Source organism: Ranitomeya imitator, chromosome 2 (assembly GCF_032444005.1).
Source record: "Ranitomeya imitator isolate aRanImi1 chromosome 2, aRanImi1.pri, whole genome shotgun sequence".
NCBI lineage: Eukaryota > Metazoa > Chordata > Amphibia > Anura > Dendrobatidae > Ranitomeya > Ranitomeya imitator.
Window position 1 is genome coordinate 633,542,081 of NC_091283.1, and position 240,244 is coordinate 633,782,324.

Below are 240,244 nucleotides of genomic sequence, written 5' to 3' on the forward strand. Positions count from 1 at the left end.
GGATTCAAGCTTCAGGAGGCTAATTTGCATATTCCAGGTGCCTTCTGGGAGAAGCGAAGTCTCCCTAAGCTAGAAGATCGTTGGGTACAGCCGGGACCAGCTGCTTCGAAAGCATCACCAAACCAGGGATTCAAGCTTCAGGAGGCTAATTTGCATATTCCAGGTGCCTTCTGGGAGAAGCGAAGTCTCCCTAAGCTAGAAGATCGTTGGGTACAGCCGGGACCAGCTGCTTCGAAAGCATCACCAAACCAGGGATTCAAGCTTCAGGAGGCTAATTTGCATATTCCAGGTGCCTTCTGGGAGAAGCGAAGTCTCCCTAAGCTAGAAGATCGTTGGGTACAGCCGGGACCAGCTGCTTCGAAAGCATCACCAAACCAGGGATTCAAGCTTCAGGAGGCTAATTTGCATATTCCAGGTGCCTTCTGGGAGAAGCGAAGTCTCCCTAAGCTAGAAGATCGTTGGGTACAGCCGGGACCAGCTGCTTCGAAAGCATCACCAAACCAGGGATTCAAGCTTCAGGAGGCTAATTTGCATATTCCAGGTGCCTTCTGGGAGAAGCGAAGTCTCCCTAAGCTAGAAGATCGTTGGGTACAGCCGGGACCAGCTGCTTCGAAAGCATCACCAAACCAGGGATTCAAGCTTCAGGAGGCTAATTTGCATATTCCAGGTGCCTTCTGGGAGAAGCGAAGTCTCCCTAAGCTAGAAGATCGTTGGGTACAGCCGGGACCAGCTGCTTCGAAAGCATCACCAAACCAGGGATTCAAGCTTCAGGAGGCTAATTTGCATATTCCAGGTGCCTTCTGGGAGAAGCGAAGTCTCCCTAAGCTAGAAGATCGTTGGGTACAGCCGGGACCAGCTGCTTCGAAAGCATCACCAAACCAGGGATTCAAGCTTCAGGAGGCTAATTTGCATATTCCAGGTGCCTTCTGGGAGAAGCGAAGTCTCCCTAAGCTAGAAGATCGTTGGGTACAGCCGGGACCAGCTGCTTCGAAAGCATCACCAAACCAGGGATTCAAGCTTCAGGAGGCTAATTTGCATATTCCAGGTGCCTTCTGGGAGAAGCGAAGTCTCCCTAAGCTAGAAGATCGTTGGGTACAGCCGGGACCAGCTGCTTCGAAAGCATCACCAAACCAGGGATTCAAGCTTCAGGAGGCTAATTTGCATATTCCAGGTGCCTTCTGGGAGAAGCGAAGTCTCCCTAAGCTAGAAGGATCGTTGGGTACAGCCGGGACCAGCTGCTTCGAAAGCATCACCAAACCAGGGATTCAAGCTTCAGGAGGCTAATTTGCATATTCCAGGTGCCTTCTGGGAGAAGCGAAGTCTCCCTAAGCTAGAAGATCGTTGGGTACAGCCGGGACCAGCTGCTTCGAAAGCATCACCAAACCAGGGATTCAAGCTTCAGGAGGCTAATTTGCATATTCCAGGTGCCTTCTGGGAGAAGCGAAGTCTCCCTAAGCTAGAAGATCGTTGGGTACAGCCGGGACCAGCTGCTTCGAAAGCATCACCAAACCAGGGATTCAAGCTTCAGGAGGCTAATTTGCATATTCCAGGTGCCTTCTGGGAGAAGCGAAGTCTCCCTAAGCTAGAAGATCGTTGGGTACAGCCGGGACCAGCTGCTTCGAAAGCATCACCAAACCAGGGATTCAAGCTTCAGGAGGCTAATTTGCATATTCCAGGTGCCTTCTGGGAGAAGCGAAGTCTCCCTAAGCTAGAAGATCGTTGGGTACAGCCGGGACCAGCTGCTTCGAAAGCATCACCAAACCAGGGATTCAAGCTTCAGGAGGCTAATTTGCATATTCCAGGTGCCTTCTGGGAGAAGCGAAGTCTCCCTAAGCTAGAAGATCGTTGGGTACAGCCGGGACCAGCTGCTTCGAAAGCATCACCAAACCAGGGATTCAAGCTTCAGGAGGCTAATTTGCATATTCCAGGTGCCTTCTGGGAGAAGCGAAGTCTCCCTAAGCTAGAAGATCGTTGGGTACAGCCGGGACCAGCTGCTTCGAAAGCATCACCAAACCAGGGATTCAAGCTTCAGGAGGCTAATTTGCATATTCCAGGTGCCTTCTGGGAGAAGCGAAGTCTCCCTAAGCTAGAAGATCGTTGGGTACAGCCGGGACCAGCTGCTTCGAAAGCATCACCAAACCAGGGATTCAAGCTTCAGGAGGCTAATTTGCATATTCCAGGTGCCTTCTGGGAGAAGCGAAGTCTCCCTAAGCTAGAAGATCGTTGGGTACAGCCGGGACCAGCTGCTTCGAAAGCATCACCAAACCAGGGATTCAAGCTTCAGGAGGCTAATTTGCATATTCCAGGTGCCTTCTGGGAGAAGCGAAGTCTCCCTAAGCTAGAAGATCGTTGGGTACAGCCGGGACCAGCTGCTTCGAAAGCATCACCAAACCAGGGATTCAAGCTTCAGGAGGCTAATTTGCATATTCCAGGTGCCTTCTGGGAGAAGCGAAGTCTCCCTAAGCTAGAAGATCGTTGGGTACAGCCGGGACCAGCTGCTTCGAAAGCATCACCAAACCAGGGATTCAAGCTTCAGGAGGCTAATTTGCATATTCCAGGTGCCTTCTGGGAGAAGCGAAGTCTCCCTAAGCTAGAAGATCGTTGGGTACAGCCGGGACCAGCTGCTTCGAAAGCATCACCAAACCAGGGATTCAAGCTTCAGGAGGCTAATTTGCATATTCCAGGTGCCTTCTGGGAGAAGCGAAGTCTCCCTAAGCTAGAAGATCGTTGGGTACAGCCGGGACCAGCTGCTTCGAAAGCATCACCAAACCAGGGATTCAAGCTTCAGGAGGCTAATTTGCATATTCCAGGTGCCTTCTGGGAGAAGCGAAGTCTCCCTAAGCTAGAAGATCGTTGGGTACAGCCGGGACCAGCTGCTTCGAAAGCATCACCAAACCAGGGATTCAAGCTTCAGGAGGCTAATTTGCATATTCCAGGTGCCTTCTGGGAGAAGCGAAGTCTCCCTAAGCTAGAAGATCGTTGGGTACAGCCGGGACCAGCTGCTTCGAAAGCATCACCAAACCAGGGATTCAAGCTTCAGGAGGCTAATTTGCATATTCCAGGTGCCTTCTGGGAGAAGCGAAGTCTCCCTAAGCTAGAAGATCGTTGGGTACAGCCGGGACCAGCTGCTTCGAAAGCATCACCAAACCAGGGATTCAAGCTTCAGGAGGCTAATTTGCATATTCCAGGTGCCTTCTGGGAGAAGCGAAGTCTCCCTAAGCTAGAAGATCGTTGGGTACAGCCGGGACCAGCTGCTTCGAAAGCATCACCAAACCAGGGATTCAAGCTTCAGGAGGCTAATTTGCATATTCCAGGTGCCTTCTGGGAGAAGCGAAGTCTCCCTAAGCTAGAAGATCGTTGGGTACAGCCGGGACCAGCTGCTTCGAAAGCATCACCAAACCAGGGATTCAAGCTTCAGGAGGCTAATTTGCATATTCCAGGTGCCTTCTGGGAGAAGCGAAGTCTCCCTAAGCTAGAAGATCGTTGGGTACAGCCGGGACCAGCTGCTTCGAAAGCATCACCAAACCAGGGATTCAAGCTTCAGGAGGCTAATTTGCATATTCCAGGTGCCTTCTGGGAGAAGCGAAGTCTCCCTAAGCTAGAAGATCGTTGGGTACAGCCGGGACCAGCTGCTTCGAAAGCATCACCAAACCAGGGATTCAAGCTTCAGGAGGCTAATTTGCATATTCCAGGTGCCTTCTGGGAGAAGCGAAGTCTCCCTAAGCTAGAAGATCGTTGGGTACAGCCGGGACCAGCTGCTTCGAAAGCATCACCAAACCAGGGATTCAAGCTTCAGGAGGCTAATTTGCATATTCCAGGTGCCTTCTGGGAGAAGCGAAGTCTCCCTAAGCTAGAAGATCGTTGGGTACAGCCGGGACCAGCTGCTTCGAAAGCATCACCAAACCAGGGATTCAAGCTTCAGGAGGCTAATTTGCATATTCCAGGTGCCTTCTGGGAGAAGCGAAGTCTCCCTAAGCTAGAAGATCGTTGGGTACAGCCGGGACCAGCTGCTTCGAAAGCATCACCAAACCAGGGATTCAAGCTTCAGGAGGCTAATTTGCATATTCCAGGTGCCTTCTGGGAGAAGCGAAGTCTCCCTAAGCTAGAAGATCGTTGGGTACAGCCGGGACCAGCTGCTTCGAAAGCATCACCAAACCAGGGATTCAAGCTTCAGGAGGCTAATTTGCATATTCCAGGTGCCTTCTGGGAGAAGCGAAGTCTCCCTAAGCTAGAAGATCGTTGGGTACAGCCGGGACCAGCTGCTTCGAAAGCATCACCAAACCAGGGATTCAAGCTTCAGGAGGCTAATTTGCATATTCCAGGTGCCTTCTGGGAGAAGCGAAGTCTCCCTAAGCTAGAAGATCGTTGGGTACAGCCGGGACCAGCTGCTTCGAAAGCATCACCAAACCAGGGATTCAAGCTTCAGGAGGCTAATTTGCATATTCCAGGTGCCTTCTGGGAGAAGCGAAGTCTCCCTAAGCTAGAAGATCGTTGGGTACAGCCGGGACCAGCTGCTTCGAAAGCATCACCAAACCAGGGATTCAAGCTTCAGGAGGCTAATTTGCATATTCCAGGTGCCTTCTGGGAGAAGCGAAGTCTCCCTAAGCTAGAAGATCGTTGGGTACAGCCGGGACCAGCTGCTTCGAAAGCATCACCAAACCAGGGATTCAAGCTTCAGGAGGCTAATTTGCATATTCCAGGTGCCTTCTGGGAGAAGCGAAGTCTCCCTAAGCTAGAAGATCGTTGGGTACAGCCGGGACCAGCTGCTTCGAAAGCATCACCAAACCAGGGATTCAAGCTTCAGGAGGCTAATTTGCATATTCCAGGTGCCTTCTGGGAGAAGCGAAGTCTCCCTAAGCTAGAAGATCGTTGGGTACAGCCGGGACCAGCTGCTTCGAAAGCATCACCAAACCAGGGATTCAAGCTTCAGGAGGCTAATTTGCATATTCCAGGTGCCTTCTGGGAGAAGCGAAGTCTCCCTAAGCTAGAAGATCGTTGGGTACAGCCGGGACCAGCTGCTTCGAAAGCATCACCAAACCAGGGATTCAAGCTTCAGGAGGCTAATTTGCATATTCCAGGTGCCTTCTGGGAGAAGCGAAGTCTCCCTAAGCTAGAAGATCGTTGGGTACAGCCGGGACCAGCTGCTTCGAAAGCATCACCAAACCAGGGATTCAAGCTTCAGGAGGCTAATTTGCATATTCCAGGTGCCTTCTGGGAGAAGCGAAGTCTCCCTAAGCTAGAAGATCGTTGGGTACAGCCGGGACCAGCTGCTTCGAAAGCATCACCAAACCAGGGATTCAAGCTTCAGGAGGCTAATTTGCATATTCCAGGTGCCTTCTGGGAGAAGCGAAGTCTCCCTAAGCTAGAAGATCGTTGGGTACAGCCGGGACCAGCTGCTTCGAAAGCATCACCAAACCAGGGATTCAAGCTTCAGGAGGCTAATTTGCATATTCCAGGTGCCTTCTGGGAGAAGCGAAGTCTCCCTAAGCTAGAAGATCGTTGGGTACAGCCGGGACCAGCTCGCTTCGAAAGCATCACCAAACCAGGGATTCAAGCTTCAGGAGGCTAATTTGCATATTCCAGGTGCCTTCTGGGAGAAGCGAAGTCTCCCTAAGCTAGAAGATCGTTGGGTACAGCCGGGACCAGCTGCTTCGAAAGCATCACCAAACCAGGGATTCAAGCTTCAGGAGGCTAATTTGCATATTCCAGGTGCCTTCTGGGAGAAGCGAAGTCTCCCTAAGCTAGAAGATCGTTGGGTACAGCCGGGACCAGCTGCTTCGAAAGCATCACCAAACCAGGGATTCAAGCTTCAGGAGGCTAATTTGCATATTCCAGGTGCCTTCTGGGAGAAGCGAAGTCTCCCTAAGCTAGAAGATCGTTGGGTACAGCCGGGACCAGCTGCTTCGAAAGCATCACCAAACCAGGGATTCAAGCTTCAGGAGGCTAATTTGCATATTCCAGGTGCCTTCTGGGAGAAGCGAAGTCTCCCTAAGCTAGAAGATCGTTGGGTACAGCCGGGACCAGCTGCTTCGAAAGCATCACCAAACCAGGGATTCAAGCTTCAGGAGGCTAATTTGCATATTCCAGGTGCCTTCTGGGAGAAGCGAAGTCTCCCTAAGCTAGAAGATCGTTGGGTACAGCCGGGACCAGCTGCTTCGAAAGCATCACCAAACCAGGGATTCAAGCTTCAGGAGGCTAATTTGCATATTCCAGGTGCCTTCTGGGAGAAGCGAAGTCTCCCTAAGCTAGAAGATCGTTGGGTACAGCCGGGACCAGCTGCTTCGAAAGCATCACCAAACCAGGGATTCAAGCTTCAGGAGGCTAATTTGCATATTCCAGGTGCCTTCTGGGAGAAGCGAAGTCTCCCTAAGCTAGAAGATCGTTGGGTACAGCCGGGACCAGCTGCTTCGAAAGCATCACCAAACCAGGGATTCAAGCTTCAGGAGGCTAATTTGCATATTCCAGGTGCCTTCTGGGAGAAGCGAAGTCTCCCTAAGCTAGAAGATCGTTGGGTACAGCCGGGACCAGCTGCTTCGAAAGCATCACCAAACCAGGGATTCAAGCTTCAGGAGGCTAATTTGCATATTCCAGGTGCCTTCTGGGAGAAGCGAAGTCTCCCTAAGCTAGAAGATCGTTGGGTACAGCCGGGACCAGCTGCTTCGAAAGCATCACCAAACCAGGGATTCAAGCTTCAGGAGGCTAATTTGCATATTCCAGGTGCCTTCTGGGAGAAGCGAAGTCTCCCTAAGCTAGAAGATCGTTGGGTACAGCCGGGACCAGCTGCTTCGAAAGCATCACCAAACCAGGGATTCAAGCTTCAGGAGGCTAATTTGCATATTCCAGGTGCCTTCTGGGAGAAGCGAAGTCTCCCTAAGCTAGAAGATCGTTGGGTACAGCCGGGACCAGCTGCTTCGAAAGCATCACCAAACCAGGGATTCAAGCTTCAGGAGGCTAATTTGCATATTCCAGGTGCCTTCTGGGAGAAGCGAAGTCTCCCTAAGCTAGAAGATCGTTGGGTACAGCCGGGACCAGCTGCTTCGAAAGCATCACCAAACCAGGGATTCAAGCTTCAGGAGGCTAATTTGCATATTCCAGGTGCCTTCTGGGAGAAGCGAAGTCTCCCTAAGCTAGAAGATCGTTGGGTACAGCCGGGACCAGCTGCTTCGAAAGCATCACCAAACCAGGGATTCAAGCTTCAGGAGGCTAATTTGCATATTCCAGGTGCCTTCTGGGAGAAGCGAAGTCTCCCTAAGCTAGAAGATCGTTGGGTACAGCCGGGACCAGCTGCTTCGAAAGCATCACCAAACCAGGGATTCAAGCTTCAGGAGGCTAATTTGCATATTCCAGGTGCCTTCTGGGAGAAGCGAAGTCTCCCTAAGCTAGAAGATCGTTGGGTACAGCCGGGACCAGCTGCTTCGAAAGCATCACCAAACCAGGGATTCAAGCTTCAGGAGGCTAATTTGCATATTCCAGGTGCCTTCTGGGAGAAGCGAAGTCTCCCTAAGCTAGAAGATCGTTGGGTACAGCCGGGACCAGCTGCTTCGAAAGCATCACCAAACCAGGGATTCAAGCTTCAGGAGGCTAATTTGCATATTCCAGGTGCCTTCTGGGAGAAGCGAAGTCTCCCTAAGCTAGAAGATCGTTGGGTACAGCCGGGACCAGCTGCTTCGAAAGCATCACCAAACCAGGGATTCAAGCTTCAGGAGGCTAATTTGCATATTCCAGGTGCCTTCTGGGAGAAGCGAAGTCTCCCTAAGCTAGAAGATCGTTGGGTACAGCCGGGACCAGCTGCTTCGAAAGCATCACCAAACCAGGGATTCAAGCTTCAGGAGGCTAATTTGCATATTCCAGGTGCCTTCTGGGAGAAGCGAAGTCTCCCTAAGCTAGAAGATCGTTGGGTACAGCCGGGACCAGCTGCTTCGAAAGCATCACCAAACCAGGGATTCAAGCTTCAGGAGGCTAATTTGCATATTCCAGGTGCCTTCTGGGAGAAGCGAAGTCTCCCTAAGCTAGAAGATCGTTGGGTACAGCCGGGACCAGCTGCTTCGAAAGCATCACCAAACCAGGGATTCAAGCTTCAGGAGGCTAATTTGCATATTCCAGGTGCCTTCTGGGAGAAGCGAAGTCTCCCTAAGCTAGAAGATCGTTGGGTACAGCCGGGACCAGCTGCTTCGAAAGCATCACCAAACCAGGGATTCAAGCTTCAGGAGGCTAATTTGCATATTCCAGGTGCCTTCTGGGAGAAGCGAAGTCTCCCTAAGCTAGAAGATCGTTGGGTACAGCCGGGACCAGCTGCTTCGAAAGCATCACCAAACCAGGGATTCAAGCTTCAGGAGGCTAATTTGCATATTCCAGGTGCCTTCTGGGAGAAGCGAAGTCTCCCTAAGCTAGAAGATCGTTGGGTACAGCCGGGACCAGCTGCTTCGAAAGCATCACCAAACCAGGGATTCAAGCTTCAGGAGGCTAATTTGCATATTCCAGGTGCCTTCTGGGAGAAGCGAAGTCTCCCTAAGCTAGAAGATCGTTGGGTACAGCCGGGACCAGCTGCTTCGAAAGCATCACCAAACCAGGGATTCAAGCTTCAGGAGGCTAATTTGCATATTCCAGGTGCCTTCTGGGAGAAGCGAAGTCTCCCTAAGCTAGAAGATCGTTGGGTACAGCCGGGACCAGCTGCTTCGAAAGCATCACCAAACCAGGGATTCAAGCTTCAGGAGGCTAATTTGCATATTCCAGGTGCCTTCTGGGAGAAGCGAAGTCTCCCTAAGCTAGAAGATCGTTGGGTACAGCCGGGACCAGCTGCTTCGAAAGCATCACCAAACCAGGGATTCAAGCTTCAGGAGGCTAATTTGCATATTCCAGGTGCCTTCTGGGAGAAGCGAAGTCTCCCTAAGCTAGAAGATCGTTGGGTACAGCCGGGACCAGCTGCTTCGAAAGCATCACCAAACCAGGGATTCAAGCTTCAGGAGGCTAATTTGCATATTCCAGGTGCCTTCTGGGAGAAGCGAAGTCTCCCTAAGCTAGAAGATCGTTGGGTACAGCCGGGACCAGCTGCTTCGAAAGCATCACCAAACCAGGGATTCAAGCTTCAGGAGGCTAATTTGCATATTCCAGGTGCCTTCTGGGAGAAGCGAAGTCTCCCTAAGCTAGAAGATCGTTGGGTACAGCCGGGACCAGCTGCTTCGAAAGCATCACCAAACCAGGGATTCAAGCTTCAGGAGGCTAATTTGCATATTCCAGGTGCCTTCTGGGAGAAGCGAAGTCTCCCTAAGCTAGAAGATCGTTGGGTACAGCCGGGACCAGCTGCTTCGAAAGCATCACCAAACCAGGGATTCAAGCTTCAGGAGGCTAATTTGCATATTCCAGGTGCCTTCTGGGAGAAGCGAAGTCTCCCTAAGCTAGAAGATCGTTGGGTACAGCCGGGACCAGCTGCTTCGAAAGCATCACCAAACCAGGGATTCAAGCTTCAGGAGGCTAATTTGCATATTCCAGGTGCCTTCTGGGAGAAGCGAAGTCTCCCTAAGCTAGAAGATCGTTGGGTACAGCCGGGACCAGCTGCTTCGAAAGCATCACCAAACCAGGGATTCAAGCTTCAGGAGGCTAATTTGCATATTCCAGGTGCCTTCTGGGAGAAGCGAAGTCTCCCTAAGCTAGAAGATCGTTGGGTACAGCCGGGACCAGCTGCTTCGAAAGCATCACCAAACCAGGGATTCAAGCTTCAGGAGGCTAATTTGCATATTCCAGGTGCCTTCTGGGAGAAGCGAAGTCTCCCTAAGCTAGAAGATCGTTGGGTACAGCCGGGACCAGCTGCTTCGAAAGCATCACCAAACCAGGGATTCAAGCTTCAGGAGGCTAATTTGCATATTCCAGGTGCCTTCTGGGAGAAGCGAAGTCTCCCTAAGCTAGAAGATCGTTGGGTACAGCCGGGACCAGCTGCTTCGAAAGCATCACCAAACCAGGGATTCAAGCTTCAGGAGGCTAATTTGCATATTCCAGGTGCCTTCTGGGAGAAGCGAAGTCTCCCTAAGCTAGAAGATCGTTGGGTACAGCCGGGACCAGCTGCTTCGAAAGCATCACCAAACCAGGGATTCAAGCTTCAGGAGGCTAATTTGCATATTCCAGGTGCCTTCTGGGAGAAGCGAAGTCTCCCTAAGCTAGAAGATCGTTGGGTACAGCCGGGACCAGCTGCTTCGAAAGCATCACCAAACCAGGGATTCAAGCTTCAGGAGGCTAATTTGCATATTCCAGGTGCCTTCTGGGAGAAGCGAAGTCTCCCTAAGCTAGAAGATCGTTGGGTACAGCCGGGACCAGCTGCTTCGAAAGCATCACCAAACCAGGGATTCAAGCTTCAGGAGGCTAATTTGCATATTCCAGGTGCCTTCTGGGAGAAGCGAAGTCTCCCTAAGCTAGAAGATCGTTGGGTACAGCCGGGACCAGCTGCTTCGAAAGCATCACCAAACCAGGGATTCAAGCTTCAGGAGGCTAATTTGCATATTCCAGGTGCCTTCTGGGAGAAGCGAAGTCTCCCTAAGCTAGAAGATCGTTGGGTACAGCCGGGACCAGCTGCTTCGAAAGCATCACCAAACCAGGGATTCAAGCTTCAGGAGGCTAATTTGCATATTCCAGGTGCCTTCTGGGAGAAGCGAAGTCTCCCTAAGCTAGAAGATCGTTGGGTACAGCCGGGACCAGCTGCTTCGAAAGCATCACCAAACCAGGGATTCAAGCTTCAGGAGGCTAATTTGCATATTCCAGGTGCCTTCTGGGAGAAGCGAAGTCTCCCTAAGCTAGAAGATCGTTGGGTACAGCCGGGACCAGCTGCTTCGAAAGCATCACCAAACCAGGGATTCAAGCTTCAGGAGGCTAATTTGCATATTCCAGGTGCCTTCTGGGAGAAGCGAAGTCTCCCTAAGCTAGAAGATCGTTGGGTACAGCCGGGACCAGCTGCTTCGAAAGCATCACCAAACCAGGGATTCAAGCTTCAGGAGGCTAATTTGCATATTCCAGGTGCCTTCTGGGAGAAGCGAAGTCTCCCTAAGCTAGAAGATCGTTGGGTACAGCCGGGACCAGCTGCTTCGAAAGCATCACCAAACCAGGGATTCAAGCTTCAGGAGGCTAATTTGCATATTCCAGGTGCCTTCTGGGAGAAGCGAAGTCTCCCTAAGCTAGAAGATCGTTGGGTACAGCCGGGACCAGCTGCTTCGAAAGCATCACCAAACCAGGGATTCAAGCTTCAGGAGGCTAATTTGCATATTCCAGGTGCCTTCTGGGAGAAGCGAAGTCTCCCTAAGCTAGAAGATCGTTGGGTACAGCCGGGACCAGCTGCTTCGAAAGCATCACCAAACCAGGGATTCAAGCTTCAGGAGGCTAATTTGCATATTCCAGGTGCCTTCTGGGAGAAGCGAAGTCTCCCTAAGCTAGAAGATCGTTGGGTACAGCCGGGACCAGCTGCTTCGAAAGCATCACCAAACCAGGGATTCAAGCTTCAGGAGGCTAATTTGCATATTCCAGGTGCCTTCTGGGAGAAGCGAAGTCTCCCTAAGCTAGAAGATCGTTGGGTACAGCCGGGACCAGCTGCTTCGAAAGCATCACCAAACCAGGGATTCAAGCTTCAGGAGGCTAATTTGCATATTCCAGGTGCCTTCTGGGAGAAGCGAAGTCTCCCTAAGCTAGAAGATCGTTGGGTACAGCCGGGACCAGCTGCTTCGAAAGCATCACCAAACCAGGGATTCAAGCTTCAGGAGGCTAATTTGCATATTCCAGGTGCCTTCTGGGAGAAGCGAAGTCTCCCTAAGCTAGAAGATCGTTGGGTACAGCCGGGACCAGCTGCTTCGAAAGCATCACCAAACCAGGGATTCAAGCTTCAGGAGGCTAATTTGCATATTCCAGGTGCCTTCTGGGAGAAGCGAAGTCTCCCTAAGCTAGAAGATCGTTGGGTACAGCCGGGACCAGCTGCTTCGAAAGCATCACCAAACCAGGGATTCAAGCTTCAGGAGGCTAATTTGCATATTCCAGGTGCCTTCTGGGAGAAGCGAAGTCTCCCTAAGCTAGAAGATCGTTGGGTACAGCCGGGACCAGCTGCTTCGAAAGCATCACCAAACCAGGGATTCAAGCTTCAGGAGGCTAATTTGCATATTCCAGGTGCCTTCTGGGAGAAGCGAAGTCTCCCTAAGCTAGAAGATCGTTGGGTACAGCCGGGACCAGCTGCTTCGAAAGCATCACCAAACCAGGGATTCAAGCTTCAGGAGGCTAATTTGCATATTCCAGGTGCCTTCTGGGAGAAGCGAAGTCTCCCTAAGCTAGAAGATCGTTGGGTACAGCCGGGACCAGCTGCTTCGAAAGCATCACCAAACCAGGGATTCAAGCTTCAGGAGGCTAATTTGCATATTCCAGGTGCCTTCTGGGAGAAGCGAAGTCTCCCTAAGCTAGAAGATCGTTGGGTACAGCCGGGACCAGCTGCTTCGAAAGCATCACCAAACCAGGGATTCAAGCTTCAGGAGGCTAATTTGCATATTCCAGGTGCCTTCTGGGAGAAGCGAAGTCTCCCTAAGCTAGAAGATCGTTGGGTACAGCCGGGACCAGCTGCTTCGAAAGCATCACCAAACCAGGGATTCAAGCTTCAGGAGGCTAATTTGCATATTCCAGGTGCCTTCTGGGAGAAGCGAAGTCTCCCTAAGCTAGAAGATCGTTGGGTACAGCCGGGACCAGCTGCTTCGAAAGCATCACCAAACCAGGGATTCAAGCTTCAGGAGGCTAATTTGCATATTCCAGGTGCCTTCTGGGAGAAGCGAAGTCTCCCTAAGCTAGAAGATCGTTGGGTACAGCCGGGACCAGCTGCTTCGAAAGCATCACCAAACCAGGGATTCAAGCTTCAGGAGGCTAATTTGCATATTCCAGGTGCCTTCTGGGAGAAGCGAAGTCTCCCTAAGCTAGAAGATCGTTGGGTACAGCCGGGACCAGCTGCTTCGAAAGCATCACCAAACCAGGGATTCAAGCTTCAGGAGGCTAATTTGCATATTCCAGGTGCCTTCTGGGAGAAGCGAAGTCTCCCTAAGCTAGAAGATCGTTGGGTACAGCCGGGACCAGCTGCTTCGAAAGCATCACCAAACCAGGGATTCAAGCTTCAGGAGGCTAATTTGCATATTCCAGGTGCCTTCTGGGAGAAGCGAAGTCTCCCTAAGCTAGAAGATCGTTGGGTACAGCCGGGACCAGCTGCTTCGAAAGCATCACCAAACCAGGGATTCAAGCTTCAGGAGGCTAATTTGCATATTCCAGGTGCCTTCTGGGAGAAGCGAAGTCTCCCTAAGCTAGAAGATCGTTGGGTACAGCCGGGACCAGCTGCTTCGAAAGCATCACCAAACCAGGGATTCAAGCTTCAGGAGGCTAATTTGCATATTCCAGGTGCCTTCTGGGAGAAGCGAAGTCTCCCTAAGCTAGAAGATCGTTGGGTACAGCCGGGACCAGCTGCTTCGAAAGCATCACCAAACCAGGGATTCAAGCTTCAGGAGGCTAATTTGCATATTCCAGGTGCCTTCTGGGAGAAGCGAAGTCTCCCTAAGCTAGAAGATCGTTGGGTACAGCCGGGACCAGCTGCTTCGAAAGCATCACCAAACCAGGGATTCAAGCTTCAGGAGGCTAATTTGCATATTCCAGGTGCCTTCTGGGAGAAGCGAAGTCTCCCTAAGCTAGAAGATCGTTGGGTACAGCCGGGACCAGCTGCTTCGAAAGCATCACCAAACCAGGGATTCAAGCTTCAGGAGGCTAATTTGCATATTCCAGGTGCCTTCTGGGAGAAGCGAAGTCTCCCTAAGCTAGAAGATCGTTGGGTACAGCCGGGACCAGCTGCTTCGAAAGCATCACCAAACCAGGGATTCAAGCTTCAGGAGGCTAATTTGCATATTCCAGGTGCCTTCTGGGAGAAGCGAAGTCTCCCTAAGCTAGAAGATCGTTGGGTACAGCCGGGACCAGCTGCTTCGAAAGCATCACCAAACCAGGGATTCAAGCTTCAGGAGGCTAATTTGCATATTCCAGGTGCCTTCTGGGAGAAGCGAAGTCTCCCTAAGCTAGAAGATCGTTGGGTACAGCCGGGACCAGCTGCTTCGAAAGCATCACCAAACCAGGGATTCAAGCTTCAGGAGGCTAATTTGCATATTCCAGGTGCCTTCTGGGAGAAGCGAAGTCTCCCTAAGCTAGAAGATCGTTGGGTACAGCCGGGACCAGCTGCTTCGAAAGCATCACCAAACCAGGGATTCAAGCTTCAGGAGGCTAATTTGCATATTCCAGGTGCCTTCTGGGAGAAGCGAAGTCTCCCTAAGCTAGAAGATCGTTGGGTACAGCCGGGACCAGCTGCTTCGAAAGCATCACCAAACCAGGGATTCAAGCTTCAGGAGGCTAATTTGCATATTCCAGGTGCCTTCTGGGAGAAGCGAAGTCTCCCTAAGCTAGAAGATCGTTGGGTACAGCCGGGACCAGCTGCTTCGAAAGCATCACCAAACCAGGGATTCAAGCTTCAGGAGGCTAATTTGCATATTCCAGGTGCCTTCTGGGAGAAGCGAAGTCTCCCTAAGCTAGAAGATCGTTGGGTACAGCCGGGACCAGCTGCTTCGAAAGCATCACCAAACCAGGGATTCAAGCTTCAGGAGGCTAATTTGCATATTCCAGGTGCCTTCTGGGAGAAGCGAAGTCTCCCTAAGCTAGAAGATCGTTGGGTACAGCCGGGACCAGCTGCTTCGAAAGCATCACCAAACCAGGGATTCAAGCTTCAGGAGGCTAATTTGCATATTCCAGGTGCCTTCTGGGAGAAGCGAAGTCTCCCTAAGCTAGAAGATCGTTGGGTACAGCCGGGACCAGCTGCTTCGAAAGCATCACCAAACCAGGGATTCAAGCTTCAGGAGGCTAATTTGCATATTCCAGGTGCCTTCTGGGAGAAGCGAAGTCTCCCTAAGCTAGAAGATCGTTGGGTACAGCCGGGACCAGCTGCTTCGAAAGCATCACCAAACCAGGGATTCAAGCTTCAGGAGGCTAATTTGCATATTCCAGGTGCCTTCTGGGAGAAGCGAAGTCTCCCTAAGCTAGAAGATCGTTGGGTACAGCCGGGACCAGCTGCTTCGAAAGCATCACCAAACCAGGGATTCAAGCTTCAGGAGGCTAATTTGCATATTCCAGGTGCCTTCTGGGAGAAGCGAAGTCTCCCTAAGCTAGAAGATCGTTGGGTACAGCCGGGACCAGCTGCTTCGAAAGCATCACCAAACCAGGGATTCAAGCTTCAGGAGGCTAATTTGCATATTCCAGGTGCCTTCTGGGAGAAGCGAAGTCTCCCTAAGCTAGAAGATCGTTGGGTACAGCCGGGACCAGCTGCTTCGAAAGCATCACCAAACCAGGGATTCAAGCTTCAGGAGGCTAATTTGCATATTCCAGGTGCCTTCTGGGAGAAGCGAAGTCTCCCTAAGCTAGAAGATCGTTGGGTACAGCCGGGACCAGCTGCTTCGAAAGCATCACCAAACCAGGGATTCAAGCTTCAGGAGGCTAATTTGCATATTCCAGGTGCCTTCTGGGAGAAGCGAAGTCTCCCTAAGCTAGAAGATCGTTGGGTACAGCCGGGACCAGCTGCTTCGAAAGCATCACCAAACCAGGGATTCAAGCTTCAGGAGGCTAATTTGCATATTCCAGGTGCCTTCTGGGAGAAGCGAAGTCTCCCTAAGCTAGAAGATCGTTGGGTACAGCCGGGACCAGCTGCTTCGAAAGCATCACCAAACCAGGGATTCAAGCTTCAGGAGGCTAATTTGCATATTCCAGGTGCCTTCTGGGAGAAGCGAAGTCTCCCTAAGCTAGAAGATCGTTGGGTACAGCCGGGACCAGCTGCTTCGAAAGCATCACCAAACCAGGGATTCAAGCTTCAGGAGGCTAATTTGCATATTCCAGGTGCCTTCTGGGAGAAGCGAAGTCTCCCTAAGCTAGAAGATCGTTGGGTACAGCCGGGACCAGCTGCTTCGAAAGCATCACCAAACCAGGGATTCAAGCTTCAGGAGGCTAATTTGCATATTCCAGGTGCCTTCTGGGAGAAGCGAAGTCTCCCTAAGCTAGAAGATCGTTGGGTACAGCCGGGACCAGCTGCTTCGAAAGCATCACCAAACCAGGGATTCAAGCTTCAGGAGGCTAATTTGCATATTCCAGGTGCCTTCTGGGAGAAGCGAAGTCTCCCTAAGCTAGAAGATCGTTGGGTACAGCCGGGACCAGCTGCTTCGAAAGCATCACCAAACCAGGGATTCAAGCTTCAGGAGGCTAATTTGCATATTCCAGGTGCCTTCTGGGAGAAGCGAAGTCTCCCTAAGCTAGAAGATCGTTGGGTACAGCCGGGACCAGCTGCTTCGAAAGCATCACCAAACCAGGGATTCAAGCTTCAGGAGGCTAATTTGCATATTCCAGGTGCCTTCTGGGAGAAGCGAAGTCTCCCTAAGCTAGAAGATCGTTGGGTACAGCCGGGACCAGCTGCTTCGAAAGCATCACCAAACCAGGGATTCAAGCTTCAGGAGGCTAATTTGCATATTCCAGGTGCCTTCTGGGAGAAGCGAAGTCTCCCTAAGCTAGAAGATCGTTGGGTACAGCCGGGACCAGCTGCTTCGAAAGCATCACCAAACCAGGGATTCAAGCTTCAGGAGGCTAATTTGCATATTCCAGGTGCCTTCTGGGAGAAGCGAAGTCTCCCTAAGCTAGAAGATCGTTGGGTACAGCCGGGACCAGCTGCTTCGAAAGCATCACCAAACCAGGGATTCAAGCTTCAGGAGGCTAATTTGCATATTCCAGGTGCCTTCTGGGAGAAGCGAAGTCTCCCTAAGCTAGAAGATCGTTGGGTACAGCCGGGACCAGCTGCTTCGAAAGCATCACCAAACCAGGGATTCAAGCTTCAGGAGGCTAATTTGCATATTCCAGGTGCCTTCTGGGAGAAGCGAAGTCTCCCTAAGCTAGAAGATCGTTGGGTACAGCCGGGACCAGCTGCTTCGAAAGCATCACCAAACCAGGGATTCAAGCTTCAGGAGGCTAATTTGCATATTCCAGGTGCCTTCTGGGAGAAGCGAAGTCTCCCTAAGCTAGAAGATCGTTGGGTACAGCCGGGACCAGCTGCTTCGAAAGCATCACCAAACCAGGGATTCAAGCTTCAGGAGGCTAATTTGCATATTCCAGGTGCCTTCTGGGAGAAGCGAAGTCTCCCTAAGCTAGAAGATCGTTGGGTACAGCCGGGACCAGCTGCTTCGAAAGCATCACCAAACCAGGGATTCAAGCTTCAGGAGGCTAATTTGCATATTCCAGGTGCCTTCTGGGAGAAGCGAAGTCTCCCTAAGCTAGAAGATCGTTGGGTACAGCCGGGACCAGCTGCTTCGAAAGCATCACCAAACCAGGGATTCAAGCTTCAGGAGGCTAATTTGCATATTCCAGGTGCCTTCTGGGAGAAGCGAAGTCTCCCTAAGCTAGAAGATCGTTGGGTACAGCCGGGACCAGCTGCTTCGAAAGCATCACCAAACCAGGGATTCAAGCTTCAGGAGGCTAATTTGCATATTCCAGGTGCCTTCTGGGAGAAGCGAAGTCTCCCTAAGCTAGAAGATCGTTGGGTACAGCCGGGACCAGCTGCTTCGAAAGCATCACCAAACCAGGGATTCAAGCTTCAGGAGGCTAATTTGCATATTCCAGGTGCCTTCTGGGAGAAGCGAAGTCTCCCTAAGCTAGAAGATCGTTGGGTACAGCCGGGACCAGCTGCTTCGAAAGCATCACCAAACCAGGGATTCAAGCTTCAGGAGGCTAATTTGCATATTCCAGGTGCCTTCTGGGAGAAGCGAAGTCTCCCTAAGCTAGAAGATCGTTGGGTACAGCCGGGACCAGCTGCTTCGAAAGCATCACCAAACCAGGGATTCAAGCTTCAGGAGGCTAATTTGCATATTCCAGGTGCCTTCTGGGAGAAGCGAAGTCTCCCTAAGCTAGAAGATCGTTGGGTACAGCCGGGACCAGCTGCTTCGAAAGCATCACCAAACCAGGGATTCAAGCTTCAGGAGGCTAATTTGCATATTCCAGGTGCCTTCTGGGAGAAGCGAAGTCTCCCTAAGCTAGAAGATCGTTGGGTACAGCCGGGACCAGCTGCTTCGAAAGCATCACCAAACCAGGGATTCAAGCTTCAGGAGGCTAATTTGCATATTCCAGGTGCCTTCTGGGAGAAGCGAAGTCTCCCTAAGCTAGAAGATCGTTGGGTACAGCCGGGACCAGCTGCTTCGAAAGCATCACCAAACCAGGGATTCAAGCTTCAGGAGGCTAATTTGCATATTCCAGGTGCCTTCTGGGAGAAGCGAAGTCTCCCTAAGCTAGAAGATCGTTGGGTACAGCCGGGACCAGCTGCTTCGAAAGCATCACCAAACCAGGGATTCAAGCTTCAGGAGGCTAATTTGCATATTCCAGGTGCCTTCTGGGAGAAGCGAAGTCTCCCTAAGCTAGAAGATCGTTGGGTACAGCCGGGACCAGCTGCTTCGAAAGCATCACCAAACCAGGGATTCAAGCTTCAGGAGGCTAATTTGCATATTCCAGGTGCCTTCTGGGAGAAGCGAAGTCTCCCTAAGCTAGAAGATCGTTGGGTACAGCCGGGACCAGCTGCTTCGAAAGCATCACCAAACCAGGGATTCAAGCTTCAGGAGGCTAATTTGCATATTCCAGGTGCCTTCTGGGAGAAGCGAAGTCTCCCTAAGCTAGAAGATCGTTGGGTACAGCCGGGACCAGCTGCTTCGAAAGCATCACCAAACCAGGGATTCAAGCTTCAGGAGGCTAATTTGCATATTCCAGGTGCCTTCTGGGAGAAGCGAAGTCTCCCTAAGCTAGAAGATCGTTGGGTACAGCCGGGACCAGCTGCTTCGAAAGCATCACCAAACCAGGGATTCAAGCTTCAGGAGGCTAATTTGCATATTCCAGGTGCCTTCTGGGAGAAGCGAAGTCTCCCTAAGCTAGAAGATCGTTGGGTACAGCCGGGACCAGCTGCTTCGAAAGCATCACCAAACCAGGGATTCAAGCTTCAGGAGGCTAATTTGCATATTCCAGGTGCCTTCTGGGAGAAGCGAAGTCTCCCTAAGCTAGAAGATCGTTGGGTACAGCCGGGACCAGCTGCTTCGAAAGCATCACCAAACCAGGGATTCAAGCTTCAGGAGGCTAATTTGCATATTCCAGGTGCCTTCTGGGAGAAGCGAAGTCTCCCTAAGCTAGAAGATCGTTGGGTACAGCCGGGACCAGCTGCTTCGAAAGCATCACCAAACCAGGGATTCAAGCTTCAGGAGGCTAATTTGCATATTCCAGGTGCCTTCTGGGAGAAGCGAAGTCTCCCTAAGCTAGAAGATCGTTGGGTACAGCCGGGACCAGCTGCTTCGAAAGCATCACCAAACCAGGGATTCAAGCTTCAGGAGGCTAATTTGCATATTCCAGGTGCCTTCTGGGAGAAGCGAAGTCTCCCTAAGCTAGAAGATCGTTGGGTACAGCCGGGACCAGCTGCTTCGAAAGCATCACCAAACCAGGGATTCAAGCTTCAGGAGGCTAATTTGCATATTCCAGGTGCCTTCTGGGAGAAGCGAAGTCTCCCTAAGCTAGAAGATCGTTGGGTACAGCCGGGACCAGCTGCTTCGAAAGCATCACCAAACCAGGGATTCAAGCTTCAGGAGGCTAATTTGCATATTCCAGGTGCCTTCTGGGAGAAGCGAAGTCTCCCTAAGCTAGAAGATCGTTGGGTACAGCCGGGACCAGCTGCTTCGAAAGCATCACCAAACCAGGGATTCAAGCTTCAGGAGGCTAATTTTCATATTCCAGGTGCCTTCTGGGAGAAGCGAAGTCTCCCTAAGCTAGAAGATCGTTGGGTACAGCCGGGACCAGCTGCTTCGAAAGCATCACCAAACCAGGGATTCAAGCTTCAGGAGGCTAATTTGCATATTCCAGGTGCCTTCTGGGAGAAGCGAAGTCTCCCTAAGCTAGAAGATCGTTGGGTACAGCCGGGACCAGCTGCTTCGAAAGCATCACCAAACCAGGGATTCAAGCTTCAGGAGGCTAATTTGCATATTCCAGGTGCCTTCTGGGAGAAGCGAAGTCTCCCTAAGCTAGAAGATCGTTGGGTACAGCCGGGACCAGCTGCTTCGAAAGCATCACCAAACCAGGGATTCAAGCTTCAGGAGGCTAATTTGCATATTCCAGGTGCCTTCTGGGAGAAGCGAAGTCTCCCTAAGCTAGAAGATCGTTGGGTACAGCCGGGACCAGCTGCTTCGAAAGCATCACCAAACCGCGCGCCTTACGGCGCGCGAATTTTTGCCTGTAGGACATTAATGCAAGAGAGCTTGGCTGAGTAGATTACACAAGAAGGAAAACACACAGCAAGTCAGCAGGATCTAGGAGCAACATGGCAGATGTGACAACCTACATGGTGAGCTGCAGCATGTGCTACATGTTCACAGATCGACCAGAAGAAGAATCCAATTTCACCTGTCAGAAGTGTAGACTAGTGGCTCTTTTAGAAGAAAAGGTGCGGGGTCTGGAAGAAAGAATAGCAACTTTGAAACTCATCAAAGAGAATGAAGATTTTCTAGACAGAACAGAAGCATCTCTACTGGTCACAGAAGGTGCAAAAAGTGTCAGAGAACCTCCAAAAGCAGATGAGTGGAAGCATGTGACCAAAAGAAGCAAGAAGACTATGGAGAAATCACCAACCACACAACTGAAGAACCGATATCAAATCTTTGTAGAGGATGAAGATGGCACACCTAAGAATGAAGCAATACCAGCAAGCAAAAAAGAAAAGGGCACACAGCAACAAGTGACAGCAAAAAGTACAGCCAAGAAGCAACGAAGAGTGGTGGTGGTGGGAGACTCACTACTGAGAGGCACAGAAGCAGCCATCTGCAGACCGGACATAACTGCAAGACAAGTATGCTGCCTTCCAGGTGTGATGATCAAGGATGTGACCGATAGGATACCAAAGCTCTTCAGCTCCAAGGACGTCCACCCATTTCTTCTGATACATGTTGGCACCAATGACACGGCAAGGAAGGACCTACCGACAATCTGCAAGGACTTTGAAGAGTTGGGGAAGAAAGTAAAGGAACTGGATGCACAGGTAGTTTTTTCTTCTATCCTTCCAGTAGACGGGCATGGCACCAGGAGATGGAACAGGATCCTTGATGCAAACAACTGGCTAAGACAATGGTGCAGACAACAAGGATTTGGATTCCTGGACCACGGTGTGAATTACTGGTATGATGGACTCCTCGCCAGAGACGGACTACACCTCAACAAACCTGGGAAACACACATTCGCCAGAAGACTCGCTACACTCATCAGGAGGGCGTTAAACTAGAAGAAGAGGGGACGGGAAGAAAAACATTAGACTCGAACAAAGACGACCCAGGAAAACATACTCAGAAGGGAGGTAAGAACATTTCTAAAACAATCCACAGTGAGGAGATTGGAACAAAACAAAATCCTCTAAACTGCATGCTCGCAAACGCCAGAAGCCTGACAAACAAGATGGAAGAACTAGAAGCAGAAATATCTACAGGTAACTTTGACATAGTGGGAATAACCGAGACATGGTTAGATGAAAGCTATGACTGGGCAGTTAACTTACAGGGTTACAGTCTGTTTAGAAAGGATCGTAAAAATCGGAGAGGAGGAGGGGTTTGTCTCTATGTAAAGTCTTGTCTAAAGTCCACTTTAAGGGAGGATATTAGCGAAGGGAATGAGGATGTCGAGTCCATATGGGTTGAAATTCATGGAGGGAAAAATGGTAACAAAATTCTCATTGGGGTCTGTTACAAACCCCCAAATATAACAGAAAGCATGGAAAGTCTACTTCTAAAGCAGATAGATGAAGCTGCAACCCATAATGAGGTCCTGGTTATGGGGGACTTTAACTACCCGGATATTAACTGGGAAACAGAAACCTGTGAAACCCATAAAGGCAACAGGTTTCTGCTAATAACCAAGAAAAATTATCTTTCACAATTGGTGCAGAATCCAACCAGAGGAGCAGCACTTTTAGACCTAATACTATCTAATAGACCTGACAGAATAACAAATCTGCAGGTGGTTGGGCATTTAGGAAATAGCGACCACAATATTGTGCAGTTTCACCTGTCTTTCACTAGGGGGACTTGTCAGGGAGTCACAAAAACATTGAACTTTAGGAAGGCAAAGTTTGAACAGCTTAGAGATGCCCTTAATCTGGTAGACTGGGACAATATCCTCAGAAATAAGAATACAGATAATAAATGGGAAATGTTTAAGAACATCCTAAATAGGCAGTGTAAGCGGTTTATACCTTGTGGGAATAAAAGGACTAGAAATAGGAAAAACCCAATGTGGCTAAACAAAGAAGTAAGACAGGCAATTAACAGTAAAAAGAAAGCATTTGCACTACTAAAGCAGGATGGCACCATTGAAGCTCTAAAAAACTATAGGGAGAAAAATACTTTATCTAAAAAACTAATTAAAGCTGCCAAAAAGGAAACAGAGAAGCACATTGCTAAGGAGAGTAAAACTAATCCCAAACTGTTCTTCAACTATATCAATAGTAAAAGAATAAAAACTGAAAATGTAGGCCCCTTAAAAAATAGTGAGGAAAGAATGGTTGTAGATGACGAGGAAAAAGCTAACATATTAAACACCTTCTTCTCCACGGTATTCACGGTGGAAAATGAAATGCTAGGTGAAATCCCAAGAAACAATGAAAACCCTATATTAAGGGTCACCAATCTAACCCAAGAAGAGGTGCGAAACCGGCTAAATAAGATTAAAATAGATAAATCTCCGGGTCCGGATGGCATACACCCACGAGTACTAAGAGAACTAAGTAATGTAATAGATAAACCATTATTTCTTATTTTTAGAGACTCTATAGAGACAGGGTCTGTTCCGCAGGATTGGCGCATAGCAAATGTGGTGCCAATATTCAAAATGGGCTCTAAAAGTGAACCTGGAAATTATAGGCCAGTAAGTCTAACCTCTATTGTTGGTAAAATATTTGAAGGGTTTCTGAGGGATGTTATTCTGGATTATCTCAATGAGAATAACTGTTTAACTCCATATCAGCATGGGTTTATGAGAAATCGCTCCTGTCAAACCAATCTAATCAGTTTTTATGAAGAGGTAAGCTATAGACTGGACCACGGTGAGTCATTGGACGTGGTATATCTCGATTTTTCCAAAGCGTTTGATACCGTGCCGCACAAGAGGTTGGTACACAAAATGAGAATGCTTGGTCTGGGGGAAAATGTGTGTAAATGGGTTAGTAACTGGCTTAGTGATAGAAAGCAGAGGGTGGTTATAAATGGTATAGTCTCTAACTGGGTCGCTGTGACCAGTGGGGTACCGCAGGGGTCAGTATTGGGACCTGTTCTCTTCAACATATTCATTAATGATCTGGTAGAAGGTTTACACAGTAAAATATCGATATTTGCAGATGATACAAAACTATGTAAAGCAGTTAATACAAGAGAAGATAGTATTCTGCTACAGATGGATCTGGATAAGTTGGAAACTTGGGCTGAAAGGTGGCAGATGAGGTTTAACAATGATAAATGTAAGGTTATACACATGGGAAGAGGGAAACAATATCACCATTACATACTGAACGGGAAACCACTGGGTAAATCTGACAGGGAGAAGGACTTGGGGATCCTAGTTAATGATAAACTTACCTGGAGCAGCCAGTGCCAGGCAGCAGCTGCCAAGGCAAACAGGATCATGGGGTGCATTAAAAGAGGTCTGGATACGCATGATGAGAGCATTATACTGCCTCTGTACAAATCCCTAGTTAGACCGCACATGGAGTACTGTGTCCAGTTTTGGGCACCGGTGCTCAGGAAGGATATAATGGAACTAGAGAGAGTACAAAGGAGGGCAACAAAATTAATAAAGGGGATGGGAGAACTACAATACCCAGATAGATTAGCGAAATTAGGATTATTTAGTCTAGAAAAAAGACGACTGAGGGGCGATCTAATAACCATGTATAAGTATATAAGGGGACAATACAAATATCTCGCTGAGGATCTGTTTATACCAAGGAAGGTGACGGGCACAAGGGGGCATTCTTTGCGTCTGGAGGAGAGAAGGTTTTTCCACCAACATAGAAGAGGATTCTTTACTGTTAGGGCAGTGAGAATCTGGAATTGCTTGCCTGAGGAGGTGGTGATGGCGAACTCAGTCGAGGGGTTCAAGAGAGGCCTGGATGTCTTCCTGGAGCAGAACAATATTGTATCATACAATTATTAGGTTCTGTAGAAGGACGTAGATCTGGGTATTTATTATGATGGAATATAGGCTGAACTGGATGGACAAATGTCTTTTTTCGGCCTTACTAACTATGTTACTATGTTATTACATTAATACTTTGGGCCAGCTGTACTGTTATGGACCTGGTGGTTAGGAGCACCCGCCACGACCTGATAGTTAAACTCACACAGGACGAGCTCTGGGATGTGGGAGCTCTGCTGACCGCAAGCCCTAATCCTATCACACACACTAGAAATAGCCGTGGAGTGTTCCTGTCTCTCCCTAGACACCTCTTCACAGCCTCAGAGCTAGCTAGCACTAGAGATAGGAAATAAAGCCTACCTTGCCTCAGAGAAATTCCCCAAAGGAAAAGGCAGCCCCCCACATATATTGACTGTGAGTAAAGATGAAAGTCACAAACGCAGAAATGAAACAGGTTTCAGCAAAGGGAGGCCAGACTTACTAAACAGACAGAGGATAGGAAAGGTATCTTTGCGGTCAGCACAAAAAACTACAAAAGACCACGCAGAGTGTGCAAAAAGACCTCCGCACCGACTCACGGCGCGGAGGTGCCACTCTGCATCGCAGAGCTTCCAGCTAGCAAGACAAAATCATGATAGCAAGCTGGACAAGGAAACAATGAACAAATAATAACTATCAGGAACTTAGCTTCTGCTGGAGAAGACAGGTCAACAGAAAGATCCAAGAGCGAACTGAACCAATGCAGGAACATTGACATGGAGTAACGATCTGAGTGGAGTTAAATAGAGCAGCCAACCAAAGGATAAACCACGTCACCTGTGTAAGGAACCTCAGAAGCAGCAGCTTCACTCACAGGCACCAGAGGGAGTCCATGGACAGAACTCGCCGAAGTACCATTCACGACCACAGGAGGGAGTTCAACAACAGAATTCACAACACTACCCCTCCCCCCTTATCTGTCTTATCACAATCTCTGGGTTTTTCAAGGAATTCAATGCATTTTTTTCCTGTTGTGTGATGTTCTCTTTGTAAACATTATGGTTTTTTTTATTCTTTTTTGTTTTTATCCTTTTATTCTTACCAAAAACTTTCTGTTCCTCATTAGAACTAAGACTATTTTTATTCAGACTCCTGAATTCTTCTGAAACAAGATGAAAAAATGTCTCTAGACAATAACCCCTATGGTGGGTGGGATAAAACATACAGACAGGCACTACTTCTTTATGTAGGTAGTTGCCAGCACTTGTGGTCTGTTTCCAAAATATCTATATTTTTATCAACTAGTTTCGTATCTGTTTGTACTGGGGCATTTCTTTCTTTGTGAAATGCCTCAATAGGGTTAATTTTCTTTTGAATCTATTTAAGTCCAAAAATAACTCAAAACCATTTGTGATGGACAAAAATTTAACCCTTTCGTTAGGATGCCCATTTCAGTGGGTGATAACGAGTGATCAGAGAGATTAAACATTGTTACTGTTGGAATACTTTTTATTTCCTCATTAATCCCTGTACTTATTTTATTCTGATCTACCGATACTGTAGATTTATCACACTTATTCCTATTTTCTGATATTTTTACTTCATTTGGCTTTGTAAATGTTTTGAATTTGTTGGATTTTTTTTGATTTCTTTGTGAGGCCTCTGCCTCTTGTCCCTCTTGTTCTCTTTTTTTTGCACATTTGTGTTGGCAATTTTTGGAAATAACGTGTGATTCGATTCTGTTGTATGTTCGGTGGAGGATGAGAATTGTTCATTTTCACTTTGCTCGTATTGGTCAACATTTGGGGGTTCGTGTTTGTTACGATGGGTCTCGTTGGAACTATCGATAAAAAAGATACATGTGAGATGGTGGAAGATGGAGAGGGAGAAGGAGCCTGTAGTACTGTGGTGAAAGGTGGACTGGAACTGTCATGGATGGCGTAATCATGTGTAGAAACTGATGTCTGTATGTGCACCCAAATTGTAGCTGTTTGAGGATGGATGTAGAGGGTTAGAGGAGGATACATTGGGCAAAGTGGAGTTTTCTTGTCTTAAGGTACCTTCACACATAACGATATTGTTAACGATATCGTTGCTTTTTGTGACGTAGCAACGATATCGTTAATAAAATCGTTATGTGTGACAGCGACCAACGATCAGGCCCCTGCTGGGAGATCGTTGGTCGCTGAAGAAAGTCCAGAACTTTATTTCGTCGCTGGATCTCTCGTGGACATCGCTGGATCGGCGTGTGTGACACCGATCCAGCGATGTCTTCACTGGTAACCAGGGTAAACATCGGGTAACTAAGCGCAGGGCCGCGCTTAGTAACCCGATGTTTACCCTGGTTACCATCCTAAAAGTAAAAAAAACAAGCACTACATACTTACCTACAGCCGTCTGTCCTCCAGCGCTGTGCTCTGCACTCCTCCTGCTCTGGCTGTGAGCGTCGGTCAGCCGGAAAGCAGAGCGGTGACGTCACCGCTCTGCTTTCCAGCCGCTGTGCTCACAGCCAGTACAGGAGGAGTGCAGAGAAGCAGAGCGCCGGGGACATACAGCGGTAGGTAAGTATGTAGTGGTTGTTTTTTTTACTTTTAGGATGGTAACCAGGGTAAACATCGGGTTACTAAGCGCGGCCCTGCGCTTAGTTACCCGATGTTTACCCTGGTTACCGGCATCGTTGGTCGCTGGAGAGCTGTCTGTGTGACAGCTCTCCAGCGACCAAACAGCGACGCTGCAGCGATCCAGATCGTTGTCGGTATCGCTGCAGCGTCGCTTAATGTGAAGGGGCCTTTACACCATAAGTGGGACAGTGAAGGTGCGTCAATACCGGTGTAGAAATGTTCACCGGATTTCTTTTGTCCGGGCTGAGCAATGTTGTAGAAAAAAATGATAGGGGCGTATTTCCCTTCCCAGATGTACTTGGCTTTGGTGACCCCTGATCTGTTGTAAGATTTATCAAATTCATGCTCTCCTCAAGCATATCCTCGACCCTAAAACTGGCTTCCCTGTTTTTAGCTTTATTTCCCTTTTTATCTTCAATTTTTACCCACTGATTTTTGGGTTTGTCCTTCAGTTTTTCTACAATTTTATTTATATGTCCGGTTTGTTTTACAGTAGGGGGCTCTCTACTGTAGGGGCTTGAAACTTTCCCTTATTTGCTGATGGATGGATAATTTCTGAGTCCCTACGAAATTTCTTAGTTTTTGCTTCCATTAAATCATTCTCAAATAATCTTAATTTCCTAGTTACATCCTTGTTTACAGTATCATAATTATAACATTTTTCAAACCGTTTAAGTTTTGTAAGTATATCACAGCACTGGTCTGCTGATATATTTGCTAGTGACCTCCGCTTTTGTACTAAGATGTCCATCAGATTATAATACCACGAGTCCAGGATCTTATCCCATCTTTCAGAAAAAAAACAGATCCCCCGGAAAAGTGCTTTTAAAATAAATCCTTAAACCTTTCGGTATGATTCTTTGCTGTGCACAAATATTTAAAAATTCAGCATCTAATTGATGTCGGATTTCATTTTTCATTATTTTCTCAAAGTCCGAGAACAGTCGATTGATTATTTTTTTACCTTCCAAATCCAAAGGAGTCTCTTCGGGATTCTCTCTTGATGTTGGTAGTGTCGATGAAGTAATTGTTGACAAAAGTTCTTTTCTCCTGGATTGTCTATTAGTAAAATATTCCATCCTCAGGGATTGCTGCTCGCCCTCTAGTGACCTAGAGTGTCTGTTCCCAGCTGGCGAGGAAATGCTCCTTCATGTCTTGGTTAATGGAGGCTCTCTGTAAGAAAATGAGGTGCAGCACCTGGTATGGAGTCCGTATCACCCACAGACCAATGGTTTGTGTGAACGATTCAATGGTACCCTGAAGCAGATGCTTAAGATGCTGGTTGAGTACCATGGGAGCGACTGGGAGCGGCACCTCCCACACCTGCTGTTTGCCTACAGAGAGGTACCACAGGCCTCATCGTGGTTCTCCCTCTTTAACCCTGCTGTTCTGTTCGGTCTGGGGAGACCTATTTTGAACTTTGGTATTTTTTGGGGTGTTCAAGATGCGGTTCTGAAACTTGTGGTTGATTGCGTCTGGAGGAGAGAAGGTTTTTCCACCAACATAGAAGAGGATTCTTTACTGTTAGGGCAGTGAGAATCTGGAATTGCTTGCCTGAGGAGGTGGTGATGGCGAACTCAGTCGAGGGGTTCAAGAGAGGCCTGGATGTCTTCCTGGAGCAGAACAATATTGTATCATACAATTATTAGGTTCTGTAGAAGGACGTAGATCTGGGTATTTATTATGATGGAATATAGGCTGAACTGGATGGACAAATGTCTTTTTTCGGCCTTACTAACTATGTTACTATGTTACTATATTGACTTAAATGAGGATGGGTCGGTCGGCCACGGGTTTCAGAGCCGCATCTTGAATATTTTAAAGAATATTGAAGTTCAAAGTCGGTCATTTTTGACCAACAGAACAGCAGGGTTAAGCTCCTGTACGGCAGATGAGTCCAGGGACCCCTTGGTCTGATAAGAGAATCCTGGGAAGGGGATCTGAACACCCCCGAAGTGTTCGTCGTAGAGTATGTCATGCATCTCAGTGACAAAATGCATGCAATGATGCAGCTGGTGCAGGGGAACATGGTGCAGGCCCAGGCCAACCAGAACGTGTGGGACGACCGAAATGCCCTGGAGCGGATGTACAAAGTGGGACGAAAAGTGTGGGTCCTAGTCCTAATGACCCAGAACAAGCTTTAGGCGGCCTGGGAAAGTCCATACCCCATACATTAGCACCTCAACGATGTAAATTATGTGGTCACCATTGACCATGCCAGGAAGAGGCAAAAAGTCTTCCACGTCAACATGATAAAAGCTCATCATGACAGGGAAGCCTGTCATGATCCCAATGGCAGGGGATCACAAAAGGACAAGCACAAAAAACAAAACGAGCTCTAGGGTGATGGAAACTGAGCTGACCGCGATCCTGAACCTAATCACACAACTAGCAGTAGCCGGGGAACGTGCCTACGATGATTCCTAGACGTCTCGCGCCAGCCGAAGGACTAACTTCCCCTATTAGAAGAAACACAGACCTCTCTTGCCTCCAGAGAAACACCCCACAGAAATAGCAGCCCCCCACATGTAATGACGGTGAAATGAGAGGAAAGCACATACGTAGTTATGAAAACAGATTCAGCAAAATGAGGCCCGCTAAAGCTAGATAGCAGAGGATACAAAAGTGAACTGCGCGGTCAGCGAAAAACCCTACAAAAAACCATCCTGAAATTACTTGAACTCATGTGCCAACTCATGGAACATGAGGAGTAATATCAGCCCACTAGAGCAACCAGCAACAAGGAATCACATAACTGCAAGCTGGACTAAGACAAAAATTAAGCAAAACGTGGAACAGGAAAATAAAAAACTTAGCTTGTCCTGAAGATTACAGAAGCGGAAAGCAGAGGTAACAAGACACACTGATTACATTGATAGCCGGCGAGGAAATGACAAGAAAGCCAGGTTAAATAGGAAACTCCCATATCCTGATAGAACAGGTGGACACCAGAGACCGCAGAGAACACAAGTCACCCAGTACCATCTGTAACCACCAGAGGGAGCCCAAAAACAGAATCCACAACAATACCCCCCCCTTGAGGAGGGGTCACCGAACCCTCACGAGAACCACCAGGGCGACCAGGATGAGCCCTATGAAATGCACGGACCAAATCAGCAGCATGAACATCAGAGGCAACCACCCAAGAATTATCCTCCTGACCATAACCCTTCCACTTGACCAAATATTGAAGTTTCCGTCTGGAAACACGAGAATCCAAGATCTTCTCCACAACATACTCCAATTCTCCCTCCACCAGCACCGGAGCAGGAGGCTCAAGCGAAGGAACAACAGGTACCTCATACTTCCGCAACAACGACCGATGGAACACATTATGAATAGCAAACGATGCCGGGAGATCCAAACGAAACGACACAGGGTTAAGAATTTCCAAGATCCTATAGGGACCGATGAACCGAGGCTTGAACTTAGGAGAAGAGACCTTCATAGGAACAAAACGAGAAGACAACCACACCAAGTCCCCAACACGAAGTCGAGGACCCACGCGGCGACGGCGATTAGCAAACTGCTGAGCCCTCTCCTGGGACAACTTCAAATTGTCCACCACATGACTCCAAATCTGATGCAACCTATCCACCACCATGTCCACTCCAGGACAATCAGAAGGCTCCACCTGACCAGAGGAAAAACGAGGATGAAACCCCGAATTACAAAAGAAAGGAGAAACCAAGGTAGCAGAACTAGCCCGATTATTAAGGGCAAATTCGGCAAGCGGCAAAAAGGTAACCCAGTCATCTTGATCAGCAGAAACAAAACACCTTAAATAAGTTTCCAAGGTCTGATTAGTTCGTTCCGTCTGGCCATTCGTCTGAGGATGGAATGCAGACGAAAAGGACAAATCAATGCCCATCTTAGCACAGAACGTCCGCCAAAATCTAGACACAAACTGGGATCCCCTGTCAGAAACGATGTTCTCCGGAATCCCATGCAAACGAACCACGTTCTGAAAAAACAGAGGGACCAACTCAGAGGAGGAAGGTAACTTAGGCAAGGGTAACAGATGAACCATCTTAGAAAAGCGGTCACACACAACCCAGATGACGGACATTTTTTGAGAGACAGGGAGATCCAAAATAAAGTCCATGGAAATGTGCGTCCAAGGCCTCTTCGGGATAGGCAAAGGTGACAACAATCCACTGGCCCGAGAACAGCAAGGCTTAGCCCGAGCGCAAACTTCACAAGACTGCACAAAAGAACGCACATCCCTCGACAAGGAAGGCCACCAAAAAGACCTGGCCACCAAGTCTCTAGTACCAAATATTCCAGGATGACCTGCCAACGCAGAAGAATGGACCTCGGAGATGACTCTACTGGTCCAATTATCCGGAACAAACAGTCTTTCAGGCGGACAACGATCAGGTTTATCCGCCTGAAACTCCTGCAAAGCACGTCGCAAGTCTGGGAAGACAGCCGACAAAATCACCCCATCCCTAAGGATACCAGTGGGCTCAGAATTTCCAGGGGAGTCAAGCACAAAACTCCTAGAAAGAGCATCCGCCTTCACATTCTTTGAACCTGGCAGGTATGAAACCACAAAATCGAAACGGGAGAAAAACAGTGACCAACGAGCCTGTCTAGGATTCAGACGCTTGGCAGACTCAAGGTAAATCAGATTTTTGGGATCAGTCAAGACCACCACACGATGTCTAGCACCCTCAAGCCAATGACGCCACTCCTCAAATGCCCACTTCATGGCCAAAAGCTCCCGATTACCAACATCATAATTCCGCTCAGTGGGCGAAAACTTTCTAGAAAAGAACGCACATGGCTTCATCATTGAGCAATCGGAGCTTCTCTGTGACAAAACCGCCCCCGCTCCAATCTCGGAAGCATCAACCTCAACCTGAAAAGGAAGCGAAACATCTGGCTGACGCAACACAGGAGCAGAAGAAAACCGGCGCTTAAGTTCCTGAAAGGCCTCCACAGCCGCAGGAGACCAATCAGCAACATCAGCACCCTTCTTAGTCAAATCCGTCAAAGGCTTAACAACACTAGAAAAATTAGTTATGAAACGACGATAAAAATTAGCAAAGCCCAAGAACTTCTGTAGACTCTTAAGAGATGTAGGCTGCGTCCAGTCACAAATAGCCTGAACCTTGACGGGATCCATCTCAATAGTAGAAGGGGAAAAAATATACCTCAAAAAAGAAATCTTCTGGACTCCAAAGAGACACTTTGAACCTTTTACAAACAAATAATTGGCCCGCAGGATCTGAAACACCTTCCTGACCTGCTGAACATGGGACTCCCAGTCATCAGAAAAAACCAAAACATCATCCAAATACACAATCATAAATTTATCCAGATATTCACGGAAAATATCGTGCATAAAGGACTGGAAGACAGAAGGAGCATTAGAAAGTCCAAAAGGCATCACCAAATACTCAAAATGGCCCTCAGGCGTATTAAATGCGGTTTTCCACTCATCACCCTGCTTTATCCGCACAAGATTATACGCACCCCGAAGATCAATCTTAGTGAACCATTTATCCCCCTTAATGCGAGCAAACAAATCAGTCAACAATGGCAAAGGATACTGATATTTGACTGTAATCTTATTCAACAGACGGTAATCTATACAAGGCCTCAAGGAACCATCTTTTTTGGCCACGAAAAAAAAACCTGCTCCCAAAGGAGACAAAGATGGACGGATATGTCCCTTTTCCAAGGACTCCTTAACATAATCCCGCATAGCAGTATGCTCTGGCACTGACAGATTGAACAAACGACCTTTAGGAAATTTACTGCCAGGAATCAAATCTATAGCACAATCGCAATCCCTGTGAGGAGGAAGCGAATTGAGCTTAGGCTCCTCAAAAACATCCCGATAATCAGACAAAAATACAGGAACCTCAGAAGGAGTAGATGAAGCGATAGAAATCGGAGGTGCATCATCATGAACCCCCTGACATCCCCAGCTTAACACAGACATCGTTTTCCAGTCCAAGACTGGGTTATGAGTTTGTAACCATGGCAGACCAAGCACTAAGACATCATGTAAATTATACAGTACCAGGAAGCGAATCACCTCCTGATGAACGGGAGTCATACGCATGGTCACTTGTGTCCAGTACTGAGGTTTATTCATAGCCAAAGGTGTAGAGTCAATTCCTTTCAAAGGAATAGGGACTTCCAGAGGCTCCAGACTAAACCCACAGCGGTTGGCAAATGACCAATCCATAAGATTCAGGGCAGCGCCTGAATCCACATAGGCATCGACGGAAATGGCTGATAATGAACAAATCAGAGTCACAGACAGAATGAACTTAGACTGTAAAGTACTAATGGCAACAGACTTATCAACCTTTTTTGTGCGTTTAGAGCATGCTGATATAACATGAGCTGAATCACCACAATAAAAACACAACCCATTTTTCCGCCTATAGTTTTGCCGTTCACTTCTGGACTGAATTCTATCACATTGCATTGTCTCAGGTGCCTGTTCAGAAGACACCGCCAAATGGTGCACAGGTTTGCGCTCCCGTAAACGCCGATCAATCTGAATAGCCATAGTCATAGACTCATTCAGACCTGTAGGCGCAGGGAACCCCACCATAACATCTTTAATGGCCTCAGAAAGGCCATCTCTGAATCTTGCAGCCAGGGCGCACTCATTCCACTGAGTAAGCACCGACCATTTCCGAAATTTCTGACAATATATTTCTGCTTAGGCTGAACTGGATGGACAAATGTCTCTTTTCGGCCTTACTAACTATGTTACTATGTTACTATGTTACTATGCTTCATCTTGCCCCTGAGAGAGAGCCAATAAAGCTTTTTCAGCCTGAATCTCTAGGTTAGGTTCCTCATAGAGCAAACCCAATGCCCGAAAAAACGCATCCACATTGAGCAACGCAGGATCCCCTGGTGCCAATGCAAATGCCCAATTCTGAGGGTCACCCCGCAGGAAAGATATAACAATCTTGACTTGCTGAGCAGGGTCTCCAGAGGAGCGAGATTTCAAAGAAAGAAACAACTTGCAATTGTTCCTAAAATTCAGAAAACTAGATCTAGCTCCAGAAAAAAACTCTGGGATAGGAATTCTAGGTTCAGACATAGGAGCATGTACAACAAAATCTTGTATATTTTGAACCTTAGCAGCAAGATTATTCTGGCTGGAAGCCAAACTCTGGACGTCCATGATAAACAGCTGAGGTCAGAGCCATTCAAGGATTAAGAGGAGGTAAGACGCAGCCAGGCTGCAATTAAGGCTAGGAAGCAAACTCTGAGGGGAAAAAAAAAAAAAAAAAACTTCCTCAGACTACTTTTCCTCCTACTTCAGCCAATACGATTACCACTTTTTGGCCGGCTATACTGTCATGATCCCAATGGCAGGGGATCACAAAAGGACAAGCACAAAAAACAAAACGAGCTCTAGGGTGATGGAAACTGAGCTGACCGCGATCCTGAACCTAATCACACAACTAGCAGTAGCCGGGGAACATGCCTACGATGATTCCTAGACGTCTCGCGCCAGCCGAAGGACTAACTTCCCCTATTAGAAGAAACACAGACCTCTCTTGCCTCCAGAGAAACACCCCACAGAAATAGCAGCCCCCCACATGTAATGACGGTGAAATGAGAGGAAAGCACATACGTAGTTATGAAAACAGATTCAGCAAAATGAGGCCCGCTAAAGCTAGATAGCAGAGGATACAAAAGTGAACTGCGCGGTCAGCGAAAAACCCTACAAAAAACCATCCTGAAATTACTTGAACTCATGTGCCAACTCATGGAACATGAGGAGTAATATCAGCCCACTAGAGCAACCAGCAACAAGGAATCACATATCTGCAAGCTGGACTAAGACAAAAATTAAGCAAAACGTGGAACAGGAAAATAAAAATCTTAGCTTGTCCTGAAGATTACAGAAGCGGAAAGCAGAGGTAACAAGACACACTGATTACATTGATAGCCGGCGAGGAAATGACAAGAAAGCCAGGTTAAATAGGAAACTCCCATATCCTGAGTACAGGTGGACACCAGAGACCGCAGAGAACACAAGTCACCCAGTACCATCTGTAACCACCAGAGGGAGCCCAAAAACAGAATCCACAACAGAAGCCTGTGCCCTTCCTGTTTGTAGCCTTCCTGCCGCAGGGAAGACAGAGGTCCTGTTGAATTTGCTGGCTGCATCCCGAGATGGAGGGTCAATTGAGGATGCGGAATTCAACCCGCAGCTGTCCATGGACTAGAGGTCCCAGTTGCAGGAGGTGTTCTGGCCTTACCTGATCATATTCACTTGTTTACCAGGGAGGACATCTAGCTAGCCACCAAGTGGACATAGGGAGTCAACCCCCAACCCCCCTGTCTGGCAAGCCACTTACCGTCTTTCCCTAGAGGTGCAGAAAGACATAAAGGTGCAGAAAGATGAAATGTTGTGCCTGGGGGTGATCCAAAGGTCCAAAAGTGCATGGGCCTCGCCTATAGTTCTGGTCCAGAAAAAAGGACTGGACAACCCGGATCTTCATGGACTACATGAGGCTAAATGCCATCACAGCTCCTGATGTGTACCAAATGCCACACATCGATGAGCTGTTGGATCGCTTAGCCAGGGTCCCGTACTTGACAATTATGGATCAGGGTCAAGGATACTGGCAGATTCCTATGTCCAAGGAGGTCCGCCTTCATTACCCCATTCGGGCTGTATGAATCCCTTGTCTTGCCCTTTGGCATGAAATGCACCTGCCACTTTCCAGCAATTAGTGAACCAGCTGCTCGAGGCACTGGAGGTGTTTGCAGTTGCTTACCTGGATGACATTGCCATTTTCAGTCCCACCTGGAAGGAACATCTGTGGCACCTGAAGTAGGTGCTCAGGCAGGTCTAGGGAGCTAGGCTGACTATAAAGCTGGGCAAGAGTCAGATAGGCATGACGGAGGTGCAGTACCTCGGTCACCGAGTGGGTGTCGAAACTCTGAAGCCAGAGCCCGGGAAGGTTGATTCCGTCACCTCCTGGCTTACCCCCAAGACCAAGAAGCAGGTGATGTCCTTCTTAGGTGCAGTAGGGTTCTATAGAAAGTTTGTTACGAACTAGAACTGACAGACCTCACGAAAAAGAAGTTATCACTAATGGTCAACTGGAAAGCTGACTATGAACGGTCCTTCACAGCCCTGAAGGATACCCTGGCCATTTCCCCAGTTCTACAGGCCCGGGACTTCACCCTGCGGTTTGTAGTCCAAATGGATGCCAGTGCGTTTGGCCTTGGTGCTGTGCTCAGCCTGGGGGAAGAGCACCCAGTGATCTTCCTCAGATGCAAGCTCTTACCAAGGGAAGTGGCATAAGCCACTGTGGAGTAGAGTCTTGCTATAGTGTGGGCCCTGCATAAGCTGCAGTCCAACCTATATGGGTGCAACTTCATCATAGTGACTGACCACAACCCCCTCAGCTGGCTGCATCGCATGGATGGTAACAGTGGTAAACTACTGTTGTGGAGTCTGGTTCTAAAGCAGTACAATTTTACCATTCAGCACAAGAAGGGTAGCAAACACGGCACCCTACCAAGGGGATGTCGAGGAGTAAGGCTTGGGAAACAATCTGTAAATCAGGTTCCCAAGCAACCTCAAAAAGGGGGGAGTTGTCATAGAAAATATTAACAATTGCTGAGGTTCGTCATATTCCCCCTCCCCTTTGTATGAGGCAGGAGCTAGCACTTCAAGCTGCCTTTGTGTAACATAGTAACATAGTAACATAGTAACATAGTTAGTAAGGCCGAAAAAAGACATTTGTCCATCCAGTTCAGCCTATATTCCATCATAATAAATACCCAGATCTATGTCCTTCTACAGAACCTAATAATTGTATGATACAATATTGTTCTGCTCCAGGAAGACATCCAGGCCTCTCTTGAACCCCTCGACTGAGTTCGCCATCACCACCTCCTCAGGCAAGCAATTCCAGATTCTCACTGCCCTAACAGTAAAGAATCCTCTTCTATGTTGGTGGAAAAACCTTCTCTCCTCCAGACGCAAAGAATGCCCCCTTGTGCCCGTCACCTTCCTTGGTATAAACAGATCCTCAGCGAGATATTTGTATTGTCCCCTTATATACTTATACATGGTTATTAGATCGCCCCTCAGTCGTCTTTTTTCTAGACTAAATAATCCTAATTTCGCTAATCTATCTGGGTATTGTAGTTCTCCCATCCCCTTTATTAATTTTGTTGCCCTCCTTTGTACTCTCTCTAGTTCCATTATATCCTTCCTGAGCACCGGTGCCCAAAACTGGACACAGTACTCCATGTGCGGTCTAACTAGGGATTTGTACAGAGGCAGTATAATGCTCTCATCATGTGTATCCAGGTTACATAGTAACATAGTTAGTAAGGCCGAAAAAAGACATTTGTCCATCCAGTTCAGCCTATATTCCATCATAATAAATACCCAGATCTACGTCCTTCTACAGAACTTAATAATTGTATGATACAATATTGTTCTGCTCCAGGAAGACATCCAGGCCTCTCTTGAACCCCTTGTAAAAGGTCTCTGGTGTCAGTCTACCACCATACCCGTGCCCGCCGCTCCGCTAATGACCTCAGGTTAGCATCCTCAATAATCAGAACCTCCCACTCCCGTCTCCAAGACTTTACACGTGCTGCGCCAATTCTTTGGAATGCACTACCTAGGTTAATACGATTAATCCCCAATCCCCACAGTTTTAAGCGTGCCCTAAAAACGCATTTGTTCAGACTGGCCTACCGCCTCAATGCATTAAGCTAACGATCCCTGTGTGGCCTATTTAAAAAAAATAAAAAAAAACAACAAAAAAAACCACAACATAATCCGGTTCCTCGCATTATGTTCTCATTCACTTTATGCAGTTAATAGCCCTCTGTGTCTGTACTGTTACATACTTAGGCAGTTAACTGGTTCATGCAGCTTTACATGAACACCCGAGCCTTACACTATGGCCGGTCCGAATAACTAAAGCAATTGTTACCATCCACCTCTCGTGTCTCCCGTTTTCCTCATAGATTGTAGCTTGCGAGCAGCAGGGCCCTCATTCCTCCTGTATCTGGTGATCGGGGCCCTCGCTCCTCCTGTATCTGGTGAGCGGGGCCCTCGCTCCTCTTGTATCTGGTGATCGGGGCCCTCGCTCCTCCTGTATCTGGTGATCGGGGCCCTCGCTCCTCCTGTATCTGGTGGTCGGGGCCCTCACTCCTCCTGTATCTGGTGATCGGGGCCCTCACTCCTCCTGTATCTGGTGATCGGGGCCCTCACTCCTCTTGTATCTGGTGGTCGGGGCCCTCACTCCTCTTGTATCTGGTGATCGGGGCCCTCACTCCTGTATCTGGTGATCGGGGCCCTCACTCCTCTTGTATCTGGTGATCGGGGCCCTCACTCCTGTATCTGGTGATCGGGGCCCTCACTCCTCTTGTATCTGGTGATCGGGGCCCTCACTCCTCCTGTATCTGGTGATCGGGGCCCTCACTCCTCCTGTATCTGGTGATCGGGGCCCTCACTCCTCTTGTATCTGGTGATCGGGGTCCTCACTCCTCTTGTATCTGGTGATCTGGGCCCTCACTCCTCTTGTATCTGGTGATCGGGGCCCTCACTCCTCTTGTATCTGGTGATCGGGGTCCTCACTCCTCTTGTATCTGGTGATCGGGGTCCTCACTCCTCTTGTATCTGGTGATCGGGGCCCTCGCTCCTCTTGTATCTGGTGATCGGGGCCCTCGCTCCTCTTGTATCTGGTGATCGGGGCCCTCGCTCCTCTTGTATCTGGTGATCGGGGCCCTCGCTCCTCTTGTATCTGGTGATCGGGGCCCTCGCTCCTCTTGTATCTGGTGATCGGGGCCCTCGCTCCTCTTGTATCTGGTGATCGGGGTCCTCGCTCCTCTTGTATCTGGTGATCGGGGTCCTCGCTCCTCTTGTATCTGGTGATCGGGGCCCTCGCTCCTCTTGTATCTGGTGATCGGGGCCCTCGCTCCTCTTGTATCTGGTGATCGGGGCCCTCGCTCCACCTGTATCTGGTGATCGGGGTCCTCACTCCTCCTGTATCTGGTGATCAGGGCCCTCACTCCTCCTGTATCTGGTGATCGGGGCCCTCACTCCTCCTGTATCTGGTGATCGGGGCCCTCACTCCTCCTGTATCTGGTGATCGGGGCCCTCACTCCTCCTGTATCTGGTGATCGGGGCCCTCACTCCTCCTGTATCTGGTGATCGGGGCCCTCATTCCTCCTGTATCTGGTGATCGGGGCCCTCACTCCTCCTGTATCTGTTGATCGGGGCCCTCACTCCTCCTGTATCTGGTGATCGGGGTCCTCGCTCCTCCTGTATCTGGTGATCGGGGCCCTCACTCCTCCTGTATCTGGTGATCGGGGCCATCACTCCTCCTGTATCTGGTGATCGGGGCCCTCACTCCTCCTGTATCTGTTGATCGGGGCCCTCACTCCTCCTGTATCTGGTGATCGGGGTCCTCGCTCCTCCTGTATCTGGTGATCGGGGCCATCACTCCTCCTGTATCTGGTGATCGGGGTCCTCGCTCCTCCTGTATCTGGTGATCGGGGCCCTCACTCCTCCTGTATCTGGTGATCGGGGTCCTCGCTCCTCCTGTATCTGGTGATCGGGGCCCTCACTCCTCCTGTATCTGTTGATCGGGGCCCTCACTCCTCCTGTATCTGGTGATCGGGGTCCTCGCTCCTCCTGTATCTGGTGATCGGGGCCCTCACTCCTCCTGTATCTGGTGATCGGGGCCATCACTCCTCCTGTATCTGGTGATCGGGGCCCTCACTCCTCCTGTATCTGGTGATCGGGGCCATCACTCCTGCTGTATCTGGTGATCGGGGCCCTCGCTCCTCCTGTATCTGGTGATCGGGGTCCTCGCTCCTCCTGTATCTGGTGATCGGGGCCCTCACTCCTCCTGTATCTGGTGATCGGGGCCATCACTCCTCCTGTATCTGGTGATCGGGGCCCTCACTCCTCTTGTATCTGGTGATCGGGGCCCTCACTCCTCCTGTATCTGGTGATCGGGGCCCTCGCTCCTCCTGTATCTGGTGATCGGGGCCCTCGCTCCTCCTGTATCTGGTGATCGGGGCCCTCGCTCCTCTTGTATCTGGTGATCGGGGCCCTCGCTCCTCTTGTATCTGGTGATCGGGGCCCTCGCTCCTCTTGTATCTGGTGATCGGGGCCCTCGCTCCTCCTGTATCTGGTGATCGGGGCCCTCGCTCCTCCTGTATCTGGTGATCGGGGCCCTCGCTCCTCCTGTATCTGGTGATCGGGGTCCTCGCTCCTCTTGTGTCTGGTGATCGGGGTCCTCGCTCCTCTTGTATCTGGTGATCGGGGCCCTCGCTCCTCTTGTATCTGGTGATCGGGGCCCTCGCTCCTCTTGTATCTGGTGATCGGGGCCCTCGCTCCTCTTGTATCTGGTGATCGGGGCCCTCGCTCCTCTTGTATCTGGTGATCGGGGCCCTCGCTCCTCTTGTATCTGGTGATCGGGGCCCTCGCTCCTCTTGTATCTGGTGATCGGGGCCCTCGCTCCTCCTGTATCTGGTGATCGGGGTCCTCACTCCTCCTGTATCTGGTGATCGGGGCCCTCACTCCTCCTGTATCTGGTGATCTGGGCCCTCACTCCTCTTGTATCTGGTGATCGGGGCCCTCACTCCTCCTGTATCTGGTGATCGGGGCCCTCACTCCTCCTGTATCTGGTGATCGGGGCCCTCACTCCTCCTGTATCTGGTGATCGGGGTCCTCACTCCTCCTGTATCTGGTGATCGGGGCCCTCGCTCCTCCTGTATCTGGTGATCGGGGTCCTCACTCCTCCTGTATCTGGTGATCGGGGCCCTCACTCCTCCTGTATCTGGTGATCGGGGTCCTCACTCCTCCTGTATCTGGTGATCGGGGCCCTCGCTCCTCCTGTATCTGGTGATCGGGGCCATCACTCCTCCTGTATCTGGTGATCGGGGTCCTCACTCCTCCTGTATCTGGTGATCGGGGCCCTCACTCCTCCTGTATCTGGTGATCGGGGTCCTCGCTCCTCTTGTATCTGGTGATCGGGGCCCTCACTCCTCCTGTATCTGGTGATCGGGGTCCTCACTCCTCCTGTATCTGGTGATCGGGGCCCTCACTCCTCCTGTATCTGGTGATCTGGGCCCTCACTCCTCTTGTATCTGGTGATCGGGGCCCTCACTCCTCCTGTATCTGGTGATCGGGGCCCTCACTCCTCCTGTATCTGGTGATCGGGGCCCTCACTCCTCCTGTATCTGGTGATCGGGGTCCTCACTCCTCCTGTATCTGGTGATCGGGGCCCTCGCTCCTCCTGTATCTGGTGATCGGGGTCCTCACTCCTCCTGTATCTGGTGATCGGGGCCCTCGCTCCTCCTGTATCTGGTGATCGGGGCCCTCGCTCCTCTTGTATCTGGTGATCGGGGCCCTCGCTCCTCCTGTATCTGGTGATCGGGGTCCTCGCTCCTCCTGTATCTGGTGATCGGGGTCCTCATTCCTCCTGTATCTGGTGATCTGGGCCCTCATTCCTCCTGTATCTGGTGATCGGGGCCCTCGCTCCTCCTGTATCTGGTGATCGGGGCCCTCACTCCTCCTGTATCTGGTGATCGGGGCCCTCACTCCTGTATCTGGTGATCGGGGCCCTCATTCCTCCTGTATCTGGTGATCGGGGTCCTCACTCCTCCTGTATCTGGTGATCGGGGCCCTCACTCCTCCTGTATCTGGTGATCGGGGCCCTCACTCCTCCTGTATCTGGTGATCGGGGTCCTCACTCCTCCTATATCTGGTGGTCGGGGCCCTCACTCCTCCTGTATCTGGTGATCGGGGTCCTCACTCCTCCTGTATCTGGTGATCGGGGCCCTCACTCCTCCTGTATCTGGTGATCGGGGTCCTCACTCCTCCTATATCTGGTGGTCGGGGCCCTCACTCCTCCTGTATCTGGTGATCGGGGCCCTCACTCCTCTTGTATCTGGTGATCGGGGCCCTCGCTCCTCTTGTATCTGGTGATCGGGGCCCTCACTCCTCTTGTATCTGGTGATCGGGGCCCTCACTCCTCCTGTATCTGGTGATCGGGGCCCTCACTCCTCTTGTATCTGGTGATCGGGGCCCTCACTCCTCCTGTATCTGGTGATCGGGGCCCTCGCTCCTCCTGTATCTGATCGGGGCCCTCACTCCTCTTGTATCTGGTGATCGGGGCCCTCACTCCTCCTGTATCTGGTGATCGGGGCCCTCACTCCTCCTGTATCTGGTGATCGGGGCCCTCACTCCTTCTGTATCTGGTGATCGGGGCCCTCACTCCTCCTGTATCTGGTGATCGGGGCCCTCACTCCTCTTGTATCTGGTGATCGGGGCCCTCACTCCTCCTGTATCTGGTGATCGGGGCCCTCACTCCTCTTGTATCTGGTGATCGGGGCCCTCACTCCTCCTGTATCTGGTGATCGGAGCCCTCACTCCTCTTCTATCTGGTGATCGGGGCCCTCACTGCTCCTGTATCTGGTGATCGGGCCCTCGCTCCTCCTGTATCTGGTGATCGGGGCCCTCGCTCCTCTTGTATCTGGTGATCGGGGTCCTCACTCCTCCTGTATCTGGTGATCGGGGCCCTCACTCCTCCTGTATCTGGTGATCGGAGCCCTCACTCCTCTTCTATCTGGTGATCGGGGCCCTCATTCCTCCTGTATCTGGTGATCGGGGCCCTCACTCCTCTTCTATCTGGTGATCGGGGCCCTCATTCCTCCTGTATCTGGTGATCGGGGCCCTCACTCCTCTTGTATCTGGTGATCGGGGTCCTCATTCCTCCTGTATCTGGTGATCGGGGCCCTCACTCCTCCTGTATCTGGTGATCGGGGCCCTCACTCCTCCTGTATCTGGTGATCGGGGCCCTCGCTCCTCCTGTATCTGGTGATCGGGGCCCTCGCTCCTCCTGTATCTGGTGATCGGGGCCCTCGCTCCTCCTGTATCTGGTGATCGGGGCCCTCATTCCTCCTGTATCTGGTGATCGGGGTCCTCACTGCTCCTGTATCTGGTGATCGGGGCCCTCACTCCTCCTGTATCTGGTGATCGGGGCCCTCGCTCCTCCTGTATCTGGTGATCGGGGCCCTCGCTCCTCCTGTATCTGGTGATCGGGGCCCTCGCTCCTCCTGTATCTGGTGATCGGGGCCCTCGCTCCTCCTGTATCTGGTGATCGGGGCCCTCGCTCCTCCTGTATCTGATCGGGGCCCTCGCTCCTCCTGTATCTGGTGATCGGGGCCCTCACTCCTCCTGTATCTGGTGATCGGGGCCCTCATTCCTCCTGTATCTGGTGATCGGGGCCCTCACTCCTCCTGTATCTGGTGATCGGGGCCCTCGCTCCTCCTGTATCTGGTGATCGGGGCCCTCGCTCCTCCTGTATCTGGTGATCGGAGCCCTCACTCCTCCTGTATCTGGTGATCGGGGCCCTCACTCCTCCTGTATCTGGTGATCGGGGCCCTCATTCCTCCTGTATCTGGTGATCGGGGCCCTCACTCCTCTTGTATCTGGTGATCGGGGCCCTCACTCCTCTTGTATCTGGTGATCGGGGCCCTCACTCCTCCTGTATCTGGTGATCGGGGCCCTCGCTCCTCCTGTATCTGGTGATCGGGGCCCTCACTCCTCCTGTATCTGGTGATCGGGGCCCTCATTCCTCCTGTATCTGGTGATCGGGGCCCTCACTCCTCTTGTATCTGGTGATCGGGGCCCTCACTCCTCTTGTATCTGGTGATCGGGGCCCTCATTCCTCCTGTATCTGGTGATCGGGGCCCTCATTCCTCCTGTATCTGGTGATCGGGGCCCTCACTCCTCTTGTATCTGGTGATCGGGGCCCTCACTCCTCCTGTATCTGGTGATCGGGGCCCTCGCTCCTCCTGTATCTGGTGATCGGGGCCCTCACTCCTCCTGTATCTGGTGATCGGGGCCCTCATTCCTCCTGTATCTGGTGATCGGGGCCCTCACTCCTCTTGTATCTGGTGATCGGGGCCCTCACTCCTCCTGTATCTGGTGATCGGGGCCCTCGCTCCTCCTGTATCTGGTGATCGGGGCCCTCACTCCTCCTGTATCTGGTGATCGGGGCCCTCATTCCTCCTGTATCTGGTGATCGGGGCCCTCACTCCTCTTGTATCTGGTGATCGGGGCCCTCATTCCTCCTGTATCTGGTGATCGGGGCCCTCATTCCTCCTGTATCTGGTGATCGGGGCCCTCACTCCTCTTGTATCTGGTGATCGGGGCCCTCATTCCTCCTGTATCTGGTGATCGGGGCCCTCACTCCTCCTGTATCTGGTGATCGGGGTCCTCACTCCTCCTGTATCTGGTGATCGGGGCCCTCATTCCTCCTGTATCTGGTGATCGGGGCCCTCACTCCTCCTGTATCTGGTGATCGGGGCCCTCACTCCTCCTGTATCTGGTGATCGGGGCCCTCACTGCTCCTGTATCTGGTGATCGGGGTCCTCACTCCTCCTGTATCTGGTGATCGGGGCCCTCATTCCTCCTGTATCTGGTGATCGGGGCCCTCACTCCTCTTGTATCTGGTGATCGGGGCCCTCACTCCTCCTGTATCTGGTGATCGGGGTCCTCATTCCTCCTGTATCTGGTGATCGGGGCCCTCACTCCTCTTGTATCTGGTGATCGGGGCCCTCACTCCTCCTGTATCTGGTGGTCGGGGCCCTCACTCCTCCTGTATCTGGTGATCGGGGCCCTCACTCCTCCTGTATCTGGTGATCGGGGCCCTCACTCCTCCTGTATCTGGTGATCGGGGCCCTCACTCCTCCTGTATCTGGTGATCGGGGCCCTCACTCCTCCTGTATCTGGTGATCGGGGCCCTCACTCCTCCTGTATCTGGTGATCGGGGCCCTCACTCCTCTTGTATCTGGTGATCGGGGTCCTCACTCCTCCTGTATCTGGTGATCGGGGTCCTCACTCCTCCTGTATCTGGTGATCGGGGCCCTCACTCCTCCTGTATCTGGTGATCGGGGTCCTCACTCCTCCTGTATCTGGTGATCGGGGCCCTCACTCCTCTTGTTTCTGGTGATCGGGGCCCTCACTCCTCTTGTATCTGGTGATCGGGGCCCTCACTCCTCCTGTATCTGGTGATCGGGGTCCTCATTCCTCCTGTATCTGGTGATCGGGGCCCTCACTCCTCTTGTATCTGGTGATCGGGGCCCTCACTCCTCCTGTATCTGGTGGTCGGGGCCCTCACTCCTCCTGTATCTGGTGATCGGGGCCCTCACTCCTCCTGTATCTGGTGATCGGGGCCCTCACTCCTCCTGTATCTGGTGATCGGGGCCCTCACTCCTCCTGTATCTGGTGATCGGGGCCCTCACTCCTCCTGTATCTGGTGATCGGGGCCCTCACTCCTCCTGTATCTGGTGATCGGGGCCCTCACTCCTCTTGTATCTGGTGATCGGGGTCCTCACTCCTCCTGTATCTGGTGATCGGGGTCCTCACTCCTCCTGTATCTGGTGATCGGGGCCCTCACTCCTCCTGTATCTGGTGATCGGGGTCCTCACTCCTCCTGTATCTGGTGATCGGGGCCCTCACTCCTCCTGTATCTGGTGATCGGGGCCCTCACTCCTCCTGTATCTGGTGATCGGGGCCCTCATTCCTCCTGGTATCTGTTTTGAACTGTATTTTTGTTATGCTGTAATGTCTATTGTCTGTGCAAGTCCCCTCTATAATTTGTAAAGCGCTGCGGAATATGTTGGCGCTATATAAATAAAAAAATTATTATTTTTATGTAAAATGCAATGTACAGAGAGAAGTGAAGCAGCTTAATTAACATGCAATGAGTCCTCTTTATGCCCGGTGACAGAAGAGGATGTGTATTGTGCGCAGACAGAGAGACGGGAAAAGTCTTAGGAGGTTTTGAGTCTTCTATCGTCTCTGCGATCGGTGTAGTAGATTCTCCTGTTAATCCCTTTTATTTTATGTAGCTCTTTATGCTCTATTATTTTGTCCCCCTTGTAAAATCTTTTGCATATTTTTCATAAACACTGCCTTCCTTTGGATTAAATATAAAATGTAATAGTTCTGTTCCTTCTGTTCTGTAAACTATGCCTGGAAGCCATAAGCTAGCGCAATCTGTGTCCAATCGTCCAAAACGGATCGGTGGTGGCAGGGAGTAGTTTGGGGTTATCTGGGGTTAGTGGTGACCGACCCGGGGTGTGTGCACATATTCCAGGTGTTGGAATCCAGAGGTGTATATGCCGTACGTTGAGTGTTCATTTTCTGACAGCCAGCCTAGTGGTGTGAACAGGCTGCGGCCTTCTTCGTTGATCGTCGGCCAATCGTGTAAGGCTATGTGCACACGTATTCTAAGTCCACTGCGGATTTTTCTGCAGCGGATTTCATAAGTGGAAGTGCAGTGGAAAACCGCTGCGGATTTATCGCGGTTTTACAACTGTGGTTATCTATAGGGGCAGTTGTAAAATCACTGCGGAATCCGCAGAAACAAGTGACATGCTGCGGAATGTAAACCGCTGCGTTTCCGCACGTTTTTTTTGCGCAGCACGTGCACAGCGTTTTTTGTTTCCCATAGGTTTACATTGAACTGTAAACTCATGGGAAACCGCTGCGGACCCGCTGTTACGGAAGCGCTGCGGATCCGCAGCAAAATCCGCATCGTGTGCACATACCCTAAGGCTATGTGCACACTTTGCAGATTCCACTGCGGATTTTTCCGCAGCGGAATTGCAAAATCCGCAGTGAAAACCCATCGCGGTTTTTACTGCGGATTTATCGCGGTTTTTACTGCGTTTTCTTCTGCGGATTTTCAACTGCAGTTTTCTATTGGAGCAGCTGAAAATCCGCAGAAAAGAAGTGACATGCAGCGGAATGTAATCCGCAGCGTTTCCGCGCGGATTTTTCTGCAGCATGTGCACAGCGTTTTTTGTTTCCCATAGGTTTACATTGAAATGTAAACTCATGGGAAACTGCTGCGGATCCGCAGCGGTCAAATCCGCTGCGGATCCGCAGCAAAATCCGCAAAGTGTGAATATAGCCTAATTGTCCGGATGATAGGGGGCAGCAGAGAGCTGTTCGCCCCAAGGATCACAGCGGGTGGTACTCGGGACCTTCCCGGCCTGTGATATCAGGAATTTGTGGGATTAAGAAAGTCCTGACAAATTTATCCTTCACATGGGGCGACATAAAAAAATGCCATTTCTGAGGCAAAGTCAACAAATGGCAAAACATTGTGGGATGTAGTCCAAGCATCCCGGGCTGGAATAACAGGTGACCGGGGCCAGAGGTTGGTTGCAACAAACATGTGAAGCAGTTGTAAAAAATCCGTGGGTAAGATCCAAATATCAGGGTAGTGATTGACAGGAAATCTACAAAGTACGGTGATGTTGTAAACACTGCGGCTTATTAGAACTTCCCAGAGATCAATTATTGCTATTTTCTATAAAAATAGTTAGAAGTTATCTACATTTCTCTTCATGTGGTGAATCAGAAAACAGCGTGCAATGTTCCCAATGCTGGAAATAAAAACTAGGAGGAAGCTTTTGTGGTCACCTCGTGTTTTTCAGCACGCGGATATTATTCTGAACACTACTGTAGGGTTTGGAGAGTGAAGAGAGTAGAGATCCACAGAAGGAGATGGGAAAGTCTGCGGGACTAGTGGGGTCCCAAGAGGGAGATTCCGGGCACCATTAGTGGAGGAATTGGATGCGGAACATCTGAGCGAGTCCCGACACTTGCTGATCAGGACTGTGACATAGAAGAGGAGTTGTGACGAAGAATGGTGACCAGTGTGCTTCACCGGCCCTGGAGCAGACTCCGGAGGAAGAGAGCGATGAGTGTGAAAAGGTTTTCTACCGTGACGGAAACCTCCACTAGACTTTGCACCCGCTAAGCCTTGCACATAACCCTCACCAATTTACCATTCAGCAAAAACTGGGATTTTGAACGGGAGTCACTTTTATTGAACTGCAGAATTTATGGTCCTGGCCAGCCCGCACCACCGGCTACAGGCGGCTTGCATGGGTATAAGGCACAAATACAAACACTCAGCCAGGACCCCCATTTTCATGTAGCACGCCAGGGAGTAAAAGAGACTAGTGCCTCGCCCGTGGCTACCACCCCGCACTGTGCTACACTTGTCGTAGTCGGCGGAATCGAGTATTGCATCTGTGACAACGCAGTGCAAAGAAGACTGGGTGACGGGGAAGATGGCGACCGTGGAGCAGTCTAAGATGACACCAAGCAGGGATTGCATGATGGGAGTTAGTGTCGCGAAACAGGAAGATGGACCCGCCCATTGCAGGTGCCAGGAAACATTTAAGTGACAATGTCCCCATTTTGTAGACTGACGGGGTACGATGGACTCTGCCCCACATGGACTGTGTCTTGGCCGCGAGGACCATATATTGCTCCATACAGCATAAAGGCCCCTTATTTACATGGGCAGCACGGTGGCTAGCATTGCAACCTTGCAGCGCTGGGGTCCTGGGTTCAAATGCCACTAAAGGCAACATCTGCAAGGAGTTTGTATGTGCTCTCCATGTTTTCGTGGATGTCTTCCGGTTTCCTCCCACATTCCAAAGACTATTAGGGAATGTAGATTGTGAGCCCCATTGGGGACAGCGGTGATAATCAGCATAATAAATATATTGCTCCATACTGCGTATAATGGCCCCATATATTGCTCTATACATTATACAGTAATGAGCCGCATATATTGCTCCATAAAGAATAATGGGCCCATGTATTGCTCAATACATAAAAAAATAACCAAATACTCACCTCTCTAAGTTCCCCGTTGCTGCGTTTGCCTCAGCGTCTTCTGTCTGCCCTGCACAGCAGATGGGGCGCTGTAGTGAAGACATCACGTCCTCTGCCCTGAGATCACAGAGAGACAGAAGACACTGAAGAGATCGGAGGAGTGTGGAACGGGGAGAGGTGAGTATTTGAGGGGGGAGGGTGATGCCAGCAATGGGCTCCCCCAAGTCATGAGCCCCATAGTGTGCCGGTGTCCCTGACTGCGAGTAGGCCCCCCAGTTCATCCAAGGCCCCCGACACTTGCTATGGCGGTGACACTGGCCCTGAAAGACATTAAATTAATGTTTGAGACTAGCCCACAGTGGGAGGGCTTAGTGTTAGCAAAAAAGACTGCTTTCGATAGATAAGGTTTGGAGAGTGAAGAGAGCAGTGGTGCTGTTGGGGTGATTCACATAAGGAAAGGAGACTTGAGGAGATGGATAAAAATTTGTGAAGTAACCAAGAGTGGACTTTTGGAAAAGAGTCCTTGAATAGGACGATGAGTTGCAAGAAACTCTGAGCTCGCAAACACCGAAGGTAACAGACAGGACTGATTTTGTGGGAGTAGTGGGGTTCCCGAGCGGTAGATCCAGGGCATAGAATCGATGAGCAAGTATAGACTTGCTGATCAGGACTGTGGTGACAAGCAAGGCTGTGACTAAGTAGAGCGAAAAAGTGTGCTTCATCGGCACTGGAGCAGTCCACGGTGGAAGGAAACGATGTGGGTGAAAACGCATTATGCTGTGAAAGAAAGACCAATAAGATTTTTAACCTGCTACACCTTGTACATAACCCTTACCAAGTTATCGTTCAATAAAGACTGTTTGAATGGGAGTCTCCTTTATTGAACTGCAGAACCCATGGTTCCCTTGTGAGCCCACACCACCGGCTACAAGCAGCGCTCACAACACCAATACAAACACTCAGCCAGGACCCTCACTTTCATGTAGCGCGCTGTGGCGTAAAAAGAGATCAATCCCTTGCCCACGGCTGATACACATGCAACACGCTACAGGGACATTGTGACGACACATCATTTCTTCTTAATTATGCCAGACATGAATTTAAGTAGGCCAGGAGGCATAGACTTATCTTTCTATTGACTTTTGAATTTGATTTTATTTGGTTGGTTAAGAAACACAGACTATTGTTCATATGAGCCTTAAACGTTGTCTCTCGAGTTAACCTTTGTTGCAGCATATTGTGTGTATCTTGGATGAAAGAGAGGCAGGGTAATTGAACAATAGAGGTTTGTTAATATGTTGATTACACATTGTACCAAGACAGCTAGTTTGTTGACCTGCAAAAAACAGAGGATGAACTAGGCAAATTGATTAAATACTCAAACAATAAGAGTTAAACTCATATAACGTCTCGTCTGACCTGTGGATGATGACCGGAGCCACAGATGTGAGAATAAACAGCAATTTCTATCGTTCTGAAAGAATAATCATAGAGACTTTACAAAACCACAGCCTGGAACATTGTACAGGATATCAGCTTAGGGGACCACAGCCCCAGCTGGAAGAACACAGATCTGCTCTACTAACCATCGCTGAACTCGCAGAGACGTCTTGAAGAATCCAGGTTGGGAACAATCAGGTCACTTGGCCACATACCATCTTGGGAATTTTGCTGGGACTGTTCTACATGTTATCTGACTGTTTTGTCATTCAATAAAGTATTGCCACACTGTTTTACCCTCACCCTGTGTTGTCTGAGTAGTGCTCATTTGAAAAGAAAGGGGGCTTTCAATGGTTTGAGCCCTGGTCCATGTGGTCTTTCTAAAGACAGCCGGGCTAGCAGACAAGAGCACCCATTGACCCCTGTGTCTTCACATGCACTTTTTCACTTTATCTGCAGCAGAGATTTCTGCCCTGTGCTCATGTGCAGAGAGGAGCATCAGCAGAAGGTGCAATAAACCTGGAGCAGCCAAACGTTTCCTCCGCTCACTGAAAACAGTGGAGAACTTCCTGCAACTGTTCACGTGTACTGCCAGATTAACGGCTGCATGGATCAAAGGCTACAACTCAGGACTGTGCTGCTGCCTCTGTATGGGGGCTGGAAAGATGGAGGCACTCCACTAAATAGAATAAATGGTGTGGTGCTCCTGCCAGAGGGGACCTCACACTACAGCCTCAACCTGTCATGATCCAGTCCAGGGTTTGTTTCTGAATATTCTCTCCCTGGGATGGCCATGCTGAAGTTAATCTTCCTTGCCACGTTTTGGGATCTGTCTGGCTATTTCAGTCCGATGTTACCTGCAAGCATTGTCAGTTATAGTTCCTGTCTCTGGCTTGAGCAGCTGACCCGTTATACCCTGATTTGTCCTCTGCCCGTTTACCTAGGTCCCGTTCCTGTGCTCCCCTGTGACTTCACTCGTTGTAGTACTCGCTCTCCGTGCTGTGACCCCTTGGTATTTGACTAGGCTTGTCCTCTGACCTGTTTGACTGTCTTGCGTCTCTGGCTTTCCTGCTCCCGATCGGCTGACTTTTTGGCTTGTTTCTGACCATGTGTATTGCTGTGACCTCTGGTACTTCGTTCCCTCTCTGTTGCTGACCCGGCTTTTTCTGACTACTCTTTCACCACCTAGTGGCTTCTGCCTGCTGCTCTGTGATTTCTCTGTGAGTGCACCTGTTTTCCTTCACCCGCACCCCCTGGTGGAGGTTGTGTGTTACTGCGCTGCAGCAGGCATTACATTATAACTATTTATTTAGAGGGGTTTATTCATTTTCTTTTCTTGGCTGTGGATCCACTGCGCAATCTGGCTGACCAGGTGTCCAGTTTGGCACAGATAATGCAGGAATTGTCAGTGGAACATACGGCCCTGGCCACGTCCCATACTCAATTACTGAAAGAGTTGACAGAGACGGTTAAAACTGAGCAGGGTGCCACCCCCCATGTTGTCAGCAGGTCTGGTGATTCAGTAGACGTCGCCTTGCACTCTCCCGAACCCTCAGTCAAGCTTCCTGACACCTTTGCTGGTGAGGATAAATTTCATACATTTACGGGTGTCAGGAATCCCTGACCGCTGCCACCAATTTGTCAGGAATCCCTGACCGCTGCCACCAATTTGTCACGATTCACACCGTGACCGTCACCCCTACGTCACGGGTTGGGGTGACTGTAGGCCAACAGACGGCTATCACATGTGCAGGGGGGCTTATCTTAGTAGTCCCTCCACTCCACAATGTGATGAAACAACACACACAAGGCTATTGACCTCTTAGTTTACAGCAGGGGCTTATTGTAGGTATCCCACTGCTTTTCAATATACCACGAACTGCAGGGATTTATGTATATCCCGCTTACAGCTCCACTTAACACTTGCAGCTCTCTGGCGCCCCCTTACTCTCAGGTCAGATTAGGTACTGCACCCTGGGTAATTAGTCGCCAGACAGGCTGTCTGCTATGTACTGGCTATTGGGCACGCTGCAGCGACGCGATAAACTACTCCCACTCAGGCAGGAACAATAATTATCAACGCCGCAGTCGCTACAACATCACCCCAAAAGCCTGCACGGTATCGCTGCCACCAGCTTCGATAAAACTGGTCCGAAGCTAACCCAACACAGTAGCGTAATTCCCTTAAGGAGACTTAGGGTACGTTTTTAGAGCATGGAGAAAGAACTGGCATAAAATAATATACCCCACAAAATTTAGGCAGTGCTTTATCAAAATATTTTACAAAGATGTTACAAATGAGACAATTGCAAATATGTACAAAGGTAATTATAACATAAAGGGGATGAAAGGAGAAAAGATAACACTCCCATGTTCTCAGTTCATTGCATTGCAGGCAACCATACGTCCCAGTTCATTGGACGTGCTCAGGGCTCTTACAGGAAAGAGGCAAGAAGTAGAAGAACTCCTGCTGGGGAGCCTGCCACAAACTTAAAACCTGCAGCTAGTGACATTACAGAAAGGCTGGCTTATCCAGACCCTCCTCTCTCTACATTCTGAGTACTTCAACCTTAAATTTATCTACTTTCTACAACTTCGCTACAAAACATGTCATAGTCATAACAAACCCAGCATTCATCTCGGAGTAACGTGGGCATTCTAACGAGATCAAATATGTCCTATCTGTGATACATATTTACAGAGAAATCCCTACTTCTTTATCAGATGGAGTTAGAAGCCCGTGTTTCGAGGGATGGGCAGATCCACCGATGGAGATTAAGAATATATATTTTTGTGTTCTTAACGTAAACGGTTTGCGTAATATCTTACAAAAACACAACAAAGAACTTCCATGTGTTCTACTTAGAATCCAGTTCTTGCTGGTCACTTTCCACTGCAGGGATGTCGTAAATACCTTTGCTCTCCGAGCTAGAGGTAATAAACTCTTCTTCCCCCATCCCTTGGAAAGGAAGCTCTTGGCTGAGTGAAAGGGAAGGGGTTTTTTTAGCCCACAGCCTGCTAGCAAGAGAAACTACTTATATGATATTTCATACCATATCGTGACAACGGGGAGTTGCAAATTGTTGTTTTCACTTAGACCTCAATCCTCTGGGGATGAGAGTCAGCGGGTTGGAATAATTATTTCCTTACTCCGGGAAGGTCCCCAATCTTGGGCTTTCCCGTCTCCCACTGACCCTGAACAGATGTCGGAGGATAGGTTTTTTGAGACTCTAGGACTTATCTCTATCTACGAACCAGACCGTGTTAGGGTGGCAGAGGATACTATCATGGGTCTTGCTCAGGGAAAGCGCTCAGTCGAGTGGTATTGCTCGAAATTTAGACGAAGGTCCCCAGAGGTCTCATGGAATGACTCAGGTGCCAGTTCCGGAGGGGACTGTCTGACCATTTGAAGGATACTCTGGCTCTCCATCCACCACCTAGTTCTTTAAAGGAGGCTATGACTCAGGCCATCTGGATGGATCGAAGACTAAGAGAGAGGGATGTCATGCAGCGAGCAGGTCCTTTGCTTCCGAGTAACCCTGATGCTATGCCTCAGTTTGAGCCCATGGAGGTGGGGGTCACCACCCTCAAGGAAAGGGAAAGGAGACGATGACATGATGGAAGACTCTGCCTCTACTGTGGTAGCCGGGGACACTGGAAGGACTGTTCCTTCTGTCCTCCAACTCCCAAGGAGTCGAGAAACTCCTAAGTCTGGGTAACTGTCAAGGAGGTTGCCCAGAATCTCGGGTACCTTTGTCCTCATCTCTTAAACTACTGTCGGAAGTAGAACTTTGTGTCAAGAATGGTTGTACCTCCACTTCAGCTTTTGTGGATTGTGGGTCATCTTTGAACTTGATTGACTCTGATTTGGTGGCCAAATATAAGATAGGGACAGTCAGGTTGGAAACGCCCATTAATATCATGGCAATTGATAAAACACCCCTCACTAAAAATGTTGTTAAGTTGATCTCTGAGGAGTTTATCCTTAAGGTGTGGTCCTGTCATCAAGAACGTATTACATGTTTTATTATGGACAACCTACCTGCGGGACTGGTGTTGGGGTTTCCCTGGTTACCATTACATAACCCGATCATTGATTGGGAATCTCAGTGCATTGTTAATTGGGGTCCTAATTGTTCTAAAGATTGCCTTGCTAATGTTGTAACAGCATGTCCCTCCCCCGGCCTGTGTCCCTGGATTGCCATGTAATCAGACTGGAGTCAACAACCAGTGGGGGGAGCCCTATCCTATGAAGGGGTGGATCTCAGGACACAGAACAATAGACTCATGTGTTGGCTGATTCAATTGTGTGGTGATTTGCGAAGGGCTGGGATCTTAGGCTGAGGCAAGATCCCTGTGACTGTGTGTATTGTTGGAAGCTGCCACATGGGACTGTGTTGTGCCCCTCATCTGCTGGATCTATGGAATTCACTCAAGGACTATTGCTATTTCCCTGGGGTCGGATTGCCAGGTGGCACCCCTGGATCTACTCACTTTGTGTGGACTCATTGCGGACGCTACAGAATTACTTTAATTTTTGTTGTCCCAGTTCCCTGTTCCAATAAATCTTGTTGGATTGTTTATCGGCCTGGTGTCTCTTTCTGCTCTGTCGCATACCCCGTCACAAATGTGTCTGTGTCATCCGTCAGTCTGGAGGGTATTCCGGAGTACCTGAAGGATTTTGAAAATGTATTCTCCAAAAACGAGGCTGAGGTTCTATCACCACACCGCCCATTCGATTGTGCTTTTAATCTCGTCCTTGGTGCCAAACTGCCCAAGGCTCGTTTATACAATCTCTCCAGCCCTGAGCGGGAGGCTATGAAGGAGTATATCTCCAACAGTCTTCGTAGAGGGCACATTTGCCCCTCTGTTTCCTGTGGTGGCAGGATTCTTTTCTTGTGAAGAAAAAAGATGGTGGTTAAGGCTCATGCCTCGATTTTCGAGAATTAAACAAGGTCACCGTGAGGAATACTTACCCCCTCCCACTTATTCCTGATTTGTACAATAAATTGGGCCAGGTGGTTCTCTAAGTTAGACCTCAGGGGAGCATATAATCTCATCCGTATGCGGGAGGGGGATGAATGAAATACGGCTTTCTTCACCTCCAAGGGTTTATTTGAGAACCTGGTTATGCCCTTTGGTCTGACTAACGTGCCAGCGGTATCTCAGAATGTCACTAATCATGTTTTTTCGGATTTCATTGTTCGCTTCATGGTGGTGTATCTGGATGATATCCTTACATATTTTGTTGATAAAATGAAACATATGGTTCATCTCCGTGATGTCCTCCGGAGGCTCAGGAAGAACTCTCTCTCTCTGCTAAACTGGAGAAGTGTTCATTTTCTTGTGCAAGAATTGTCCTTTCTTGGGTTTATTTTGGCTGCTGAGGGGTTTTGCATGGACCCTGGAAAGGTACAGGCTATTGTTGATTGGGTGCAACCCCAAGATCTCAAGGGTCTTCAGAGATGTTTGGGTTTTGCCAATTACTATAGAAAATTCATCAAGGGGTTTTCACAGGTGGTTAAACCCCTCACTGATTTATTTCGCAAGGAGGCTGAAATAAAAAATTGGTCAACTCCAGCTTTAGCGACATTTTCTTCTTTAAAAGAATGTTTCATGTCTGCCCCGGTACGGATTCAACCTGATCTGTCTAAGCCATTTATCGTGGAGGTGGATGCTTCAGAGGTGGGAGTGGAGGTGGTGTTGTGGGGGCTGTCCATCGAATCACGGTCATCATGGACCACAAGAACCTGTCTTACATTGAGTCGGTCAAACGTTTAACCCCGAGGCAGGCGAAGCGGTAATTTTTTTTCCCGCTTTCAGTTTTCAATCACTTTTAGGCCTGGATCCAAGAATGTGAAGGCGGATGCCTTATCCTGCAGCTTGGATCCAATATCTCCTCTGAACCTCCTTCCTCCATTCTTCAGCACGGGGTGGTTGTGGCTGGAGTTTCCTCGGCATTAGTGCAGCAGATTCGGAAAGCCCAGTCTCTTGCTCCTCTGTCCATGCCGGATAATATGTTTTTGTGCCTGTCCAGTATCAGTTAAGGGTGCTCTAGGAATTCCATGACTCGGCTCTTAGTGGGCATTCCGGGAATCTCAGCCACGTGCAAAGCCATCGCTAGGCTGTTTTGGTGGTCTTCATGGGCTTCTGATGTCGTATTTGTGTCTTCCTGTGAGACATGTGCCCACGCTAAAACCTCCAAAACCGGCCGGCCGGGGAATTGGTTCCATTGCTAATTCCAGATAAACCTTGGACCTATCTGTGCATGGATAAAGCACAGACCTTCGTCCTTCTAATGGTAAAACTGTGATCTGGGTAGTGGTGGTGAGCGCATTTTGTACCATTGGCAGGGCTGCCTAATGCGGAAACTTTTAGAATAAATTACTTGGCACTCAAGAGATAGTCTTTGCAAGATAAGATGTGAACAATTCGATTATTAGGTGCATCCAGTTCCACATAAATTGAACGTTTTCGGTCTAATCATAAGACCTTCATCAGAAAAGGTTATTGAGTACTGGATGATGGAAACAATCTGATAGGGCCCATAAGGTGCACCTTCATCCAGTACTCAATAACCTTTTCTGATGAAGGTCTTATGATTAGACCGAAAACGTTCAATTTATGTGGAACTGGATGCACCTAATAAACGAATTGTTCACATCTTATCTTGCAAAGACTATCTCTTGAGTGCCAAGTAATTTATTCTATATGATTGATGGGTTGGATACCTAACTTGTGCACCTCCTACAAACCTTGAGTGCCGTGTCCTCTATTACTATAATGCGGAAACTTTGTCTAAATTTTTCCCATCGAGCATGTTGTGCAATTACATGGTGTGCCTGTGAGTGTGGTGTCTGATAGAGGGGTAAAATTCGTATCCAAGTTCTGGAGGGCTTTTTGTAAAAGGCTGGGCATCAGTTGGACCTTTTCTTCAGCCTATCATCCTGAGACCAGCGGTCAGACTGAGAGGACCAATCAATCTTTGGAGCAGATTTTACGGTGCCTTGCCACGTCTTGTCAAGATGATTGGTGCTCTTCATTACCATTGGCAGAATTCGTATTTAATAATCGTATTAATCAGTCCACTGGTGCTTCCTCGTTCATTTGCAATTATGGTCTCCACCCAGCGTCGGACTGGAGCACCTTGGGCCCACCAGAGAAAATCATTCTTGGGGCCCACTATGTAGCTACATAGAAATAGATACAAGACCACCAATTGTGCGGTAAAAAGCGCTAATATCAGGGTATAATATAAGGTAGTTCACGTCTTAATAATGTAGCAAGGGTTGGGGTAGCCACCTCACAGAATATAATGTAGCCCCCTCATAAAATATAATGCAGTCCCCTCTCATAGAATATAATGCAGCACCCCACAAAATATAATGCAACCCTCTCAGGTATGACGCAGTCCCCACCATAGAATATAATGTAGCACCCCATAGGGTATAATGCAACCCCCCTCATATAGTATAATGCCACCCACCACAGAATATAATGTAGTCCCCTGAGAGAATGCAGTTCCACCACAGAATATAATGCAGCCCCCTCATATAGTATGATGTAGCCCCCATAATATTATGTAGTCCCCTGAGAGAATAATGCAGCCCCACCACAAAATATAATGCAGCCCCCCATAGAGTATACTGTAATCCCTCATATAGTATGATGTAGCCCCCCATAATATAATGTAGTACCCTGAGTATAATGCAGTCCCCCCACAGAATATAATGTAGCCCCCCAGGGCCGTATTTAGAGTTTCTGCTGCCCTAGGCATTTTTAGCGCTGCCTCCCCTTTTGGTGAGTATGACACTATCGGCAGTGACTTTGGTAAGAATCGCTGATGTGAAAGTCGCCTTTTGCAGCAGATCCGGCAGATTTTCTGCATCTGCCGCGTAACGGATCACTTATGGCAACACTGCGTTTGGCCTCATTCATTCCCTATGGGATTTGCGGCACTTGCCGTGATCTGGAAAATGTGGTACCATACCTCCCAACTTTTGAAGAAGGGAAGGAGGTATAAAGTTTGTGGCGCGCGTAGTGCGCCGCAGCAAATTTTAGGCCACGCCTCCGACCACACCCATTTCACAACTAGTCACACCCATATCCATGTCCCAACCGCAGCCATTTAGCACTGCTGATCACAGTTTTATATACAATAATTATAAGCAAACAAAAATATGGCCACACAGTGCTCCATACTGTATAATGGCCACACATGATGCTCCATACTGTATAATGGCCACACAGTGCTCCATACTGTATAATGGCCACACATGGTGCTCAATACTGTATAATGGCCACACATGATGCTCCATACTGTATAATGAACACACATGGTGCTCAATACTGTATAATGGCCACACATGATGCTCAATACTGTATAATGGCCACACAGTGCTCCATACTGTATAATGGCCACACAGTGCTCCACATACTGTATAATGGCCACACATGATGCTCAATACTGTACAATGGCCGCACATGATGCTCCATACTGTATAATGGCCACACAGTGCTCCATACTGTATAATGGCCACACATCATGCTGCATACTGTATAATGGCCACACACAGTTCTTCATACTGTATAATGGCCACACATGATGCTCCATAGTGTACAATGGCCACACATGATGCTCCATAGTGTATAATGGCCACACATTGCTCCATACTGTATAATGGCCAGACAGTGCTCCATACTGTATAATGACCACCCACACATAGTGCTCCATACTGTATAATGGCCACACAGTTCTCCATACTGTATAATGATCCCACATAATGCTCAATACTGCATAATGGCCACAAATGATGCTCTATACTGTATAACGGCCACACATGATGCTCCATACTGTATAATATCCATTGGCCACACATGATGCTCCATACTGTATAACGGCCACACATGATGCTCAATACTGTATAATGACCCCCCTCCTGTATGCATGGCTCATCTCCCTCCCATCCCATATACATGGATCATATTACCCCCTCCTGTATGCATGACTCATATCTACCCATGTGTGCATGGCTCATATTCCGCCCCTGTATGCATGGCTTATATTCCCCCCTGTATGCATGGCTCATAGTCAGCCCCTGTATGCATGGCTTATATTCCCCCCTGTATGCATGGCTCATAGTCCGCCCCTGTATGCATGGCTCATATTCCCCCCTGTATGCATGGCTCATATTCCCCCCTGTATGCATGGCTCATATTCCGCCCCTGTATGCATGGCTTATATTCCCCCCTGTATGCATGGCTTATATTCCCCCCTGTTTGCATGGCTTATATTCTGCCCTGTATGCATGGCTTAATATTCCCCCCTGTATGCATGGCTCATATTCCCCCCTGTATGCATGGCTTATATTCCCCCCTGTATGCATGGCTTATCTCTCCGCACCCGCTCCCGCTTGGCGCGCCGGCTTATGTCCTCCTTCATTTCCCCCCTGTCCCTCATACTCACCTGTCCCACTGCACGGCCGTGCCGACATCCCTCGCGCTCTGTCCCGACTCCAGGCGGCGGCGCAGCACCTTCTTCCTGCTTGAGCGGTCATGTGACACTGCTCATTTAAGGTCATGAATATGTGCATATTCATGGCCTTAATGAGCGGTGTCACGTGACCGCTCGTTCAGGACGAGCTGCAGTGCAGACGCCGAGACCATCGCTGGAGCAGGGTGAGTATTCAAGGCGGGCGGCGGGGGGCCCCAGCAGGGAAGGGGGCCCTGGAGCAGTGGGGGCCCGGCCCTGGAGCAGTGGGGGCCCTGCCAGTAGGTGTCAGTGCCAGGGCCCACCGGAGGATCCTTCAGTTCCCCGGTGGGCCAGTCCGAGCCTGTCTCCACCTCCCATTTTGGTGAATTTTCTCATCTGGATTCGGGTTGTCTTGGTGCTGATGTTGCAATTAATCAGTTGGGGGAGGTCTGGGAGGAGGTCCAAAGGAACATTGGGGAGGCTCAGGGCAATGTTGTGGATTCTGTTTTTGGGCTCCCTCTGGTGGTTACAGATGGTACTGGGTGACTTGTGTTCTCTGCGGTCTCTGGTGTCCACCTGTTCTATCAGGATATGGGAGTTTTCTATTTAACCTGGCTTTCTTGTCATTTCCTCGCCGGCGATCAATGTAATCAGTGTGTCTTGTTACCTCTGCTTTCCGCCTCTGTAATCTTCAGGACAAGCTAAGTTTTTGATTTTCCTGTTCCACGTTTTGCTTTATTTTTGTTTTAGTCCAGCTTGAAGTTATGTGATTCCTTCTGGCTGGTTGCTCTAGTGGGCTGATATTACTCCTCATGTTCCATGAGTTGGCACATGAGTTCAAGTAATTTCAGGATGGTTTTTTGTAGGGTTTTTCGCTGACCGCGCAGTTCACTTTTGTATCCTCTGCTATCTAGTTTTAGCGGGCCTCATTTTGCTGAATCTGTTTTCATTACTACGTATGTGCTTTCCTCTCATTTCACCGTCATTACATGTGGGGGGCTGCTATTTCTGTGGGGTGTTTCTCTGGAGGCAAGAGAGGTCTGTGTTTCTTCTAATAGGGGAAGTTAGTTCTTCGGCTGGCGCGAGACGTCTAGGAATCATCGTAGGCACGTTCCCCAGCTACAGCTAGTTGTGTGTTGAGGTTCAGGATCGCGGTCAGCTCAGTTTCCATCACCCTAGAGCTTGTTTTGTTTCTTGTGCTTGTCCTTTTGTGATCCCCTGCCATTGGGATCATGACAGTATAGCCGGCCAAAAAGTGGTAATCGTATTGGCTGAAGTAGGAGGAAAAGTAGTCTGAGGAAGTTTTTTTTTTTTTTCCCCTCAGAGTTTGCTGCATAGCCTTAATTGCAGCCTGGCTGCGTCTTACCTCCTCTTAATCCTTGAATGGCTCTGACCTCAGCTGTTTATCATGGACGTCCAGAGTTTGGCTTCCAGCCTGAATAATCTTGCTGCTAAGGTTCAAAATATACAAGATTTTGTTGTACATGCTCCTATGTCTGAACCTAGAATTCCTATCCCAGAGTTTTTTTCTGGAGATAGATCTAGTTTTCTGAATTTTAGGAACAATTGCAAGTTGTTTCTTTCTTTGAAATCTCGCTCTTCTGGAGACCCTGCTCAGCAAGTCAAGATTGTTATATCTTTCCTGCGGGGTGACCCTCAGAATTGGGCATTTGCATTGGCACCAGGGGATCCTGCGTTGCTCAATGTGGATGCGTTTTTTCTGGCATTGGGTTTGCTCTATGAGGAACCTAACCTAGAGATTCAGGCTGAAAAAGCTTTATTGGCTCTCTCTCAGGGGCAAGATGAAGCAGAAATATATTGTCAGAAATTTCGGAAATGGTCGGTGTTTACTCAGTGGAATGAGTGCGCTCTGGCTGCAAAATTCAGAGATGGCCTTTCTGAGGCCATTAAAGATGTTATGGTGGGGTTCCCTGCGCCTACAGGTCTGAATGAGTCTATGACTATGGCTATTCAGATTGATCGGCGTTTACGGGAGCGCAAACCTGTGCACCATTTGGCGGTGTCTTCTGAACAGGCACCTGAGACAATGCAATGTGATAGAATTCAGTCCAGAAGTGAACGGCAAAACTATAGGCGGAAAAATGGGTTGTGTTTTTATTGTGGTGATTCAGCTCATGTTATATCAGCATGCTCTAAACGCACAAAAAAGGTTGATAAGTCTGTTGCCATTAGTACTTTACAGTCTAAGTTCATTCTGTCTGTGACTCTGATTTGTTCATTATCAGCCATTTCCGTCGATGCCTATGTGGATTCAGGCGCTGCCCTGAGTCTTATGGATTGGTCATTTGCCAACCGCTGTGGGTTTAGTCTGGAGCCTCTGGAAATCCCTATTCCTTTGAAAGGAATTGACTCTACACCTTTGGCTATGAATAAACCTCAGTATTGCACAGACGTGACCATGCGTATGACTCCCGTTCATCAGGAGGTGATTCGCTTCCTGGTACTGTATAATTTACATGATGTCTTAGTGCTTGGTCTGCCATGGTTACAAACTCATAACCCAGTCTTGGACTGGAAAACGATGTCGGTGTTAAGCTGGGGATGTCAGGGGGTTCATGATGATGCACCTCCGATTTCTATCGCTTCATCTACTCCTTCTGAGGTTCCTGTATTTTTGTCTGATTATCGGGATGTTTTTGAGGAGCCTAAGCTCAATTCGCTTCCTCCTCACAGGGATTGCGATTGTGCTATAGATTTGATTCCTGGCAGTAAATTTCCTAAAGGTCGTTTGTTCAATCTGTCAGTGCCAGAGCATACTGCTATGCGGGATTATGTTAAGGAGTCCTTGGAAAAGGGACATATCCGTCCATCTTTGTCTCCTTTGGGAGCAGGTTTTTTTTTCGTGGCCAAAAAAGATGGTTCCTTGAGGCCTTGTATAGATTACCGTCTTTTGAATAAGATTACGGTCAAATATCAGTATCCTTTTCCATTGTTGACTGATTTGTTCGCTCGCATTAAGGGGGATAAATGGTTCACTAAGATTGATCTTCGGGGTGCGTATAATCTTGTGCGGATTAAGCAGGGTGATGAGTGGAAAACCGCATTTAATACGCCTGAGGGCCATTTTGAGTATTTGGTGATGCCTTTTGGACTTTCTAATGCTCCTTCTGTCTTCCAGTCCTTTATGCACGATATTTTCCGTGAATATCTGGATAAATTTATGATTGTGTATTTGGATGATGTTTTGGTTTTTTCTGATGACTGGGAGTCCCATGTTCAGCAGGTCAGGAAGGTGTTTCAGGTCCTGCGGGCCAATTCTTTGTTTGTAAAAGGTTCAAAGTGTCTCTTTGGAGTCCAGAAGATTTCTTTTTTTGGGGTATATTTTTTCCCCTTCTACTATTGAGATGGATCCCGTCAAGGTTCAAGCTATTTGTGACTGGACGCAGCCTACATCTCTTAAGAGTCTACAGAAGTTCTTGGGCTTTGCTAATTTTTATCGTCGTTTCATAACTAATTTTTCTAGTGTTGTTAAGCCTTTGACGGATCTGACTAAGAAGGGTGCTGATGTTGCTGATTGGTCTCTTGCGGCGGTGGAGGCCTTTCAGGAACTTAAGCGCCGGTTTTCTTCTGCTCCTGTGTTGCGTCAGCCAGATGTTTCGCTTCCTTTTCAGGTTGAGGTTGATGCTTCTGAGATTGGAGCGGGGGCGGTTTTGTCACAGAGAAGCTCCGATTGCTCGGTGATGAAGCCATGTGCTTTCTTTTCTAGAAAGTTTTCGCCCACTGAGCGGAATTATGATGTTGGTAATCGGGAGCTTTTGGCCATGAAGTGGGCATTTGAGGAGTGGCGTCATTGGCTTGAGGGTGCTAGACATCGTGTGGTGGTCTTGACTGATCACAAAAATCTGATTTACCTTGAGTCTGCCAAGCGTCTGAATCCTAGACAGGCTCGTTGGTCACTGTTTTTCTCCCGTTTCGATTTTGTGGTTTCATACCTGCCAGGTTCAAAGAATGTGAAGGCGGATGCTCTTTCTAGGAGTTTAGTGCCTGATTCCCCTGGAAATTCTGAGCCCACTGGTATCCTTAGGGATGGGGTGATTTTGTCGGCTGTCTTCCCAGACTTGAGACGTGCTTTGCAGGAGTTTCAGGCGGATAAACCTGATCGTTGTCCGCCTGAAAGACTGTTTGTTCCGGATAATTGCACCAGTAGAGTCATCTCCGAGGTCCATTCTTCTGCGTAGGTCATCCTGGAATATTTGGTACTAGAGACTTGGTGGCCAGGTCTTTTTGGTGGCCTTCCTTGTCGAGGGATGTGCGTTCTTTTGTGCAGTCTTGTGAAGTTTGCGCTCGGGCTAAGCCTTGCTGTTCTCGGGCCAGTGGATTGTTGTCACCTTTGCCTATCCCGAAGAGGCCTTGGACGCACATTTCCATGGACTTTATTTTGGATCTCCCTGTCTCTCAAAAAATGTCCGTCATCTGGGTTGTGTGTGACCGCTTTTCTAAGATGGTTCATCTGGTACCCTTGCCTAAGTTACCATCCTCCTCTGAGTTGGTCCCTCTGTTTTTTCAGAACGTGGTTCGTTTGCATGGGATTCCGGAGAACATTGTTTCTGACAGGGGATCCCAGTTTGTGTCTAGATTTTGGCGGACGTTCTGTGCTAAGATGGGCATTGATTTGTCCTTTTCGTCTGCATTCCATCCTCAGACGAATGGCCAGACGGAACGAACTAATCAGACCTTGGAAACTTATTTAAGGTGTTTTGTTTCTGCTGATCAAGATGACTGGGTTACCTTTTTGCCGCTTGCCGAATTTGCCCTTAATAATCGGGCTAGTTCTGCTACCTTGGTTTCTCCTTTCTTTTGTAATTCGGGGTTTCATCCTCGTTTTTCCTCTGGTCAGGTGGAGCCTTCTGATTGTCCTGGAGTGGACATGGTGGTGGATAGGTTGCATCAGATTTGGAGTCATGTGGTGGACAATTTGAAGTTGTCCCAGGAGAGGGCTCAGCAGTTTGCTAATCGCCGTCGCCGCGTGGGTCCTCGACTTCGTGTTGGGGACTTGGTGTGGTTGTCTTCTCGTTTTGTTCCTATGAAGGTCTCTTCTCCTAAGTTCAAGCCTCGGTTCATCGGTCCCTATAGGATCTTGGAAATTCTTAACCCTGTGTCGTTTCGTTTGGATCTCCCGGCATCGTTTGCTATTCATAATGTGTTCCATCGGTCGTTGTTGCGGAAGTATGAGGTACCGGTTGTTCCTTCGCTTGAGCCTCCTGCTCCGGTGCTGGTGGAGGGAGAATTGGAGTATGTTGTGGAGAAGATCTTGGATTCTCGTGTTTCCAGACGGAAACTTCAATATTTGGTCAAGTGGAAGGGTTATGGTCAGGAGGATAATTCTTGGGTGGTTGCCTCTGATGTTCATGCTGCTGATTTGGTCCGTGCATTTCATAGGGCTCATCCTGGTCGCCCTGGTGGTTCTCGTGAGGGTTCGGTGACCCCTCCTCAAGGGGGGGGTACTGTTGTGGATTCTGTTTTTGGGCTCCCTTTGGTGGTTACAGATGGTACTGGGTGACTTGTGTTCTCTGCGGTCTCTGGTGTCCACCTGTTCTATCAGGATATGGGAGTTTCCTATTTAACCTGGCTTTCTTGTCATTTCCTCGCCGGCGATCAATGTAATCAGTGTGTCTTGTTACCTCTGCTTTCCGCTTCTGTAATCTTCAGGACAAGCTAAGTTTTTGATTTTCCTGTTCCACGTTTTGCTTTATTTTTGTTTTAGTCCAGCTTGCAGTTATGTGATTCCTTGTTGCTGGTTGCTCTAGTGGCCTGATATTACTCCTCATGTTCCATGAGTTGGCACATGAGTTCAAGTAATTTCAGGATGGTTTTTTGTAGGGTTTTTCGCTGACCGCGCAGTTCACTTTTGTATCCTCTGCTATCTAGTTTTAGCGGGCCTCATTTTGCTGAATCTGTTTTCATTACTACGTATGTGCTTTCCTCTCATTTCACCGTCATTACATGTGGGGGGCTGCTATTTCTGTGGGGTGTTTCTCTGGAGGCAAGAGAGGTCTTTGTTTCTTCTAATAGGGGAAGTTAGTCCTTCGGCTGGCGCGAGACGTCTAGAATCATCGTAGGCACGTTCCCCGGCTACTGCTAGTGTTGTGAATTAGGTTCAGGATCGCGGTCAGCTCAGTTTCCATCACCCTAGAGCTTGTTCTGTTTTTTGTGCTTGTCCTTTTGTGATCCCCTGCCATTGGGATCATGACAGGGCAAGTATACATTTTTTGCTGATAAACGACGGTCGGTGGGGCTGGAATTCCAGGTAGGGGATAAGGTATGGTTAGCCACTAAGAATATAAGGTTGAGGTTTCCTTCTGCTAAGTTGGGTCCCAAAGTTATTGGACCTTACGAAATTTTGGAGGTAGTTAATCATGTTGCCTTTCGTCTGCGCTTGTCCCCGTCGCTGCGGATCTCGTTCGCCTCCTGTTTTGGTGGATGATCAGACCGTTCACTTCAGTATCTGGTATCAGTATCTGGTCCATTGGAAAGGTTGCGGTCCAGAGGGCCGGTCTTGGGTACCGGCTCGCTCGGTCAATGCGGATCGTTTGGTCCGACCCTTTCATGCTCGATATCTGAGGAAACCTGGGGGTGCGGTGGCCCCCATTGAGAGAGGGGTACTGTCATGATCCAGTCCAGGGTTTGTTTCTGAATATTCTCTCCCCGGGATGGTCATGCGGGGGTTAATCTTCCTTGCCTCATTTTGGGATCTGTCTGGCTATTTCAGTCCGATGTTACCTGCAAGCAGTGTCAGTTATAGTTCCTGTCTCTGGCTTGAGCAGCTGACCCGTTATACCCTGATTTGCCCGTTTACCTAGGTCCCGTTCCTGTGCTCCCCTGTGACTTCGCTCGTTGCAGTACTCGTTCTCCGTGTTGTGACTTCTTGGTATTTGACTTGGCTTGTCCTCTGACCTGTTTGACTGTCTTGCGTCTCTGGCTTTCCTGCTCCTGATCGGCTCTAACTTTTTGGCTTGTTTCTGACCACGTGTATTGCTGTAACCTCTGGTACTTCGTTCCCTCTCTGTTGCTGACCCACCTTTTTCTGACTACTCTTTTACCACCTAGTGGCTTCTGCCTGCTGCTCTGTGATTTCTCTGTGAGTGTACCTGTTTTCCTTCACCCGAACCCCATGGTGGAGGTTGTGTCCTACTGTGCTGCAGCAGGCATTACACAACCATCAGAAAGGCTTTTACGGTTTTATGTTATAAGAAGAAAATGTCAGCATTGTCCAACTCAAACAAGATCAATGACCGTGAAGGCCAATTCCAGGCTCAGAGAAGATCCCCGACCGTGGAGGACAATTCCAGACTCAGAGAAGATCCCCAACCGTGAAGGACATTTCCAAGCTCAGAAGAGCCCCGAACGAGGAGGAAATTTCCAAGCTCAGAAAAGACCCCCAAATGTGGAGGACATTTCAAAGCTCAGAAAAGACCCCCGATGGTGGAGGACATATCCAAGCTCAGAGAAGATCCCATACCGTGGAGGATATTTCCTGGCTCAGAGAAGATCACTGACCGTAGAGGACATTTCCAAACTCAGAGAACATCCTTAGCCGTGGAGGAAACTTCCAGAGTCAGAAATGACCTAAAATTGTGGAGGACACTTCCAGGCTCAGAGACGACCCCCAGTTGCTAACAGGCTCAACAATGTCCTCTGGCTGCAGTCACCCACAGTTTCATAATCCCCGATTATAGAACAGCACAGGCTCTGATGACTTCTCCTTCAGTTCTTCCTCCAAATCATCTCGTCTGATCTGAAACACATTGTATGGGAACATTAGAGGGATGTGAATGCCCCACATAAAGGTCTATGGCTGTGAACACGCACCCATCCCTTCTGAGGAAAGATGCTGAATGACACAGGAACCATCATCCCAAAGGTAACAAGAGCAGCCAGGTGTCCAAGCAGAGTGAACATCTGCGGGTTTCTCGTCATATTGGAAGAGCTGTGAAAAGTGAGGAAAATACAGAGTTTACAGAACTGTGGCACAGCTCCAAGCTGGAGGAAAGGCGCTGACAGCACTCACCATCTCATCAGGGAGGGAATCAATGCAGTGATGCCAAGAAGAGCCGACCGGGACAGTGCTGTCTCCTTCATGGCCTGAAGAGCAGAAGAGCTGGTGACCATGGCTGCCTCTATGTACAGAGGTGCTCATACAGTCCAGGGTCCTTACACCTCCTCTGGGGGCTTCTCTGTCCTCATCTACATCCATAGACGTTAATATGGAGAAAGTATGTGCCCCCCACATCCTCCTCCGGGGGCTTCTCGGTCCTCATCTACAGTTAGGTCCATATCTATTTGGACAGAGGCAACATTTTTCTAATTTTGGTTATAGACATTACCACAATGAATTTTAAACAAAACAATTCAGATGCAGTTGAAGTTCAGACTTTCAGCTTTCATTTGAGAGTATCCACATTAAAATTGGATGAAGGGTTTAGGAGTTTCAGCTCCTTAACATGTGCCACCCTGTTTTTAAAGGGACCAAAAGTAATTGGACAATTGACTCCAAGGCTATTTCATGGACAGGTGTGGGCAATCCCTTCGTTATGTCATTCTCAATTAAGCAGATAAAAGGCCTGGAGTTGATTTGAGTTGTGGTGCTGCATTTGGAAGGTTTTGCTCTGAAGTGAACATGCGGTCAAAGGAGATCTCCATGCAGGTGAAACAAGCCATCCTTACGCTGCGAAAACAGAAAAAAAACCATCCGAGAAATTGCTACAATATTAGGAGTGGCAAAATCTACAGTTTGGTCCATCCTGAGAAAGAAAGAAAGCACTGGTGAATTCATCAATGCAAAAAGACCTGGGCGCCCACGGAAGACAACAGTGGTGGATGATCGCAGAATAATCTCCATGGTGAAGAGAAACCCCTTCACAACAGCCGACCAAGTGACCAACACTCTCCAGGAGGTCGGCGTATCAATATCCAAATCTACCATGAAGAGAAGACTGCATGAAAGTAACTACAGAGGGTTCACTGCACGGTGCAGCCACTCATAAGCATCAAGAAGAAAAAGGCTAAAAAACATCTAAAAAAGCCGCACAGTTCTGGAAGAACATTCTTTGGACAGATAAAACCAAGATCAACCTCTACCAGAATGATGGAAAGAGAAAAGTATGGCGAAGGCGTGGTACAGCTCATGATCCAAAGCATACCAAATCATCTGTAAAACCCGGCGGAGGCAGTGTGATGACGCGGGCATGCATAAACCCGGCGGAGGCAGTGTGATGGCGCGGGCATGCATAAACCCGGCGGAGGCAGTGTGATGGCGCGGGCATGCATAAACCCGGCGGAGGCAGTGTGATGGCGCGGGCATGTATGGCTGCCAGTGGCACTGGGTCACTAGTGTTTATTGATGATGTGACACAGGACAGAAGAATGAATTCTGAGGTCTTCAGAGCCGCCATACTGTGTGCTCAGATCCAGCCAAATGCAGCCAAACTGATTGGTCGTCGTTTCATACTACAGATGGACAATGACCCAAAACATAAAGCCAAAGCAACCCAGGAGTTTATTAAAGCAAAGAAGTGGAATATTCACGAATGGCCAAGTCAGTCCCCTAATCTCAACCCAATTGAGCAGCATTTCACTTGTTAAAGACTAAACTTCAGACAGAAAGGCCACAAACAAACAGCAACTGAAAACCACTGCAGTGAAGGCCGAGCATCAAAAAGGAGGAAACACAGCGTCTGGTGATGTCCATGAGTTCAAGACTTCAGGCAGTCATTGCCAACAAAGGGTTTTCAATCAAGTACTAAAAATGAACATTTTATTTAAAATTATTGAATCTGTCCAATTACTTTGGGTCCTTTTAAAAACAGGGTGGCACATGATAAGGAGCTGAAACTCCTAAACCCTTCATCCAATTTTAATGTGGATACCCTCAAATGAAAGCTGAAAGTCTGAACTTCAACTGCATCTGAATTGTTTTGTTTAAAATTAATTGTGGTAATGTCTATAACCAAAAATTAGAAAAATGTTGTCCCTGTCCAAATATATATGGACCTAACTGTACATCCATAGACATTAATATGGAGACAGTATGTGCCCCCCACATCCTCCTCCGGGGGCTTCTCGGTCCTCATCTACATCCATAGACATTAATATGGAGAAAGTATGTGCCCCCCACATCATCCTCCGGGGGCTTCTTAGTCCTCATCTACATCCATAGACATTAATATGGAGACAGTATGTGCCCCCCACATCCTCCTCCGGGGGCTTCACTGTCCTCATCTACATCCATAGACATTAATATGGAGACAGTATGTGCCCCCCACATCCTCCTCCGGGGGCTTCTCTGTCCTCATCTACATCCATAGACATTAATATGGAGAAAGTATGTGCCCCCCACATCATCCTCCGGGGGCTTCTTAGTCCTCATCTACATCCATAGACATTAATATGGAGACAGTATGTGCCCCCCACATCCTCCTCCGGGGGCTTCACTGTCCTCATCTACATCCATAGACATTAATATGGAGACAGTATGTGCCCCCCACATCCTCCTCCGGGGGCTTCACTGTCCTCATCTACATCCATAGACATTAATATGGAGAAAGTATGTGCCCCCCACATCCTCCTCCGGGGGCTTCTCTATCCTCCAGCCGATGGAGAAGTGCTATCTGTCACTGCACAGGACACGTCTCCTCCAGAGTCCAGTGGTGGCAGATTTACACCACTACATCCAACGCTCGGCATTGTGCTTGGTGATGTACGGCTGCATGCAGCTGCTCGGCCATGAAGCTCCCGATGGGGGAGCAGTGTTTGTGCTGATACTAGAGGAGGTCTGGACTCTGTAGTTATGGGGTCAGCATAGAGGTAGCGACTTTTCTGCTCCTCAGTACTCCACCCCCTGATCTGTTACCTTATGGGGTCTCCACTTCATCGCTGACAGCTGGCAGACAGCATGGCAGGGGGCCGGAGGGTAAATGCTGGGGCACTGGAAAGCATTCACCAGGGGACCGGAGGGTATACACCAGAGGTAGAGAGGACGTAGGATACACACCGCGGGGTGTGGGGTGAGAGGTTATACACCGGGGTGGCGAGGGGCCAGAGTTTATACACTGGGGGGGCAAGGGGCCGAAGGTTCTACACCGAGGGGCAAGGGCCGGAGGATATACACCGGGGGGCGAGAGGCCGGAGGATATACACCGGGGTGGCGAGGGGCCAGAGTTTATACACTGGGGGGGCTAGGGGCCGAAGGTTCAACACCAAGGGGCAAAAGCCGGAGGATATACACCGGGGGGCGAGGGGCCGGAGGATATACACCGGGGGGTGAGGGGCCGGAGGATATACACCGGGGGGCGAGGGGCCGGAGGATATACACCGGGGGGTGAGGGGCCGGCGGATACACACCGGGGGGTGAGGGCCGGAGGATATACACCGGGGGGGCAAGGGGCCGGAGGATATACACCGAGGGGCAAGGGCCGGAGGATATACACCGGGGGGCAAGGGGCTGGAGGATATACACCGGGGGGCGAGGGGCCAGAGGATATACACCGGGGAGTGAGGGGCCGGCGGATATACACCGGGGGGCGAGGGGCCGGTGGTTATACATCGGGGGCTAGGGGCCGGAGGTTATACACTGGGGGGCTGGAGGTTATACACCGGGGAGTAGGCGAAGGGCCGGAGGTTATACACCGGGGAGTGGGAGAAGGGCCGGATGATATACATCGGGGGGTGAGGGGCTGGAGGTTGTACCCCAGGGGCGAGAAGCCAGAGATTATACACCGGGGGGCTAGGGGCCGGAGGTTATACACCGGGGGCGGGCAAAGGGCCGGAGGATATACATTGGGGGGCTGAAGGTTATACACCGGGGGGGTGGCAAGAGGCCAGAGATTATACACCGGGGGTGAGGGGCCGGAGGTTATACACCGGGGGGGGCGAGGGGCCGAAGATTATACACCGTGGGGCTGGAGGTGTTCAGTATAAGGGGCAGAATTTACCTTCTCTGCTGCTTTGTAAGAAGCCCCGACCACATTTCCCTCTCTATCCACGATCTGAACACCACGTTCCATTTCTGAAAACCTCATCAGTGCAACACTCAGTCCCCCAAACAAAGCTGCAAAACACAGAGAGGCCATACTAGAGGGGCAGCACTGACTTTATGGTCAGTATGAGGGAGGGAAGGATGGACGGCAGACCCTCACTTACCATAGAGTGGAGGTGGGAGTATTTTACCAAAGAAGCTGTGGATCGCCGGACTGCGGATCCCAAGCCTCTTCATAGCGAGTGCTGGGGCTGCCTGCCGGAGAAGACAACAAGGATAACGTATTATGCCAAGACTGTTGACACCAGGACAAGTGCATGTCATGTGACCTCCCACCTGATACGTACCCCTATACAGGTGAGGTAGAGAATGGAAGCAGAAAGGTAGAGCGGTTGCTGGGACTTCTCCTGAAAAAACACATTCATTAACTCCCCTGACACTACCCTGCTCAGCACTAAGCACTAGCCCCTCCCGACACTAACTTTCTCAGCACTAAGATATAGCCCCTGCCCTGCTCAGCACTCAACACTAGCCCCTTCCCTGACACTTCCCTGCTCAGCACTAAGCACTAGCCCTTCCCTGACACTCCCCTGCTCAGCACTAAGCACTAGCCCTTCCCTGACACTCCCCTGCTCAGCACTAAGCACTAGCCCTTCCCTGACACTCCCCTGCTCAGCACTAAGCACTAGCCCCTTCCCTGACACTCCCCTGCTCAGCACTAAGCACTAGCCCCTTCCCTGACACTCCCCTGCTCAGCACTAAGCACTAGCCCCTTCCCTGACACTCCCCTGCTCAGCACTAAGCACTAGCCCCTCCCCTGCTCAGCACTAAGCACTAGCCCCTCCCCTGCTCAGCACTAAGCACTAGCCCCTCCCCTGCTCAGCACTAAGCAGTAGCCCTTCCCTGACACTCCCCTGCTCAGCACTAAGCACTAGCCCCTCCCCTGCTCAGCACTAAGCACTAGCCCCTTCCCTGACACTCCCCTGCTCAGCACTAAGCACTAGCCCTTCCCTGACACTTCCCTGCTCAGCACTAAGCAATAGCCCTTCCCTGACACTCCCCTGCTCAGCACTAAGCACTAGCCCCTTCCCTGACACTCCCCTGCTCAGCACTAAGCACTAGCCCCTCCCGACACTCCCCTGCTCAGCACTAAGCACTAGCCCTTCCCTGACACTCCCCTGCTCAGCACTAAGCACTAGCCCCTCCCCTGACACTCCTCTGCTCAGCACTAAGCACTAGCCCCTCCCCTGACACTCCTCTGCTCAGCTCTAAGCACTAGCCCCTCCCCTGACACTCCCCTGCTCAGCACTAAGCACTAGCCCCTCCCCTGACACTCCTCTGCTCAGCACTAAGCACTAGCCCCTCCCCTGACACTCCTCTGCTCAGCTCTAAGCACTAGCCCCTCCCCTGACACTCCCCTGCTTAGCACTAAGCACTAGCCCCTCCTCTGACACTCCTCTGCTCAGCACTAAGCACTAGCCCCTCCCCTGACACTCCTCTGCTCAGCTCTAAGCACTAGCCCCTCCCCTGACACTCCCCTGCTCAGCACTAAGCATTAGCCCCTCCCCTGACACTCCTCTGCTCAGCACTAAGCACTAGCCCCTCCCCTGACACTCCTCTGCTCAGCAATAAGCACTAGCCCCTCCATCACTGACACTCCTCTGCTCAGCACTAAGCACTAGCCCCTCCCCTGCTCAGCTCTAAGCACTAGCCCCTCCCCTGACACTCCTCTGCTCAGCACTAAGCACTAGCCCCTCCATAACTGACACTCCTCTGCTGAGCACTAAGCACTAGTCCCTCCCCTGCTCAGCAATAAGCACTAGCCCCTCCATCACTGACACTCCCCTGCTCAGCAATAAGTACTAGCCCCTCCCCTGACACTCCTCTGCTCAGCACTAAGCACTAGCCCCTCCATAACAGACTCCTCTGCTGAGCACTAAGCACTAGCCCCTCCCCTGCTCAGCAAAAAGCACTAGCCCCTCCATCACTGACACTCCCCTGCTCAGCAATAAGCACTAGCCCCTCCCCTGACACTCCTCTGCTCAGCAATAAGCACTAGCACCTCCATCACTGACACTCCTCTGCTCAGCAATAAGCACTAGCCCCTTCCCTGACACTCCCCTGCTCAGCACTAAGCACTAGCCCTTCCCTGACACTCCCCTGCTCAGCACTAAGCACTAGCCCCTCCCCTGACACTCCCCTGCTCAGCTCTAAGCACTAGCCCCTTCCCTGACACTCCCCTGCTCAGCACTAAGCACTAGCCCCTCCCGACACTCCTCTGCTCAGCACTAAGCACTAGCCCCTCCATCACTGACACTCCTCTGCTCAGCACTAGGCACTAGCCCCTCCCCTGCTCAGCACTAAGCACTAGCCCCATCCCTGACACTCCTCTGCTCAGCACTAAGCACTAGCCCCTCCATCACTGACACTCACCGGCAGAGAGCGGTTCCCGTTCATTATAGTGAATCCGGCATTGTATGTCTGGAAGGGAAGCTGAGGGAAAACAATATGGGGTAATAGAGTGTAGCAGTGCCGAGCTTAGCAGATTAAAGCGGAGACTGACTGACCTGGAAGAAGAAGGCAGCTGTGACAGAAGTGTGCCGGACCAGTGAAGCCACCACCTGATGAACGTACAAGGCTGATTAGAGGCTGCATCTCCCTGGTGCCAAGGTGGACCACGAGCAGAAATACTCACCAGAGGAGCACCCAGCAACACGTACACTGCAAGAGAGAAGCCTCGTTACAATGGGTTAATCCGTACCCACTGGAGAGGAGCAGCGCCTGCGCCGCTGCCACTGATCACCCTCCACACTCGCTGCCACTGATCACCTGCCACACTCGCTGCCACTGATCACCCGCCACACTCGCTGCCACTGATCACCCTCCACACTCTGCGCTCAGAAATCGGCTCCACCCCCAGCCAATTTCATCATATCTGATTCATGTCAATAAAACTGGAACATTCCAGACCTTCGCACATCGCAGAATGTATTACAATGACACCGGCCGCCCGCTGAGATATAAACAGCCAGGACATGTCACAAATACACTGAGCTAGTCCATGCGCTGCTGAGGGTTTGGTACAGTCTAGTCATGAGTGGCCCAAATCCCGTCGTCTGCAGTTTGTGCTATAATTACTGACAATTCAAAACCCTTTTTCTATTGTGCTGAGCGGAGGCGAAATGGTGGCTTATATTAAAGGGAACCTGCTGGGAAAACCGCTACTAACCTGCAGATACAGGGTTAATCGACAGCGAATAGCATTCTCAAGGAATGCGTCCGCCTCAATGAGAACCTGAATGACGGTAGAAAATGAACTGCAAACCTCCCTGCAACCCCAGTGTTCACACATTCAGGCCACCTGGTACTGACTGACAGTAGGTCTGTACTGATGCACTGGTGAACTGGCTGTCAGTCAGTGGCAGGCGAGGTTACAGCCGCCGCTCCCTATGTACTGATGTAATGCTGAGCCGACTCTCTGTCGGTGTCAGGCGAGGTTACAGCTGCCGCTCCCTATGTACTGATGCAATGCTGAGCCGACTGTCAGTGGCGGGCGAGGTTACAGCTGCCGCTCCCTATGTACTGATGCAATGCTGAGCCGACTGTCAGTGGCGGGCGAGGTTACAGCTGCCGCTCCCTATGTACTGATGTAATGCTGAGCCGACTCTCTGTCGGTGTCAGGCGAGGTTACAGCTGCCGCTCCCTATGTACTGATGCAATGCTGAGCCGACTGTCAGTGGCGGGCGAGGTTACAGCTGCCGCTCCCTATGTACTGATGTAATGCTGAGCCGACTGTCAGTGGCGGGCGAGGTTACAGCTGCCGCTCCCTATGTACTGATGCAATGCTGAGCCGACTGTCTGTCAGTGTCAGGCGAGGTTACAGCTGCCGCTCCCTATGTACTGATGTAATGCTGAGCCGACTCTCTGTCAGTGGCGGGCGAGGTTACAGCTGCCGCTCCCTATGTACTGATGTAATGCTGAGCCGACTGTCAGTGGCGGGCGAGGTTACAGCTGCCGCTCCCTATGTACTGATGTAATGCTGAGCCGACTGTCAGTGGCGGGCGAGGTTACAGCTGCCGCTCCCTATGTACTGATGTAATGCTGAGCCGACTGTCAGTGGCGGGCGAGGTTACAGCCGCCGCTCCCTATGTACTGATGTAATGCTGAGCCGACTGTCTGTCAGTGGCGGGCGAGGTTACAGCTGCCGCTCCCTATGTACTGATGTAATGCTGAGCCAACTCTGTGTCAGTGTCAGGCGAGGTTACAGCTGCCGCTCCCTATGTACTGATGTAATGCTGAGCCGACTGTCAGTGGCAGGCGAGGTTACAGCTGCCGCTCCCTATGTACTGATGTAATGCTGAGCCGACTGTCTGTCAGTGGCAGGCGAGGTTACAGCTGCCGCTCCCTATGTACTGATGTAATGCTGAGCCGACTGTCTGTCAGTGGCGGGCGAGGTTACAGCTGCCGCTCCCAATGTACTGATGTAATGCTGAGCCGACTGTCTGTCAGTGGCAGGCGAGGTTACAGCTGCCGCTCCCTATGTACTGGTGCAATGCTGAGCCGACTGCCTGTCAGTGTCAGGCGAGGTTACAGCTGCCGCTCCCTATGTACTGATGCAATGCTGAGCCGACTGCCTGTCAGTGTCAGGCGAGGTTACAGCTGCCGCTCCCTATGTACTGATGTAATGCTGAGCCGACTCTCTGTCAGTGGCAGGCGAGGTTACAGCTGCCGCTCCCTATGTACTGATGTAATGCTGAGCAGGCTGTCAGTCAGTGCCAGGCGAGGTTACAGCTGCTGCTCCCTATGTACTGATGTAATGCTGAGCCGACTGTCTGTCAGTGGCGGGCGAGGTTACAGCTGCCGCTCCCTATGTACCGATGTAATGCTGAGCCGACTGTCTGTCAGTGTCAGGCGAGGTTACAGCTGCCGCTCCCTATGTACTGATGTAATGCTGAGCCGACTCTCTGTCGGTGTCAGGCGAGGTTACAGCTGCCGCTCCCTATGTACTGATGTAATGCTGAGCCGACTCTGTGTCAGTGTCAGGCGAGGTTACAGCTGCCGCTCCCTATGTACTGATGCAATGCTGAGCCGACTGTCAGTGGCGGGCGAGGTTACAGCTGCCGCTCCCTATGTACTGATGTAATGCTGAGCCGACTGTCTGTCAGTGTCAGGCGAGGTTACAGCTGCCGCTCCCTATGTACTGATGTAATGCTGAGCCGACTCTGTGTCAGTGTCAGGCGAGGTTACAGCTGCCGCTCCCTATGTACTGATGTAATGCTGAGCCGACTCTGTGTCAGTGTCAGGCGAGGTTACAGCTGCCGCTCCCTATGTACTGATGCAATGCTGAGCCGACTGTCAGTGGCGGGCGAGGTTACAGCTGCCGCTCCCTATGTACTGATGTAATGCTGAGCCGACTCTGTGTCAGTGGCAGGCGAGGTTACAGCTGCCGCTCCCTATGTACTGATGTAATGCTGAGCCGACTGTCTGTCAGTGTCAGGCGAGGTTACAGCTGCCGCTCCCTATGTACTGATGCAATGCTGAGCCGACTGCCTGTCAGTGTCAGGCGAGGTTACAGCTGCCGCTCCCCATGTACTGATGTAATGCTGAGCCGACTCTGTGTCAGTGGCAGGCGAGGTTACAGCTGCCGCTCCCTATGTACTGATGCAATGCTGAGCCGACTGTCAGTGGCGGGCGAGGTTACAGCTGCCGCTCCCTATGTACTGATGCAATGCTGAGCCGACTGCCTGTCAGTGTCAGGCGAGGTTACAGCTGCCGCTCCCTATGTACTGATGTAATGCTGAGCCGACTCTCTGTCAGTGGCAGGCGAGGTTACAGCTGCCGCTCCCTATGTACTGATGTAATGCTGAGCAGGCTGTCAGTCAGTGCCAGGCGAGGTTACAGCTGCTGCTCCCTATGTACTGATGTAATGCTGAGCCGACTGTCTGTCAGTGTCAGGCGAGGTTACAGCTGCCGCTCCCTATGTACTGATGTAATGCTGAGCCGACTCTGTGTCAGTGGCAGGCGAGGTTACAGCTGCCGCTCCCTATGTACTGATGCAATGCTGAGCCGACTGTCAGTGGCGGGCGAGGTTACAGCTGCCGCTCCCTATGTACTGATGTAATGCTGAGCCGACTGTCTGTCAGTGTCAGGCGAGGTTACAGCTGCCGCTCCCTATGTACTGATGTAATGCTGAGCCGACTCTCTGTCAGTGGCGGGCGAGGTTACAGCTGCCGCTCCCTATGTACTGATGTAATGCTGAGCCGACTGTCTGTCAGTGGCGGGCGAGGTTACAGCTGCCGCTCCCTATGTACTGATGTAATGCTGAGCCGACTGTGTCAGTGGCAGGCGAGGTTACAGCTGCCGCTCCCTATGTACTGATGCAATGCTGAGCCGACTGCCTGTCAGTGTCAGGCGAGGTTACAGCTGCCGCTCCCTATGTACTGATGCAATGCTGAGCCGACTGCCTGTCAGTGTCAGGCGAGGTTACAGCTGCCGCTCCCTATGTACTGATGTAATGCTGAGCCGACTCTCTGTCAGTGGCAGGCGAGGTTACAGCTGCCGCTCCCTATGTACTGATGTAATGCTGAGCAGGCTGTCAGTCAGTGCCAAGCGAGGTTACAGCTGCTGCTCCCTATGTACTGATGTAATGCTGAGCCGACTGTCTGTCAGTGTCAGGCGAGGTTACAGCTGCCGCTCCCTATGTACTGATGTAATGCTGAGCCGACTCTGTGTCAGTGGCAGGCGAGGTTACAGCTGCCGCTCCCTATGTACTGATGTAATGCTGAGCCGACTCTCTGTCAGTGGCAGGCGAGGTTACAGCTGCCGCTCCCTATGTACTGATGTAATGCTGAGCAGGCTGTCAGTCAGTGCCAAGCGAGGTTACAGCTGCTGCTCCCTATGTACTGATGTAATGCTGAGCCGACTGTCTGTCAGTGTCAGGCGAGGTTACAGCTGCCGCTCCCTATGTACTGATGTAATGCTGAGCCGACTCTCTGTCAGCTTCTGAGTTTCCTTCCTCAGGTGACGAGGTTAAGTCGTTAGGTGCTGCTCTATTTAACTCCACCTAGTTCTTTGTTCCTGGCCTCCAGTCAATGTTCCAGTATTGGTTTTGCTCTCTCCTGGATCGTTCTTGTGGCCTGTCTATCCTGCATAAGCTAAGTTTTGCTTGTGTTACTTTTGTTTGCTATATTTTCTGTCCAGCTTGCTATATTGTTTTTTCTTGCTTGCTGGAAGCTCTGGGACGCAGAGGGAGCACCTCCGTACCGTTAGTCGGTGCGGAGGGTCTTTTTGCGCCCTCTGCGTGGTTGTTTGTAGGGTTTTGTGTTGACCGCAAAGCTATCTTTCCTATCCTCGGTCTGTTCAGTGTTGTGAATTCTGTGGCTGAGTTCACTTCTGTGGTCACAAGTGGTATTGCAGTCTCTGGGCTTCCTCCCTCAGGTGTTTTGGTGAGCTCGTTGGCTGCCTTGCTATTTAGCTCCACCTGAGTCTGTCTTCCTTGCTCCTTGTCAATGTTCCAGTGTTGGATCTGAGCTACTGCATCTTTCCTTGGGCCTGCTGCTCTGCTAGATAAGTGCTTCTAGTTTGTTTTCTGTTTTTTCTGTCCAGCTTGTTATTATCTTTTGCTGGAAGCTCTGAGAAGCAAAGGGGTGCACCGCCGTGCTGTTAGTTCGGCACGGTGGGTCTTTTTGCCCCTTTGCGTGGTTTTCGTTTTAGGGTTTTTTGTAGACTGCATAGTTCTCTTTGCTATCCTCGCTCTGTCTAGAATATCGGGCCTCACTTTGCTGAATCTATTTCATTCCTACGTTTGTCTTTTCATCTTGCTAACAGTCATTATATGTGGGGGCTGCCTATTCCTTTGGGGTATTTCTCTGAGGTAAGTCAGGCTTGTATTTCTATCTTCAGGCTAGTCAGCTCCTCAGGCAGTGCCGAGTTGCATAGGTAGTTGATAGGCGCAATCCACTGCTGCTTCCAGTTGTGTGAGGATAGATCAGGTACTGCAGTCTACAGAGATTCCACGTCTCAGAGCTCGTCCTATTGTTTTAGGTTATTGCCAGATCTCTGTATGTGCGCTGATTACTGCACGCTGTGTTGCCTGATTGCCAGCCATAACAGTACAAGGAGCCCATTCAATGATTTCCAATAGAGGGAAAAAAGAAATCCTGACATCATTTTTTTTTCTTAGCTCTGTCTTCAGTCTTTTTTTTCCCCTAGACATTAGAGTGCTTCGGGACACAGCTGTGGACATGGATATTCAGGCTCTGTGCTCCTCAATGGATAATCTCGTTGTAAATGTACAAAAGATTCAAGATACTATTGATCAGAAATCGATGCTAGAACCAAGAATTCCGATTCCTGATTTGTTTTTTGGTGACAGAACTAAGTTCCTGAGCTTCAGAAATAATTGTAAGCTATTTTTGGCCTTGAAACCTCATTCTTCTGGTAATCCTATTCAACAGGTTTTGATTATTATTTCTTTTTTGCGCGGCGACCCACAGGACTGGGCGTTTTCTCTTGCACCAGGAGATTCTGCATTGAGTAATGTTGATGCATTTTTCCAGGCGCTGGGATTGCTTTACGATGAGCCTAATTCAGTGGATCAAGCTGAGAAAAATCTGCTGGCTTTATGCCAGGGTCAGGATGATGTAGAAGTATATTGTCAGAAATTTAGAAAATGGTCAGTACTCACTCTGTGGAATGAATCTGCACTAGCGGCTTTGTTCAGAAAGGGTCTCTCTGAAGCTCTTAAGGATGTAATGGTGGGATTTCCTATGCCTGCTGGTTTGAATGAGTCTATGTCCTTGGCCATTCAGATCGGTCGTCGCTTGCGCGAGCGTAAATCTGTGCACCATCTGGCGGTATTGTCTGAGAGTAAGCCTGAGCCTATGCAGTGCGACAGGACTATGACTAAAGTAGAACGGCACGAACACAGACGTCTGAACAGACTGTGTTTCTATTGTGGTGATTCTACTCATGCTATTTCTAATTGTCCTAAACGCACTAGGCGGTTCGATAGCTCTGCCGTTATTGGTACTGTACAGTCCAAATTCCTTTTGTCCATTACCTTAATGTGCTCTTTGTCATCATATTCTGTCATGGCGTTTGTGGATTCAGGCGCTGCCCTGAATCTGATGGATTTGGATTATGCTAAACGTTGTGGATTTTTCTTGGAGCCTTTGCGGTGTCCTATTCCATTGAGAGGAATTGATGCTACACCTCTGGCCAAGAATAAGCCTCAGTACTGGGCCCAGCTGACCATGTGCATGGCTCCTGCACATCAGGAAGTTATTCGCTTTTTGGTATTGCATAATTTGCATGATGTGGTCGTGTTGGGGTTGCCATGGCTACAAACCCATAATCCAGTATTGGATTGGAACTCTATGTCGGTAACCAGCTGGGGTTGTCAGGGGGTACATGGTGATGTTCCATTTTTGTCTATTTCGTCATCCATTCCTTCTGAGGTCCCAGAGTTCTTGTCGGACTTTCAGGATGTATTTGAAGAGTCCAAGTCCGATGCTCTACCTCCGCATAGGAATTGTGATTGTGCTATCAATTTGATTCCTGGTAGTAAATTCCCTAAGGGTCGTTTATTTAATTTGTCCGTACCTGAACACGCCGCTATGCGCAGTTATGTGAAGGAGTCCCTGGAGAAGGGACATATTCGCCCATCGTCGTCACCATTGGGAGCAGGGTTCTTTTTTGTAGCCAAGAAGGATGGTTCGCTAAGACCGTGTATTGATTACCGCCTTCTTAATAAGATCACTGTTAAGTTTCAGTATCCCTTGCCATTGATTTCTGACTTGTTTGCTCGGATTAAGGGGGCTAGTTGGTTTACTAAGATTGATCTTCGTGGTGCGTATAATCTGGTGAGAATCAGGCAGGGAGATGAATGGAAAACGGCATTTAATACGCCCGAGGGTCATTTTGAGTATCTGGTGATGCCGTTCGGACTTGCCAATGCTCCATCTGTTTTTCAGTCTTTTATGCATGACATTTTCCGTGAGTATCTGGATAAATTCTTGATTGTTTACTTGGATGACATTTTGATCTTCTCAGATGATTGGGAGTCTCATGTGAAGCAAGTCAGAATGGTTTTCCAGGTACTGCGTGCTAATTCCTTGTTCGTGAAGGGATCAAAGTGTCTCTTCGGTGTGCAGAAAGTTTCATTTTTGGGGTTCATCTTTTCCCCTTCTACTATCGAGATGGATCCGGTTAAGGTTCAGGCCATCCAGGATTGGACTCAGCCGACATCTCTAAAAAGTTTGCAGAAATTCCTGGGCTTTGCTAATTTTTATCGTCGCTTCATCTGTAATTTTTCTAGCATTGCCAGACCATTGACCGATTTGACCAAGAAGGGTGCTGATTTGGTTAATTGGTCTTCTGCTGCCGTGGAAGCTTTTCAGGAGTTGAAGCGTCGTTTTTGCTGTGCCCCTGTGTTGTGTCAACCTGATGTTTCTCTTCCGTTCCAGGTCAAGGTTGATGCTTCTGAGATTGGTGCAGGGGCGGTTTTGTCACAGAGAGGTTCTGGTTGCTCAGTGTTCAAACCATGTGCTTTCTTTTCCAGGAAATTTTCTGCTGCTGAGCGTAATTATGATGTGGGCAACCGAGAGTTGCTGGCCATGAAGTGGGCATTCGAGGAGTGGCGTCATTGGCTTGAGGGTGCTAAGCATCGCGTGGTGGTTTTGACTGATCATAAGAACCTTACTTATCTTGAGTCTGCCAAGCGCTTGAATCCTAGACAGGCCCGTTGGTCGTTATTTTTTGCTCGTTTTGATTTTGTGATTTCATACCTTCCGGGCTCTAAAAATGTGAAGGCGGATGCTCTGTCTAGGAGTTTTGTGCCCGACTCTCCGGGGTTATCTGAGCCGGCGAGTATCCTCAAGGAAGGAGTCATTGTGTCTGCCATCTCCCCTGATTTGCGGAGAGTGTTGCAGAAATTTCAGGCTAATAAACCTGATCGTTGTCCGGCCGAGAAACTGTTCGTCCCTGATAGGTGGACTAGTAAAGTTATCTCTGAACTTCATTGTTCGGTGCTGGCCGGTCATCCAGGAATCTTTGGTACCAGGGAGTTGGTTGCTAGATCCTTCTGGTGGCCATCTCTGTCACGGGATGTGCGTGCTTTTGTGCAGTCCTGTGGAATTTGTGCTAGGGCTAAGCCCTGCTGTTCACGTGCCAGTGGGTTGCTTTTGCCCTTGCCGGTCCCGAAGAGGCCTTGGACACATATTTCGATGGATTTCATTTCTGACCTTCCCGTTTCTCAAAAGATGTCTGTCATTTGGGTGGTCTGTGATCGCTTTTCTAAAATGGTCCATCTGGTGCCCTTGGTTAAATTGCCTTCCTCCTCTGATTTGGTGCCTTTGTTCTTCCAGCATGTGGTTCGTTTACATGGCATTCCTGAGAATATTGTTTCTGACAGAGGTTCCCAGTTTGTCTCGAGGTTCTGGCGAGCCTTTTGTGGTAGGATGGGCATTGACCTATCTTTTTCCTCGGCCTTCCATCCTCAGACTAATGGCCAGACCGAACGAACCAATCAGACCTTGGAAACATATCTGAGATGTTTTGTTTCCGCTGACCAGGATGATTGGGTGTCATTTTTGCCGTTGGCTGAGTTCGCCCTTAATAATCGGGCCAGCTCGGCTACCTTGGTCTCTCCATTTTTCTGCAATTCTGGTTTCCATCCTCGTTTCTCTTCAGGACAGGTTGAGTCTTCGGACTGTCCTGGTGTGGATTATGTGGTGGACAGGTTGCAGCAGATCTGGACTCAGGTAGTGGACAATTTGACCTTGTCCCAGGAGAAGGCTCAGCTTTTCGCTAATCGCAGACGCCGTGTGGGACCCCGACTTCGTGTTGGGGATCTGGTTTGGTTATCTTCTCGTCATATACCTATGAAGGTTTCCTCTCCTAAATTTAAACCTCGTTTTATTGGTCCGTATAGGATTTCTGAGATTCTCAATCCGGTGTCTTTTCGTCTGACCCTCCCAGACTCCTTTTCCATACATAATGTATTCCATAGGTCGTTGCTGAGGAGATACGTGGCACCTATGGTTCCATCTGTGGAGCCTCCTGCCCCTGTTTTGGTGGAGGGGGAATTGGAGTATATTGTGGAGAAGATTTTGGATTCTCGTGTCTCTAGACGGAAACTCCAGTATCTGGTCAAATGGAAGGGTTATGCTCAGGAAGATAATTCCTGGGTTTTTGCCTCTGATGTCCATGCCCCAGATCTTGTTCGTGCCTTTCATGTGGCTCATCCTGGTCGGCCTGGGGGTTCTGGTGAGGGTTCGGTGACCCCTCCTCAAGGGGGGGGTACTGTTGTGAATTCTGTGGCTGAGTTCACTTCTGTGGTCACAAGTGGTATTGCAGTCTCTGGGCTTCCTCCCTCAGGTGTTTTGGTGAGCTCGTTGGCTGCCTTGCTATTTAGCTCCACCTGAGTCTGTCTTCCTTGCTCCTTGTCAATGTTCCAGTGTTGGATCTGAGCTACTGCATCTTTCCTTGGGCCTGCTGCTCTGCTAGATAAGTGCTTCTAGTTTGTTTTCTGTTTTTTCTGTCCAGCTTGTTATTATCTTTTGCTGGAAGCTCTGAGAAGCAAAGGGGTGCACCGCCGTGCTGTTAGTTCGGCACGGTGGGTCTTTTTGCCCCTTTGCGTGGTTTTCGTTTTAGGGTTTTTTGTAGACTGCATAGTTCTCTTTGCTATCCTCGCTCTGTCTAGAATATCGGGCCTCACTTTGCTGAATCTATTTCATTCCTACGTTTGTCTTTTCATCTTGCTAACAGTCATTATATGTGGGGGCTGCCTATTCCTTTGGGGTATTTCTCTGAGGTAAGTCAGGCTTGTATTTCTATCTTCAGGCTAGTCAGCTCCTCAGGCAGTGCCGAGTTGCATAGGTAGTTGATAGGCGCAATCCACTGCTGCTTCCAGTTGTGTGAGGATAGATCAGGTACTGCAGTCTACAGAGATTCCACGTCTCAGAGCTCGTCCTATTGTTTTGGGTTATTGCCAGATCTCTGTATGTGCGCTGATTACTGCACGCTGTGTTGCCTGATTGCCAGCCATAACAGTTCAGTAAGTCGGGCCTCACTTTGCTAAAATCTATTTCATCTCTGTGTTTGTATTTTCATCTCAACTCACAATCATTATATGTGGGGGGCTGCCTTTTCCTTTGGGGAATTTCTCTGAGGCAAGGTAGGCTTATTTTTCTATCTTCAGGGCTAGCTAGTTTCTCAGGCTGTGCCCGAGGTGCCTAGGACTGGTCAGGAGCGCTCCACGGCTACCTCTAGTGTGGTATGATAGGATTAGGGATTGCGGTCAGCAGAGTTCCCACGTCTCAGAGCTCGTCCTATGTTATTGGTAACTGTCAGGTCACTTTGTGTGCTCTTAACCACTAGGTCCATTGTGTTTCTGAACCACCAGTTCATAACAGTACTGGAGGCCCAAAGTACTAATGCTTCTCAATAGAGGGAAAAGAGAAGTTCTGAGACCATTTTTTTTTCTTTGCACTGTGTTTTGTCTTTCTTTTCCCCTAGACATTTGGGTGGTTCAGGACACAGGTGTAGTGATGCACATTAAAGGTCTGTCTTCTTGTATGGATCATCTCACTGCAAGAGTACAAAATATTCAAGACTTTGTGGTTCAGAATTCTATGTTAGAACCAAGAATTACTATTCCTGGTTTGTTTTCTGGAGATAGAGCTAAGTTTCTGAGTTTTAAAAATAATTGTAAACTGTTTCTGGCTTTGAAACCCCGCTCCTCTGGTGACCCAGTTCAACAAGTTAAGATCATTATTTCTTTATTACGTGGCGACCCTCAGGACTGGGCATTTTCCCTTGCGCCAGGAGATCCAGCATTATGTAATATTGATGCGTTTTTTCTGGCGCTTGGATTGCTCTATGATGAACCTAATTCAATGGATCAGGCAGAGAAAAATTTGCTGGCTCTGTGTCAGGGTCAGGATGAGGTAGAGATATATTGTCAGAAGTTTAGGAAGTGGTCTGTGCTCACTCAATGGAATGAATGTGCGCTGGCAGCAATTTTCAGAAAGGGTCTCTCTGAAGCCCTTAAAGATGTCATGGTGGGATTTCCTATGCCTGCTGGTCTGAATGAGTCTATGTCTTTGGCCATTCAGATCGGTCGACGCTTGCGTGAGCGTAAAACTGTGCACCATTTGGCGGTATTATCTGAGTATAAACCTGAGCCTATGCAGTGCGATAGGACTTTGACCAGAGCTGAACGGCAAGAACACAGACGTCAGAATGGGCTGTGTTTCTACTGTTGTGATTCCACTCATGCTATCTCCGATTGTCCTAAGCGCACTAAGCGGTTCGCTAGGTCTGCCACCATTGGTATGGTACAGTCGAAAATTCTTTTGTCCATTACTTTGATCTGCTCTTTGTCATCCTATTCTGTCATGGCATTTGTGGATTCAGGCGCTGCCCTGAATTTGATGGACTTGGAGTATGCTAGGCGTTGTGGGTTTTTCTTGGAGCCCCTGCAGTGTCCTATTCCATTGAGAGGAATTGATGCTACGCCTTTGGCCAAGAATAAGCCTCTGTACTGGACCCAGCTGACCATGTGCATGGCTCCTGCACATCAGGAGGTTATTCGCTTTCTGGTGTTGCATAATCTGCATGATGTGGTCGTGTTGGGGTTGCCATGGCTACAAGTCCATAACCCAGTATTGGATTGGAAATCTATGTCTGTGTCCAGCTGGGGTTGTCAGGGGGTACATGGTGATGTCCCATTTCTGTCTATTTCATCATCCACCCCTTCTGAGGTCCCAGAGTTCTTGTCAGATTACCGGGATGTATTTGATGAGCCCAAGTCCAATGCCCTACCTCCGCATAGGGATTGTGATTGTGCTATCGATTTGATTCCTGGTAGTAAGCTTCCTAAAGTTCGACTGTTTAATTTATCTGTGCCTGAGCACGCCGCTATGCAGAGTTACGTAAAAGAATCCTTGGAGAAGGGTCATATTCGCCAGTCATCATCGCCATTGGGAGCAGGGTTCTTTTTTGTGGCCAAGAAGGATGGTTCGCTGAGACCTTGTATTGATTACCGCCTTCTAAATAAAATCACGGTCAAATTTCAGTACCCCTTGCCGCTGCTGTCTGATTTGTTTGCTCGGATTAAGGGGGCTAGTTGGTTCACCAAGATAGATCTTCGTGGTGCGTATAATCTTGTGCGTATTAAACGGGGCGATGAATGGAAAACAGCATTTAATACGCCCGAGGGCCATTTTGAGTACCTAGTTATGCCATTCGGGCTTTCCAATGCTCCATCAGTATTTCAGTCCTTTATGCATGACATCTTCCGAGAGTACCTGGATAAATTCCTGATTGTGTACTTGGATGATATTTTGGTCTTCTCGGATGATTGGGAGTCTCAAGAGAAGCAGGTCAGAATGGTGTTCCAGGTCCTGCGTGCGAATTCTTTGTTTGTGAAGGGGTCAAAGTGTCTCTTTGGTGTTCGGAAGGTTTCATTTTTGGGGTTCATTTTTTCCCCTTCTACTATCGAGATGGACCCTGTTAAAGTTCAGGCCATTTATGATTGGACTCAGCCGACATCTCTGAAGAGTCTGCAAAAGTTCCTGGGCTTTGCTAATTTTTATCGTCGCTTCATCAATAATTTTTCTAGTATTGCTAAACCGTTGACTGATTTAACCAAGAAGGGTGCTGATGTGGTCAATTGGTCTTCTGCTGCTGTGGAAGCTTTTCAAGAGTTGAAGCGTCGTTTTTCTTCTGCCCCTGTGTTGTGTCAGCTAGATGTTTCGCTCCCGTTCCAGGTCGAGGTTGATGCTTCTGAAATTGGAGCAGGGGCTGTTTTGTCGCAAAGAAGTTCTGATTGCTCGGTGATGAAACCATGCGCCTTCTTTTCCAGGAAGTTTTCGCCTGTTGAGCGAAATTATGATGTTGGCAATCGAGAGTTGCTAGCCATGAAGTGGGCATTCGAGGAGTGGCGTCATTGGCTTGAAGGAGCTAAGCATCGCGTGGTGGTCTTGACTGATCACAAGAACTTGACTTATCTCGAGTCTGCCAAACGGTTGAATCCTAGACAGGCTCGTTGGTCGCTGTTTTTCTCCCGTTTTGACTTTGTGGTTTCGTACCTTCCGGGCTCTAAAAATGTGAAGGCGGATGCCCTGTCTAGGAGTTTTGTGCCCGACTCTCCGGGTTTGCCTGAGCCGGCGGGTATTCTCAAAGAGGGGGTAATTTTGTCTGCCATCTCCCCTGATTTGCGGCGGGTGCTGCAAAAATTTCAGGCTAATAGACCTGACCGTTGCCCAGCGGAGAAACTGTTTGTCCCTGATAGGTGGACGAATAAAGTTATCTCTGAGGTTCATTGTTCGGTGTTGGCTGGTCATCCTGGAATCTTTGGTACCAGAGATTTGGTGGCTAGATCCTTTTGGTGGCCGTGTATGTCGCGGGATGTGCGTTCTTTTGTGCAGTCCTGTGGGATTTGTGCTCGGGCTAAGCCCTGCTGTTCTCGTGCCAGTGGGTTGCTTTTGCCCTTGCCGGTCCTGAAGAGGCCTTGGACACATATCTCTATGGATTTTATTTCGGATCTCCCCGTCTCTCAAAAAATGTCGGTCATTTGGGTGGTTTGTGATCGCTTCTCTAAGATGGTTCATTTGGTACCCTTGTCTAAATTGCCTTCCTCCCAGTGGCGTAGGAAGGGGGGTGCGGGGGGGCGGTCCGCCCCGGGCGGCACAATGCGGGGGGCAGCCGGCGCTGCAGAAGAAAAAAAAAAAAAAAAGACGCCCCTTTAAATCTTCGGGCGGCGCCGTCCGCCGCCACGACCAGGGCCAGCTCCCCCCACCACCGGACCCCGCCCCCCGCTCTATACTCACCTCTCCTGGTTCCTGCGGCGCCGGCAGCTGCAGCGTCCTCTGACTCTGCGACGTCTCAGAGCAGAGGGCGCGATGACGTCACTACTGTGCGCGCCGCTCTGCCTCTCTGTCCTGAGCGTCGCAGAGCCGGAGAGACGCTGACTGCACCGGACCTGCGCTGGGAACGGGAGAGGTGAGGATTTTACTTTTTTTTTTTTTTCTTTATGTCTGACTGTCTGGGGCTGGGGCAATGCTGGAGACCATGGGGCAGATTGCTGGACACACTGGGGCAATACATGAGACCATGGGGCAGATTGCTGGACACACTGGGGCAATACTGGAGACCATGGGGCAGAATGCTGGACACACTGGGGAAATACTGGAGACCATGCGGCAGAATGCTGGACACACTGAGGCAATACAGGAGACTATGGGGCAGATTGCTGGACACACTGAATACTGGAGACCATGGGGCAGATTTCAGGACACATTGAGGCAATGCTGGAGACCCTGGGCAGACTTCTGGACATACTGGGGCAATACTGGAGACCATGGGGCAGATTGCTGGACACACCGGGGCAATACTGGAGACCATGGGGCAGAATGCTGGACACACTGGGGCAATACAGGAGACCATGGGGCAGATTGCTGGACACACTGGGGCAATACAGGAGACTATGGGGCAGATTGCTGGACACACTGGGGCAATACAGGAGACCATGGGGCAGATTGCTGGACACACTGGGGCAATACTGGAGACCATGGGGCAGAATGCTGGACACACTGGGGCAATACAGGAGACCATGTGGCAGAATGCTGGACACACTGGGGCAATACAGGAGACCATGGGGCAGATTGCTGGACACACTGGGGCAATACTGGAGACCATGGGGCAGAATGCTGGACACACTGGGGAAATACTGGAGACCATGGGGCAGAATGCTGGACACACTGGGGCAATACAGGAGACTATGGGGCAGATTGCTGGACACACTGAATACTGGAGACCATGGGGCAGATTTCAGGACACATTGAGGCAATGCTGGAGACCCTGGGCAGACTTCTGGACATACTGGGGCAATACTGGAGACCATGGGGCAGATTGCTGGACACACCGGGGCAATACTGGAGACCATGGGGCAGAATGCTGGACACACTGGGGCAATACAGGAGACCATGGGGCAGATTGCTGGATACACCGGGGCAATACTGGAGACCATGGGGCAGAATGCTGGACACACTGGGGCAATACAGGAGACCATGGGGCAGATTGCTGGACACACTGGGGCAATACTGGAGACCCTGGGGCAGATTTCTGGACACATTGAGGCAATGCTGGAGACCCTGGGGCAGACTTCTGGACACACTGGGGCAATGCTGGACACTGGGGCAGATTGCTGGACACACTGGGGGTAATATGCTGGATACACTGGGGCAATGCTGGACACTGGGGGTAATATGCTGGATACACTGGGGCAATGCTGGACACTGGGGGTAATATGCTGGACACACTAGGGCAGACTGCTGGACACACTGGGGAAAGGCTGGACACTGGGGCAGATTGCTGGACACACTGGGGGCAGTGCTGGACATACTGGGGCAGATTGCTGGACACACTGGGGGTAATATGCTGGACACACTGGGGCAGATTGCTGGACAACATGGGGGTAATATGCTGGACACACTGGGGCAGATTGCTGGACAACATGGGGGTAATATGCTGGACACACTGGGGGCAGGACTTGAGGCATGGGCAGAATGTAGATACGGGGCATGATTGGAGACACGGGGCAGGATTGGATCATGGGGCAGGACGGATACGATGGAGGCTGGTGGGGCAGGATGGGGAGATCATATGGGGTAGAATGGATACTCATGAGGGCAGGATGCGAGAACATATGGCTGGAGCCAGGAATGAGAAACGGGGCCAGGGTGGGGAATATTATTACCATAGGGGCTAATTAAGGGATATTATTACTGCAGTGATGTATTTATTTTATTTTTTGAGTGTACTGTTTTAAATGGGGGGGCGGTCCTGTTACTGTGCAGAGTGACACTATATCACCTTTTTTTCTTCATGTGATGTAATGTAGAAGTTGTAAAAAATTAAGTAATGTGTTCTGCAAGCGGAACTCGAGATAACTGTGTTATTTCCTGCAGAAACGAGTCCTGGCTGGAAGGAATGATGGCGGTCTGTGCTGGATGAAAGATGAAGGACTTCACCTAGAGACGTCACTGGTGAGTCAGTGTTACCTATACACTGACACTATACACTGTATACTATATAGAGGTCCTGTGTATAATGTCACCAGTGATCTCTGTATTACCTCTACACAGACACTGCATACTAAGTACAGATCTCCTGTGAATACTGGCACTTATGGTGATAGTATTGTGTTTTTTTTTTTATTACTGATCAGTATTGTAGTATTCAGTCACTATGTGGTGGTAATATGTGGTGGTAATATGTGGTCTGGAAATGGTGTTGTGGTATTTGTCCCTTGTATGTAGTATTATTCGGTCACTATGTGGCCTGGTCATGGTGTGGTGGTATTAAGTCACAGGTGTGGCATGTGGGGGTGACACCATTAGGCCCAGTTTAAGTTCTACAAAACAGGAAAACCGTTTTTGGTAACCTTTGTGTGTATTGAGCCGGGGGGGGTTCTGGGGGGGGCGCCAAACTCGGGAACAGCCCCGGGCGGCAAAAGCTCTAGCTACGCCTCTGCTTCCTCCTCTGATTTGGTGCCATTGTTCTTCCAGCATGTGGTTCGTTTACATGGCATTCCAGAGAACATCGTTTCTGACAGAGGTTCCCAGTTTGTTTCGAGGTTTTGGCGAGCCTTTTGTGCTAGGATGGGCATTGATTTGTCTTTTTCCTCGGCTTTCCATCCTCAGACTAATGGCCAGACCGGACGAACCAATCAGACCTTGGAAACATATCTGAGATGCTTTGTTTCTGCTGATCAGGATGACTGGGTGTCCTTTTTGCCTTTGGCTGAGTTCGCCCTTAATAATCGGGCCAGCTCGGCTACTTTGGTTTCGCCGTTTTTCTGCAATTCTGGGTTCCATCCTCGTTTCTCTTCAGGGCAGGTTGAGTCTTCGGACTGTCCTGGTGTGGATACTGTGGTGGACAGATTGCAGCAGATTTGGACTCATGTAGTGGACAATTTGACTTTGTCCCAGGAGAAGGCTCAACGTTTCGCTAACCGCAGGCGCTGTGTGGGTCCCCGACTTCGTGTTGGGGATTTGGTTTGGTTGTCATCTCGTTATATTCCTATGAAAGTTTCCTCTCCTAAGTTTAAGCCTCGTTTCATTGGTCCGTATAGGATTTCTGAGGTTCTTAATCCTGTGTCTTTTCGTTTGACCCTTCCAGCTTCTTTTTCCATCCATAACGTATTCCATAGGTCGTTGTTGCGGAGATACGTGGCACCTGTGGTTCCATCCGTTGATCCTCCTGCCCCGGTTTTGGTTGAGGGGGAGTTGGAGTATATAGTGGAGAAGATTTTGGATTCTCGTGTTTCGAGACGGAAACTCCAGTATCTGGTTAAGTGGAAAGGTTATGGTCAGGAAGATAATTCCTGGGTCTTTGCCTCTGATGTCCATGCTGCCGATCTGGTTCGTGCCTTTCATATGGCTCATCCTGGTCGGCCTGGGGGCTCTGGGGAGGGTTCGGTGACCCCTCCTCAAGGGGGGGGTACTGTTGTGAATTCTGTGGTCAAGCTCCCTCCTGTGGTCATGAGTGGTACTTCGGCTGGTTCTGTCTATGAGCTTCCTTTGGTGGATGTGAGTGGGGCTGCGGCTTCTGAGTTTCCTTCCTCAGGTGACGAGGTTAAGTCGTTAAGTGCTGCTCTATTTAACTCCACTTAGTTCTTTGTTCCTGGCCTCCAGTCAATGTTCCAGTATTGGTCTTGCTCTCTCCTGGATCGTTCTTGTGGCCTGTCTATCCTGCATAAGCTAAGTTTTGCTTGTGTTACTTTTGTTTGCTATATTTTCTGTCCAGCTTGCAAGATTGGTTTTTCTTGCTTGCTGGAAGCTCTGGGACGCAGAGGGAGCACCTCCGTACCGTTAGTCGGTGCGGAGGGTCTTTTTGCGCCCTCTGTGTGGTTGTTTGTAGGGTTTTGTGTTGACCGCAAAGCTATCTTTCCTATCCTCGGTCTGTTCAGTAAGTCGGGCCTCACTTTGCTAAAATCTATTTCATCTCTGTGTTTGTATTTTCATCTCAACTCACAGTCATTATATGTGGGGGGCTGCCTTTTCCTTTGGGGAATTTCTCTGAGGCAAGGTAGGCTTATTTTTCTATCTTCAGGGCTAGCTAGTTTCTCAGGCTGTGCCCGAGGCACCTAGGACTGGTCAGGAGCGCTCCACGGCTACCTCTAGTGTGGTATGATAGGATTAGGGATTGCGGTCAGCAGAGTTCCCACGTCTCAGAGCTCGTCCTATGTTATTGGTAACTGTCAGGTCACTTTGTGTGCTCTTAACCACTAGGTCCATTGTGGTTCTGAATCACCAGTTCATAACAGGCGCCGCTGCATCCACATCTACTCCTGCATCACACCACATTAAGCTCACCTGGAGGCCTGAAGATTAGCGGGAGGACGTGGCCAGAATCTGGGTGAATAGAGGCCTGAAAACAAAAATCAGCAGGAAAATTCCATCACATTACACGTAAAATGCATGTAAGCATAAATCTCCACCACAGAAGACCCCCAAACCCCAGGAAAAAGCAGCAGATCCACCGAACAGGACAGAGACCCCGAGAACGAAGCTGTCACTCACCGTACAAAGCTTCATGGCCTCCGTGACCTGCATGAAACAACGTGATCATTAAGAGCCATCTTCTATATAATCATCGAATTCTGTTTGCTTGTCTGTAGCGGAAATCCCGCGTCCCTGATTGGTCGCGCCAGGCGCCTGTGACCAATCAGCGACAGGCGCAGTTCTGTCAGTCACAGTTCCACGTGGTTCAGTCAAGTTTACTGAACAGTTCTGTCAGTCACAGTGCCACGTAGTTCAGTCACGTTTACTGAATAAGTTCTGTCAGTCACAGTGCCACGTAGTTCACTCACGTTTACTGAATAAGTTCTGTCAGTCACAGTGCCACGTAGTTCACTCACGTTTACTGAATAAGTTCTGTCAGTCACAGTGCCTTGTAGTTCAGTCACGTTTACTGAATAAGTTCTGTCAGTCACAGTGCCACGTGGTTCAGTCAAGTTTACTGAACAGTTCTGTCAGTCACAGTGCCACGTAGTTCACACACGTTTACTGAACAAGTTCTGTCAATCACAGTGCCACGTAGTTCACTCACGTTTACTAAACAAGTTCTATCAGTCACAGTGCCACGTAGTTCACTCACATTTACTGAACAAGTTCTATCAGTCACAGTGCCACGTAGTTCAGTCACATTTACTGAACAAGTTCTGTCAGTCACAGTGCCACGTAGTTCAGTCACATTTACTGAACAAGTTCTGTCAGTCACAGTGCCACGTAGTTCACTCACATTTACTGAACAAGTTCTGTCAGTCACAGTGCCACGTAGTTCAGTCACATTTACTGAACAAGTTCTGTCAGTCACAGTGCCACGTAGTTCACTCACATTTACTGAACAAGTTCTGTCAGTCACAGTGCCACGCACAAATATATTATAGTGTCGATGTACTTCTTTCGTCCGATGATTTATTTAAATACAGTTAGATATTCATGTAATGGTTTATATATTTTATTGATCTGTTTAAGAATTTCGTTCAGTTGTATTAACTACTATGAGCAATAAAATTTAATGATAATGTTTAAATTTTACCAGAAAATCCTGTGTATTCATTGCATTATTCTTAAATCTTCATAAATAAACTACAGACATATTCAAGAATACCCGAAGCGGTAGAATCAGGCCACCATCTAGTGTAACATATTCACCAGAACACACAGTGCACAGTACCACAGTCATCATTCTGTATATATTCACACAGTGCACAGCACCAGTCATCATCCTGTATATATTCACACACAGTGCACAGCACCACAGTCATCATCCTGTATATATTCACACAGTGCACAGCACCAGTCATCATCCTGTATATATTCACACACAGTGCACAGCACCACAGTCATCATCCTGTATATATTCACACAGTGCACAGCACCAGTCATCATCCTGTATATATTCACACACAGTGCACAGCACCACAGTCATCATCCTGTATATATTCACACAGTGCACAGCACCAGTCATCATCCTGTATATATTCACACACAGTGCACAGCACCACAGTCATCATCCTGTATATATTCACACACAGTGCACAGTACCACAGTCATCATCCTGTATATATTCACATACACAGTGCACAGCACCACAGTCATCATCCTGTATATATTCACACAGTGCACAGCACCAGTCATCATCCTGTATATATTCACACACAGTGCACAGCACCACAGTCATCATCCTGTATATATTCACACACAGTGCACAGTACCACAGTCATCATCCTGTATATATTCACATACACAGTGCACAGCACCACAGTCATCATCCTGTATATATTCACACAGTGCACAGCACCACAGTCATCATCCTGTATATATTCACACAGTGCACAGCACCAGTCATCATCCTGTATATATTCACACACAGTGCACAGCACCACAGTCATCATCCTGTATATATTCACACACAGTGCACAGTACCACAGTCATCATCCTGTATATATTCACATACACAGTGCACAGCACCACAGTCATCATCCTGTATATATTCACACAGTGCACAGCACCACAGTCATCATCCTGTATATATTCACACACAGTGCACAGTACCACAGTCATCATCCTGTATATATTCACATACACAGTGCACAGCACCACAGTCATCATCCTGTATATATTCACACAGTGCACAGCACCACAGTCATCATCCTGTATATATTCACACACAGTGCACAGCACCACAGTCATCATCCTGTATATATTCACACACAGTGCACAGCACCACAGTCATCATCCTGTATATATTCACACAGTGCACAGCACCACAGTCATCATCCTGTATATATTCACACACAGTGCACAGCACCACAGTCATCATCCTGTATATATTCACACACACAGTGCACAGTACCACAGCCATCATCCTGTATATATTCACACACAGTGCACAGTACCACAGCCATCATCCTGTATATATTCACACACACAGTGCACAGTACCACAGTCATCATCCTGTATATATTCACACACACAGTGCACAGCACCACAGTCATCATCCTGTATATATTCACACACACAGTGCACAGCACCACAGTCATCATCCTGTATATATTCACACACACAGTGCACAGCACCACAGTCATCATCCTGTATATATTCACACACAGTGCACAGCACCACAGTCATCATCCTGTATATATTCACACACAGTGCACAGCACCACAGTCATCATCCTGTATATATTCACACACACAGTGCACAGCACCACAGTCATCATCCTGTATATATTAACACACAGTGCACAGCACCACAGCCATCATCCTGTATATATTCACACACACAGTGCACAGCACCACAGTCATCATCCTGTATATATTCACACACAGTGCACAGCACCACAGTCATCATCCTGTATATATTCACACACACAGTGCACAGCACCACAGTCATCATCCTGTATATATTCACACACACAGTGCACAGTACCACAGCCATCATCCTGTATATATTCACACACACAGTGCACAGCACCACAGCCATCATCCTGTATATATTCACACACACAGTGCACAGTACCACAGCCATCATCCTGTATATATTCACACACACAGTGCACAGCACCACAGTCATCATCCTGTATATATTCACACACACAGTGCACAGTACCACAGTCATCATCCTGTATATATTCACACACAGTGCACAGCACCACAGTCATCATCCTGTATATATTCACACACAGTGCACAGCACCACAGCCATCATCCTGTATATATTCACACACACAGTGCACAGTACCACAGTCATCATCCTGTATATATTCACACACAGTGCACAGTACCACAGCCATCATCCTGTATATATTCACACACAGTGCACAGTACCACAGTCATCATCCTGTATATATTCACACACACAGTGCACAGCACCACAGCCATCATCCTGTATATATTCACACACAGTGCACAGCACCACAGCCATCATCCTGTATATATTCACACACACAGTGCACAGCACCACAGCCATCATCCTGTATATATTCACACACACAGTGCACAGTACCACAGCCATCATCCTGTATATATTCACACACACAGTGCACAGTACCACAGCCATCATCCTGTATATATTCACACACACAGTGCACAGCACCACAGTCATCATCCTGTATATATTCACACACACAGTGCACAGTACCACAGCCATCATCCTGTATATATTCACACACACAGTGCACAGTACCACAGCCATCATCCTGTATATATTCACACACACAGTGCACAGCACCACAGCCATCATCCTGTATATATTCACACACACAGTGCACAGTACCACAGCCATCATCCTGTATATATTCACACACAGTGCACAGCACCACAGCCATCATCCTGTATATATTCACACACACAGTGCACAGCACCACAGTCATCATCCTGTATATATTCACACACAGTGCACAGTACCACAGTCATCATCCTGTATATATTCACACACAGTGCACAGCACCACAGTCATCATCCTGTATATATTCACACACAGTGCACAGTACCACAGTCATCATCCTGTATATATTCACACACAGTGCACAGCACCACAGTCATCATCCTGTATATATTCACACACAGTGCACAGCACCACAGCCATCATCCTGTATATATTCACACACACAGTGCACAGTACCACAGCCATCATCCTGTATATATTCACACACAGTGCACAGCACCACAGTCATCATCCTGTATATATTCACACACAGTGCACAGCACCACAGCCATCATCCTGTATATATTCACACACAGTGCACAGTACCACAGCCATCATCCTGTATATATTCACACACACAGTGCACAGTACCACAGCCATCATCCTGTATATATTCACACACACAGTGCACAGCACCACAGTCATCATCCTGTATATATTCACACACAGTACACAGCACCACAGTCATCATCCTGTATATATTCACACACAGTGCACAGCACCACAGCCATCATCCTGTATATATTCACACACACAGTGCACAGCACCACAGTCATCATCCTGTATATATTCACACACAGTACACAGCACCACAGTCATCATCCTGTATATATTCACACACAGTACACAGCACCACAGTCATCATCCTGTATATATTCACACACAGTGCACAGCACCACAGCCATCATCCTGTATATATTCACACACACAGTGCACAGCACCACAGCCATCATCCTGTATATATTCACACACACAGTGCACAGCACCACAGTCATCATCCTGTATATATTCACACACAGTGCACAGCACCACAGCCATCATCCTGTATATATTCACACACAGTGCACAGTACCACAGCCATCATCCTGTATATATTCACACACACAGTGCACAGTACCACAGCCATCATCCTGTATATATTCACACACACAGTGCACAGCACCACAGTCATCATCCTGTATATATTCACACACAGTACACAGCACCACAGTCATCATCCTGTATATATTCACACACAGTGCACAGCACCACAGCCATCATCCTGTATATATTCACACACAGTGCACAGTACCACAGCCATCATCCTGTATATATTCACACACAGTGCACAGCACCACAGCCATCATCCTGTATATATTCACACACAGTGCACAGTACCACAGTCATCATCCTGTATATATTCACACACAGTGCACAGCACCACAGTCATCATCCTGTATATATTCACACACACAGTGCACAGTACCACAGCCATCATCCTGTATATATTCACACACAGTGTACAGTACCACAGCCATCATCCTGTATATATTCACACACACAGTGCACAGTACCACAGTCATCATCCTGTATATATTCACACACAGTGCACAGCACCACAGCCATCATCCTGTATATATTCACACACAGTGCACAGTACCACAGTCATCATCCTGTATATATTCACACACAGTGCACAGTACCACAGTCATCATCCTGTATATATTCACACACACAGTGCACAGCACCACAGCCATCATCCTGTATATATTCACACACAGTGCACAGTACCACAGTCATCATCCTGTATATATTCACACACAGTGCACAGCACCACAGCCATCATCCTGTATATATTCACACACACAGTGCACAGTACCACAGTCATCATCCTGTATATATTCACACACACAGTGCACAGCACCACAGCCATCATCCTGTATATATTCACACACACAGTGCACAGCACCACAGTCATCATCCTGTATATATTCACACAGTGCACAGCACCACAGTCATCATCCTGTATATATTCACACACAGTGCACAGCACCACAGCCATCATCCTGTATATATTCACACACACAGTGCACAGCACCACAGTCATCATCCTGTATATATTCACACACACAGTGCACAGTACCACAGTCATCATCCTGTATATATTCACACACACAGTGCACAGTACCACAGTCATCATCCTGTATATATTCACACACACAGTGCACAGTACCACAGTCATCATCCTGTATATATTCACACACACAGTGCACAGCACCACAGTCATCATCCTGTATATATTCACACACACAGTGCACAGCACCACAGTCATCATCCTGTATATATTCACACACAGTACACAGCACCACAGTCATCATCCTGTATATATTCACACACACAGTGCACAGCACCACAGTCATCATCCTGTATATATTCACACACACAGTGCACAGCACCACAGTCATCATCCTGTATATATTCACACACACAGTGCACAGCACCACAGTCATCATCCTGTATATATTCACACACAGTACACAGCACCACAGTCATCATCCTGTATATATTCACACACACAGTGCACAGCACCACAGTCATCATCCTGTATATATTCACACACAGTGCACAGTACCACAGTCATCATCCTGTATATATTCACACACACAGTGCACAGTACCACAGTCATCATCCTGTATATATTCACACACAGTGCACAGTACCACAGTCATCATCCTGTATATATTCACACACACAGTGCACAGCACCACAGTCATCATCCTGTATATATTCACACACAGTGCACAGTACCACAGTCATCATCCTGTATATATTCACACACACAGTGCACAGTACCACAGTCATCATCCTGTATATATTCACACACAGTGCACAGCACCACAGTCATCATCCTGTATATATTCACACACACAGTGCACAGTACCACAGTCATCATCCTGTATATATTCACACACACAGTGCACAGTACCACAGCCATCATCCTGTATATATTCACACAGTGCACAGTACCACAGCCATCATCCTGTATATATTCACACACACAGTGCACAGCACCACAGTCATCATCCTGTATATATTCACACAGTGCACAGCACCACAGTCATCATCCTGTATATATTCACACACACAGTGCACAGTACCACAGTCATCATCCTGTATATATTCACACACAGTGCACAGCACCACAGCCATCATCCTGTATATATTCACACACAGTGCACAGCACCACAGCCATCATCCTGTATATATTCACACACAGTGCACAGTACCACAGTCATCATCCTGTATATATTCACACACAGTGCACAGCACCACAGTCATCATCCTGTATATATTCACACACACAGCGCACAGTACCACAGTCATCATCCTGTATATATTCACACACAGTGCACAGTACCACAGTCATCATCCTGTATATATTCACACACACAGTGCACAGTACCACAGTCATCATCCTGTATATATTCACACACAGTGCACAGCACCACAGCCATCATCCTGTATATATTCACACACAGTGCACAGTACCACAGTCATCATCCTGTATATATTCACACACAGTGCACAGCACCACAGTCATCATCCTGTATATATTCACACACACAGTGCACAGTACCACAGCCATCATCCTGTATATATTCACACACACAGTGCACAGCACCACAGTCATCATCCTGTATATATTCACACACACAGTGCACAGTACCACAGTCATCATCCTGTATATATTCACACAGTGCACAGTACCACAGCCATCATCCTGTATATATTCACACACACAGTGCACAGTACCACAGTCATCATCCTGTATATATTCACACACAGTGCACAGCACCACAGTCATCATCCTGTATATATTCACACACACAGTGCAAAGCACCACAGTCATCATCCTGTATATATTCACACACACAGTGCACAGTACCACAGTCATCATCCTGTATATATTCACACACAGTGCACAGCACCACAGTCATCATCCTGTATATATTCACACACACAGTGCACAGTACCACAGCCATCATCCTGTATATATTCACACACAGTGCACAGTACCACAGTCATCATCCTGTATATATTCACACACAGTGCACAGCACCACAGTCATCATCCTGTATATATTCACACACACAGTGCACAGTACCACAGCCATCATCCTGTATATATTCACACACACAGTGCACAGCACCACAGTCATCATCCTGTATATATTCACACACACAGTGCACAGCACCACAGTCATCATCCTGTATATATTCACACACACAGTGCACAGCACCACAGTCATCATCCTGTATATATTCACACACACAGTGCACAGCACCACAGTCATCATCCTGTATATATTCACACACACAGTGCACAGCACCACAGTCATCATCCTGTATATATTCACACACACAGTGCACAGTACCACAGCCATCATCCTGTATATATTCACACACACAGTGCACAGCACCACAGTCATCATCCTGTATATATTCACACACACAGTGCACAGCACCACAGCCATCATCCTGTATATATTCACACACACAGTGCACAGTACCACAGCCATCATCCTGTATATATTCACACACACAGTGCACAGCACCACAGTCATCATCCTGTATATATTCACACACACAGTGCACAGTACCACAGCCATCATCCTGTATATATTCACACACACAGTGCACAGCACCACAGTCATCATCCTGTATATATTCACACACACAGTGCACAGCACCACAGTCATCATCCTGTATATATTCACACACACAGTGCACAGCACCACAGTCATCATCCTGTATATATTCACACACACAGTGCACAGTACCACAGCCATCATCCTGTATATATTCACATACAGTGCACAGTACCACAGCCATCATCCTGTATATATTCACACACAGTGCACAGTACCACAGCCATCATCCTGTATATATTCACACACACAGTGCACAGCACCACAGTCATCATCCTGTATATATTCACACAGTGCACAGTACCACAGTCATCATCCTGTATATATTCACACCCACAGTGCACAGCACCACAGTCATCATCCTGTATATATTCACACACAGTGCACAGCACCACAGTCATCATCCTGTATATATTCACACAGTGCACAGTACCACAGTCATCATCCTGTATATATTCACACACAGTGCACAGTACCACAGTCATCATCCTGTATATATTCACACACACAGTGCACAGTACCACAGTCATCATCCTGTATATATCCACTGTTACACCCGGTCTGTTTACTGTAGCTCCAGGGGGTCTTCCTCGCTGTCTGGACACGGCCCCCTTTCCTCCTTCCTCTCCTGCTTCCTGGGGTGCAGCCAGCAGGTTCCCAGGCAGGGTTCTTAGGTCGCACAGGCGGTCACTCCCGGTCTCTTAAAGAGACAGTGTGCATTTTCCAAATGTTGCCTCTAACCAATGGAGCGTGTTTAGCTATTATTTCTAGCCCTTCCTCCATAGGGAAGGCGCCGGAGCAACAAGTATCTACTAACTTCCGGTTCCTGTTATCTTGCGCTTCTGTTTCTGAAGTATCTGCATAGAACTTCGCTTATTCTGTCTGTCTCCACAGATCTTCTGCTACCAGTTACCCGGTTATGCTGGACTGCACCCGCAGTATCTACACTGGACCCGTCTAGTCCGCCAGCCTCTCTTCCGGACCACGCCAGTACCCTCGGTGCCAGCTTCTACACCCGGTATCCTCCAGTCGGCTCTGCAATACCCGCTATACCTTCCTGATCTGTCTGTTCCGCTGGGACAGCCGCCACGAGTACGGGGTCTAACTGAAGGTAGCACGCGTGTCCTCCAGGCATTCCATTCTGTCCCTGTTCGAGGGGACTTATTACGGGTGTCTGGGGCTCAGGCAGTAACGCCCCCTTCGGAGCCCCCCGGACTGTGGTCTAGTGGTTCAACATCAAACCTTAATAAATACGAATGTGAACTTCTACATCTGTGCCTCCGTTTCCATTCATTACAGATTGCTCCGGCTATGCAACCCGCTGGATCCCAGAAATCACCAGTCATGGAGTTACGTCAGGAGATCTCCCAGCTGAAGGAGCAACAGGATAAGATCATGCCTTTCCTGCACAATGTATCTGCTCGCCTGGATAGTCTGGCTTCTTCGATTGCACCGACTCCTGCCACCTGTGTTCAGGTATCAAACTGCACAGCAAGTAAGGATTTTTGCTTAGTGGCTCCCACCCGCTTACGTTCTGTGTCGAGGGTTCATAAATCAGTGCACCCTGCATTTCAAGCTATTGGGGCATAGGTTCCCTTCTGATCTGGCCAAAGTTGGCTTCATCATGTCCCACCTTGATGGAGAGGCACTCACCTGGATGAATCCACTGTGGGAGAGGGTGGACCCGTTGGTTACTAATCTCCAGTCTTTTCTAGAGGCATTTCGCAAGACCTTTGACGAACCTGGTCGTACTACGTCGACAGCCTCTGCTCTTCTTCGACTACGACAGGAGGCTTTTACGGTGGCTCATTATGTGGTGCAGTTCCGTACTCTTTCGCCTGAACTTTCTTGGAACAATGAGGCATTGGTGGCTACCTTCTGGCAGGGACTCTCTGGACGAGTTAAGGATGAGTTGGCGGGATGTGACTTGCCTACTGTTTTGGATGACCTGATTTCTCTGGCAGTCCGGGTTGATCTACACTTTCAGGAACGCTCCAACGAGATCAGACGTGAAAAAGAATCCAATCACCAGGTTGCTTGTGCTCCTAAATCTGCAAACTCTCCAACTTTGTCTCCCGCTCCTGTGGCTATGAAGGTGGACCGTGCAAATCTGGTCAACCGTCGCCAGGAGGCGCGTCGCCTGGAGGGGAGTTCTTTCTACTGTGGCAAGCATTATATCCGCTCTTGTCCTAAGAGACCGGGAAACTCCAGTGCCTAGGGTCTGTAGGAGAGGCTACCCTACGTAAGTATCATCCCTCTCCGGCTTTACAGATAACAGTCTCTGTGGTCTTTGGCAAAACAAGATTTTCAGAGATCTGTCACCTGGATTCTGGTGCCGCTGGGAACCTTATTCGGCAGGCGGTAGTGGATCGTTATCAGATTCCAGTCCAGTGTTTATTGGAACCGTTGCAAGTGACATCTGTGGATTGCAGACCCCTGTCGGAGTCCACATGGTTCCAGACGGTGCCTTTGGAACTCCGGGTAGGTCTAACCCATTCTGAAAGTATCCGTTTTTATGTGTTGACAGATTTGTCTCACCCCTTGCTTCTAGGTCTACCCTGGTTCCGGATGCATGATCCTGTTCTAAATTGGAGGACGGGAGAGATCCTGCGCTGGGGAGATTCTTGCTTTGAACGATGTATCATTCCGGTTCATCCTGCTCTTCCTCTGGTACAACCTAAAGCCTTGCCGGGTTTGCCGTCTCCTTACTGGTCCTTCGCTGATGTCTTCGGGAAAAAAGAGGCAGAGAGATTACCTCCACACAGGTCGTATGATTGCCCCATAGGTCTGCTTCCCGGAGCGTCTCCTCCACGTGGACGGATCTATCCTCTTTCTCAAGCAGAGACTCACTCTATGTCTGAGTACATTCAGGAGAACCTGGACAGAGGATTCATCCGGAAGTCTTCCTCCTCTGCTGGAGCTGGATTCTTCTTTGTGAAGAAAACGGATGGATCTCTACGACCCTGTATCGATTATAGGGGTCTGAACCAGATTACGGTAAAGAACAGGTATCCGTTGCCATTAATTTCAGAATTGTTTGATCGTCTTAGGGGGTCTAAAATTTTCACCAAACTGGATCTCAGAGGGGCTTACAATCTAATATGCATTCGTAAGGGAGACGAATGGAAGACCGCCTTTAAAGGGACTCTGTCACCTGAATTTGGCGGGACTGGTTTTGGGTCATATGGGCGGAGTTTTTGGGTGTTTGATTCACCCTTTCCTTACCCACTGGCTGCATGCTGGCTGCAATATTGGATTGAAGTTCATTCTCTGTCCTCCGTAGTACATGCCTGCGCAAAGCAATCTTGCCTTGTGCAGGCGTGTACTATGGAGGACAGAGAATAAACTTCAATCCAATATTGCAGCCAGCATGCAGCCAGTGGGTAAGGAAAGGGTGAATCAAACACCCAAAAACTCCGCCCATATGACCCAAAACCAGTCCCGCCAAATTCAGGTGACAGGTTCCCTTTAACACCCGGGATGGACACTACAAATACCTGGCAATGCCATTTGGGCTAAGTAATGCACCAGCAGTGTTTCAGGAATTTGTAAATGACATTTTCAGAGATCTGCTTTATTCTTGTGTTGTTGTTTACCTGGACGACATTCTGATCTTCTCTGCTGATTTAGATTCCCACCGGAAACAAGTACGTATGGTCTTACAAAGACTCAGGGAGAACAGACTTTATGCTAAAATTGAAAAATGTCTCTTTGAGCAACCCTCTCTGCCTTTCCTGGGTTATATTGTCTCGTCTACAGGTTTAAAAATGGATCCAGAGAAGGTATCCGCCATTCTAAAGTGGCCTCGCCCATGTGGTTTGAAGGCAATTCAACGGTTCCTGGGGTTTGCCAACTATTACCGTTTGTTCATTCCAAATTTTTCCACTAGAGTGGCACCAAATTCGGCCTTGACCCGGAAAGGCGCGAATACCAAGGAATGGACACCTGAAGCTGAGGAGGCTTTTACTTCCTTAAAGCAGGCCTTCTCTTCCGTACCCGTACTTCATTGACCGGATTCCAAAAAACAATTTTTTCTTGAGGTAGACGCTTCCTCCATAGGTGCTGGTGCAGTTCTCACCCAGAAGTCGTCGTCCGCCCGGATGGTCACATGTGTTTTTTTTCTCGAAAGTCTTTTCTGTTTCAGAGAGAAATTACTCCGTAGGAGATCGTGAATTATTGGGTATCAAGTTAGTTCTGCAGGAGTGGCGTCATCTTCTTGAGGGTGCTGCTCATCAGGTTATCATTTACACAGATCATAAGAATCTTTCTTATCTTCAATCTGCTCAGAGACTGAATCCTCGTCAAGCCCGGTGGGCCTTGTTTTTTGCTCGATTTAATTTTGTTCATTTCCGACCAGCTGATAAGAACATTAAAGCCGATGCACTTTCCAGAGCGTTTTTGCCTCCCGATTTTGTGGAAGGACCGCATCACATCATTGAACCGTCCAGATTAGTATCAGTGGCCGCAGTTAATCTTGCTCGACTTCCTCCAGGTAAAACTTTTGTATCTACTTCAGATCGGAAACGAGTTCTTCGGTGGGGTCATTCTCCTAAATTGGCCGCTCATGTCGGACAAAGGAAGACTCTGCAACTCATCTCCCGTTACTACTGGTGGCCTACCATGGGCAAAGATGTTCAGGAGTATGTTGCTGCCTGTCCTTCGTGTGCTCGCAACAAGACTGATAAGCGTTTGCCCTCCGGGCGGTTATTACCTCTGTTTGTTCCTTCAGTACCCTGGCAGCACATCGCAATGGACTTTATTACTGATCTCCATGTCTCCTCTGACTGTTCAGTCATCTGGGTTGTGGTGGATCGTTTTTCGAAGATAGCGCATTTTGTTCCGTTACCTGGTCTTCCGTCTGCTTCAGAGCTCGCTGATCATTTCATTTAACATAGTTAGGTCCATATATATTTGGACAGAGACAACATTTTTCTAATTTTGGTTATAGACATTACCACAATGAATTTTAAACAAAACAATTCAGATGCAGTTGAAGTTCAGACTTTCAGCTTTCATTTGAGGGGATCCACATTAAAATTGGATGAAGGGTTTAGAAGTTTCAGCTCCTTAACATGTGCCACCCTGTTTTTAAAGGGACCAAAAGTAATTGGACAGATTCAATAATTTTAAATAAAATGTTCATTTTTAGTACTTGGGTTGAAAACTCGTTGTTGGCAATGACTGCCTGAAGTCTTGAACGCATGGACATCACCAGACGCTGTGTTTCCTCCTTTTTGATGCTCGGCCTTCACTGCGGTGGTTTTCAGTTGCTGTTTGTTTGTGGCCTTTCTGTCTGAAGTTTAGTCTTTAACAAGTGAAATGCTGCTCAATTGGGTTGAGATCAGGTGACTGACTTGGCCATTCCAGAATATTCCACTTCTTTGCTTTAATAAACTCCTGGGTTGCTTTGGCTTTATGTTTTGGGTCATTGTCCATCTGTAGTATGAAACGACGACCAATCAGTTTGGCTGCATTTGGCTGGATCTGAGCACACAGTATGGCGGCTCTGAAGACCTCAGAATTCATTCTTCTGTCCTGTGTCACATCATCAATAAACACTAGTGACCCAGTGCCACTGGCAGCCATACATGCCCGCGCCATCACACTGCCTCCGCCGGGTTTATGCATGCCCACGCCATCACACTGCCTCCGCCGGGTTTATGCATGCCCGCGCCATCACACTGCCTCCGCCGGGTTTATGCATGCCCGCACCATCACACTGCCTCCGCCGGGTTTTACAGATGATGTGGTATGCTTTGGATCCTGAGCTGTACCCCGCCTTCACCATACTTTTCTCTTTCCATCATTCTGGTAGAGGTTGATCTTGGTTTCATCGGTCCATAGAATGTTCTTCCAGAACTGTGCGGCTTTTTTAGATGTTTTTTAGCCTTTTTATTCTTGATGCTTATGAGTGGCTGCACCGTGCAGTGAACCCTCTGTAGTTACTTTCATGCAGTCTTCTCTTTATGGTAGATTTGGATATTGATCGCCGACCTCCTGGAGAGTGTTGGTCACTTGGTCGGCTGTTGTGAAGGGGTTTCTCCTAACCATGGAGATTATTCTGCGATCATCCACCACTGTTGTCTTCCGTGGGCGCCCAGGTCTTTTTGCATTGATGAGTTCACCAGTGCTTTCTTTCTTTCTCAGGATGGACCAAACTGTAGATTTTGCCACTCCTAATATTGTAGCAATTTCTCTGATGGTTTTTTTCTGTTTTCGCAGCTTAAGGATGGCTTGTTTCACCTGCATGGAGAGCTCCTCTGACCGCATGTTCACTTCAGAGCAAAACCTTCCAAATGCAGCACCACAACTCAAATCAACTCCAGGCCTTTTATCTGCTTCATTGAGAATGACATAACGAAGGGATTGCCCACACCTGTCCATGAAATAGCCTTGGAGTCAATTGTCCAATTACTTTTGGTCCCTTTATAAACAGGGTGGCACACGTGAAGGAGCTGAAACTCCTAAACCCTTCATCCAATTTTAATGTGGATACCCTCAAATGAAAGCTGAAAGTCTGGACTTCAACTGCATCTGAATTGTTTTGTTTAAAATTCATTGTGGTAATGTCTATAACCAAAATTAGAAAAATGTTGTCTGTCCAAATATATATGGACCTAACTGTATATTCCGTCTTCACGGGTTTTCTCTCCACATCGTATCTGACAGGGGTGTCCAGTTCACCTCCAAATTCTAGAGAGCACGTTTTAAGTCTGTACAAGTGGAGCTGGACTTCTCTTCCGCATATCATCCTCTTTTGGGGTCTGTCTCTCCTCCTTTCTCTGCAGTCTTTTGGGGTCTGTCTCTCCACCTTTCTCTGCAGTCTTTTGGGGTCTGTCTCTCCTCCTTTCTCTGCAGTCTTTTGGGGTCTGTCTCTCCTCCTTTCTCTGCAGTCTTTTGGGGTCTGTCTCTCCTCCTTTCTCTGCAGTCTTTTGGGGTCTGTCTCTCCACCTTTCTCCGCAGTCTTTTGGGGTCTGTCTCCTCCTTTCTCTGCAGTCTTTTGGGGTCTGTCTCTCCTCCTTTCTATGCTGTCTTTTGGGGTCTGTCTCTCCACCTTTCTCTGCAGTCTTTGGGGTCTGTCTCTCCTCCTTTCTCTGCAGTCTTTTGGGGTCTGTCTCTCCTCCTTTCTCTGCAGTCTTTTGGGGTCTCTCACCTTTCTCTGCAGTCTTTTGGGGTCTGTCTCTCCCCCTTTCTCTGCAGTCTTTTGGGGTCTGTCTCTCCCCTTCTCTGCAGTCTTTTGGGGTCTGTCTCTCCTCCTTTCTCTGCTGTCTTTTGGGGTCTGTCTCTCCTTTCTCTGCAGTCTTTTGGGGTCTGTCTCTCCTTTCTCTGCAGTCTTTTGGGGTCTGTCTCTCCCATCTGTCTCTGCAGTCTTTTGGGGTCTCTCACCTTTCTCTGCAGTCTTTTGGGGTCTGTCTCTCCCCCTTTCTCTGCAGTCTTTTGGGGTCTGTCTCTCCCCCTTTCTCTGCAGTCTTTTGGGGTCTGTCTCCTCCTTTCTCTGCAGTCTTTTGGGGTCTGTCTCCTCCTTTCTCTGCAGTCTTTTGGGGTCTGTCTCCTCCTTTCTCTGCAGTCTTTTGGGGTCTGTCTCCTCCTTTCTCTGCAGTCTTTTGGGGTCTGTCTCTCCTCCTTTCTCTGCAGTCTTTTGGGGTCTGTCTCTCCTCCTTTCTATGCTGTCTTTTGGGGTCTGTCTCTCCACCTTTCTCTGCAGTCTTTTGGGTCTGTCTCTCCACCTTTCTCTGCTGTCTTTTGGGGTCTGTCTCTCCACCTTTCTCTGCAGTCTTTTGGGGTCTGTCTCTCCTCCTTTCTCTGCAGTCTTTTGGGGTCTGTCTCTCCTCCTTTCTCTGCTGTCTTTTGGGGTCTCTCACCTTTCTCTGCAGTCTTTTGGGGTCTGTCTCTCCTTTCTCTGCAGTCTTTTGGGGTCTGTCTCTCCACCTTTCTCTGCAGTCTTTTGGGGTCTCTCACCTTTCTCTGCAGTCTTTTGGGGTCTCTCCTCCTTTCTCTGCAGTCTTTTGGGGTCTGTCTCTCCTTTCTCTGCAGTCTTTTGGGGTCTGTCTCTCCTCCTTTCTCTGCAGTCTTTTGGGGTCTGTCTCTCCACCTTTCTCTGCAGTCTTTTGGGGTCTGTCACCTTTCTCTGCAGTCTTTTGGGGTCTGTCTCTCCTCCTTTCTCCGCAGTCTTTTGGGGTCTGTCACCTTTCTCTGCAGTCTTTTGGGGTCTGTCTCTCCTCCTTTCTCTGCAGTCTTTTGGGGTCTGTCTCTCCTCCTTTCTCTGCTGTCTTTTGGGGTCTGTCTCTCCTTTCTCTGCAGTCTTTTGGGGTCTCTCCTCCTTTCTCTGCAGTCTTTTGGGGTCTGTCTCTCCCATCTGTCTCTGCAGTCTTTTGGGGTCTCTCACCTTTCTCTGCAGTCTTTTGGGGTCTGTCTCTCCCCCTTTCTCTGCAGTCTTTTGGGGTCTGTCTCTCCCCCTTTCTCTGCAGTCTTTTGGGGTCTGTCTCCTCCTTTCTCTGCAGTCTTTTGGGGTCTGTCTCCTCCTTTCTCTGCAGTCTTTTGGGGTCTGTCTCTCCACCTTTCTCCGCAGTCTTTTGGGGTCTGTCTCCTCCTGTCTCTGCAGTCTTTTGGGGTCTGTCTCTCCTCCTTTCTCTGCAGTCTTTTGGGTCTGTCTCTCCACCTTTCTCTGCAGTCTTTTGGGTCTGTCTCTCCACCTTTCTCTGCTGTCTTTTGGGGTCTGTCTCTCTCCCCTTTCTCTGCAGTCTTTTGGGGTCTGTCTCTCCTCCTTTCTCTGCAGTCTTTTGGGGTCTGTCTCTCCTCCTTTCTCTGCAGTATTTTGGGGTCTGTCTCTCCCCCTTTCTCTGCAGTCTTTTGGGGTCTGTCTCTCCTCCTTTCTCTGCTGTCTTTTGGGGTCTCTCACCTTTCTCTGCAGTCTTTTGGGGTCTGTCTCTCCACCTTTCTCTGCAGTCTTTTGGGGTCTCACCTTTCTCTGCAGTCTTTTGGGGTCTGTCTCTCCTTTCTCTGCAGTCTTTTGGGGTCTGTCTCTCCTCCTTTCTCTGCAGTCTTTTGGGGTCTGTCTCTCCACCTTTCTCTGCAGTCTTTTGGGGTCTGTCACCTTTCTCTGCAGTCTTTTGGGGTCTGTCACCTTTCTCTGCAGTCTTTTGGGGTCTGTCACCTTTCTCTGCAGTCTTTTGGGGTCTCTCACCTTTCTCTGCAGTCTTTTGGGGTCTCTCCTCCTTTCTCTGCAGTCTTTTGGGGTCTGTCTCTCCTTTCTCTGCAGTCTTTTGGGGTCTGTCTCTCCTTTCTCTGCAGTCTTTTGGGGTCTGTCTCTCCTCCTTTCTCTGCAGTCTTTTGGGGTCTGTCACCTTTCTCTGCAGTCTTTTGGGGTCTGTCTCTCCTCCTTTCTCCGCAGTCTTTTGGGGTCTGTCTCTCCACCTTTCTCTGCAGTCTTTTGGGGTCTGTCACCTTTCTCTGCAGTCTTTTGGGGTCTCTCCTCCTTTCTCTGCAGTCTTTTGGGGTCTGTCACCTTTCTCTGCAGTCTTTTGGGGTCTCTCCTCCTTTCTCTGCAGTCTTTTGGGGTCTCTCACCTTTCTCTGCAGTCTTTTGGGGTCTCTCCTCCTTTCTCTGCAGTCTTTTGGGGTCTGTCTCTCCTCCTTTCTCTGCAGTCTTTTGGGGTCTCTCCTCCTTTCTCCGCAGTCTTTTGGGGTCTGTCTCTCCACCTTTCTCTGCAGTCTTTTGGGGTCTGTCACCTTTCTCTGCAGTCTTTTGGGGTCTCTCCTCCTTTCTCTGCAGTCTTTTGGGGTCTCTCACCTTTCTCTGCAGTCTTTTGGGGTCTCTCACCTTTCTCTGCAGTCTTTTGGGGTCTCTCCTCCTTTCTCTGCAGTCTTTTGGGGTCTGTCTCTCCTTTCTCTGCAGTCTTTTGGGGTCTGTCTCTCCTTTCTCTGCAGTCTTTTGGGGTCTGTCTCTCCTCCTTTCTCTGCAGTCTTTTGGGGTCTGTCACCTTTCTCTGCAGTCTTTTGGGGTCTGTCTCTCCTCCTTTCTCCGCAGTCTTTTGGGGTCTGTCTCTCCACCTTTCTCTGCAGTCTTTTGGGGTCTGTCACCTTTCTCTGCAGTCTTTTGGGGTCTCTCCTCCTTTCTCTGCAGTCTTTTGGGGTCTGTCACCTTTCTCTGCAGTCTTTTGGGGTCTCTCCTCCTTTCTCTGCAGTCTTTTGGGGTCTCTCACCTTTCTCTGCAGTCTTTTGGGGTCTCTCCTCCTTTCTCTGCAGTCTTTTGGGGTCTGTCTATCCTCCTTTCTCTGCAGTCTTTTGGGGTCTCTCCTCCTTTCTCCGCAGTCTTTTGGGGTCTGTCTCTCCACCTTTCTCTGCAGTCTTTGGGGTCTGTCTCTCCTTTCTCTGCAGTCTTTTGGGGTCTGTCTCTCCTCCTTTCTCTGCAGTCTTTTGGGGTCTGTCTCTCCTCCTTTCTATGCTGTCTTTTGGGGTCTGTCTCTCCTCCTTTCTCTGCAGTCTTTTGGGGTCTGTCTCCACCTTTCTCCGCAGTCTTTTGGGGTCTGTCTCTCCACCTTTCTCTGCAGTCTTTTGGGGTCTCTCACCTTTCTCTGCAGTCTTTTGGGGTCTGTCTCTCCTCCTTTCTCTGCAGTCTTTTGGGGTCTGTCTCTCCTCCTTTCTATGCTGTCTTTTGGGGTCTGTCTCTCCACCTTTCTCTGCAGTCTTTTGGGGTCTGTCTCCACCTTTCTCCGCAGTCTTTTGGGGTCTGTCTCTCCACCTTTCTCTGCAGTCTTTTGGGGTCTCTCACCTTTCTCTGCAGTCTTTTGGGGTCTGTCTCTCCTTTCTCTGCAGTCTTTTGGGGTCTGTCTCTCCTCCTTTCTCTGCAGTCTTTTGGGGTCTGTAACCTTTCTGCGCAGTCTTTTGGGGTCTGTCTCTCCTCCTTTCTCTGCAGTCTTTTGGGGTCTCTCCTCCTTTCTCTGCAGTCTTTTGGGGTCTCTCCCCCTTTCTCTGCAGTCTTTTGGGGTCTCTCACCTTTCTCTGCAGTCTTTTGGGGTCTGTCTCTCCTCCTTTCTCTGCAGTCTTTTGGGGTCTGTCTCTCCTCCTTTCTCTGCAGTCTTTTGGGGTCTCTCCCCCTTTCTCTGCAGTCTTTGGGGTCTCTCACCTTTCTCTGCAGTCTTTGGGGTCTCTCACCTTTCTCTGCAGTCTTTGGGGTCTCTCACCTTTCTCTGCAGTCTTTGGGGTCTCTCACCTTTCTCTGCAGTCTTTTGGGTCTGTCACCTTTCTCTGCAGTCTTTGGGGTCTCTCACCTTTCTCTGCAGTCTTTTGGGGTCTGTCTCTCCTCCTTTCTCTGCAGTCTTTTGGGGTCTGTCTCTCCTCCTTTCTCTGCAGTCTTTGGGGTCTGTCTCTCCTCCTTTCTCTGCAGTCTTTGGGGTCTCTCACCTTTCTCTGCAGTCTTTGGGGTCTGTCACCTTTCTCTGCAGTCTTTGGGGTCTCTCACCTTTCTCTGCAGTCTTTTGGGGTCTGTCTCCTCCTTTCTCTGCAGTCTTTGGGGTCTGTCACCTTTCTCTGCAGTCTTTGGGGTCTCTCACCTTTCTCTGCAGTCTTTGGGGTCTCTCACCTTTCTCTGCAGTCTTTTGGGTCTGTCTCTCCCTCCTTTCTCTGCAGTCTTTGGGGTCTGTCTCTCCCTCCTTTCTCTGCAGTCTTTGGGGTCTGTCACCTTTCTCTGCAGTCTTTTGGGGTCTCTCCTCCTTTCTCTGCAGTCTTTTGGGGTCTGTCTCTCCTCCTTTCTCTGCAGTCTTTTGGGGTCTGTCTCTCCCTCCTTTCTCTGCAGTCTTTTGGGGTCTGTCACCTTTCTCTGCAGTCTTTGGGGTCTGTCTCTCCTCCTTTCAATGCAGTCTTTTGGGGTCTGTCACCTTTCTCCGCAGTCTTTTGGGGTCTGTCTCTCCCTCCTTTCTCTGCAGTCTTTTGGGGTCTGTCTCTCCCTCCTTTCTCTGCAGTCTTTTGGGGTCTGTCACCTTTCTCTGCAGTCTTTTGGGGTCTCTCCTCCTTTCTCTGCAGTCTTTTGGGGTCTGTCACCTTTCTCTGCAGTCTTTGGGGTCTGTCTCTCCTCCTTTCTCTGCAGTCTTTGGGGTCTGTCACCTTTCTCTGCAGTCTTTTGGGGTCTGTCACCTTTCTCTGCAGTCTTTGGGGTCTGTCTCTCCTCCTTTCTCTGCAGTCTTTGGGGTCTGTCACCTTTCTCTGCTGTCTTTTGGGGTCTCTCCTCCTTTCTCTGCAGTCTTTGGGGTCTGTCACCTTTCTCTGCAGTCTTTGGGGTCTGTCTCTCCTCCTTTCTCTGCAGTCTTTGGGGTCTGTCACCTTTCTCTGCAGTCTTTGGGGTCTCTCCTCCTTTCTCTGCAGTCTTTGGGGTCTGTCACCTTTCTCTGCAGTCTTTTGGGGTCTCTCCTCCTTTCTCTGCAGTCTTTGGGGTCTGTCACCTTTCTCTGCAGTCTTTTGGGGTCTCTCCTCCTTTCTCTGCTGTCTTTTGGGGTCTGTCACCTTTCTCTGCAGTCTTTGGGGTCTGTCACCTTTCTCTGCAGTCTTTGGGGTCTCTCCTCCTTTCTCTGCAGTCTTTTGGGGTCTGTCACCTTTCTCTGCAGTCTTTGGGGTCTGTCACCTTTCTCTGCAGTCTTTGGGGTCTCTCCTCCTTTCTCTGCAGTCTTTTGGGTCTGTCACCTTTCTCTGCAGTCTTTGGGGTCTCTCACCTTTCTCTGCAGTCTTTTGGGGTCTCTCACCTTTCTCTGCAGTCTTTTGGGGTCTCTCCTCCTTTCTCTGCAGTCTTTTGGGTCTGTCACCTTTCTCTGCAGTATTTTGGGGTCTGTCACCTTTCTCTGCAGTCTTTGGGGTCTGTCACCTTTCTCTGCAGTCTTTGGGGTCTCTCCTCCTTTCTCTGCAGTCTTTGGGGTCTGTCACCTTTCTCTGCAGTCTTTTGGGGTCTCTCCTCCTTTCTCTGCAGTCTTTGGGGTCTGTCACCTTTCTCTGCAGTCTTTTGGGGTCTGTCTCTCCTCCTTTCTCTGCAGTCTTTTGGGGTCTGTCACCTTTCTCTGCAGTCTTTGGGGTCTGTCACCTTTCTCTGCAGTCTTTGGGGTCTCTCCTCCTTTCTCTGCAGTCTTTTGGGGTCTGTCACCTTTCTCTGCAGTCTTTGGGGTCTCTCACCTTTCTCTGCAGTCTTTTGGGGTCTCTCACCTTTCTCTGCAGTCTTTTGGGGTCTCTCCTCCTTTCTCTGCAGTCTTTTGGGGTCTGTCTCTCCTCCTTTCTCTGCAGTCTTTGGGGTCTGTCACCTTTCTCTGCAGTCTTTGGGGTCTGTCACCTTTCTCTGCAGTCTTTTGGGGTCTCTCCTCCTTTCTCTGCAGTCTTTGGGGTCTGTCACCTTTCTCTGCAGTCTTTGGGGTCTGTCACCTTTCTCTGCAGTCTTTTGGGGTCTCTCCTCCTTTCTCTGCAGTCTTTTGGGGTCTGTCACCTTTCTCTGCAGTCTTTTGGGGTCTGTCTCTCCACCTTTCTCTGCAGTCTTTTGGGGTCTGTCACCTTTCTCTGCAGTCTTTTGGGGTCTCTCCTCCTTTCTCCGCAGTCTTTTGGGGTCTGTCACCTTTCTCTGCAGTCTTTTGGGGTCTCTCCTCCTTTCTCTGCTGTCTTTTGGGGTCTCTCACCTTTCTCTGCAGTCTTTTGGGGTCTCTCACCTTTCTCTGCAGTCTTTTGGGGTCTCTCCTCCTTTCTCTGCAGTCTTTTGGGGTCTGTCTCTCCTTTCTCTGCAGTCTTTTGGGGTCTGTCTCTCCTTTCTCTGCAGTCTTTTGGGGTCTGTCTCTCCTTTCTCTGCAGTCTTTTGGGGTCTGTCTCTCCTCCTTTCTCTGCAGTCTTTTGGGGTCTGTCTCTCCACCTTTCTCTGCAGTCTTTTGGGGTCTGTCTCTCCACCTTTCTCTGCAGTCTTTTGGGGTCTGTCACCTTTCTCTGCAGTCTTTTGGGGTCTGTCTCTCCTCCTTTCTCCGCAGTCTTTTGGGGTCTGTCTCTCCACCTTTCTCTGCAGTCTTTTGGGGTCTGTCACCTTTCTCTGCAGTCTTTGGGGTCTCTCCTCCTTTCTCTGCAGTCTTTTGGGGTCTGTCACCTTTCTCTGCAGTCTTTTGGGGTCTCTCCTCCTTTCTCTGCAGTCTTTTGGGGTCTCTCACCTTTCTCTGCAGTCTTTTGGGGTCTCTCCTCCTTTCTCTGCAGTCTTTTGGGGTCTGTCTCTCCTCCTTTCTCTGCAGTCTTTTGGGGTCTCTCACCTTTCTCTGCAGTCTTTTGGGGTCTCTCCTCCTTTCTCTGCAGTCTTTTGGGGTCTGTCTCTCCTCCTTTCTCTGCAGTCTTTTGGGGTCTCTCCTCCTTTCTCCGCAGTCTTTTGGGGTCTGTCTCTCCACCTTTCTCTGCAGTCTTTGGGGTCTGTCTCTCCTTTCTCTGCAGTCTTTTGGGGTCTGTCACCTTTCTCTGCAGTCTTTTGGGGTCTCTCCTCCTTTCTCCGCAGTCTTTTGGGGTCTGTCACCTTTCTCTGCAGTCTTTTGGGGTCTGTCTCTCCACCTTTCTCTGCAGTCTTTTGGGGTCTGTCACCTTTCTCTGCAGTCTTTTGGGGTCTCTCCTCCTTTCTCTGCTGTCTTTTGGGGTCTCTCACCTTTCTCTGCAGTCTTTTGGGGTCTCTCACCTTTCTCTGCAGTCTTTTGGGGTCTCTCCTCCTTTCTCTGCAGTCTTTTGGGGTCTGTCTCTCCTTTCTCTGCAGTCTTTTGGGGTCTGTCTCTCCTTTCTCTGCAGTCTTTTGGGGTCTGTCTCTCCTCCTTTCTCTGCAGTCTTTTGGGGTCTGTCTCTCCACCTTTCTCTGCAGTCTTTTGGGGTCTGTCACCTTTCTCTGCAGTCTTTTGGGGTCTGTCTCTCCTCCTTTCTCCGCAGTCTTTTGGGGTCTGTCTCTCCACCTTTCTCTGCAGTCTTTTGGGGTCTGTCACCTTTCTCTGCAGTCTTTTGGGGTCTCTCCCCCTTTCTCTGCAGTCTTTTGGGGTCTCTCCTCCTTTCTCTGCAGTCTTTTGGGGTCTCTCCTCCTTTCTCTGCAGTCTTTTGGGGTCTGTCTCTCCTCCTTTCTCTGCAGTCTTTTGGGGTCTGTCTCTCCCCCTTTCTCTGTAGTCTTTTGGGGTCTGTCTCTCCACCTTTCTCTGCAGTCTTTTGGGGTCTCTCCTCCTTTCTCCGCAGTCTTTTGGGGTCTGTCTCTCCACCTTTCTCTGCAGTCTTTGGGGTCTGTCTCTCCTTTCTCTGCAGTCTTTTGGGGTCTGTCTCTCCTCCTTTCTCTGCAGTCTTTTGGGGTCTGTCTCTCCACCTTTCTCTGCAGTCTTTTGGGGTCTGTCTCCACCTTTCTCCGCAGTCTTTTGGGGTCTCTCACCTTTCTCTGCAGTCTTTTGGGGTCTGTCTCTCCTCCTTTCTCTGCAGTCTTTTGGGGTCTGTCTCTCCTCCTTTCTATGCTGTCTTTTGGGGTCTGTCTCTCCTCCTTTCTCTGCAGTCTTTTGGGGTCTGTCTCTCCACCTTTCTCTGCAGTCTTTTGGGGTCTCTCACCTTTCTCTGCAGTCTTTTGGGGTCTGTCTCTCCTTTCTCTGTAGTCTTTTGGGGTCTGTAACCTTTCTGCGCAGTCTTTTGGGGTCTGTCTCTCCTCCTTTCTCTGCAGTCTTTTGGGGTCTGTCTCTCCTCCTTTCTCTGCAGTCTTTTGGGGTCTCTCCCCCTTTCTCTGCAGTCTTTTGGGGTCTCTCACCTTTCTCTGCAGTCTTTTGGGGTCTGTCTCTCCTCCTTTCTCTGCAGTCTTTTGGGGTCTGTCTCTCCTCCTTTCTCTGCAGTCTTTTGGGGTCTCTCCCCCTTTCTCTGCAGTCTTTGGGGTCTCTCACCTTTCTCTGCAGTCTTTGGGGTCTCTCACCTTTCTCTGCAGTCTTTTGGGTCTGTCACCTTTCTCTGCAGTCTTTGGGGTCTCTCACCTTTCTCTGCAGTCTTTGGGGTCTGTCTCTCCTCCTTTCTCTGCAGTCTTTTGGGGTCTGTCTCTCCCCCTTTCTCTGCAGTCTTTGGGGTCTCTCACCTTTCTCTGCAGTCTTTGGGGTCTCTCACCTTTCTCTGCAGTCTTTGGGGTCTCTCACCTTTCTCTGCAGTCTTTTGGGTCTGTCACCTTTCTCTGCAGTCTTTGGGGTCTCTCACCTTTCTCTGCAGTCTTTGGGGTCTCTCACCTTTCTCTGCAGTCTTTGGGGTCTCCCTCCTTTCTCTGCAGTCTTTTGGGGTCTGTCTCTCCTCCTTTCTCTGCAGTCTTTTGGGGTCTGTCTCTCCACCTTTCTCTGCAGTCTTTGGGGTCTGTCTCTCCTCCTTTCTCTGCAGTCTTTTGGGGTCTCTCCTCCTTTCTCTGCAGTCTTTTGGGGTCTCTCCTCCTTTCTCTGCAGTCTTTTGGGGTCTGTCACCTTTCTCTGCAGTCTTTGGGGTCTGTCACCTTTCTCTGCAGTCTTTGGGGTCTGTCACCTTTCTCTGCAGTCTTTTGGGGTCTGTCTCTCCTCCTTTCTCTGCAGTCTTTTGGGGTCTGTCTCCTCCTTTCTCTGCAGTCTTTGGGGTCTGTCACCTTTCTCTGCAGTCTTTGGGGTCTCTCACCTTTCTCTGCAGTCTTTGGGGTCTCTCCTCCTTTCTCTGCAGTCTTTTGGGGTCTGTCACCTTTCTCTGCAGTCTTTGGGGTCTGTCACCTTTCTCTGCAGTCTTTGGGGTCTCTCACCTTTCTCTGCAGTCTTTTGGGGTCTGTCTCTCCTCCTTTCTCTGCAGTCTTTTGGGGTCTGTCTCCTCCTTTCTCTGCAGTCTTTGGGGTCTCTCACCTTTCTCTGCAGTCTTTTGGGTCTGTCACCGTTCTCTGCAGTCTTTGGGGTCTCTCACCTTTCTCTGCAGTCTTTGGGGTCTCTCACCTTTCTCTGCAGTCTTTTGGGTCTGTCACCTTTCTCTGCAGTCTTTGGGGTCTGTCTCTCCCTCCTTTCTCTGCAGTCTTTTGGGGTCTGTCACCTTTCTCTGCAGTCTTTGGGGTCTGTCTCTCCTCCTTTCTCTGCAGTCTTTGGGGTCTGTCACCTTTCTCTGCAGTCTTTTGGGGTCTCTCCTCCTTTCTCTGCAGTCTTTTGGGGTCTGTCACCTTTCTCTGCAGTCTTTGGGGTCTGTCTCTCCTCCTTTCTCTGCAGTCTTTGGGGTCTGTCACCTTTCTCTGCAGTCTTTTGGGTCTGTCACCTTTCTCTGCAGTCTTTGGGGTCTGTCTCTCCTCCTTTCTCTGCAGTCTTTGGGGTCTGTCACCTTTCTCTGCTGTCTTTTGGGGTCTCTCCTCCTTTCTCTGCAGTCTTTGGGGTCTGTCACCTTTCTCTGCAGTCTTTGGGGTCTGTCTCTCCTCCTTTCTCTGCAGTCTTTGGGGTCTGTCACCTTTCTCTGCAGTCTTTGGGGTCTGTCTCTCCTCCTTTCTCTGCAGTCTTTGGGGTCTGTCACCTTTCTCTGCAGTCTTTTGGGGTCTCTCCTCCTTTCTCTGCAGTCTTTGGGGTCTGTCACCTTTCTCTGCAGTCTTTTGGGGTCTCTCCTCCTTTCTCTGCTGTCTTTTGGGGTCTGTCTCTCCTCCTTTCTCTGCAGTCTTTTGGGGTCTGTCACCTTTCTCTGCAGTCTTTGGGGTCTGTCACCTTTCTCTGCAGTCTTTGGGGTCTCTCCTCCTTTCTCTGCAGTCTTTTGGGGTCTGTCACCTTTCTCTGCAGTCTTTGGGGTCTCTCACCTTTCTCTGCAGTCTTTTGGGGTCTCTCACCTTTCTCTGCAGTCTTTTGGGGTCTCTCCTCCTTTCTCTGCAGTCTTTTGGGTCTGTCTCTCCTCCTTTCTCTGCAGTCTTTGGGGTCTGTCACCTTTCTCTGCAGTCTTTGGGGTCTGTCACCTTTCTCTGCAGTCTTTTGGGGTCTCTCCTCCTTTCTCTGCAGTCTTTGGGGTCTGTCACCTTTCTCTGCAGTCTTTTGGGGTCTCTCCTCCTTTCTCTGCAGTCTTTTGGGGTCTGTCACCTTTCTCTGCAGTCTTTGGGGTCTGTCACCTTTCTCTGCAGTCTTTTGGGGTCTCTCCTCCTTTCTCTGCAGTCTTTTGGGGTCTCTCCACCTTTCTCTGCAGTCTTTTGGGGTCTCTCACCTTTCTCTGCAGTCTTTTGGGGTCTGTCTCTCCTCCTTTCTCTGCAGTCTTTTGGGGTCTGTCTCTCCACCTTTCTCTGCAGTCTTTTGGGGTCTGTCACCTTTCTCTGCAGTCTTTTGGGGTCTCTCACCTTTCTCTGCAGTCTTTTGGGGTCTGTCACCTTTCTCTGCAGTCTTTTGGGGTCTGTCTCTCCTCCTTTCTCTGCAGTCTTTTGGGGTCTGTCTCTCCACCTTTCTCTGCAGTCTTTTGGGGTCTGTCTCTCCTCCTTTCTCCGCAGTCTTTTGGGGTCTCTCACCTTTCTCTGCAGTCTTTTGGGGTCTGTCTCTCCTCCTTTCTCCGCAGTCTTTTGGGGTCTCTCACCTTTCTCTGCAGTCTTTTGGGGTCTGTCTCTCCTTTCTCTGCAGTCTTTTGGGGTCTCTCCTCCTTTCTCTGCAGTCTTTTGGGGTCTGTCACCTTTCTCTGCAGTCTTCTGGGGTCTGTCACCTTTCTCTGCAGTCTTTTGGGGTCTCTCACCTTTCTCTGCAGTCTTCTGGGGTCTGTCACCTTTCTCTGCAGTCTTTTGGGGTCTCTCCTCCTTTCTCTGCAGTCTTTGGGGTCTGTCACCTTTCTCTGCAGTCTTCTGGGGTCTGTCACCTTTCTCTGCAGTCTTTTGGGGTCTCTCACCTTTCTCTGCAGTCTTTTGGGGTCTCTCCTCCTTTCTCTGCAGTCTTTTGGGGTCTCTCCTCCTTTCTCTGCAGTCTTTGGGGTCTGTCACCTTTCTCTGCAGTCTTTGGGGTCTCTCCTCCTTTCTCTGCAGTCTTTGGGGTCTGTCACCTTTCTCTGCAGTCTTTTGGGGTCTCTCCTCCTTTCTCTGCAGTCTTTTGGGGTCTCTCACCTTTCTCTGCAGTCTTTTGGGGTCTCTCCTCCTTTCTCTGCAGTCTTTGGGGTCTGTCACCTTTCTCTGCAGTCTTTGGGGTCTCTCCTCCTTTCTCTGCAGTCTTTGGGGTCTGTCACCTTTCTCTGCAGTCTTTTGGGGTCTCTCCTCCTTTCTCTGCAGTCTTTGGGGTCTGTCACCTTTCTCTGCAGTCTTTTGGGGTCTCTCCTCCTTTCTCTGCTGTCTTTTGGGGTCTGTCTCTCCTCCTTTCTCTGCAGTCTTTTGGGGTCTGTCACCTTTCTCTGCAGTCTTTGGGGTCTGTCACCTTTCTCTGCAGTCTTTGGGGTCTGTCACCTTTCTCTGCAGTCTTTGGGGTCTCTCCTCCTTTCTCTGCAGTCTTTTGGGGTCTGTCACCTTTCTCTGCAGTCTTTGGGGTCTCTCACCTTTCTCTGCAGTCTTTTGGGGTCTCTCACCTTTCTCTGCAGTCTTTTGGGGTCTCTCCTCCTTTCTCTGCTGTCTTTTGGGGTCTGTCTCTCCTCCTTTCTCTGCAGTCTTTGGGGTCTGTCACCTTTCTCTGCAGTCTTTGGGGTCTGTCACCTTTCTCTGCAGTCTTTTGGGGTCTCTCCTCCTTTCTCTGCAGTCTTTGGGGTCTGTCACCTTTCTCTGCAGTCTTTTGGGGTCTCTCCTCCTTTCTCTGCAGTCTTTTGGGGTCTGTCACCTTTCTCTGCAGTCTTTGGGGTCTGTCACCTTTCTCTGCAGTCTTTTGGGGTCTCTCCTCCTTTCTCTGCAGTCTTTTGGGGTCTCTCCACCTTTCTCTGCAGTCTTTTGGGGTCTCTCCACCTTTCTCTGCAGTCTTTTGGGGTCTCTCACCTTTCTCTGCAGTCTTTTGGGGTCTGTCTCTCCTCCTTTCTCTGCAGTCTTTTGGGGTCTGTCTCTCCTCCTTTCTCTGCAGTCTTTTGGGGTCTGTCTCTCCACCTTTCTCTGCAGTCTTTTGGGGTCTGTCACCTTTCTCTGCAGTCTTTTGGGGTCTCTCACCTTTCTCTGCAGTCTTTTGGGGTCTGTCACCTTTCTCTGCAGTCTTTTGGGGTCTGTCTCTCCTCCTTTCTCTGCAGTCTTTTGGGGTCTGTCTCTCCACCTTTCTCTGCAGTCTTTTGGGGTCTGTCTCTCCTCCTTTCTCCGCAGTCTTTTGGGGTCTCTCACCTTTCTCTGCAGTCTTTTGGGGTCTGTCTCTCCTCCTTTCTCCGCAGTCTTTTGGGGTCTCTCACCTTTCTCTGCAGTCTTTTGGGGTCTGTCTCTCCTTTCTCTGCAGTCTTTTGGGGTCTCTCCTCCTTTCTCTGCAGTCTTTTGGGGTCTGTCACCTTTCTCTGCAGTCTTTTGGGGTCTGTCACCTTTCTCTGCAGTCTTTTGGGGTCTGTCTCTCCTCCTTTCTCTGCAGTCTTTGGGGTCTCTCCTCCTTTCTCTGCAGTCTTTTGGGGTCTGTCACCTTTCTCTGCAGTCTTTGGGGTCTCTCACCTTTCTCTGCAGTCTTTTGGGGTCTCACCTTTCTCTGCAGTCTTTTGGGGTCTCTCCTCCTTTCTCTGCAGTCTTTTGGGGTCTCTCACCTTTCTCTGCAGTCTTTGGGGTCTGTCACCTTTCTCTGCAGTCTTTGGGGTCTCTCACCTTTCTCTGCAGTCTTTTGGGGTCTCACCTTTCTCTGCAGTCTTTTGGGGTCTCTCCTCCTTTCTCTGCAGTCTTTTGGGGTCTCTCACCTTTCTCTGCAGTCTTTTGGGGTCTGTCACCTTTCTCTGCAGTCTTTGGGGTCTGTCACCTTTCTCTGCAGTCTTTTGGGGTCTGTCACCTTTCTTTGCAGTCTTTGGGGTCTGTCACCTTTCTCTGCAGTCTTTGGGGTCTGTCACCTTTCTCTGCAGTCTTTTGGGGTCTCTCCTCCTTTCTCTGCTGTCTTTTGGGGTCTGTCACCTTTCTCTGCAGTCTTTTGGGGTCTCTCCTCCTTTCTCTGCTGTCTTTTGGGGTCTCTCACCTTTCTCTGCAGTCTTTTGGGGTCTGTCACCTTTCTCTGCAGTCTTTGGGGTCTCTCACCTTTCTCTGCAGTCTTTTGGGGTCTCTCCTCCTTTCTCTGCAGTCTTTTGGGTCTGTCACCTTTCTCTGCAGTCTTTGGGGTCTCTCACCTTTCTCTGCAGTCTTTTGGGGTCTCTCCTCCTTTCTCTGCAGTCTTTTGGGTCTGTCACCTTTCTCTGCAGTCTTTTGGGGTCTCTCCTCCTTTCTCTGCAGTCTTTGGGGTCTGTCACCTTTCTCTGCAGTCTTTGGGGTCTGTCTCTCCTCCTTTCTCTGCAGTCTTTGGGGTCTGTCACCTTTCTCTGCAGTCTTTTGGGGTCTCTCCTCCTTTCTCTGCAGTCTTTGGGGTCTGTCACCTTTCTCTGCAGTCTTTTGGGGTCTCTCCTCCTTTCTCTGCAGTCTTTGGGGTCTGTCACCTTTCTCTGCAGTCTTTGGGGTCTGTCACCTTTCTCTGCAGTCTTTGGGGTCTGTCTCTCCTCCTTTCTCTGCAGTCTTTGGGGTCTGTCACCTTTCTCTGCAGTCTTTTGGGGTCTCTCCTCCTTTCTCTGCAGTCTTTGGGGTCTGTCACCTTTCTCTGCAGTCTTTGGGGTCTGTCACCTTTCTCTGCAGTCTTTGGGGTCTGTCTCTCCTCCTTTCTCTGCAGTCTTTGGGGTCTGTCACCTTTCTCTGCAGTCTTTTGGGGTCTCTCCTCCTTTCTCTGCAGTCTTTGGGGTCTGTCACCTTTCTCTGCAGTCTTTTGGGGTCTCTCCTCCTTTCTCTGCAGTCTTTGGGGTCTGTCACCTTTCTCTGCAGTCTTTGGGGTCTGTCACCTTTCTCTGCAGTCTTTTGGGGTCTCTCCTCCTTTCTCTGCAGTCTTTGGGGTCTGTCACCTTTCTCTGCAGTCTTTGGGGTCTGTCACCTTTCTCTGCAGTCTTTGGGGTCTGTCACCTTTCTCTGCAGTCTTTTGGGGTCTCTCCTCCTTTCTCTGCAGTCTTTGGGGTCTGTCACCTTTCTCTGCAGTCTTTGGGGTCTGTCACCTTTCTCTGCAGTCTTTTGGGTCTGTCACCTTTCTCTGCAGTCTTTGGGGTCTGTCACCTTTCTCTGCAGTCTTTGGGGTCTCTCCTCCTTTCTCTGCAGTCTTTTGGGGTCTCTCCACCTTTCTCTGCAGTCTTTGGGGTCTGTCACCTTTCTCTGCAGTCTTTGGGGTCTGTCACCTTTCTCTGCAGTCTTTGGGGTCTGTCACCTTTCTCTGCAGTCTTTTGGGGTCTCTCCTTTCTCTGCAGTCTTTTGGGGTCTCTCCACCTTTCTCTGCAGTCTTTGGGGTCTGTCACCTTTCTCTGCAGTCTTTGGGGTCTGTCACCTTTCTCTGCAGTCTTTGGGGTCTGTCACCTTTCTCTGCAGTCTTTGGGGTCTGTCACCTTTCTCTGCAGTCTTTGGGGTCTCTCCTCCTTTCTCTGCAGTCTTTTGGGGTCTCTCCACCTTTCTCTGCAGTCTTTGGGGTCTGTCACCTTTCTCTGCAGTCTTTTGGGGTCTGTCACCTTTCTCTGCAGTCTTTGGGGTCTGTCACCTTTCTCTGCAGTCTTTTGGGGTCTGTCACCTTTCTCTGCAGTCTTTTGGGGTCTCTCCTCCTTTCTCTGCAGTCTTTGGGGTCTGTCACCTTTCTCTGCAGTCTTTTGGGGTCTCTCCTTTCTCTGCAGTCTTTTGGGGTCTCTCCTTTCTCTGCAGTCTTTTGGGGTCTCTCCTCCTTTCTCTGCAGTCTTTGGGGTCTGTCACCTTTCTCTGCAGTCTTTGGGGTCTGTCACCTTTCTCTGCATTCTTTTGGGGTCTGTCACCTTTCTCTGCAGTCTTTGGGGTCTGTCACCTTTCTCTGCAGTCTTTGGGGTCTGTCACCTTTCTCTGCATTCTTTTGGGGTCTGTCACCTTTCTCTGCAGTCTTTGGGGTCTGTCACCTTTCTCTGCAGTCTTTGGGGTCTCTCCTCCGTTCTCCGCAGTCTTTTGGGGTCTCTCCTCCTTTCTCTGCAGTCTTTTGGGGTCTGTCACCTTTCTCTGCAGTCTTTTGGGGTCTCTCCTCCTTTCTCTGCAGTCTTTTGGGGTCTGTCACCTTTCTCTGCAGTCTTTTGGGGTCTCTCCTCCTTTCTCTGCAGTCTTTTGGGGTCTGCCTCTCCAGCTTTGCCCATCTACAGGTGACATTCTCCCTTCCTCTTTCCCCCTCGCTCTCGCTCAGTGACGTTGGATGGAGACGTCTGTGATCGGCCATTTTCACGTCTTGTCACAGATTCTCGGGGTTTTTGGTCTGGACGGTGACTGATCACACAGAATATGCTCTGATCTAAACTTGCCATTGTGGCTCTGGCAGGATGTTGAGGGTCGTTTTCCAGCTAAGAGATGAACCTACACCACAGTCTCGCGTCTTCTGCAGCCTCTTACCAGGTTTTCCTCCAGGATTGCCCTGCATTTACCTCCATCCATGTTCCCATCACCTCCGACCAGCTTTACTGCTCCTGCTGTGAAAAAAAAAAGACTCCCCACAGCAGGATGCTGCCACCACCATGTGTGACGGTGGGGATGGTGTTTTCAGGGTGATGCGCAGGATTAGTTTTCCACCACACAGTGTTTTCTCATTTGGTCGCATCTGACCAAAGCGTCTTCTTCCACACGCTCGCTGTGTCTTCTACATGGCTTTATGTACACTGTAAATCGGACTTCTCATGGGTTGCGTCCACAAATGTCTTTTTTCTTGCCACTCTTCCATAATGGCCAGATTTGGGAAGTATATGACTCACAGATGTCCTGTGGATAGAATCTCCCCCGGGGATGTCAATCTTCTGTGATTAGTGTTCTCCTTGCTTGGGATGTCCGCTTAGGTGGATGTCCTATGGGTTTCCAGTTGCGCCATACGCCTTCCATTTTTGGATGATGGATTGACAAGTGGTTGGTGAGATGTTGAGAGGTTGGGCTTTTTTTTTTTTTTTTTTTATAACCTAACCCCGCTTTACTTTTCTACAAAACGTTATCCCTGACCTGTCTGGTGGGCTCCTTGGGCAGTTTGATGACCACTGCGCTCTCACACAAACCTGAGGCCTTCACAAAACAGTTGTAGTTATACTGAGGATCCTTGGACCACAGGGGCTGAACACTGATGCACCTCACAATTGTCGCATTTATATCTCTTAAATAATTAGAAAATCTCGTCTCCTTTCCCCGTCACAAACACTTGTTACTTTGTGTTACAGCAAAGAATATCCCAGTAAAGTCCATTGAAAGCTGATGATTCCTGGGCCGCGTGCCATATGTGCCATCCGTGTGTCCGCGGTTCATTGTGACACATACCCGGGCCCGGTAAAAGAACTGCACTCATCATCGTCGCCTGGTCTCCCCATGATCAGCATCACCAGGCGACAATGATGGGAGTTGTATTCAGCAGCGGCTGTGCACAGCCTGTGTAAAATAAAGAGTTAAATGTGATAACCGGGACAGCCGATGGCGGGGGCTGATGGGAATAATCTGGGACCATACCCCAGAAGGTTCCAGGCTACTAATAACAGCTCACAAACAGGCAACCCCAGGAACAAAATGAAGGGTCACCCTATAACTTCAAACCAGCAAAGTCTTAACAGAGAGCTGTGGGTTAATATGAACAGCCTGGGAAAGGTCAGAGATATTGCCCCAATCCCCCCAACATCAGCCCCCAGCAGCCCCAGGGATGGGGATTCCATAAGATGCACCAATTCGGGCTCTTAGCCCGGTTCTTCCAACTTGCCCTATAGCGGTGGCAAGTGGGGTAATAGGGTTGGGATTGATGTCACCTTTGCATTGTCAGGTGACATCAAGCCCAGGAGTTAGTAATGAGCCACTGAGCCAACGCGCTGCCCTATACATAGTACAGAGCTAACCACTGAGCCACAGGGCTGCTCAATATGTGGTACAGTGCTAACCACTGAGCCACAGGGCTGCTCAATATGTTGTACAATGCTAACCACTGAGCCACTGCACTGCCCTATATGTAGTACAATGCTAACCACTGAGCCACAGGGCTGCTCAATATGTAGTACAGTGCTAACCACTGAGCCACAGGGCTGCTTAATATGTAGTACAGTGCTAACCACTGAGCCACAGGGCTGCTTAATATGTAGTACAGTGCTAACCACTGAGCCACAGGGCTGCTTAATATGTAGTACAGTGCTAACCACTGAGCCACTGTGCTGCCCTATATGTAGTAATGTGGAATATGTTAGCGCTATATAAAAATAAAGATTATTATTTGTTTTGGGCACCGGTGCTCAGGAAGGATATAATGGAACTAGAGAGAGTACAAAGGAGGGCAACAAAATTAATAAAGGGGATGGGAGAACTACAATACCCAGATAGATTAGCGAAATTAGGATTATTTAGTCTAGAAAAAAGACGACTGAGGGGCGATCTAATAACCATGTATAAGTATATAAGGGGACAATACAAATATCTCGCTGAGGATCTGTTTATACCAAGGAAGGTGACGGGCACAAGGGGGCATTCTTTGCGTCTGGAGGAGAGAAGGTTTTTCCACCAACATAGAAGAGGATTCTTTACTGTTAGGGCAGTGAGAATCTGGAATTGCTTGCCTGAGGAGGTGGTGATGGCGAACTCAGTCGAGGGGTTCAAGAGACGCCTGGATGTCTTCCTGGAGCAGAACAATATTGTATCATACAATTAGGTTCTGTAGAAGGACGTAGATCTGGGTATTTATTATGATGGAATATAGGCTGAACTGGATGGACAAATGGCTTTTTTTGGCCTTACTAACTATGTTACTATGTTACTATGATAGTACAGTGCTAACCACTGAGCCACAGGGCTGCTCAATATGTAGTACAGTGCTAACCACTGAGCAACCGTGCGTGTCTGCATTTGCGGTCCTTAAAAAGCGGACCACATACGGACATAAAAAAAGACGTGTGAAGAAGGCCTAACTTTGTGGGTGTAACCTGAAAAAATGTGGAAAAGTTCACAGGGTATGAAGACTGCACTGCATATATACTACACAGTATCACTGCTTTACCTCATTTTCCTGATCTTTGCCTTTATTTCTCGACTCAAGAGACTGCACCAAAGATTTCGCCTTCTTGATTTCTGCCTGAATGAAAACATTGTTGTAGGTCAACTATTCACAGCTAGGAGTGGCCTCAGCTGCAGAAAACCAACCTGCTGTCTCCACCGCTCATTACCTGGCTCCTCCTGCTTGTCACAACTATTACCCTCCACTGCCACAAACACTGCCGCCACCTTCCTGCTCCCGACACATCTACTGCTGACCGCTCTCTTCCTACATCCATTACCATCCCCCTCCTGTCACTACTTTCACTGCAGCTTCATACTCCTCATCCACTTCTGCTTTCTTCCTACCACCACCTCCACTGTCGCCACCTCAACCATCCAACCACCTCCACTGTCGCCACCTCAACCACCTCCACTGCTGCCACCTCAACCATCCAACCACCTCCACTGTCACCACCTCAACCACCTCCACTGCTGCCACCTTCACCATCCAACCACCTCCACTGTCGCCACCTTCACCATCCCACCACCTCCACTGTCACCATCTCAACCATCCCACCTCCACCATCCAACCACCTCCACTGTTGCCACCTTCACCATCCAACCACCTCCACTGTTGCCACCTCAACCATCTCCACTGCTGCCACCTTCACCATCCAACCACCTCCACTGTCGCCACCTTCACCATCCCACCACCTCCACTGTCGCCACCTCAACCATCCAACCACCTCCACTGTCGCCACCTTCACCATCCAACCACCTCCACTGTCACCACCTCAACCATCCCACCACCTCCACCATCCAACCACCTCCACTGTCACCACCTCAACCACCTCCACTGCTGCCACCTTCACCATCCAACCACCTCCACTGTCGCCACCTTCACCATCCCACCACCTCCACTGTCACCACCTCAACCATCCCACCTCCACCATCCAACCACCTCCACTGTCACCACCTTCACCATCCCACCACCTCCACTGCTGCCACCTCAACCACCTCCACTGTTGCCACCTCAACCATCTCCACTGCCGCCACCTTCCTGCTCCCGTCACATCTACTGCTGACCGCTCTCTCTTCCTACATCCATTACCATCCCCCTCCTGTCACTACTTTCACTGCAGCTTCATACTCCTCATCCACTTCTGCTTTCTTCCTACCACAACCTCCACTGCTGCCACCTCAACCATCCAACCACCTCCACTGTCGCCACCTTCACCATCCCACCCCCTCCACTGCTGCCACCTCAACCATCCAACCACCTCCACTGTCGCCACCTCAACCATCCATACACCTCCACTGCTGCCACCTTCACCATCCAACCACCTCCACCATCCAACCACCTCCACTGTCGCCACCTCAACCATCTCCACTGCTGCCACCTTCACCATCCAACCACCTCCACTGTCGCCACCTTCACCATCCCACCACCTCCACTGCTGCCACCTCAACCATCCAACCACCTCAACCATCTCCACTGCTGCCACCTTCACCATCCAACCACCTCCACTGTCGCCACCTTCACCATCCCACCACCTCCACTGCTGCCACCTCAACTATCCAACCACCTCCACTGTCCCCACCTCAACTATCTCCACTGCTGCCACCTTCACCATCCAACCACCTCCACTGTCGCCACCTTCACCCTCCCACCACCTCCACTGCTGCCAACTCAACCATCCAACCACCTCCACTGTCACCACCTCAACCATCCATACACCTCCACTGCTGCCACCTTCACCATCCCACCACCTTCACCATCCAACCACCTCCACTATCGCCACCTTCACCATCCCACCACCTCCACTGCTGCCACCTCAACCATCCATACACTTCCACCTTCACCATCCCACCACCTTCACCATCCAACCACCTCCACTGTCACCACCTCAACCATCCAACCACCTCAACCATCTCCACTGCTGCCACCTTCACCATCCAACCACCTCCACTGTCACCACCTCAACCATCCAACCACCTCAACCATCTCCACTGCTGCCACCTTCACCATCCAACCACCTCCACTGTCGCCACCTTCACCATCCCACCACCTCCACTGCTGCCACCTCAACCATCCAACCACCTCAACCATCTCCACTGCTGCCACCTTCACCATCCAACCACCTCCACTGTCGCCACCTTCACCATCCCACCACCTCCACTGCTGCCACCTCAACTATCCAACCACCTCCACTGTCCCCACCTCAACTATCTCCACTGCTGCCACCTTCACCATCCAACCACCTCCACTGTCGCCACCTTCACCCTCCCACCACCTCCACTGCTGCCAACTCAACCATCCAACCACCTCCACTGTCACCACCTCAACCATCCATACACCTCCACTGCTGCCACCTTCACCATCCCACCACCTTCACCATCCAACCACCTCCACTATCGCCACCTTCACCATCCCACCACCTCCACTGCTGCCACCTCAACCATCCATACACTTCCACCTTCACCATCCCACCACCTTCACCATCCAACCACCTCCACTGTCACCACCTCAACCATCCCACCACCTCCACTGTTGCCACCTCCACTATCCCACCACCTCCACTGCAGCTTCTTCCACCATCCAACCACCTCCACTGCTGCCACCTCAACCATCCCACCACCCCTACTGCCGCCACTTCTACCATTCCACCACCTCCACTGTTGCCACCTCTACCATCCCACCACCTTCATTGTTGACACCTCAACCATCCCACCACCTCCACTGTCACCATCCCACCATTTTACCACCTAAAACATATTAACACCACCACTTCTTCCCTCCCGCCAAGTCCACCTCTCCACTCCTGCCACATTCACCATCCCACCACCTCCAATGCCCCCACTTCTACCATCCCACCACCCAGGGCCGCCATCAGGGCATTACAGCCGTGACTGGCGAATTGGGTCCCGGTGAGCAGAGGGGGCCCGCATCGGGCCCCGTCTCATCTGCTCACCGGGCCCCCCCTGCAGGCGCTGCGGCACACTATTGACGTGCGGGCCCGCGCGTCAATAGTTAACAGCCGCCAGCCAGTCTGAGGCTGGCGGTTGAATAGGGCCGCAGTGCGCACTCGCCGGCGTCGCCGGCGTCTGACGTCATTGTCAGCTGCGGGGCCCGGTGAGTGCGTCTGTGTGGAGCCTGGAGAGGGAGCTTCACCCGGCGCTGGAGATTGGCCAGGTAAGAAGTCGTGGTTTTTTTTTTTCTTTGCGAGCTGCGATCCAGGGGGGCCGGGGGGGGGGGGGGCGGAAATGCTGGACACAGTGGGGCGGAAATGCTGGACACAGTGGGGCGGAAATGCTGGACACAGTGGGGCGGAAATGCTGGACACAGTGGGGCGGAAATGCTGGACACAGTGGGGCGGAAATGCTGGACACAGTGGGGCGGAAATGCTGGACACAGTGGGGCGGAAATGCTGGACACAGTGGGGCGGAAATGCTGGACACAGTGGGGCGGAAATGCTGGACACAGTGGGGCGGAAATGCTGGACACAGGGGCAGACTGTGAGACCCGGGGGCAGAATGCTGGAAATTGGGGCAGAATGGAGATACAGGGCATGATTGGAGACACAGGGGGCATGATTGGAGACAAGTGGCTGGATTTCAGACATGGGGGCATGGTTGGAGACATAGGGGGCAGAATGGAGACATGGGGCATGATTGGAGACAGATCGTGCAGGATCATGGGGCAGGATGGATATGATGGAGAAAGATGGGGCAGGATGGAGAGATCACATGGGGCGATCATATGGGGCAGGATGGGGAGATCATATGGGGCAGAATGGATACTCATGAGGGTAGGATGGGAGAACATCTGGCTGACGCCAGGAATGAGACACACGGGGCCAGGCTGGGGGATATTATTAATACCATAGGGGCTAATTTAGGGATATTATTACTGCAGTGATGTATTTATTTTATTTTTTGAGGACACGGTTTTAAATGGGGGGGCGGTCCTGTTACTGTGTAGAGTGACACTATGTCGCCTCTTTTTCTTCATGTGGTGTAATGTAGAAGGTGGGAAAAATTAAGTAATGTATTCTACAAGCAGAGCTCGAGATAACTGTGTTATTTCCTGCAGAGAGAAGTCCTGGCTGGATTAAATGATGGCGGTCTGTGCTGGATGAAAGATGAAGGACTTCACCTAGAGACGTCACTGGTGAGTCAGTGTGTTACCTATACACTGACACTATACACTGTATACTGTATACAGAGCTCCTGTGTATAATTTCACTAGTGATCACTGTATTATCTGTACACAGACACTGCATACTAAGTACAGATCTCCTGTGTATAATGGCACTTATGGTGATAGTATGGTGCTTTTTTTTAATTACTGATCAGAATTGTAGTATTCAGTCACTATGTGGTGGTAATATGTGGTCTGGACATGGTGTTGCGGTATTTGTTCCTTGTATGTGATATTATTCGATCACTAAGAGAACTAAGTAATGTAATAGATAAACCATTATTTCTTATTTTTAGGGACTCTATAGCGACAGGGTCTGTTCCGCAGGACTGGCGCATAGCAAATGTGGTGCCAATATTCAAAAAGGGCTCTAAAAGTGAACCTGGAAATTATAGGCCAGTAAGTCTAACCTCTATTGTTGGTAAAATATTTGAAGGGTTTCTGAGGGATGTTATTCTGGATTATCTCAATGAGAAAAACTGTTTAACTCCATATCATCATGGGTTTATGAGAAATCGCTCCTGTCAAACCAATCTAATCAGTTTTTATGAAGAGGTAAGCTATAGGCTGGACCACGGTGAGTCATTGGACGTGGTATATCTCGATTTTTCCAAAGCGTTTGATACCGTGCCGCACAAGAGGTTGGTACACAAAATGAGAATGCTTGGTCTGGGGGAAAATGTGTGTAAATGGGTTAGTAACTGGCTTAGTGATAGAAAGCAGAGGGTGGTTATAAATGGTATAGTCTCTAACTGGGTCGCTGTGACCAGTGGGGTACCGCAGGGGTCAGTATTGGGACCTGTTCTCTTCAACATATTCATTAATGATCTGGTAGAAGGTTTACACAGTAAAATATCGATATTTGCAGATGATACAAAACTATGTAAAGCAGTTAATACAAGAGAAGATAGTATTCTGCTACAGATGGATCTGGATAAGTTGGAAACTTGGGCTGAAAGGTGGCAGATGAGGTTTAACAATGATAAATGTAAGGTTATACACATGGGAAGAGGGAATCAATATCACCATTACACACTGAACGGGAAACCACTGGGTAAATCTGACAGGGAGAAGGACTTGGGGATCCTAGTTAATGATAAACTTACCTGGAGCAGCCAGTGCCAGGCAGCAGCTGCCAAGGCAAACAGGATCATGGGGTGCATTAAAAGAGGTCTGGATACACATGATGAGAGCATTATACTGCCTCTGTACAAATCCCTAGTTAGACCGCACATGGAGTACTGTGTCCAGTTTTGGGCACCGGTGCTCAGGAAGGATATAATGGAACTAGAGAGAGTACAAAGGAGGGCAACAAAATTAATAAAGGGGATGGGAGAACTACAATACCCAGATAGATTAGCGAAATTAGGATTATTTAGTCTAGAAAAAAGACGACTGAGGGGCGATCTAATAACCATGTATAAGTATATAAGGGGACAATACAAATATCTCGCTGAGGATCTGTTTATACCAAGGAAGGTGACGGGCACAAGGGGGCATTCTTTGCGTCTGGAGGAGAGAAGGTTTTTCCACCAACATAGAAGAGGATTCTTTACTGTTAGGGCAGTGAGAATCTGGAATTGCTTGCCTGAGGAGGTGGTGATGGCGAACTCAGTCGAGGGGTTCAAGAGAGGCCTGGATGTCTTCCTGGAGCAGAACAATATTGTATCATACAATTAGGTTCTGTAGAAGGACGTAGATCTGGGGATTTATTATGATGGAATATAGGCTGAACTGGATGGACAAATGTCTTTTTTCCGCCTTACTATGTTACTATGTCACTGTGGTGGTAATATGTCATCTGGTCATAGTGCGGTGGTATTTGTTCCTTGTATGTAGTATTATTGGTCATTTTAAAAATTGAAAAATAAATAAAAATATACCTAAATTGTATTGCATATTTTAACAAATATTTAATAGGTTACAGCAGAGTAAGGCCCGGCAAAAAGTGTCTACCGTGTTATGGTGGCGGCTTAAAAAATCTTTTGGCCAAAACAAAAGCTGCCGGCTATATGTGTGATCTGGTGATGGGAACTGTTGATGTGTGATAGGTGAGAAGTGGAGTTTTTCCAAGAGAGAGCGGTGGGACTGTGGACAGTTCGAGGGGTGGAGCCTGGAGGCGGGGCTGGGGTGGAGCCTGGGCGGAGTCTCAAGGGGGCCCCGAAAATTTTGCCAGTATGGGGCTCCAAAATTTCTAGTGGCAGCCCTGCCACCACCTCCACTTCTGCCACTTCTCCCCTCCCACCACCTCCACTCTCCTTTCCCACCACCTCCACTGCTGCCACCTTCCTATTGTCCAGTACTTGGCACTTACATCAGAAGCCAGTAATTGGCTGGGGTCCAAGACTTCGTGCCAGTGGGCATGTCTCTGTAGAAAAGACTGAAAAGCAGAGCAGTCATCAATGATCACATAACAGGGTCACAGAGCACAAAAACACAACTTTATGAGAAAAAATAAATAAAACTTAAAACTCAGAAGACGCAATAACGGAAACTGCTACAGACGAAGAAGAACAGGTACAAAGCGGAAGCGATGATCACTGTGGGGTATAATGTGGGGTCAGTGATCACTGTGGGGTATAATGTGGGGTCAGTGATCACTGTGGGGTATAATGTGGGGTCAGTGATCACTGTGGGGTATAATGTGGGGTCAGTGATCACTGTGGGGTATAATGTGGGGTCAGTGATCACTGTGGGGTATAATGTGAGGTCAGTGATCACTGTGGGGTATAATGTGGGGTCAGTGATCACTGTGGGGTATAATGTGGGGTCAGTGATCACTGTGGGGTATAATGTGGGGTCAGTGATCACTGTGGGGTATAATGTGGGGGTAGTGATAACAGGGAATATAATGTGGAGACTGCTTGCAAGAGGTATCATGTGGGGTCAGTGATTACAGGGGGTATAATGGGGGCAGTGATTACAGGGGGTATAATGGGGGCAGTGATTACAGGGGGTATAATGGGGGCAGTGATTACAGGGGGTATAATGTAGAGCAGTGATTACAGGGGGTATAATGTAGAGCAGTGATTACAGGGGGTATAATGGGGGCAGTGATTACAGGGGGTATAATGGGGGCAGTGATTACAGGGGGTATAATGGGGGCAGTGATTACAGGGGGTATAATGGGGGCAGTGATTACAGGGGGTATAATGGGGGCAGTGATTACAGGGGGTATAATGGGGGCAGTGATTACAGGGGGTATAATGGGGGCAGTGATTACAGGGGGTATAATGGGGGCAGTGATTACAGGGGGTATAATGGGGGCAGTGATTACAGGGGGTATAATGGGGGCAGTGATTACAGGGGGTATAATGGGGGCAGTGATTACAGGGGGTATAATGGGGGCAGTGATTACAGGGGGTATCATGTAGAGCAGTGATTACAGGGGGTATAAGGGGGCAGTGATTACAGGGGGTATAATGGGGGCAGCGATTACAGGGGGTATAATGGGGGCAGCGATTACAGGGGGTATAATGGGGGCAGCGATTACAGGGGGTATAATGGGGGCAGCGATTACAGGGGGTATAATGGGGGCAGCGATTACAGGGGGTATAATGGGGGGAGTGATTACAGGGGGTATAATGGGGGGAGTGATTACAGGGGGTATAATGGGGGCAGCGATTACAGGGGGTATAATGGGGGCAGCGATTACAGGGGGTATAATGGGGGCAGCGATTACAGGGGGTATAATGGGGGCAGCGATTACAGGGGGTATAATGGGGGCAGCGATTACAGGGGGTATAATGGGGGCAGCGATTACAGGGGGTATAATGGGGGCAGCGATTACAGGGGGTATAATGGGGGCAGCGATTACAGGGGGTATAATGGGGGCAGCGATTACAGGGGGTATAATGGGGGGAGTGATTACAGGGGGTATAATGGGGGGAGTGATTACAGGGGGTATAATGGGGGCAGCGATTACAGGGGGTATAATGGGGGCAGTGATCACCTCCGTGAAATTGACAAATACCTGATCGCTGTCCCTCAGTAACCAGGGCGCAGCCATGGTAGAGGCTAAATCCAAGTCGGCTAAGGGACCTCTGCTGACGTCGTGCCCATGTGACCGGAAGGGGCGGCGCTTCTTCCTCCATAGCGCAGACAGAGCAGATATGAGGAAGCTGTGGATGTCATGGCGGGATTTCGTGCAGGATTTGGATTTTGAGTGTTTTGTGCAGGATTTGCCTCTTCCTCCATAGAGCAGAGCAGACAGGCGGGAGCTGTTGATGTTATGGCCGGATTTTGTACAAGATCAGGTAAGTGGGAGTCTGCCTGGGGAGAAAAAGGTGATGTTGCTTGCATGGGGCTGCATGTGCATGCTGGACGGGGGTCTGCCTGGGGAGAAAAAGGTGATGTTGCTTGCATGGGGCTGCATGTGCATGCTGAACGGGGGTCTGCCTGAAGAGAAGGGGGTGATGCTTGCGTGGGGCTGCATGTGCACGCTGGAGGGGGGTCTGCCTGGGGAGAAGGGGTGGCGATGCTTGCATGGGGCTGCATGTGCATGCTGGAGGGGGCTTTGCATGGGGCTGAATTTGCATGCTGGAGGGGGTCTGTCTAAGGAGGAGGGGGTGATGTTTGCATGGGGCTGCATGTGCATGCTGGACGGGGGGTCTGCCTGGGGAGAAAGGGGTGATGTTGCATGGGGCTGCATGTGCGTGGGACTGCATGTGCATGCTGGACGCGGGTCTGCCTGGGGAGAAGGGGGTAATGTTGCTTGCATGGTGCTGCATGTGTATAGTGGAGGGGGGGGGTCTGCCTGGAGAGAAGGGGGTGATACTTGCATGGGGCTGCATGTGCACGCTGGAGGGGGGTCTGCCTGGGGAGAAGGGGTGGTGATGCTTGCATGGGGCTGCATGTGTATAGTGGAGGGGGGGTCTGCCTGGAGAGAAGGGGGTGATACTTGCATGGGGCTGCATGTGCACGCTGGAGGGGGGTCTGCCTGGGGAGAAGGGGTGGTGATGCTTGCATGGGGCTGCATGTGCATGCTGGAGGGGGCTTGCATGGGGCTGCATGCACATGCTGGAGGGGGCTTGCATGGGGCTGCATGTGCATGCTGGAGGGGGTCTGTCTGGGGAGGAGGGGGTGATGTTTGCATGGGGCTGCATGTGCATGCTGGAAGGGGGGGTCTGCCAGGGGAGATGGTGCTTGCATGGGACTGTGTGCTGGTGGTCTGCCTGGGGAAGCTGGTGATGCTTGCATGGCACTGCGTGCTGATGGTCTGCCTGGAGAAGGGGGTACATAGCTTGCGTGGGACTGCGTGCTGGGGGCGCTACCTAGGGAAGGTGGTGACATTGCTTGCGTGGGACTGCGTGCTGGGGGTCTGCCTGGGGAAGGGGGTGATGCTTGCGTGAGACTGCGTGCTGGGGGTCTGCCTGAGGAAAGGGGTGATGCTTGCGTGGGACTGCATGCTGGGGGTCTGCCTGGGGAAGGGGGTGATGCTTGCGTGAGACTGCGTGCTGGGGGTCTGCCTGGGGAAAGGGGTGATGCTTGTGTGGGACTGCACGCTGGAGGGGCTTGCCTGGGACTGCGTGCTGGAGGGGCCTGCCTGGGGAAGGGTGACTGCATGCTGGGGGTCTCTGTTGGAAGGGGGTCATGTTCCTTGCGAGCGGGGCTGTGTGTCTGTTGGGAAGGGGGGCTGCGTGCTGGGGGTCTCTGGGGAAGAGAGGCTGTGTGCTGGAGTCTCTGTTGGGAAGGGGGTCATGTTGCATGCGTGGGGGATCTGTTTGCAGGGGGGTCTACCTGCAGAGTGGGGCTGATGTTATTTGCATGGGTGTGCATGGTGTGGGGGGCTGTTGTCACGTACTGTGCAGGTCAGTGTGTGATGTCACTTGCGGTGGGGTGTGTGTAGGGAAGAATAGTGTGAGGGGACGAACAGGGGAGGGAATGAATGATGATGGAGATCTGAGGGATTGATATTACTTAACATGAGAATCTCTGCCTGATGGTGAGTCGGTCCTGTTGTGTGTTTTGTTTTTTACATAAAACTTTCTTATTAATATTATTGGGCGCACATGACGTCAGGTTGATGACTGACCTATGACCTCTGGGAGCAAAACTGCGTGATAATGTCTCCAGATCCCGGGCTTTATTCTCTCCTCGCACGCTATTCTGTTCAGTATTAGCCTGGTGGCCACTGGTGTCAGCCACTACTTGAGTTTTCTACATGATTTTTTCTGTTTTATTCTAGGTATTGTGGCTTTTCCCCATCCTGTGTCGCTCAGAGCAGTGACCTCCCTACAGATGTCATTTCATCACTGGACTTCTCTTCACCAAGTGGAATGCTTGTGCCTCACAATCCATGTGAGGACCCAAAGTGATGACACTGTGGGTGTCTGATAATGTCGGGTCCCTCCGCCTCCCCGGCCCCGTCGGGTCCCCCCGCCTCCCCGGCCCCGTCGGGTCCCCCCGCCTCCCCGGCCCCGTCGGGTCCCCCCGCCTCCCCGGCCCCGTCGGGTCCCCCCGCCTCCCCGGCCCCGTCGGGTCCCCCCGCCTCCCCGGCCCCGCCGGGTCCCCCCGCCTCCCCGGCCCCGCCGGGTCCCCCCGCCTCCCCGGCCCCGCCGGGTCCCCCCGCCTCCCCGGCCCCGCCGGGTCCCCCCGCCTCCCCGGCCCCGCCGGGTCCCCCCGCCTCCCCGGCCCCGCCGGGTCCCCCCGCCTCCCCGGCCCCGCCGGGTCCCCCCGCCTCCCCGGCCCCGCCGGGTCCCCCCGCCTCCCCGGCCCCGCCGGGTCCCCCCGCCTCCCCGGCCCCGCCGGGTCCCCCCGCCTCCCCGGCCCCGCCGGGTCCCCCCGCCTCCCCGGCCCCGCCGGGTCCCTATTTTTTGCAGCTAAAGCACAGGGGCTTTTGGTACAAAATGTGTTTTGCTTTTTTGTCATTAATCTGTCTTTAATGTTTAATTTATTGTTTTGATTTCTTAATCTCTTTATTATTCATTTGTATGTATGCATATATTTATATATCTCTTCTTTATTTCTAACTATTTCACTTGTAATAAACTTGTTTGACAGCTATGAGTTGAGTTTTTACCCTTCGCCACGACAGCACCCCACATGAGAGAGAGGGATCCGCCCATAGGAACAGGAAACCTACAGAATAAAAGGAGGCGGTCCCCTCTCCTCCTCAGTTTAGGTTTCCTGTTCCTACAGGGACCCGGCTTACCTACAGATGAAGAGGATCCCTGGGCCATGCACCCGCCTGCGCCGGTTTCTGTGGGAATGGCAGGGGCTGCGGTTCCAGAAGCAGCGGCGGGGGAGCCCCTGCTTGCAGCCTCCCCCCTCGTCTGGCCAAACATTCACGGTCCGGGTCCGGTCACCGTAGGTCCGGCCGGCACTGTGAGGACGCGCGCGCTGCAGCGGCCGGCTTAATAGCCTCTGGCTGCCGCATGGTGAGTGAGAGCGGCGCGTCTAAAAATTTTTTAAAAGTTTTAAAAATGCAGCGCTAGCGTCGGGCCGGTGTGTGTGAAATGGCTTCACCGGCCGACGAAGCGCACCTGCCCGCAGTGCAACAGCGCTCTCCCAGCAGGGAGAGAAGCACGAGGAGCAGCACAAAGAGTGGTGGCCGACCTCCAGAGAAGAGTTCTACCACCAAACGAATTCCGCCTCCAGAACCGGTACCTGTCAGCTTCACTGGGTGAGTTTTTGAAAGAGTCTCTTCCTATATGCTGATATATGTTCCTCCTGTATCCTTCCTCTAGACTAAGAAAAGGACACACAAATCTAAGCATAAAGAGTGTGCTCTATGTACGCAGCCCCTCCCGGATGATTATGCCAAAAAACTGTGTGCGGAGTGTATCATGCAAACTCTACGGCAGGAAAATATCATGACTCCCTCAGATGTCAGAGCTATTATCCGAGAAGAGATGCAGGGTTTGGCGCAGACAAGTAGCGCCAGTAACCGTCAGCCTAGCAGGTCCCGGTCTCCGGTTAGTTCGGAGTCAGAGGGTGTATGTATTTCTTCAGACGAAGAGGGATCTCAGCCGAGCTCATCCGAGACTGAAGGGGACTTTGTCTTCCCAACAGTAATGTGGACAATTTAATAAAATCTGTCAGGAGCACGATGGGGTGCCCAGATGGGAAAGAAAAGAAATCAGCACAGGACATAATGTTTGCGGGGTTAGGACAGAGGAAACGTAGGTCCTTCCCCGTCATACAAACCATCAAAGATATTGTTAAAAAGGAGTGGGACAAGCAGAATAGAGGGTTTTTACCATCATCCTCTAAAAGGCGCTATCCCTTCAGCGATGAAGACCTAAACACCTGGTCAAAGGTGCCGAAAGTTGATGCTGCGGTAGCCTCCACAACCAAACAGTCGGTCCTACCAGTGGAGGATTCAGGGGTCCTGACAGACCCGCTGGACCGTAAAGCAGAAGCTTTACTAAAGAGGTCATGGGAAGTCAATACGGGGGCATTCAGGCCCGCCATATCTAGTACCTGTACTGCAAGATCTCTACTAGTATGGACGGAGCAATTGGAGGAACAGATTAGAGGCAAAACTTCGAGGGAATCTATCCTGCTGAAATTGCCTCAAATTAAAGAAGCAGTAGCATTCCTAGCTGATGCCTCAGTGGACTCGCTACGTCTTGCAGCCAGGTCAGCCGGCCTAGTCAACACAGCCCGGCGTGCACTCTGGCTAAAGAATTGGAAGGGGGACGCACAAGCTAAAGCGAAACTTTGTGCGATTCCCTGTCAGGGTGAGTTCCTTTTTGGGAAGACGCTGGATGAACTCCTGAATAAAGCAGGTGAAAGGAAGAAAGGCTTCCCTAACCAATATCTCCCATCCTACAGGAGAGCCTTCAGGAGACGCCCCTTTACTAGGAACAAGCCGCTTGAACAAAGAGAGCGATGGGAGTCGAAGGACCCAAAGCAAAAAGGTGCCTTTTTTAGCGGGTCCCATAATCCGAGACGTAAATACCGCTAACCAGGAAGTAGGCGGCAGATTAAAATTTTTTCTTCCCCAATGGGAACAGATAACATCCAGCCAGTGGATTCTGGACATTGTGCAATACGGCCTTAAATTGGAATTTGATCGAATCCCTTGGGATTCCTTCATAATAACATCTCCAAAAGGTCAGGACCAACAGAGGGCTCTAGAAATAGAGATCCTATCTCTTCTATCTAAAAAAAGTCCTGATAGAAGTTCCCCAGGATCAAAAAGGGAAAGGGTTCTACTCCCCTTTATTCCTGATTAATAAACCAGATGGTTCATTTAGAACCATCATAAATCTTAAAAAATTAAATTCTTTCCTGCGTAATCATACCTTCAAAATGGAATCCATTAGTTCTACCATAAAACTCTTATTCCCTAGTGTGATGAGGGAACAGCCGCCATCTTGGAACAGGCATGCTATCAGATTGGCGTGACTCCATTTTGTCTCCTGGACACAGGAGTGCTCCTGGCCCCCACCTTTGCTAATGAATAGAGTTCCTATTAGTATGCTAACGAGCTGAGCTCAGTGTAAACTGTAGACGGTAGTTCAAAGCCCCATGAGGAAACCATGCCACCAGGGGGCTTGGAAATGCTTGGGGGCTTAATTAAAACACGCATGCCAAGTGGCCACTGGATACACATCTATTATGGCAGCCCAGCCAAACCGTCTCCAACATGGAATTGTGAATTATGGACGCATCGTCCGAGGTACAGGCTCATAAAAAATATTCTCCTTACCCTAAAGAAATGGTGCATCTAATAGTGCGATTCCCGTGGCGGTGGGAGGTCTGAAACCCGAGATATAGGGATCAGCCTCCCACAGGGACCGAATGGGTCCAGGTTTGATCCCAGTACGACCGGCAGAACAAACCACAGGCGCTGGTACTGCCCGTGTGCTGATCCGATCATCCTGAGAGAAGTTATCCCATTTATTAGATATTGGAATAAATCTTGCAGGGAGACAGAGGGGGTGGAGATTGCTAAGCCCACCCAGCTGCAGGCAGGGGGGCTCAGCCAGGTATAAGAAGACGCTGAGGTCACTGGGAGGGGCTCACTCCACAGAAGAAGATGATGATGATGACATCTTAAGGAACAGGGTATGCCAGCCAGAGGGGGGCAAGCACATGCTTTCTGGGGGCTGCTCGGCAACTAAGTTTTGGACCTGCGGAAGGCTATGCCCCCCGGCTTCCACAAGCGACCTTCAACCTGGTAAATTGACCTCCAGCTTTATACCTTTAAGCCTTGTATTATTGTTGTTATATTGTACTCTGACTGTAACTCTTGATATATTGTGATTGTATATTTCTTGTAATTATCTAGTGCGCCCTTAAGGCAATTAAATCATAAATTAATTTTGGGCTGATCCTTTTACTCTGATTGCGAATCTTAGAATACCCAGGGTGGGTAACAGGGCAGTCTCCCCGGCGGCCATTTGCTCTAGGTGCAGTCCCTTTACTGGCCTGAGAGACAAAGGGGGCGCCGGAGAGCTGTGCCTGTGTAGTGACGTCACGGATTGGTGACGTGGTAGGAAGGGGTAATCCTTCACAGTGGTGGCAGCGTACGTGGGATCAGAGTAATAGTGTGCGTGGGACCCCTACTCCCAGACACTAAAAGACTACCAGTGGTAACTTTCACTGCTGGGGTCTTAAGGTCAGCCCAGCACTAGACGGTCAGAGTGTAGATATAATAAGTTGTGTGCAAGGTCAGGGGTACAGCTGTGTCAGTAACCAGAGGTTCCAAAGATGGCGGAGGGCACCAGGAGTGCAGTGAGGGCGCAGGCCAGTGCTATGGCTTATGAGGAGGTGGTGGTGGACGGTACTGTTCCAGGCGAGGGGGAGCTCAGCCCAGACTCCCCAAGGAGCCAGCCACCCGTGCTTAGTCCGGCAAGGGACTACCCACCACCTACCCGCCCCAGCCTGTCCACATCAGCGGCCCTTGTTGCAGCGGCAGTAGCACGTCTCGAGGCGGGTAATGAAGACGCCTATATGAGACTCATGGCAGCTGCAGAGAAAGCAGCGGAGGCCGAGCGTGCAGAACGCCGTGAGGCAGCGGAGCGGGCAGAGAGAGCTGCTGAGCGGGCAGCGGCAGAGAGAGCAGCGGAGCGCCAGCACCGACTGGAGATGGCTCAACGCGGGCTCCCGCTGGACGCCCCAGCACCGCCAGAGTCCAGGGTTTCCAAAGTCCGGGCCGAGGACTTCCCTCTGCTTGAGAAGGATGGAGACCTGGATTCCTTCTTGCTGGCCTTTGAAAGGACCTGCCTTCAACACCATCTGGCCCCGGATCAGTGGGCAAGATACCTGACCCCCCGTTTGAGGGGTAAGTCCCTGGAAGTTTTGGGGGACTTACCTGCCGGGGCGGAGCAGGACTACAGCAGCATCAAGCGGGCCCTGATCCAGCACTACAACCTCACCCCAGAGTCCTACCGCAAGAAGTTCCGGAGCCTGCAGCGGGGCCCAAAGGACACCTGGACCGACCACATGCGGGCGTTGCTGAGAGCTGCAGAGCACTGGACCTCGGGTCTAGCGCTCACCACCCGCCAGGAGGTCCAGGAACTGTTCGTCATGGAGCAGTTCTTGTGGAACTGCCCAGAGGACCTCCAGCAGTTCCTCCGTGACCGGAAACCGAAGGGGGCTTCCGCTACAGCCGCCCTGGCAGATGAGTATGCCAATAACAGGGCGCCTGAGCCGAAGAAGCCTGCCAGCAGCACCTGGAGAGGGGGTAAGCCCAATCCTGCCCCTGTTTCCCCAGCCCCCAGAGTGCAAGGGGTGTACCCCCCTGCTGCCCTCTCCAGGCCAGGCGCAGAACCCAGACGTTGTCATCACTGCAACCAGCTGGGGCACTTCAAGACAGCATGTCCCCAGCGTCTTAAGGCCCCATCCATGTCCCCGAAACCGTCCACTGTTTTATGTGTGGGAGGGGGTGGTGGGAGGTCCCTGGACAATTACCAACCCGTCACTATCGGCCGCTCAGCGGTCATGGGACTGCGGGACACAGGCGCTGAACAAACCCTAGTACGTCCTGAGGTGGTGTCCCCTCAAGACTTGGTACCGGGGAAAACCCTTTCCGTCTCCGGAATTGGAGGCGTGGAACCGGCGCTGCCTGTCGCAAAGGTGTTTTTGGACTGGGGCGCCGGGAGGGGAATGCGGGAGGTGGGAGTAACGTCAAATATTCCTGCTAATGTATTACTTGGGACCGATTTGGGGCGGCTAGTGTCTCAGTATGTGGCCACTGAACCCCCAAGTTCGGCTCCCCAAGAATGTCATGACTCTACTGTGAATGTTGATGTGTTGAATGTGCCTCCAACAGTGGGGGAGGGAGTGAAACCTGAGGAGACTGTAGGGGAGAGCTCAGAGGTGGAGGGAGGGGCTGCTACGGGCAGTGTAGGGCCCCTAAGTGAATCCAGCCTGCTGAGTCTAGGGCCCCTGCAGGAAGAGGAACAGGCCATGGGGGGAGGAGGCGTCCCGGGAGAGGAGCCACCAGGTAAGACCCCAGGGCAGGAGTTCCCCACCCCCGGGATGTCAGGAGGGCAGGAAAGTCTGCCTGACCCGGCGACTTGGTCAGGGGCCGGGGGGAAGCAGGTGCTACCCATGGGCACAGCGGTCGTGGCCGCTGTCACCCGGAGTGGGAGCGCCGGAGCCCAAGGAGCCTTGCAGAGGTCCGACGGCTTCCCCCTCTCTGACCAAGTGGCTGCCGAGTCAGACAGCGGCCAGGAGACAGATCCCGGGGAGCTGACAGCGGATGTGGCGGTGTCGTCCATTCTCGCCACATCGAGTCAGGGATTTCAGGCAGCGTTGGAAGCCGACGGTAGCCTGAAAGCTCTCAAGGAGCAGGCGGCACAGCCTCCTGGGGAGTCAGACCGCGAGCGGGTGGTCTGGGACCAGGGACGGCTGTACCGGGTATCGGTCCAGCAGGGTTCACCGGAGGCGTGGCCCAGGGACCGACAGTTAGTGGTACCCTATCCGTTCAGGGCGGAATTGTTGCGGATAGCCCACGAGATTCCCATGGCCGGACACCTAGGGATCGCTAAGACCAGGGCCAGGCTAGCGCAGCATTTCTACTGGCCTGGAATGAGGACCGAGGTAATTGCCTACTGCCGTTCGTGTGACACCTGCCAGAGGGTGGGGAAGGCGGGGCGGCGCCCCAAAGCCCCACTGGTAACTCTGCCCATCATTGAAGAGCCTTTCTCGAGGGTAGCTGTGGATCTCATTGGACCTCTGTCCACTCCCAGTCGCTCCGGGAAATGCTTCATATTAACGGTAGTGGACTATGCCACTCGGTACCCGGAGGCGGTCGCTTTGTCATCCATTCGGGCTGACAAAGTGGCCACTGCCTTACTGGAGATCTTCTCCAGAGTGGGGTTTCCCCAGGAAATGCTCACCGACCGAGGGACCCAGTTCATGTCCCAGCTGATGGAGTCTCTCTGTAAGCAGATCCAGGTGCAACATCTGGTAGCCAGCCCGTATCACCCACAGACCAATGGCCTGTGTGAGCGGTTCAACGGCACCTTAAAGCAGATGCTTAAGATGTTGGTCGACTCCCACGGGAGAGATTGGGAGCGGTATCTCCCACACCTTCTATTTGCCTACCGGGAGGTTCCACAGGCCTCAACGGGGTTCTCCCCCTTTGAGCTCCTGTATGGGCGACGTGTACGGGGGCCCCTTGCTCTGGTGAAGGAAGCGTGGGAAGGAGATTTGGCCACCCCTGGAGTGTCGGCCATTGAGTATGTTGTGCGCTTCCGGGACAGAATGACGGCCTTGACGCAGCTGGTGCATGACAATATGGCCCAGGCCCAAGCTGACCAGAAGCGGTGGTACGACCAGAATGCTTGTGAGAGGACCTACCAGGTGGGTCAAAAGGTGTGGGTACTGGTCCCCGTCCCACAAAACAAGCTTCAGGCAGCCTGGGAGGGTCCATACCTCGTGCACCAGCCGCTCAACGCCGTCACCTATCTGGTCACCCTGGACCACGCCCGTGGAAGGAGGAAGGCCTTCCACGTGAACATGATGAAAGCACATCATGAGCGGGAGGCTTGTGCCCACCCAGTGTGCAACCTCCCGGAGGGAGAAGGAGGAGGGGGCAGAGGCAGCCTCAGAGAGAGAGGGGAGGGGGCAGAGACAGCCTCAGAGAGAGAGGGAGGAGGGGGCAGAGACAGCCTCAGAGAGAGAGAGGAGGGGGCGGAGACAGCCTCAGAGAGAGACAGAGGAGGAGGCGGAGACAGCCTCAGGAAGAGAGGGGAGGAGGCAGAGACAGCCTCAGGAAGAGGAGGAGGGGGCAGAGACAGCCTCAGAGAGAGAGAGGAGGAGGCAGAGACAGCCTCAGAGAGAGGAGGAGGGGGCAGAGACAGCCTCAGAGAGAGAAAGGATGAGGCAGAGACAGCCTCAGAGAGAGACAGGGGAGGAGACAACCTCAGAGAGAGAAAGGAGGAGGCAGGGACAGCCTCAGAGAGAGAAGGAGGAGGGGGCAGAGACAGCCTCAGAGAGAGAAAGGATGAGGCAGAGACAGCCTCAGAGAGAGACAGAGGAGGAGGCGGAGACAGCCTCAGGAAGAGAGGGGAGGAGGCAGAGCCAGCCTCAGAGAGAGACAGGGGAGGAGACAGCCTCAGAGAGAGAAAGGAGGAGGCAGGGACAGCCTCAGAGAGAGAAGGAGGAGGGGGCAGACACAGCCTCAGAGAGAGAGAGGAGGGGGCAGAGACAGCCTCAGAGAAAGAAGGAGGAGGGGGCAGAGACAGCCTCAGAGAGAGAGAGGAGGGGGCGGAGACAGCCTTGGAGAGAGACAGAGGGGGAGGCAGGGACAGCCTCAGAGAGAGAGAGGAGGAGGCCGAGACAGCCTCAGAGAGAGACAGCGGAGGAGGCGGAGGCAGCCTCAGAGAGAGAGAGGAGGGGGCAGAGACAGCCTCAGAGAAAGAAGGAGGAGGGGGCAGAGACAGCCTCAGAGAGAGAGAGGAGGAGGCCGAGACAGCCTCAGAGAGAGACAGCGGAGGAGGCGGAGGCAGCCTCAGAGAGAGAGAGAGGAGGGGGCAGAGACAGCCTCAGAGAAAGACGGAGGAGGGGGCAGAGACAGCCTCAGAGAGAGAAAGGAGGAGGCAGGGACAGCCTCAGAGAGAGAAGGAGGAGGGGGCAGAGAGCCTCAGAGAGAGAGAGGAGGGGGCAGAGACAGCCTCAGAGAAAGAAGGAGGAGGGGGCAGAGACAGCCTCAGAGAGAGAGAGGAGGGGGCGGAGACAGCCTCGGAGAGAGACAGAGGGGGAGGCAGGGACAGCCTCAGAGAGAGAGAGGAGGCCGAGACAGCCTCAGAGAGAGACAGGGGGGGAGACAGAGTCAGCCTCAGAGAGAGGAGGGGGCAGAGACAGCCTCAGAGAGAGAGAGGAGGGACAGAGTCAGCCTCAGAGAGGAGGAGGCAGGGACAGGCTCAGGGAGAAAGTGGCAGAGACCATGGTAATGCTGATGGGTTGTCCCGGCAAGGAGAAGGTGTGGAAGGGCGCATGGGGGAACACAGGAATGTGATGCCCCCTAGCGCCCTCTACAGCAGGGAGGTGTGATGAGGGAACAGCCGCCATCTTGGAACAGGCATGCTATCAGATTGGCGTGACTCCATTTTGTCTCCTGGACACAGGAGTGCTCCTGGCCCCCACCTTTGCTAATGAATAGAGTTCCTATTAGTATGCTAACGAGCTGAGCTCAGTGTAAACTGTAGACGGTAGTTCAAAGCCCCATGAGGAAACCATGCCACCAGGGGGCTTGGAAATGCTTGGGGGCTTAATTAAAACACGCATGCCAAGTGGCCACTGGATACACATCTATTATGGCAGCCCAGCCAAACCGTCTCCAACATGGAATTGTGAATTATGGACGCATCGTCCGAGGTACAGGCTCATAAAAAATATTCTCCTTACCCTAAAGAAATGGTGCATCTAATAGTGCGATTCCCGTGGCGGTGGGAGGTCTGAAACCCGAGATATAGGGATCAGCCTCCCACAGGGACCGAATGGGTCCAGGTTTGATCCCAGTACGACCGGCAGAACAAACCACAGGCGCTGGTACTGCCCGTGTGCTGATCCGATCATCCTGAGAGAAGTTATCCCATTTATTAGATATTGGAATAAATCTTGCAGGGAGACAGAGGGGGTGGAGATTGCTAAGCCCACCCAGCTGCAGGCAGGGGGGCTCAGCCAGGTATAAGAAGACGCTGAGGTCACTGGGAGGGGCTCACTCCACAGAAGAAGATGATGATGATGACATCTTAAGGAACAGGGTATGCCAGCCAGAGGGGGGCAAGCACATGCTTTCTGGGGGCTGCTCGGCAACTAAGTTTTGGACCTGCGGAAGGCTATGCCCCCCGGCTTCCACAAGCGACCTTCAACCTGGTAAATTGACCTCCAGCTTTATACCTTTAAGCCTTGTATTATTGTTGTTATATTGTACTCTGACTGTAACTCTTGATATATTGTGATTGTATATTTCTTGTAATTATCTAGTGCGCCCTTAAGGCAATTAAATCATAAATTAATTTTGGGCTGATCCTTTTACTCTGATTGCGAATCTTAGAATACCCAGGGTGGGTAACAGGGCAGTCTCCCCGGCGGCCATTTGCTCTAGGTGCAGTCCCTTTACTGGCCTGAGAGACAAAGGGGGCGCCGGAGAGCTGTGCCTGTGTAGTGACGTCACGGATTGGTGACGTGGTAGGAAGGGGTAATCCTTCACACCTAGGTGTGTCATGGCCGGAATAGACTTAAAGGACGCCTATTACCATCTTCCCATACATGCCGAACATCAGCAGTACCTAAGGGTAGCAGTCACCCTGGAGGGAAAGGTTCGTCACTTTCAGTATGTTGCAATGCCATTTGGGCTTTCTATGGCTCCCCGCGTCTTCACTAAGGTGATACTAGAAGTGATGGCTCATTTACGCCAACGAGATACCTTGATAATACCCTACCTAGATGACTTTCTAGTGGTAGGAAGCTCTGCACTTCAATGTAAAACTCGTTTATCTAATACGATCTCGTCCCTACAGGAGTTAGGTTGGATCGTCAACTTCGAAAAATCTCGGCTGAATCCAGAAACCGTTCAGACATTTCTAGGAATCCAGCTAGACTCCGTAAGTCAGAAATGCTTTCTTCCTCAGTCAAAGAGGTTGACTATACAATCAAAGGTATCAGACGCAATACGCAAACCCTACATGACACTAAGAAAGGCCATGTCCTTACTGGGGTCATTATCATCATGTATCCCTGCTGTACCTTGGGCACAATTCCATACCCGTCAATTGCAGTATGAAGTATTGTCGGCTCAGGGGAAAGACGGTTATCTAGAAAGTAGAATAACTCTTTCCAGTAATGTCTTAGAATCACTATCCTGGTGGCTAGACATGGACCACCTATCACGGGGTGTGCCATGGATAATAGACCCGTCTAAAATAATTACCACCGACGCCAGCCCTATTGGGTGGGGAGCACATATGGAAGACAATCTGGCCCAAAATACTTGGGATCAGACAGAATTAATATGTTCCTCCAACTGGAAGGAGTTAAAAGCAATAGAATGTGCCTTATATCATTTTCTTCCGCAGATTCATGGAACAAATGTAAGAATTTACTCAGACAATTCCACCGCAGTGGCATACTTGAACCGTCAGGGTGGTACAAAGTCAGGAAGTCTGATGACCATAGCTGCAAACATCTTTCAGCTGGCAGAGGCTCATCTAACATCCTTAACAGCCCTGCACATCAAAGGTGTAGAGAACATCAGGGCAGACTACCTCAGCAGAAACGAGTTGCGTCAAGGAGAATGGACCTTAAACAAATCCATATTCAGAAGGATAACAGAAGCATGGGGGATACCACAAATCGACCTATTTGCCACAAGAGACAACCGGCAAGTACAAAGGTTCGCTTCCCTGAACACCAGGGATCACCCAGATATGTTGGACTCTCTCCACCATCCTTGGCGGTTCAGACTGGCATATGCCTTTCCTCCAATGTCTCTGATTCCTCTAGTGATCAGAAAGATCAGGAGGGAACAGGCAAGAGTAATCCTCATTGCACCATTCTGGCCGAAAAGACCATGGTTCTCTTGTCTCCAGACCATGTGCCTATGCGATCCTTGGATTCTCCCATCAGACAAGGAGGCCCCTTTTTCCACCCGCAAGTGAAAGGTCTTCACTTGACGGCGTGGAATTTGAGAGGCAACTATTAAGTTCCAGAGGGTTCTCAACAGAACTAGTAAACACCCTCTTATTGAGCAGGAAAAGATCTACCACCCTAATATATAGTAGGGTATGGAATAAATTTTTAGACTTCTACACGGTACCGTTCACTAAGCAAGTTCCACTCACACCTATCCTAGAGTTCTTGCAAAAAGGCCGAGAGTTAGGACTATCTGTAAATACCTTAAGAGTTCAGGTCTCGGCATTAGGAGCCCTATATGGATGCAATATAGCAGCTAATAGGTGGATCTCCAGATTCATAAAATCTTGTGAACGTAGTAAACCGGTCCATATTCCCCGTCTACCTCCGTGGGATTTAAATCTAGTATTAGAGGCCTTAACAAGCTCTCCATTTGAACCATTAGATTTAATACCTTTAAAAATCCTAACATATAAAGTAGCCTTACTAGTAGCCCTAACCTCAGCTAGACGGGTTAGTGACATCCAGGCCCTATCAGTAGACCCACCTTTCTTACTGATATTTCATGATCGGATAGTCCTGAAACCAGACCCCTCATACCTCCCTAAGGTAGCGTCCACCTACCACAGGTCACAAGAAATATTTCTCCCTTCCTTTTTTGATTCACCTGTAACTCCAGAACAACATAAGTTCCACACCTTAGATGTCAGAAGAGCCATCCTGACTTATATAGAAAGGTGTCAGACATGGAGGGAGAGTAGGGCTCTGTTTATCTCCTTTCAGGGCCACAAGAAAGGACATGGGGTCACGAGAGCTACCATATCTCGGTGGATCAGAGATGCTATCTGCTTGGCCTATACGTCAAAAGGCGAGATTCCTCCAGTGGGTATAAAAGCGCACTCAACACGAGCCATGGCTTCCTCCTGGGCGGAACAAGCAGATGTACCGATCCATTTAATATGTAAGGCTGCAACTTGGTCTACACCTTCTACCTTCTACAACCATTATAGACTTGATCTGTCCACGTCTTCTGATCTGACCTTTGGTAGAGCTGTTCTTAATACAGTAATCCCACCCAAATAATGACTCTCTGAAAATCTCTCATGTGGGGTGCTGTCGTGGCGAAGGGTAAAAAGCCGGATTACGTACCGGTAATGCTCTTTTAATGAGTCCACGACAGCACCCATGTATTACCCTCCCTAAATTATGCACAGCTCTTTCCTTTAAGGTCACAAATAATGGTTGTATAGAGTTAAGAAATTTATGTGACTGAATAAGAATGAATACTAACACTTTTGCGGTTCCCTTTTTATACTCTGTAACTAAACTGAGGAGGAGAGGGGACCGCCTCCTTTTATTCTGTAGGTTTCCTGTTCCTATGGGCGGATCCCTCTCTCTCATGTGGGGTGCTGTCGTGGACTCATTAAAAGAGCATTACCGGTACGTAATCCGGCTTTTCATTTCTATAATTCTTAAGCGCTGGGTGGTATTAGTGGAGGGTAACGCAGTTGGATCTGTATCAGGCTGAGTTACACATTGCAGGTTATTGGGGAAACGATCTGTAGGGACGTCCTCACCAGTAGACCAGACCCGCACTTCCATGTAGCCCATACAGCCGGACTAGCTGTATGTTTTTTTTTTTTGTTTTTTTTTTTAAGTCCATAATTGTTTTTTCTTTAAAATACATAAGCTGGTTTTCTATGAGGGTTTCACTGCTGCTGGTACTGATGGGACTGGCTGTGACATTTTCCAGAGGAATAATGTATCTCTGGAATGTTAGGCAATATTCACATTTTAATTTTTTTGTACTAATGGTTTACAAAATTCTGACGACCTGTGACACAGCTGGAATGAATATGTCGAATGTATTTGTCTTGCTCTATCAATTAAGGAATGTTCCCCTCAGACCTCCTGGAGACTTCACAACCCTGGATCGGACCTAAATCACAGGACAATAAAACCTCACCCTCCTCATCTATGAACTGCTGCAATATTTCTGGCCACAACTGTTTCCCGCTCCCATATTGATAGTTCTGCATCACTTGTCTTATTTATGGCCAGTTCTGTATAATATGTGACTCTTCACATTTTATCTCGCTTTTGTTAGCATAAAAATGAGATGAGGGCAATCCTGTAAATGTCGGCTGCCCTCAGAGCAATGTTCTTCTATCAGGCCGGGCAGATCTGTATTCAGCTGCAATGTGACTGAGATCAGATGGGTGTGAGCAGAAAACATAGGATGCCGTACGGCCCATCAGTGCGACATTTATAAAGATACAATTCTGTAACATGGAAAACTGGAAATGGTCCTGTAAGATTAATAAAAACTGGGCTAATACACCAATGAGAAGTGGGAACAAATCGTGGATCCGTTCTGGATGAGGGCGGCAGCGCTTTCTGTATCCACTGCTGTCAGCCTCCTCCTATACTGAGCCAGATAAAGACCGGAGGAGACTCCCAAGACGCTGGCTGCAATCATTGTTACACTTCTCCTGTAAAAGGGTATCAACCACTAATGATTCTCAAATTTTAAAATTTATTTATTTTTTTTAATAGAAAAATTTAGACAATTACCATATACTGTTTATTTACCACCCTTGTGCAGCATGCTGTAATAACCTGATGCATGCTGCCAGTAATGAAGCATGGTTCAGAGTGCCCTAATTCAGCCTCTTCTCTACTGGGAATTATTGTTGGGGGAGTGACATGAGGAGAGCATCAAATGAAGGTTGTGGTGGAGGTGACATAGTTGATCTGGCCCGTTACGTGTCTACATGAAACACGTTCCTCTGGTGCATGCAGTCCACGGGATGTTGTGCACCATATCCTAGGCATGAGCACCGCTGGATGGATTGTGAGGCAAGAACATGTGCAGACGGTGTTTGGATGGCTGAGAGCGCCTCTAGTTCCTTCCAATGGGTCCACTGCTGAAAGCGCAGTTTTCACCTGAGGACCGTGGGCATCTTTCTACCACCTCACCCCCTTGCAAATCGGCCAAGCAGTATCAGCCCAAAGTCATGAAGCAGTCTCTTCTGATTTTTTTTTTTTTTTTAACATTTTCTTAACCTGAGCACCACCTGCATCTGAGTTCTAAGTACGAGCTGCAGTAGAGTAGACACCTTAAAAAACATGACAGATGTGAGCTTTCCTCCTGCTCCCTCTTCTGCTGCGGTCTTGACCTCTTCATCCAGCTCACGAGCAACAGCCTACCCGCAAAGACAGGATGTGACCGCACCACCACCAGCAGTGTCACCAAGCATCTCCACCCTGTCCCATGGAAGTGTTCATCTCTCCATCACCCAAACCCCATAAAGAGGAAATACCCCACTACCCGCCCACAGGCCCTGGTCCTGAATAACAGCATTTACCAATTCCTGGCCTTTGAAACACTGCCATTCCAGCTGATGGAGAAAAACCATTTAAAAAAAAGATGGTGGTGGCTGTTGCGAAGTACGTGGCTCTCATCCACCACTAATGTTTCAAGTTGGCCATCCCTGCCCAGCACACACATGTTGCAACCAAAATCAGGTGTGCACTGTGCAACGCCATCAGTGGCACGGTCCAGATAACTACCGATACGTGGACCAGTAAGTATTGGCAGGGACGTTACATCTCCCTATCTGCACACTGGGTAAATGTGGCAGCTGGGACAGAGGAGGAAGGCGTCCAAGCGCATGTCCTACATCTATTGTTGGACATTGCTCTGCCCATGTGGCCTACTCCACTTACTCCATCACCTAGCAGTAAGACTAGCACCTGCAACTTCAACACAGCCAGGGGGGAAAGACAGTAGGCTGTTCTCAAACTCATCATTTTGGGGGACAAGTTCCATACTGCGCAAGAGCTGTGGACAAGGAATAAACGAGACTGATGAGTGGTTGGTGCCGCTGGACCTAAATCCAGACCTGGTGATGTGCAATAACGGGCGGAATCTGGTAACAGCTCTAGGCCTAGCTGGTTTGACCACATCCCTTGCCTGGCACACAAGTCAAGTTTGGTGGTGCAAATCTTTCTTAAAAATTACCATATGTGAGAGGTCGTCTGTGCACGATTATGGCGTTCACACCCTGCAGCTGCTCGACGGTCTGCGCTGCAGCTTCACTTCTACCTTCTCGATCAGCGCCTCATATGTGACATCAACAAGGTGGAACTCAAAAGGTGAATACGCTGTAGAGGCTGTGCGAGCAGAAGCAATACTGGAGTTTCAGCTGCAGCACGCACGGGCGAGTAGCTCTGTGGAACAACACTTCACCATGTCGTGAACACAACAGGGTGGCACTCAAAGTAGCTCACGGGCATCACTGGAGCATGGCAGGGAGGACATAGACCATACACCTCCCACAGAGGACAGTTTGTCTTTGCCTCTGGGCAGCCTGGCATGAATTATTATTATTTATATAGCATAATTAATTCCATGGTGCTGTACATGAGAAAGGGGTTACATACAGGGTTATAGATATCATTTACAGTGAACAAATTTACAATGACAGACGGGTACAGAGGGGAGAGGACCCTGTCCTTGCGGATTTATGTTCTATGGGATAATGGGGAAGAGACAGAAGGTCGGGGGTGCAGCAGCTCTGGTGGTGGGGAGGCGGCAGAATGGTTATTGCAGGCTGTAGGCTTTCCTGAAGAGATGGGTTTTCAGGTTCTGTCTGAAGGATCCGAGGGTGGTGGCACTGGTGGCTAATCAGACGTGCTGAGGTGTTGAATTCCAGAGGATGGGGGATATTGGGGAGAAATCTTGGAGGCGGTTGTGTGAGGAATGAATAAGTGTGGAGGAGAGTAGGAGGTTCTTGGGAGGATCGAAGATTACGTGAGGGAAGATATTGGGAGAATAGTTCAGAGATATAGGGAGGGGACAGGTTGTGGATGGCTTTGTAGGTGAGTGTTAGTAGTTTGAATTGGATTCGTTGGGGAATTGGGAGCCAGTGGAGGGATTTGCAGAGGGGAGGAGAGAGGTGGATTAGCCGGGCAGCAGAGTTGAGGACAGACTGGAGTGGTGCAAGAGAGTTAGCAGGGAGGCCACAGAGGAGGGTGTTGCAGTAGTCGAGGCGAGAGATGATGAGGGCATGCACAAGCGTTTTAGTAGATTGAGGGCAGAGGAAGGGACGGATTCTGGCAATATGTTTGAGTTGGAGGCGACAGGAGGTGGCAAGAGTTTGAACATGCGGTTTGATGGACAGGGCAGAGTCGAGAGTTAGGCCGGCGTCACACTAGCGAGTTTTACGAATGTATGAGAGGTGTAGAAAATACGGATTGCACACGGTACAATGATTCTCTATGGCCAAGCTCCTATCTGCCGTATTTTATAGATCCGTATTATATGGTCTTTTACGGCCGTAGAAAATCGCAGCATGCTGCGTTTGTCAGCGTATTGCGCAAAAAAAAATCGACAATGAAAGTCTATGGGGGCGAGAAAAATACGGATTACACACGGACCAACAGTGTGACTTGCGAGAAATACGCAGCGGTGTTCTATAGAAAAGCCGGCAATTCAGTGCGGTGTACCGCAGCACCGCCGCCTCTCTGTAGTCAACACAACGCTCTGCCGGGTTAGATGTACGCAGGCGCCGTTTTTGTCCCTTACGCAAGCGCTGTACACAAGCTCCGGATATGGGGCCGTGTGCGCAAGCGCCGATCTGCCGACTCACACAGCAGTGTGAGTGTCTCCTGCGCAGGCGCCGGCGTCCCCTGGAACTTCCGGTCACATGACCGGCTGGGGTATCTGATAAAACGCCGGGCACCATGCATTAAACTGAGCCGCTCCACTGCCAAGACACAGGACTGTGTCGGCCTCCTCCACTACGCCACCAACGCTTGCCCCTTGCCTGCACGAACAACAGAAACGTGAGACTCCAGCGCTATCAGCAGATAAGTTTTGCACCACTAGGTTAAGTTATTTTAGACTGAACTACTATCTTTTCCAATAGGGAAGGTTTTCCTCTATCCACTGGCAACATACCCTAGCACACAGGGAGGTTACCTCTACGGATATTTGCCAGAACATATGTGGTCCTCTATATGCATACTTAACACAGGTACCTATTTATGACACGCATGTGCTTGGTTACTATCCCCTATATAAGACATGACCCCACATGTATCCTCCCTTCTGCTCTGCCCACAGCACTATACCTTTATGTTCCCTGGGGGACGCGTCAAAATATACAGGACGAATTTGTTGCTCATTTCACCTACAGGACAGGTATTACCATGACTTTGTATGTTTCACAGTCAAGTCAATATATACAGTTGTGCCTCATTCTCATATATATGTGCATATATTTCAGCCACAAGTTTCGTTCCAGCCGCAGATACGGCTTTTGTGCAGGGGCATACGCTATCTTGCATACTAACTGGGTCAGTATCTCCATTTTATGCCATTCACTTGGGATTGTTGTATCCAGGCACTAGGAAGAGAACACTATACTATCTAGTCATTATTTGTACTACTATATAACCCTATGAGGTTTGTTCAGGTCCTCTACCTGGTGGACATAGGATTTTAGCTGTTACCTCACGCTATGTTGTTCTTTTCAGGTTATATTGCCATATCACTCTTTCTGACTCATCAAAAAGTAAAGGGTCCTTCTCTATATGCAGCAGAGTTCCAACAGGGTATGTTCTTCCTCCAATAATGTTTAGCGATACTTCAATATATTTTCTCCTTGGAACTTCCCGGCATCGTACAGCACGATCTTTTAGTACTTATCTTTACAGAATATGTCTGATCAAAGGCAGCTACATGATATGGATTTTTGCCCCTATGTATAATTGTATATATGTATATATTTACTTGTTTGTAATACTGTTTTGTTCTTTACTTATTACAGCGATATTGTGAACAAGGCCACGGGTTGGCCGAAACGTCAATTCGCCTAAATATCTTTTCACCGATTCAAATCAAATAAACTTACTTGTTTATGCTTTTGAAAACCAAATGAGTGCAGTGATTTTCTTCTGACTTTATCAGTGCGGTGCACAGTTAAATCTCACTGACAGGTTAGAATAGAATAGCTAAAATAAATGTCTATACATAGTATAGGGATATATATATATATATATATATATATATGTCAGTGAGACACACACACACATATATATATATATATTAATATTCCATGCAGCGCTAGATAGCAGAAAAGCCGGTAATTCAATTGCTGGATTTTCCTATCTCCTTCCCCAACCCGACATGATATGAGACATGGTTACATACAGTAAACCATCTCATATCTCTTCTTTTATTACATATTCCTCTTTAGTAATGTAAGAAGTGTCTTGGTGTAAAATTTGGGGGCTCTATCTATTAAAGGGTAAAATCGCGGAAAACATTGTCGTGGGCTCCCACGCAATTTTCTCCGCCAGAGTGGGAAAGCCAGTGACTGAGGGCAGATATTAATAGCCTGGAGAGGGACCATGGTTATTGCCACCCCCCCCCTCCAAGCTTAAAACATCTGCCCCCAGCCACCCCAGAAAAGGTACATCTGGAAGATGCGCCTATTCTGGCATGTAGCCTCTCTCTTCCCACTCCCGTGTAGCGGTGGGATATGGGGTAATGAAGGGTTAATGTCACCTTGCTATTGTAAGGTGACATTAAGCCAGATTAATAATGGAGAGGCTTCAATTATGACACCTATCCATTATTAATCCAATTGTATGAAATGGTTAATAAAACACACACATTAATGCAAAGAATTTTAATGAAATAAAGACACAGGTTGTTTTAGTATTTTATTATACTCTTAATCCACCTGAAGACACTTGTCACCTGAAACAAAGTTAAACAAAACAAACAACAATATTCCATACCTTCCGTCGTTCAGTTTTGTCCCACGCTTTAAATCCATCTGAAGGGGTTAAATCATTTTACACCCAGTAGCTCTGCTAATGCAGCTGTGCTCGTGGCTGTAAAAACCCGGGGAATTAATGGAATGTAGGGGAATGACCTGTAGTTACCTCAAGTCGCGGTGATGCGCCCTCTGCTGGATGTCCTCATATGAACTCGAGCCTGGGAACTTTTCAGAATATTTTCCCATCCGCGAGGCAGTGGATTTCAGGTGTGGGAGAGAGCGTGATGCCGCTTACCATAATAGATAGATCAGGTAGGGGGGATACGCGAGATGGAGGAAAGATGATGAGTTCGGTATTGTCTACATTGAGTTTTAGGAAGCGAGAGGTGAAGAAGGAGGATATGGTTGATAGACACTTCTGCTGGTTGTCCTCATATGATCTCGAGCATGGGAAATTTTCAGAATATTTTCCCAGCCTCGAGGTCTTATGAGGACAACCAGCAGAGGGCGCATCACCGCGAATGGAGAAACTACAGGTCATTGACCTACTTTCCATTCATTCGCTGGGGTTTTACAGGCAGGAGCACAGCTGCATTATAGCAGAGCTCCTGCCTGTAAAATATTTTAACCCCTTCAGATGGATTTACATCGTGGGACGTGACAGATCATCAGAAGGTATGAGATATTGTTTTTTTTATTTTTCCTTTGTTACAGAGCGAGGGTCTTCAGGTGGATTACCAGGATAATAAAATATTCCAACATCCTGTGTTTGTATTTCATTAAAAGACTTTGTAATAATGTGTGTGTGTGTGTGTGTGTGTTTTTTAACCATTTCATACAATTGGATTAATAATGGATAGGTGTCATAATTGAAGCCTCTCCATTATTAATCTGGCTTAATGTCACCTTACAATAGCAAGGTGACATTAACCCTTCATTACCCCATATCCCACTGCTACACGGGAGTGGGAAGAGAGTGGCCAAGTGCCAGAATAGGCGCATCTTCCAGATGTGCCTTTTCTGGGGGCAGATGTTTTTAGCCAGGGGGGCCAATACCCATGGACCCTCTCCAGGCTATTAATATCTGCCCTCAGTCACTGGCTTTACTACTCTGGCGGAGAAAATTGCACGGGAGCCCACGCCAATTTTTTCCACCATTTAACCCTTTAATAGCTAGAGCGCCCAAATTTTGCACATACACACTACTAGCATTAGTAGTGTGGAATATGCAAAAAAATGGGGATATGCGATGGTTTACTGTATGTAAACCATGTCTCATATCATGTCGGGTTTAGGAAGGAGATAGCTTTAAAGCCGGTAATTCAATTGCCGGCTTTTGCTATCTCGCGCTGGATGAAATATTAATATATATACATATATGTGTCTACTGACATATATATATATATATATATATATATATACATATACTAGCTATTGAACCCGTTCTACGCCCGGGTGGCGAGCATTTATATTGGTATATGGTCTCCATCCTGGTATGTGCTGCTCCATCCTGCGCCCCCATCCTGTCATGTGCTGCTCCCATCCTGCGTCTCCATCCTGTCATGTGCTGCTCCATCCTGCGTCCCCATCCTGTCATGTGCTGCTCCATCCTGCGCCCCCATTCTGACATGGGCTGCTCCCATCCTGCCACACTCAGCTCTGCTACATCTGCCACATTCTGCTCTGCTACGTTTGCCACACTCTGCTCTGCTACATCTGCCACACCCTGCCTGCTACATCTGCCACACTCTGCTCTGACCCGCTCGGCCCGCTGCCTCTGACCCGCTCGGCCCCGCTGCCTCTGACCCGCTCGGCCCCGCTGCCTCTGACCCGCTCGGCCCTGCTGCCTCTGACCCGCTCGACGCCGAGTGCTGGGGGGCCTGAGCAGGCGGGGACACCGGCGCGCTGTGGGGGTCAGGTGCCGGTATCGCCGCCAGCTCAGGCCCCCCAGCACTTACTATATTCACCTATCCTCCGTTCCACCGCTGCGTGCCGCCATCTTCCCGGTCCTCTGGCTGTGACTGTTCAGTCAGAGGGTGGCGCCGGCGCGCATTAAGCGCGTCATCGCGCCCTCTGAACTGAAGGTCACAGGCCGAGGACCAGGAAGATGGCGGCGTGCAGCGGTGGAACGGGACAGGTGAATATAGCCGATAATCACCCTCCTGGCGGTCCCTGACTCTCCGGTGGAGATCGCAGGGTGCGTTCAGTGTTAACGCATACCGCGATCTCCCGGGAGCGTCACTCTGTGAGGCCCAGACTGCGCCGGCGCTTGCGCAGTCTATAAAGGCTTCGGACAGAGTGACGCTCCCAGCGTTATATTATAGATATCTATATATATAATTGCCTAAGGGTTTTTCCGTCTGTCTGTCTGTCTGTCTGTCTGTCCTGGAAATCCCGCGTCTCTGATTGGTCAAGGCCGCCAGGCCTCGACCAATCATCAACGGGCACAGCGACGATGATGTCATAATGGTTGCCATGGCGACGATGATGTCATAAAGGTTGCCTCGACCAATCAGCGACGGGCACAGTCTGCCGCGAATTCTGGAATCAACATTGTCCATATACTACGGGGGCATGCATATTCTAGAATACCCGATGCGTTAGAATCGGGCCACAATCTAATATATATATATATATATATATATATATATATATATATATATATATATATATATATATATATATATATATAGACAGTATATATGTTGTTACGATTTTTTGAGCACATAGATCCATTGTATGTCCATATGTCGGTTTTGCAAGCCTGCGAGAAAATCTTGCAGTACGGATGCCATACGGATTACATACGGAGGATGCCATGCGCAAAATACGCTGACACACCCTTCCTACGGAGGAGATACAGACCACTATTTTGGGGACTTTTCTGCGTATTACGGCCGTAAATTACGGACCGTATTGTCTTACGCCGAGTGTGACGCCGGCCTAAGGGTGGCATGGAAGCCACCACCTGTGAGGTCACTGGAGATTACAGTTTGCGGTTATCACAGAACCCTCTGAGCTGTCAACTGTCACTTGAGGTGAACTCAAGGAGCACAGTGACCGGCAATACGCATAACCTGGCGGAAACATTGTAGTAGGTTGGATTGCCGGACTGCCCCATGCGTGACACAGGGGCACTACAGTACGGAAGTCCGACAGTGAACCAGTGGAATCATTACAGTGCATCAGATGGTGAATCACTGTTGGACTGCGTTGCCCACTAGAATTTGTTACATACAGCAAGCTAAATCTAAGTGGGCAGAAGGACCTGGTGTTTTAGCTTACTAAGGCTAGGGTCACATTGCGTTAGGGCAGTCCGTTTAGCGCATAGCGCTATGGACTGCGCTAACGCAACGTCCCAAAAGGGATCGCATTAGCCGATCCCGCTAGCGCAGATCCCCGATCTGCGCTAGCGAGGAACGGACCGCGAACGCTGCAAGCAGTGTTCGCGGTCCGTCACTCAAATCGCTAGCGCACGCCCAATATACAATACAACATAACGCAATGTGACCCTAGCCTAAGTCTGGTATTAAACCACTTCAAGGGACCTGGTCCTTTATCCCACTTGGATTTAGCTTTCTCACAGTGAGCAGGCTAAATTCAAGTTGGCAGAAGGACCTGGTCTTTTAGCCTGCTAGATCTAGTAGATCATCTTTCGTCGCAATGCGTCGGGCCGACGTACCGACGGACGTTGTGAAAGTTTTGCACGACGTGGGCAGCGGATGCAGTTTTTTGACGCATCCGCTGACCATTCTGCAGTCTGGGGAGGAGGGGGCGGAGTTTCGGCCGCACATGCGCGGTCGAAAATGGCGGACGCGACGTAGAAAAACACGTTACATTGAACATTTTTTTGTGACGACGGTCCGCCAAAACACGACGGATCCGTAGCATGACGGACGCGACGTGTGGTAAAAAAACGCATCCTGCGAGCACATTTGCAGGATCCGTTTTTGCCCAAAATTACGGATTGCGACAGATTGCAAGAAAGGGAAGTGTGAAAGAGGCCTTAGCCAAATGGGATTTAGCTTTCTCACAGAGACCAGGATAAATCCAAGTTGAAAGAAGGACCTGGTCCTTTAACCTACTAGATCTAGTATTAAAACACTCACAGGGACCTGGTCCTTTAGCCGACCGGGATTTAGCTTTCTCACAGAGAGCAGGCTAAATTCAAGCTGGCAGAAGGACCTGGTCCTTTAGCCTGCTAGATCTATTATTAAAACACTCACAGGGACCTGGTCCTTTAGCCTGCTAGATCTATTATTAAAACACTCACAGGGACCTGGTCCTTTAGCCTGCTAGATCTATTATTAAAACACTCACAGGGACCTGGTCCTTTAGCCGACCGGGATTTAGCTTTCTCACAGAGGGCAGGCTAAATCCAAGTTGGCAGAAGGACCTGGTCCATTTGGTCAATAATTATAGTATTAACCCCTTCACAACGCATGATGCAGTTACATCATATATCATAGAAATATGAGAAAAAAATATATTGCTTTTGCTCAATTAAAAAAATACACAGATTTGGAATTTAAGTGTTCAGAAAGGTCTGACCAATCAAAATGTAAAATAATCTGATCAGTAAACGGCATAACGAGAAAAAAACTCGAAACACCATAATGACTTTTTTTGGGTCGCCGCAACATTGCAATAAAATGAAATAAGGGGTGATCAAAACATGGTATCCGCGCCAAAATGGCATCAATAAGAACGTCCCGCCAAAATAAAAAAAATTCCCATGTGCGATGTGGATGGAAAAATAAATAAGTTATGGGAAGGAAAAATTTTTTCTAATAAAAGGAAATTCACCCGAGGGTTAAAACACTCCTAGGTGCATGCATGTAAAAAAAATTGTGGTTGTGTGATCTACAAAAATGATCACCAGTAAATAAAACGGGACGCAGATGAGATTGGCGCAGAATATTGTACACACTGGGATTAAGGGGAAAATTCTTGCGTATAATTGTCGCATATAAATAAATGTGTGATCAGATGTCATATTTAGTCTGCGGCTCAATATTACTGCAAAAAAAATGACATGACAGGATTCATATATATCTATATACAATAAGGGTCCTTCTGTCTACTGGGATTTAGCATTCTTATATAGAGCAGGCTAAAACCAAGTCGGCTAAAGGACCTGGTCCCTCTGCCGACTTGGAAATAGCCGACTCTGTGTGAGAAAGCTAAATGCCAGTGCACAGAGGGACCTGGTCCTTTAGCCGACCGTGATTTAGCTTTCTCACAGAGAGCCGGCTAAATCCAAGTCGGCAGAAGGACCTGGTCCATTTGGCCAATAGTTATAGAATTGACCCCTTCACAACGCATGATGTAGTTACGTCATATATCATAAAAATATATAAAAAAATATCACTTTTGCTCCATTTAAAAAAAAATAAAAATTGGAAATTGGGACTTGTCGTGTTCAGAAAGGTCTGACCAATCAAAATGTAAAATAATCTGATCAGTAAACGGCATAACGAGAAAAAAACTCGAAACACCATAATGACTTTTTTTTGGTCGCCGCAACATTGCAATAAAATGAAATAAGAGGTGATCAAAACATGGTATCCGCGCCAAAATGGCATCAATAAGAACGTCCCGCCAAAATAAAAAAAATCCCAAAGGCGATGTGGATGGAAAAATAAGTTATGGGCAGGAAAAAAAAAATATAAAAAAAATGAAAATCGCCGGAGAGTTAAATCACTCCTGTGGTTGTGTGATCTACAAATTACGTCATATATCATAAAAATATAAGAAAAAAAATATCGCTTTTGCTCCATTAAAAAAAAGTAATTGGGAATTGATGTGTTCAGAAATGTCTGACCAATGAAAATATAAAATAATCTGATTGGTAAACGGCATAACGAGAAGTAAACTCGAAACGCCATAATTACGTTTTTTTTGTCGCTGCAACATTGCAATAAAATGAAATAAGAGGTGATCAAAACATGGTATCCGCGCCAAAATGGTATCAATAATAACGTCCCGCCAAAATAAAAAAAAAATCCCAACGGCGATGTGGATGGAAAAATAAGTTATGGGAAGGAAAAAAAATGTTAAAAAACGGAAAATCGCCCGAGGGTTAAAACACTCCTAGGTGCATGCATGGAAAAAAATCTGTGGTCGTGTGATCTACAAAAATGATCACCAGAAAATAAAACGGGACGCGGATGAGATTGGCGCAGAATATTGTACACACTGGGATTAAGGGGAAAATGTGCGTGTAATCGTCACATATCAATAAATGTGTGATCAGATGTCATATTTAGTCTGCGGCTCAAAAAAATGACAGGATCCATATCTATCTATCTATATACAATAAGGGTCCTTCTGTCTACTGGGATTTAGCATCTTATATAGAGCAGGCTAAAACCAAGTCACTAAAGCAGGGGTCCCCAACTCCAGTCCTCAAGGCCCACCAACAGGTCATGTTTTCAGGATTTCCTTTGCATTGCACAGGTGATGCAATTATTACCTGGGCAAGACTAAGGAAATCCTGAAAACATGACATGTTGGTGGGCCTTGAGGACTGGAGTTGGGGACCCCTGCACTAAAGGACCTGGTCCCTCTGCTGACTGGGATTTAGCTTTCTCTATACTGAGCCGGCTAAATCCAAGTCGGCAGAGGGACCAGGTCCTTTAGTGACTTGGATTTGGCCACAACCGCGCAGCCATGCTGAGTGTTCACAGATCAGGAGTTTCCCGGAAATATCGTCTAACAACAAAGGTTCCGGCACAGAAACCCTCCCCCAACACTTCTGTCCTCCGCGCTCAGCCTCATGGGAGACGGGGATAGAAAGCGTCATATATGTGAGGGATGAAATACAGGGATGGATGATGATGGTTGTATATACAGGGATGAATGATGGGATCTGCAGGCGCTCCACCAGTGGATGATGAGGGTTGTATGTACAGGGATGGATGATGGGAGCTGCAGGCGCTCCACCAGTGGATGATGAGGGTTGTATGTACAGGGATGGATGATGGGATCTGCAGGCGCTCCACCAGTGGATGATGAGGGTTGTATGTACAGGGATGGATGATGGGAGCTGCAGGCGCTCCACCAGTGGATGATGAGGGTTGTATATACAGGGATGAATGATGGGATCTGCAGGCGCTCCACCAGTGGATGATGAGGGTTGTATATACAGGGATGGATGATGGGAGCTGCAGGCGCTCCACCAGTGGATGATGAGGGTTGTATGTACAGGGATGGATGATGGGAGCTGCAGGCGCTCCACCAGTGGATGATGAGGGTTGTATGTACAGGGATGGATGATGGGAGCTGCAGGCGCTCCACCAGTGGATGATGAGGGTTGTATGTACAGGGATGGATGATGGGAGCTGCAGTCGCTCCACCAGTGGATGATGAGGGTTGTATGTACAGGGATGGATGATGGGATCTGCAGGCGCTCCACCAGTGGATGATGAGGGTTGTATGTACAGGGATGGATGATGGGATCTGCAGGCGCTCCACCAGTGGATGATGAGGGTTGTATGTACAGGGATGGATGATGGGATCTGCAGGCGCTCCACCAGTGGATGATGAGGGTTGTATGTACAGGGCTGGATGATAGGAGCTGCAGGCGCTCCACCAGTGGATGATGAGGGTTGTATATACAGGGATGAATGATGGGATCTGCAGTTACTCCACCAGTGGATGATGATGGTTGTATGTACAGGGATGGATGATGGGAGCTGCAGGCGCTCCACCAGTGGATGATGAGGGTTGTATATACAGGGATGAATGATGGGATCTGCAGGCGCTCCACCAGTGGATGATGAGGGTTGTATGTACAGGGATGGATGATGGGGCTGCAGGCGCTCCACCAGTGGATGATGAGGGTTGTATGTACAGGGCTGGATGATGGGAGCTGCAGACGCTCCACCAGTGGATGATGAGGGTTGTATGTACAGGGCTGGATGATGGGAGCTGCAGGCGCTCCACCAGTGGATGATGAGGGTTGTATGTACAGGGATGGATGATGGGGCTGCAGGCGCTCCACCAGTGGATGATGAGGGTTGTATGTACAGGGATGGATGATGGGAGCTGCAGGCGCTCCACCAGTGGATGATGAGGGTTGTATGTACAGGGATGGATGATGGGGCTGCAGGCGCTCCACCAGTGGATGATGAGGGTTGTATGTACAGGGATGGATGATGGGGCTGCAGTCGCTCCACCAGTGGATGATGAGGGTTGTATGAACCAGGGATGGATGATGGGAGCTGCAGGCGCTCCACCAGTGGATGATGAGGGTTGTATGTACAGGGATGGATGATGGGATCTGCAGGCGCTCCACCAGTGGATGATGAGGGTTGTATGTACAGGGATGGATGATGGGATCTGCAGGCGCTCCACCAGTGGATGATGAGGGTTGTATGTACAGGGATGGATGATGGGATCTGCAGGCGCTCCACCAGTGGATGATGAGGGTTGTATGTACAGGGATGGATGATGGGATCTGCAGGCGCTCCACCAGTGGATGATGAGGGTTGTATGTACAGGGCTGGATGATAGGAGCTGCAGGCGCTCCACCAGTGGATGATGAGGGTTGTATATACAGGGATGAATGATGGGATCTGCAGTTACTCCACCAGTGGATGATGATGGTTGTATGTACAGGGATGGATGATGGGAGCTGCAGGCGCTCCACCAGTGGATGATGAGGGTTGTATATACAGGGATGAATGATGGGATCTGCAGGCGCTCCACCAGTGGATGATGAGGGTTGTATGTACAGGGATGGATGATGGGGCTGCAGGCGCTCCACCAGTGGATGATGAGGGTTGTATGTACAGGGCTGGATGATGGGAGCTGCAGACGCTCCACCAGTGGATGATGAGGGTTGTATGTACAGGGCTGGATGATGGGAGCTGCAGGCGCTCCACCAGTGGATGATGAGGGTTGTATGTACAGGGATGGATGATGGGGCTGCAGGCGCTCCACCAGTGGATGATGAGGGTTGTATGTACAGGGATGGATGATGGGAGCTGCAGGCGCTCCACCAGTGGATGATGAGGGTTGTATGTACAGGGATGGATGATGGGGCTGCAGGCGCTCCACCAGTGGATGATGAGGGTTGTATGTACAGGGATGGATGATGGGGCTGCAGTCGCTCCACCAGTGGATGATGAGGGTTGTATGAACCAGGGATGGATGATGGGAGCTGCAGGCGCTCCACCAGTGGATGATGAGGGTTGTATGTACAGGGATGGATGATGGGATCTGCAGGCGCTCCACCAGTGGATGATGAGGGTTGTATATACAGGGATGGATGATGGGAGCTGCAGGCGCTCCACCAGTGGATGATGAGGGTTGTATATACAGGGATGGATGATGGGAGCTGCAGGCCCTCCACCAGTGGATGATGAGGGTTGTATATACAGGGATGGATGATAGGAGTTGCAGGCGCTCCACCAGTGGATGATGAGGGTTGTATGTACAGGGATGGATGATGGGAGCTGCAGACGCTCCACCAGTGGATGATGAGGGTTGTATGTACAGGGCTGGATGATGGGAGCTGCAGGCGCTCCACCAGTGGATGATGAGGGTTGTATGTACAGGGCTGGATGATGGGAGCTGCAGGCGCTCCACCAGTGGATGATGAGGGTTGTATATACAGGGATGATGATGGGAGCTGCAGGCGCTCCACCAGTGGATGATGAGGGTTGTATATACAGGGATGATGATGGGAGCTGCAGGCGCTCCTCCAGTGGATGATGAGGGTTGTATGTACAGGGATGGATGATGGATGGATGATGGGAGCTGCAGGCGCTCCACCAGTGAATGATGAGGGTTGTATGTACAGGGCTGGATGATGGGATCTGCAGGAGCTCCACCAGTGGATGATGAGGGTTGTATGTACAGGGATGGATGATGGGATCTGCAGTCCCTCCTCCAGTGGATGATGAGGGTTGTATGTACAGGGATGGATGATGGGAGCTGCAGGCGCTCCTCCAGTGGATGATGAGGGTTGTATATACAGGGATGGATGATGGGAGCTGCAGGCGCTCCACCAGTGGATGATGAGGGTTGTATGTACAGGGCTGGATGATGGGAGCTGCAGGCGCTCCACCAGTGGATGATGAGGGTTGTATATACAGGGATGAATGATGGGATCTGCAGGCGCTCCACCAGTGGATGATGAGGGTTGTATGTACAGGGCTGGATGATAGGAGCTGCAGGCGCTCCACCAGTGGATGATGAGGGTTGTATATACAGGGATGGATGATGGGATCTGCAGGCGCTCCACCAGTGGATGATGAGGGTTGTATATACAGGGATGGATGATGGGAGCTGCAGGCGCTCCACCAGTGGATGATGAGAGTTGTATGTACAGGGCTGGATGATGGGAGCTGCAGGCGCTCCACCAGTGGATGATGAGGGTTGTATGTACAGGGCTGGATGATGGGAGCTGCAGGCGCTCCACCAGTGGATGATGAGGGTTGTATGTACAGGGATGGATGATGGGAGCTGCAGGCGCTCCACCAGTGGATGATGAGGGTTGTATGTACAGGGCTGGATGATGGGAGCTGCAGGCGCTCCTCCAGTGGATGATGAGGGTTGTATATACAGGGATGGATGATGGGAGCTGCAGGCGCTCCACCAGTGGATGATGAGGGTTGTATGTACAGGGCTGGATGATAGGAGCTGCAGGCGCTCCACCAGTGGATGATGAGGGTTGTATGTACAGGGATGGATGATGGGAGCTGCAGGCGCTCCACCAGTGGATGATGAGGGTTGTATGTACAGGGCTGGATGATGGGAGCTGCAGGAGCTCCACCAGTGGATGATGAGGGTTGTATGTACAGGGCTGGATGATGGGAGCTGCAGGAGCTCCACCAGTGGATGATGAGGGTTGTATGTACAGGGATGGATGATGGGAGCTGCAGGCGCTCCACCAGTGGATGATGAGGGTTGTATGTACAGGGCTGGATGATGGGAGCTGCAGGAGCTCCACCAGTGGATGATGAGGGTTGTATGTACAGGGCTGGATGATGGGAGCTGCAGGAGCTCCTCCAGTGGATGATGAGGGTTGTATGTACAGGGCTGGATGATGGGAGCTGCAGGCGCTCCACCAGTGGATGATGAGGGTTGTATATACAGGGATGGATGATGGGAGCTGCAGGCGCTCCACCAGTGGATGATGAGAGTTGTATGTACAGGGCTGGATGATAGGAGCTGCAGACGCTCCACCAGTGGATGATGAGGGTTGTATATACAGGGATGAATGATGGGAGCTGCAGACGCTCCTCCAGTGGATGATGAGGGTTGTATATACAGGGATGGATGATGGGAGCTGCAGGCGCTCCACCAGTGGATGATGAGGGTTGTATATACAGGGATGGATGATGGGAGCTGCAGGCGCTCCTCCAGTGGATGATGAGGGTTGTATATACAGGGATGGATGATGGGAGCTGCAGGCGCTCCTCCAGTGGATGATGAGGGTTGTATATACAGGGATGGATGATGGGAGCTGCAGACGCTCCTCCAGTGGATGATGAGGGTTGTATATACAGGGATGGATGATGGGAGCTGCAGGCGCTCCACCAGTGGATGATGAGGGTTGTATATACAGGGATGGATGATGGGAGCTGCAGGCGCTCCTCCAGTGGATGATGAGGGTTGTATATACAGGGATGGATGATGGGAGCTGCAGGCGCTCCTCCAGTGGATGATGAGGGTTGTATATACAGGGATGGATGATGGGAGCTGCAGGCGCTCCACCAGTGGATGATGAGGGTTGTATATACAGGGATGGATGATGGGAGCTGCAGGCGCTCCTCCAGTGGATGATGAGGGTTGTATATACAGGGATGGATGATGGGAGCTGCAGGCGCTCCACCAGTGGATGATGAGGGTTGTATATACAGGGATGGATGATGGGAGCTGCAGGCGCTCCACCAGTGGATGATGAGGGTTGTATGTACAGGGATGGATGATGGGAGCTGCAGGCGCTCCACCAGTGGATGATGAGGGTTGTATGTACAGGGCTGGATGATGGGAGCTGCAGGCGCTCCTCCAGTGGATGATGAGGGTTGTATATACAGGGATGGATGATGGGAGCTGCAGGCGCTCCACCAGTGGATGATGAGAGTTGTATGTACAGGGCTGGATGATAGGAGCTGCAGACGCTCCACCAGTGGATGATGAGGGTTGTATGTACAGGGCTGGATGATAGGAGCTGCAGGCGCTCCACCAGTGGATGATGAGGGTTGTATATACAGGGATGAATGATGGGAGCTGCAGGCGCTCCACCAGTGGATGATAAGGGTTGTATATACAGGGATGGATGATGGGATCTGCAGGCGCTCCACCAGTGGATGATGAGGGTTGTATGTACAGGGATGGATGATGGGAGCTGCAGGCGCTCCACCAGTGGATGATGAGGGTTGTATGTACAGGGATGGATGATGGGAGCTGCAGGCGCTCCACCAGTGGATGATGAGGGTTGTATATACAGGGATGAATGATGGGAGCTGCAGGCGCTCCACCAGTGGATGATGAGGGTTGTATATACAGGGATGGATGATGGGATCTGCAGGCGCTCCACCAGTGGATGATGAGGGTTGTATGTACAGGGATGGATGATGGGAGCTGCAGACGCTCCACCAGTGGATGATGAGGGTTGTATGTACAGGGATGGATGATGGGAGCTGCAGGCGCTCCACCAGTGGATGATGAGGGTTGTATATACAGGGATGGATGATGGGAGCTGCAGGCGCTCCTCCAGTGGATGATGAGGGTTGTATATACAGGGATGGATGATGGGAGCTGCAGGCGCTCCTCCAGTGGATGATGAGGGTTGTATATACAGGGATGGATGATGGGGCTGCAGGCGCTCCACCAGTGGATGATGAGGGTTGTATGTACAGGGATGGATGATGGGAGCTGCAGGCGCTCCACCAGTGGATGATGAGGGTTGTATGTACAGGGATTGATGATGGGATCTGCAGGCGCTCCACCAGTGGATGATGAGGGTTGTATGTACAGGGCTGGATGATGGGAGCTGCAGGCGCTCCACCAGTGGATGATGAGGGTTGTATATACAGGGATGGATGATGGGAGCTGCAGGCGCTCCACCAGTGGATGATGAGAGTTGTATGTACAGGGCTGGATGATAGGAGCTGCAGGCGCTCCACCAGTGGATGATGAGGGTTGTATGTACAGGGATGGATGATGGGAGCTGCAGGCGCTCCACCAGTGGATGATGAGGGTTGTATGTACAGGGATGGATGATGGGAGCTGCAGGCGCTCCACCAGTGGATGATGAGGGTTGTATATACAGGGATGAATGATGGGAGCTGCAGGCGCTCCACCAGTGGATGATGAGGGTTGTATATACAGGGATGAATGATGGGAGCTGCAGGCGCTCCACCAGTGGATGATGAGGGTTGTATATACAGGGATGGATGATGGGATCTGCAGGCGCTCCACCAGTGGATGATGAGGGTTGTATGTACAGGGATGGATGATGGGAGCTGCAGGCGCTCCACCAGTGGATGATGAGGGTTGTATATACAGGGATGGATGATGGGAGCTGCAGGCGCTCCTCCAGTGGATGATGAGGGTTGTATATACAGGGATGGATGATAGGAGCTGCAGGCGCTCCTCCAGTGGATGATGAGGGTTGTATATACAGGGATGGATGATAGGAGCTGCAGGCGCTCCTCCAGTGGATGATGAGGGTTGTATATACAGGGATGGATGATGGGGCTGCAGGCGCTCCACCAGTGGATGATGAGGGTTGTATGTACAGGGATGGATGATGGGAGCTGCAGGCGCTCCACCAGTGGATGATGAGGGTTGTATGTACAGGGATGGATGATGGGATCTGCAGTTACTCCACCAGTGGATGATGAGGGTTGTATATACAGGGATGGATGATGGGGCTGCAGGCGCTCCACCAGTGGATGATGAGGGTTGTATATACAGGGATGGATGATGGGAGCTGCAGGCGCTCCTCCAGTGGATGATGAGGGTTGTATATACAGGGATGGATGATGGGAGCTGCAGGCGCTCCACCAGTGGATGATGAGGGTTGTATATACAGGGATGGATGATGGGAGCTGCAGTCGCTCCACCAGTGGATGATGAGGGTTGTATATACAGGGATGGATGATGGGAGCTGCAGGCGCTCCTCCAGTGGATGATGAGGGTTGTATATACAGGGATGGATGATAGGAGCTGCAGGCGCTCCTCCAGTGGATGATGAGGGTTGTATATACAGGGATGAATGATGGGAGCTGCAGGCGCTCCACCAGTGGATGATGAGGGTTGTATATACAGGGATGGATGATGGGATCTGCAGGCGCTCCACCAGTGGATGATGAGGGTTGTATGTACAGGGATGGATGATGGGAGCTGCAGGCGCTCCACCAGTGGATGATGAGGGTTGTATGTACAGGGATGGATGATGGGAGCTGCAGGCGCTCCACCAGTGGATGATGAGGGTTGTATATACAGGGATGAATGATGGGAGCTGCAGGCGCTCCACCAGTGGATGATGAGGGTTGTATATACAGGGATGGATGATGGGATCTGCAGGCGCTCCACCAGTGGATGATGAGGGTTGTATGTACAGGGATGGATGATGGGAGCTGCAGGCGCTCCACCAGTGGATGATGAGGGTTGTATATACAGGGATGGATGATGGGAGCTGCAGGCGCTCCACCAGTGGATGATGAGGGTTGTATGTACAGGGATGGATGATGGGAGCTGCAGGCGCTCCACCAGTGGATGATGAGGGTTGTATATACAGGGATGAATGATGGGAGCTGCAGGCGCTCCACCAGTGGATGATGAGGGTTGTATATACAGGGATGGATGATGGGATCTGCAGGTGCTCCACCAGTGGATGATGAGGGTTGTATATACAGGGATGGATGATAGGAGCTGCAGGCGCTCCTCCAGTGGATGATGAGGGTTGTATATACAGGGATGGATGATAGGAGCTGCAGGCGCTCCTCCAGTGGATGATGAGGGTTGTATATACAGGGATGGATGATGGGAGCTGCAGGCGCTCCACCAGTGGATGATGAGGGTTGTATGTACAGGGATGGATGATGGGAGCTGCAGGCGCTCCACCAGTGGATGATGAGGGTTGTATGCACAGGGATGGATGATGGGAGCTGCAGGCGCTCCACCAGTGGATGATGAGGGTTGTATGTACAGGGATGGATGATGGGAGCTGCAGGCGCTCCACCAGTGGATGATGAGGGTTGTATGTACAGGGATGGATGATGGGATCTGCAGTTACTCCACCAGTGGATGATGAGGGTTGTATATACAGGGATGGATGATGGGGCTGCAGGCGCTCCACCAGTGGATGATGAGGGTTGTATATACAGGGATGAATGATGGGAGCTGCAGGCGCTCCACCAGTGGATGATGAGGGTTGTATGTACAGGGCTGGATGATGGGAGCTGCAGGCGCTCCACCAGTGGATGATGAGGGTTGTATGAACAAGGATGGATGATGGGAGCTGCAGTCCCTCCTCCAGTGGATGATGAGGGTTGTATGTACAGGGATGGATGATGGGAGCTGCAGACGCTCCACCAGTGGATGATGAGGGTTGTATGTACAGGGATGGATGATGGGAGCTGCAGGCGCTCCACCAGTGGATGATGAGGGTTGTATATACAGGGATGGATGATGGGAGCTGCAGACGCTCCACCAGTGGATGATGAGGGTTGTATGTACAGGGATGGATGATGGGAGCTGCAGGCGCTCCACCAGTGGATGATGAGGGTTGTATGTACAGGGATGGATGATGGGAGCTGCAGGCGCTCCACCAGTGGATGATGAGGGTTGTATGTACAGGGATGGATGATGGGAGCTGCAGGCGCTCCACCAGTGGATGATGAGGGTTGTATGTACAGGGATGGATGATGGGAGCTGCAGGCGCTCCACCAGTGGATGATGAGGGTTGTATGAACAAGGATGGATGATGGGAGCTGCAGTCCCTCCTCCAGTGGATGATGAGGGTTGTATGTACAGGGATGGATGATGGGAGCTGCAGACGCTCCACCAGTGGATGATGAGGGTTGTATGTACAGGGATGGATGATGGGAGCTGCAGGCGCTCCACCAGTGGATGATGAGGGTTGTATATACAGGGATGGATGATGGGAGCTGCAGACGCTCCACCAGTGGATGATGAGGGTTGTATGTACAGGGATGGATGATGGGAGCTGCAGGCGCTCCACCAGTGGATGATGAGGGTTGTATGTACAGGGATGGATGATGGGAGCTGCAGGCGCTCCACCAGTGGATGATGAGGGTTGTATGTACAGGGCTGGATGATGGGATCTGCAGGCGCTCCACCAGTGGATGATGAGGGTTGTATGAACAAGGATGGATGATGGGAGCTGCAGTCCCTCCTCCAGTGGATGATGAGGGTTGTATGTACAGGGATGGATGATGGGAGCTGCAGACGCTCCACCAGTGGATGATGAGGGTTGTATGTACAGGGATGGATGATGGGAGCTGCAGGCGCTCCACCAGTGGATGATGAGGGTTGTATATACAGGGATGGATGATGGGAGCTGCAGACGCTCCACCAGTGGATGATGAGGGTTGTATGTACAGGGATGGATGATGGGAGCTGCAGGCGCTCCACCAGTGGATGATGAGGGTTGTATGTACAGGGATGGATGATGGGAGCTGCAGGCGCTCCACCAGTGGATGATGAGGGTTGTATGTACAGGGATGGATGATGGGAGCTGCAGGCGCTCCACCAGTGGATGATGAGGGTTGTATATACAGGGATGGATGATGGGGCTGCAGGCGCTCCACCAGTGGATGATGAGGGTTGTATATACAGGGATGGATGATGGGAGCTGCAGGCGCTCCACCAGTGGATGATGAGGGTTGTATGTACAGGGATGGATGATGGGAGCTGCAGGCGCTCCACCAGTGGATGATGAGGGTTGTATGTACAGGGATGAATGATGGGAGCTGCAGGCGCTCCACCAGTGGATGATGAGGGTTGTATGTACAGGGATGGATGATGGGAGCTGCAGTCGCTCCACCAGTGGATGATGAGGGTTGTATGTACAGGGATGGATGATGGGAGCTGCAGGCGCTCCACCAGTGGATGATGAGGGTTGTATGTACAGGGCTGGATGATGGGATCTGCAGGCGCTCCACCAGTGGATGATGAGGGTTGTATATACAGGGATGGATGATGGGGCTGCAGGCGCTCCACCAGTGGATGATGAGGGTTGTATATACAGGGATGGATGATGGGATCTGCAGGCGCTCCACCAGTGGATGATGAGGGTTGTATGTACAGGGATGGATGATGGGAGCTGCAGGCGCTCCACCAGTGGATGATGAGGGTTGTATGTACAGGGATGGATGATGGGAGCTGCAGGCGCTCCACCAGTGGATGATGAGGGTTGTATATACAGGGATGAATGATGGGAGCTGCAGGCGCTCCACCAGTGGATGATGAGGGTTGTATATACAGGGATGGATGATGGGATCTGCAGGCGCTCCACCAGTGGATGATGAGGGTTGTATGTACAGGGATGGATGATGGGAGCTGCAGGCGCTCCACCAGTGGATGATGAGGGTTGTATGTACAGGGATGGATGATGGGAGCTGCAGGCGCTCCACCAGTGGATGATGAGGGTTGTATGTACAGGGATGGATGATGGGAGCTGCAGGCGCTCCACCAGTGGATGATGAGGGTTGTATATACAGGGATGGATGATAGGAGCTGCAGGCGCTCCTCCAGTGGATGATGAGGGTTGTATATACAGGGATGGATGATGGGGCTGCAGGCGCTCCACCAGTGGATGATGAGGGTTGTATGTACAGGGATGGATGATGGGAGCTGCAGGCGCTCCACCAGTGGATGATGAGGGTTGTATGTACAGGGATGGATGATGGGATCTGCAGTTACTCCACCAGTGGATGATGAGGGTTGTATGTACAGGGATGGATGATGGGAGCTGCAGGCGCTGCACCAGTGGATGATGAGGGTTGTATGTACAGGGCTGGATGATAGGAGCTGCAGGCGCTCCACCAGTGGATGATGAGGGTTGTATGTACAGGGATGGATGATGGGAGCTGCAGTTACTCCACCAGTGGATGATGAGGGTTGTATGTACAGGGATGGATGATGGGAGCTGCAGGCGCTCCACCAGTGGATGATGAGGGTTGTATGTACAGGGATGGATGATGGGAGCTGCAGGCGCTCCACCAGTGGATGATGAGGGTTGTATGTACAGGGCTGGATGATAGGAGCTGCAGGCGCTCCACCAGTGGATGATGAGGGTTGTATGTACAGGGCTGGATGATGGGAGCTGCAGGCGCTCCACCAGTGGATGATGAGGGTTGTATGTACAGGGATGGATGATGGGATCTGCAGGCGCTCCACCAGTGGATGATGAGGGTTGTATGTACAGGGATGGATGATGGGATCTGCAGTTACTCCACCAGTGGATGATGAGGGTTGTATGTACAGGGATGGATGATGGGATCTGCAGTTACTCCACCAGTGGATGATAAGGGTTGTATATACAGGGATGGATGATGGGGCTGCAGGCGCTCCACCAGTGGATGATGAGGGTTGTATGTACAGGGATGGATGATGGGATCTGCAGTTACTCCACCAGTGGATGATGAGGGTTGTATATAGAGGGATGGATGATGAGGGTTGTATGTACAGGGATGGATGATGGGAGCTGCAGGCGCTCCACCAGTGGATGATGAGGGTTGTATGTACAGGGATGGATGATGGGATCTGCAGGCGCTCCACCAGTGGATGATGAGGGTTGTATGTACAGGGATGGATGATGGGATCTGCAGTTACTCCACCAGTGGATGATGAGGGTTGTATGTACAGGGATGGATGATGGGAGCTGCAGGCGCTCCACCAGTGGATGATGAGGGTTGTATATACAGGGATGGATGATAGGAGCTGCAGGCGCTCCTCCAGTGGATGATGAGGGTTGTATATACAGGGATGGATGATGGGGCTGCAGGCGCTCCACCAGTGGATGATGAGGGTTGTATGTACAGGGATGGATGATGGGAGCTGCAGGCGCTCCACCAGTGGATGATGAGGGTTGTATGTACAGGGATGGATGATGGGAGCTGCAGTCGCTCCACCAGTGGATGATGAGGGTTGTATGTACAGGGATGGATGATGGGGCTGCAGGCGCTCCACCAGTGGATGATGAGGGTTGTATGTACAGGGATTGATGATGGGATCTGCAGGCGCTCCACCAGTGGATGATGAGGGTTGTATGTACAGGGCTGGATGATAGGAGCTGCAGGCGCTCCACCAGTGGATGATGAGGGTTGTATGTACAGGGATTGATGATGGGATCTGCAGGCGCTCCACCAGTGGATGATGAGGGTTGTATATACAGGGATGGATGATAGGAGCTGCAGGCGCTCCACCAGTGGATGATGAGGGTTGTATGTACAGGGCTGGATGATAGGAGCTGCAGGCGCTCCTCCAGTGGATGATGAGGGTTGTATGTACAGGGATGGATGATGGGAGCTGCAGGCGCTCCTCCAGTGGATGATGAGGGTTGTATGTACAGGGCTGGATGATGGGAGCTGCAGGCGCTCCACCAGTGGATGATGAGGGTTGTATGTACAGGGATGGATGATGGGAGCTGCAGGCGCTCCTCCAGTGGATGATGAGGGTTGTATGTACAGGGATGGATGATGGGAGCTGCAGGCGCTCCACCAGTGGATGATGAGGGTTGTATGTACAGGGATGGATGATGGGAGCTGCAGGCGCTCCTCCAGTGGATGATGAGGGTTGTATATACAGGGATGGATGATAGGAGCTGCAGGCGCTCCTCCAGTGGATGATGAGGGTTGTATATACAGGGATGGATGATGGGGCTGCAGGCGCTCCACCAGTGGATGATGAGGGTTGTATGTACAGGGATGGATGATGGGAGCTGCAGGCGCTCCACCAGTGGATGATGAGGGTTGTATGTACAGGGATGGATGATGGGATCTGCAGTTACTCCACCAGTGGATGATGAGGGTTGTATGTACAGGGATTGATGATGGGATCTGCAGGCGCTCCACCAGTGGATGATGAGGGTTGTATGTACAGGGATGGATGATGGGAGCTGCAGGCGCTGCACCAGTGGATGATGAGGGTTGTATGTACAGGGCTGGATGATAGGAGCTGCAGGCGCTCCTCCAGTGGATGATGAGGGTTGTATGTACAGGGATGGATGATGGGAGCTGCAGGCGCTCCTCCAGTGGATGATGAGGGTTGTATGTACAGGGCTGGATGATAGGAGCTGCAGGCGCTCCTCCAGTGGATGATGAGGGTTGTATATACAGGGATGGATGATGGGAGCTGCAGGCGCTGCACCAGTGGATGATGAGGGTTGTATGTACAGGGCTGGATGATAGGAGCTGCAGGCGCTCCACCAGTGGATGATGAGGGTTGTATGTACAGGGATGGATGATGGGATCTGCAGTTACTCCACCAGTGGATGATGAGGGTTGTATGTACAGGGATGGATGATGGGAGCTGCAGGCGCTCCACCAGTGGATGATGAGGGTTGTATGTACAGGGATGGATGATGGGAGCTGCAGGCGCTCCACCAGTGGATGATGAGGGTTGTATATAGAGGGATGGATGATGAGGGTTGTATGTACAGGGATGGATGATGGGAGCTGCAGGCGCTCCACCAGTGGATGATGAGGGTTGTATGTACAGGGATGGATGATGGGATCTGCAGGCGCTCCACCAGTGAATGATGAGGGTTGTATGTACAGGGATGGATGATGGGATCTGCAGGCGCTCCACCAGTGGATGATGAGGGTTGTATGTACAGGGATGGATGATGGGATCTGCAGTTACTCCACCAGTGGATGATGAGGGTTGTATGTACAGGGATGGATGATGGGATCTGCAGGCGCTCCACCAGTGGATGATGAGGGTTGTATGTACAGGGATGGATGATGGGAGCTGCAGGCGCTCCACCAGTGGATGATGAGGGTTGTATATACAGGGATGAATGATGGGAGCTGCAGGCGCTCCACCAGTGGATGATGAGGGTTGTATGTACCAGGGATGAATGATGGGAGCTGCAGGCGCTCCACCAGTGGATGATGAGGGTTGTATATACAGGGATGGATGATAGGAGCTGCAGGCGCTCCACCAGTGGATGATGAGGGTTGTATGTACAGGGCTGGATGATGGGAGCTGCAGGCGCTCCACCAGTGGATGATGAGGGTTGTATGTACAGGGCTGGATGATGGGATCTGCAGGCGCTCCACCAGTGGATGATGAGGGTTGTATGTACAGGGCTGGATGATGGGATCTGCAGGCGCTCCACCAGTGGATGATGAGGGTTGTATGTACAGGGCTGGATGATGGGAGCTGCAGTTACTCCACCAGTGGATGATGAGGGTTGTATATACAGGGATGGATGATGGGAGCTGCAGGCGCTCCACCAGTGGATGATGAGGGTTGTATATACAGGGATGAATGATGGGAGCTGCAGGCGCTCCACCAGTGGATGATGAGGGTTGTATGTACAGGGATGAATGATGGGATCTGCAGGCGCTCCACCAGTGGATGATGAGGGTTGTATGTACAGGGCTGGATGATAGGAGCTGCAGGCGCTCCACCAGTGGATGATGAGGGTTGTATGTACAGGGCTGGATGATGGGAGCTGCAGGCGCTCCTCCAGTGGATGATGAGGGTTGTATATACAGGGATGAATGATGGGATCTGCAGGCGCTCCTCCAGTGGATGATGAGGGTTGTATATACAGGGATGGATGATGGGATCTGCAGGCGCTCCTCCAGTGGATGATGAGGGTTGTATATACAGGGATGGATGATGGGAGCTGCAGGCGCTCCACCAGTGGATGATGAGGGTTGTATGTACAGGGCTGGATGATGGGAGCTGCAGGCGCTCCTCCAGTGGATGATGAGGGTTGTATATACAGGGATGGATGATGGGAGCTGCAGGCGCTCCACCAGTGGATGATGAGGGTTGTATGTACAGGGATGGATGATGGGAGCTGCAGGCGCTCCACCAGTGGATGATGAGGGTTGTATATACAGGGATGGATGATGGGAGCTGCAGGCGCTCCACCAGTGGATGATGAGAGTTGTATGTACAGGGCTGGATGATAGGAGCTGCAGGCGCTCCTCCAGTGGATGATGAGGGTTGTATGTACAGGGATGGATGATGGGAGCTGCAGGCGCTCCACCAGTGGATGATGAGGGTTGTATATACAGGGATGGATGATGGGAGCTGCAGGCGCTCCTCCAGTGGATGATGAGGGTTGTATGTACAGGGATGGATGATGGGAGCTGCAGGCGCTCCACCAGTGGATGATGAGGGTTGTATATACAGGGATGGATGATGGGAGCTGCAGTCCCTCCTCCAGTGGATGATGAGGGTTGTATATACAGGGATGGATGATGGGAGCTGCAGGCGCTCCACCAGTGGATGATGAGGGTTGTATATACAGGGATGGATGATGGGAGCTGCAGGCGCTCCTCCAGTGGATGATGAGGGTTGTATATACAGGGATGGATGATGGGAGCTGCAGGCGCTCCACCAGTGGATGATGAGGGTTGTATATACAGGGATGGATGATGGGAGCTGCAGGCGCTCCACCAGTGGATGATGAGGGTTGTATGTACAGGGATGGATGATGGGAGCTGCAGGCGCTCCACCAGTGGATGATGAGGGTTGTATGTACAGGGATGGATGATGGGAGCTGCAGGCGCTCCACCAGTGGATGATGAGGGTTGTATGTACAGGGCTGGATGATGGGAGCTGCAGGCGCTCCTCCAGTGGATGATGAGGGTTGTATATACAGGGATGGATGATGGGAGCTGCAGGCGCTCCACCAGTGGATGATGAGGGTTGTATATACAGGGATGGATGATGGGAGCTGCAGGCGCTCCACCAGTGGATGATGAGGGTTGTATGTACAGGGATGGATGATGGGAGCTGCAGGCGCTCCACCAGTGGATGATGAGAGTTGTATGTACAGGGCTGGATGATGGGAGCTGCAGGCGCTCCACCAGTGGATGATGAGGGTTGTATGTTCAGGGATGGATGATGGGAGCTGCAGGCGCTCCACCAGTGGATGATGAGGGTTGTATGTACAGGGATGAATGATGGGAGCTGCAGGCGCTCCACCAGTGGATGATGAGGGTTGTATGTACAGGGATGGATGATGGGATCTGCAGGCGCTCCACCAGTGGATGATGAGGGTTGTATGTACAGGGATGGATGATGGGAGCTGCAGGCGCTCCACCAGTGGATGATGAGGGTTGTATGTACAGGGATGGATGATGGGAGCTGCAGGCGCTCCACCAGTGGATGATGAGGGTTGTATATACAGGGATGGATGATGGGATCTGCAGGCGCTCCACCAGTGGATGATGAGGGTTGTATGTACAGGGATGGATGATGGGAGCTGCAGGCGCTCCACCAGTGGATGATGAGGGTTGTATGTACAGGGATGGATGATGGGAGCTGCAGGCGCTCCACCAGTGGATGATGAGGGTTGTATATACAGGGATGGATGATGGGAGCTGCAGGCGCTCCTCCAGTGGATGATGAGGGTTGTATATACAGGGATGGATGATAGGAGCTGCAGGCGCTCCTCCAGTGGATGATGAGGGTTGTATATACAGGGATGGATGATGGGGCTGCAGGCGCTCCACCAGTGGATGATGAGGGTTGTATGTACAGGGCTGGATGATGGGAGCTGCAGGCGCTCCACCAGTGGATGATGAGGGTTGTATGTACAGGGATGGATGATGGGAGCTGCAGGCGCTCCACCAGTGGATGATGAGGGTTGTATGTACAGGGATGGATGATGGGATCTGCAGGCGCTCCACCAGTGGATGATGAAGGTTGTATGTACAGGGATGGATGATGGGAGCTGCAGGCGCTCCACCAGTGGATGATGAGGGTTGTATGTACAGGGATGGATGATGGGAGCTGCAGGCGCTCCACCAGTGGATGATGAGGGTTGTATGTACAGGGCTGGATGATGGGAGCTGCAGGAGCTCCACCAGTGGATGATGAGGGTTGTATGTACAGGGATGGATGATGGGAGCTGCAGGCGCTCCACCAGTGGATGATGAGGGTTGTATATACAGGGATGGATGATGGGAGCTGCAGGCGCTCCACCAGTGGATGATGAGGGTTGTATGTACAGGGATGGATGATGGGAGCTGCAGGCGCTCCACCAGTGGATGATGAGGGTTGTATATACAGGGATGGATGATGGGAGCTGCAGGCGCTCCACCAGTGGATGATGAGGGTTGTATATACAGGGATGGATGATGGGAGCTGCAGGCGCTCCACCAGTGGATGATGAGGGTTGTATGTACAGGGATGGATGATGGGAGCTGCAGGCGCTCCACCAGTGGATGATGAGGGTTGTATGTACAGGGATGGATGATGGGAGCTGCAGGCGCTCCACCAGTGGATGATGAGGGTTGTATGTACAGGGCTGGATGATGGGAGCTGCAGGCGCTCCTCCAGTGGATGATGAGGGTTGTATATACAGGGATGGATGATGGGAGCTGCAGGCGCTCCACCAGTGGATGATGAGGGTTGTATATACAGGGATGGATGATGGGATCTGCAGGCGCTCCACCAGTGGATGATGAGGGTTGTATGTACAGGGATGGATGATGGGAGCTGCAGGCGCTCCACCAGTGGATGATGAGGGTTGTATGTACAGGGATGGATGATGGGAGCTGCAGGCGCTCCACCAGTGGATGATGAGGGTTGTATATACAGGGATGGATGATGGGAGCTGCAGGCGCTCCTCCAGTGGATGATGAGGGTTGTATATACAGGGATGGATGATAGGAGCTGCAGGCGCTCCTCCAGTGGATGATGAGGGTTGTATATACAGGGATGGATGATGGGGCTGCAGGCGCTCCACCAGTGGATGATGAGGGTTGTATGTACAGGGCTGGATGATGGGAGCTGCAGGCGCTCCACCAGTGGATGATGAGGGTTGTATGTACAGGGATGGATGATGGGAGCTGCAGGCGCTCCACCAGTGGATGATGAGGGTTGTATGTACAGGGATGGATGATGGGATCTGCAGGCGCTCCACCAGTGGATGATGAAGGTTGTATGTACAGGGATGGATGATGGGAGCTGCAGGCGCTCCACCAGTGGATGATGAGGGTTGTATGTACAGGGATGGATGATGGGAGCTGCAGGCGCTCCACCAGTGGATGATGAGGGTTGTATGTACAGGGCTGGATGATGGGAGCTGCAGGAGCTCCACCAGTGGATGATGAGGGTTGTATGTACAGGGATGGATGATGGGAGCTGCAGGCGCTCCACCAGTGGATGATGAGGGTTGTATATACAGGGATGGATGATGGGAGCTGCAGGCGCTCCACCAGTGGATGATGAGGGTTGTATGTACAGGGATGGATGATGGGAGCTGCAGGCGCTCCACCAGTGGATGATGAGGGTTGTATATACAGGGATGGATGATGGGAGCTGCAGGCGCTCCACCAGTGGATGATGAGGGTTGTATATACAGGGATGGATGATGGGAGCTGCAGGCGCTCCACCAGTGGATGATGAGGGTTGTATGTACAGGGATGGATGATGGGAGCTGCAGGCGCTCCACCAGTGGATGATGAGGGTTGTATGTACAGGGATGGATGATGGGAGCTGCAGGCGCTCCACCAGTGGATGATGAGGGTTGTATGTACAGGGCTGGATGATGGGAGCTGCAGGCGCTCCTCCAGTGGATGATGAGGGTTGTATATACAGGGATGGATGATGGGAGCTGCAGGCGCTCCACCAGTGGATGATGAGGGTTGTATATACAGGGATGGATGATGGGAGCTGCAGGCGCTCCACCAGTGGATGATGAGGGTTGTATGTACAGGGATGGATGATGGGAGCTGCAGGCGCTCCACCAGTGGATGATGAGAGTTGTATGTACAGGGCTGGATGATGGGAGCTGCAGGCGCTCCACCAGTGGATGATGAGGGTTGTATGTTCAGGGATGGATGATGGGAGCTGCAGGCGCTCCACCAGTGGATGATGAGAGTTGTATGTACAGGGCTGGATGATAGGAGCTGGAGACGCTCCACCAGTGGATGATGAGGGTTGTATGTACAGGGCTGGATGATAGGAGCTGCAGGCGCTCCACCAGTGGATGATGAGGGTTGTATATACAGGGATGAATGATGGGAGCTGCAGGCGCTCCACCAGTGGATGATAAGGGTTGTATATACAGGGATGGATGATGGGAGCTGCAGGCGCTCCACCAGTGGATGATGAGAGTTGTATGTACAGGGCTGGATGATAGGAGCTGGAGACGCTCCACCAGTGGATGATGAGGGTTGTATGTACAGGGCTGGATGATAGGAGCTGCAGGCGCTCCACCAGTGGATGATGAGGGTTGTATATACAGGGATGAATGATGGGAGCTGCAGGCGCTCCACCAGTGGATGATGAGGGTTGTATGTACAGGGATGGATGATGGGATCTGCAGGCGCTCCACCAGTGGATGATGAGGGTTGTATGTACAGGGATGGATGATGGGAGCTGCAGGCGCTCCACCAGTGGATGATGAGGGTTGTATGTACAGGGATGGATGATGGGAGCTGCAGGCGCTCCACCAGTGGATGATGAGGGTTGTATATACAGGGATGGATGATGGGATCTGCAGGCGCTCCACCAGTGGATGATGAGGGTTGTATGTACAGGGATGGATGATGGGAGCTGCAGGCGCTCCACCAGTGGATGATGAGGGTTGTATATACAGGGATGGATGATAGGAGCTGCAGGCGCTCCTCCAGTGGATGATGAGGGTTGTATATACAGGGATGGATGATAGGAGCTGCAGGCGCTCCTCCAGTGGATGATGAGGGTTGTATATACAGGGATGGATGATGGGAGCTGCAGGCGCTCCTCCAGTGGATGATGAGGGTTGTATATACAGGGATGGATGATAGGAGCTGCAGGCGCTCCTCCAGTGGATGATGAGGGTTGTATATACAGGGATGGATGATGGGGCTGCAGGCGCTCCACCAGTGGATGATGAGGGTTGTATGTACAGGGCTGGATGATGGGAGCTGCAGGCGCTCCACCAGTGGATGATGAGGGTTGTATGTACAGGGATGGATGATGGGAGCTGCAGGCGCTCCACCAGTGGATGATGAGGGTTGTATGTACAGGGATGGATGATGGGATCTGCAGGCGCTCCACCAGTGGATGATGAAGGTTGTATGTACAGGGATGGATGATGGGAGCTGCAGGCGCTCCACCAGTGGATGATGAGGGTTGTATGTACAGGGATGGATGATGGGAGCTGCAGGCGCTCCACCAGTGGATGATGAGGGTTGTATGTACAGGGCTGGATGATGGGAGCTGCAGGAGCTCCACCAGTGGATGATGAGGGTTGTATGTACAGGGATGGATGATGGGAGCTGCAGGCGCTCCACCAGTGGATGATGAGGGTTGTATGTACAGGGCTGGATGATGGGAGCTGCAGGAGCTCCACCAGTGGATGATGAGGGTTGTATGTACAGGGATGGATGATGCGATCTGCAGGCGCTCCACCAGTGGATGATGAGGGTTGTATATACAGGGATGGATGATGGGAGCTGCAGGCGCTCCACCAGTGGATGATGAGGGTTGTATGTACAGGGATGGATGATGGGAGCTGCAGGCGCTCCACCAGTGGATGATGAGGGTTGTATATACAGGGATGGATGATGGGAGCTGCAGGCGCTCCACCAGTGGATGATGAGGGTTGTATATACAGGGATGGATGATGGGAGCTGCAGGCGCTCCACCAGTGGATGATGAGAGTTGTATGTACAGGGCTGGATGATAGGAGCTGCAGGCGCTCCACCAGTGGATGATGAGGGTTGTATATACAGGGATGAATGATGGGAGCTGCAGGCGCTCCACCAGTGGATGATGAGGGTTGTATATACAGGGATGGATGATGGGATCTGCAGGCGCTCCACCAGTGGATGATGAGGGTTGTATGTACAGGGATGGATGATGGGAGCTGCAGGCGCTCCACCAGTGGATGATGAGGGTTGTATATACAGGGATGAATGATGGGAGCTGCAGGCGCTCCACCAGTGGATGATGAGGGTTGTATGTACAGGGATGGATGATGGAATCTGCAGGCGCTCCACCAGTGGATGATGAGGGTTGTATATACAGGGATGGATGATGGGATCTGCAGGCGCTCCACCAGTGGATGATGAGGGTTGTATGTACAGGGATGGATGATGGGAGCTGCAGGCGCTCCACCAGTGGATGATGAGGGTTGTATGTACAGGGATGGATGATGGGAGCTGCAGGCGCTCCACCAGTGGATGATGAGGGTTGTATATACAGGGATGGATGATGGGAGCTGCAGGCGCTCCTCCAGTGGATGATGAGGGTTGTATATACAGGGATGGATGATAGGAGCTGCAGGCGCTCCTCCAGTGGATGATGAGGGTTGTATATACAGGGATGGATGATGGGGCTGCAGGCGCTCCACCAGTGGATGATGAGGGTTGTATGTACAGGGATGGATGATGGGATCTGCAGTTACTCCACCAGTGGATGATGAGGGTTGTATGTACAGGGATTGATGATGGGATCTGCAGGCGCTCCACCAGTGGATGATGAGGGTTGTATGTACAGGGATGGATGATGGGAGCTGCAGGCGCTGCACCAGTGGATGATGAGGGTTGTATGTACAGGGCTGGATGATAGGAGCTGCAGGCGCTCCACCAGTGGATGATGAGGGTTGTATGTACAGGGATGGATGATGGGATCTGCAGTTACTCCACCAGTGGATGATGAGGGTTGTATGTACAGGGATTGATGATGGGATCTGCAGGCGCTCCACCAGTGGATGATGAGGATTGTATGTACAGGGATGGATGATGGGAGCTGCAGGCGCTCCACCAGTGGATGATGAGGGTTGTATGTACAGGGATGGATGATGGGAGCTGTAGACGCTCCACCAGTGGATGATGAGGGTTGTATGTACAGGGATGGATGATGGGAGCTGCAGGCGCTCCACCAGTGGATGATGAGGGTTGTATGTACAGGGATGGATGATGGGAGCTGCAGGCGCTCCACCAGTGGATGATGAGGGTTGTATGTACAGGGATGGATGATGGGAGCTGCAGGCGCTCCACCAGTGGATGATGAGGGTTGTATGTACAGGGCTGGATGATAGGAGCTGCAGGCGCTCCACCAGTGGATGATGAGGGTTGTATATACAGGGATGGATGATGGGAGCTGCAGGCGCTCCACCAGTGGATGATGAGGGTTGTATGTACAGGGATGGATGATGGGATCTGCAGGCGCTCCACCAGTGGATGATGAGGGTTGTATGTACAGGGATGGATGATGGGATCTGCAGTTACTCCACCAGTGGATGATGAGGGTTGTATATAGAGGGATGGATGATGAGGGTTGTATGTACAGGGATGGATGATGGGAGCTGCAGGCGCTCCACCAGTGGATGATGAGGGTTGTATGTACAGGGATGGATGATGGGATCTGCAGGCGCTCCACCAGTGGATGATGAGGGTTGTATGTACAGGGATGGATGATGGGATCTGCAGTTACTCCACCAGTGGATGATGAGGGTTGTATGTACAGGGCTGGATGATGGGAGCTGCAGGCGCTCCACCAGTGGATGATGAAGGTTGTATGTACAGGGATGGATGATGGGAGCTGCAGGCGCTCCACCAGTGGATGATGAGGGTTGTATGTACAGGGATGGATGATGGGAGCTGCAGGCGCTCCTCCAGTGGATGATGAGGGTTGTATGTACAGGGATGGATGATGGGAGCTGCAGGCGCTCCACCAGTGGATGATGAGGGTTGTATGTACAGGGATGGATGATGGGAGCTGCAGGCGCTCCACCAGTGGATGATGAGGGTTGTATGTACAGGGATGGATGATGGGAGCTGCAGGCGCTCCTCCAGTGGATGATGAGGGTTGTATATACAGGGATGGATGATGGGGCTGCAGGCGCTCCACCAGTGGATGATGAGGGTTGTATGTACAGGGATGGATGATGGGAGCTGCAGGCGCTCCACCAGTGGATGATGAGGGTTGTATGTACAGGGATGGATGATGGGATCTGCAGTTACTTCACCAGTGGATGATGAGGGTTGTATGTACAGGGATTGATGATGGGATCTGCAGGCGCTCCACCAGTGGATGATGAGGGTTGTATGTACAGGGATGGATGATGGGAGCTGCAGGCGCTGCACCAGTGGATGATGAGGGTTGTATGTACAGGGATGGATGATGGGAGCTGTAGACGCTCCACCAGTGGATGATGAGGGTTGTATGTACAGGGATGGATGATGGGAGCTGCAGGCGCTCCACCAGTGGATGATGAGGGTTGTATGTACAGGGATGGATGATGGGAGCTGTAGACGCTCCACCAGTGGATGATGAGGGTTGTATGTACAGGGATGGATGATGGGAGCTGCAGGCGCTCCACCAGTGGATGATGAGGGTTGTATGTACAGGGATGGATGATGGGAGCTGCAGGCGCTCCACCAGTGGATGATGAGGGTTGTATGTACAGGGCTGGATGATAGGAGCTGCAGGCGCTCCACCAGTGGATGATGAGGGTTGTATGTACAGGGATGGATGATGGGATCTGCAGGCGCTCCACCAGTGGATGATGAGGGTTGTATGTACAGGGATGGATGATGGGATCTGCAGTTACTCCACCAGTGGATGATGAGGGTTGTATGTACAGGGATGGATGATGGGATCTGCAGTTACTCCACCAGTGGATGATAAGGGTTGTATATACAGGGATGGATGATGGGGCTGCAGGCGCTCCACCAGTGGATGATGAGGGTTGTATGTACAGGGATGGATGATGGGATCTGCAGTTACTCCACCAGTGGATGATGAGGGTTGTATATAGAGGGATGGATGATGAGGGTTGTATGTACAGGGATGGATGATGGGAGCTGCAGGCGCTCCACCAGCGAATGATGAGGGTTGTATGTACAGGGATGGATGATGGGATCTGCAGGCGCTCCACCAGTGGATGATGAGGGTTGTATGTACAGGGATGGATGATGGGATCTGCAGTTACTCCACCAGTGGATGATGAGGGTTGTATATACAGGGATGGATGATGGGATCTGCAGGCGCTCCACCAGTGGATGATGAGGGTTGTATGTACAGGGATGGATGATGGGATCTGCAGGCGCTCCACCAGCGAATGATGAGGGTTGTATGTACAGGGATGGATGATGGGATCTGCAGGCGCTCCACCAGTGGATGATGAGGGTTATATGTACAGGGCTGGATGATGGGATCTGCAGGCGCTCCACCAGTGGATGATGAGGGTTGTATATACAGGGATGGATGATGGGATCTGCAGGCGCTCCACCAGTGGATGATGAGGGTTGTATGTACAGGGATGGATGATGGGATCTGCAGGCGCTCCACCAGTGGATGATGAGGGTTGTATGTACAGGGATGGATGATGGGATCTGCAGTTACTCCACCAGTGGATGATGAGGGTTGTATGTACAGGGATGGATGATGGGAGCTGCAGGCGCTCCACCAGTGGATGATGAGGGTTGTATGTACAGGGATGGATGATGGGAGCTGCAGGCGCTCCACCAGTGGATGATGAGGGTTGTATGTACAGGGATGGATGATGGGGCTGCAGGCGCTCCACCAGTGGATGATGAGGGTTATATGTACAGGGCTGGATGATGGGATCTGCAGGCGCTCCACCAGTGGATGATGAGGGTTGTATATACAGGGATGGATGATGGGATCTGCAGGCGCTCCACCAGTGGATGATGAGGGTTGTATGTACAGGGATGGATGATGGGATCTGCAGGCGCTCCACCAGTGGATGATGAGGGTTGTATGTACAGGGATGGATGATGGGATCTGCAGTTACTCCACCAGTGGATGATGAGGGTTGTATGTACAGGGATGGATGATGGGAGCTGCAGGCGCTCCACCAGTGGATGATGAGGGTTGTATGTACAGGGATGGATGATGGGAGCTGCAGGCGCTCCACCAGTGGATGATGAGGGTTGTATGTACAGGGATGGATGATGGGAGCTGCAGGCGCTCCTCCAGTGGATGATGAGGGTTGTATGTACAGGGATGGATGATGGGAGCTGCAGGCTCTCCACCAGTGGATGATGAGGGTTGTATATACAGGGATGGATGATGGGAGCTGCAGGCGCTCCACCAGTGGATGATGAGGGTTGTATGTACAGGGATGGATGATGGGAGCTGCAGGCGCTCCACCAGTGGATGATGAGGGTTGTATATACAGGGATGGATGATGGGAGCTGCAGGTGCTCCACCAGTGGATGATGAGGGTTGTATGTACAGGGATGGATGATGGGATCTGCAGGCGCTCCACCAGTGGATGATGAGGGTTGTATGTACAGGGATGGATGATGGGATCTGCAGTTACTCCACCAGTGGATGATGAGGGTTGTATGTACAGGGATGGATGATGGGAGCTGCAGGCGCTCCACCAGTGGATGATGAGGGTTGTATGTACAGGGATGGATGATGGGAGCTGCAGGCGCTCCACCAGTGGATGATGAGGGTTGTATGTACAGGGATGGATGATGGGAGCTGCAGGCGCTCCTCCAGTGGATGATGAGGGTTGTATGTACAGGGCTGGATGATGGGAGCTGCAGTTACTCCACCAGTGGATGATGAGGGTTGTATGTACAGGGATGGATGATGGGAGCTGCAGGCGCTCCACCAGTGGATGATGAGGGTTGTATGTACAGGGATGGATGATGGGAGCTGCAGGCGCTCCACCAGTGGATGATGAGGGTTGTATGTACAGGGATGAATGATGGGAGCTGCAGGCGCTCCACCAGTGGATGATGAGGGTTGTATATACAGGGATGGATGATGGGAGCTGCAGGCGCTCCACCAGTGGATGATGATGGTTGTATGTACAGGGATGAATGATGGGAGCTGCAGGCGCTCCACCAGTGGATGATGAGGGTTGTATATACAGGGATGGATGATGGGAGCTGCAGGCGCTCCACCAGTGGATGATGAGGGTTGTATGTACAGGGATGGATGATGGGAGCTGCAGTCGCTCCACCAGTGGATGATGAGGGTTGTATATACAGGGATGGATGATGGGAGCTGCAGGCGCTCCACCAGTGGATGATGAGGGTTGTATGTACAGGGATGGATGATGGGAGCTGCAGGCGCTCCACCAGTGGATGATGAGGGTTGTATGTACAGGGATGGATGATGGGATCTGCAGGCGCTCCACCAGTGGATGATGATGGTTGTATGTACAGGGATGAATGATGGGAGCTGCAGGCGCTCCACCAGTGGATGATGAGGGTTGTATATACAGGGATGGATGATGGGAGCTGCAGGCGCTCCACCAGTGGATGATGAGGGTTGTATGTACAGGGATGGATGATGGGAGCTGCAGTCGCTCCACCAGTGGATGATGAGGGTTGTATGTACAGGGATGGATGATGGGAGCTGCAGGCGCTCCACCAGTGGATGATGAGGGTTGTATGTACAGGGATGGATGATGGGAGCTGCAGGCGCTCCACCAGTGGATGATGAGGGTTGTATATACAGGGATGGATGATGGGAGCTGCAGGCGCTCCACCAGTGGATGATGAGGGTTGTATGTACAGGGATGGATGATGGGAGCTGCAGGCGCTCCACCAGTGGATGATGAGGGTTGTATGTACAGGGATGGATGATGGGAGCTGCAGGCGCTCCACCAGTGGATGATGATGGTTGTATGTACAGGGATGAATGATGGGAGCTGCAGGCGCTCCACCAGTGGATGATGAGGGTTGTATATACAGGGATGGATGATGGGAGCTGCAGGCGCTCCACCAGTGGATGATGAGGGTTGTATGTACAGGGATGGATGATGGGAGCTGCAGTCGCTCCACCAGTGGATGATGAGGGTTGTATGTACAGGGATGGATGATGGGAGCTGCAGGCGCTCCACCAGTGGATGATGAGGGTTGTATGTACAGGGATGGATGATGGGAGCTGCAGGCGCTCCACCAGTGGATGATGAGGGTTGTATGTACAGGGATGGATGATGGGAGCTGCAGGCGCTCCACCAGTGGATGATGAGGGTTGTATGCACAGGGATGGATGATGGGAGCAGCAGGCGCTCCACCAGTGGATGATGAGGGTTGTATATACAGGGATGGATGATGGGAGCTGCAGGCGCTCCACCAGTGGATGATGAGGGTTGTATATACAGGGATGGATGATGGGAGCTGCAGGCGCTCCACCAGTGGATGATGAGGGTTGTATGTACAGGGATGGATGATGGGATCTGCAGGCGCTCCACCAGTGGATGATGAGGGTTGTATGTACAGGGATGGATGATGGGAGCTGCAGTCGCTCCACCAGTGGATGATGAGGGTTGTATGTACAGGGCTGGATGATGGGAGCTGCAGGCGCTCCACCAGTGGATGATGAGGGTTGTATGTACAGGGATGAATGATGGGAGTTGCAGGTGCTCCACCAGTGGATGATGAGGGTTGTATATACAGGGATGGATGATGGGAGCTGCAGGCGCTCCACCAGTGGATGATGAGGGTTGTATATACAGGGATGGATGATGGGAGCTGCAGGCGCTCCACCAGTGGATGATGAGGGTTGTATATACAGGGATGGATGATGGGAGCTGCAGGCGCTCCACCAGTGGATGATGAGGGTTGTATGTACAGGGATGAATGATGGGAGTTGCAGGTGCTCCACCAGTGGATGATGAGGGTTGTATATACAGGGATGGATGATGGGAGCTGCAGTCGCTCCACCAGTGGATGATGAGGGTTGTATGTACAGGGATGGATGATGGGAGCTGCAGGCGCTCCACCAGTGGATGATGAGGGTTGTATGTACAGGGATGAATGATGGGAGTTGCAGGTGCTCCACCAGTGGATGATGAGGGTTGTATATACAGGGATGGATGATGGGAGCTGCAGGCGCTCCACCAGTGGATGATGAGGGTTGTATATACAGGGATGGATGATGGGAGCTGCAGGCGCTCCACCAGTGGATGATGAGGGTTGTATATACAGGGATGGATGATGGGAGCTGCAGGCGCTCCACCAGTGGATGATGAGGGTTGTATGTACAGGGATGGATGATGGGATCTGCAGGCGCTCCTCCAGTGGATGATGAGGGTTGTATGTACAGGGATGGATGATGGGAGCTGCAGGCGCTCCACCAGTGGATGATGAGGGTTGTATGTACAGGGATGAATGATGGGAGCTGCAGGCGCTCCACCAGTGGATGATGAGGGTTGTATGTACAGGGATGGATGATGGGAGCTGCAGGCGCTCCACCAGTGGATGATGAGGGTTGTATGTACAGGGATGAATGATGGGAGCTGCAGGCGCTCCACCAGTGGATGATGAGGGTTGTATGTACAGGGATGGATGATGGGAGCTGCAGGCGCTCCACCAGTGGATGATGAGGGTTGTATGTACAGGGCTGGATGATGGGATCTGCAGACGCTCCACCAGTGGATGATGAGGGTTGTATGTACAGGGATGAATGATGGGAGCTGCAGGCGCTCCACCAGTGGATGATGAGGGTTGTATGTACAGGGCTGGATGATAGGAGCTGCAGGCGCTCCACCAGTGGATGATGAGGGTTGTATGTACAGGGATGGATGATGGGAGCTGCAGGCGCTCCACCAGTGGATGATGAGGGTTGTATGTACAGGGCTGGATGATAGGAGCTGCAGGCGCTCCACCAGTGGATGATGAGGGTTGTATGTACAGGGCTGGATGATGGGAGCTGCAGGCGCTCCACCAGTGGATGATGAGGGTTGTATGTACAGGGATGGATGATGGGATCTGCAGGCGCTCCACCAGTGGATGATGAGGGTTGTATGTACAGGGCTGGATGATGGGAGCTGCAGGCGCTCCACCAGTGGATGATGAGGGTTGTATGTACAGGGCTGGATGATGGGAGCTGCAGGCGCTCCACCAGTGGATGATGAGGGTTGTATATACAGGGATGGATGATGGGAGCTGCAGGCGCTCCACCAGTGGATGATGAGGGTTGTATGTACAGGGATGGATGATGGGAGCTGCAGTCCCTCCACCAGTGGATGATGAGGGTTGTATGTACAGGGATGGATGATGGGAGCTGCAGGCGCTCCACCAGTGGATGATGAGGGTTGTATGCACAGGGATGGATGATGGGAGCTGCAGGCGCTCCACCAGTGGATGATGAGGGTTGTATGTACAGGGATGGATGATGGGATCTGCAGGCGCTCCACCAGTGGATGATGAGGGTTGTATGTACAGGGATGGATGATGGGAGCTGCAGGCGCTCCACCAGTGGATGATGAGGGTTGTATGTACAGGGATGGATGATGGGATCTGCAGGCGCTCCACCAGTGGATGATGAGGGTTGTATGTACAGGGATGGATGATGGGAGCTGCAGTTACTCCACCAGTGGATGATGAGGGTTGTATGTACCAGGGATGAATGATGGGAGCTGCAGGCGCTCCTCCAGTGGATGATGAGGGTTGTATGTACAGGGATGGATGATGGGAGCTGCAGGCACTCCACCAGTGGATGATGAGGGTTGTATATACAGGGATGAATGATGGGAGCTGCAGGCGCTCCACCAGTGGATGATGAGGGTTGTATGTACAGGGCTGGATGATGGGAGTTGCAGGCGCTCCACCAGTGGATGATGAGGGTTGTATGTACAGGGATGGATGATGGGATCTGCAGGCGCTCCACCAGTGGATGATGAGGGTTGTATGTACAGGGATGGATGATGGGATCTGCAGGCGCTCCACCAGTGGATGATGAGGGTTGTATGTACAGGGATGGATGATGGGAGCTGCAGGCGCTCCACCAGTGGATGATGAGAGTTGTATGTACAGGGATGGATGATGGGAGCTGCAGGCGCTCCACCAGTGGATGATGAGGGTTGTATGTACAGGGATGGATGATGGGAGCTGCAGGCGCTCCACCAGTGGATGATGAGGGTTGTATATACAGGGATGGATGATGGGAGCTGCAGGCGCTCCACCAGTGGATGATGAGGGTTGTATGTACAGGGATGGATGATGGGATCTGCAGGCGCTCCACCAGTGGATGAGGAGGGTTGTATGTACAGGGATGGATGATGGGAGCTGCAGGCGCTCCACCAGTGGATGATGAGGGTTGTATGTACAGGGCTGGATGATGGGAGCTGCAGGCGTTCCACCAGTGGATGATGAGGGTTGTATATACAGGGATGGATGATGGGAGCTGCAGTCGCTCCACCAGTGGATGATGAGGGTTGTATGTACAGGGCTGGATGATGGGAGCTGCAGGCGTTCCACCAGTGGATGATGAGGGTTGTATGTACAGGGATGGATGATGGGATCTGCAGGTGCTCCACCAGTGGATGATGAGGGTTGTATATACAGGGATGGATGATGGGAGCTGCAGTCGCTCCACCAGTGGATGATGAGGGTTGTATATACAGGGATGGATGATGGGAGCTGCAGGCGCTCCACCAGTGGATGATGAGGGTTGTATGTACAGGGCTGGATGATGGGAGCTGCAGGCGCTCCACCAGTGGATGATGAGGGTTGTATGTACAGGGCTGGATGATGGGAGCTGCAGGCGCTCCACCAGTGGATGATGAGGGTTGTATGTACAGGGCTGGATGATGGGGCTGCAGACGCTCCACCAGTGGATGATGAGGGTTGTATATACAGGGCTGGATGATGGGAGCTGCAGGCGCTCCACCAGTGGATGATGAGGGTTGTATGTACAGGGATGGATGATGGGAGCTGCAGGCGCTCCACCAGTGGATGATGAGGGTTGTATGTACAGGGCTGGATGATGGGAGCTGCAGGCGCTCCACCAGTGGATGATGAGGGTTGTATGTACAGGGCTGGATGATGGGAGTTGCAGGCGCTCCACCAGTGGATGATGAGGGTTGTATGTACAGGGCTGGATGATGGGAGCTGCAGGCGCTCCACCAGTGGATGATGAGGGTTGTATATACAGGGATGGATGATGGGATCTGCAGGCGCTCCACCAGTGGATGATGAGGGTTGTATATACAGGGCTGGATGATGGGAGCTGCAGGCGCTCCACCAGTGGATGATGAGGGTTGTATATACAGGGATGGATGATGGGAGCTGCAGTCGCTCCACCAGTGGATGATGAGGGTTGTATGTACAGGGCTGGATGATGGGAGCTGCAGGCGCTCCACCAGTGGATGATGAGGGTTGTATGTACAGGGATGGATGATGGGAGCTGCAGGCGCTCCACCAGTGGATGATGAGGGTTGTATGTACAGGGCTGGATGATGGGAGCTGCAGGCGCTCCACCAGTGGATGATGAGGGTTGTATATACAGGGATGGATGATGGGATCTGCAGGCGCTCCACCAGTGGATGATGAGGGTTGTATATACAGGGCTGGATGATGGGAGCTGCAGGCGCTCCACCAGTGGATGATGAGGGTTGTATGTACAGGGATGGATGATGGGATCTGCAGGCGCTCCACCAGTGGATGATGAGGGTTGTATATACAGGGATGGATGATGGGAGCTGCAGTCGCTCCACCAGTGGATGATGAGGGTTGTATGTACAGGGCTGGATGATGGGAGCTGCAGGCGCTCCACCAGTGGATGATGAGGGTTGTATGTACAGGGATGGATGATGGGATCTGCAGGCGCTCCACCAGTGGATGATGAGGGTTGTATGTACAGGGATGGATGATGGGAGCTGCAGGTGCTCCACCAGTGGATGATGAGGGTTGTATGTACAGGGCTGGATGATGGGAGTTGCAGGCGCTCCACCAGTGGATGATGAGGGTTATATGTACAGGGCTGGATGATGGGATCTGCAGGCGCTCCACCAGTGGATGATGAGGGTTGTATGTACAGGGATGGATGATGGGATCTGCAGGCGCTCCACCAGTGGATGATGAGGGTTGTATGTACAGGGCTGGATGATGGGAGCTGCAGGCGTTCCACCAGTGGATGATGAGGGTTGTATATACAGGGATGGATGATGGGAGCTGCAGTCGCTCCACCAGTGGATGATGAGGGTTGTATGTACAGGGCTGGATGATGGGAGCTGCAGGCGCTCCACCAGTGGATGATGAGGGTTGTATATACAGGGATGGATGATGGGAGCTGCAGGCGCTCCACCAGTGGATGATGAGGGTTGTATGTACAGGGCTGGATGATGGGAGCTGCAGGCGCTCCACCAGTGGATGATGAGGGTTGTATGTACAGGGATGGATGATGGGATCTGCAGGTGCTCCACCAGTGGATGATGAGGGTTGTATATACAGGGATGGATGATGGGATCTGCAGGCGCTCCACCAGTGGATGATGAGGGTTGTATGTACAGGGCTGGATGATGGGAGCTGCAGGCACTCCACCAGTGGATGATGAGGGTTGTATATACAGGGATGGATGATGGGAGCTGCAGTCGCTCCACCAGTGGATGATGAGGGTTGTATGTACAGGGATGGATGATGGGAGCTGCAGTCGCTCCACCAGTGGATGATGAGGGTTGTATATACAGGGATGGATGATGGGAGCTGCAGGCGCTCCACCAGTGGATGATGAGGGTTGTATGTACAGGGCTGGATGATGGGAGCTGCAGGCGCTCCACCAGTGGATGATGAGGGTTGTATGTACAGGGCTGGATGATGGGGCTGCAGACGCTCCACCAGTGGATGATGAGGGTTGTATGTACAGGGATTGATGATGGGAGCTGCAGGCGCTCCACCAGTGGATGATGAGGGTTGTATGTACAGGGATGGATGATGGGAGCTGCAGTCCCTCCTCCAGTGGATGATGAGGGTTGTATATACAGGGATGGATGATAGGAGCTGCAGGCGCTCCTCCAGTGGATGATGAGGGTTGTATGTACAGGGCTGGATGATAGGAGCTGCAGGCGCTCCACCAGTGGATGATGAGGGTTGTATATACAGGGATGGATGATGGGAGCTGCAGACGCTCCACCAGTGGATGATGAGGGTTGTATGTACCAGGGATGGATGATGGGAGCTGCAGGCGCTCCACCAGTGGATGATGAGGGTTGTATGTACAGGGATGGATGATGGGAGCTGCAGGCGCTCCACCAGTGGATGATGAGGGTTGTATGTACAGGGCTGGATGATGGGAGCTGCAGGCGCTCCACCAGTGGATGATGAGGGTTGTATGTACAGGGCTGGATGATGGGAGTTGCAGGCGCTCCACCAGTGGATGATGAGGGTTGTATGTACCAGGGATGGATGATGGGAGCTGCAGGCGCTCCACCAGTGGATGATGAGGGTTGTATGTACAGGGCTGGATGATGGGAGCTGCAGGCGCTCCACCAGTGGATGATGAGGGTTGTATGTACAGGGCTGGATGATGGGATCTGCAGGCGCTCCACCAGTGGATGATGAGGGTTGTATGTACAGGGATGGATGATGGGAGCTGCAGGCGCTCCACCAGTGGATGATGAGGGTTGTATGTACAGGGCTGGATGATGGGGCTGCAGTCGCTCCACCAGTGGATGATGAGGGTTGTATATACAGGGCTGGATGATGGGAGCTGCAGGCGCTCCACCAGTGGATGATGAGGGTTGTATGTACAGGGCTGGATGATGGGAGCTGCAGGCGCTCCACCAGTGGATGATGAGGGTTGTATATACAGGGATGGATGATGGGAGCTGCAGTCGCTCCACCAGTGGATGATGAGGGTTGTATGTACAGGGCTGGATGATGGGAGCTGCAGGCGCTCCACCGGTGGATGATGAGGGTTGTATATACAGGGCTGGATGATGGGAGCTGCAGGCGCTCCACCAGTGGATGATGAGGGTTGTATGTACAGGGCTGGATGATGGGAGTTGCAGGCGCTCCACCAGTGGATGATGAGGGTTGTATGTACAGGGATGGATGATGGGAGCTGCAGGCGCTCCACCAGTGGATGATGAGGGTTGTATGTACAGGGCTGGATGATGGGGCTGCAGTCGCTCCACCAGTGGATGATGAGGGTTGTATATACAGGGCTGGATGATGGGAGCTGCAGGCGCTCCACCAGTGGATGATGAGGGTTGTATGTACAGGGCTGGATGATGGGAGCTGCAGGCGCTCCACCAGTGGATGATGAGGGTTGTATGTACAGGGATGGATGATGGGAGCTGCAGGCGCTCCACCAGTGGATGATGAGGGTTGTATGTACAGGGCTGGATGATGGGAGCTGCAGGCGCTCCACCAGTGGATGATGAGGGTTGTATGTACAGGGATGGATGATGGGAGCTGCAGTCGCTCCACCAGTGGATGATGAGGGTTGTATGTACAGGGCTGGATGATGGGAGCTGCAGGCGCTCCACCAGTGGATGATGAGGGTTGTATATACAGGGATGGATGATGGGAGCTGCAGGCGCTCCACCAGTGGATGATGAGGGTTGTATGTACAGGGATGGATGATGGGAGCTGCAGGCGCTCCACCAGTGGATGATGAGGGTTGTATATAGAGGGATGGATGATGGGAGCTGCAGGCGCTCCACCAGTGGATGATGAGGGTTGTATGTACAAGGATGGATGATGGGAGCTGCAGGCGCTCCACCAGTGGATGATGAGGGTTGTATGTACAGGGATGGATGATGGGAGCTGCAGTCGCTCCACCAGTGGATGATGAGGGTTGTATGTACAGGGCTGGATGATGGGAGCTGCAGGCGCTCCACCAGTGGATGATGAGGGTTGTATGTACAGGGATGGATGATGGGAGCTGCAGGCGCTCCACCAGTGGATGATGAGGGTTGTATGTACAGGGATGGATGATGGGAGCTGCAGGCGTTCCACCAGTGGATGATGAGGGTTGTATATACAGGGATGGATGATGGGAGCTGCAGGCGCTCCACCAGTGGATGATGAGGGTTGTATGTACAGGGATGGATGATGGGAGCTGCAGGCGCTCCACCAGTGGATGATGAGGGTTGTATGTACAGGGATGGATGATGGGAGCTGCAGGCGCTCCACCAGTGGATGATGAGGGTTGTATGCACAGGGATGGATGATGGGATCTGCAGGCGCTCCACCAGTGGATGATGAGGGTTGTATATACAGGGATGGATGATGGGAGCTGCAGTCGCTCCACCAGTGGATGATGAGGGTTGTATGTACAGGGCTGGATGATGGGAGCTGCAGGCGCTCCACCAGTGGATGATGAGGGTTGTATGCACAGGGATGGATGATGGGAGCTGCAGGCGTTCCACCAGTGGATGATGAGGGTTGTATATACAGGGCTGGATGATGGGAGCTGCAGGCGCTCCACCAGTGGATGATGAGGGTTGTATGTACAGGGATGGATGATGGGAGCTGCAGTCGCTCCACCAGTGGATGATGAGGGTTGTATGTACAGGGATGGATGATGGGAGCTGCAGGCGCTCCACCAGTGGATGATGAGGGTTGTATGTACAGGGATGGATGATGGGATCTGCAGGCGCTCCACCAGTGGATGATGAGGGTTGTATGTACAGGGATGGATGATGGGAGCTGCAGGTGCTCCACCAGTGGATGATGAGGGTTATATGTACAGGGATGGATGATGGGAGCTGCAGGTGCTCCACCAGTGGATGATGAGGGTTATATGTACAGGGCTGGATGATGGGATCTGCAGGCGCTCCACCAGTGGATGATGAGGGTTGTATGTACAGGGCTGGATGATGGGAGCTGCAGTCGCTCCACCAGTGGATGATGAGGGTTGTATGTACAGGGCTGGATGATGGGAGCTGCAGGCGCTCCACCAGTGGATGATGAGGGTTGTATATACAGGGATGGATGATGGGAGCTGCAGGCGCTCCACCAGTGGATGATGAGGATTGTATGTACAGGGATGGATGATGGGAGCTGCAGGCGCTCCACCAGTGGATGATGAGGGTTGTATATACAGGGATGGATGATGGGAGCTGCAGTCGCTCCACCAGTGGATGATGAGGGTTGTATGTACAGGGCTGGATGATGGGAGCTGCAGGCGCTCCACCAGTGGATGATGAGGGTTGTATATACAGGGATGGATGATAGGAGCTGCAGGCGCTCCACCAGTGGATGATGAGGGTTGTATGTACAGGGATGGATGATGGGAGCTGCAGGCGCTCCACCAGTGGATGATGAGGGTTATATGTACAGGGCTGGATGATGGGATCTGCAGGCGCTCCACCAGTGGATGATGAGGGTTGTATGTACAGGGATGGATGATGGGAGCTGCAGGCGCTCCACCAGTGGATGATGAGGGTTGTATGTACAGGGATGGATGATGGGAGCTGCAGGCGCTCCACCAGTGGATGATGAGGGTTGTATATACAGGGATGGATGATGGGAGCTGCAGGCGCTCCACCAGTGGATGATGAGGGTTGTATGTACAGGGCTGGATGATGGGAGCTGCAGGTGCTCCACCAGTGGATGATGAGGGTTGTATGTACAGGGATGGATGATGGGAGCTGCAGGCGCTCCACCAGTGGATGATGAGGGTTGTATGTACAGGTATGGATGATGGGAGCTGCAGGCGCTCCACCAGTGGATGATGAGGGTTGTATGTACAGGGATGGATGATGGGAGCTGCAGGCGCTCCACCAGTGGATGATGAGGGTTGTATGTACAGGGATGGATGATGGGAGCTGCAGGCGCTCCACCATTGGATGATGAGGGTTGTATGTACAGGGATGGATGATGGGAGCTGCAGGCGCTCCACCAGTGGATGATGAGGGTTGTATGTACAGGGATGGATGATGGGAGCTGCAGGCGCTCCACCAGTGGATGATGAGGGTTGTATATACAGGGATGGATGATGGGAGCTGCAGTCGCTCCCAGTGGATGATGAGGGTTGTATGTACAGGGCTGGATGATGGGAGCTGCAGGCGCTCCACCATTGGATGATGAGGGTTGTATGTACAGGGATGGATGATGGGAGCTGCAGGCGCTCCACCAGTGGATGATGAGGGTTGTATGTACAGGGATGGATGATGGGATCTGCAGGTGCTCCACCAGTGGATGATGAGGGTTGTATGTACAGGGATGGATGATGGGATCTGCAGGCGCTCCTCCAGTGGATGATGAGGGTTGTATGTACAGGGATGGATGATGGGAGCTGCAGGCGCTCCACCAGTGGATGATGAGGGTTGTATGTACAGGGCTGGATGATGGGAGCTGCAGGCGCTCCACCAGTGGATGATGAGGGTTGTATATACAGGGATGGATGATGGGAGCTGCAGGTGCTCCACCAGTGGATGATGAGGGTTGTATGTACAGGGATGGATGATGGGATCTGCAGGCGCTCCACCAGTGGATGATGAGGGTTGTATGTACAGGGATGGATGATGGGAGCTGCAGGCGCTCCACCATTGGATGATGAGGGTTGTATGTACAGGGATGGATGATGGGAGCTGCAGGCGCTCCACCAGTGGATGATGAGGGTTGTATGTACAGGGATGGATGATGGGAGCTGCAGGCGCTCCACCATTGGATGATGAGGGTTGTATGTACAGGGATGGATGATGGGAGCTGCAGGCGCTCCACCAGTGGATGATGAGGGTTGTATGTACAGGGATGGATGATGGGAGCTGCAGGCGCTCCACCATTGGATGATGAGGGTTGTATGTACAGGGATGGATGATGGGAGCTGCAGGCGCTCCACCAGTGGATGATGAGGGTTGTATGTACAGGGATGGATGATGGGATCTGCAGGCGCTCCACCAGTGGATGATGAGGGTTGTATGTACAGGGATGGATGATGGGAGCTGCAGGCGCTCCACCAGTGGATGATGAGGGTTGTATGTACAGGGATGGATGATGGGATCTGCAGGCGCTCCACCAGTGGATGATGAGGGTTGTATGTACAGGGATGGATGATGGGAGCTGCAGGCGCTCCACCATTGGATGATGAGGGTTGTATGTACAGGGATGGATGATGGGAGCTGCAGGCGCTCCACCAGTGGATGATGAGGGTTGTATATACAGGGATGGATGATGGGAGCTGCAGGTGCTCCACCAGTGGATGATGAGGGTTGTATGTACAGGGATGGATGATGGGATCTGCAGGCGCTCCACCAGTGGATGATGAGGGTTGTATGTACAGGGATGGATGATGGGAGCTGCAGGCGCTCCACCATTGGATGATGAGGGTTGTATGTACAGGGATGGATGATGGGAGCTGCAGGCGCTCCACCAGTGGATGATGAGGGTTGTATATACAGGGATGAATGATGGGAGCTGCAGGCGCTCCACCAGTGGATGATGAGGGTTGTATGTACAGGGATGGATGATGGGATCTGCAGGTGCTCCACCAGTGGATGATGAGGGTTGTATGTACAGGGATGGATGATGGGAGCTGCAAGCGCTCCTCCAGTGGATGATGAGGGTTGTATGTACAGGGATGGATGATGGGAGCTGCAGGCGCTCCACCAGTGGATGATGAGGGTTGTATGTACAGGGATGGATGATGGGAGCTGCAGGCGCTCCACCAGTGGATGATGAGGGTTGTATGTACAGGGATGGATGATGGGATCTGAAGGCGCTCCACCAGTGGATGATGAGGGTTGTATGTACAGGGATGGATGATGGGAGCTGCAGGCGCTCCACCAGTGGATGATGAGGGTTGTATGTACAGGGCTGGATGATAGGAGCTGCAGGCGCTCCACCAGTGGATGATGAGGGTTGTATGTACAGGGATGGATGATGGGGCTGCAGGCGCTCCACCAGTGGATGATGAGGGTTGTATGTACAGGGATGGATGATGGGAGCTGCAGGCGCTCCACCAGTGGATGATGAGGGTTGTATGTACAGGGCTGGATGATAGGAGCTGCAGGCGCTCCACCAGTGGATGATGAGGGTTGTATGTACAGGGATGGATGATGGGGCTGCAGGCGCTCCACCAGTGGATGATGAGGGTTGTATGTACAGGGATGGATGATGGGATCTGAAGGCGCTCCACCAGTGGATGATGAGGGTTGTATGTACAGGGCTGGATGATGGGAGCTGCAGGCGCTCCACCAGTGGATGATGAGGGTTGTATGTACAGGGATGGATGATGGGGCTGCAGGCGCTCCACCAGTGGATGATGAGGGTTGTATATACAGGGATGGATGATGGGAGCTGCAGGTGCTCCACCAGTGGATGATGAGGGTTGTATGTACAGGGATGGATGATGGGATCTGCAGGCGCTCCACCAGTGGATGATGAGGGTTGTATGTACAGGGATGGATGATGGGAGCTGCAGGTGCTCCACCAGTGGATGATGAGGGTTGTATATACAGGGATGGATGATGGGAGCTGCAGGCGCTCCACCAGTGGATGATGATGGTTGTATGTACAGGGATGGATGATGGGAGCTGCAGGCGCTCCACCAGTGGATGATGAGGGTTGTATGTACAGGGATGGATGATGGGATCTGAAGGCGCTCCACCAGTGGATGATGAGGGTTGTATGTACAGGGATGGATGATGGGAGCTGCAGGCGCTCCACCAGTGGATGATGAGGGTTGTATGTACAGGGCTGGATGATAGGAGCTGCAGGCGCTCCACCAGTGGATGATGAGGGTTGTATGTACAGGGATGGATGATGGGGCTGCAGGCGCTCCACCAGTGGATGATGAGGGTTGTATGTACAGGGATGGATGATGGGAGCTGCAGGCGCTCCACCAGTGGATGATGAGGGTTGTATGTACAGGGCTGGATGATAGGAGCTGCAGGCGCTCCACCAGTGGATGATGAGGGTTGTATGTACAGGGATGGATGATGGGGCTGCAGGCGCTCCACCAGTGGATGATGAGGGTTGTATGTACAGGGATGGATGATGGGAGCTGCAGGCGCTCCACCAGTGGATGATGAGGGTTGTATGTACCAGGGATGAATGATGGGATCTGCAGGCGCTCCACCAGTGGATGATGAGGGTTGTATGTACAGGGATGGATGATGGGAGCTGCAGGCGCTCCACCAGTGGATGATGAGGGTTGTATGTACAGGGATGGATGATGGGAGCTGCAGGCGCTCCACCAGTGGATGATGAGGGTTGTATGTACAGGGATGGATGATGGGAGCTGCAGGCGCTCCACCAGTGGATGATGAGGGTTGTATATACAGGGATGGATGATGGGAGCTGCAGGCGCTCCACCAGTGGATGATGAGGGTTGTATGTACAGGGATGGATGATGGGATCTGCAGGCGCTCCACCAGTGGATGAGGAGGGTTGTATGTACAGGGATGGATGATGGGAGCTGCAGGCGCTCCACCAGTGGATGATGAGGGTTGTATATACAGGGATGGATGATGGGATCTGCAGTCGCTCCACCAGTGTTTGATGAGGGTTGTATGTACAGGGATGGATGATGGGAGCTGCAGGCGCTCCACCAGTGGATGATGAGGGTTGTATGTACAGGGATGGATGATGGGAGCTGCAGGCGCTCCACCAGTGGATGATGAGGGTTGTATATAGAGGGATGGATGATGGGAGCTGCAGGCGCTCCACCAGTGGATGATGAGGGTTGTATGTACAGGGATGGATGATGGGAGCTGCAGGCGCTCCACCAGTGGATGATGAGGGTTGTATGTACAGGGATGGATGATGGGAGCTGCAGGCGCTCCACCAGTGGATGATGAGAGTTGTATGTACAGGGATGGATGATGGGAGCTGCAGGCGCTCCACCAGTGGATGATGAGGGTTGTATGTACCAGGGATGGATGATGGGAGCTGCAGGCGCTCCACCAGTGGATGATGAGGGTTGTATATACAGGGATGAATGATGGGATCTGCAGGCGCTCCACCAGTGGATGATGAGGGTTGTATATACAGGGATGGATGATGGGAGCTGCAGGCGCTCCACCAGTGGATGATGAGGGTTGTATGTACAGGGATGGATGATGGGAGCTGCAGGCTCTCCTCCAGTGGATGATGAGGGTTGTATATACAGGGATGGATGATGGGAGCTGCAGGCGCTCCACCAGTGGATGATGAGGGTTGTATGTACAGGGATGGATGATGGGAGCTGCAGGCGCTCCACCAGTGGATGATGAGGGTTGTATGTACAGGGATGGATGATGGGAGCTGCAGGCGCTCCACCAGTGGATGATGAGAGTTGTATGTACAGGGATGGATGATGGGATCTGCAGGCGCTCCACCAGTGGATGATGAGGGTTGTATGTACAGGGATGGATGATAGGATCTGCAGGCGCTCCACCAGTGGATGATGAGGGTTGTATGTACAGGGATGGATGATGGGAGCTGCAGGCGCTCCACCAGTGGATGATGAGAGTTGTATGTACAGGGATGGATGATGGGAGCTGCAGGCGCTCCACCAGTGGATGATGAGGGTTGTATGTACAGGGATGAATGATGGGAGCTGCAGGCGCTCCACCAGTGGATGATGAGAGTTGTATGTACAGGGATGGATGATGGGAGCTGCAGACGCTCCACCAGTGGATGAGGAGGGTTGTATGTACAGGGATGGATGATGGGAGCTGCAGGCGCTCCACCAGTGGATGATGAGGGTTGTATGTACAGGGATGGATGATGGGAGCTGCAGGCGCTCCACCAGTGGATGATGAGAGTTGTATGTACAGGGATGGATGATGGGATCTGCAGGCGCTCCACCAGTGGATGATGAGGGTTGTATGTACAGGGATGGATGATGGGAGCTGCAGGCGCTCCACCAGTGGATGATGAGGGTTGTATGTACAGGGATGGATGATGGGAGCTGCAGGCGCTCCACCAGTGGATGATGAGGGTTGTATGTACAGGGATGAATGATGGGAGCTGCAGGCGCTCCACCAGTGGATGATGAGAGTTGTATGTACAGGGATGGATGATGGGAGCTGCAGACGCTCCACCAGTGGATGAGGAGGGTTGTATGTACAGGGATGGATGATGGGATCTGCAGTCGCTCCACCAGTGGATGATGAGGGTTGTATGTACAGGGATGGATGATGGGAGCTGCAGGCGCTCCACCAGTGGATGATGAGGGTTGTATGTACAGGGATGGATGATGGGAGCTGCAGGCGCTCCACCAGTGGATGATGAGGGTTGTATATACAGGGATGGATGATGGGAGCTGCAGGCGCTCCACCAGTGGATGATGAGGGTTGTATGTACAGGGATGGATGATGGGAGCTGCAGGCGCTCCACCAGTGGATGATGAGAGTTGTATGTACAGGGATGGATGATGGGAGCTGCAGGCGCTCCACCAGTGGATGATGAGGGTTGTATGTACCAGGGATGGATGATGGGAGCTGCAGGCGCTCCACCAGTGGATGATGAGGGTTGTATGTACAGGGATGGATGATGGGAGCTGCAGGCGCTCCACCAGTGGATGATGAGGGTTGTATGTACAGGGATGGATGATGGGAGCTGCAGGCGCTCCACCAGTGGATGATGAGGGTTGTATGTACAGGGATGGATGATGGGAGCTGCAGGCTCTCCTCCAGTGGATGATGAGGGTTGTATATACAGGGATGGATGATGGGAGCTGCAGGCGCTCCACCAGTGGATGATGAGGGTTGTATGTACAGGGATGGATGATGGGAGCTGCAGGCGCTCCACCAGTGGATGATGAGAGTTGTATGTACAGGGATGGATGATGGGATCTGCAGGCGCTCCACCAGTGGATGATGAGGGTTGTATATACAGGGATGGATGATGGGAGCTGCAGGCGCTCCACCAGTGGATGATGAGAGTTGTATGTACAGGGATGGATGATGGGAGCTGCAGGCGCTCCACCAGTGGATGATGAGGGTTGTATATACAGGGATGGATGATGGGAGCTGCAGGCGCTCCACCAGTGGATGATGAGGGTTGTATATACAGGGATGGATGATGGGAGCTGCAGGCGCTCCACCAGTGGATGATGAGGGTTGTATGTACAGGGATGGATGATGGGAGCTGCAGGCGCTCCACCAGTGGATGATGAGGGTTGTATGTACAGGGATGGATGATGGGAGCTGCAGGCTCTCCTCCAGTGGATGATGAGGGTTGTATATACAGGGATGGATGATGGGAGCTGCAGGCGCTCCACCAGTGGATGATGAGGGTTGTATGTACAGGGATGGATGATGGGAGCTGCAGGCGCTCCACCAGTGGATGATGAGAGTTGTATGTACAGGGATGGATGATGGGATCTGCAGGCGCTCCACCAGTGGATGATGAGGGTTGTATATACAGGGATGGATGATGGGAGCTGCAGGCGCTCCACCAGTGGATGATGAGAGTTGTATGTACAGGGATGGATGATGGGAGCTGCAGGCGCTCCACCAGTGGATGATGAGGGTTGTATATACAGGGATGGATGATGGGAGCTGCAGGCGCTCCACCAGTGGATGATGAGGGTTGTATGTACAGGGATGGATGATGGGAGCTGCAGGCGCTCCACCAGTGGATGATGAGAGTTGTATGTACAGGGATGGATGATGGGAGCTGCAGGCGCTCCACCAGTGGATGATGAGGGTTGTATGTACAGGGATGGATGATGGGAGCTGCAGGCGCTCCACCAGTGGATGATGAGGGTTGTATGTACAGGGATGGATGATGGGAGCTGCAGGCGCTCCACCAGTGGATGATGAGGGTTGTATGTACAGGGATGGATGATGGGATCTGCAGGCGCTCCACCAGTGGATGATGAGGGTTGTATGTACAGGGATGGATGATGGGAGCTGCAGGCGCTCCACCAGTGGATGATGAGGGTTGTATGTACAGGGATGGATGATGGGAGCTGCAGGCGCTCCACCAGTGGATGATGAGGGTTGTATGTACAGGGATGGATGATGGGAGCTGCAGGCGCTCCACCAGTGGATGATGAGGGTTGTATGTACCAGGGCTGGATGATGGGAGCTGCAGGCGCTCCACCAGTGGATGATGAGGGTTGTATGTACCAGGGATGGATGATGGGAGCTGCAGGCGCTCCACCAGTGGATGATGAGGGTTGTATGTACCAGGGCTGGATGATGGGAGCTGCAGACGCTCCACCAGTGGATGATGAGGGTTGTATGTACAGGGCTGGATGATGGGATCTGCAGGCGCTCCACCAGTGGATGATGAGGGTTGTATGTACCAGGGATGGATGATGGGAGCTGCAGGCGCTCCACCAGTGGATGATGAGGGTTGTATATACAGGGATGGATGATGGGATCTGCAGGCGCTCCACCAGTGGATGATGAGGGTTGTATGTACAAGGATGGATGATGGGATCTGCAGACGCTCCACCAGTGGATGATGAGGGTTGTATTACAGGGATGGATGATGGGATCTGCAGGCGCTCCACCAGTGGATGATGAGGGTTGTATGTACAAGGATGGATGATGGGATCTGCAGACGCTCCACCAGTGGATGATGAGGGTTGTATTACAGGGATGGATGATGGGAGCTGCAGGCACTCCACCAGTGGATGATGAGGGTTGTATGTACAAGGATGGATGATGGGAGCTGCAGGCGCTCCACCAGTGGATGATGAGGGTTGTATGTACAGGGATGGATGATGGGATCTGCAGACGCTCCACCAGTGGATGATGAGGGTTGTATGTACAAGGATGGATGATGGGATCTGCAGGTGCTCCACCAGTGGATGATGAGGGTTGTATGTACAGGGATGGATGATGGGAGCTGCAGGCGCTCCACCAGTGGATGATGAGGGTTGTATGTACAGGGATGGATGATGGGATCTGCAGACGCTCCACCAGTGGATGATGAGGGTTGTATATACAGGGCTGGATGATGGGAGCTGCAGGCGCTCCACCAGTGGATGATGAGGGTTGTATGAACAAGGATGGATGATGGGAGATGCAGGCGCTCCTCCAGTGGATGATGAGGGTTGTATGTACAGGGATGGATGATGGGAGCTGCAGGCGCTCCACCAGTGGATGATGAGGGTTGTATGTACAGGGATGGATGATGGGAGCTGCAGGCGCTCCACCAGTGGATGATGAGGGTTGTATGTACAGGGATGGATGATGGGAGCTGCAGTCGCTCCACCAGTGGATGATGAGGGTTGTATGTACAAGGATGGATGATGGGATCTGCAGACGCTCCACCAGTGGATGATGAGGGTTGTATGTACAGGGCTGGATGATGGGAGCTGCAGTCCCTCCTCCAGTGGATGATGAGGGTTGTATGTACAAGGATGGATGATGGGAGCTGCAGTCGCTCCACCAGTGGATGATGAGGGTTGTATGTACAGGGCTGGATGATGGGAGCTGCAGGCGCTCCACCAGTGGATGATGAGGGTTGTATATACAGGGCTGGATGATGGGAGCTGCAGGCGCTCCACCAGTGGATGATGAGGGTTGTATATACAGGGCTGGATGATGGGAGCTGCAGGCGCTCCACCAGTGGATGATGAGGGTTGTATATACAGGGCTGGATGATGGGAGCTGCAGGCCCTCCTCCAGTGGATGATGAGGGTTGTATGTACAGGGCTGGATGATGGGATCTGCAGGTGCTCCACCAGTGGATGATGAGGGTTGTATGCACAGGGATGGATGATGGGATCTGCAGGCGCTCCACCAGTGGATGATGAGGGTTGTATGCACAGGGATGGATGATGGGAGCTGCAGGCGTTCCACCAGTGGATGATGAGGGTTGTATATACAGGGCTGGATGATGGGAGCTGCAGGCGCTCCACCAGTGGATGATGAGGGTTGTATGTACAGGGATGGATGATGGGAGCTGCAGTCGCTCCACCAGTGGATGATGAGGGTTGTATGTACAGGGATGGATGATGGGAGCTGCAGGCGCTCCACCAGTGGATGATGAGGGTTGTATGTACAGGGATGGATGATGGGATCTGCAGGCGCTCCACCAGTGGATGATGAGGGTTGTATGTACAGGGATGGATGATGGGAGCTGCAGGCGCTCCACCAGTGGATGATGAGGGTTGTATGTACAGGGATGGATGATGGGAGCTGCAGGCGCTCCACCAGTGGATGATGAGGGTTGTATGTACAGGGATGGATGATGGGAGCTGCAGGCGCTCCACCAGTGGATGATGAGGGTTGTATGTACAGGGATGGATGATGGGAGCTGCAGTCGCTCCACCAGTGGATGATGAGGGTTGTATGTACAGGGATGGATGATGGGAGCTGCAGTCGCTCCACCAGTGGATGATGAGGGTTGTATGTACAGGGATGGATGATGGGAGCTGCAGGCGCTCCACCAGTGGATGATGAGGGTTGTATGTACAGGGATGGATGATGGGATCTGCAGGCGCTCCACCAGTGGATGATGAGGGTTGTATGTACAGGGATGGATGATGGGAGCTGCAGGCGCTCCACCAGTGGATGATGAGGGTTGTATGTACAGGGATGGATGATGGGAGCTGCAGGCGCTCCACCAGTGGATGATGAGGGTTGTATGTACAGGGATGGATGATGGGAGCTGCAGTCGCTCCACCAGTGGATGATGAGGGTTGTATGTACCAGGGCTGGATGATGGGAGCTGCAGGCGCTCCACCAGTGGATGATGAGGGTTGTATGTACCAGGGCTGGATGATGGGAGCTGCAGGCGCTCCACCAGTGGATGATGAGGGTTGTATGTACAGGGCTGGATGATGGGATCTGCAGGCGCTCCACCAGTGGATGATGAGGGTTGTATGTACCAGGGATGGATGATGGGAGCTGCAGGCGCTCCACCAGTGGATGATGAGGGTTGTATATACAGGGATGGATGATGGGATCTGCAGACGCTCCACCAGTGGATGATGAGGGTTGTATTACAGGGATGGATGATGGGATCTGCAGGCGCTCCACCAGTGGATGATGAGGGTTGTATGTACAAGGATGGATGATGGGATCTGCAGACGCTCCACCAGTGGATGATGAGGGTTGTATTACAGGGATGGATGATGGGAGCTGCAGGCACTCCACCAGTGGATGATGAGGGTTGTATGTACAGGGATGGATGATGGGATCTGCAGACGCTCCACCAGTGGATGATGAGGGTTGTATGTACAAGGATGGATGATGGGATCTGCAGGTGCTCCACCAGTGGATGATGAGGGTTGTATGTACAGGGATGGATGATGGGAGCTGCAGGCGCTCCACCAGTGGATGATGAGGGTTGTATGTACAGGGATGGATGATGGGATCTGCAGACGCTCCACCAGTGGATGATGAGGGTTGTATGTACAGGGATGAATGATGGGAGCTGCAGGCGCTCCACCAGTGGATGATGAGGGTTGTATGTACAGGGATGGATGATGGGAGCTGCAGGCGCTCCACCAGTGGATGATGAGGGTTGTATGTACAGGGATGGATGATGGGAGCTGCAGGCGCTCCACCAGTGGATGATGAGGGTTGTATGTACAGGGATGGATGATGGGAGCTGCAGTCGCTCCACCAGTGGATGATGAGGGTTGTATGTACCAGGGATGGATGATGGGATCTGCAGACGCTCCACCAGTGGATGATGAGGGTTGTATGTACAGGGATGGATGATGGGAGCTGCAGGCGCTCCACCAGTGGATGATGAGGGTTGTATGTACAAGGATGGATGATGGGATCTGCAGACGCTCCACCAGTGGATGATGAGGGTTGTATTACAGGGATGGATGATGGGAGCTGCAGGCACTCCACCAGTGGATGATGAGGGTTGTATGTACAGGGATGGATGATGGGATCTGCAGACGCTCCACCAGTGGATGATGAGGGTTGTATGTACAAGGATGGATGATGGGATCTGCAGGTGCTCCACCAGTGGATGATGAGGGTTGTATGTACAGGGATGGATGATGGGATCTGCAGACGCTCCACCAGTGGATGATGAGGGTTGTATATACAGGGCTGGATGATGGGAGCTGCAGGCGCTCCTCCAGTGGATGATGAGGGTTGTATGAACAAGGATGGATGATGGGAGATGCAGGCGCTCCTCCAGTGGATGATGAGGGTTGTATGTACAGGGATGGATGATGGGAGCTGCAGGCGCTCCACCAGTGGATGATGAGGGTTGTATGTACAGGGATGGATGATGGGAGCTGCAGTCGCTCCACCAGTGGATGATGAGGGTTGTATGTACCAGGGATGGATGATGGGAGCTGCAGGCGCTCCACCAGTGGATGATGAGGGTTGTATGTACAGGGATGGATGATGGGAGCTGCAGTCGCTCCACCAGTGGATGATGAGGGTTGTATGTACAAGGATGGATGATGGGATCTGCAGACGCTCCACCAGTGGATGATGAGGGTTGTATGTACAGGGCTGGATGATGGGAGCTGCAGTCCCTCCTCCAGTGGATGATGAGGGTTGTATGTACAAGGATGGATGATGGGAGCTGCAGTCGCTCCACCAGTGGATGATGAGGGTTGTATGTACAGGGCTGGATGATGGGAGCTGCAGGCGCTCCACCAGTGGATGATGAGGGTTGTATATACAGGGCTGGATGATGGGAGCTGCAGGCGCTCCACCAGTGGATGATGAGGGTTGTATATACAGGGCTGGATGATGGGAGCTGCAGGCGCTCCACCAGTGGATGATGAGGGTTGTATATACAGGGCTGGATGATGGGAGCTGCAGGCCCTCCTCCAGTGGATGATGAGGGTTGTATGTACAAGGATAGATGATGGGATCTGCAGGCGCTCCACCAGTGGATGATGAGGGTTGTATGTACAGGGATGGATGATGGGAGCTGCAGGCGCTCCACCAGTGGATGATGAGGGTTGTATGTACAGGGATGAATGATGGGAGCTGCAGGCGCTCCACCAGTGGATGATGAGGGTTGTATGTACAGGGATGGATGATGGGAGCTGCAGACGCTCCACCAGTGGATGATGAGGGTTGTATGAACCAGGGATGGATGATGGGAGCTGCAGGCGCTCCACCAGTGGATGATGAGGGTTGTATGTACAGGGCTGGATGATGGGAGCTGCAGGCGCTCCACCAGTGGATGATGAGAGTTGTATGTACAGGGATGGATGATGGGAGCTGCAGTCGCTCCACCAGTGGATGATGAGGGTTGTATGTACAGGGCTGGATGATAGGAGCTGCAGTCGCTCCACCAGTGGATGATGAGGGTTGTATGTACAGGGATGGATGATGGGAGCTGCAGGCGCTCCACCAGTGGATGATGAGGGTTGTATGTTCAGGGATGAATGATGGGAGCTGCAGGCGCTCCACCAGTGGATGATGAGGGTTGTATGTACAGGGATGGATGATGGGAGCTGCAGACGCTCCACCAGTGGATGATGAGGGTTGTATGAACCAGGGATGGATGATGGGAGCTGCAGGCGCTCCACCAGTGGATGATGAGGGTTGTATGCACAGGGATGGATGATGGGAGCTGCAGGCCCTCCTCCAGTGGATGATGAGGGTTGTATGTACAGGGATGGATGATGGGATCTGCAGTTACTCCACCAGTGGATGATGAGGGTTGTATATAGAGGGATGGATGATGAGGGTTGTATGTACAGGGCTGGATGATGGGAGCTGCAGGCGCTCCACCAGTGGATGATGAGGGTTGTATGTACAGGGATGGATGATGGGATCTGCAGTTACTCCACCAGTGGATGATGAGGGTTGTATATAGAGGGATGGATGATGAGGGTTGTATGTACAGGGCTGGATGATGGGAGCTGCAGGCGCTCCACCAGTGGATGATGAGGGTTGTATGTACAGGGATGGATGATGGGAGCTGCAGGCGCTCCACCAGTGGATGATGAGGGTTGTATGTACAGGGATGGATGATGGGAGCTGCAGGCGCTCCACCAGTGGATGATGAGGGTTGTATGCACAGGGATGGATGATGGGAGCTGCAGTCCCTCCTCCAGTGGATGATGAGGGTTGTATGTACAGGGATGGATGATGGGAGCTGCAGGCGCTCCACCAGTGGATGATGAGGGTTGTATGTACAGGGATGGATGATGGGATCTGCAGGCGCTCCACCAGTGGATGATGAGGGTTGTATATACAGGGATGGATGATGCGATCTGCAGGCGCTCCACCAGTGGATGATGAGGGTTGTATGTACAGGGATGGATGATGGGAGCTGCAGGCGCTCCACCAGTGGATGATGAGGGTTGTATGTACAGGGATGGATGATGCGATCTGCAGGCGCTCCACCAGTGGATGATGAGGGTTGTATGTACAGGGATGGATGATGGGAGCTGCAGGCGCTCCACCAGTGGATGATGAGGGTTGTATGTACAGGGATGGATGATGGGAGCTGCAGGCGCTCCACCAGTGGATGATGAGGGTTGTATGTACAGGGATGGATGATGGGAGCTGCAGGTACTCCTCCAGTGGATGATGAGGGTTGTATGTACAGGGCTGGATGATGGGAGCTGCAGGCGCTCCACCAGTGGATGATGAGGGTTGTATGTACAGGGCTGGATGATGGGAGCTGCAGGCGCTCCACCAGTGGATGATGAGGGTTGTATGTACAGGGATGGATGATGGGAGCTGCAGGCGCTCCACCAGTGGATGATGAGGGTTGTATGTACAGGGATGGATGATGGGATCTGCAGGCGCTCCACCAGTGGATGATGAGGGTTGTATATACAGGGATGGATGATGGGAGCTGCAGGCGCTCCACCAGTGGATGATGAGGGTTGTATGTACAGGGATGGATGATGGGAGCTGCAGGCGCTCCACCAGTGGATGATGAGGGTTGTAGATACAGGGCTGGATGATGGGGTCTGCAGTTACTCCACCAGTGGATGATGATGAGGGTTGTATATACAGGGATGGATGATGGGAGCTGCAGGCGCTCCACCAGTGGATGATGAGGGTTGTATGTACAGGGATGGATGATGGGAGCTGCAGGCGCTCCACCAGTGGATGATGAGGGTTGTATGTACAGGGCTGGATGATGGAACTGCAGGCGCTCCACCAGTGGATGATGAGGGTTGTATGTACAGGGATGGATGATGGGAGCTGCAGGCGCTCCACCAGTGGATGATGAGGGTTGTATGTACAGGGATGGATGATGGGAGCTGCAGGCGCTCCACCAGTGGATGATGATGGTTTTATGTACAGGGCTGGATGATGGAACTGCAGGCGCTCCACCAGTGGATGATGAGGGTTGTATGTACAGGGATGGATGATGGGAGCTGCAGGCGCTCCACCAGTGGATGATGAGGGTTGTATGTACAGGGATGGATGATGGGAGCTGCAGGCGCTCCACCAGTGGATGATGAGGGTTGTATTTACAGGGATGGATGATGGGAGCTGCAGGCGCTCCACCAGTGGATGATGAGGGTTGTATGTACAGGGATGGATGATGGGAGCTGCAGGCGCTCCACCAGTGGATGATGAGGGTTGTATGTACAGGGATGGATGATGGGAGCTGCAGGCGCTCCACCAGTGGATGATGAGGGTTGTATATACAGGGATGGATGATGGGAGCTGCAGGCGCTCCACCAGTGGATGATGAGGGTTGTATGTACAGGGCTGGATGATGGGAGCTGCAGGCGCTCCACCAGTGGATGATGAGGGTTGTATATACAGGGATGGATGATGGGAGCTGCAGGCGCTCCACCAGTGGATGATGAGGGTTGTATGTACAGGGATGGATGATGGGAGCTGCAGGCGCTCCACCAGTGGATGATGAGGGTTGTATGTACAGGGATGGATGATGGGAGCTGCAGGCGCTCCACCAGTGGATGATGAGGGTTGTATGTACAGGGATGGATGATGGGAGCTGCAGGCGCTCCACCAGTGGATGATGAGGGTTGTATGTACAGGGATGGATGATGAGGGTTGTATGTACCAGGGCTGGATGATGGGAGCTGCAGGCGCTCCACCAGTGGATGATGAGGGTTGTATGTACAGGGATGGATGATGGGAGCTGCAGGTGCTCCACCAGTGGATGATGAGGGTTGTATGTACAGGGATGGATGATGGGAGCTGCAGGCGCTCCACCAGTGGATGATGAGGGTTGTATGCACAGGGCTGGATGATGGGAGCTGCAGGCGCTCCACCAGTGGATGATGAGGGTTGTATGTACAGGACTGGATGATGGGAGCTGCAAGCGCTCCACCAGTGGATGATGAGGGTTGTATGTACAGGGATGAATGATGGGAGCTGCAGGGGCTCCACCAGTGGATGATGAGGGTTGTATATACAGGGCTGGATGATGGGGCTGCAGGCGCTCCACCAGTGAATGATGAGGGTTGTATGTACAGAGATGGATGATGGGAGCTGCAGGCGCTCCACCAGTGGATGATGAGGGTTGTATGTACAGGGATGGATGATGGGGCTTCAGGCGCTCCACCAGTGGATGATGAGGGTTGTATGTACAGGGATGGATGATGGGGCTGCATGCACTCCTCCAGTGGATGATGAGGGTTGTATGTTGTTAAATATTAATTATTCTTATTTTTTCTGTACTGAGCACTTTGCTTATTGCTGACACTATCTAAAGCTATTTCTGTGTATGTAGCTCAGAGTATAAGTTAACACCATATACAGAGGACACGTGGTCTGTGTTGGACATATATAAACGTCTCTTAGGAGGGTGTGGGGGCTTTTGTCACGTGGGACGGTCACCTCCCTTCCTACACATCATTCTCCATGGACAACAGATGAAGAAGCAACAGCTGATAGCAGTAACCATGATGACCTTCAAACTTCACACAGACAGACTGTTTTATCATTCAGGACCTTGGGAAAGACGAGTAATAAGACAAACGCTGATATCTACACATGGACAATCTACTTTTATGTTTTCTGCAATTTGGTTTTTCTGTCGACAACTCAATAAACCACTATACTTTTCATCAGAATACCATGACATTTTTCTTTAAGAGTAAGCACCTGGTGAATAGTCCTGATTAAATAATTTTGGGAAATAACCATTTTTTTAACAATGAGTAGATAGATCCGGAGAGTAAACGAGAATATCGTCCAAGTATACCACCACGCAAGAATACAAAATTCTTGGAATACTGCGGGGGGCATTGCATAAGCCGAAAGGCATGACCAAATACTCATAATGACCAGCTCTGGTGTTAAAAGCGGTCTTCCACTCATCTCCGGCACGAATTCGGATTAGATTGTAGGCCCCACGAAAATCTAGCTTGGTAAATATTTGTGCACCCCGTAGTCGATCAAAAAGTTCAGGGATGAGAGGGAGCGGGTGCTTGTTCTTAATAGTTATACTGTTGAGACCCCGGTCATCGATACAGGGATGGAGGGTTATATCCTTCTTAACAAAAAAGAAACCCGCACCCACGTGTTAAGACGCTCTCTTAGCGTCGATACGCGTGGGGTTCTTTCTACCCCCCCAGCACTAGCACCTCACTTTTCTCTGCTGCAGCTTTGATTGGCCCCTCTTTGACCCCTTGGATTCTGGACTGTGGCACCTGCTCCGCTCCCAGATTGTGGTGATAACCGCTACTATCCTACGATTTCTATCATTATGTGGTAATATCTTGTAGATATGTTCGGGGTAAGAAACTCATGTTCAACCCTCACTCCCTGGTATGATTTGTATGATGGAATGTAGCTGGTGGTAGTTGGGCAGTTACTATTGTACATATATTCATGCACACCTTCCTCTTTTGGATATGCTTGGGATTATTGGGGGCGTAACCTGTGTTCAAATCTTCATTTGTTTGGGGCTATTAGGTTTTGATGCCTGTATAGCATAGCTGGTGGCAGATGAACTTGTATTGTCTTATTTGCACATATATATTCTTTATGTTTGATATATTCTAGATTGTTAGGTGCTTGAGGGTATTTGTCTCTGTCTGGGAGGGTACATGCAGCTTATCAGCTATGTGTTTGTTTTCTTGATTTTAAATGTTTTTAAATGTATGTCTTACCCTGTGGATTGCATTAATAGTTATTTTTTGATGGTTAATCCCATTGGTATGCATATCTTTTTCTCTGTTTGATTTCAATTGTCCTTTTTATATGCATATGGTTGATCCCTGGCTATAATTGCTTTTGTGGTGCCCACTACTCTTTTTATATACTCACGGGTGAAGAGGACTTCCGGATAAAACCCCTGGCCAAATTCTCCTGTACATACTCGGTCATGGCTTAAGACTCAAGAGGGATCAGCGGATAAATTCGACCCCTGGGTGGAGTTAAACCAGAAACAAGGTCGATCGGGCAATCATATGGACGATGCGGGGGCAAGCACTCCGCCTCCTTCCTGTCGAAGACGTCCACAAAGGAGCAGTAGGCCGAAGGCAAACCTGCAGGCACTGTGGTTGACCGGGAAGACCTTATAGGCTGAAAGTTGTGCAGACATCTAGTCTGACAGGAATGACCTCAACGGAGGGCATCATCAGATAACCAATCTAAAACCGGCTCATGAATTCTTAACCAGGGAAGACCCAGAAGAAACGTACAAGACGATGGCAGGAGCACGTAGAAAGATATTTTCTCCCGATGCAAGTCTCCGATTTGTAGCTCCACTTCTTTGGTGACCAAGGTAACGGTCTCCCGGAAGAGCCTGCCGTCGGCTGAAGCTAACTGCAGAGGAAACTCCAAGGATCTGACAGAAATCCGAAACCTTCTGACTGCCTCAAGTTGAATAAAATTCCCTGCTGCTCCCGAATCAATATAAGCCACCTCAGAAGAGCGACTAGAACCAAAATTCAATAAAACAGAGAGAGTAAAGGGTAGAGAGGTGTCACTATCACCTAGTAAGGCCTCTCTTACCTGTCCTGGGCGGAAGCATTTCCCGGCCTCACCGGACAGGAACGAAGAAGATGGGAGGCGCTGCCACAATAAAAGCAGAGACTCTGTGCGATTCTCTCTTTGCAGTGTTGTTCCGCAGGCTTGATACAGTCCACTTGCATAGGGTCCGGTGCCGAGGCCGTAGGATAGGCATGTAGAGAGTGACGAGGACTGCGAGTAGTTGAAACTTGACAGGGTAATTTCCTCTACCTGGCAGATTCAAGGAGACGTTCCTGAAAACGCAAATCAATGCGGGTTGCCAGGGAAATGAGATCCTCCAAGGACGTTGGAGTGTCTCTACCCGCCAGCTCGTCCTTAATTCAACCAGACAACGCCAAAAAGCTCCCACCAGAGCCTCATTGCTCCACCCCAGCTCGGAGGCCAAAGTACGGAAACGAACGGCGTACTGGCCAACAGAAAGGGTGCCCTGGTGGAGATTAAAAAGAGACTCACTGGTTGAAGCTAGTTGCCCCGGCTCATCAAAGACCTTACGAAAAGTCTTCAAAAAAGTGGAAAGTTAGGAGACGAGAGGATCGTCTCATTCCCAGAGATGGTTAACCCAGGCCAAAGCCTCACCCTCCAAGTGGGACACCACAAAAGCCACCTTAGCTCGGTCAGTGGGGTATTGTTGTGGCAGTCATTCAAAATGTAACTGACATTGATTTAGGAAACCTCAACATAATTTGGGGTCTCCGCCATACCACGTGGGTTTAGCCAGATAGGGCCGTGGATGTGAAGCCGGAACTTGGGCAGAAGCAGAGGCGGCAGTTTGTAGGGAGAGAAGACGGTTATCCACCGAAGCCATATAATTAAGAATGTGACCCTGAGTATCGCATTGCTGGGCGAGTTCCTGCTGGAGACCTTCCAGCTGGGATGTGTTCCCCAGGTCAGAAGGCTGGAGAGCAGATAAACGGCATTCCATAGACTTTAAAAAGGCCATGATCCTAGTTTGGTTCTCCCGATCATGGCCTTTTTAAAGTCTATGGAATGCCAGTTCCTTTTGGGTGAAAACTGAGGTACTAGTGGGGTCCATGGCCTGATTATACTGTTAGAACTTGGAGAACTACAAAAGGTGAACCCACTGGACGGCGACAGCGAACCTCCCCAGGACAAGGAGACCAGGTAGACCACCCCCTACACAGGGAGCATTAGGAGCAGGCCCAGGGGAGACTACTGCATGGCAGCTGGTATCCAATGAAAGAGAACCGGAATAACAGCGGGAGACAGGAAGACAAGGTGGACAAAAAGGCAAGGCAGGGACGAAGGAAAACACGGACGGAGTAGAGACGCAGGCAGATACGGTAAAAGACGGAAGCCCTTAACGAAGGTGGGAAACAAACCAGCAGATAAGGCGGAGACACAGGAATACGGATGGGAAGAAGACACCAGCAGGACTACGCCGGGGCACCGGAGCACCGAGGAGATGGAGAAACAGGCAGACTGGAGCTGGAAAGAAACGAACAATGGTCAGGCACTAGAAACCTAGCTAATGAACAGAAGACAAACCACAGAGGGAGCGCAGAGAAACATGGAGGCCAGAGTCACTTGCGGAGAACAAATGATAATCAGGCACAGCCAGAAGGAAGAGGCGGCCTGATATGCAGAGCGGCAGCGTACCTTCCGAGTCAAGGTCTTCCAAAGGCATAGTGAGGCAGAAGGAGCGCTGGAATCAGAGAGTACTGTGTGCGCATGTGCAGTGGAACCTAGTGCGTGTGCGCATCCGACAGGAAGCAGAAGCCGGGGGTGCGAGCAGAGGAGCAGGCGCTGGAGGTAGAACAGGAGCGTGCTGGGACGCCGTGGAACGGTAAGTATAAGCAGGCACCAGGGATAACAATGGGGGCGGCGGCGTGACAGACGGCGGTAGCGGTGATGTGACACACTGTATGTAATCCATCTATTCTGTGTATATACTATGTGTAATACATCTATTCTGTGTAAACACTGTATGTAATCCATTTATTCTGTGTATATATTGTGTGTATTCCATCTATTCTGTGTAAACACTGTATGTAATCCATTTATTCTATGTGTATATACTGTGTGTAATCCTTCTATTCTGTGTATACACTTTGTGTAATCCATCTATTCTGTTTATACAGTGTGAAATCCATCTTTTCTATGCGTACAGTGTGTAATCCATCTGTGTATATAATGTATATAATCCATCTATTGTGTATATACTGTCTGTAATCAATCAATTCGATGTGTATACACTGTGTAATCCTTCTATGTGTATATATTGTGTGTAATCCATCTATTCTGTGTATACACTGTATGTAATCCATCTATTCTGTGTATACACTGTGTGTAATTCATCTATTCTATGTATACGCTATCTATTATGTGTATATACTGTGCTTAATCCATCTATTCTGTGTATACATTGTATGCAATCTACAGTGGGGCAAAAAAGTATTTAGTCAGTCAGCAATAGTGCAAGTTCCACCACTTAAAAAGATGAGAGGCGTCTGTAATTTACATCATAGGTAGACCTCAACTATGGGAGACAAACTGAGAAAAAAAAATCCAGAAAATCACATTGTTTGTTTTTTTAACATTTTATTTGCATATTATGGTGGAAAATAAGTATTTGGTCAGAAACAAAATTTCATCTCAATACTTTGTAATATATCCTTTGTTGGCAATGTCAGAGGTCAAACGTTTTCTGTAAGTCTTCACAAGGTTGCCACACACTGTTGTTGGTATGTTGGCCCATTCCTCCATGCAGATCTCCTCTAGAGCAGTGATGTTTTTGGCTTTTCGCTTGGCAACACGGACTTTCAACTCCCTCCAATGGTTTTCTATAGGGTTGAGATCTGGAGACTGGCTAGGCCACTCCAGGACCTTGAAACGCTTCTTACGAAGCCACTCCTTCGTTGCCCTGGCGGTGTGCTTTGGATCATTGTCATGTTGAAAGACCCAGCCACGTTTCATCTTCAATGCCCTTGCTGATGGAAGGAGGTTTGCACTCAAAATCTCACGATACATGGCCCCATTCATTCTTTCATGTACCCGGATCAGTCGTCCTGGCCCCTTTGCAGAGAAACAGCCCCAAAGCATGATGTTTCCACCACCATGCTTTACAGTAGGTATGGTGTTTGATGGATGCAACTCAGTATTCTTTTTCCTCCAAACACGACAAGCTGTGTTTCTACCAAACAGTTCCAGTTTGGTTTCATCAGACCATAGGACATTCTCCCAAAACTCCTCTGGATCATCCAAATGCTCTCTAGCAAACTTCAGATGGGCCCGGACATGTACTGGCTTAAGCAGTGGGACACGTCTGGCACTGCAGGATCTGAGTCCTTGGTGGCGTAGTGTGTTACTTATGGTAGGCCTTGTTACATTGGTCCCAGCTCTCTGCAGTTCATTCACTAGGTCCCCCCGCATGGTTCTGGGATTTTTGCTCACCGTTCTTGTGATCATTCTGACCCCACGGGGTGGGATTTTGCGTGGAGCCCCAGATCGAGGGAGATTATCAGTGGTCTTGTATGTCTTCCATTTTCTAATTATTGCTCCCACTGTTGATTTCTTCACTCCAAGCTGGTTGGCTATTGCAGATTCAGTCTTCCCAGCCTGGTGCAGGGCTACAATTTTGTTTCTGGTGTCCTTTGACAGCTCTTTGGTCTTCACCATAGTGGAGTTTGGAGTCAGACTGTTTGAGGGTGTGCACAGGTGTCTTTTTATACTGATAACAAGTTTAAACAGGTGCCATTACTACAGGTAAAGAGTGGAGGAAAGAGGAGACTCTTAAAGAAGAAGTTACAGGTCTGTGAGAGCCAGAAATCTTGATTGTTTGTTTCTGACCAAATACTTATTTTCCACCATAATATGCAAATAAATTGTTAAAAAAACAGACAATGTGATTTTCTGGATTTTTTTTTCTCAGTTTGTCTCCCATAGTTGAGGTCTACCTATGATGTAAATTACAGACGCCTCTCATCTTTTTAAGTGGTGGAACTTGCACTATTGCTGACTGACTAAATACTTTTTTGCCCCACTGTATCTATTCTACGTGTATATACTGTGTGTAATGCATCTATTCTATAGGTATATAATATATGCAATCCATCAATTCTATGGGTATATGCTGTGTTATCAATCTATTCTATGTGTATACACTGTATGTAATCCATCTATTCTGTGTGTAAACTGTCATCCATCTATTCTATGGGTATACAATGTATGTAATCCATCTATTCTATGTGTATACACTGTTTGTAATTATCTATTCTATGGGTATATACTGTGTGCTATCCATCTATTCTATGTGTATACTGTATGTAATCCATCTATTCAATGGGTATATACTGTGTGTAATCCATCTATTCTATATGTATACACTATGTAATCCATGTGTATACGCTGTATGTAATCCATCTATTCAATGGGTATATACTGTGTGTAATCCATCTATTCTATATGTATACACTATGTAATCCATGTGTATACGCTGTATGTAATCCATCTATTCAATGGGTATATACTGTGTGTAATCCATCTATTCTATATGTATACACTATGTAATCCATGTGTATACGCTGTATGTAATCCATCTATTCTGTGTATACAGTGTGTATTCCATCTATTCTATGGGTATACAATACCTAATCCATCTATTCTGAGTATACACTGTATTTAATCCATCTGTTCTATGTGTTTACACTGTGTGTAATTCATCTATTTTATGGGTACACACTGTATGTGATTCATCTATTCTATGTGTATATACTGTGTGTAATCCATCTATTCTATGGGTACACACTGTATGTGATTCATCTATTCTATGTGTATGCACTGTGTGTAATCCATCTATTCTATGGGTATACACTGTGTGTAATCCATCTATTATTTGTGTATATATGTAATCCATCTATTCTATGTGTATATACTGTGTGTAATCCATCTATTTTGTGTAAACACTGCATGTAATCCATTTATTCTGTGTGTATATACTGTTTGTAATCCTTCTATTCTGTGTATACACTGTATGTAATCCATTTATTCTATGTGTATATACAGTTTTTAATCCATCTATTCTGTGTATATACTGTGTGTATTCCTTCTATTCTGTGTATATGGTGTGTGTTCCTTACAACATTTTGGGGTTGAAGCATGTGTGTGGTAACATCTATGCATTTATATTATGCTGACTGCTATTTTGCATATTTGCTGAAATATTTATCAGGGTCATTGTGTGCCAGCACTGCTCTAATCCTTTTCATATTGGGGGATTGTTATTGCAGCTATGATATATCTTTTAGGGTATGTGCACACGTCCGGATTTTTAGCATTTTTTTTGCGGAATTTCGCCATAAAAACGCTATAAATCCGCTAAAAAAAACGCTAACATTATGCATCCTATCATTTAGAATGCATTCCGCATTTTTTGTGCATATGTTAGCGTTTTTTTCCGCAAAAAAACGCATACCGCAAAAAATCCGGACATGCTCTATCTTTTTGCGGATTTTCTGCGGATTTCCTATCAAAATGGGCATTCCGGAAAAATCCGCAAAAATTCCGCAAAAAATCTGCGCAAAAAAAGCACGCGGATTTCTGGCAGAATTCTCAGGATTTTGTCAGGAAAAAATCCGGACGTGTGCACATACCCTTAGTATTCTAACATACTTGTTTTGAGTGACATAAGTTGATTGTAATCTCTCCTCTGTATACATTCACACCCTTTTTTTTTGGCCTGTTATCATACACTGACACCACTTCATCTTGATATCATACAATGATTACAGGCCATCTGGCCCTCTGTTTCTGACTGTCAGCCTTATAGGGTCTTTATAGGAGTTCAGTTACAGCCATCGCCCGAGCGGGGGCACCAATTTCGCCTTTTCTTAGGGTGCCAACCTCCGCATCTAGGTAGGTGCTCAGATAGAAGTGGTATCCAGGGAGACGTCACTCATTTCTTAACATTGGTTTAGTGAGTTTGTTATGACATAGTTGCACTAATATTATCACCTTGTAGTTGTTAACCTTTTAGGTGCTGGCAGTTCTGCTTTTTGAGATTTTTGGACTGGGCATACTTCTATCATGTTAGAGGGGTCTTTTTCCTAACATTTTTTCTAGTCTTTTCCGGTATATCATTATTTACATTGACTAGTCAGGTAGAGAGCTTCTATTTTTTGGTCTGCTCTCTTGTATTATGACAAGCCCGGTTTTCCTAGGCAATTTATTATAAGGAACAAATCCCACTGTTGGGATCCTTTTATTATGTTGACTTAATAAAGGTTATATTTTAATAGGGCATTTTTTCTTTAGTAAGCCATATATTCTGTGTGTAATCCATCTATTCTGTGTGTAATCCATCTATTCTGTGTATATACGGTTTTTAATCCATCTATTCTGTGTATACACTCTCTGTAATCCATCTATTCTATGTGTATATACTGTCTGTAATCCATCTATTCTATGTGTATACACTGCATGTAATCCATTTTTCCTATGTGTATATACTGTTTTTAATCCATCTATTCTATTTGTATACACTGTATGTAATCCATTTTTCTGTGTATATACTGTTTTTAATCCATCTATTCTGTGTATATACTGTGTGTAATCCATCTATTCTATTTGTATACACTGTATGTAATTCATTTTTTTCTGTGTATATACTGTTTTTAATCCATCTATTCTGTGTATATTCTGTGTGTAATCCATCTATTCTATTTGTATACACTGTATGTAATCCATTTTTTCTGTGTATATACTGTTTTTAATCAATCTATTCTTTGTATATACTGTGTGTATTCCATCTATTCTGAGTTTACACTGTATGCAATCCATCTATTCTATGTGTATATACTGTGTGTATTAAATCTATTCTGTGTATATACTGTGTGTAATCCATCTATTCTGTGTATACACTGTGTATTCCATCTATTCTGAGTTTACACTATATGCAATCCGTCTATTCTATGGGTATATACTGTGTAATCCATCTATGCTATGTGTATACACTGTATGTAATCCAACTATTTTGTGGGTATATACTGTGTGTAATCCATCTATTATATGCGTATATTCTGTGTGTAATCCGTCTATTCTATGTTTATATACTGTATGTAATCCATATCTTCTATACTGTATGTAATCCATATCTTCTATACTGTCAGCTCCTGCTGTGGTTTTACAGAACGCAGCTGCTGAATTGCCAGCTTTTATTCTCGGTAATATATGTATGCATATGTGTGTGTATGTCACTGACATCTATATACAGTGAATGAAATAAGTATTTGATCTCTTGCTGATTTTGTAAGTTTGTCCACTGACAAAGACATGAGCAGTCTATAATTTTAAGGGTAAGTTAATTTTAAGATTAAGAGATAGAATATCAAAAATAAAATCCAGAAAATCACATTGTATAAATTATATAAATGTATTTGCATTTTGCAGTGAGAAAGAAGTATTTGATCCCCTACCAACCAATAAGGGTTCTGGCTCCTACAGACCCGTTAGACTCCTAATCAACTCGTTACCTGTATTAAAGACAGCTGTCTTACAGTCACCTTTATAAAAGACTTCTGTCCACAGACTCAATTAATCAGTCAGACTCTAACCTATACAACATGGGCAAGACCAAAGAGCTTTCTAAGGATGTCAGTAACAAGATCATAGACCTGCACTAATCTGGAATGGGCTACAAAACCGTAAGTAAAATCCTGGATGAGAGACAACTGTTGCAATAGTAAGAAAATGGAAAAAATAGGTTAATAGACATCGATCTGGGGCACCATGCAAAATCTCACCTCATGGGGTATCCTTGATCATGAGAAAGGTGAGAGATCAGCCTAAATCTACACGGGAGGAACTTGTTAATGATCTCAAAGCAGCTGGGACCAGTCACCAAGAAAACCAGTGGTAACACATTACGCTGTAAAGGTTTTAAATCCTGCAGTGCCCTCAAGGTCTCCCTGCTCAAGAAGGCACATGTGCAGTCCGTCTGAAGTTTACCAATGAACATCTGGAGGATTTTGTGAGTGATTGGGAGAAGGTGCTGTGGTCAGATGAGACAAAAATTGAGCTCTTTGGCATTAACTAAACTCGCCGTGTTTGGAAGAAGAGAAATGCTGCCTTTGACCCAAAGAACATCATCCCCACTGTTAAGCAAGGTGGTGGAAACATTGTTTTGGGGGTATTTGTCGGCTAAGGGCACAGTACTACTTCAACGCATCAATGGGAGAATGGATGGAGCCACATACTGTAAAATCCTGAGTGACAACCTCGTTCCCTCCACCAGGAGATTAAAAATGGGTCATGGCTGGGTCTTCCAGCAAGACAATGACCCAAAACATACAGCCAAGGCAACAAAGGAGTGGCTCAAAAAGAAGCACATTGAGGTTATAGAGGCCTAGCCAGTCTCCAGACCTTAATCCCATGGAAAACTTATGGATGGAATTGAAGCTCTGAGCTGCCAAGTGACAGCCTCAAAATCTTAATGATTTAGAGATGATCTACAAAGAGGAGTGGACCAAAATTCCTTCTGACATGCGCAATCCTCATCATCAACTATAAAACAGTCTAACTGCTGTGCTTGCCAACAAGGGTTTTGCCAAGTATTAAGTCTTGTTTGCCAGTGGGATCAAATTCTTATTTCTCACTGCAAAATATTTAGAATTGAGAGTCCTCAGTGGTTGATACCTTTTAATGGCCAACTGAAAAGATGGTAACAAATTGCAAGCTTTCGAGACTACACAGGTCTCTTCATATTGGACCAGTTCATAGATAAGGAATGTTTTATTGTCTTCTGATCGGTGTCTGGTTCTGTTATGATGACCCCATATGGTCCATTTATAATGCACATGGACAAGATAAAGATCCCCAATTCACATTAGGACTACAAGATACCAGGAACTTTCAGCTGCGTCACTTCTAATGTGGTGTACCTAATTATTTGTACTAAATGACCAGCTGGGGGTCTGTATGTGGGGAAGACAGGGCAGGAACTGAGAACAAGGATGAACTCTCACCGCCACACAATAAGAGAAAAAAGAATGGATCTACCTGTGGCAATACATTTCTGTCTCCCCGATCATAACATTATGGACATGAAATTACTTGTATTAAAAGGCAACTTCAAATCTCAGAGACAGAATATGGGAATATAAACTGATGATGACCTTTGACAGTCTTAGTGCAGGAATGAATTTGTCGCTAGGATTTATGTCTTTTTACATAAACTAAGGAATTTGCCCCTCAGACCATGTGGGGTCATCATAACAGAACCAGACCCCAATCAGAGGACAATAAAACATTCCTCATCTATGAACTGGCTCAATATTTATGGACATAACTGTTTATCACTCACATAATGGTAATTCTGCTTCACGTCACCTGTCTTATCTATGGCGTTTTTCTGTGATGTTTTGTGCATATATGTGATTCTTCAGCATTTCTTTTAGTCGATGCCTGATGAAGGGACTGGAGTAGTCTGGAAAGCTGCAATTTGTTACCATCTTTTCAGTTAGCCATTAAAAGGTATCAGCCACTGAGGACTCTCAATTCTAAATATTTTTCTATCCACTGTCTAACACAGTACCAAGATATATTTCTTTCCTGTATTTCTCACTGTAAAATGCAAATAAATTTATAGAATTTATACGTGATTTTCTGGATTTTATTTTTGATATTCTATCTCGCAATGCCAAAATTAACCTACTCTTAATATTATAGACTATTCATGTCTTTGTCAGTGGTCAAACTTACAAAATCAGCAAGGGATCAAATACTTATTTCCCCCACTGTATTTATGCATATATCTATTCTATTGTCACGCTGTGATTTTACTGTACACGGCAGATGAATTGCTGGCTTTTCATCTATCTGTATATGTGTATTCTTAAGAATATTTTCTTTGAAATCTATGTAAATGACAGAGAATCGCTGTACATAAAAGCTCAAGTTAAAATCACACTGCAATCGGATGTAAATTGGATGCTAGGTGTGAAAAATCGAATTGTATTCGCATGACCACTCGTGCGACTCTCGGCTGTGATAATCGGACCGTTTTTATCTATATATAATCGTCTAAAGTCCATTTCCCTCTGTTTGTAAGGAAATCCCGCGTCGCCGATTGGTCATGGGCGGCTGACGCGACCAATCAGCGACAGGCACAGTCCGGCCGCGAATTGGTGCGGAATTTGAACCACGCTTCGCTGATTGGTTGCGCCCAGCCAGGCGCGACCAATCAGCGAAGCGGTGTTTAAATCCCTCACCAATATCACTGACTGGTCGTGGCCGGCTGGCGCGACCAATCAGTGATGTGGGATTTCCATTACAGACTGTAACGGAAATCCCGTGTCGCTGATTGGTCGCACCTGGCCGGCCGCGACCAATCAGCTACAGGCTTTACTATTAATGCTGCCTATGCAGCATCAATAGTAAAAAGATATGTTAAAAATAATAAAAAATCGTGCTATTCTCACCTTCCGGCGGCCCCCCGAACCCTTCCCCATTCTCGCGATGCTCTCAGCAGCTCCATTCCAAGTAATGTTTAGTGAAATGACCCCAGATGACGTAGGATCACGTGAGACCGCTACGTCATCACGGGTTATTGCAGCAAAGCATCACTGGGAACGGACCTGGGGGGAGCATTGCTAACTCCTGGGCTGGATCCAGGGGCCGCCGGAAGGTGAGTATATAACTATTTTTTATTTTATTTTAATGGTGGGATATGGTGCCCACACTGCTATATATGAGGGCTGTGCTATACACTACGTGGGCTGTTATATACTCTGTGGCTGTGCTATACACTATTTTGGGCTGTGCCTGTGCTATATACTACGTGGGCTGTTATACACTACGTGGACTGTACTATATACTACGTGGATTGTGCTATATACTATGTGGACTGTGCTATACACTACGTGGCTGTGCTATATACTACGTGGATTGTGCTATATACTGCGTGGATTGTGATATATACGTGGATTGTGCTATATACTACGTGGACTGTGCTATATACTGCGTGGATTGTGCTATATACTACGTGGACTGTTATATACTACGTGGACTGTACAGTCATGGCCAAAATTTTTGAGAATGACACCAAAATGATATTTTCACATGATCTGCTGCCCTCTGGTTTTTATTAGTGTTTGTCTGATGTTTATATCACATACAGAAATATAATTGCAATCATATTATGAGAACCAATAGGTTATATTGACAGTTAGAATGAGTTAATGCAGCAAGTCAATATTTGCAGTGTTGACCCTTCTTCTTCAAGACCTCTGCAATTCTCCCTGGCATGCTCTCAATCAACTTCTGGACCAAATCCTGACTGATAGCAGTATATTCTTGCATAATCAATGCTTGCATTTTGCCAGAATTTGCTGGTTTTTGTTTGTCCACCCGTCTCTTGATGATTGACCACAAGTTCTCAATGGGATTAAGATCTGGGGAGTTTCCAGGATATGGACCCAAAATTTGTTTTGTTCCATGAGCCATTTAGTTATCACCTTTGCTTTATGGCAAGGTGCTCCATCATGCTGGAAAAGGCATTGTTGGGCGCCAGACTGCTCTTGGACGGTTGGGAGAAGTTGCTCTTGGAGGACATTCTGGTACCATTCTTTATTCATGGCTGTGTTTTTAGGCAAGACTGTGAGTGAGCCGATTCCCTTGGCTGAGAAGCAACCCCACACATGAATGGTTTCAGGATGCTTTACAGTTGGCATGAGACAGGACTGGTGGGAGCGCTCACCTCTTCTTCTCCGAATAATCTGTTTTCCAGATGTCCCAAACAATCGAAAAGGGGATTCATAAGAGAAAATGACTTTGCCCCAGTCCTCAGCAGTCCACTCCCTGTACCTTTTGCAGAATATCAGTCGGTCCCTGATGTTTTTTCTGGAGAGAAGTGGCTTCTTTGCTGCCCTCTTTGAAACCAGGCCTTGCTCAAAGAGTCTCGGCCTCACAGTGCGTGCAGAAGCACTCACACCAGCCTGCTGCCATTCCTGAGCAAGCTCGGCACTGCTGGTAGTCCGATCCCGCAGCTGAAACAGTTTTAAGATACGGTCCTGGCGCTTGCTGGTCTTTCTTGGGCGCCCTGGAGCCTTTTTGACAACAATGGAAGCTCTCTCCTTGAAGTTCTTGATGATGCGATAGATTGTTGACTGAGGTGCAATCTTTGTAGCTGCGATACTCTTCCCTGTTAGGCCATTTTTGTGCAGTGCAATGATGGCTGCACGTGTTTTTTTAGAGATAACCATGGTTAACTGAAGAGAAACAATGATACCAAGCACCAGCCTCCTTTTAAAGTGTCCAGTGATGTCATTCTTACTTAATCATGACTGATTGATCGCCAGCCCTGTCCTCATCAACACCCACACCTGTGTTAATGGATCAATCACTAAAACCATGTTAGCTGCTCCCTTTAAGGCAGGACTGCAATGATGTTGAAATGTGTTTTGGGGGTTAAAGTTCATTTTCTGGGCAAATATTCACTTTGCAAGTACAGTAATTGCTGTTAAGCTGATCACTCTGACATTCAGGAGTATATGCAAATTGCCATTAGAAAAAATGAAGCAGTAGACTTTGGAAAAATTAATATTTGTCTCATTCTCAAAATTTTTGTCCATGACTGTACTATATGTGGATTGTGCTATATACTACATGGACTGTACTATATACGTGGGCTGTTATATGCTACATGGGCTGTGTTATATGCTACGTGGCTGTGCTATATACTACGTGGGCTGTTATATCCTATGTGCTGAGCTACAGTTAGGGCCAGAAATATTTGGACAGTGACACAATTTTCGCGAGTTGGGCTCTGCATGCCACCACATTGGATTTGAAATGAAACCTCTACAACAGAATTCAAGTGCAGATTGTAACGTTTAACCCCTTTCTGACATCGGACGTACTATCCCGTCCATGTGGGGTGGGCCCCTATGACCATGGACGGGATAGTACGTCCAGCGTGATCGGCGGCGCTCACGGGGGGAGCGCCGCCGATCGCGGCCGGGTGTCAGCTGCCTATCGCAGCTGACATCCGGCACTATGTGCCAGGAGCTGTCACGGACCGCCCCCGGCACATTAACCACTGGCACACCGCGATCAAAGATGATCGCGATGTGCCGGCGGTGCAGGGAAGCATCGCGCAGGGAGGGGGCTCCCTGCGGTCTTCCCTGAGCCCCCCGCAGCAACGCGATGTGATCGCGTTGCTGCGAGGGTCTTACCTCCCTCCCTCCCTGCTCGAGCCCCGGATCCAAGATGGCCGCGGATCCGGGTCCTGCAGGGAGGGAGGTGGCTTCACAGAGCCTGCTCAGATCAGGCACTGTGAAGGCTGCAGCGCTGCATGTCAGATCAGTGATCTGACAGAGTGCTGTGCAAACTGTCAGATCACTGATCTGTGATGTCCCCCCCTGTGACAAAGTAAAAAAGTAAAAAAAAAAATTTTCAAACGTGTAAAAAAAAATATTCCAAAATGAAAAAAAAAATAAAAAATATTATTCCCATAAATACATTTCTTTATCTAAATAAAAAAAACAAAACAATAAAAATACACATATTTAGTATCGCCGCGTCCGTAACGGCCCGACCTATAAAACTGGCCCACTAGTTAACCCCTTCAGTAAACACCGTAAGAAAAAAAAAAAAAAGAGGCAAAAAACGCTTTATTATCATACCGCCGAACAAAAAGTGGAATAACACGCGATCAAAAAGACAGATATAAATAACCATGGTACCGCTGAAAACGTCATCTTGTCCCGCAAAAAACGAGCCCCCATACAGCATCATCAGCAAAAAAATAAAAAAGTTATAGTCCTGAGAATAAAGCGATGCCAAAATAATTATTTTTTCTATAAAATAGTTTTTATCGTATAAAAGCGCCAAAACATAAAAAAATGATATATATGAGGTGTCGCTGTAATCGTACTGACCCGAAGAATAAAACTGCTTTATCGATTTTACCAAACGCGGAACGGTATAAACGCCTCCCCCAAAAGAAATTCATGAATAGCTGGTTTTTGGTCATTCTGCCTCACAAAAATCGGAATAAAAAGCGATCAAAAAATGTCACGTGCCCGAAAATGTTACCAATAAAAACGTCAATATACCAAAAAAATAGACCAAACAGTATATGAGGCGTACCTCCAAAAGAATATATATCCAAAAAAGAAGGGAAGTAACAGACCAAAAATTAAAATATCAGAAATTTTATTCAATGTTATTAAAAGACAAAAATGCAATTCAACTATAAATTTAAACATAAACTAAGGGGAAACATGGCAGAATGAACCCACAGCAATCCGTACAGTTGAATATATATAACGGAATGAGGAAATTCCACCAACTCAATACACATGCATCAGCAGGCTCTGGACTACAGAGAAAAAAAAATGACCACAAAGTAGTGCAATAAAAGCCAATGGGATTGATCTCAAGGAGTCATGTATAGTGTATGTATATACCCCCTGGAAGAAGCTACGTTGCGAAACGCGCGTCGGGGTTCATCCTGTCCCACGGCAAGTCCTCCCCTCAGCAGGTATGCACACTATGGTGATAATATGCGTATGACCCGCCTGATTTGGCTTCCACATGGATGTATATGGCCCTTAACGTTATTTGCACTAAGCACTGACACTTTATTTGCTATCCTCTGGCCACTTTGGCACCGTGCATAGATTTAACAATATGGTTCCTACTCAGTTTACTTCAATAATTTTTAGGAGACATGTTTCCCCTCATTTGTCATTCATAGACATATAATTACATACACTATACATGACTCCTTGAGATCAATCCCATTGGCTTTTATTGCACTACTTTGTGGTCATTTTTTTTTTTTTTCTCTGTAGTCCAGAGCCTGCTGATGCATGTGTATTGAGTTGGTGGAATTTCCTCATTCCGTTATATATATTCAACTGTACGGATTGCTGTGGGTTCATTCTGCCATGTTTCCCCTTAGTTTATGTTTAAATTTATAGTTGAATTGCATTTTTGTCTTTTAATAACATTGAATAAAATTTCTGATATTTTAATTTTTGGTCTGTTACTTCCCTTCTTTTTTGGATATAAACAATAAAAACGTCAACTTGTCCCGCAAAAAACAAGACCTCACATGACTCTGTGGACCAAAATATAGAAAAATTATAGGTCTCAAAATGTGGTAACGCAAAAAATATTTTTTGCAATAAAAAGCGTCTTTCAGTGTGTGACGGCTGCCAATCATAAAAATCCGCTAAAAAACCCGCTATAAAAGTAAATCAAACCCCCCTTCATCACCCCCTTAGTTAGGGAAAAATTAAAAAAATGTATTTCCATTTTCCCATTAGGGTTAGGGTTAGGATTAGGGTTGGGGCTACAGTTTGGGTTGGGGCTAAAGTTACAGTTAGGGTTTAGATTACATTTACAGTTGGGAATAGGGTTGGGATTAGGGTAAGGGGTGTGTCTGGGTTAGAGGTGTGGTTAGGGTTACTGTTGGGATTAGGGTTAGGGGTGTGTTTGGATTAGGGGTTCAGTTATAATTGGGGGTTTCCACTGTTTAGGCACATCAGGGGCTCTCCAAACGCGATATGGCGTCCGATCTCAATTCCAGCCAATTCTGCGTTGAAAAAGTAAAACAGTGCTCCTTCCCTTCTGAGCTCTCCCGTGTGCCCAAACAGGGGTTTACCCCAACATATGGGGTATTGGCATACTCAGGACAAATTGTACAACAATGTTGGGGGTCCATTTTCTCCTGTTACCCTTGGTAAAATAAAACAAATTGGAGCTGAATTAAATTTTTTGTGAAAAAAAGTTAAATGTTCATTTTTATTTAAACATTCAAAAAATTCCTGTGAAGCACCAGAAGGGTTAATAAACTTCTTGAATGTGGTTTTGAGCACCTTGAGGGGTGCAGTTTTTAGAATGGTGTCACACTTGGGTATTTTCTATCATATAGACCCCTCAAAATGACTTCAAATGAGATGTGGTCCCTAAAAAAAAATGGTGTTGTAGAAATGAGAAATTGCTGGTCAACTTTTAACCCTTATAACTCCCTAACAAAAAAAAATTTTGGTTCCAAAATTGTGTTGATGTAAAGGAGACATGTGGGAAATGTTACTTATTAAGTATTTTGTGTGACATATCTCTGTGATTTAATTGCATAAAAATTAAAAGTTGGAAAATTGCGAAATTTTCATAATTTTCGCCAAATTTCCGTTTTTTTCACAAATAAACGCAGGTACTATCAAAGAATTTTTACCATTGTCATGAAGTACAATATGTCACGAGAAAACAATGTCAGAATCACCAGGATCCATTGAAGCGTTCCAGAGTTATAACCTCATAAAGGGACAGTGGTCAGAATTGTAAAAATTGGCCCGGTCCATAACGTGCAAACCACCCTTGGGGGTAAAGGGGTTAATTTGAAGGGTTGAACAAAAATATCTGATAGAAAATGTAGGAATTGTACACATTTCTTTACAAACACTCCACATTTTAGGAGGTCAAAAGTAATTGGACAAATAAACATAACCCAAACAAAATATTTTTATTTTCAATATTTTGTTGCAAATCCTTTGGAGGCAATCACTGCCTTAAGTCTGGAACCCATGGACATCACCAAACGCTGGGTTTCCTCCTTCTTAATGCTTTGCCAGGCCTTTACAGCCGCAGCCTTCAGGTCTTGCTTGTTTGTGGGTCTTTCCGTCTTAAGTCTGGATTTGAGCAAGTGAAATGCATGCTCAATTGGGTTTAGATCTGGAGATTGACTTGGCCATTGCAGAATGTTCCACTTTTTGGCACTCATGAACTCCTGGGTAGCTTTGGATGTATGCTTGGGGTCATTGTCCATCTGTACTATGAAGCGCCGTCCAATCAACTTTGCAGCATTTGGCTGAATCTGGGCTGAAAGTATATCCCGGTACACTTCAGAATTCATCCGGCTACTCTTGTCTGCTCTTATGTCATCAATAAACACAAGTGACCCAGTGCCATTGAAAGCCATGCATGCCCATGCCATCACGTTGCCTCCACCATGTTTTACAGAGGATGTGGTGTGCCTTGGATCATGTGCCGTTCCCTTTCTTCTCCCCATCATTCTGGTACAGGTTGATCTTTGTCTCATCTGTCCATAGAATACTTTTCCAGAACTGAGCTGGCTTCTTGAGGTGTTTTTCTGTCTATTTTTGGTATTGATGAATGGTTTGCATCTAGATGTGAACCCTTTGTATTTACTGTCATGGAGTCTTCTCTTTACTGTTGACTTAGAGACAGATACACCTACTTCACTGAGAGTGTTCTGGACTTCAGTTGATGTTGTGAACGGGTTCTTCTTCCCCCAATTAAGTATGCGGCGATCATCCACCACTGTTGTCATCCGTGGACGCCCAGGCCTTTTTGAGTTCCCAAGCTCACCAGTCAATTCCTTTTTTCTCAGAATGTACCCAACTGTTGATTTTGCTACTCCAAGCATGTCTGCTATCTCTCTGATGGATTTTTTCTTTTTTTTCAGCCTCAGGATGTTCTGCTTCACCTCAATTGAGAGTTCCTTTGACCGCATGTTGTCTGCTCACAGCAACAGCTTCCAAATGCAAAACCACACACCTGGAATCCACCCCTGACCTTTTAACTACTTCATTGGTTACAGGTTAACGAGGGAGACGCCTTCAGAGTTAATTGCAGCCCTTAGAGTCCATTGTCCAATTACTTTTGGTCCCTTGAAAAAGAGGACGCTATGCATTACAGAGCTGATTCCTAAACCCTTTCTCCGATTTGGATGTGGAAACTATCATATTGCAGCTGGGAGTGTGCACTTTCAGCCCATATTATACATATAATTGTATTTCTGAACATGTTTTTGTAAACAGCTAAAATAACAAAACTTGTGTCACTGTCCAAATATTTCTGGCCCTAACTGTATATGCTACGTGGCTGTGCTATATATACTATGTGGCTGTTATATGCTACGTGGCTGTGCTATATGCTACATTTACTGAACAAGTTCTGTCATACATATTCTAGAATACCCGTAGCGTTCGAATCGAGCCACCATCTAGTATATTATATACACATACAGTCATGGCCGAAAGTATTCACACCCCTGCAATTGTCAGATAATACTCAGTTTCTTCCTGAAAATGATTGCAATCACAAATTATTTGGTATTATTATCTTCATTTAATTTGTCTTAAATGAAAAAACACAAAAGAGAATGAAGCAAAAAGCAAAACATTGATCATTTCACACAAAACTCCAAAAATGGGCCAGACAAAAGTATTGGCACCCTCAGCCTAATACTTGGTTGCACAACCTTTAGCCAAAATAACTGCGACCAACCGCTTCCGGTAACCATCAATGAGTTTCTTACAATGCTCTGCTGGAATTTTAGACCATTCTTCTTTGGCAAACTGCTCCAGGTCCCTGATATTTGAAGGCGCCTTCTCCAAACTGCCATTTTTAGATCTCTCCACAGGTGTTCTATGGGATTCAGCTCTGGACTCATTGCTGGCCACCTTAGAAGTCTCCAGTGCTTTCTCTCAAACCATTTTCTAGTGCTTTTTGAAGTGTGTTTTGGGTGATTGTCCTGCTGGAAGACCCATGACCTCTGAGGAAGACCCAGCTTTCTCACACTGGGCCCTACATTATGCTGCAAAATTTGTTGGTAGTCTTCAGACTTCATAATGCCATGCACACGGTCAAGCAGTCCAGTGCCAGACGAAGCAAAGCAACCCCAAAACATCAGGGAACCTCCGCCATGTTTGACTGTAGGGACCGTGTTCTTTTCTTTGAATGCCTCTTTTTTCTCCTGTAAACTCTATGTTGATGCCTTTGCCCAAAAAGCTCTACTTTTGTCTCATCTGACCAGAGAACATTCTTCCAAAACGTTTTAGGCCTTTTCAGGTAAGTTTTGGCAAACTCCAGCCTGGCTTTTTTATGTCTCGGGGTAAGAAGTGGGGTCTTCCTGGGTCTCCTACCATACAGTCCCTTTTCATTCAGATGCCAACGGATAATACGGGTTGACACTGTTGTACCCTTGGACTTCAGGGCAGCATGAACTTCTTTGGATGTTAGTCGGGGTTCTTTATTCAACATCCGCACAATCTTGCGTTGAAATCTCTTGTCAATTTTTCTTTTCCGTCCACATCTAGGGAGGTTAGCCACAGTGCCATGGGCTTTACACTTCTTGATGACACTGCGCACAGTAGACACAGGAACATTCAGGTCTTTGGAGATGGACTTGTAGCCTTGAGATTGCTCATGCTTCCTCACAATTTGGTTTCTCAAGTCCTCAGACAGTTCTTTGGTCTTCTTTCTTTTCTCCTTGCTCAATGTGGTACACAAGGACACAGGACAGAGGTTGAGTCAACTTTAATCCATGTGAACTGGCTGCAAGTGTGATTTAGTTATTGCCAACACCTGTTAGGTGCCACAGGTAAGTTACAGGTGCTGTTAATTACACTAGAGAAGCATCACATGATTTTTCGAACAGTGTGAATACTTTTGTCCACCTTCTTTTTTATATTTGGTGCGGAATTATATCCAATTTGGCTTTAGGACAATTCTTTTAGTGTTTTTTCACTTAAGACAAATTAAATGAAGATAATAATACCAAATAATGTGTTTGCAATCATTTCAGGAAGAAACTGAGTATTATCTGACAGAATGTCAGGGGTGTCAATACTTTTGGCCATGACTGTATACACGTTTAGTGTGACTCCAGCCTAAGAAGTTTTCTTGCTGCTGTAATATAAAATGATTGCGAGGCAGAAATGTGCTGACAGCCGAGAGCAGTAAGACAGAGCCATCATTCACGGATGGTCGCAGTGCCAACAATGAGCAGGATGGTGTGTACAACGGCAGTCACTGGATGAAGGGAGGTGCGAAGTTCAGGAGGAGCTTCCGCTGGTAAACACTGCAGGCACAGAAAGTCCAGAGTAGTCTGAGCCTAGGACCCCTATAAGACCCTTCTACCCACTGGATGCAGAGTTTATCTCATAACCTCCGAGTGCAGCATAGACCAGATATTCTCAGGCCCCTCCCATTCTTGAGAACCCTCCCCTGAGTATATGTGCAGCACTTTCTCAGGCTCCTCCCCTGAGTATTTGTGCAACAATTACCACATTCTCAGCCCTCTCCTATTCTAGAGGCCGCTCCCCTGATTGTGTGAAGCAGTCTTCTACTACCTCCAGGCTGTTACAGACACTTCCCCTAAGCTAATGGCAGTGCTTTCTCATTGTTAGAATGGAACTGTAGTGTAAAGAATGGGAGACAGGAACAGACAAAAGTATAGTTGATGGCATTAACCAAATGCGTGAATTCAGCAGGAAAAAAGAAAGAAACCAGAACGTATCGTTCCTAATCACGTCTGACCACTTTTAACTAACAACCCAGCATAGCCAGCCACTAGACTCTAAAACTTAACATTTAATATGTATACCTCTAAAATTATGTGTACTTTAAAAACAATTTGGTGCTCATGTTTAAACGTGCACTAGACAAGAAAAATGGCATGATCTCACCCAATTGCTGTCTCTCTTCTTGTTACAGATTCTTGTGCTTATTGAGAGCACGGCATGGGACGGAGACCAATAGACCTTTTCCAATGGGGGGGAGAAAAAAAAAAAAAAAAAAATTATATATATATATATATATATATATATGTAGGTGGGGGGGAAGGGTTTGAAGCTATCTTCCCTGTCGTGCCCCGTGTATAAGACTCCCGCCCTAACAAGGGCAGTCCCCAAGTTTGAGCCTACTTAGTGAAGCCCTGGACTGCCTTATCCTCACATGGAGGACGCCGCTGAATGAGGTTATGTCTGCCACTGCAGAATACCTCCACTAACCTGGACATTTAACCTGGACATTTTATTCCCCTGATGAACCCCCGTAACGGGGAGGGAAACGCGTTGGAAAGAGAAAGAGGACATATCATCCAGGGTGGTTATACTAACTAAAGGGCTTCACTAAGTAGGCTCAAACCCTTCCCCCCCACCTACCTATATATATATATATATTTTATTTTTTTTTCTCCCCCCCATTGGAAAAGGTCTATTGGTCTCCGTCCCATGCTGTGCTCTCAATAAGCACAAGAATCTGTAACAAGAAGAGAGACAGCAATTGGGTGAGATCATGCCATTTTTCTTGTCTAGTGCACGTTTAAA

The 240,244-nt window shown here is 49.9% G+C and overlaps 1 protein-coding gene and 1 long non-coding RNA gene across 6 annotated transcripts; one reads left to right on the plus strand and one right to left on the minus strand.

Annotated features, from left to right (window-relative positions):
• Positions 1-66,643: 66,643 nt before the first annotated feature.
• Positions 66,644-164,220, minus strand: SFXN4 (sideroflexin 4). Of its 5 annotated transcripts, XM_069752644.1 has the most exons (15): positions 164,169-164,219; positions 135,646-135,671; positions 133,987-134,052; positions 127,494-127,568; positions 93,044-93,070; positions 92,837-92,891; positions 74,149-74,174; positions 74,021-74,074; positions 73,887-73,946; positions 71,801-71,860; positions 71,618-71,708; positions 71,410-71,525; positions 67,488-67,561; positions 67,289-67,406; positions 66,644-67,214 (listed from the first exon to the last, which is right to left on the minus strand). In XM_069752644.1, the coding sequence occupies exons 1-15, from the start codon at positions 164,176-164,178 to the stop codon at positions 67,137-67,139; spliced, it is 936 nt and encodes a 311-aa protein (XP_069608745.1). In that variant the 5' UTR covers positions 164,179-164,219; the 3' UTR covers positions 66,644-67,136. The 5 variants fall into 5 exon arrangements, with proteins under 5 accessions (XP_069608745.1, XP_069608749.1, XP_069608748.1 ...); XM_069752648.1 differs by lacking the exon at positions 71,410-71,525 and having other exon boundaries at positions 164,169-164,220; XM_069752647.1 differs by lacking the exon at positions 127,494-127,568 and having other exon boundaries at positions 164,169-164,196.
• Positions 155,078-156,635, plus strand: LOC138667655 (uncharacterized). The gene is made up of 3 exons (XR_011318873.1): positions 155,078-156,074; positions 156,255-156,332; positions 156,548-156,635. It is a non-coding gene; the product is annotated as an uncharacterized lncRNA (long non-coding RNA).
• Positions 164,221-240,244: the final 76,024 nt, after the last annotated feature.

What these genes read in the sequence shown, in the direction of transcription:
- SFXN4 (XM_069752644.1), bottom strand. An exon ending in TCTACCTCACCTGTATAGGG is followed by an intron (nt 71,709 to 71,800) that starts GTACGTATCAGG and finishes CTTCTCCGGCAG; the next exon opens with GCAGCCCCAGCACTCGCTAT. An exon ending in CTTACAAAGCAGCAGAGAAG is followed by an intron (nt 67,562 to 71,409) that starts GTAAATTCTGCC and finishes TCTGCTCTTCAG; the next exon opens with GCCATGAAGGAGACAGCACT.